Below are 288,358 nucleotides of genomic sequence, written 5' to 3'. Positions count from 1 at the left end.
GCACGCAGACAGACTGGGCACTGGCTGGCTGGAATGCCGTTTTGCAGAAAATGACCTGGGAATTCTGGTGGGCACCAGACTGACCACGAACCAGCATTGTGTCCTTGTGGCAAGCAAGTCAACAGCGTCTGGTCTGCATTAGGATATGTGTTGCCAGTAGGCCAAGGGAGGTGGATCCTTCCCCTCAGCCCTGGTGAGACACACCTGGAGTTCTGTGCCAGGAACTGGGCAAGTGCTCCCTTTTTCCCCCTCTTCACTCTTCTTTTCCTCATTTCCCTCTCTCTTTTCTCTTTCATCCCAGCTACTTTGATTGGGATATATTCTAAGCTTGTATGATGCCATCTTTAGTCATTTAACTTTAGAATACATAATACAGTTAACCAAAATATTGCAATCCTATGCTCAACACAAGTTTCTTTCAAAGAACGTTCTTTTTTTCTGTAGCATATTAGTATCTGTCTAACCCATCATAAGAAGTCCTGATATCATGGACAATTTTGCCTCCCTGGCAGCTATTCCTGTCTCCTATTTCTTGTAGTCATTAAAAAGTTCGGAACTGTAGCAAGAGGTTTCAGTACTGGTCTTTATAACTAGATGAATAAGCACTGCAGCAAATTAGGTCTGTTATAAGACTTTGGCATTGTGTCTGGACCTTAGTTTATGAATTGATTTTGTGCTTGCCCTGTCTGCTGAGTTCAAAGGAAGGCTTTATAACTTGCTAGGAATGTAGAATGAAGTAAATATAAGTTTATAAGCAGAGTGAATCTCTAAGTGAGAAAATGCAAACTTGAACTTGAAAAAATAAATCAGTACAGTTACTCTGCATCAGCGACAAAAGCTTGTTGGTTGTCTGTAAATTTTTAAGCTGCTTCTTTTGTGCTAACTTAAGAATAAGCAGTTTTTTTTCTGCAAGAGGTGTCAGTTTAGCATCATCTAGGCTTTTGTGCTTACTTAAATACCTTCCTTGTAATTAGGAGATTGCTCATTAGTTTGCCGGTGTCCCAGAAGAAATGTTATAAGCTCAGTTTGTTGGACACTGTTATGAGTTACTTTCCTGTCTTGTATTGTTTCCTCCAAATTGCTTCTTAGGAAGATGTTGGCTTTTACTGCAATCACAGGGAAAGTAAACAAATTAAGACAAACAAAGATCGGTTGTTAGGAAGAGAACCAGTCAGGCAGGAAATGCCAAGCAAAACAACATTCTTTGGGCACCTGATATAAATATGATTCTTTAAGCAGCCTGTTGGGTCCTGCTGCTTGGGGCTTCCCTACACTCACTGCAGACATGCAGAAATGCAGGCTTGCTGATTCTGGCTGCGATGTAGAAAAACTCATCTACTGTGGCATAAAGTTTCAAATGTTAAGCTTATTTAAGTTTATTTATGTATACAAACTCCAGCATGCTCTAGAGAGTGAGGATCTCGAGGCTTACTCTCTGCAGTTAGGCTCTCTAAACCTGGGCTGGACCTACTGTCCCCATGTAGTATCTGTGCAATATGGGATCTGCTTTCATGAAAGCACATACATGTTTGATCACCACTTGCTGTGGAACTGTGTGCTGGAGCCTGACAGTTCTTCATTTGAACCCTGCATTTAGAAGGAACTGTCCCTACTGACCAGATCTTAAAGTAAAGTTGATATTCTTTTAAAACTCAAAGCTATTTGCCCGTTTGTTGGTTTTCTACTTTCTTCTGCCATAAGAAATATACTGAAAGCGTGATGGGAAGCTGTGGGATTTTGTTTTTTTGTCCTCTGGATTTTAAGATCTCTGATTTCATACAGCCACAGTGCTCACATACACACTGCAGGGGTATTTTCTGAAGGATGCCTGGGTTCTCTGCACAGTGTTCCCTAAGAAAATGTCAGCATTGCCAGGCAAATAGTATACAGGCAAAATATATACTCATACAGTTTTTGTAGCTCTTCTTTCCCTATGAAATGGAATTGGTACAAGTTAAAATGCCCTGAGCAAAGCGTGGGTCTTCATTACCATATTCTTCTGCTCTGGGCAAATTTGCTGCTTTAGAAATGGGAATGCCAGTAACTAGAATGTGAATTGGGCACTGTTTCCATTTGAAAAACTGTGATGTGCAGTTTTCAGTGTAGACTTCCAGTACATTCTGAAAAGTTTGATCTACTACTGTTAGCAATACAGCAGTTTTATGTGGGAGATAAAAAGAGTTTTGAACTACTCAGCTGCATTCTGGTGCATCAGAAAAAAATTAAGTATGTGCTTTATTTGGAACACGTTCCTACTGAAAGTGGTCAATACAGCGGTGAGGCAAGAGTGCTGCTAATTTTTATGAAATCATAGATTTGTATAGAGTCAGAGCCATCGTTTTCATTGATATTACACTTCTGTAAATTTCTCACTGACTGACATAATGTTTTATTGAAAGAGCTATTAAAGCAACTGACATTTAGCTCACTACATATGTAACAGAAAGTATTTTGCAAAGTTCGTTTGATACCACATCAGTGATTTTCTTGCAAGTGTAATTAAAATTACTTTCCCCTTCTGATGATCATATTAGTGATGGTGATGTCTCCATAAATTAGGTGGGGAGTATAATAAACAGCATGTGAATATAGAGTTCCCATTCAGTGGAAGCATGACCTTTATCTCATTAATGCTTCATCTATAAAGAGCATTACTAGAGCCTATCTCAGAACTTCCCTATACTCATGTAACTTTGAGGCTTACAAAAGTAAGATCCAAGTCTTCTCTTGGGATCTGGCCTCACTGAGGTTATCTTTATGTTTGAAAATCAAATTTACTTAAATATATAGGACCAGAATATCTACAGGTGGGCAGAAACTACGTTTGGCATCTCTTAGGAAGTGTATCATTTAGTTTTTAATTTCAGATAAAAGAACTCCCTCATAATTGCTTTAAAAACACAACCCTGCAATAAAACCTTCATGTGTCCATCAAAACCGTTGTGTAGTTTTAACCTGAATTTTTTGGTTAATTGCTACAAGTTGGAAACTTACATTATACTAGTGATCTGGATAGCAAAGCTATCACTGTGTCACTGTGAACCTGCACATATGATGAGAAGAAATAACCTACATTTCTGAAAGACTGAGCTTCACCTCTAAAGATGATTAGCTACCATTAGACTGAACTGACTTCAGAAAATTCCTGACCTGGGTAATGGAGGATTGTGGAGGGCACTCCTGTTCCAGACCTTCCAGTTCCTCACCCTGCCTTCCCTTATCACTTTGTCCTGGCCAAATGCTAATGAATATATAGTGGGACGTCTCAAACTTCACTCAAATTCCCAGAGGTTAACTAGAAATCTTACTTGTTCACCTTCCTTATATTTTACATATATTTTAATTCCTGAAGCTTTACATCAGCATGTTTTTTTTCCTTTAATAAACATGTAAGTCTGCAGCCTTTCATCATTTTCTTTTTTTTGTTTGTTTTTGTTTAAAACCACAAATAAGTGTACAGCCTTTTATGAATTCAAATTAAAAATGAAGTGCAGTGGAAATGATTTACAGGCACTGTAGCTTAGCAGGAAAAATATACAACTCCTTTGCAGTACATCATATTCTGTTCCTTTAATTTATAAGCAAGCTGTAATGTAACATATTAATCATACAAAGAAAATGTTGCTTTGGTTTGAAAGATTTGTTGTAGCTGAACTCCACATACCTGCAAATTATTTATTTCTAGAAGACAAAACACGTGCAGCATGCATTATTGCATCCACCAGGAAAATGAATACCTGTTGAAAGAAGGAAATGCCTTTTTTTCTCATTTTTCTCCTTCAACCACTTTTCTCTCTCTTGAGCTCAACTTCCCATGCTCTTTCAGTCATCTGTTCTGTTTCCTGCGGAAGTTAAAGGTGCTGGGATCCAATGGAGAAGGCTGAATTTGCTGCTTCAAACCTTTTGTCACATCCTCCTGGTAGAAGGGCAAGAAGCTACCTGTTAGCAAAAATAAGGTCTGAAACAGTCAAATATTTTTCCATTTGATACAGATGGCTTTCTATATCAAAACGTTCTTTCCTCAACCATTAAGTTAGGAAAAAGATTGGTAGAGGGAAAAGCAAAATAAATGCTTTAAATAAATGATTCGGCAAATATAATCAAGTTTATTGAGTACATTTAATATATGACCGATGCTAATAGAAAATGGGATTCTTTTTAGCACAGCATGTTTGTAAACGTCTACTACTGAGCTCACCCTTACTGTATATAAGCCTCTGCTTAAACCCTGCAGGCAAGTATAGGAGATGTGTAGGCATGGGATGTTTGGAGCCTGGTCCACTTAAACTGCAGGCAGGTTCACAGGGAGGGATGGACTTGGGCGGGTTGCAGTGTTTCAGTCTGAAGATGGTGTGGATATCCCTGTGCTGTTAGGTTGGCCTGTGGGTTTCTTTCTGCTTTCTAAATAAACCCTACCTGGCTCATCTTCACCTTACGGTGGTGTTTCTCTTGTTAAGAGCTAAACGATTCTGCAAAGAGATTGTGGAGGAGGGGGAAAGCATGATAAAAACCTTGCCTTTTACCTCCTTTCCCAACCTGGGAGAGGTAGTTAGAAGATGATAAACAAAAAAGGGAGGAACAGGGAGTGAGAGGGCAGCGGCGAAACTCCCAGAGGGAATGGTGAGTCTTGTTCTCACAAGTTAAAGGCCTGCAATAATGAACCACAAGGGATAAGTAAAAAGGTAAAACATGAGGTACGGGAAGCCAAATGCGGTGCCTCTGGGCATGTAAGTGTGTAGAATGTATACTAGGGAACTTCTTTTAACTCCTTCTTCCTGCACTGTTGCAAGGGTGAAGTTTGTCTCGTGCATTCCCCTGTGCATCCACCACTGCTTCATTGATGTCCTGGAAACTAAGCCTATAGTTGAGTATGCCATCTGGTAGGAGCTACAGCAGAAGCAGTTGCTCTCGCAGATTTCCATCAGGCCTAGGTGTTACCCTTTCTGTGGAGGCAGCTCACTGCTCCAGTTTTTTTCTGTGACAAATTCTGGTTGTCTCAAAGGAAAGAGCAACTGATTGCATGTAATTGAATGAATGAAAAATAAAACACTTTTGCTTGAATGAATTGCGTGCAGATCTGCTATTTGTCCCTGTCAAATCTGAAAATTCCTTTTTTGAGACAAGCAGTGTGCCTGTGGGAGCAGATTTAACTCTGGAGCCCTGAGGATTAACACTGCCAGCTGGAGACCCAGGGAAGCTGAATGGCCTCCTCTATTCCGAGCTGCTGGGCTGATTCCATTAGACCTCAGTGCAAGGTTAATGTATTATATAGGAGAAAGAGCTTAGGAACTAATCTAAACGAGGGTTGGCTGAGTTTCGTGAATTAACCAAAAGTAACACTGGCTTAAATTCAGTGGAAAAGCCTGATCCAGTGTGTTTTAGAAAAAATGGGATGTGCTAATTTTGGTATGGCATGACCGTGCTGATATCTGATCTGCCTTGGTTGGAGGTAGCTCCTTGTATCGGCGTTGCACACAGCAAGGCTCCTACATGCAGCAGCACCTGCATGGTGTGCTCTCCCAGGGCCTCAGCGCTTTGGCTCAGGTTTGTGCTTTGTGATTCCACCCCACCCTGCTTGAGGTCTATGCCTTGAAAACTCAGCCTAGGTCTGAAGCAGCAGCTGGCTGGAGTACAGCAGCTCTTGCCAAGTCTGAGAGGCTTCACTCCGAGGCTGGGGAAGCAGGAAGGGAGAATGAAAGGGGAAGAGGGAAGGGAGCAGAGCATAAAGGCACTGGGTGCATTTGCACAAGCCTAATTGAGAGGTTCAGAGACCTGAAGTCTGAATGTTTGATCTAAGAGACTGTATTTGTTAAAACAAAGAAGAAAACCCAAACCACTGCTGCCGCCAGAAAACCCACATCCCCTCAGTGCTTTGGAGTGAGCAGTGTGTCTGGATATGAATAGCTGACAGTGCTTTTACCTCTTTTGCCCTGTTGTGAACTTGCAAAATGCCCCCCGCCAAGTCAACTCTGAAGCATTTTCATCTGGAGCAAATGCTTTCAATATCTGGAGAAGTTTTCCTACTCAAAGTTTTGTTTCTCAGAAAAGCAAAATGAAGTTGTGAAATCCTCCACGAAAGGAACTTACATCCTCCACATAAAAGGAGGATAAAAGGCCTAAGATATAGATGATAACTTTGTTCTGGTGCAAGACCCAAAACTCTATTATTAAAACAGTATATTTATTAGCAAGCCCTTCTAATGAACCAGACATAACAGATGTGGGCAAAACTCAAGCAGGTACAAACTGAAATAATAATGATGAGAGAAAAATAGCTTGACAGTCAAATTACTGGCTAGACCTGCTTTTAGTGTTGCTTTGGCTCCATCTCTAAATAGAACAAAATAGATTTAAACCTTTTCCTCCTCAAGGAAAGTTGGAAATACCTAACTGAAATGGTGAAAACTGATGATGATTCAGTTCAAACTCCTTGGTGCTGATGCTGAAACTACATTCTTGGGACACTGTAGCTGTTTTTTTTTTTTCTTTTTTTCCTCATTTCATTTTTTTTCTCCCACTTTTTATTTTTTTCCCCCTAAATTTAAAATATCATTCACATGTAGAAAAACTTCCTTTTGGACCTTTCCTTCTCTTACATCCACCCATACTCTTTTCTTTACAAGTGCATGTGTGGGTCGCCAGTGCCCACTGATTCTGATACTGTTGTGCTGGAATTGAATAGTGTGCTATGTGGTGTCTCTGCTGATTGCAGTTTGCAGCTACAGTTTCATTTCAGATTCATGCCATCACTCTTGTTAGGTTACAGAGGGTTTTTTGTCAATTCGTTGTGTTGCTGTCTCCTTTATAATGCTTGTCTTAATAAAGAATATTGCTTGTTGAGTTCATCTAATTTATTGAGGGGTGGTGTTTGCTGGCATACAAAACACCACGAGTTAGCATATGTTTGTAATTTCTTCTTTTAGTGCTCTTCCCGCATAGCAATTTAGATTCTTCCTAAAAACCTCTAGAAAATGATGACAGAACAGCTCATAATTTTTTTTTTTTTGCGGTGCTAAAAGCTAATCGGGTGCAGCTCTGTCTTATTTTTCATTTAATATTTTAGACTTTCTTTTTTATCCTACTAACATTTGCCTGACTTTGGAAATAGATTTGAACATCACTTTTTATAAACAGTGAATAGTTGTACTTCATTGACATAGAGACTCTGAAGAAAAAGGTATTTTCCCTCTCTCCTTCCTCCACCTGAGTCATTGAACATCAGGTCCTTCTTCATAGCATTTCAGTTTTGAATCGGCACTGACTATACCAGAACAAAAGGTATTTGTTATTGCTCCCTGACAAAACTGTGTGGACGTGTATGCATTTGAAAAACAAGGAGTAAAAATACCTCAGAACACCAGCTGTGAATAAGGTCAGATTCTGACTCATTTTCTAATGTTGAAAAGTCTTTACTCTTTGGATTTCAGTAGGACTTCTTCCTTGAGTAAGCGTTGCTCATTGTGATTAAAAGCTCAGTTTTCCTGCCCCATATTATGTAATTAAAGTATGCAAATAATTCAGCTATCCAACACATTGACTGGAGTAGTCAATGGTATACTTCACAACTTGAATATCTTCAGAACACGTATCTTATTTGTTGAAGAAATAAATGGAACAATCTGAAATAATGAATGTGTTTTAAGACTCTAACAATTTCTTTGTGAACAATAATGAACAACTGCTTCTGAATAAATTATTTGCCCATTTTCAGAGTGGCTGTTCATCTCTCTTGCAGTCATGTTCCATCTTTCTAGCTTATGGGCTTTTGCAAAGTGAGGTTATCAGCAATCTGCTGCAGAGTCCTTCCCACTCAGGAAATCAAAGCCTTACGCTTCTCTAGTTTGTTTCCATCGACAGATGATGATTCAAACTTCCTTCACTTCCCAGCAGGAAAGGTTGGTTAAATACTTGTCTGTAGCTCTTTGCAACATTTATGAGAATTGTTTACATAATTCTGGAGGATCTGCCTTCTTTGCGCAGTGATGGTGAGGCGTGCCTGCTGAGAACTGGTGTCCTGTCCATTAATTGTCTGCTTGCAGAATCCCACTAATGAGCCAGGGCTTTAGGAGAAATGTGACTCTGCTGAAACAGTTCCTCTTGCAGTATTGTCCACAAACAACTGAGTATCAGATATATCGGATCAGTAAACAGAATGATGCAGTTCTTGTTGTCCATCTTGTTTTATTATTAGAGTTGGGAAATGGAAATCATGAAGTTACAAACCCCCTCCCCCTTCCTTTTTAATGCTTATTTGAGAAAAGTTGTGCAGTCGGAGGAGTTATGAAATGATTCAAAAAGTGCATGCAAGTTAATAGAAAGATTCCTATAGACTGGAATTTAGATTGGGCTTGTCAATATGGATCAGGGATTTATGGGAGCTCAAGCAACAGTGTGCAGGAATTTAGTGCTACTTGTAGATTGTCTTCAGATCCCCAGGTTAATTAACTGCACAGAGCACTGTCTTGAATAACACTGCAGAGTAGGAGAGAAATAAGTTTCTGTGAACTTCAAAAGGGAAAAATACGATCTGTTGAATTAACCAACCATCCCAGGGAAACTCATCTCACATATAAAACATATCGATTAAAATTTCAAGTATTGCATAGTGCTTCTTGCACTTCCTCCCCTCTCTGCTGCCCTTTATCAGATCTGTGGTCCCTGGGGCACCAGCAGTCCTGCTGATGGGCTGAGCCTGAGCTGGAGCTGGCTGGAACCTTCTGGATGTGTTCCACTGGGACAGAGCCCCACCTTTCCCCCAGAAAGACCCCACAGTCCCCACTGCTAACAAACCCAGTGCAAGTGGGGCATGTGAGAAAAGAGAGTGAGTACTAGTGTCTCGCTGGGTTTTTTATTGTGCATTTAAAGGTTACCTTGCTTCTGTGCTATGTACTGCTTGGGCTTGTAGGACTTAATCACAAACCAATATTGTCTTGCTTTCCCAGGAGAAGGAGGGGCTCATTTTGCAATGGCATTTAGAATTCATTCCCTTAAATGAGAGATGTCACCTTGCCATTTTAACTTGGTTCATTAAAATAGTGGCTCATTAGTTATTCCCTTTTGCGGTATAGGATTTGCACATTAAAGGCATAAGCATTTCAAGTGCTCGCTGCATTCAGGGATAGATTTCTGGCCATCCTATTTGAAAAGGAAAAGTGTGGGTTTTGAAAGAAAAAAATATGGCAGAAGTCCTAGTCAAAGATTAATAGAATGGCTCAGGTTGGAAGGGCTCCACGGAGCCTTCTTTTCTCAAAGTGGAACAAGCCCCTCAGCCTTTCCTTGTAGGAGAGGTGCTCCAGCCCTGTGATCATCCTCGTGCCCCTCCTCTGGACCTGTTCCAAGAGCTCCACATCCCTCCTGCACTGGGGGCCCCAGGCCTGGGCACTGTTCCAGATGGGGCCTTGTGAGAGCAGAGCAGAGGAGCACAATCCCCTCCCTTTCCCTGCTGGCCAGGATATGCAGCCTCTTGATGCAGCCCAAGATACAGTTGGCTCAGCTCATGTCCAGCTTTTTGTCTGTCAGGACCCCAAAGACTTTCTCTGCAGGGCAGATCTCAATTTTACTCACAGTCATCTATTCTTTCTTCACTTTATGAGTCTCTAATTTGTTCATACCTCTCATACTTCATTAAGAAGTCCAGGCTATAGAAACAAAGGACCTACTGAGGTAGTGCTCAGCTTTTTTGAGACCTGTGTTTGCTTTGTGGTCCCTTGGGTGTCTTGTAGGGTGTAATACAGTTTTACCTTATCTTAGTCTTACTGTGAAAATGACTGTAGCTGAGCTGAGAAAACAGCACACATTCTAGGCAGAGAGGAGTTCTGCCATTGGCTGAGTGAGAGCGTAACTCCTGGGGATTTGTGATTGCCTTTCTGCCTGGTTGGAGAAAGGCATCTCCAGCCCTATTGCAAACACCTCTTCCCTATGAGTAGATGGACAGAGCCTCCCATTCTCAAATGACACATTTTCTGGCAAATGCTCTGTGATATAATTCAGAATATGAAGGGCTTGTTTTACCATTATGCATGCTGTGGGAAAGCATGCATCAACTGGAGGAGAGTAAGATGCTCTGGGACAAGCTCATTGTCCAGTGTAGTGTAATTTGTTATATGAAGCAGGAAGGGGCAATGCTGTTCAACCTCCTTGCTTCCCCTTGCACTCACCTTTGAACAGATGAAGCTGTGTAGGATTTCAGTAAAGCTCACCAACATACTGGAAGGAGCAGAACTCCCAGAGGTTTCAGGGCATTGAGTTAGATTGGTTCTTGAACCTTGCTAGGTGAACATAAAATTCAGCTCTGGGAGAAAAAAAAAATCACTAAGGACAGTGGAAAAGAAAAAGAATATGTATATAATAAATTTGAAGAACTGAAGGGAGCAGACTGGAAAAAAATATTTATGTAACATTGCACATTCCAGACGCTGGCTGATGAACTGCTTCCATCTTAGAATTTGAGGGCAGAGCTGTTCATTTAGCAGTAAATGCTAGGGCTGGATGGAAGGAATGTCACCCTTAACTAAAGCTGAAGTCTAATCCTTTGGTTTCGCTAGTGACTCAGATTGCAATAATACAGTATGTAGAACTTTGTTTTTTTCCCCTCTCCTTTCTTGCTGTGTTACAAGTAACTTGTAAAGTAAATGTAGCAAAAAGCTGATCCTGCTGAAAATGCAGTTAAATACATCCATATTGCATCTCCTGTCTTGCCTGTGATTTTTTTTCTCTTTATCTTCTCATGCTCTGATCATGATTATCATTTGTACTTTCAAGATGCTTGCACTGTAAGTAATTTTATAAAATCCTGAACAAGGAAATCCTTGCCATGTAATAAAGTTCCATACAAATATAGCTAATGTCAATAAAGTTAAAAAGATATGTCAGCAAAGACCCAAACAGTCAATTTATTACAGTTAAACATCCTGCCTAGACATCTTATTTATACTCAAAGCTTGTTACATAAAGCAATCCCTCTCCCTTGATATCTTTTTTTATTATTATTATTCCACAGTTTACAAATTACTGTCTTTCTCTTTTTATCTCATATGAAATACTGAATTCATCTGTGCATGTTGACTAAATCCCTTTTGTTTCTTTCAGAAACCATCTTTAGATGGTCACTTGAAAGTATATACATAAAAAACTAATAATTGTGAATTCAGGCCTTTTAGCCAAAAGAAGCAGTAGTGCAATTAATTTACACAAATGAAAGATATTACCAAACACTGTATTTTGTTAACAGAACCCCCCAGATGATTTAGAAACATGGTTTACATTTTTCCCTTATTATCTTACATTTCATTATACTCTCTCCTCCCTTGTAAATATACACAGGAGGAAACGTACGTAGCTCTTCATATGTTTTTTCAGAATATAGCTGTTTGGAGATGGAGGAAATGTACAGGCTATTCTGACAGAAAAAGAAAGAAACTCAGCCTGTTAAATATTGAGACACAAACCCAGCAAATCATTCATGTATTTGTGATAAAAAGTCTGCTTTTGCCTTGTGAAGCAGACAAATCAACCCTCTTTAAGGCTCCCAAAAACAGCTTTTATGCGTCTTTCCAACTGTATACTCCAGAGCTTCTAAATTGGCCCAGTGTTATGAGAAGGCTAGGGTGGAGACCTCTGTTAAGTGACGCTTTAAATCAATCCTCTACAGATGCTTATGTTTGTTAGGGAAAACTTGGGGCGGTTCTGCAGCTTCTCTCTGATGGAGTCCACATATGTGAGTGAGTTCCAAGGCACTTTATCTGGCACAGGAGAACAGTAAAGGCTTCCCTTCTCCAGACCTGCTCCAGAGATACTAAATTCCTCTGTGATAATGAGGTGTCCAGAATAGTAACAAGAGGCTAGAAGCGTACTATAGGTTTAACTGTGCTGGTATTTCTCTGCTGACTTTACTGGGGGCAAGTACAAATTCACACCAGTGTACCTGAATGAACTTGGGCCAGAGTGAATGATGAAACCGTATCAGGTGCTGGATCTCGTGGGCTGTGCGTAGAGGTGTAGGGTTACTGTATGTCTAGTGCAGCTGCAGCAAGCAGAGTGAGAGGAGATTGTGTGTCAAGTAGGTGAAGGTATTTCTCTTCACAATACTGTAGTTCCTGCTTATTTTTTCCTGGGCTTTAATGCTAGTGGTAAGAAATAGTGCTCACTGCTCCATGACCATATTTTGCATACAAAATGCATGCAAAACAACACACCTTTCCAGGTGCAGTTAATATCGATCCTAAGGAGTACAAAGAATTACCTGCCTGGCAATGAAGGTGGAGAAATACTTACCATTCAAGTCTGATAAGTAGAGAATGGAACTGAAAATTCACTGAACTGTGTCATTTTAAGTTCTGCAGATGTTCTCCCTATGGCATTTCTTTCTCCCATCTCCGGTATAGGCACGGTATGAAAATGTTTTGACCAACACTGCAGACTCAGGAGAGGTCATACATGTACCTTCTTGTGACGTGTTTTTCTAACCTCTCTACTTGCTGTGGGTAGTCTGCAACCTCCTGTGATGACAGGTCCCGTGATAGCTAGGGCTGTGATTAATGGGATTTCATTAACACTTGTGCAGCAATCCTCGAGAACCCTCAGTGGTGCTTTGGCCTCTTCCTCAGACTGTGAATATAATGGCAGTAAGCGCAGGTAGATATGTTTCACATTCTTTATCCAAGCCTTTTCCCCAAAGGTATGGGTAAACGATGATTTCTATTGGAAAATTTAATATATAACGATTAGAACTACACTGTCCTAGCAAGAAAGAAGAATAAAACATCCTTTTATTCTCATCTTTGTTAAGAGGTTGCTTCGTGGATGTCTGTGTTGTGAGGTTAGCTGAGACTTCTCTCTGCTCTAAGCATGGATGGAAAGGAAGAGAGAAAGAAATATGCAGGCTGACTGCATCGCAGTAATTTCTTCCTCATTGTGATAAAATGGCACTATCTTTTCTGTGAAGAAAATTGAAGGATCAAGTGTAAATCTGAAGGTAGATATGCAGTGCTGGGTGTAAACGCGTATTTCTTTGCTCTGTCCCTGCTCTGAGCTGGCTGATGGAAGTGGTCCAGTTGTGTTAGCTGTGCCCAAGTGAACTGTACTTACCCCATGGTTCTTTTCTAGCTTGGTCTTGTGCAAATCTTACATTGATTCATCTGGAAAAGGTCTGCTCTTGAATTTTACTTGAAATAAGTAGGGCTAAATTGCCATCACTGTATTTGCCTGTTGTGGTACCTCTCAGTGTAGAACAGTGTTGTATTTAAAGGGATTACTATTGGTAGAATTATTCAACATCTGCAGCATGTTGGTTGTACTGAGGCAGGATTAATTAATTCAAGCATCCAACACTGAACCAGTCTAGCACAGTCTTGTCCTATGCTCTGGTCTGATGTTATCTGTATGTAATGCTGCTGACTCTTTGTTTGAAATTACTGTTTTCTACTTTAACTCTGGACTGGGATACTATGGTAATGTGCAAATATGTGAATATGCCTAAATTTCTTGTGCCATGTTGCCTCACAGCAGGAGCACTGAGAGGGCAAGGTGTGAATGACAGTGGGAGACACAGAAGGTTGATTAACAAAGGGTATTAATCTCAAACTGCCTCAAATGGAAGGAGAGCTCCCATAAGCTGCCATAGGTTCCAGAGGGCAGTATGCATTTCCACTATTCAGTAGTATTTATGCACATGAAGGATGAAAGATAGCAAAGGTAAAATAAATTTCCATTGCAGTTCTTGTTCTCCATGATTTTAGAAGAGGGGAAAATGAGATATGCTTTTGGGTGAGAAAACGGACAGAAGAATCAAAAATTGTTCATAGATATAACGGCACTAGTGCTTATAGCAGTCAGATTGCTAAGAGCTCATGGATTCAGGCAGCTTCCCTGGGCAGAAGCTACAAAATGCAGCTTTGTTTTTTCTCAGAGGGAGGGAAGAAAGAATAGGATAACAGGCTGCAGACCTAAGATTGATGAGGCTGCTGTGCTCCAGGTAGATATAAATTGAAGATACTGTTTGATGTAAGAGGAAATTGTGTAGTTGGCTTAAAACACAAATTCCAATTTGATGTGTATCAAGGTTAGGGGAAGAAGGAGAAATCCAAATACCTCAGGTAGAACAGTTTATTTAGAAGATGCCAGAATCAATGCCAGAATAAACAGTCAGCAGGTAGAAGAGGCCTTTCTCAGAAGGGGAACTACGGGCATCTCACAACATTTCTAGGATATATTCTCAAATTCTTGAATTAGTGAAAGAAGTTTTTCAAGCCCTTTACCCTTATCAAACAAGTTCAACTCATAAATCAACCAAGTTCTAAAAAATTGTTATCATCATGCAACTTTGCATCTAATATATATATAATTCTGTACTAAGTAAAAGTGATATTTCCCTGAAAAAAAAAAAAAAAAGTTAGTTTTAGGAGTCTGTACGAGCCTTTTCTGTTCCTCTCAATGCTCTGTTTATCTATGTTAAAAATGTTTTCTTCTCCAGGATTTGTGATGTTTTCAGAAAAAGGTGTAGTTTATTTTTCCGTGGCTTTAATGGATCTTTCCTGAAACCATAGAGATTTTTCTGAAGTTGCTTTATGAAATCCCATTTGGCAAAATACAGCATTAATCCTTGGCACCAGGTAATATCAGGCTTCTTTTTCTCTCATGTTTCTTTCTCTCTAAAAGAAAAAAAAAAGAAAAATCCTAACAATGAGGGGAACTGATATACTTTATATTACCATAATCTGCTGCAGTCTAATATTCATAAGATAAGGCTAAAAGCTTGAAAATGAGAACATGAAGGGCAAGACAAATCATTGATTATTCCAGCTTTTTGTCTCAGGTTTTAAAACATTATCACTTTAAAAATTCTCTAGAAAAGCTTGTTGTGGTGATAAAAGTAAATTCAACCTTAATCACCTTTTCTGACACCAATTAATAATGGAGTGACATTCTACTAAGGCTAAGGCAGTATTTTCACATCAAGCCCCATCAAGTGATGCCTCAGTCACAGAGGATGGCATGCTGAGGTCTCACAGCCTCACCATGTGTATTGAAGCATTGCAGCAAAGCGATCAGTTCCTCCCTACCCGACTTGTCCTATAGTCTCTGATGATCTTGACATTTTTATGGCAGGAAAGGCACACAAGAAAAAAGCTTCAAACTAGGAGACTCAAAGACAGCTTTCTTTCTTTGGGCATCAGACTTTCAGTAGTAGGCATTTTCACTCAGAAGCGTTGACACCAGAGCTTTCAAGTTGCTAGAAAGCCATTCAATGGAAACTGCTTGTAGAGATTCACTTGTGCACTCTGTTTGAACTCTAGTTTAAAAACCAGTATTGGTTGAACAATTCTCAAGGACAATATGAAAAGAAGAAAATGGGATTTGAGGGTTGGTTGAGTGACTTTTTGGATCATGAAGCATGTATTTCTTGACAAAAACTATTATGCAAATATTTTCTTGAAAACTTGTGCTTTTCCAGGAGGTAGACTGTGAGTGTCGTCATACTATTCTTCTTTAACTGCCAGAGTGAAATGCTTGTCCTAGTTTTAAGGTATCTACATTTAAATCCCACTTCTGCGAAAATCAAATTGGTGTCTTCATAGCACCTTACCACTGAATGGCTAATTTTCATTTTCAATTATTTGATGGGAGTAATAAGTGAAGAAAATCTATCTATTGTCTACTATCGTTATTTATTATCATTACGAGTTTATGTCGATGGAAAAGGGAAATTGTCCTGGCCACTGTCTATTCTATCTTATTTGTTGGAGTAGTTCAGCAGAGTTGTTTTCATTTCCTTCTGCCTTCAGAGTAGTCCCTGATAGTTTTTTCAAACTTCAGAACAGCTAGTCTTGCTTAGGCTGTACTCATTTGTCTTATGATGCTTTTAGCTGACTATATTAAGAAAGTGGTTCTCATGCAGAGTTATTAGCTAGTAGTCTTTCCACTGTCCGCTTGTTTTCTCAGATGTGTCACAAGTTTGCATAGCAGAGTTTTGTGTTACTTCTGTACATCCTTCCAGGAGCAAATAAAGAGTAATTTTCACATAGGTAATTGTATCATAGTGATATCTGGGACCTGCCATTAAAACCTTGTCCTGGAGAGTTTTCATCTCATATGAAGTATGTACGTACAGATAGGTAGCAAGCAGTGGTTCCTCTGGTCAGTGCAGCAGACTGACCTGGGGATCAGTTATTTCAAAAAAGACATGATACATGCCAAGATGCACTGTATAAAGGTGAACCCACATCTTTACATGAATCACACAGGATGAAGCTAGGAAAAATGTAAGCTTAATTGTTTAGGAGTTTTTCTAAAACATGGTGGCATTCAGAGCCTTCCAAAGTTGTTTGGAATCTGTTCTCCTTTGTGATTGTATTGATGAGTTCAGGATTATTGTATTATGATTTTGTACTAAAATTGTAGTTTGGTCTGGGGATTCAGAGTCTAGGGGTGTGCAAGTTAAAAATGGTGGGTGTTCAGCTTACTTATTGAGACCACGTAATGCTCTGTTCATGCTTTAGTTGCAAACTTCACAGATTTCAGTTTAGCTTGACTATTTTTTGTGTGCGTTCATTATTAAAAAAAGAAATGAAGGAAGAAAAAGGCTCCTAACTGTGTGTCTACGAATGCAAATGGGAATGAATGTGAAAAGCTGTTTTAGTTCACATTGCTTGGCAATCACTACATTAACCTGCATTTTGACTTGATCCTACAAATACTTCTGAGTAGCTGAATGTATGGAGCAAAATCTATAACCAAGACTAGAAAATTGTAGTCCTCAATAATGTTGAATCAGTACAGCTGCAGAAATCAACTGTGCTGTGCCAGGTAACACAGACGAACTGTGTAGGTCACTCCAAGGTACGTTTAGAGCTCCACTCTAGGTATGTTTTTTTCCCCATGGAGGAATTCACTGACACTCCTTGCTTCATATGCCCTTCCAGTCAGACGCCATTTTGTCTGACTGCCCCACTGCTGCTATCTGTCATACAGACAAAATGCAGTGGGATACTGATGGAAAGGTTCAGCTTTACTGTCACACCACCAGCATCCACCTCTGATGGCCAACGTAATGAAATAGGAGGCATTACTTTCAGAGCTGCCCTCAGAAATGACCTTTAGTATTCATTAATATCATTAAAATTTCCTAAATGATGGCAACTGGAATTTGAGAATGGTACCAGAAATAAGGCAAAAATATCCTTGCTCCTCCCCTTTACCAAGAAACACAAAATAATGTGACAGGTAAATAAAATTGCCATAAAAATTATGACTATTTAGTATGTTCTCTGTGGAGAATTAGAATAAAACCTACTGATATCAAACAACAACTTCCAACAAATGCCAAAAGGACTCCTTGTTAGAGGGAAAAAAATAAAACAAGCTTCCTCAACTGTGTCATAAAAAAATCATATGGCATAGCACTTTTTATTTTCCTCGCCTTTAGACAGCATTCAGACGCAAACAATTTGTGAGTCAGAAGAGCTTAATACCTGAGGAATTCTGATCTGCATATTCCCACTTTGAGTAAGGTTCTGTTTTCTACATATTATAAGAAACTTCAAAGCACTCCTTGGTTTCCCTCCGGCCAAAAGTTTGAAAAGGGGGGCTGCATACCGTTGAGTTATCTGTCTTCTTAAGCCAAGTCTCCAGGCTTGATATATGAACATACACTTTCAATTAAACCTATACAAACCTGTGTGAATGCACAGCAAGCCAATACTATTGTGGTTAAATTTGGGTTACTTTATTTTGGGGTTCTTTTGATTCAGGTTTCAGAAAATGATGAGGTAATGAAAGCAGCAGGCTGTTCACCAAACCTCCTGTAGAGATTTCCAATTGGCAAACTGCAAGGCAAACTGTAACATCTTTTGAAGCAATTCTACTTTCCCTGAAGTCTGCCTATGTAAAAGAAGGTTTCCAGTAATAAATTGCAGTGCTGGCTGCCAGTAGCCTTCTGAATCACAGTGAAATATGTATTAAATACTTTTTTACCTGAATAAATTTTCTTATTGAAAAAAAAACATCTTTATTATAGGTATTTTTTTCCAGAGAGTTTTTTGTTTGTTTAGTTTACGGTTTTGGTGTGTGGGTTTTTTTTTTGTTGTTTGTTTCTTTAGAAAGATGTAAGCATTTTTCAGAGCTTTGTGCATGTGTTATCTCTTCTGTACAGCGTCTGTCAGGCAAGTGAACCTTAAGTTAATCAAACCTATTCTCATTTGAACCAGTGATCTGTAGTTTTCAAGAACAGTTTTGTAGACATTGGTTGTTTGGAAAAGGATTTTGGCAGATTTAAAGTATTAAAAATGTGCAGTGCAAGCTGTCTTCACTGTTCAGATGGCTTTGCTGTAACTGAGTGTCTTTACTGCAGAGTTGTGTTTCTGTGGTGAACAATCCGGGCCTAAGCCAAATGTTTCCTGGTTATTTTGGCAAATGAGCTTGGTTTGCCACATAACTAGTGAAAATAACCACAGTTCATTTATTTTAAAAACTAACTTGCTGGTTATGGCAATAGGTCCTCAGCCCAAGATCAGCTCTGTATTTACAGAATTTGCAGTATGTTTATGAATCCTTTGAGCTGAAAAGCAATTATTATTTTTGACATGGAAATAGTGATGCTGTGCTCAATTAATTTAGCAACAGTTTTATTAATCAGTCTTCCTTGCTCTTATTCATCCCTTTCTATTTAGTGGTTTTATATTTCTAAGTAGTGAAGTATAATGGCATCATTTCTGTTTCTCAGCAAACAAGAAAATAATAATAATATTATGTGAGAGTCAGATGTATTTTCTGTATAGTCCATGCAAATAAATTGGATTTTGAGTGTGTGGGATTTCCCTCTTGCACATTTTGTTAAGGAATCCCTGTGAAATGACAGGCATTATGTAAGGAATGGACTGCTTTCTAGTGGGGGAAAATTTGACCACAAGTTATAGCTATCGTGTACTTAGTCTGTTTCTAAACTGTGGAAAATTTTTGAAACTAAAGGCTTATTTTTGCTATTGAAAAGATGCATGAAGATCTTAAAAGCTGAACTGAAATTCTCAGTTTTTTGGTAGCTCTAGGGAGTGACATCAGCCCTAGGATGTGAAATAAACCTTCTGAACAGACAGCGTGGGATATTTTTTTGTATTCCCTGGTTCATTCTGTGAACGTGTTATTGAGAATGAAAACAGTTAGAAATCACAGACACAAAAAATCACAGACACAAATGGAGTGACAGTCTCAGAGGTTGCTTGTCCTGGTAGATCATAAGGCTACAAGGATGGTACAAAGATTGAGCTCCAGTGCACATCAGTTGTTCCATTTTCTTCATGTGCTTTTGCAGCAGACTGAGGCATAGGGCACTTGACAATTAGGGTGACCGTGTTTATGATACCTTGGGATTTTGTACTCAAAGTCTCATATGGTGATATTCTCATATTCTGTGACCAGTGTGGCAGGGTGGGTACAGAAGGAGGATGCGCAGAAGCTGCACATGAGTTGCAGTGTTCAGAGGTACCAGATGGGGCAGGAGATGAAGGCATGTGCATAGCACCTGTGACCTGCTTCCTGTGCATCTGGTTGGTCCTGTTAAGCAAGGAATCCATTTGTCACAGGACGACTTGTACGTACTGAGTCAGTCCCCGTCCTCTGTGCCCTTGGGTCAGAATGTGTACTGCTTACATTGCGCAAGGGGTCTGCCCTTTCAGCCCAGTCCCAGCAGAAAAAAACAAGCTCTTGTACTGCAGTTCCTCAGAAATGATTCCTTCTAACTCTTACGTGTGACAGAAACACCCCCTTTGCCTCTTCGTGCTCCTTTATGTCCACTTAATCTTTCTACAACCTTTTCTCCATTCTGTTTTTTCTCAAATCTTCCCTGCCCTGCTATAAAACCAGTCTTTCCACCTAGTGCCTACTTGGGATGCACAGCTCTGAGGAGCCTTGAGCTTTCTATGCTTTAACTTTATTTCCGTTCATTCTTTGGTGGTAAAGGGACTGATATTTGTCCTGGTACAAGACGAGGAGCAAGTGAGCACTGCTGATGTCTAACTCTGGGGAGAGAGTAAGGCTGTATAAATCAGCTTTCCCCTGTCACTTATCTGTGTTTCACACCCTGCTCCAGGGATCCCATATATCGCAGAGACATCTGGCACTTCGTTGACATGCAGCAGGTCAGCAGGGACTTGGCCTAGAGGCAGTGGCCGGTTGGTTCCTGAGCTCCCTCTCTTATCAAAGAGTCACAAGGACAGCTCTGGTGAATGTAGAATGACAATTATTGTGTGCTGGACTCTGCATGCTGACCTCTCTCAATCACTTGCTTCTTTTGAACGTGCCCTGGAAGACTGAATCCCAGGCTGCCACGCTTAACACCTTCAAGATACCTTTACTGCACATTACTTAAGTATCAGTGCTTCCCTGTGAGTTCGTTAATTTTGATTATGGGGAAATCACTGTTCTATATCCGGAAAGAGCAGCTTAACTTTGGCAGCTTTGTGATCAGAAGAAGGGAAGCAAGTACAAATGTGATGCTAATGTCTTTGTGTAGGGTACATGGGGAAACTTTCCCAGACTGCCTGTAGTTGGATTTTGCCATGCATTTGTTGCTGGCATGTCTGCAAATCAGATTTAGGCCTCCTTCCATATATTGAAATATCATTTCATGTTTTTTTTTCCCCTCTGTTTTGATCCATGATGCAATCCAATACAAGGTGTGCCGAAGATTTAGTCAACAGTCCAAAACAAGTACTAAGGTTATCTGGTCAGATTCTATCGTCAGTTGAGTCAGATTTGTACAACCTGATTAAATTGGGACATATACAACACATTTAAATATCACAAGACCTGGCAGAGGGAGACATACCAGGAGGTCACAATTCATTTCCAACAAATGAAAACACTTATGACTTATGAATAAAAGATAGACTTCATTAATGCAGGGATTTAGCTAGTCAATCCACAGCTACATAGTCTGCATCAAAAGAAATTCCTGGGAATGACTTTGCTTGGCGTAACACCTGAATCTCTCCTGTTGCCTATTAATTTTTCTCTATTTATATAGAACTGTAATATGGCAGAATACTGCATGAAGAATGTGCAATGGAAGGCACAGATCCTGCAAATCATAATGCAAGCATTCAGCTTTGCTTTTATGAGGAAATTACATATATAAAAGTTTGTGGGATCAAGACCAAAAATTACAATGTTAAAATGAAGGAAAAAATGAAACATGAAGTTATTCTTTTTGAACTGAATCTGAAATAAAGTGAGAAAATATTCAAGTTTGTATTTACTTTGCACATTAGCACTTGTGACTTAGCTTATTCTTTGACAAGGTGATGTAAAATTGTGCCAAAAATATTTCTCTGTTGGAATTCTGCTGTGGCTCACACAGTTGAATCTGGGGATTGGTTAAATATAATGTATACCTTTTCACTGTGGAAACTCTCAGCAAATTTACGTCCTTCAGATAGTCCTCTCCATCTTGTATGCATCATTCTATAAACCCTTATTTTAACTTAAGCTTTCATACTTATTCTGGCTAATTCACTCTGTCTCTAAGGACAGCGTCCCCCGGCTCCTTTGTTGCTGGAAACAGATTTTGTACTGACAGGCAGAGTCTTGTGTAGGTGTGGGAAGGAAGACACACCTCATATAGATAAAAAGCAGAAGTTTTTGTTGGTAAGGTTATGAGGTAGAAGGAGACAAGCTTAGGGGAGGGTCTTTTACTTGTTTTGAAAAAATGCAGAGAATGTTGCAATGGTTTAAGGTGAGACAATATTTTCGTAATTCATCTGCCTAAGTATTTCATAGAACTTGCATGTGAGAAGTGCATACTTTCCACAGCAAGTGTCTACCATGATCGTCATCAGCTTTTATTTGAAGACAGTCCACTGAATGCACTTCAAACTTTCATATTCTGAGAAATTCTTCACTGCAGTTTCAACAAAGGAGAAATGTTCCATTCATGTTGATGAATTTTGAGAGAAAAAGTGTCTAAATAAATGGTTATAAATATTTTTCTACTTTATTTTAGTAGGATAAAATTATATAAAACTTCATTTGTGCTTGTTGGCTTCGTATTTACCTTACTGAAACCAATCATTAGAGTTCTTACCCTCTAAAAAACTGTATTCATTCTGAATGGGACTAAAGGTGAATGCCCTTATTTTGACTTTGAGGAGACATACAAGCTCATTTCTGTTGGAAATTAGAGGCTGTGCTTGGAAAAATGAATTTGGGATTGCATTCAGTAGCTAACGCTTGTGACTACAGACTTCTGTGGCTTTTTAAATTCTATCCCAGTAACCATAGTAACCCATATGCTTAATTTATACATGCCATTACCACAGACAGAGACATAGAAGGTCATGCAGTTGCCTAACTTGTGTAGAAAACAACTGTGTTCCAAAGTCTCTTTGTGTGGCACCTATGATGGATAAATTAATCCCACAGTCTTGCTTTAGGATTACAGGATAACTTTTCAGATTTAGATGGGCAAAAAAGTGGACCACTGTCTTAACCACTTGTTTTCTGTGGGATTACAGGGCCATTTAATGGATTTTTATCTGACTGGCATGAAGGTAATGGAGAGCAGAGTGAGATATTGCAACCTTAAAAGGTTTTTCCACCTAATTGTTCTCAAACTGTTTACAGGGAGTAGGTTTTATTTTAAGTTTCTTGTGTTGTAATTTATCCTGAAACCACAAAACCGGCAGGTATCAGCCAAACAAATAAAACTAGACTGCTGCAGCACTATTTTATGTGCTTTTACATCTGAACCCTAAGCAGTTTGTACTTCAAGGGACACCTAGAAGTGGCAAGAGAAGTTAATGCTCTCTTTTCACGCTCTTTGCTCCATGGTATTTAAGAGAGACAGTAGTTTTCTTCTGTAGACCAGTCACCGCATTCTTCTTCAGTTCATCCATCTGCAGTCTACTCCTTCTGCTTCACATTGGTGATGAATTATGCTCTGCTTCCTCCATCTAATCCTTTTCATTTATTTATATTTTATGGAGGGAACATGAAAGACTTCTCATAAAAATCCAACTGTTTTTGATAAACCTTGTCATGTGCAAATAATGGAGCCTTGTCAAGCACAAGCCTTGCTGGAAATTTATGTCTTCTAATAATAATAAAGGGAGAGAATCAGGAACAAATAAGGAATATATTGAATCGGATTCAAAGTATGTTTATGGTTTTAAATTGGTGGCAATAAAGTGTTTTTTTTATCCAGAAATGTTTTTACATATTAGTGTAATTCAAATACTGTGTTGTGCTTGTCTGCAGTGTTCAGCCTAGTAGAGCCATGAAAAGCATCTTGTACTGGAGTGCTGCAGAGCAGACTGACTTCTCTTTCCAAGATCTGGTGGGGAGGAAAAGACATACCTGGGACAAAGATGCAAACTGCTGGTTAGCTGAAGGCCTGTCTGTGTATTAGCAAAAAGTGGTAGGAACATATAGGTTAGAGAAACTTAATAAAGTATAGATTTTAATTAGAATGTTGAATTATCTATAGCAGTAAACTTCCTTGGCTGGAGATGACTTGTTAGGAACAGAAATAGTGGTTGTTTCTGGCTGGTAAGGCTGTGGATATCTGGGAGAATGTAAGGACAAGGAGTTATACAGAGATAGGTTTACCATCTAAGGGGAAACAATACTTGCCTCTTCTTAAAATCTTCAGCTATTTCTTTGCTATGTGATGTTTTATTTCCTATTATAAGTTTTGCTTTGAGGGTAAGACTAAACAGAATGTTAATGATTTGTCAATTATACCAATTAGCATTTTATAGCACTTTACAAATGTCAGTGAATCAAGGAGATCTCTCAGGAAGAAGCCTTTGCGTTCAATGGGCAGAATCTAATCCAAACAAATGAATCCCTCTGATGAAGAGGTTTTGTAATAGCACAGTTAGATCTCTGAATGTATTGTCTGTGCATCTTCACAAAACTGATATCAGCATGCTCTCGTGAGTGTTACTCTTTACATGAAATAGATGTTTTATATCTTTTCAGGAGTAAGCATCCCTGGAACTCCCTTTCAGACAGCACATCTAAATTGTCAGGTTGAACTACTGGTAAAAATAATATTAGAACATGGAGAAACAAAGACAAAAATATTTTTCAATTTAGAAAGCTGTTTTGTTTAAGGCTTTTGTTCAAAGTTGGGCTTTGCAATTGTTGATGATTTCTTTCAATCATGGAGAGGAATTTTAACTTACAGAGGATACAAATGATTATGTTTAATTTCATTTTGGTGTGGAACAAAAGCCCTTTCTGTCCCCTCTCCCACCTTTTCATTCAGAACTCTCTTGGCAGACAGGGCTGGAGCTCAGCCCTTGGTGTTCAGCTTTGCAAGATAACACGGCCATTGCCAAACTGGGAAGTTGTCAGTCAGCCAGGGAAGTAAGTTCACAAGAAATCAGACAGATTTGAAGGAACTGATTATTTTGTGCTTCATCAGTTATCAGTCTCTGTGAAACAGTGGGTCTTAATGATCTCTGGCAAGGATATTCTGTCACTGTTTTTGTCTTGTTCCATGTGGCATCACTGGTAACACATTGTATGAGACCAGATGTCATTTATGAGCTGATTTTTTGGTGTTGTCGCAAAATGGTAACCTTTACAGTGATGCAAAAAAGACCACCTTAAACAACCTCTTAGTCAACTCTTTTAAGGAAGGTTCAAGTTTTGCAGGTATTAGCTTCTGTAGTAAGATTGATGACAAACTTTCAAGAGGATGCCACATCTGTTGCTTTCTTCAGTGGCTCAATGTAATTTAGGTATTATACTGTTGCCAAGCTTTTGTCTATTATATGTGTAAATACAACTTCTAAATTACCTTCAGAATTGATGATGCCATTCCCATCATTTTCCTCCTCATCATGAATCCATGAAATATCACAGCAATTTTTAAGTAGAAATTGATATAGTTAGATGTTTTACATAAGTATCATGTTCATTCTGCATAGGACTGATTTGTATTTCTCCTTGCCTGAACTACACTGGTGTAAATGAAATTGGAAAGGAGAGCAAGTGGAGTTTTTTTCTGAAGTTCTTCTGGAGTTTTTTTTCTCCAGGTGCTTGAGGTCTGACCCTTGAAGTTATAAAGTGAATTGCCAATTGGATGTTTAGCAAATGCCATTTATCACTTGTGCATGAAGGTACACAAGGCATTCCCCAAGAAAAAGAATTGTCATTCTGAATGACCCATGGAACTTGGTCAATGTATACAAGTTGTAAATTACTTGCTGCAAAAGGAGATTTATTGAAAACAGTTATTTAGACATGATCTTGTGTGTTGTAGCAAATAGATTCTGTACTTATAATCTGGATACAGAGAATGGCAGCCTTTCTGGAAGATAGGATGAGGAAACAAGTAGGGTTCCTGGCTTTTTTACTGTTTTATTATTACATTAATTTTTGAAGGATTGCTATAAAGACTTATTTCTAAGGTTGTTATTACTTAATTATGAATTCACCAGACTTAACTATGAATTCACCAGCTTTTTCCCAGTGTCTGAGATGCAGAATGCACATCATCCTAAGAACTGCATGAGTACTAAGGCTAAAACTAAGAATTTCTGATTCAGAAACTATTTTTTCCTTTTCTTGCTTAGGATGGGAATGTGAATATACATTATCTTTCATTTATGTATGCATATATTCTGTAGTCTGAGACTTGGAAATCATGTGTGATTCTGAAGTCTGATAATGTTTTATTGCCACACGCATAGAGAATACTTGAAAAGATAAGATTCATCAAACAGCAAGCAGCAGCATCTGCCTGATTTTTTTTTAATGATTTATAAAACTAACGTAGAACATCCTAACGACTTGATTTTAGTAGTATGATACACTCTATTATGCAGTAGTGCTACTCACGAATTGGAAGAGCCTGTAAAAGTATAACAGTTAGAATTCCAATGGAAAAAAAGCTGAAATATAGCAATCCTGAATGTGTGGGAACTGAGCATATTTTACTGAAATTGGAATTTTGGTGCATTTTACTTCGCAACACCAGCTTTCACTGTCTTTCATGGAGCAAGCCATGTTTGGTAAGACGAGGTTCTTTTCTCCATAGTCTCAGCTCTGTCCCCCCCAGCCAGCCCAAGTGAGGCAGCACTGACTGTGCAGTGGGGTTTTAAGCCCACATGTCTACTTCAGGTGTTTGTGATCAACAACGGGAAGGCAACTGTGAGCTCTCTGGGCTGAAGGGGAGTCCAGATGTTTCAAATAATCCTTTAAATGCTAAAGTTTATTCTTATAGTGTATACAGATTTAGGACATTAAACATATTTATAATCTCATTCCAAAAAATCCCTCAGCTCATGTGTAAGGATTTGACCAATCTGTCAGACACCTGGTATGGAATTAGAACTTCTCTTTTTTTATCCTACATCTATTGTGTCTTTTTATGGCATTCACCAAAATAATGGCTGAGTAAGGTCAGAATCTCTCAACCTTGGCCCTACTTTTCTTTTCCTTCTGCATTTCATGGTTCCCGGGTAGTTTATTCTGTCAGCATTTTAAACAGTGTATGTATCACCTTCTATCATTCATAATGTGAAATGATGAAAAGCACTATTAGTAATTTTATGCAACACAATGAAATTAAAAGCTTTTGGTATTACTGTACAGCAAGTATAAATCTTAACTAAATGTGGTGTTGGAAAGAGATGGGCTTTGAAGGTAAGTGTTGAGATAATTTAGTGTTATTCAGCATTTTCTATGGATGTCCGTTCTTGTTTCTTCACAAATACTTTACGTAATTGCATGGTTAGTAGATTCCGTAAGTGACCGAGCTTGCAGTTTTCTACTATCTTTATTCATTGGCAATGAAAAAGTAAAGCTAATAGAAAACAATCCATTGAAGTGACACTGCAGATTTACTTATGCATCATAGCCAAACGTTAACCTCTAAAATATGTAGGTCACTCCGAAAATAATGCCTCCTATTTATTTTCATGGAAACCATAACAGATTCAAAGAGCACAATAACACCATCTGATAGAGCAAATTCTCAGCTACAAAAGACTATTCTGTAACTTAATCACCACCACTAGCCGTGCATTTTTGCCAGCGATGAACAAGAGCCTGCATGATGTGCTTGTAAAAATCTGCACCAGTGGAGATGACCCAGTGTTGGTGTTACCACTGTTGAAATGCACCACCCACTGCCTCACTGTGCTCACACTTATTGCTTGGTCTTCATAAATATTCAGCAAGCATCCATAAATGTCAGTGGGTGCCATTTTTTCCACCAAAGGAATTCTGTTCCACAGCTTTGCTTTATATGCACTTCCGTGTCAGATGCTATTTTCTCAGGCTTCCCCTTGTCCACCATCTGTCACACAGCAACAAAATGTGATGGGATATTGGTATATTCAACCTCTTCTACCATTCCACCAACATAGTGAGCTGATGTAATAAAATGGAAGGCATTACTTTTGGAGTAACCCTTGTAGTTTAGCGAGAAATTAAATGTCAGATGCAGTATTTCCACGTAGGTGCACTTAAATTTCAGAGGACTGACAAAATCTTGCATTTTATCTTTTATCAAATTCTATGTTTTCCATAATCTGAATATTATAAAGAATACTGCTTGAGATCTTTGCTTTATTCTTATATAGAAACATTTAAATGCATGAGAAAACGGATTTTTCCCCACGTCTCTTATGCATTGTCTTATGCATTTACATACGTCAGTACTTGCTTCTATCAGATACATACTTCACCTCTTAAAAGCTTTACTGTTTTTGTCTTTTATCATGAGATGCTATATGTTATTGTCTCTCTTGACTGGTATTTCTTTTTGCACTTTGGGCAAGTCTTCACTCTTTTTTTTTTTTTTTTTTTTTGCTACTGAACTTGTTCTCCTGAGTTAATTTTTTATGTATCATTTATTCAGTTTATACAATGCAGAGTTTTTCTGTCAGCAAGCACTGTGTGGAAGATATGAAGAAAACTTTTATTCATTACGTGTAATCATCTTTTGATGTTTAGTGTTTTGTAATAGAGGAGTATGTCGATTGTCTCTTTCGTCTTGGAACTGCAGTTATTTATCAGTGTGTGCTCTTAATCTATCCAAGTTGGCCAGAACTCTATTGCTCTTGTTTTGTATTTACAACTGTATTCTCTCCACTTATCCAGCATTTGGTGTGATCATCAGTTATTTAACTGGCATTATGTTTCTTCAGGGTTGTTTTGCATTTAAAGGAAATCTTTAATTAGCTCTGATTTTCCCTTCTCAGTCTTCTCCCCAACCTCCTTGTATGCTTTTAATATTTGTAAGATGTGGAGCATCTTCCAGCACCTGCTTAGGTTTGTTTTCTCTCTGCATTGGAAATCTTGGATTATACGTGGGCTGGCATTACATACAACTGGGATTTCTGGAAATGTGTGGATGGTCTGCACACAGCATCAGCCCAAATACCATCTGGAGTAGCCCTGAAATCTTTTCTCTCCTATGCTGGCAAGAAAATTCTTTCCAGTTTCTTTGCAGAGCTCCCAGAATTTCGTTGCGAATCAAGTAATATTTCTTTTTTATGTCCAAGATTATCTTTTCTCTATGGTTTGAATGCTAAAACATTTTGAATCAAGGTTGATAGCCTTCTTAAGCCAGAAAAGAGGAACAGTGAAGTCTTCCTTTGAGCTGCCTCTCAGAAATGGCTTAGATGTGCTATGCCATATTGCTAGTATTGGCTGTGCAGCCCTGTGTGCAGTAAGGAGACCTTTGCAGCACTCATTTATCTTCCAGTACTTTATCTTTTCCTATTTGTTTCCTTTTCCCTTCATGGCTTTATCTCTTTCAATTTCACCCAACATTTTCCTCTTTCTTCTTGCTGACAAGTAATTCATATAGTTATGCATCTTTACAATGATTGAGTTTTCTGAGCAACCCCTTCTCTGCAAGGGAAAACTTTAAAAAATTCCCTGATGTTAAATGCTCAGTCAAGTGCACATTTATCTCTTTTGAGCTGTACAAACAAAAAATAACAGGGAGTAGAGAGTGCAGAGAAGATTCTTTTTAGTTTATTGGTTATTTCAGGACATGACAGATGCAGAACACCAGAGATCTCATTTGACTAAGGGAACAAGTTTTAATTTCAATTGTTTTTTAAATTCAGTGTTCTGAAAACAGCCACTTTTCAAGGCACAGAACCACTGAGTGAGAATTCCAGGAAAAACAGCGTAAAACAACTTGACACAAAGTTGCAGGAAATCCTTTATGCTGCTCTTCAGCCTTAATTTTGATTCCTGATTTTATTTTTATGAATCTGCCATACATTTCTGAGTTTTTTCAGTTATGAAGTACAAGTGTTGCTAACAGTTGGTTTCTTCCTAACTATTTTGAGATGGTCTTCTCAAGTCTACTTTCAGAAAGAACTCTCTAGACAGCCTTATCTCATTTCTGAAATTCTCAGCCTGACCTGAAAAATCGAGGCAGTTCTTAGTATTAAATCACTATCAGATCGAGGGCTTCATAGGATGTTATCAGGATGGCTGAACTGCATTAACATACTCCCAGAGTTTGCTTAATCATCCATTGTATGCACTGTTCCACCTATTTTCAGGAAAGGAGTGCTGCTGTTTCCATACCAGTACTGGCACTTCAGTTCTGAACAAATGACATGCACGAGGTGAATTTATACATGTCATGGAAAAGGCGACATCTGGCATTTCCTGAAGTGCAGTCTAGAATGAATCGAACATGTCAGATTAGATAGCTGAGAATTAACTAACCTGTTCCTCAAGCCAATATAATTTCACTGTTTGCTCTATTTCACCTGAATGTGTTTTTTATATCACAGCCTATTCTAAGATTGCTGACAGGATATATTACCTAGAAAGGAAGAACCAAATCTATTCTTAAAATATTGTTTGGATAAGCCAAAGCTACCTGGCAGTATCTTTATTCCCTTGTGCTTCTATGGGGAAGAGACAGAACCTGTGACTGAGGAGAAAGACAGTAGGAGTGTGTTGTGTTTATATGGGTCCATCTGGAAAGCAATCCGTCTGGACTGCAATCCTGTGCAGTCCTCTGCCTGGTAGGTCTCTTATAGGCAGACTGGACATTCAGTACCCCCAAATAACAAATGTTAAAAATTTTGATACAGTAGATACAGCATTATCTTTAGCTCCATAACCATGTGTTTATCAGCAAGTGCCGATGATGTTTTGGGGCCATGACCTGGCCAAAAAGTGCATGTCTGCACTGCTGGAAATGTCTGGCTGCCAGTTGTGCTCAGCTTAATGCTGAATAACAGTATTGTTCAGAAGGAGCTATTTCCTTAGTTATAAAACCAAATGATACATGGTATTTCTCTATTAACATTTTTATAGTGAATAGCTTAATTAAATCTTAGGCATTTTATCACTACAGTTGACTTTTCTTTCTGCAATTCACGTAGAAAGAGTCAGGAGGAGAATGAAGCAACTAAAATTTACAACAAACATATGTAACAAATAATTATCTACACAAGTACTGTCCCATTCATCAGTGATTTGCTTTGCATACAGCAAAGTATGACCCTCCCTGTAAATATGGTTTCAAGAATCAGTTGAAGGTACTTTACAACATTTCCATTTTATCTGGTCCTGCTGCTTTATCTCCTGCACCTAGTTAGTGGGCTGACTATGGGAGAGAGGGTGTTTCTCCTCTCTTCAGCTGTACAGGATAGTAAGACCCTTGTCCAAAACCTAAGCAACAGAAGATTTCTATGTGATTTTAATGAGTAATTGTCACAGTGCATCCAAAGCAGTACTACTAAAGAATCTGCATGCTGTTTTGAGCATCAAAGGAAGATGCTCAAAAGACATTTTTGAACTAAATATTAGGCAGAGAGTTGTGGTATCAGAATTCTGTGATAAAAAGTGTTAGGATTTAGACATGTCATGTAAATGACTTAGCTTGATGTGTGGTACTTACACAGTATTTTGAGGCCCAAGTCCTGCCAGAATGCAGTCACTCCAAATTAATTAAGTTTCCAGCACCTCAGTGTCTTCTTGTCTTTCCCTTATCTAAGATAGATCCCAGTTCCTTTGGCTGTCAGGCTGAACATAAATCCCTGAGATTGGCAAAGGTCTGGAGTTAAGAGTGTACTCTGTAGGACAAGAATGCCAACATGTTGCTTCTCTCTTAGCTCACTAATTATATTTTGATTGAAATAAATAATATGAAATCCATATTTTTGTAACATGTACATTTTCCAAAAGGCAGATAATGAGGGCATGAGGGAACTTTGTGGTTTTACAGTTTGTAAATTCTAAAATAAACAAAACCCTTGCCTGTTAATCAGTAGAATTAATGCACAATGATTGAGATCACAATTATGTTGATTAATATTTCAATTTATAATGTGAAGTAATTCAACATTCATGCAGACTCACTGTATACACATTGAAGCATTTCTGTTTGGTAAGCTTTGAGGGGTCTGGGGTTATTTTGTTTCATGTGACGATGCTGAGAATGAAGAATGGCTAAAGTGGATGGCTGGTGTTGCTGTTAACATAGTAGGCTAGGCAGTGAGGAGGTTGTTGTTTTGCACCTTGAAAACATCAACTACATACTCCAGAGGTATTTGATTGGCAAACAGGGACGGATTGAATACTGAGGTTTTTTTCTGTCTTTTCTGGAGTATCTGAAATTTAGAGCAAGGGTGGAATATCTTGTTTGCAGCCCAGTTAATATTAGTTTACTTTCACAGCACTTTCTCCTGATCAGACCTTGAGACTCGCTTAAATAATCCAATGTGATTAATGAGTTTGTGCTGCCCCTTCCAGTCCTGGTGAATGAAGGTCATGAGATCAGAAAGAATACCCTTTTTAACCAAATGATATTATTGAGTGGTGCAATCAAGCACTAATGAGGCACTTTCAAAATTTTTTTGCCATTATAAAAAATGGCTTTGCTTCAGAAGAAGTGACTCTAATTGAATGCCTCAAGATTGCAGATTTCCAGAAACATCAAGCTTAAAAAAAAAATTAATCTTGTTTGATAGTAAAGCAGAATAAATAGTTCTCGTTTTATCCTCATCTGTAAAACATTGTACAAACAAAAATTAGGCAGCTTGCTGATGTGCTGTAGCTTACCTATAACAATAATTGTGATTTTATATATTTATTTTTTGGGCACATTTGATTTAGATGAGGAAAACCCTTTGTCTTCATGTTCTCCACAGAGTAGTCGTATTGATCAGATTTCTGGCTTAACATAAGGACAGTTTGTGTTTTTGTTCTTTTTATTAAAAAAAGCGAGAGAAGGAAGAAAATGAAGTAGTTATCAGTACTCTCCTAGAAAGCCTTCTTTAAAATTAAATGTTAATATTTTTTTTCTGGAGAAAAAGGAAGACTGTCCTTCTTAAAAGTGTTTCTTTGTTTGGAAGACTTAAAGGAATGCATGAAGATCTGAATAGTGAAGCTGTTTATTTCAAACTAAGCTTACTGGTGACACTCTGGAAACACTGTCTTTACAAAGGAGAGCTTGCACACCTCTTTGGCTGAGCAAACACTCAGAACATGATTCTACTGTTTTGTAGGTTGAGAGGAACAAAGTATTTTTGCTTTCCTAAGTAGCTTAGTGCAAAAAATTCAAAACTGGTAGCTACCATCTTAGGTTGTGCTAGAGAGGGAAAAGCACTGACATCATTTTGATTTCATTTGCTCTCTCTTTATTGAGAAATTGCTATGGGCCAGAGACCACTCTGTAGTTCACAGGCTAAATGACACAGGTGTCATCAGCAAACTTCCTGAAGGTGCACTTACCCCACTGTCAGTATTATTGATGAAGATATTAAAGAGTGTTGTCCCCAGCACCAACCCCTGGTGGACACCACTCGCCACCAGTCTCTATCCAGACATTGTGCCACTGACCACTCAATCCTAGTTCTTCATCCATTGAACAGTCCATCCTTCAAGTCCATATCTTTCCAATTTGGAGAGAAGCATGCTGTGGGGCATCGTAACAAAAGCCTTACTGAAGTTAGGATAGATGACATCAGTGGCTCTTCCTTTGTCCAGTGATGCAGCGACCCATCATAGAAGGCCAGTAGGTTGCTCAAGCAGATTCGCCCTTGACAAAGCTTTGCTTGTTCTCCTGTATCACCTCCCTGTCTTCCATGTGCTTTAGCATAGCTTCCAGGAAGGTATGTTCCATAATCTTCCCTGGCAAAGAGGTGAGACTGGTACATCAGCAGTTCCTGGTGTCACTTTTTGAAAGTGGGCATGGTGTTACCTTTTTTTCCAGTCACCAGGAACTTCACCTGATTGCCACAACTTTTCAAATATCAGAGAGTGTGGCCTGGCAACTACATCAGCCAGTTCCCTTAGGACTTTGGGATGTACCTCATCAGGATGCATAGACTTGTAGATGTTCAGGTTCCTCAGGTGATTACAAATATGATCGTAGCTTACAGTGTGAAGGGCATTGCTTGCCCAGTCCTTTCCCACCAAACCAAATGTTTGGCATATATGGCATCATGTAACTGTGAGTAATGAAGATTATTTTGGGGGCGAGGGTGGGGGGGTGATCTGAACCTATTTCTTGACTAGAACACTCACTGAGATTCTCCTTTTGCTTTTAATTTTTTGTTTATTTTAGTGCTTCAAGATATACGTATTGTCAATATATATTGTCTACAAGGATTGTCTTTACTTGAGACCTTATACTAATTCTAGAGTCAGTGAATTCAGCCTAAGTTTGATATATCTTTAATTTTCCTCCTTAAAACCAACTTTGGAGCAACGTATGACTGCAGCCACTTCCATAACTCACTGAGTATCTGATTGAAAAGAGAAGGAAAACTGATCTAAGAACACTGAACTAACATTTGACACCTCCTATATATGTGTATAAAATCTAAAGAATGTACAATAAATGACCACTATCAGGCTAAAGCAGAGACATAAAAATATACAAGTGTATCTGAGTTACATTGATAACTGAGCTTTGAGGAATGTGCATTATGTCATGACCACTGACAGCTTTAACTAGACAGGAAAACGCAAGCACCTTTTCTGTGATAACAGTTTGTGCCTAGATAATCTTTACTGACCTTATCTGAAGAATAATAAATGATCCAGTTCCTCAGTTTGTCCTTATTTTTTTGGTTGATTTTTTTTTTTCCTTTGCCTTTTTAGCAACTCATCCCCCAGATGATCAAGAAAAAATATCCAACCTTTTAATTGGCACGGAAGCGTTGGTTCAGACAACTGGCAGCAGGACACTTTTTAAGTGTTCTTGGTTTAAAGTATGGATTAAGAAGGGGGCGGACATTTTTTAAGGCCTTGTGCAGGGAAGACTCTGTGAGCAGTGATGCCAGAGGGCTGCAAAAGCTGCAGAAGCAGTTACCCTTATAGGGAAACCTCAGGGAGCGAATGATACCTAAGAAGCAGCACACAGCCGACGTGCTTCCCAAACAAAACACACTATTTTGTCCTGTCATGAGCAGCAAAAGCGAGATGTAGGAAACAAGCTTTCAAGAAATCCCAGGAATACGTGGTAAGTAAAATGAACTAAATAAATGTGTGTTGTGTTACAAATAGCACCTTCGGATTGGTGGAAGCACGCAGCTATTGTTCAGGAAGAAATTGTCATACAAAATGTCACACAAAAGCCTTTTGCTTTCCCTAGTCCCAGAGTGAGCTTCTGAGGTCAAATTTCAAAGGACACTGACAGTCATGCTGTCTTCAGCACTGCCAGACATTTACTGGTGATTTCAATACCTTAATTGCATATAAAATTGGTAGGGGCCGGATGTTCTCTGTATTTTTTATTTAAAAATAAAATCCTCAAGCAAAGAGACGTAAATACTTTGATGTAATTTTAAAAATGTTATTTATTATTTAACACGTTTCAATCAATTGTATAAAAGGCCACAACATGAAACAATTGCAGATATTAAAACACATCACAGGGTTCGTCTGTTAGCTAAATTCTGTTCCTTTATTTACAAAATAAACATCAATATAAATATTTAATACAATAGCTCCAGTAAGAAAAAAGGACAAACTATTATTACTGTGAGAATGCTGAGCACAGTGGAAAGTATCTCTTAAATTATAAGTTTCTCTTAGCTTAGGCTAGAGCACTTTTTCATAAAGGCAGAAGTCATAGTGCATTAATGGCAAATATCCATCAGGAAGTAAGCCTAAAAGCAACTCAGAGAAGTACATTGCCTCTGAGAAAGATGGCTTTGCTTTTGTGCCATGTTTATAATAGGCTCAATACCAATATCTTGAAAATAACAGTAAATATTTAACTTCAGGAATATTTCATATGATTGCAATAAATGTTTAATACAGTGTAACTTTACAGTACTTCAGAAACTTATTGCTGCAAATATTTATCTAGAATTTTAATTAAATGTATGTATAATCCATGAAATAAACTATGTTGTAGCCTTGATTCAGCAAGCAGCCCTGCAGAAATGCAGAGTTATATTGTTGTCCAGCTGTTCTCTTTGTCAGAGCCTAAGACTGTGTTGGACCTCTCAGCCCTTGCTGTGCTGCAGATCCATCAGTGTCAGGACTATCCCTCTTCTGTAACACCTCATATATATATTCACTTGCTAATAAAATCAGGGTCCAGGATACACTGACTAAGGGCTGTAACCATTGCCTAACTCTTCTTGCAGTTAGATGATACCTTCTGCTCACACAACCAAAAAAAAAGCTGAACTGTAATTGCATTAGCCTCAGGAGACATCCTCCTTCTGGATTGCTTGCAGTACGCTGAATATCTACCTCTTCTCCCCAAGACCTTATGACATATAAAAGAAAATAAACATAATTTGTTTTGCTGGTGCAGCAATAAATTTTATTTAGTTCCCTGTGCTGGAGAGAAGAGAGGGCATGATGAAACCACAAAAGAGTGACTACAAATGCTTGTAGGCCAATGCTCAGGAGGAGTTTCTGGCTGATGGTTACTGCGTGGTTTTGCATGTTGCCTGTAGAAAAACCATGTAGCCTCTTTAGCTCTGCAGCAGTGTGGTATTTCTGATGTTCTTAACTCTTCTTAATAGTGCAGGAGTTTGTGATCTCTGACCATTTTTGAAATCATTTTTGTGTAAAAAGCATGGCTGCTTTGGCAGTGGGGGAGTGAGGAAAAACTAAGCAGAGAAGAAATTATCAATTAGTTCTGTTGTTGAATTCTGTCTACTACTTTATCTCAAAGGAAATCTGTAACTTCCTTTCCTGTTTCTGTGGATCTGGGTATGAAAATAAGCACAGAGGCGAATGTAAGTGACAGTAAAATAACAATGCTTTATGATTTCATAAACAGTAACCAAACCCATTTTCTTTAAAGTCCCTTTCTCTATTTCATTAGCATTTGGAAAAATTTATTCTTTTTCTCTTCTTAGTGGTGAAAAGACACAATGATTGCAAAGTTAAAAGTATAGGGCTAGTTCTCTTCATTTGACACTTCTGTGCTGTGACTGTTTTCTTCTTCTAAATGGGTGCTAGTGATTGCAGAAATAGATCCTAGGATGAAATAGAATTGATGTGTTATAGTAGTAAAAGCTTTTTGATGCCACGTGGCTACTGCAGATTAGTAAATGTTACAATGAAATAATAATGGTCGATAAAGCATTTTATTTTCCAGGATTCCTCTTACGATGTAGTTAATGATTATTATCTAACCAGATACAGACACAACTGACTACTGAATCAAGTAATTACAGCATGTGAGTGTTTGCATAAGTTCACAAGTTAAGTGGACGTGCTCAGTCAGCCCCAGAAGCCTGCTGGCAGCGCTCCTCCTTGCACCACACAAATAACATGCCAGGCACCATTAGTAACAGCAGTGCTCCAGATCCTGTAAACAGTAATGATTTGAAAAATGTTTTAGTGAGCTCACATAAATATGGCAAGGAGAGGGGAAGGGGTACTTTCGTGGCTTTATTAAGCTGCAGCTTTGCCCTGATTTCAGTGGGGTTTTGGAAAACGCTTCAGAACTCCACATGAAAAGTAAATGATGTGGTGTGAAAAAGAATGCACATTTTGTGTTGCGCGTTAGTAGAGATGGCCATTGCTTATTTTTTTCACAGCCATAAATGTAGCTGAGAATGTTGTCAGGCAGGTAATGTGGTGCCAGAGCTGAGTGCAAAGTTACTGTATTTGACCTAGAATTTATGTGATCTGAAAATAAGCTTAGACACAAAATCAGGGAATAGTTTTCAATCTCTAAGGGCTTACGTGACAGAACTACATTCAGTTCTCACCAAAATAAATTGGCTTTTTAGAGCTGATTTCAGTGGGACAAACTCATATTTTAGGGACATGGGCACTGGACAGTGCATAGCCTCCTTCAGCATTTCCTTGCATGAATAATTCTCTGTTTCTCAGGCTCCTGCCTGCTCTCCTTAATAATCTGCACTAAGGATACCTACCCTTCAAAGTTTCCTTCAAACTGATTATTTTCAAGCACCTCATCCTGAAAGGGCCATCCTCTGTAGTTGCCTTTCAATCTGCACCATTTATTAGTTGCCCATTTGAGCGATCATCAGGAAGTGAATACTGCAAGCAAAGCCATTTCTAAAGCAATATTTTTCGTGGTGCTGAATAGGGACTCCTTAAAAACAATACCTCTGTGTTGGTATGCGATGTGCTCAGTCAAGAAACAACGACTGAGACAGGCAATGGGGCTGTGTATGCATAGAAAATATTTGGTTATCATAGGTTGAAAATTTCAAGGAAAAAGGAAAGGAACATTGTAGTTTGCAGCATTAGTTATTCCATGCTGAGCTCCATTCTCTTTCTGTGTGGATTACTTCAACAAAGACATTCCTTTATTTTGAATTTTGCAATGTTTCTCATAACAGCGTGGAGTTCTGAGAAACTTAGACTAACTCTGTCAGATTAATCATTTTTAGAAAGCTCTATGTACTCATTTTGAAAAAGGATAAGAAAAATGCCAAAAATGAAGGTAAGGAGGTGTTTTGTAGAAGACACAATTGTTTTAAATTTTTTCACATGACCCTCTGATCATTTGTCTGTTTTTGGCTCAGTGCTTCTGGTCCTCAGCACATTTTGTTGCCCACTCAATTAATGCCTCAGTTATTGTAGAAGTACGTTGCAGCAGTCCTTGCTGCACATCCCCTCCCCTTAGGCCATTCTCAGAGCAGGCTAGTGCTTTCTCTCTGGTGTTTATGTGGTAGCCCAGCATTTTCCAAACTAAAGGCATTGAAAAAGGCGCTGATGAAATCAGGACACTTTTTCATCTGCACCATCGAATCACTGCTAATTGCAATTGGAAGGGAATAACGTCTGTTGGCTGATGTGAAGATTGTATGAAACCCATCACATTTGTAAGAAAAACATCGGCTCTAAACAATTAGGTGTGTGGCTTCTGCCTGTTTTACCTATGCAGAGTAGGGAATTTGTCTTTGCTTTCTTGTGTAGGTGGCAATTTCACTCCTAACAAATATGGAGAAAATGTGTACAAAACAAGAGTGTTTTGTTGCATGTCTGCAGTTACAGCTTTCATCTAAACACATTTCTGGAGTAAGAAACCTGAGGAGAGACATCTGTGCTCCATCCATAGTAGAAGCCGCAGGAGAATCGGGTTGGGCATTCCAAAGATGGGAGTAAATGTTGTCTACTCGTTTTGAGCATCATCCCAAGGTTAGCACCCATTTTCAAAATGTCACAGGGTCTTCCTATAATGAGCAAAGGTGCATCTAGGTCAGGACAGTCAGTTGAACTGCTTCTGTCTCTGCTGTGTGCAGACTCACATGCCCACTGCGAAATGACCGGCCTGCAGTTTATGCCCTTCGCCCTCGTGTTGCCCTCCCTGAGATCTTTCTCACTCATTTTAGAGCAGAGGGCAGAGATGCCTGAGGCTTCCCATCCCTAACAGCAAGTCACTGTGAGAGAGCTGGTAGGCCTGCTCCGCAGCTGGGTTGGCACTGTGTTTGCTAGCAGAACCCCAGCAAGACTGTATGGTGCCCACCAGCTGGCTGAGACTGTGTGACCTCACATCCTAAAGATGTGACTGACATTGTGATAGGTCATTGTGCTGACACAGCACTGGCAAGGGAGATGCCTAAAAGACCTGTGAAAGAGGCAGCAGCTGTGGATAAACGGAGAGGCATGCTTAATCTTGACAGGAACTGCTTATGGCCAAGCACTTCTGAAAATTCAGCAAGCTGCAGTTAGATGGCTGAATAGGTGCCAGACAGTGGAAAATTAGGACTCCATTGTGAGGGCTGAGCACTTCTGAAAATGCAGCCCAGAGAACGGCTGCAGATGGCCTGGCCCTCTCTCAACAGGGACAGTCCGCACCATGGAGGGCAGTGAGCGGGATCAGGCTCGTGTTGTTGGGGACAGGAGGCAGATGTGAGCTAACAAAAGGATGGCTGTCAGGTGCAGCAGCAATCCCAAGGGGCGTATCTGCCTTGCTGGGATATTGCTCTTGAACTGTTCAGGTTACTGAACTTTTCTTTCTCTAACTAATTGTATTTGCTTTTCACGATCAGTTTTATAATTTTGATTTGATGGTTGTATATTTCTGTTGTTCAAATTGTGCCAACTGCTGGCTGAGAAGAAGTAAAAATGTGGAATTAACCACAGCCACCTGGGATTATTCAGACTTGCTTGTTCCCTGGCAAAACAAAACAATCCACCTCTCCCCAAGGTTCTCCAGGCTAAAAAAACATTTTTCCCCTCCTTTTTTTTTCCGCTTGAAAAAATGTATGGTTTGCCTCGACCCTTTCTCATCCTACTTGAATTCTCAGAGAAATGCTATAGTATTCTAAACCTTATAAATGCAAACCTGAGTAGCCTTTAGGAAAAAAATAAGTTTAAATTATAAGATGTTCCAAGTACAGAGTTGCTGTAACCCAAGTTTAACACTGAACCCAAGTGGAAAACAGAAACAAAAATTGTGCGACTTCGGCTTCCTGCTTCCTAAAAAACTAAATCACTCCAGCAGGTAGAAGTTTGTAAATATGGACAAAGGTAAGCTAGTAGAAGGATGCCATTGCAAAATACTTGCCTTGTTTTCTGGAGATTTAAAAGCTACAGTCTAGGTATCTAGTTTCAATTGGAATGCAACCAGTAAGATCTATTCTAGCTATAGAAAGAAATGCAAGTGCGCTGCTTTACAGTAGAACTTAACAGAGGCTTTATGCAATCAGGGAAGAAGTGATGACTAAAAAGCCTGTAAGAGTAAGAAAGTTGGAGTGGTTTAACAGCATGTTAGCTAAGTTGCAGTAGCTGTGGGAGAGCACACATGTAGCCTACTTCCAATCCAGTAACACATAGAATGTGTATCCCTATCTTGCATCTGAACGTATATACTAATGACCCAATGTGTCTTGTGGTTGCATGTATTACAGGTGTACTTATAATATAAAAATAATATTTTGCAATAAATGAGTTTAAGTACAGAAGGGAGGTCTGAAGTAATGGTATTTAAATGAGAAGATTGGCACAAATTAAGCTGAAGGTCTTAATTAGGACTGCTATTCTTTCTGTTCCTTTGAATAGTCAATCGGGTAAAAATAAAGAAATTGTGAAGAGTCCAACAGTGATAAATTTCAAAAATTGTCACTTACTGTATGGATGAATTAGTGAGTCTTTCTGGACCAGCGTCTCCCAGTGTTTCTGTTGCTTATAGTGGACATATTCTGTGGCAACTTGTGGTTTCAGACAGATTGGAAGGCACCAGTACCATGGTAACTAAGAAATGAGGAGGCCCTCATCTCTGGCATTTGTAGATTGTGGAAGATGAACCACGGGGAAGAATTCATATTATCAGGCATCTATGCTATTTTTGATTGCAGAAGTCCACAAACAGCAAAGAATTTGCTCTAGTAAGTGGCAATCTACTTAACTGAAGTAGGAGTGCAATATTTATGGCTGTATCAGATTGAAACTGTTGAAAAGCCTAAATTGCTGGTTTGCCAGAGATGACCTCCTGCTCTTTTTGGTCAGTTTTGAGTTGTTGAAGATGAACCAAAATATCTCTTTTTTTTGGCAGTCTTTACCATGTAAAAATCTGCTTTCTGTCACCTTTTAGTAACTAATATCTTTCTGTTAACAGTAGCCAAAAAAGAAAAAAATGAACAAAAAACCAAACCCCAAATACAATGACAGAGCAATTTTAAAGATGATTGGTGAATTTGGCTTGTACTGGAGCTGAAATGTTTACCTACTTTTTTCACTGAAGATAAGACCCTCACTGTGAAAAACTGTGTAGTTCAAATAGTCGTGTATATTTCATTGCCTAGTTTTTTTGGAAAAATGTGTTAACCTTCCCTTGTGTGCCCTTCAACAGCAGTTAATCATTATAGCAGGATCAGTGCTCTCTGTAAGCGGAAAAGAAGCATTGTTCCTGATTACAGCTCTAATGATTCAAAGATTGCAATTTCATAATTAGGTGTGTATTTAGAAGTTGTTTACTTCACTTGACTTTGCTTCTTCAGAATTCATGGAGGTGCCTGTTATGACAGATTTCTTTTTGCATACGCTGATAGTATACTCTAAAATTCTACTCAGTGTGTCCCCGTGCTGAGTCCTTGTGATTTGAGCACATTTAAACTTTGCAGGAATTTGGATTCCCATCTGAATTGACATCTGATGGTTATCACCGAGGCATAACCTTCAGTTTCAGCAAGTGATCCGGACTGAACAAACACAGAGCATTTACATATTTTACAGACCCACAGTTTATACAGAGATTATTTTTTGTTTAAGTATCACTCTCAAGCAACTGGGACAGAGCCTGCTGCAGATCTGTATAAACAACAGATTTTACACATTAGGTAGTTCTTATGGATCTAGTTTAGAACAAAGTACAGTGAAAATCTAGGTGTGCCCTTGTCCTGATAAGGCGGTTTTTGTTGTTGTTGTTTTTTATTTCTTTTGTGTGTGTGTGTGTGTTTACGGCCAAGGAAAGTACTAGGGTAGCATTTAGGCCAAGAAAATACTGAAAGCAAATCAGATACGTGTAGTGCTGTGAATGAGGAGTTGCTGGTTCTTTAAATGACTGCCAGATGTCAAATAGCAGAATGCTTCTCCTTCCACAAAAGTAACAATAGCTGACTAATAATAATTCAGTCTTGAAAGTCTAGAATTTCTGTCAGAGTTGTATTTCAGCACACATTTGATACAGCCTAGGGGAGAAGCTGCAAACATGAATATAATGTAGTTTACCCTGTAATCAGAGAAGGAGGAACAAAAACTTGTGAATTTTAGGACACTAGGCCTCCATTTAACAAGAATTAAAAGCAGCTACCAAAAGTAATTTTCTTCTGTTGAAGAAGGAACAGTAGTTTCTGACATAGGTTAAAAATCATGGCCTGTCTGGGAGCATATATTTGCCTCTAAGAAATTCTTTTATTTTAAGAGGAATCATGGCTGAACTAAATGTGATATACTTCTATATACACGTGCAGATACCCATGTTTCTGTATGTGTGAGAGTAAGCAAAAATTACATCTGTTTAGATTTCTTTTTCAGTTTCTATACTTCAGTGAGTTTTATATCACATGCAGTTACATTAAAAATTAAGTCCAGTTGTGTACATCTCCTACGAAGTCTAAACTCAACATGTTTATGAGTTGTGGTGTACAGAAATTTTTATCAGAAATGTTTCCTTAAATTTGTTGTAAAATATTCAACACAATTATACTGTGAGAGTTGATGATCTAAAAGTTTTAATTCTGATGATGTTTAATCATTACAGATTCTACTAAAGGAAGTCATGTTGCACTGTTCTTTAGTGTGTTTAGAATAAGTCCATACACCAGTGGATAAAGAAAGCAGTCCAACTGTGTAAGTTGTTTACATTTCCAAAGACTTTAGAGAAGTTTAATCACAGGAGACCAGAAAAAAAATGAAGAAGTCAGAGAGTCAAAGTATAGTAATTTATCAAAAGAATGCGTGAGGTAAAAATTAGAGTAGTAAGAATAAACAGTTGGCTTTCATTTTGGAAGAATACTAAAAGCAAGCTGTCATAAGATTTTGTGCTAGGAATAGACCTTATCTGGAAAAGAAGAGAATACAGGAAAGCAACATCACCTTTTGCTTTTATGAAAGAGGTTTGGAGAGGCTTGGAGCAGGCTGAAGTTATAACGGCATCAAATCATGTTCTTTCTTCTACTGGAGTCAGCTTACATGCAAAAAAAATTAATTTGTTTAGTCTGTCAAACAATTCTATGACAAATTTTACAGTTTTTACCCTTAAGTGATGGTTCTTGATGAAGGAAATTGGAAGAGGTTTTCTTAAATGTCTTAGAAATGGTTGAAAAATTAAGGACTGCAATCACCAAGAACCTGTATGAAGCTCTGACTAAAATATGCTGCATGCATTGTCCAACACTGCGTGCTGGTATTCTAGGAATTTTAGTTAAACATAAGAATGCGTAGGACATAAGTGAATATGTTGTATCTGTGAATTGGAAAATATCTATATGTATTTTAAGCCAATTTTTTAAAAAGAGAGAAGATTGAGATAGATTTTTCCAAGCATTTATACAACTTTTCTTAATTCTGCTTTTTTAATTATTTGCCAAGCCTGAATTACAAAAACAGGCTTGTTTCTTTCCTGCTTGTTGTAATGCCTTTGTGGCTCTTCAGCCACCTACAAAGAACTGCATGCTGTGATGATTTATGGATGTCACCTTTGGGCTTTTCCGAAACGTATCTTGTTCTGTAATGAGTTCTTTTTAAATTGTCCAAAACTGTTTCACAAAGATCTTGGACTGTTGAGGCTTCCAATTAAGTATTACAATCTAGGGACAAAGTTAAACCTGTCCCCTCATTTATAAAACAGGAAGCTTTGCTAAGGCTTAAGAATGACGGCTGGGATATCTGCTCAATTTATATACAAGCTATAAAAGATACTTACATTAATTTATTGTTAGTATATGTTACTTTATGCTTTCGATAAGCAGCCGTTTGGGGGCAACTTAGAGGACTGTGATTCTTGCATGAGAATGTAAGAGGTGAGAGAAGCTGAACCTTCCTCATCCCTTGCATAAAAGGGCAAGGCAAATATGGTTCCTTAAGATTGCAATATTCTTATAGTGTCAGACAGACGTGCTGCAAACACTTTTAAAAAAATGCTATCTCCTGTTCCAGCAAGTCTGTAAATTGAAGTGAACAGAACATAACTGGGGATGGTAGTGATGCATGAGGGAGGAGTTGATCTCTGTTGTGGTACGCTGTGAAAGAAGCTATTTTGGCTGAAAGGAGCTACAACCTGGAGGAATGAGATAGGTATAAAAACAAGACTGCTGTGGTGGTTGTAAGTGGCAGTCATCTCACACTGACATGGTGAGTCAAGTGAGAGCTGAGACTATGGAGGATAATTGTAGGGTGCCAAAAATCATACTCCTACTTCTATATTTTTCCAGCATCTAGTTTCTGTTCCTCCTTCTCCTACACTTCTACTGTGAAGAACTTTATTTCATACTTGCACGTTAACAAGTCACTGTTACTATCATCTTTTACCAGCACAGTAATAAAATTAAAAAAAAATTAGCCTTTTAAAGCATCCTCTAATATTCTTATTTCCATTTTATGGTAAAGAAATTATGCTTTGGTATAAAGTTTATGCAGGGAGATTCATGGTGCATGCAGGTGAAGAAGGGAGCAGCCAGAGGAGCAAGCTGGCTGATTTGTTGGGTAAAAGCTAGGAAGGGACATTCCCTCAGATGGGACTTGGCTGTGGTTTGCATCTATGGAGGACACATGGTTTAATAGTCACGTGGGGTTCCCCTGCATTAGAATCACAGTGTCATTAAGGTTGGAAAAGACCACTAAGATCATCTGGTCCAACCATCCCAGCAAACTTCCTATAACATCCTTCAGTGCCTAAAAAACATTAATGGGCTGTGTATTTCATGCATTTATTTGCCTGGCTTTTCCATGCCTGTTTGCATCCTGCTTGTTTCTGCAGCTTGATTCTCTCACTTGGAGTCTGGAGTGACCTCTCTTTGACTCAAGATCAGACCCTTCTCCTTTCTTTACACCACACTGTGATGTGGCATCTGTCTCCAGCCCTGGCAGTTACTCTAGTGTTGGTTTTGTTTCATTTCAGGAAATTGAACATAGACAAGGGTCAATTGTAGGACAGTGCAGTGTTGATAGAAAATGACAGCTTAGTATAGTGGTCCAAATACTGTCCTCTCTGTTGTCTATTAAGTTGTTTCTCTCTGAAAGAAGATATTACTTGGGGGAAGTCCTTTGCAGAGCTTTCTGCATTGTTACCGTGTGCCTCAAGCACTGCTAAACCTTCCTTTTTTTTTTTTTTTATATTGCAATTTCTGAAGAGAAGAACTTTTCTATTGGCTTTGCTTTGCTTTGTGTGTGTGTGTGTGTGTGTGTGTGTGTGTAAGTGACAGGGAAGAGGGGGAGTTGGCTGGTTCCATTTACTTATCTTCATCTTTCAGTGCAACATGTCACTTTTTCAGTGATGCTTTTAGCAGGGACTATTCTGTACAATGTCCGTAAGACATGCCATACTTTGGAACAGCATTTCAGTAAAGTAGTTCAAAAGTAACATATCCAGAGCTTAGCCATGCAGTGTTTCAGCTGCTGCACTTAATTTTGCCAGTAAGTTAGCCACAAGTGCGTCCGTTCACATTCCAACCCATGTTATGGCAGAGCTGCTAGTTATGGTGTACATCAGTCTTCTTTAATTTCTATTTTTTTTACTCCAGAGGCAAAGCTCTTTCAGCTTGCTAAGAAGCAATCTTTTTTTTTCCTGTGATATTCAGTCTTCAAGCAAACTATTTTTACATCAGTCAGAAATCTATTTTGCTCTCTTTCTCTCTCTCTCTTTGTCAACAATAGCACATCAGCACCATATTACCTTCAGAAAGGTCAGTGAAAAAAAGAAAGAAAACCTGTAATTTATACAGATGTGTCTGAAGGACACTTGCATATACTGTTTATTGGCATAGTCAGCCATTCCACGAACAGCTTTTCTACGTTCAACAGCTGAGAAGACAGATATACTCAATTATACATTATAGTCAATCATAATACTCAAATATAAATATACTCAATTATTATATTACCAACTGTTGATGTCAAGTCACAGCATTGGTTCCTTCTAAAGCTTTAATATTTTTACCAGCATTTTTGGTCATGTGTTCTGGGAGTGAGGTTACAGTTTAGGAGCTGTGGTTTGATTCTTAGCTCTGTCAGAGGCTCGTTGTGACATTGTGGGAAACATCTTTTATTCTCTCAGTGGTCAGTTCCAAATCATAAGGTGATGATAGCAAGGCTTTCTTTTTTTCCATTGTATGCACTTCTTGTCCAGTTATACTGCAGGCACCATTTCTCCCAGTAGATGCTTGTATTTTTACAGACTCAAGATTGTCTCAACACAAACATATCTACAGTATACATATGTAGTTTGTATTTATTCACTGTAATAGAACTTAAGTACTATTGTATCTGTATTATATATGAAAAAGAAATATTAATGTGTAAAAAATTTTGAGTGATAATGTTAACTTTCACAATAACTTGTATGAATCATTTAAAAATTGCAAGTGTCATAGCTGCCACTCTATGCATTTTAAGTAGCAAAAGTAAGATATTATTACATGTAAATCAAAGAGAGCTATGTTGTGTAGAGTGCCATTTAAATTCACATAAAGTTACTCATGCTTCTCGTTCTGTGCTCCTGATAGTTTAAAAATCTCTGTATTTGCCTTCCATAAGGATTTGGATGCTGGAGAGCTATTTTCAATAATTACAATTAATTTCCGTAGAATAAGAAGTTAGTGTATAAGAAAGATCACTCCTCACTGGTTTTAAGCTCCCTTGACAGTTTTAGTTACTAGAAGTTAATTGAAAAGAAGAAATAAGGATAAAATTTGGTTTATCAGATTGAATTCTGTTAACGTGACTACCTGTTTTGTAAGGAAAGGCAACAATAGGTGAGTCCATCCTATCACCACCTGCTTATTTTTAAGGACTGGATCAAAGGGACAAAGAGGATGCTTGGTTACTCCTGAGTGCCCGTTGTTTGCACTTCGGTCTGCAATCTTTGTGTAGCTAATTGCATTATTGGAACTGCGACCTGACTGCAGTTTCAAGCTGACTGAAGTGCTAAATTACATCAGAATTGTGTTCTCTTTCTCATAAAAAGAGACCTGTGGAGGGTATTTTTTTTTAGGTTTCCTGTCTTGTGTTAGATAGTCATTGGTGAGAACAGCTGAGACAAATGTGAAGGTTTCCTCTGCCTTGCAAAAATGTTATGTAATGCTTCCGCATGCTGGTGGAGGTTGTGAGACAACCAGTAATCCTCTCCTCTAAAAAGCCCTCTGTGAAAGTCTCCAGACCTCTTCATATTTAAGCATTTGTTGGGTCTAAGTGATTCAAGAGGCAGACTAAAAATCAAAATAATTTCTGGGTTTTTTTTGTTGTTGTTGTTTATTTTGTCTTATTTCATTCCCTTCTTTTATTTACAAGATAGAAAAAGGAGGGGATAGTGCAAGATCTGTATATGGTGGGTGAGTGGAATAGATATTTCTTTTACAAAACTTCTTAAGAATGGACGTTTCTCTCAGAAACATTCCATTAAGGATATATTTCTGTATGAGAATTTTCATTTTAAGACAGTGAAGGCAAAGATTACATTCCAATATTCAAATGATGTTGACGTAATTTTCTGCTTGGCTGAGTTCTAAGGCTGATATGATCTTCTGTACTGCCCAGGGGATTTGGCTGCTCAGATCATTAGGAAAATCTCAATCTTCTTCTCAATATTGATTGGAGTAGTCATTATATTCAATTCTGTCATAGGTTGTTATCTACTATGCTCAGTGCTGAGTGACAAGAAGTAAACGATAATGTGTTCACCTAGGGACTGTAAGACAAATGTTTTATGTGTTCTGTGGACTTTTAAAAATAACGCTGTAATCGTATTATGCTGAATAAGCATGGGTTTTGCACAAAAAAAGGGAATTTGAATTACTGACACATACAGATTCTTAAAGCTCAGAAGATGGCAATTTTTCAACATGATTCTTGAGATGAGTACATTTTCTTGAAATTTTTCTAGAAATACTAAATTTCTAGGTACTTAATTTGACATTACAGTCAGTGCTGTTTTTTTTGCATTACAAAATGGCTACCACTGTGTATTAAATTTACCATTATGCACATAAAAAAGGTCCCTTATTTTTCAAATGACTACCTGTTCTTTGTGATTTTGCTTAAAAGATACAGGAATGTGACTTCAAAAGAAATCTTTTGCTTTAGTACAGATGCTTCTAAATATTTTAATTATTTGGCACAACACAGTTCTGTTAGTTCAATTTAGACCTTCAAGTTAAGCTCCATTCTTGGCCATAGGAGGATAGAGCTTGTCACCTAGAAGTCCATTCACCAGCCATCAGCTGCCTGGACTACGAGTGCAGCCCTGTACAGTGTGCTACAAAAAGTCCTTGGCCTTGTGCAGGTGGTCAGCCTGCTTGTGCTTAGGGAAGTGCTTAACAGTATTTTTCACCTTTATCATGTTTTGACAGGCTAGAGATGGAAATGCTGTCAATTTGCTTGCTTTCATAACTGACCTATTTTTGGATATCTTTAATAAGAACATGTTTCTTATACATTTACAGCCTGTGGTATTGCTTTGAGTGTGACATACTATTACTTGCTTATCTTGGTGAGGTTCAGGGGACTTCTAAACTTGAGAACAAAATCACATCAGTTGTTGTAATAGAAAAACAACTGTTCTGAAACAGGGTTGATATGAGGGCATATCAAAATAATCAGTACGATCTTAAACTATGAATAATAATGTAATACTCTAATAAAACTTGTAATGCTGGGTAGACTGGGAACAATTATCTTCTTTTTCTATTTGTCTTGGATGCTGAGAGAGAATAGAAATACAGTGTTATAAACTTCACAAATGATCAAACCTCTTGAACTGTCAGATTCCTGTAATAAAATGTAACTCAAGAAGATATTTTTCAGTTCAGCTGTCATATTCAAATACCAATACATTCTCAGTGATTATGTTTCATAGACCTCTATTTCATCTCTTATAAATACAGATAATTCCCCTCAACTTTATGAGGCTAACAAAGGTGACTCCAGTGAAAACATTTGAAGTGTGCTTTCACCTCCCCCCCACCTCTTAGTGTCATGATTCAAACTGAAGATAAAGAGGGCTTTCAAAGGCTTATTTTTTAATAAACAGTCTCAGAGGAACAAAGAACCATGAATTTGCTTGTAAGATACAGTAGCTTCATGACTGAGAGCAGAAGAGCAGAAAGATTCACATTCCCTTGTTGCTTCAGTAGCTCTTTTCAAGATGTTTCCCATTTGACCTTTGCCACAAAGCAGAGATCTGTCCAGAATCTCTGAAAAAGAAGTAAGGCAAGATCATGCAGAGATGTCTTAATACTTCCTTTGCACAAAACTCCTTTCATATCTACCTAAAAGCAGTGGACTGCAGCAAATAACTTGTGGATAGGACCACTCAAGGCCAAATGGCCTGAAGGGGCACCATTTAGAATGACCTTTTAACATCCTTTGTCAGTAAGCCTTATAAGTGAAGTCAATTGTCTTAAAAGTCTATCCTTGACTAGCAAGTAAATATCAGTGAATGTTTCAATTGCAACTTTATCTAATTTGTCTGCAGAAATGATGCAGAGTAACTGTTAGATTGTTAACTCATATTTTATGAGATTCTGGAAGCTCTTACACTTTGACACAAGAGTTGCTTATCTATTTTATGTTAACAATCAAGAGCAAAAACTAAACCTGACTACAAAATTTTGCTTATATTTTCAGTTGCTTTTCTGCATTTGCATGGTTCTGGTAGAAGGTGCCATTTTCTTAAAAAATGGTATAGGAAAGTAAGAAAATTCACTAATGTCTAGTTTTGGAGCTGTATTCATTTTTCAAATAGTTTTGGAAGACTTTATTTCTAAGTATGCTGTTTTTTATTTTTATTTTTGGACAAAGTACGCTGTGGAAAGGTTGCAGTTCTTGCCAGCACAATGACTGTGTTTTGAGTATGTGATAAAAGAGTCAAGACCAACTGAAAGGTCTAAGTAAGATATCTAAGATGACCAAGCTAACAAAATGTCAGTTTAGTTAGAATCATGCGTATGGAAGAGAATTCACATTGGAAAAGAGAAGTTTGGAACACCTGTCTTATGAAAACAGGCAGAGGGAGCTGGGCTTGTTCAGCATGGAGAAGGCTCTGGGGAGACCTCATTGCAACCTTCCCATACTTGAGGGGTGATTATAAACAGAAAGGAGGCAGGCTTTTCACATTAGCTGATAGGACAAGGGAGAATGGCTTTAAACTAAAAGAGGGTAGATTTAGGTTAGATGTTAGATGGAAATTTTTTACTCAGAGTGGTAACATACTGGAAAAGGTTGCCCAAAGAGGTTGTGGATGCCCCATGCCTGGGGGCATTCAAAGCCAGGTTGGATGGGGCTCTGGGCAGCCTGATCTAGTGGTTGGCAACCCTGCTCAGGGTAGGGGGTTTGGAGCTAGATAATCTGTAAGGTCCCTTCCAACCTAAGCTATTCTTTGATTCTATGTTATGATATGAAAGCTCATTAGGAATCAGACTACTAAAGGGCTTAGGAGGCTGTAAAATTAAACACTTCTAATCAGCTATTTAAACCATACCATCAGACAGACTTCAGAAGTAGGCTTGTGAACTGCCTAAGAAAGGTTCTTTATAGGGATTTTATTGTAGATTCCAGAACTGATGATAATAGAAAGGGAGCTATTAAGAGTGACATTTCTGGGGGATCTCCATCTTTCTCCTGACATTCACCATGCAGTTAATAAGAGGAAATGGTACGATATAGTAGCTGACTTTTTAAAAAAGGTTTTTGCATGCTAATCTATTTGGCAATCAAAATAGAACTGTGTGGTTGATTTGGCCAAAACCTAGAGTCAGAATATTTTTCCCTACAGAACTCTTGTTTTCCATGTACTAATGTGTATTTGAATAAGTCACAACATGCTTGCAAGTATTCCCTCAGCATTAGTTTCTGAGTTAATTCTATTAATGATTTATTCATTATTATTGATTCAATATGGTTTTGGTTGCAGCAATCCTTACACATCTACTTCTGCTAAGGAATTAATACTATGAATTATATAAATGTACATATATGAAGCTCCTAATAATTCTGAGCGTCTTTGCTATATGTACAGTGTGTTCCTTAGTAACTGACAGTTGCCATCAGTGACACTTACAACGTGGATTTCACTGGCAGCATGGTTGAATCTTATTGTTAGGTGGATTGATTAAGGAATTCCGCAGTAACCTAGCTGGTCAGCATGAGGGGATATGTTTTTGTTTGTTTTGTTTTGTTTGTTTTTGCTGTAGGAATTCTCACTACTGGAAACTAGCTGATAAACTAGCTGATATGTGTTATACAATCTAGGTTTCTTAGGAAAAAAGAAATGACAGCTGGGCCAAGCCAGCTTTTGCCCAGTGAGTGACTTTCAATCAGGCAACTTTGTAGTTGTACAGGAGAAGAGTCCTGATTAAACACCAAAACAAACACCTGCATTCCTCAGTTATATTCACATTAAATGCGTGCATATGCTTCCTGTTTCTATAATAAGTAGAATCAGCCGGGGATCATAGCATCCCTGTATTCTGAGGAAGCCAGATTACAATCTAATATGTGCAGCTTGGACATCTCCCTAATTTGAAACAGAACCGCTACCACTCTGCAAATATTTTGAAAATAATTGAGGTCTGACCAAAAGCATTTAGTGGTTTATATGAAATTCATTTATTTCCTTTTCTTTTTTGTATGGCAGCATTCTGACTCCCTGGTTTATGAATGGAAAGTATGTTGAGAACAAGTGGTTTTCTTGATACTGGCTAACGATGGCTGTTCAGTATCAGACTTTCCACTGAGACATAGAGAATATCCAATTCTTAATTGTTGCCATCAGAAAACTGGAGTATCCCAAAATTAATAGTAATATTTATGGTCTTTCAACTCAAATTTATCTAATTCATTTTTATTTGTACAGAGTTGAACTGAATGTTACCTAAAAGAAATCCCGATTATATGTTTCTTAAAGATGCTAGCTGGCTGCATTATTACCGGTTTCATGAGAAACAAAGTATTACAGAATTATGACATACTGCTACTTTATTTTCTATATTTCTTGTTAAGCATTTAGAAAGCTTTGCCTGCTTTATAAGACATCCGTGGGGTGGAATTCTAAACCTTGGTTAAACTTGTTGTCAATGCCAAACACACCTCTCATTAGCATCACTTATTTTTGGTTTGTGTATGTCTATCTACATAGTAATAGACCTCACATAACAGAAGCTCAAACCTTTTGTTACCAATTCGTTTAAAATCAAGAGGAATAAAAGGGCTGGTCCATGACAGAAATCATGAAAACCTCATATGCAAGGCTGTAAAGTTCAGAATTCCTGTCACTAATGGTTAGTTAACTGATCTGATTTTTTTTTTTTTTCTCTGTTCACATTTATTTTAGGCAAAGTAACTACTGTTATGAACACAGCAAGACCAAAGATACTTCTTTAATTAGTCCAACTGAAGGAAAAAAAAAAATTGTTGCTGAACTGGTATTAGAAATTATGCCAAAGAAGGGTGAAAGGTGGGATAAAAAGTATTGCTGTTAGAATCGACCTGCAATTTTAATGATTAAATTAATCAAATCTCCCATTGATGTTGAAAAATTTGGTAAGCCAGATGTGAATTCCAGAAAGTTAGGAATTACTTCAATATTTTGAAGGGCCATAACTATTTGGAACACTTGAAGGCAATGGACCAGTGTCTGACCAGAGGGAGCGGTCATCTGGCACATTATTGATGTACATTCTTCAAAACAGAAAGCATTCCTGACTTCATTGTATCTACTTTTCAAGCAGACAAAACAATAACTTTTGGATGCTGTGTTGCTCATAGAAGTCAACTCTGACTAAGCTCTAGCTGAGCTTTTGAGTCAGGAGACCAAGCATCTTAAATTCCAAAGTGAAGGCTTCTTTCTGGCCAGTTCAGGAGTGCTGAGCACTGGACTTAAAACATACTTCTTTGCCAGCTCATCCACGTGAGTGTGCGCTCATGTTTATATGACATGTGCTGTGAACAGAAAGCAACACACATCTGTATGTTCTAAATAAAAGCCTTCTGTAGATGGATCCCTAAATGATCTAGCTGTTTAATTAGGGGCTGGGAGAATGGAGCTCATGTTTGAAGGATCAGGAACATTTTCACAGGTCACTGACTCTATTTTTGTAAGCAGCTGAGACTGATGCAGTATGTGTATCAAAGAGAGTAGGGGCAAACAGTGACAAAGGTGAAGCTGATAGAATTTTCCTTGGTGTTTGAGTATGAACTGCATTTTGTGAGTGATGTTTTTAGTTTGCGTGTGTATACAGCTCTAAGAATTGAAGACACAAGCAGACTTCACTGTTGGAGACAAGCTGTCAGTGTAGTTCAGCCTTTCTCCTCAGGAAGGATCTGAGCCAATAAGAACCCTGAATATTAGAAAAAAACACCCACTGAAAGATGGGAGAGAAGAGAGAATTCCAGCCAAGTATGTATTTCCAAGTAAGGAAGGCTCATTTTGCGAAGCCTAATGAGAGCTAAGAAACCATGCCTCTGGGATCTGTACAGATTCCATGAAAAAGCCAGAGAGGGACTGACAAAAGCTAATAATGCTCCATGGTTATAATCTCAAATTCCTCACTCGCATTTGTGTTCATCTGAGGCTTGCAATCATTAGTGGAGAAGTGGTTTTTGCCCTGCAGCCTTGTGCCAGCACCAGCTTCAGCCACTGTTGCTGTTGGCCACTGTGTGCCATTAAAAATGGTTTGTTTTTATAAACATGGTCCTTTTCATTAAAATATTTTTTCTGGCTCTCAGACATTTTTTATAAAGGCACGTTTGAAAAATTGCTTTATAGTTTCTCTTATGAAGAGAAGTCTTACTTCTTATTCTGCATAGCCTTTCTGATGGACAGCTTGCTGACTTAACCCCACCCTAGTATGTGAAAAGCAGTTGGGCAGCATAGGAAAAATAACAGTATGCTGGTATTACTCAACTAAGCTCAAGGAAAGGTGCAAATGTGTCTGATTTTGTTTCTTAGAAATAAAAATCATCGAGACTGTAGCTGATGCTTAGTGGAAGCCATATCAGAAAAACCCTCTCTCAAGGCATAACTCTCATTCATGTCAGGTAAACTCCCACTTTCAGCCTGGGAATTAAGTTTTGCTGTCAAATCTCCTGCCTATTAGTTTCTGGCAGATTTTTGGCATATACTTCAGCCTAACAAGATTGATCCTGCACAACTTAAATCAATGGAGACCTTGTGACTTGAAAAGGATGGAGGGTCATTTCATAGAGTCTGTAATATGAATGACTTGGGTGCTAAATCCTTGACAACTATTTGTGGTTCACTTAGACTTTTTAAAGTTATTTGGAAACCTTGAAGAGCCCTTAATATCCCTATCATTTCCTCCCACCTCAGAAATAGGCTGGGCAAAGGTGAAAAAAAGCAAGGAGTGACTGGGAGTTAAAATTGTAAATAAGTAAGGTGTTCTATCCTGTGTACTGTTGGTTAAGGTAAAGTGCATCATCTATGAATTTGCCTACAGAACAGCACTGTGCTGGCCTAATAATGGTTCCAGTTCAGGTGGAATTCACAGACAGTTCATGGCAAGTTAGTACAAATTGATGTTTTAAACCACAGATTGCTTTAGGCTGCTGTGATAAAAAAAATAAATGCCACTGATCAGTGCCATACATGATTTTTGTGTATGGTTTTCTTTTCTTTGAAGAACCTCCAAAAGTAGATTGATTAACAAGAAAATAATAGCAATCCCCTCCCCCCCCACCACCAAAAAATTTGGAGACCAGGGAATCATCTCTTTGCCATTTTCAGCTTACTTTTGTGATTACACAGGATAATAGATTTCTTGATGTAGCATTACAAAAACAATCAGGAAAAACTTATGTGAGTGTTATCAAAGCACTTCTTGCTTCAGGGATTGTGTTAGTACACTTAGAACAGCAGCAGAAAAGTGTTGGGGAAAGGAGGATGGAGTTGTCAATTGTCAGTTCCTCTCTCAGGTTTTCACTTCTCTTGGAAAACTAACTGAAGACTACAAGATCTCTGTTGGATTCATCATTTTAAATGTTGTATTCTTACTCATCTTTTCCAAGCTAAACTGCCAGAAGCTCTAGTAGGGGGAGAGTTAGAGAGGGAAGGGGCAGAGGGGCATTTTCTTTTGCTTTGAATATCTTTTCCAAATTTCCACATGCCTGTACTTCATCTTCTTCCCTCACCATCCTCTTATTTCACTAGCACCTTTCTCATTCCTCTTTTTTCTCAGAGAAAGAATATTTTTCAGATATTTTGCTGGCAGTTGCCCTAGGGTTTTTCTTTCTTGGTCTCCTTTTTGCTGTTTGCCTATGCAAAGATATGACCCTTTCTCGCAGCTGGATTGGTGTGCTCTCACAGGTCATCTGAGGCTTGTGTACGAGAGATGCAGAGAGTTTGGTCAGCTATTTACTGAGCCTGTGTAAGAGCTGCAGCCGTAGTTCACTGCTCTAGGGCATGGCAGGAGAGCAGAAAGGTTGGGATGAACTAATACCTATTACATCTCCAACTGTCAGAGAATGTAGGTGGCATGTGGTTGGGTGGATTGAGGTCATGATGAGTCCTCACCTTTCTTGCTCCTCTTGTCTGTTCTGCACTTCTCAAACCTGTCTGGCAATCTTCTTCCCCAACTGTTTCCTCAAATTGGGAAATACTGTTTGCCAACCAGTATAATAATACCAAATGTTTTCCTGCAATGTAGTTATCAGTGGAAGCGAGCGTTTTGCTTTGGTAGATGACCATTAGTCACAAAGATCTAGTTTTATAAAAATAGGTTACTGTTCTTGTTGTTGCATAGCTGAAATGATGTAAACGGCACAGTTCAATGTTGAGGATGAGAACTTGTGCAATGCTGAATGAGGCAATGATTAATCCATTGAAATGCTTGGGCCTATCTCTTTACAGCTCGCTCTAACATGTTGTAGGGAGGCCTACATAGGGCTATTTGTGTAAACTAGCATAACTTCACTTCTCACAGCTTTTCAATATGGTTGCTAAAATTCAAAATCAAAACGTAGCTGTTTTCACTCTCAGCACATAGATAAGTGACTTCCTAGATGACAGAGTGGCATTGATTCCAGAAAGTACAACTTTCTTCAAAGAAGAAAAAAAAAAATCGAGTGTGAAATGTGGGAGATAAATTGTCTGATAGTATTTGTTGGTTCTGTTACACTTTTTTTCATTCCCTGCACATGGTGCTGTTTAATCAAGAGCCTAATCTCAGTTTTGCTTCCATCGTGGTACTCTAGTATTTGAAAGAGAACCATATAACTTAATTTTTTATTATGTGTGTCTTGGTCTTTCATAGCATGACAATTAGTAAAAGTGCTTAAATCTCAACCAGGAGGAAAACTATGTATTCATCTTAATGGAGTAGGTAGAGTTTTCTTTATTCTGAGGTACCTTAGAGAAAGGTGGTAGGCTGTACTCAGAATTATCTGTCATATCTTGCAATTTCTTTTTGTGAACCATCATAGTTTCTAATTTGACAGTGACCTATTGTCCTGTATTTCAGTTCTACAGAGCAGATTTTGTTTCAGTAGTTTAATCTGGTTTAATTTTAACCAAAGATTGCTGAGTTTGGGGAAGGGGAGAGGAGGAAATTCACTTATTTATTTTGGTCCAGTTAATTTATATGAGATGTTGTTTTATGAGTAGAAATACAGAAAGGAGCTCAAGAAATTTGTTAGTGGCTCCATTATCCTAACTTGTAAGATGGTGAGGGTTACAGCTGGCTTGAAGCAGCAGAAATGGCCATGATTAAATGCTCCTACTGCTTTACAGCTAAGTGGGTGGGAAAGATTTTGTTTCCTCTTGACCTTTGATGACTTCCATTTGTGTAAAGCTGGTAACTAAAACTTTGAATGGGGAGCCACATTTGTTCTTAGTACAGCTACATATATTTTCTCATAAAAAAGATGAATGGTGCATTCCAACCTAAGTCTTACATAGCATTTGACTTTTAAATTGGAGTAGTGACTGAATAGTTCTATCATGGGCTGTTCTTCACCCTGTTCCCTCTGTGTGGAATAAATACTCCTAAAGGGTCTACGATCTTCCCCTGAAGGTAACCCCTCAATTTCAGACATTTTAATGAATCAGGTTGGAAACATCTCCAAGTTGCAGAGAGAGCTGATTCACACATTTGAAGGCTGTAGACAATTTTTCACTGTTTTCTAGAAAAAAACGTCACTGTCTTTAACAGATTTACATTGAATTTACTTCCTTGCACTTTAATGATGGCCTCTTCACTTCCCTGGACTTACTATTTCAGGAGGTTTCATTTAAGAAAGTTATTTTTGTAAATTAATGTACTACAGATTTATTCTCCATCATGTCTACATTTGATATATACAGTATTAAGTTTGTATTCACTTAGCAAAGCATTTACTCCATTATCATGTAATCATTTCCAGTCCAAATACAGAATCTAGAGATTAATGTACTATAAATTTTTTCTTGCAGCAGTTTTATTGCTATATCAGTTATTAAGTTATGTTTTCATGGAACTTCCACAATTGTTTATGTTTTAAAGTGAGTCTTTTAAATGGTTAAGACTTAAAGACTGAAGATTATAATGTGCAGTATTTTTACAATTGGTAAAATGTTACCATTCGTATTTGGAAAAAGAAAGTTTCCATTATCACAAATGCTTTCCCCCTTTTTTTTTTTTCTTTTTTTTTTTTTTTCCCTGGGTGGTGATAGAATTTTTTTCAAAGGCTACTAAAAGCATGAATTGGAAAATGTGGAAAGAATACTGTATTTCTTTTTAGCCCCTTTTTTTTTACTAGCTCATGAAAGGAAACTATCTCACTCTTGCAATTCTTTTTCTATTCAAAGTCCTGAACTCTTTCACAGCAAGGAAACTATATGGAAGATAAATAGCTAAGGTTACCCCTTAGTTCCTAGGCATGCTTGCTTAAATCCAACTGGAGACGGTTAGTTGCTCAACATGGAACATAAGTACTTACAGCAGCTTAAGACAGGGCACAAAAGTGTTTTAGGATTCAGTTAGACATAGGTTCACTGTATCTGGATCATCCATGAGGTCATTATTTTCCCTGTGAGGCAGAATGCTGTTACTGAGAGTCCCCACTGATATCTGCTCCACTTAAGTATCCTGATGTATTTGTGATACTTGAGGAAGGAAAATTGCTAGTCTTAGTCCAATCTGTATGGAAAGCTCAGAAATCAAAAGAGGAAAAGGAATAGGTTATTTTTCAGTATTATCATCTCTCTATCCAAAATGCTGCCTTCTCTTTCAACAGCTTCAAGACTGCTAGAAGGAATGTCCGTCACTGATCTTTAACACTAGATTTGATATTCAGAATGGCAGTGATTATGATAAATAACAGAATAGCTCGTTCTGTGCTAGATGAAGTGCACGTGGATGTCAGATTTAAGAATAAACATACAGTACCAAAGGCTATGTATGTACTTCTGTTTATCCATACAAATATTGATGGTGGCATAGGGGCAAGTGATTCTGGTTGGTTGACTGTTTCTTCTTCTGAGTTCTCCAATCTTAGCTACTGCTATGTAGCCCTTCTCTATTAAGAACTGAGCAAATCTTTCTAAGTATGCCATGTGTTTTGTCATGATAAAATATATATGTTCTACACAATATTTGTGTTACTGTGCATATACTGAGGTGTATTATTAACCTATTTTATTAGAAATGTGTGTAATTTTATTGTCCAAAATAAATTTCTAGCCACTTAAAATATAAATAGAGCACAAGAATGTTGGATTGGTCAAAAAGAGAGAATTTACATTCTCTGCCTCACTTCATGTCTGTCATTCCTGTCCCTTTTTTCCTCAGTTATTAAAATGCACAAAGCCAGTTCTGCCAGCCCACTTATCCCCTGCCACATTGAATCAGCATTTCCACACAGGGTGTTTCCTCTGAGCTTGGAGCTGTCACAGATGGACTGAAAAAGCTGCTTTCTGGTGATTCAGTGCAGCAGGGGACAGATGCTCAAATGGCAGCAGCAGTGCACAATTAACATAGGCTAAAAGAGCATAAAGGAAATTGTAGAGCAGAGTGAAAAGCTGCAGAACTCCTCACACAGGGCTTTCCAGTTCTCCTTGCACTAAGGTGAAAAGGCAAGTTAATAAAGCACAGAATATTTTTGTATGTCAAACTATCGCTCTGTTTTTATGTAGAAATATGAAATATTTCTAAAGACTAAGAAAAATATTCTTAGGGAGATTTTGCGGAACCAGATGATGAATTGTCCTGGTTTTGCCATTCGTTAGAAAAGATTTACAAAATGCTCACAACCTCAGTTTTATTGATCATTTTAATACTTCAGAAAATAAAAATTTTCTCAAGTGATCTTTACTGAGAAGTCGGTTTTGCTGTGAGTCCCCCTGTAGCTAATCAATAGCTGTGACTGATTGCCATAACTGTTCCGTAAGATACGGGACTGAAGCATGTAGAGTATTTCAAAACATTGCTTAGCATCTCCCAGGAGGGGAGCAGGCCTTCCACTTAGACAAGAAGATCTTGTTCCAAGCTTTGCTTACTGCTTTGCTTTCATAATGCTGTCTCTCTGGGCATGGAAACATCGCACTATCTACTGTATCATACTGCCTTTCCTCCTCCAGCCCTGCAAGAATCAGTGTAACATCCACATGCTTGCCTGTTAAAATAAATAGTGCTAATGATCTCCCCAGCAGACTCTGCAGACTTTGGAACTTCTCCCTTTTCAAGGTCACAGCTCTGCTTGAGGTTGATAAATTCATGAATTAATAATGTTTAGCACTTTTCATCCATGAATGTCAAAGGTGAGAAACCACTGTTATTCCCATTTTTATCAAGGAGGAAATTGAGCTGTAGAACTCCCATACAAAATCACATCAGAAGCAAACAATAGATCCAGGAAAAGGTGATTCCTGTCACTCAGCCTGCATCTCAGCCACTGCATCCCACTGCGTCACCATGCACTTTGCACAACAGTGAAGTCTTATTAAAGTTGAGATTTAAGTCCTGCAAGAGTCAGGAAATTAAACTCAGCCACACAATGTGCTCACTGCACATTTTTATTGGACTTAGCTTACGCGTTACCAAGTGGTTATGCTTTTTTCAAAGGGCAACTTTCAGAGGACCTCATGCTAGTAAGTGATGCATATCTTATCGTTTACTGTAAGTCTTATTTATTTTGCACTATAACTGCAAACAAAGCTACATAAAGTTCATTATTCTAAGTTCTGCCATTATTCTAATGAGAAACACTATCGTTTTGGCTTTCCAAAAAGGAATTCAGGAAGATGTCATTCAGTACAAATAAACGTCAGTGTCACTTTATTGGGGTAGTCCAAAGATGACTCGGACGTTTCCATGCTCTTCTGGAAGATAAGAATATTGCCCAGGATGAGGACCATCCCCTTCTGGAAACAGTCTCTGGCCATGCTTGATTTTGACATCCCTCACAAAAACCTTTTTTTGACATCCATTTGACAAGGATGTTCTGTCTTTTCTAGTACCTGTTTGATTTTCCCAAAGGATCTCTTGACTGGCTATTATAATTTTTGTTTCACTCTCAAGACATTTATTAAAATGAGTAATTGTAATAAGCTCCTCTATTCAGATAAGCACTCCAGAAAATCCTCTAGATGTTAAGAGGAGGTGCTGAAAAAACACTGAGAGCTGTCAGAGTAATGCTTTTCTCTCCCATACAACTCTGAGTTACTCTTGAGAAACCCTGAATGCTCTGCCAGGCTCTTGAGCTGCTATTCAGCCATTTAACAAATGAGACAGCTTCAGCTCTAACCCTATGTAGAATATTCAGAGTGTGGTTAATACCTGTGGGCTGAGACAGGCTGGTTATAGAGCAGTCTGAGCAGATCCTCCTTATCTGTTTTGTTAAAATGCTGAAATTGCTTCTAAGAAACTAACTGTAAGGTTATTTTGCTTTCTAAAAACTGGTTTAAGCTTAAAGATTAAGTTTTTACACAGTTTGTTTTGGCAGAAGGCAGACACGATGTAATACGTCTTAAAATAGCAATGGTTCTACCTTTGCTGATTTTATTGTACTTCTTCCTTTTTTTCCTAATCTTGAGCTGTAACATTTTCACTGAACTATTTGTGTGTGATTTCCCATGCTGCCTTGGACTGTATGGTGTATTTGTTTTGAAAGGGAACTTTGCAGAGGAAGGAAAGAAGTCTGAGAAAATATTATAATGGCAATGTAGTGGTTGGTGAGAAGTGGCAGATTTATGGCCTCGAGGAATTAAAGATGTTGTTTATCTGTGTGGCTGGTACAGCACTCTCATTGGCAACTTCTCCATAGCAAGAGAGGAGAACTGGGCCTGCTGTAATTTTGCAGAAGCTTTCTGAGTCTGTACCAGGGATCAGCTCCTAGAGGAGGGATCTTGTTATTTGGCTGGGAGGCGCTTGCTGCCTTTTCTGTTTACATGATTTTCACGTACAGTTTCTACTACTCCACACACTTGCCTCACGTTTATTTCTATATAGAAAGACAGAGACCTTTCTGCTAACAGTTCCTCATTTTCCTCTCCCTTCTAAAGACAGATGCATCTAATTTCCTGTTAAAGATCCCAGATAAAGCAGTTTAGTAATGAGGTAATTTCCTATGACAATAAATAGTATAACTGGAACTACCACTAGAGGGCTTTAAAAAGGACTAAACCTTATGTCTGTTACACCCTTTTCAATCTGGAGTAATTTAATGGAAAATCTTGTTGCCCATCTGTCTTGAAGTCTGAAAGACTGACAGCTTTTTTTCCTTTTAAAGAAAAAAATCAAAGTTCAGCTTAATAAATCACGTAGATGGTTTGTTTCTTTAAAGTTTGGTTAAAAGGGGGACGGGAATTTTCAGAGAGGGCTTGGAAAATGAAAAGCTTTTCTTAATTGTGAAGGAAAAAAAAACCACCTCTTTGGAGTTGGTTTGCAGAGGGGTGTTTGAAATGCTGAAGGTGGCTCTGTTTGTGGACAGGAGCTCAGGGTTTGGCACTCAGCAGTGCAGGGCAGAGCGAAACCCAGCGCTGGGATTGCTCACATGGACCAGCAGCCACAGCTTGGCACAGCTCACACAGTAATACAAAGCAACAAGATTTCTCCAGAGCCTAATGACTAACATTCATCTAATAATACTTAGCACTTACCACTTTGGGTACATCTTCAAAGAGCTGAACTAATAGCAGCTAATTTAATCTTCAAACAAGCTGAGTGAGGAGCATTATCGTGGCTGTTTAACTGAGGGCCAGAGCAAAGGAATGGCACTGCAGAGAAACAGAAACGTATGTCTCTGCCCGGCTGCTTTGTGCCTGACTAATAGGAAAGGTTTTTAGCGGATTTAATCCTGATAGGCACTTTGGGGGGCTGCTGACTCTTCTCAAATTCCAAATAGCTGTTATTTTAAAATCTAAAGGTAGGGTCAAGGTTGTAACTATGAAAAAGAACAACAAACACCACAACCTGAGGGTGCTTTCTATGAGCCTGGAAACACACTTGCTGTTGTAGGAGGTGGCTAAACCAGCAAGGAGAAGTTTTAGGTCCTTCTCCCTGGTACTGTGATTCTCAAGGGTGACTTTTACTCCTGATTCTCCTACATTATATTGCAATGGAAGCTCAGCACGTTTAGCCAGGTACCTGGCAGTGCTCCTGGCAGACTGCTGCCTCCGTGCTGCCCAAGGGTGCTGCAGCCCCTGGAGGGGCCTGTGATGACACTGTGACCCCCTCAGGGTCACATCATGGGGAAGATTTGGGCTGGGAAGCTCCATCACAGAACAAGTGCCTGAGGAAGCAGAGGACAGTGTCCTCGTTGCTGCACGACTTGCAGCGCCAAGCCCCTATGACTCTGCCTGAAGCCCATCGAACCCCATGCCAAACCCATCTTCCCCATCCTGCTGTGATTGTCTTTGTGAGTGAGATCTGCCACTGTTTCTACTGCTGGCAGCCCAGCTTGGCACCTTTCCTTGCGAAAGGTACCCAGAGTGGGTACAGAGCTCTGTTTCCTCTTCATTGGGGGCATCCTGAGGGAACTCAGGGAAACAATACAGAGTATAGTAATGTGGCAAAAATATTAGAAACAGACATGAGATTTGTATGAGAAGCACTGGGGGCAAAGGACGATAGTGTCTGATCTGTAAAGAAACAGTAATAGAAGAAAAGGCCTGACTGGAGGCTTGTTTGATTTAATGAAGCCGTTGACAGGTCTTTATGAAGCAACCCAGAGATATGGCCAGAGGTGTTTGATGAACTTTTCAAAGTCTGTGTTCAGTCTCCTCTGAGACCCACAAGGAGTATGAATTTATAGTCAGATGCAAAATTAACAATCTCAATACTGCATAGGCTTAAGAATATTCCTCCTGTTTCATGCTGTCTCTTGCCTGTTGGCTACAGAGGAGCCAGTGACAGTCAGTGACATGCCCAAATAGCCATGTACGTCTGAAATTTAAATTCAGGATATGTGCTGTGTAGAATGTCACAGACTCACACTCTTGATCTGTTCCTTATCCGTTGGTCATTTCTAGAGCTGATCAAGTCACATACAGATCTTAATCCCTTGAACAGCCACTGACATTTGCCTTCAGGAAAAGAGTTAGTTAGCGAATAATTGAGGTTTGATTTCTGTCATGGCAAATCCCAAAACCGAGTGCACACACTTTTTGTGTACATATGCTTATACTTCTATGCATAAAATTAAGACTGAGTTTTAAGCAAATAACCCAGTTTTAAACAAATGACTTGTAGTTTTCAATACATGCCTCTACATATTAATATGTTTAAGTGTTAACTTTTTGAGGAGCAGACAAAATGCCTGAATAAAGCGAGATGGTTTGGTTAAGGAATCTAACTCCTTTCAGTATTTTATGTTTTAGTAAAACTGAAGGGCATTTGAAAGAAAAAATACTTTGAATTAAAGAGTCAAAGCCCCTGGCTCTATGAGATTTTTTAAAAGTTACTTTCTAATATTAATATTTTTAATTTTATTTAATACTTAAGGTTTTTGTTTGTTTGTTTGTTTGTTTGTTTTACATGAATAGCTTGTTATCCAGAAAGTTGCAAGTATATTTCTTCCTCACTCTGAGCAATTTATGGTATTGTTCACACTCCAAAACCTTGGCTCTGATCCCCAGTTCTCCCTGATGCATGCTGACTGGTCTAATGGAGTGATGCTCCTTTTGCCATCCCAGTCTGTATTACTGTGATGTGGCTTTGCGGTGACCATTGCTCCCCTCCTCACCATCTCCTTGCAATTGCACTCTGAAGTATCTGGAGATTTATTTACTTTTGGAGCGATCTACATGGAATCCAGAGTAGCTTCAGGACTTCATAGCTTAAGGGACAAGATAATGAAAAGTACATATCTTGATCAAGATGTCCTGAGCCCTTTGTGTATCTGTTTTGAGGTGATAACCTTTTTATGAGCACTTCCTGCTTTACACAAAATGGTACCCATCAGATCAGAGAAACAACAATTATTTGAAGTTGGTTCGTTTTCATGGCTTTGACCTTGTTATAGATCTAATTCGGGTGAAAAGGGAAAAAGGATATATTGCCCAGATTGCCATTTCTTTAGCAAGTGGGTGCAGGGCAGAAATTTGGGTTGCCTCAGGCAGGTAAGCAATTACAAGTTACCTACCTACAACAGCATTAACTCTAAGAGCAGTTACAGCCACTTCTATGTCTACAGGTTATCTTTGAAGAGGAAGAGGTGTAATGTGATCACAGAGCACTCAGAAACAAATTCATTGCTCTGCTTTTGTCTTTGTAAATCTTTCCAGTGTTCACAGCCCTGCCGTGGCTGCTAGCTATTAGGGCTGCACACTGCTTTTCAGATTTACAGCTCTGTGCTTGTCATTTCCAGATGCAGTTTTACTAAGACAGTCGCTCAGGAAACGTTGTGAGAAGCAGCAGGTTTCCAGTAAAACATGCCCATAAACACTATGGTTGCTGGCAAAATAAGGCTTACACCCAGATGCTTTAGAAAAAAAAAAACAGTCTATTCTTTGTTCACTTTTACCCTGAGGGTTCAACTCATGTCGATAAATATGTACAATGGAGCAGCTCGTCCAGCCCAGCCAGTGGGATGCATAATTCCATGTCCCAGACACTTCTGCTGTTTCTATTGCACATCAGTACAAGGATTCTTGCTGATGAAAGTAGTTTAGAAAGATGTTTCAATCAAAACTCAGCTGCCCAGGCACTGCTGTCCTTGCCATCAGATGGAAGCACCGACCTAAACCAGAGTTTCTCTGGGAGCAGCAGTGCTGCCTGTGTTTCCAGGACAAGTGCCAAACTTTGGTTTGCCACTATGAAATCAGTAATGGTTAGTGTGTATGCAGAAGTCAGAAAGTACTGTACATTTCTTATGTTTCTCAGCATGTATATTGACCATATCAGCGAAGTCTAAACACCAGAAATAGACACACCTTAGTGCCTTGGGAAAGCTTTTGGTCCTCTCCTCTCCTCTCCTCTCCTCTCCTCTCCTCTCCTCTCCTCTCCTCTCCTCTCCTCTCCTCTCCTCTCCTCTCCTCTCCTCTCCTCTCCTCTCCTCTCCTCTCCTCTCCTCTCCTCTCCTCTCCTCTCCTCTCCTCTCCTCTCCTCTCCTCTCCTCTCCTCTCCTCTCCTCTCCTCTCCTCTCCTCTCCTCTCCTCTCCTCTCCTTACTGGATCTCTTCTGTTTACTTCTTTATATTAGGAGAATAAAAGAAGAGCCATTCCTATCTGAGATTTCCTATAATACTCTTTATTGTTGTATGCTGAATTTTATAAATTAAGTATATAGCTATTAGTGTTTAGTGTGGCTAGTAAGAGCATACCCTTTTTTTTTCTTTGTTTCTCCTGGCTTTTCTATTTAATCAAAACAGATTCTTCAATCAGTTTCCACTTGAATGGTGAGCAGCATTGCATGGAAGACTAGAAACTGTATGTACCTGTATTGATGAGGTTTGCACCCCTGGTCAGAAGGGGAAGGGTTTATAGTCTACTTAAATTCAGATAGTGTAACCTAAACAGAGCACTTTATCTTTCTCCTTCATCTCTCTGATGGAGCAGGACATTTATTTTTCTGGCAAGTGTTGTGTTTTCTTTTTAGTCTGTGTACCCCCTCTGTAGCACAGAAATCATTTCCTTATAGCTGTTTTTACAGAGCAGGGTAAAAGTTGATGTATTCATTACCAAGGCTCCCCAGGCATTTTTTGTGTGCAGTATATAGAGATGTACTGAATGAAAGATATCCACTGCCAACTTGTCAGCCCGAGCATAGGGCTGTGCAGTGCTCCTCGGCAAGTGCCTTGTCTTGTGACTCCTGCCTGCTCTCCAGTGGCTTTAACAAAAAAGCCAAACCATAAGTGATAAATTGAAATGTAGAAGTGATACTTCAGACCATCTCCTTCCCGTGTACACGGTGCAGGATGATCGTTGCCCCTTGAGATGCTGGCTCCTTTGTCAGATGTTTTATTTCAAAAAATAAAAGAACAAAGGTAAAAAAGACAGTTTTTTATTTCCTGTAAACTTAATTAAAATGTAAGAGATCACGCCAGTAGCATATCAGTAGTGCTGTAATGTAAAAACATTGCACCTATTGCATGTTACCTAGAGCTGATGTTTCTTGTACGGGAAAAAATATGTTTCCAAGGATAAAAAGAAAAAGTTTATGCTGACATTATGCTTAGAATTGTGAGCTGAGAATGCCATTCCTGGCCAGTGTCGTGTTTTCTTCCTAAAGGATGACAAGGTTCATCACAAGTGAAAATCCTTATGGTCTTAGGAGCTTTTCTTCTGATCTGTCTTCTTTTGCTCTTTCTTCATAGGGACATTTCCCGTGTGAAAGTCTTTCCTCCTTTCACACTCTATTTTTTTCAGGCTCTCCACAAGATTGTCTAGGCAGTGTATAAAATGTCAAGTTCTAGGCATATCAGTATTAGGGATTTTTGCAGTCCATAATAGAAGAATATATTTTTATGTATTGTGATAAAAGCTTTTTTGGGTTTTAGATTTTCTTTTGTTGTTTCGTTCTCTCTCTCATTTTTTTTTTTTCTTTTTGTGACGGGTGTGTTGGACATCACACTGTCTGGATACTCAGGCTTCATTGCATTTCCTTTTGTTCAATTTTAGGTTTCAATTTTACTTTTGAATAATAGTCTTTTCTTTTAATTTTCCTTCCTCTTAGTACTAAAAGTCAGCCTGAACATATGTAATTTTTTAATTAATATTCATTTTTTTTAATAAAAGTTTTAATTGTTTCATCTTAATTTATAGTAATAGGCTTTTTGTCTGTCTTCAGACCAGCTTCTCAGTTTACCTGAAGTGACATTAGCTGGCACAGCTTTGGATGAGGATGAGGTCCTCCACAACTGTCCAAAGTAGCAGCTGTGATTTGTGCTTCAGTTGTGTTCCTATGTGTTTGTGCAGCTTCAGATTCCCTGATTTTGTCTTACCCCATGGCATCAGTACAAGCAAACCACGTAATGAGACACGCAACTGAGAAAAAGACAAATGGTACAAAAGAGAAAAACGCAGTTACTGCAAATGAGAGGAAGAAGTGCTGCTTTACATTGAGCAAGAGGTTTCATTAGCATCTTATTCTATTAGCAGAGGGTGTGCCTTCAGGTTGTGGTTCAAAAAATAACTAAATAGATGTTTATTTTGAGTCAGCATGGCTAACAAGCAAAAGCTATTAGTGAAGGCTCCCTGGGAGCATCTTAAGCTTTAGGTCCCATTCTGAATTTCTCCATTTACTCTAGTTACGCCTAAACTTGTACAGATGGTATAATGTCATCAGTTTGTCTTAGGAATTATTAATTGAAGTATATGCTTGAAAGTGATTGTGTGTCTAGAAAGACAGGCAGTCACAGCTCAGAGAAAGAGAATGATTCTTCTCTTCTTGTATTTTATTTTCATGGATGATGCTGGTGACATCATTCAGGCAGGGCAGGCTGAAGTACAGTTGTTAGGTCACCTTAATGAGGGCAAATAAAATGTGTTTCTTCCAAAGAGGTGGAGACCCTTTTTAATTAGACATTTGTGAGGCACTGTTATTTTTTATGTGTTATTTTTATTGGGGTTGTTTTCCCAGGAATCTACACTTAACAGAGGGATGTTTTATGTGGCGTGTTCTGGTTTGTGCATGAGGGCAGAAGTTTTAATGTAATTGTTTAGGAGCAAGTAATATATATAATGTATATGTACTATTTATACCTGCTGTTTAGATACACTATCCCAGTTTTTATGACTTCAGAATAACAGAAAAAGTTAAGCTTTTATACATACCATTTCCTACACAGTGTATGTAACATGACTTCTGGGGATCTGTGTGGTTGTGCTCCACAGTTCCCTAGGTCTAGCACTGGGGAATAAAGAGCTTTGTGTTTCTTTATCATTATTTTAATAGACGAACCTTCTTCATTAAAAAGTTTTCCTCTCTAAAACAAAAAATCTCCAAGATAGATAGTGACTCCATGCCTCCACTGTATTTTGTAATGGCTGTGAAAAGTTTTCAGATTGAGTTTCTTGTTTGAAATAAATCGCCAAAGCATCAGAGGGACCTGAAGGGTTTCTGAGACCAAAGCTGGAACACAGAAATTTCAGATACTTGGCTACCTTCAGGAAGGAACAAATTCCAGAAAGACTCCCTGAGGATGTGTGTGGATGTCTGAAAGCAGAGGAATGAGAACCAAAAAGCATGCAGTTGCCTCTGCTTTTGGCATGACATACTAAGAACAAGACTGTGTTTTAAGTGTTGCCCCACACCAGGACTTCAGTGTTTGCATGCTGGTAGGGCACCTTCTTACACTCAGGGTTCCTATTCAAGTGACAACTTTTCTTGCTGGATTTCAAATCCTTTTCCTTCAAAGCACAACGGCCATGGAGGATCTAATGCCCTTATTTAATGTAATAACTCAGTGATTAATTTATCCTGTCAAAGTGTGGGAAACCTGAATTCAATTTCCTCTTCTGCCTGAGGGATTTGAACTCCGAGACCACACAAAGTGACCTGATCAGCAAGCTATGGTATTTTGTAGGTGAAGAAGATTTTCATTCATGCTTTCTAAGATGTGCAAGCACCATGAAAAAGCATGTATTAAGAAGGCTAATTGCTCTGTTACTTGGTGGTCAGTGTTCAGAAAACCGATCCCAGCTTTTCCCATTCTAAGCTGTAGCTATTCAGGTGCTGGCTATCAGGGATGCCTGCTTCAGCCGTGTATGTGTGGGTTGGAAGCTTATGGGCACTTTCCAAGCTGGGGTGTAATAGAGCTTTGCGTTAGGACATGAATGCAAAAGTTACTCAGTCCCATAGGACCTTACAGGCAAGCATAAGTATCAGGCTTCTGTGTGCTCTCTGAAAACGGCCAGAAACACAGCTTTAATGACCAGGACATCTTGAACACATCTTGCAGCTTTGGGTGGCTCTTGAGCAGGCCTTTTGAGGGCTGGAATTCTGACATGGACACAGGAACCCACAGCTTTCTGCATGTTCAAGGCCCATCTTTCAAAAGCTGGTGGAAAGGGTGACATTTAATCACTTCAGTGCGTGTGCAGGGCAATGCCATGCTTGGCTGATTGCATTGGGTGCAGTGCCTACAATTCCAACTTGCTGTTATACTGTTACATTTTGTTGGTCACTGAATTATTTTCATTCCCAGTGCCACTGCAGGCCTGAAACAGATCGTGGATGTGTGTAGGTCAAGGGGAAGGAAAATTAAGGGTCATTGTAAGTTTATACAGTGGTGCTTTTTCATTTTCTATAAAGATAGCTACATTTAGGCTCCCTGTTGGGTTAGCTTTTTTTTTTTCCCTTGTCTATTATTTTCAAAGAAGAGAGTGCATATGACAGTCTGAGAATAGCACCAGCCTGAACGCAGATGGTAGGGATTACACCACACTGAGCCCTGACCTTCAAAAGCCTGCCGTTTCTTTTCAAGGTTTCTCTTCTTTGACAGGTGGACTGGCTTTTGTCAATTACTTTCATTAATGCATTTTTTTCATTATGATCAATTACCTGTGGTTTAGTCTTTGTCTCAAAATTACAGCAAAGCAGGTTCCAAATAGAAAAACTGAAACAGTTTGCCTTACTTATTCCCTTTTTTGTTGCCCCAGGGTTCTCTGAAGCGCTGGAACATTTAACTCACAGTGAAGAAATACTGCCCAGCTTCTGCTCAACATCATCGTCAGCCGCTTGGTTCGGAGATTCTGGCCAGTGCACAAGGTAAAAGATACTCCATCTAAACACAGATCAAGTTTTCAGGGGGCTATGTTTAAAATACATTATTTTCTGAGCTAGTTATAAATGACCAAAACATTAGAAATGGAAGCAGTTAAGTATTTATTTTATAATCTGAATGGCAAGAGTGCATAGGACCAGATACAGCCATTCTGTGTATAATGTAATATTATGTGAAAGTCAGCTACTCCAGAGAAAGTCTGCTGAACTCAGTGGGAATGCACTGGTATAAGTGAAAACAGGATTTCTGCATTAGAGATACTGACAGGCAGGTTAGAAATTGAGATGCTCCTTGGAAACCTCATGTCTCCGCAAGCCAGAGCACAGAATCCAGAATTGGGCTGCTGATGTAAGAATCTACTCTTGGAAGTGTGAGTTCTTCTCTGCTGTTTTGCATTCTGATGAAAATATTATCAGTGGTTTTCCTCAACATTACAGAGTGTCTGTGACTGTCAGAAACAAGGAAAGCGGTGACCAGTTGTTCCTGCAGCTCAGCATTTCACCAAATGAGTCTGGTCTGCATTTTTTTTTCCAACAGACATACAGATTTCACTGGTCACAGTAACTTATTTGTCCCTAACCTGAGATTATCTTTGCTGAAAATAAACTGTGACCTTATGACAATATGACAAAATGAGGTTCCTTAGTCCTTTATGCAGCCTCCTTCCTCTCTGCATCTGGAATGAGCGACAGAAGCTGGGTGCTGCTCTGCCCTGCCCTGCAGTTTTGCCCTGAGTCATTCAGAACAGCACAGTGTCTCCTGAAATACTGTGCAAGGTTTGGCCCAAGTTTCCATTTCCAAATGAGTGTCAGCAGACAATTTCTCAAGAGCTGTAGACACAGAGGGAAGAATGTGTAAAGGACTGAAATGCTTTCCTGTCTTGGTTCCTCCTTTTACAGAGGGATGGTCTTGGCCCGAATCAAACCTGAAATGGTGCTAATGTACAAGACAGCCAGACTTCTAGTACGCAATGGAGGTAAGCAATCAGTGCTCAGTAAGGCTAGAGGATCTATGTGAGCATAGATCCTCTGTTTCCTGGCCCAAACAGGTCAACAAACACAATAAATCTGTCTCAAATTTGGTAATGTTTGCTCCAACTATGGTACAATCTTTAGAATAACATTGTGGTGCTGTAAAACATGTTGAAATACAGTGTTACATCATTAGTGCCGTTCATTCCTACAATGTTACTACAGTACATTATGGTGCAATGCATGCCTTGGGATTAAAAGTACATTTTTAATATGGCATTTTTAATTTGCGTAAGACTTACGATCCAAGACAGTAAAGATTTTGATACAATGTAAAAAGAAGGTGATAAAAAAGCCTAATGAGGTTTGCTTTATTTTAAAACTTCATTTAAAAGGGATTTGTCATTAGCACCAAATGTGTGGGGTCAAAATCAAGACCTCAAACACACAATAGATGCACTGCATTTTAACAGTGAGTTATCATTTAAAAATAGCTTTAAATACTTGTTTCCAATAGAAGTCACTTACAAAAATGAGCTTTGAGGTACCTAAAAACTGGAAACAATTGGAATGTTCATTTTTTTTTTAAGAGAGAAGTGAATATTGTTTTCAGACTTCTGATTATATGAATGAGAATTTTGCCTCAGATTCTAGTAAAAAAAAAGTAGGTTAGGTCTCTAATGAGTGCTACTGCTCTGAGTAGCTTGAAGGAGGCAAGCCAAGTATGTGCAGGGTTCTGATTTTTTTGAACAAACAGAGCAGGAAAATATAATGCAATCTAGAAATTCAGCTATTTAGGAAGAACTTTGCAGGTGGCATCCTCCTAAAATTTAATTACCTATATTACTTCTTATTTATAGGTCTACCAGCTGGTTTAGTAGTCACAAAAAGTATTTATCATAAATAAAGGTTTCGGGAAAAGGGAAATTACATTGCAATCTCCTATATGTACCAGCCCTTTGAAAACGTACTAAAACATTTTACAGAGTAAAGCCATGAGAGTAATTTCATCAGTGAAGCGATGCACCTCACTCTGCACAAAAGCTAATTTGCATCCTTCCACTGCAAGGCAACGACTGCCGAATGAGCTGGCCTTTATTTAGACGAGCTGCTTGCAGACACACAGGAACCATACCAGCAGCTGTCTGCAGGAGCCAGCCACACCTCGAGATTTTTTCCTTCCTGTACAGCCTGCCTTGGGGATTGCCTTAACATTTAGTGTGGAAATAGCGAGTGAGAGCTACTGACATAAACTCTGAGTATTCATGGGTTATTGTTGCATTCCTCAGCAGAAAAGCTACAGCATCTGTCTGAACACCCTGGCGAGTAATTGCAGTAATACATGGTACAAATAAAAGCCAGTTCCTTAGAAAAATGTCGGTTTTCTATTTCATAATTCTTATCAGTGACTTCTCATCCAACTTGTACCACTGCAGGTGGTAAATAAAAATCTAACTGATCTCTCTACTGTGGTTTAGTTTGTGCTTATTAAATTATCTGATTACTGATGGTACGCTGTGGAATCATGGCACACCATACATCAAAAAAGCACACGAGAAGACCAAAAGCATAGCCTTTGTCTAAACCATATATAACTATTTAAATATCTGTATAGTTTTGATACATAAATAAGACGTAGCTATCTAAAGGCACTTGTCAGAAATATTTTCATTCACTGCTGGAAGAATATCTAATTTGAAAATGTGTTTCACTCTCTCTCCCTTTTACCATCCCACCCAAAAATGGAGTTGTTACAAGTTTTCAGTAAGATACCTTTTCTCCCATGATCTATGACCACATTCTGTTATTTTTAAAAAAAAAAAAAAAAGCAAGAAGTTACTTTTTTAGTTGTTTCAAACAAAATTCTGTATAACTAGTTAATATTTTATGATTATTACCTTTTTGCTTATTAATTTGTGCTCAGATGCAGAAACTCTCTTGGGCTTACATTTGTTGTCAAGCATGTGCTTGGACCTCATTAAAAGGTACAGGTAAAAAGGACTGACTGTGCAAATAAGCTTTGGTGGGATATCTCAAATGCTGGATTATCAATAACCTGTGCTTACGTTGTGCTGAAATGGGTCTGACTGACATTAATGCTAGTGGAAAAAATAAGAAATTTGTCAATTACAAATATAAAATAATGATTTTTTTTCCATTGGATCATTCCTATTGGATTTAGTGGTTATGCATGAAAGAGACATTCCCAAAGAATCTGACTGAGTGAAATTTGCACAGGAGTCTAGATCTACTGAAAAGCTATGAACAGATCTGAAACCAAATCTTACTGAGAGCGGAAGTTCAGTTCATATTTCTAAGTAGTTAACAAGGAGTAATAGGTTTTAAGACCTGCCTTAATATGTTACTGCTGTGTGGACTTGTCCCCAAACTTTGTGTGTGCTTGCTCTTTAATTCCTTGCTTTGTTCTTAAATTAGTAAGCTCTTAAACATATAATATGACAAATTTATGTAAAATAATGTGTTATTTTTCTCATTAGTGACATAATTATGTTGCACCACTGTAAGATTACTTTGTCTAATTATGTCTAGGCAGAGATTACAGGTAATTAATATAACAAATAATTTTGACTACAACTACTAATAATTGCTTTCTTGAAGAATTTTCTGAAACCCTTAAGTAATTTTATTACTTCTACATACAGCGTTACAATAATTCCTTAGCAGTTGGTAATTAATTACTTAAAGAATTAATTAATTGCTACATTGAATTACATGTTTAAAACCCAGGAAGAACAGAATATACTTTTACTGTCAGAAATGAGGTTTGTAGCTGGCTCCTTCTGGTCAATGAGTTGCAGAGTGCCAGCAGTTCTCAGCCTGTTGCTGAGCTGGGGCTCAGGTGTGAGGTTCAGGAACACTGTCCTAACTGCTGCTCTGCTCCATCCCAGGAGCTGCAGGAGCCCTTCAGCGATTACAGGACACCACAGATGGCATCTGCACCATGGGGATGCTGCTGCTTTTTTTGCTGGCAAAAGCTTTGGAAACCTAAAGCAGGAGTCCTAAGAAAATTCCTGTACTCACAAGGTAAAAGAGTAAATTTCTTTTATTGCTGACCAGTGTTCTATGTTTGTATGTGCGTGTGCACTCGTGGCTTGACTGCTGGTAGGGTGTGTGCAGCTCTGGTTAGGAATGTCATTGCAAGGGTGAGGGGTCCAAGACAGTTTTGCTAAAAGGTGATCTGTGCTGTGAAAGAATCTGAGAACCGCTGATATACTATATTATCCCAGGACTTGCCACATTAAAATATGGGTCTGTGAAAGCCTGTTGTTTAAAAGGCCATCTAGTTCCATGTTTTATAATGGCTGATGCTTGTTTTATCTGCAGATTTTTTTTTTAAAGATGCATGGACTAAAATTTAAAAGTAAAATTTAATTTCCTCTCCTTACAAAATACTGTGCCTTAGAACCAGGCTCATGCTTCAAGATCCATTTCACTAAGAAATCATTTTCATCTTCTATACTGTGTTGTCTCTTTATGCCAGATATTTATTTGTGTTTTATGGTTTCCCTGGGCCTTATTTTTCCACTAATACTGAACACCAATTGCTGCTGTTGCCACTCATCTCTATCCATTCCCTCAAGTCTTGAAGTTATCAATCAAGGGAGAAGTTTCATAACTCTGAGAAAGAAAGGCCAAATGATTTATCCAAATCCAAACGGGTTATACTTTGGCTATAATAAGCAACAAAACATAGTAAATGCTGTGTGGCACATGAATGTCTAGAAGGCCAAATTATAGGTATTATCCAGTGCTCATTCTGCCAAACAAAGGTGGAAAAAAGCAGCAGCACAGTGGACCTGGGTAGAAATTTTCCAGCTTAAATTGTTTTCATCAGAAAACCTGTCATTTGCCCAAGATTTACTGAAGCACAGTAAGATGTGACCTCTGAGCAAGGTCTGTTTTGGCCAAATATTTTTCTATTTCATTATGTGTTTCGGTGTTTTCAAATTTCCTGCAGTCAGGCGAAGCGTGAGCAATCTCACCTAAAATGAAAGAATTTGACTTGTTCAGAATGCACTTATTTTTTTCTTGAGAATTTCATTTTGCAAGACATCTCTTTTATTTTCTGGATTGATTTCTTTCAGTTAGAGGGTACAACTCAAAAAACACCACTCTGAAATTTCCAGTACCCTCAGTCTAATAGATGTACGAGACAGCAGCATGCATTGCACGCTAATCTGGTACCCCTACCAAAGCACTGCTGGCCGTGTCCTCTGGCGTGTCAGCTGGGCGTCAGCCAGAGATGTTAACAAAGTAAACTAAGAACAGTTCTTTCTCACTTTTAAAATGAAACTTCAGTTTTCAGTTTTCGTCACACCATTGACTTTTTTATTGGATGTGGAGATGTTTCACAAAATGCAAAGTTTATTTTGAGACTTGAACAACATTTTGGGCTCCTAAATTTAAGCCATTATTTTGAATATTATCCTTATTATAATTATTAAGCTTAAATAAAATTCAAAATGGACCTCATGGTTTTCCTTTATTTGTAGGAATTAAGAAATCAAAATGTTCTTTTCCAAACATCCTATAAATTTTGAGCAAAATACTGAATCGGGGTCATAATCCTCCTTTATTATGTTGTCCTATTAATGCACTAAGCTAAAAATATCCTATACATAGTAAAAAGTAAGTATACTCTGAATCCTAGCCTAAAGGTTTAATATTGATACAGTGATTCAAACCTTTTCCTGGGAAAACTGGGTCTTGAGTCATTATAGGTTAGATTTCAGACAGCATTCCTCAAACTGCTATTTGCAGGCTAAATTGGTTTTAAGAAAAGCCTTATTTGGGAATTTATTATTGCATTGCTCATAAAACAACATCCCATAGTTTTATTTCACTTTCTTGTGACATACTCACAGAAATCAGAACAGGATTAGCTGACGGTAATACCAAACATATTAGAACAATCCCTTTGTATCTGACAGCAAATTGCAAACAGGAGCACTGATCCTATAAGCTGTCGAGTTCATATTTCAGGAGTGCTGAAATATTCAACAGCTTATTAAAAGTCAGTACTCACTGTTTCATCTGATGGAAAAATGCAGCGTTCTTCCAGTAATTCCAGTTACAGCAAGAGGTGTATGTAGTTGAGAACTGGGATCTTGGGAATTTCAAAGTGACCTTTTTATTAAATGAATATACACCAATAGTGTAATAATGAACTTTCCTGTCTGCACAGATATGCATATGCTCACCATCTTCATGCAATGTAGATCTTGGTGCTCAGTGCTGTGCAGGGATACTTGCTGATTCATAAGCATAGCAAAGTTTGGAATAGGCTCTTAAAAACTTAATAGCATCTTTACATCGTGGTTTGCACAACAGAGTTCTTCACGGGATCAACATACCATATAATTTAACTAAAATTAACACAATTAAATCTATTACACGGCCTTACTAGATAATTTACTAATCTAGAAGTCATAAACCTTATATGTAAAGTTAATAAATGCTAAAATTGGGATGAGAGTGGTTTGAAGTCTAGCATTAGCTCATAGACAGAACTGAACATGAGCAATCTCTTTTCCCAAAGGAAAGCAAAGGAAATAAATAATGACGTTTTTCTTTTTCATTTTTAAGACATTAGATGTTGCTGTACTGGATAGAGAGCAGGAAAAAGGTGCTTTGTAGGAGTACCTGCACAAAATGTGTAAAGATTTAACATATATGTAAAATTTAGCAGGAAGTCACACAAGTATGTGGAAAATTCTATGACTTTGTTGAGCATGCCATACAGCTGCTTCTGTATCAGGTTTTGTAGAGAATCCTTACGAAAAATGTGGAAAGGCATCAAAATGTTTCTGTTCTCAGTGTCAAAACTGAGTGGTGTTGAAACCCCCGCAAAAGTCTTGGCAGCTTCCAGGATCACAGTAGAAGTTCTGCACTACTTCTGAACATACAGCTGATGAGCAGCATCACAGCTGCATTGTAATATTGCTTTTCTGTGGAGATTCTGCTTTATCTATGTTCGTTATCACACAGCATCTGCATTTGATGCTACTGTGCTGCTGAGTACCAGTTGTTCTGTGCTAGGGTGAAAAGAGAGGGAATTTGTTCTTCATGGAGAAAGAATACACAATGTGTTGGCAGCCAGAAACAGGTCTATGAATTTGGTCACTGATACAGTTACATGTAAAGACTCACAAAAAGATGTTCTATGGTAACTTTTATTAATACAGGCATTCCTTTATTCATAAAGGTCATTGAAACAGGATAGCAGAAGTATTTGAATGTTTTTGGCTTGCTTTTTATTCAGCAGTGCATTACTACAGCTTTTTCTTCTTTGCTTTGTATAGTTTAGGTAAAAAATGTTTAAAGACTACTTTAGAAAAGAAAGGCAATGTTAGAAGACAAAATGAAGTCAAGACGTGCCCTTCTTACAGAGGTAACAGTCATAGTGAAGTATGCCAGGCAATTGTTACCATGAGGTGTTTAATATTCGCTGTTTATTTCATTTTTTAATACTGGAGGCAAAAGTACATATAAATTGGAAATTTTCTTCTCACAGTTTAACTGTGTGTATTGCAAAGGATTACTTGCAGTGCTCTTTGCAACTCCCAGTTCCTTTCCTGTGCTGCATTCATGATTTCCTTCAGTATCTGAAGAAGAAAAATTCATAAGAAATCTATTCTCTATTTTAAGAAGCTGGTTTAGGTTCCTACCTTTCAGTAAAGGAGATTCCCCCATTAAAAAAAAAAAAAAAAAAAAAAAGCACTTGAGACCATGTCGTGTTCTTTGCATTCTGCTAGATCCATTATCATTAGTTAGAGCAGGTAAGCAGATGTGCAGCTTGTATAAATGCAAAGCAACCCTTGCAAAACAAAAAGAAGAATAGAATAAGCCATTCTTATTAATTTGCACACATGCTAGACTTGTCCAAACACATTAGGTGTGATAGTTGCACTTCCCAGCGATCTCTGATACGTACTGTGGTAGACCATAAGGTCAGGAGAAGGGGTAATTGCAAAAGCACCTGTCACTGAACAAAGCACTTAACTGAAAAGTTATCCAAAGGCTACCTGCTTTTTTTAATACCCCTCTACAAAATCTAGTGCTTTGTAGCTCTGCATTAATATTGCTGGTATGAGGTGAATCAGAAACATTCCACAAATGTGATTTGTTTTCTTACGTTGAGCAGTGGCGAGGTGTAAGGACATGTTCACTGACTGATGTATTTTCATCCAGTAAAACCATGATATTTTTTGTTATCTAGAGAGCTAACATGAAGCATCCTGTAGCTCAACAGTGTGAAAGATCATTCCTTAAATCTCACTTACACCTGTGTAAATCAGAACAGATATAGTACAGCTCTTAAATGCAGTCTCACTTTGCACTTCTGTCAATGAAATTAAAATTGGCCAACTGTGGTAGTTAAAAAGACATCAAAAGACATCAAATCTGGGCAGTGGCAATCAACGTGACCAGCTGGGCAGCTTGCAGTCAAGACTTAGGTGTAGAGAATTAGGCTTTGGAGGGTACATTCCAAAGGTACATGCCTTTGGAAACTGATTTGACAAGGGAGGAGTCAATTTCAATTTCCAGAAGACATCCAGAGTTAAATAATTTGTTCCTGAAATGTCAGAAATATGTTTTCTGGTTATGTACGTGGGTGTTACATGAGCAATTCAACCTGTGTCTTGAATTCCACAGTTTTTCTGCATTGAGGATACTTGTCTGTTCCTAGTGACATCAAACCAAATAACTGTAAGAATTCAGTTGTGTAACCCTCTCACTGTTGACCTCTGATCCATATCAGTCATTTCTTTTGGATTTGGCCATAATTTTAATGTGTCCTAAAAGTTTTGAGAAGCACTGGTGCAGAACTAGAGCCTGATAGTCTCTGAGAACACTGGAGAATGCCTGAGAATGAAAAGCACTAGGACCCATAATTACAGGCTCCAGAAGATACGTTCAGTTCACTGGACCAGTGGAGAAAGGATTGCATAAAGATCAACTTTTCTGTGACCATAAAGTGATCAGTACAAAGAAATGGCACTAGCTAAAGATTCAGAGACAACATACTTCTGTTGGTATGTAGTTTGATCATAAGGTCATAATCCCTTGACTGTACTGAATAATTGCATTTGTATATAGTGTTTGACTATGAGCTTTAGTTGAAATTGCTGCCCAGTAGAACAAAGTTACATTGATTTGTCTGTGTACTAGGGTTTAAGTGGTGTGTTGTGTGAATTAGGATATCTTTGGAAGAGCAAATCAGGAGAAACCTGCTGCTGCAAACCACAGCTAGCTGGATAAGCCTTAGCACTACAGGTAGAGTTGAAGTGCATACAAACTTCACAGACCAAAGGCACTCAGTAATTAAATATTCTGAGGAGTCACAGAATGACATGGCAGTCTTTCTTCTCTTAAGGAATTCTTATTCACATTGTTACGTATTTCCTTCAGCAGAAAAAAAGCCACAAGCGTGATTTAAGTTGGTGTAAATAATAAAGACTGAAGTCCCAAATCCATGTAATTCACTACACAGTACTTTTTTTTTCCAATAAGATGCAGTCAGCGTAGGAGCACCATGCAACCATAGTGTGCAGTTTGTCATGTTTTGTTTTGTACTAATTTTTCTTTCTTACTCTTCCCCTGGCTCCAAACCTTGCCTTTGTCTGCAGTTGCTTCCCTTTCTTTTAGAAGTCAATTAAATAAATAATCCAAACAACAACAAAACCAACAACCCTACAATTGTTTATTTGGAGCACAGCCTAGTTATTCCTTGTTGGAACGGTTCTGTATCACGAGTGTCCAAGACCTTTCAGACATAGAATGTGTTCAATCTTGTAAAGGCACAGTTAAATAATGTTTGTAGTCTAGTAATCTATTGTCATCCTAAAAGAGAGGCTTCTGTTTTAAAACATATACAGAATACTAATATTCTGTAGATATTTCCACGCTTTTATCAAAAGTTTCTCTCAGTGTTGTGTATTTATTCTCAAGTCCAATTGCCTAGAGTGGTGTGATCATGTAAGACTTTTGGGCATTGTATAAAAAAATTAATTTCTTCTTCTTTTAGCTGAACAGAAAAGCATGAAAACATGACTCAAGTGCTTCTGAAAGCTTGAAAGCCAAAGGCAAATAAAAAGAACCCAAACTATTATTTAAAAAACAAGTTCCTTAAATTGTATATTCATAATTTTCAGAAGGGTAAGACCATTTGTTTCTCAACACCCAAGATGATCAATTCTGCACAGCTATAATTGGAGACTTACAGTGTATATATGTGGAAATATATTTTAAATTAAGAGAGTGTCCTTTCATGCTAGTCTGTTTTCTTAGCTTCCTGCATAAGAAATCAGTTATTTCCATTTGCTTAAGAAAATGATGTAATTGTTTTGCTCTTGTAAAATTTAAAGCACTGTAAGCAATGCTGAGCTTTTTCATTATTATCAAACACTTTCTAGATGATGACATACTAAGCTGGCAAGCAATAAGTCAAAGTTAGCAATTAAATTACCATTAATTTATTAAAGTTGCTTAAAGTTCCTAGTGGAAACAATTCTGGTTATTCATTTATATGTATTCTTCCTGCTCACAGAAAAAAAAAGCATTCTCCTGAGTCCTAACGTCCTAAGGACTACTTAAGTAGCAGCTTAAGTAGCAGGTATTTGTAATCTAATCTGTAGGTGCTATCTTCAAATAAATGCAGGAATAGGATGGAGTTAGCTACAGTAAGTTCAGGATGCAGTGCTTCATTTAAAAAGAAAATTTTTAAAAATCTCATCCTAATTCCACTGTGAGGTACTAATACATCAAGTTATTTGTTATCTTTATTTCAGTAATACATTAAAGTTGCCAAATATTCAGTTTTATATGCAAGTTATAATGCCGACTTCACTCTTAACTTAAACCATCACAGCCATCTGCAGTAAAAATCATTCTCGCTTTAGTTTCCAGAACCGTTTTTAAGCTTCTAGACTAAACATATAACAGTTGCTAGCAGTCAGCAGCTTTATTACTTCTACTGCCCTTGCAGATGCATTCTGGATTCAATTTGTCCGCATACATCAAAGTATTTTAATTTTTAAATACCCCAAGCATTTTTGACTGTTCTATTTGTCTTCTCAAACATTTGACGGTAAACAAAAACTGAAAATTGTCTTGATGATTATTTTTTTCCAGTTTTAAAGGATTGTCACATTTCTGTTCTGAAAAGGCCCCTGAAGCTCAATTGTACATGAACCTATGATAGGTCGTTTTCCTTTTTTTCCCCCCTAAGTAACTTTAATTCAGTCAGTTTTAGGTTACATCGTCAGCTTCAGCTCCTTCATTCTGAGAATCGTCTCTTCCTTAGAGTTCAATGGATTAAATGCTTACTAATGCTATCAATTTGTCTCAACTTCACTCTAAGTTTTTTTTTCTTCTTGTCTTCTTTTTTTTTCCCAGCACTAGATTGCAAATAAATACATGGTTAATTGATCCATCAGCCTAAGAGAACACATAAACACACAGCTAGTCTTAGACTGCAATTGACAGGAAAACTGAAACTGGTTAAATGGTATTTAGCCAGCACAAAAGTAGATGAAATATGAGTAGCTGGCTTGCAAAGACAGTCATGTAGTCATTTTGTTTGAAAATGCATTCATTACTTTGCAATATTTGAAATATTGTGTAACTAAATATTGATACAATTTAACGGGAGTTGCTTAGAAAGTAATGCCTTCTATTTATTTCCATGGAAACTACAACAGGCACAAAGAGCACAATAACACTGTGTGATAGAGAAAATTCTCAGCAACAAATCACTACTTCTCAATATAGTCGGCACCATTAGCTATGCATTTTCACCAGCAGTGAATGAGAGCCTGCATGTCATGCTCATAAAAATCTCCACAGCAGTAGAGGTGACCCACTACTTTACAGCTGCTATGATGGTGTCATTGCTGAAACACATCGCCCACCACCTCACTGTGCTCACATCCACTGTTTGGTCTCCAGAAACTTTAAGCAAGCATCAGTGAATATCAGTGGGTGCCATTTTTAACTCATGGAGGAATTAAATTCCACTCCTTTGGTCCATACGCACTTCCGTGTCAGATGCCATTTTGACAGACTGCTCCTCTGCTGCCATCTGTCACACAGCAACAAAATGTAATGGGATATTGGTGGGAAGGTTCAACCTCTACTGCCATCCCACCAGTATCCATCTCTGATGGTGCGGGCCAACATAATAAAACGGGAGGGCATTACTTTCAGAGCAGCCCTTGTACACTGTTACAGCTGTTTTTATAAGCTTTAGAAATTAACTAATAGAAATGCATATATATGCATAACCAAAAGTTTATTTTGGTCAATGTGTACATATTAAATCAATGCCTGGACAGGCTTCTTCATAGCATTTTAGTCCACTCAAAACTCCAATGAAGTCATAAAACTCTTTTGAAACAGGTGTACATTTTTGCTACCATACTCATGATCTGACCTGAATGTTATACACATGGATGCATGCAACCATACTTATAAAACTGGAAGACTGGAAATACCTTATCAGGTCAGCTTTGTCTGTTCTGCATGTCCAAGACAGAATCAGCTCTGCCTGTGTCACTTCTACTGTCAAAACTGTCATTGAAGAGATGATGGCAGTGTGAGAAGATCACTGGCCCACCTGTCTTGGTGAGTCCTTATCAATCTTTTTTTGTCCTAATGTGAGTTCTCCTAATTTTTATTTCAATTCATTAACATCCAGAGCAAGTTATAAACTTCCTCTTCCCAATTTTTTTTTACGTACTTGAAGACTGTTCTTCCATTTCTAGTCATCCCTTTCTGCTTTACTGCCAATCTCCTACTTGTCTGTGGATCATTCTTTGCTGATCTGTTCTTGCCTTAGGGATTTGTGTACTGACCCTCTCTGTTTTCTGGATCTTTTTTAACTCTCTCCCCCTGGTTCACATCTTGGTTGAATGTAGCCTCCAGAGCTGAGGCTCAAGGAATGGGCACAGGCAGGGCTGTGGCTGCAGATAGCACAAACCAGCTTCTTGTCTTTTCTTTTGGGTTTAAGGGTATCCCCAGTATCCTCAGCAGACAGTATGGATGACATACTGCAGCTTACAGGCATTTGAATAAATGGAAATTTCTAAATATATCAGTCCTAATTAGTGAGAAGAACCTGATTCATTGGAAAATCCACTCTGCTTCAGCAATCAGAACAGCCACAGAAGCCTTGTAAACTTCTGGTTTGTGTGTCCTAGAATGAAACGTTCTGTAAGCATGAAATCCCATTTGTGTATTTATTTATTTTTTTAAAGAAGGACAGGCTGGTTAAAATTGTTGTGCAGTAATGCCTTCTAACTTATGTGTCTACATACAGTTTCAGTTCCACAGGATTAGTTACCACAAAATTACAGACCTGTGAGAACAAAAATGCAGCAGCCTAAGTTAAAGGATATTTAAATATAGTCCTTATTTTGTAACTTGGGCATCATGCTCCCATTTTAAAACTGCCAATGAACCGCTGGGAATTTTCGTCCTCTTGCTGATTCTCTTTAAGACCTCCACGAACAGCAGAGAAAACATTTCCACTGTAATAAAAACAGGGGTTTGTTTTCCTTTTTTAAAATTGAGACACTGGGTAAAATAAAGGTCATTGCAACAACCTTTGAAAGAACAAAAAGAGTAATTTTCCCCCTTTTGCTTTTTTACTGGTTTTCGATGCAATGTGAAAAATCATTTTTAAGTTTGCCCATCTGTTTTACATAAAACCTTAGCTGACCTTACACAAAGTGAAACAAATGCACAAAAAGCTTTGCTGTTGGGCTCTTGCCAGCAAGACAGAAGAGAAAGAAAAGAATACATAAAGTTAGATCCTGTTCTTGTGTAGATTAGCCTAGCTCCAGTGGGGACTTGTGTTGATTTATACCAGCAGAGGCTCAGGCTTGTATTTCTTATAAAAGCCAGACTTGTCAGACCCAGTCCTGAAACACTGAAATCATCTGAAGTTTTGATACTGATTTTTCTGGGAAAGTGGACACTCATTGGAGGAGCCATGCTTATTAAAGGTAAACAGCACATATCTGTATAGTCAGTGTGTGCTACCTGGCATATGAAGTGGAAGAACACAGTGTAAGTAACTCTGAGATTTGTGGATGAGCAGGTGTGGATTAAGGCTTGAGTTGCACATCAGCTTTGTATGCTTTGTGTTCAAGCCTTGTCTGATGAAGCTAAGGAGCTCATTTGACATCAGACTTGAAGCAAAGAGATTCTCAGAACACACAGCTGAGTCTCATGTCCCACTGCTTCTTTTTGTGTTAGCCTGGCTTCTCTCATGCAGTGTGGCCAGGTGGATCAAAAGTGAATCCCGAGGAAAGGCAGTAGTGCCAGGTACAGAATTAGGCTAGGCTATGTGGAAGTAGAGCAGCTAAAAGAAAAATAGAATTTCTAAGTCCTCAAGCAACTTACTATGCATTGCAATAAAATTTATATTAATGTGACTGAGAGGTGAACTATGCCCACTGTATCAACACTTCAATCTAATATGATTAATGAGTATAAAGTAAGGTTAAAGCTTTTAATTAAAAAGGCAATCATGAGTTACTGAACAGTGAAGATCTAGCTAAGTTTCTCAGAAGTAAGTTATTTAACAGAATGAGATACCCCAAAGAGGCACTAGGCCAAAATTCTTTCATTTTGTAGACAGGTATTGACTGTGATTTATAACAGCAGAATTTGATGCATATAGAAATAAGCACATATGGCAGTGCCTACATTTAGAGATTGCTTAAATGTTTTGTTAATAGCCAAGGCTACTTCAGTTATTTGTTAATTCGCTGTACTTCACAGAATGAAAATTCTTCTTTGTAGTATATCTATCTGCCACACTTCTTTAATTTTCATTGCATGTCAAAAAGCCCTAAGATATTTTATTTTCACATAATCAAGCAGAGACTTTAGGAAAGAATCTCTACACGTGGACTGTAGACTCCTAAGAAAGATTGAGTATTTGGATCAAAAGTAGTTGCTGTGGATTCATCAGGCAGATGCTTCTTCTTTCTTTCTGTTGAAAATAGTTCAAATTTGACCACGTAATAAATTCCAGTTCACTCATGTCCAATCAAGGCTTGATGGATGTTGGCATATGCTGTAACTTTATCACTTTTAATTATATTTTAATTAATTTACTTTACAGTATAGCTTATACCCTAAGTTTTTCTCAGGCTTCTGTCTATTTGAAATGATGAAATTAGATGGAATAGTTGCAATAAATAGCGAGTTCTTTTCTGCAAGAAAATAAGTATCTGGCAATAATCATTTACATTTTTAAATGTAACTAATATACAGTGAGGCATATGAATACAACAGATAGTAGTTCTACTTGAATCCAACAGTCCATCCGTTTGTTTCTTGTTGACAAAGGATGGCAAGAAAGATGAAAGAAAGGTGAGCAAAACTTACAGCCAGTAATTGTGTGGTAACAAGTCCCTCAGGAAGGACAATTCTGGGGGCAAATAATGGTAGCTTTTACTGTGATACTTGAGATTTTATATCCTTATCCATTTCTGTTCTATCTACCTAAAATAAGCTATTGGTCATTAAAAGGGAAAACAAGTGACATTAATGCTTTCCACTTATTTTACTTAGAAAGATAAGATCTATCGAAACAAATGAATCTCAAATACGAATGGAATCATTGGCTTTCTTTTTTTTCTGTGCTAATGTGGTGCCATTTAAAATGGAGCAAAATCATTAATTTTTCTACTGAAACCAGCGTAGCAGTCAGAAAACTGTGGGCTAGAGGAGGAAACAATGGCAAGAGTAACACTCAAAATCACTTTTTTCCATCTAGGACAGTTTTTCATACATGAAGACCATTTCTGACAAGTAAAATGATTTTTCAGCTAGAAAAAAAGTCACATATGGCAGAAACTATGAATACGAGGAGAAAATGCAAAGAATTTATGTTACCTGCTTGTGTGTGTGAGCTTTTTCTGACCATTTGAAGTTTGCTCACCTATTTCAGCAACATGTTTTTTGTTTTATAGGCAAAAGGAATAAAAATTTGTGGTAAAGTATTTATAGAACCACAGAACAGTCAGCTTGTCTTTTTTGTCAGCCTAAGGCTGCTGATGGTAACCTAGGGATCTGTGGCTTCTTTAGACACATTTAATACTTCATATATTAGCACGCTTCCAAGGACTTTATACCCTCTCTCCCAGATTAGAGGACAAGCCTGTAACAGCTACCTGCAGCACAGAATCACAGAATGGCCCGGGTTGGAAGGGACCCCAAGGATCATGAATTTCCAACCCCCCTGCCACATGCAGAGCCACCAGCCTCCCCATTTAATACTAGAGCAGGCTGCCCATCCAATCTGGCCTTGAACACCTTCAGGGACGGGGCATCCACAACCTCTCTGGGCAGCCTATTCCAGTACCTCACCACTCTAATCCAACAGCAATTACAGGATTAGCAACAGTACTTTGGCCAGCCAGGAGACACTATTCCTCAAAAGACAAGATGGTATGGAGTAGTGTTAGCCGTTGCCAACAATGATTCTTGTTCCTGCTAAATTTGTACCCCAGTATGAGCTGGGTGTTAAGGTTCAAAACAGCTTCCTGTGAGTGGATGCGCTCCCAACCAGCAGACACCTCTGGAATGAAGTCCTGCCAGGCCATTTTGGCAGCTGGCTAGCACTGCTTCTCTGGGTGCCTGCCTGGAATGTGTTGCAGTGTCTCTGCAAACTCTGCTTCAGCAGCTTGTCCTGCGGTACTCTAGAGCAGCTTTGTGGTTTGGTGCAAGAGGAGACAAACACATAGAAGCTAATAGTTGTGGCACTGCTCTCTAACAGTGTTTAAGTAATTGATAGTATTTATCTTGAACCATTATTTTTCTTTACGTCCAATTTTTCCTGAAAAATAAATAATAAATAACCAGAGTAATAGTTTTTATTTCTGAATTACTACACAGGAACTTCAGGTCTATTAAAGGCTTAGTTGTTGCACTGAGAATTCCCACTGAGTAACTTTATTTATTCACAGCTGCCAAAATTATGGCTACTCTGTACAAGAGAACAAGATGAGGTAGAACTTAACCTTGTAGCAGTATATATAGGAGATTCTCATGACATGGTGAACATATAGAAAATGGGAGGACGGGGCTGGGCCGTGGACATTCTGAAATTGATGAAATCTGTTCCTCCCAGTGGATTTCTGGTCTTTCAGAGGTGGCAGCCAGAATCCTTTAGAATACGTCACCTCTGCTCACTGCCCTTCTTCGTTTGTCTGGTATGAAAATGTTAGTGGCCCCTCTCTCTCATCTTTTAGCTTTCTGTTTGCCTGCTGGCACTGTGAGATCTTCAGGGAACAGCCTGTTTTATATTTGATGTTTGAATAGCTCACGTCCCCAGACATAAAATTATCTCACCTATAAAATTTAGGTCTACTGGAATACAGACAATAAAGAGCTGACTGCTAAAGTATGCAAATGAGTGAAATCCCTGTGGTCTCTACAGGTGTCACTATGAGGCAGATGAATCTAACTAAAGATAAGAGAAAAAAACAGAAAGCTAGTGTAAATGAAAGGGATTGCTGTTTGTTTTGCCAAGATCTGCTGAAATTTTAAGATATGATGCTTTGAAAGCATGCTGAGATGAAGAAAGGTGCTATTTTTTTAAGTGCTTTGAGGCATTCTTCCAATAATTTAAGGAGAAAGCACTACATATTCTAAGAAAATATTGCATCCATCCTTGTAATGAAGGTTCATTAGGCATCAGATTGATTTATTGTATTGTTTCTTTTATAAATTATTTTCATTATGTTTTATCACAGTACATGACTACTGCCCTAGGGGAATATGCAGGAATGAACTGAATGGCAAGCGTAATAGACTGCTTTAATTAAAATAGTGTAATGCATATTTCAGTGCTATTAACAAAAACAAAATTGATTTTGTTTTCTAGATAATTGAATATATTAAAGCCCAGGTGCTATGCCTCTACTTTAACCCTCTGAGTTCAGTTTCATTTGGTGTTTTGCAGTAGGAAATGCATTTACTACCAGTCATTTCAGAAGAATTTTCTTCTCTGCTGGCAACATTTCCATCTACCTTTCTTTTCCCCCTTCCTATTCCCTTGTGTATGTGCATACCATTATTGAGGAACAGAAAAGCATAAACATGAATTTCAGTAATGAAAGCCCCTGATCCTTTCCAGCATCTTCACACAAGCTCCAGACAGTGAGGACACTGATCTGTGATAAAGGAAAACCCATTATTTATCTGCACTTTTTAACCTGATGTTATGGTGGCAGCCGTCAGCCACCATAATTCCATTAGTTAATGAACACTTCAGAAATTTGTCCATCATAAGGAAGACCCTTTAAAATTACAGTCAATCAATGACACCTACTCTTCTAAGTGGCTTCCTTTTCTCCTTTTCCATTTGATTTATATAGGCTATGAGTCTTTTTTATTTCCTTTACCCTCCAGGTACCCAGTTTACCTTATACCATGAAGATGCATTATGCTAGAGACATGACAGACACGGGCAAATCAGGTTAATGATTTCTGAGTAGGACTGTCAAATGAAACCAGCCAGCCTAGAAAACGAACAGCATCAGGGAGTTACCCTACGTGACCCATTGCCATCTGCCATACCCTAAATAGCAGACAGCCCCTTCATTTTGTCACAGGAATTTTCACTGGAAACTACTACTTTGCAATAAATATTGTAAAGAGTCAGATGTTTCTGGTTCGGCTGCCATGATTCTCTGAGTTTTTATCAGTTGCTGGGATGGCATGCTGTATTTTATGTAAATGACTTCCTTAATATTAAGGCCTTGAGTCTTCATCACATTCACCCCTGCTTTCTAATTCCAGGAAAAGAACTCATTCTCAGGTGTCTTTCTAGTGCAGTCACTGCAGATAGTTGCAGCTGGAAAAAGGAAAAGAGAAACATTTTAACAGACATCTTTTCTATTCTCTGCAGAGCTAACTGCAGCAGGGTCATAGGAGGAAGATATGTTTGTAGGACTGATGCAGAGCTCCATTGCTCAGGGTGGATTCTGAGGAATAGCTGCTATTTGTTGCAGCCCAACGTATTGGAATTCAAAACCAAGGAGATTGATCATCCTTTCATCAGATCTGAGGTGTGTATTGTTTATAGCAGAGATGTAGTTATGTAAGATCTTATTTTGCATTTTATTGAGTGAAAGATTTTGGTCATCCAAGTAAACGATAAAATTCTCATTGATGGCAACAGGAGGTAGTTCACCATTTTGTAAAGCCTGCCCTACTTTCCAGACATATGCAACCTGCTGAAAGTGAACTGTGTTGTAAGAGGAGGAAATAGTAATTTTAGTGAGAGCAATAGCAATGAATGCTCTAGCTGAATCAATGTCCAACTGAACGGCATTGTCTCTCTGGAATATTTGAAATTTAGGAATAAGAAACAGCTGAACAGAGAGGAAATATATCAGAAATTCAAAATAAGGAAAAGCCAGACTGCATAAAAACAGCTACTTTAAATCTTTCCAGTTACTCAGGAGCACTCAGACAATACTAATCAGTACGGTAGTCTGAAGACATTCTCTATAAATCTTAAACTCCTTAAAATAAAATATGGGTATCTTTTTTTCCCTATGAAAGATTTTCTGTTCAAACTCATTTACTCAACAAGAGCCTTTTAAAAATAATTGTTCTGCTTTTATAACAGAAGAGTAGGCCATAATTAAACTGGTGAGTCATCAGTCCACTGAGTTTCATAGGAAATCCCTTATTACTTTAAAGCACCTGCTGTAGCTCTTCTACTCATTTCCCACAGAAGAGTTGCAGATACAGATTGATTCCAAATAGTTCCCATAAAAGAGTAGGCCGCTGAACTGGTTTTACATAAATTTCAGTCTTTATGGTTCTATTCCTGTGCAATTAATGAGATCTGGCTGAATCCCCAGCCTCTTCTAAGTTGTGATTTATAAAGCACAAGTCTAGATTCAGACTTTTTGAAAATGATTTCCCACATTTTAATGTTATTAGCTCACTTTTTATAATGCATCTCTCTCTGTTTCTTCTCCTTCTAACTGGTCACCTTTAATCAGATACAGGATGTGTTTCAGGATTAGGAGGAATATGCTAAACTGAAAAGCAAATGCAAAAAATGACATCTATACTGAATATTCTTCCATTTGGATAAATGACTATTAACTATTTAACTTTACAATATTGAATTTAATCAATATATTAAAACAAGCTAAAACACAATATTATAATATCAGCAGTTCGTAGGCAGTAGAAATCAGCATTAGATAGACAGAAATTTGTATTTGTTCTTCTACAAAATTTTCAAAGAAAAGACATGTAGGAGCATGTGGAAAAAAATCATTTAAATGTAGTGAACAGTTGAAATCAGAAAAGATAGATTAAGTATTCTGAAATATGCCCAAATATTTAAAAATACGTCTGCGGATATGAAAAATATTTTAAGTACTAACTTAATTAAACTGTATTGATCAAATAATCCTGAGCAAGGTGCAATAAATTCAGTAGATTAAAAAATGTTTCAGAACGATGAAAATATTACTTTTATAGATAAAAGTATTACTGAGCCAGATTGGAGACAGTTTAGCTTTTAGAGAAGGAACAGGACTTGACTATTCATGATCAAGCACAGTTTGTACCCTCGTTTATATTGTGGTATTTATTTTCCTTACAAATGTCCATAACACAAGTATAAGGCCATATATGCTAAGCAGCTGCTTAGAAAGTGCATGTTTTGACTGTGCAAGAAAGAGGAATCAAGAGATGCATGAAAAGAGGTAAATGTGGAATTAATAACAATCGAAACAATAAAGAACTGTCAGCAGTAATTCACTGCTTTAAAAGACAAGTTTAGAGTTTAAAATTTCCTTGTAGTTCAGAAGTAAAATAGGAGGGCTTTTTTTTTTCTTCTTTCTTTTTTTTTTTTTTTAATAGAGAATAGCAGAAAATAGCTTCTGTCAAAAATGTGATCTGGGAGATAAACTTTTACACTTTTTTTTAAGCAACCCATCTTTGAGAACACAAAAGATAATTCAGTTTGTTCAGAAACATGCAGACCTTTCTGGGTCAAATCTTCACCTTAGTCATGGAGCACTTCCATTGAAGTCAACCTGCCTTCGCTTTAAAGCTTTCTCTTCTCAGCTAGCCAGCCCTGGTGTATTCTATGAGAAAAACACATCCTCAGATGTCAGTTTGTGGTGTGTTCCCTGAACAATTGCAACAAGGAAAAAAATGGAAGCAAGTATACTGAGCGTCCCAGGTTGCTGTAGCAGGCTCACAGCTGTCACCACTAAAAAGGATTTGGAATTTGCTCAGAAGTTGACAGCCAGAAACGTACAGGGCTCATATAAACAAAAATACAAATTTAATTTAGATTTGTTTGGTTTGAAATGTTACGCTCTTGTCATTTACCTTTTATTTGTCCATCTCAAAAGTTCACGTAGTTCTCATCCTGCTGCAGTCAAGGGAGGACTGTGGGCAGTGACCAATACATACGCTATTGAGGTACACACTCAAATCTTTGCAGTCTCCTTAAACTGTAAAGGCTTCAAGATTCAAAGATTCAGATTATTATTGTTTTTTAATGCGTATTTGCAGTTTCTGCAGTGCCGGATGCACACCTGCTCTTTTAGAAACAGTAACTTATTACAGTATGTTACATTTTCCCTCCCAAGACCAAGAAGTAAGGATTAGTTATGTGACCATCAAACTTTCTGCTATTAGGTGAGACGCTTTCTACTATTCTCTGCCATTACCAAAGAGAGCTTGGCCTGCTTTCCTTCTGTACTTAAGTGAATATGAAATGGGAAACAGTAAATATCTGCTCTCAGACTGCTAATGTAACATTATTTTCTATAAATAGTCCACATCAACTGAGTTCATCTATTTCTGTCTGCTAATGAGTTGTGCATACTGACTTGTTCGTGTATAGCTTCTCTGAAGTCAAATCCATTCCAGCTAAATACGATTCAGAAAGTTGAATTTAGTGCAGTAATTCTGGCTCTGATCCAGAGTTTGAACTGGACAGCTGGAACAGGAACTTACATATTTATAGAATATATATAGAATATATTTAGAATTCTATCTGCAAAAACCTATGAGATTTTTCTGTAATGTGTGCACGCAGAACTGAGGAATAATCACAAAGAAACACCATCTTTTGAAGGAATGAATGAAAAAGTCCTGATTACCTCTCCCAGTCTCAGTCAGTCATGAATGAAGATCCTTCCCACTCCCCTGTTGTTGTTTGTTTGCTTGTTTTTTAAGGAGAATGAATTCCAGCGTTCTCTCTGTCAGAATGGATCAGGACCTCACTGAAATTAGAGTATTAGAATAAATTTACCTCATATTTGGAAATCCAGTGAACTTCTGGTCCTTCATATAGTGGTACTTGAGAAGGAAATTCAGAGTCCTTCTATTACATTTTACCTTTGAGCTCAATTTCAAATCTTAGACTACAAGTCTGGAAAAGAATCAGAGAGTTTATGTAGTTCAGCTCTAAACTAAAGTCAGGATCAGTCCTACAAATGTCTGACACATCTGCCTAGCCTTTTCTTAATGAGATGTTGGTCTCACTTTTCAGGCTATTTATTTCAATACTTTTTAGCCTTCCAGCTGAAATGCTTTTCCCAGATTAGCTTACATCTTGTGTGCTGAAGTGTTCACTATTTTTTTATTCAATTCCCAGTACATAGACTAACATATAAGGTACATGGTAGGACATGGTTGCACTAGATGATCTTGGAGGTCTTTTCCAACCTTGGTGATTCTATGATTCTATATATTATCTTTTTCACTTTAGCAAACTGGTATGTATGTGTATATGTGAACTGTTAATACTGCCCTCTTCTAGATCAGCCCAGAAAGAAATAACATCCTTTATCCCTTTCTTCCTCAAACAACTCAAGGAACATTCACTTACTGTTTGAGGTGAAAATTCATTCCAATTATTGTTGGATCTCTTTATCCCAGCTTTTATATTTTTCATTATTTCTGTGAAACTTCTACTATTTTAGTGCTTCTTATCAAATAAAAAAGCCTGCGGCACCATAAAACAGTCCTACCTGCCAAGATGAAATGAATACACAAAAGTATTTTGAAGAAACAAAATGGGAGGCAGCCATATGATGCAGGTCTCCTTATAGTCATGCCAAAATGTGAGTCAGGCTACTTTCCAAATACTCTAAATGGTGGTGTGACAAACATTCCCTGAAGATCAGAAGCAGCTAGAGAAGAAAGGATATGTAAATCTGTCCACTCTTCCAAAATTTGAGCTAGAGTAATCAAATATGTACTCAAAAAAAAAAAAAAAAAAAAAGGTTATTTTGCTTCAGGAATATAAGATGTAAGACTGATTCCTCATCTAGTCCAGAAATTCATAGGGAAACATCGTCACTTTAACTAATATTTAGTTGATCAAATTCATACTTAGCAGCATAAGATACATAAAAAATGATTTATTCATTCATACATTTACAATAGAGTTATCTGTTTTGTCTGATTGTGTACTCACAGTAAGCAGTTTATGACACTTTCTTGAATTAAAAAAAAATTATAACATAATTTCTAAAATAATCTTTTACTTTTTTTTTAAGGTTTGGTACATAGTATATATTTTTTGCAGTGTGGTGGAACAAATCATTTCACAACTGAAGGAAAACCAGAAGATATTTAAAAATGGAAAGGTACGTCTCAAAAGTGTATCATCTAGAGGTATAGAAAATTGATTTCATTTAAATGAAATGACAGAAAGCGGATCTGTCAGCATACCTGTGCTCTGGTGCCATTCTGAGTCATGACACTCCCAAGCCATAAAGAAAAGTTACAAATGAAACACAAAGAAGGGGAAAAAAAGCACAGAGAATTCTTCAGAGATAAAAATTCATATTTTACTTCTTGATAAAATATGATTCATTGCAGGCAAATTACTACCTATCATAATAAATCATGATTATCTATATTGTAGCAGAGGGAGAGAAAATTCAGTTGTGCTTCAGATTACACCCACTCCTTCTGTATTTATTGTACAAATATATGAAAGCAATTACACACTAATAACTTACAAAATAATAAATTGAACCCAATAGTACATAATCCAAGATAAAATACCAGACATATGAAGGAATTTGATGAACTGGTAAGTATCTCTATCTATAGCTAATGCCCATTTATCTGTGAGCCTGACATGACGTGATACGATTCCTAAGAGCACTTTCTTTGTTAGTTGAGTTTTCTCAGACTGACCTTCACTAGATTAACATGGTGTCACTCTGAAAAAGCTGAAGAGGGGTTGTATGTATGTGTTAGAGAAAAAAATGTATTTTTCTAAGGATTAAAAGCTATGGATTGTCTTAAAGCGAATATTGCCCGATAGAAATGCTTTTTATAGGACTGGAACATTCACAGATTTTAAACCTTTTCTTTTGGACCATGTCATTGCAAAGAATTTGCATTTCGTCTGAGATGAACCAGGCTTGTAGTAACTCACCTGTAGTAATTGTCAATTTAGACCGAAGTTATTAGGAGATAATAATCCCAGTCTTTCTTTGGCCATCTCACCCATGTTCAAAAACAGAGCTCTCTTCGGTAAGAAAAAAGCACAGTGAAATGACTTTATTAGACTGTGACATTCCTTCTGGTTCCAGTCACAAATTGTGTTCATGCAAGTGAATACAGCTTTTTCTTCCCAGATTCTTATTAACACATACATATATATCATGTAAAAATATAATGTAAAAGCACTGCTTATGAGTGCCTGGACAGGAAAACTCAAACTATTTGAAAAATATGTCTTTCAGAAGAAGTGCTAAACCAATAGCACAGACATATTTGTAAAATACGCTGTTTTTATTATATGATGTACTCATTTTTTTAGACAGTGTTCTTCTATGGGCTGTGCTGTTGCACATGCTAGAAGTCCTACATTATATTCCAAGATGTAAAAATACACACTAGATATTCTTGTCTTGAATTTAAAAACCCAGGAGTTCTGGAAAGGGAAGAAGTATGAGTAAGACAAGAATTTTCTACTCTAACTTGAAGTTATTATGTTAAGATTTCCCCTGTGTTTTCATAAATAAGCAAACAGCGTGATTACATGTACGCTAACAGACAGCAATCTAAAACACAATAGAAGTCAAACTATGCCACATATAATGGCACATTTCTGTACTGAATACATGCCACAACTAATCAACAGAAAGTCAATCCAAGAAAAATGTTACAAATTAGTCTTTGTTGTGTACTGGTGGAATATAGCCATTATGTGAGCAAGAAAGATAAAGACTTCAAGAAATCTTGAAGAGATTTGTGTTAAGGTTAAAAAAAAACCAAACCAACACCAACAACAAAACCCTGTAATTTTTTTCTGTTCTAGAACAGATGCATGTGTGCACCTGTCAGTATGTGCAATATTTAATTCTTCAGTTAGAGATGGGCGCATAGGTTAGACAAGTCTGGAACTGTCTTCACTTGGATGTCTAAATGTCCTTGAATAACATGTTTCTACAGGAGTAGAAACAAGCTTAGAAGTACTGGATATTTATTATTGGAATAATTATTTTGTGTGTGTCCTCTAAAACAAATACATATTACCTTTTATTCAGCACATACTAAAATAATTTTATTATAGTTATAGTAGATGCTTTCAGACATGCTTCACAAATGATTGAATAGTTGTGGAAGTGGTTTGCTGTTTTGAAGCCTGGGCACTCAAAGCTAAATCTGGCACTTAGTTGCTGAGAATAACATTTTTCCTAAGTGTGGTTGCTCTCTGATGAAGATATGAGTAATGCTGTAGGTTTTTTTTTTTGTGGTGTTTTCTATTCATTCATTTATTTCTTCAGTTGTTTTGTTTTTCATCTACACCTAGGGTTTTTTTTTGTGTTTGTTTGGTTTTTTTACCATTTAAATAAATAATTAAATAATTAAATTAAGGAATATATACAAGATAATGAAGAAAAAAAAATCAAAACAAAATAGCAATGAAAAACACTGAGCCTCTTGCCTAAGGCTAGACAGGATACATTTTCTAGAAGACAACAAAAACCATATGGAAAAAAAATAACACAATGCCTAAATGCAGAACCTTCTTCAGGGGCACAGTTGGCCAAGGTTCTCTCTAAAGTCAGTGGAGAAAGAGTGGCATCTCCAGAGAGCTGCTGAAGAATCAGTATCTCATTCTTCTGATTATAGACAGCATAGAAAATGCAGATGACCAATAAATGTCATATTTATGTCAAATAAAGGTTTGTTTTAGATGCTTATCATCATAGACATCTAAGCAGTCTGAGATGCTGCAGGCCATTGCATCTGCCCTGCTGCTGAGATCCCAATGTCTGTAGATTTTCTGCAGGTGCTGCACTGATTTGGCCAAAACCTTGCAGATGTCCTTGGTAACCAAACATCTCATATGGCATTAGATACCTCTGCTTATGGAAAAGATTGACACATTAGTTATCTAAAGTTTGTTGGGATTAATCTTTGCTTTGGAGACGTTAAGAAAATTGCACCCTGAATGTCTTATAAACAATAAACAATTTGGGTTCATTTTCATAAATCCCTGACCTGTATCTCTGATTAGGCTGAGTTGTTCACTCAGCCATCATTCCACACATAGATAGACTTTATCTGTGTATTTTGGCCTCTCCCACGTGCGCTGGATACAACTTCTTTCTCTCTCTTATGTTGCTTGTTTGGATACTAAACTATTTGAGATGAGAATGACCTTTTACTATAAATTTGTACACAAGGCGTATGAGTTGAGGGTCTTGCTCTTAGTTAAAAAAATTGGTGTATTATTGTTAAAACCATTAATGTAGAGCTGAAAAATATATTAAAGTTACTTGAACAGAATATAAGCAGCTTTTATAAAAGACTATACTTTATTCTACATCTTTATTATGTTTCCATTAGGCTGATGAATGTAAATATTATATTTACTTTTGAAATTATTAGCCTTCAGCCCCAGATAGTTTCACAGAATTATGTTGCTGGTGGTTTTGGCAAGACTAGATCTAATTATCCTGGCTCAATCACAGGAAGAGATTTACAGGAAGATTATGTTTATATAATGTCTATCCTGCTGTTTTCTGGAAAGGAAGAAACCATGTTGCTATTGTCATGAGCATCATTAATTAGGGACTGTTCCACAAATTGCCTAGAAATTTTTGTTAAACATATGAAAAAAAAAAAAGTTCAGTGGATACCTACCTGTCTGAACTCAAGTTAAGCAAAACATGCCTTTGTACTGCATGGATTCCTCATACGGTCAGCTTGAAGCAAAATAAAGATCACCCAAACTACTAAATGTACCAATGACAGCAGTGATAGCAAAATCATTTGCTGTACATGGAACTGAGCAATTCAGCAAGGCTAGAAACAACTGTGAATGAAAGAATATTTGTCACTAAATAGTTTATCTTCAAATTCTCATGGTAGACTTAGAAAATATCGTCAGAACAAAGCCTAGGAAAGAGAAGTATATAATTTTACTGGATACAAAAGCAATAGTTCCATGGATTAAGCAGAGATATTGATTTTATGGGACGTTTTAATATTCTCCATTTTCATTTTAACTACCTTCTCACAGTTCTTGCCTGGCACTTTTTCCCATCCTGCTGCAGAGACTTAAGGTCTTAATATAAAGATAATAATCTGAAACAAGGAGAAAAGATCATTAAGTTGTTTAATTGCTTAGCTTCCTTGCGTTAAACTTGGAGCAATTGTTTGCAGCCCCTATTTAGCTGGGTTGGCTGCTTCTTTTCAGCCAGGTATTTTTCCACCTCTGTTGGCTTAATGAAAGATTCTCAATTCTGCCTCTCTCATATCCTTGCATCAAGGTTACAACAGGAATCCTATAGCAACAGGTTTAGAAAGTTCTGAGGTAAAGGACCTATGTAATCCCCTGAGGGAAAACAGCAGCTTTATAAACTTTGCCTTCTTCACTTAAGGCAAATGGTGAAGACATATTGATAATGCTCCTGTGCATGGCTTATGTTCTAAAAGGCCCTTGGGCGCAATGAGAAGAGATAGAGGGTCTCATAAGAGATCTTAAATAGCCTTCTGACTCAGGAAGAGTGTGTAAATAAAATCTGGTGCTTGTGTTCTGTTGTCTGCCTGCAAACTGAGATATGCAGGATTATTATTTTTTTTTTAACAAATCATATTCAGAATCACTGATATAATAAAAGGCTGTGCATTGAATTCAGAATCCTCTAAACAACATTCTCGAAGTGAGAAATGAACTAGACTAGTCTTAAAGTTACCGAGGACCATAGCCACAGATACATGAGGTGCATTTTAAGAGTACTGAGACACCTATTCTATTCATTAATAGAACTGTATGCATCTTTTGAATATTTTCAAAAAAAACCAACAACATGGGACATGTAGATTAAGTGTCATTAGGTTTGCATACTGCTTTGAATACTAAAGGAGCTTTGAAATGAGATCCAATGTCCTAAATCACACAGGCAGTTCTGGAAGTGGTTCCTTCTTGTTCTTTCCACTGGGATGTGAATAAAGCCTGGTTAGTCAATGCAAATGGCTCCAGATTCCACAGCATTCTGTCAGCATCCACCTCCTGATGCCCATCTCAGGCAGTGGTTCAGTGCTGCCTGGATCCTTAGTAATTATTTTAACTGCTGGGCTCAACACCGTGTCCTGATTTTTCAGTATAAGCCCCCATGTTGTTATCACACTTGGTTTACGAAATCTAATTTGTTGTATAGCACAAGCCTCATTGACTATTGTAACACAAGCTGGGTATTTAAGTAAATGAATTGATAATTATTGATAATTATGTGCAACAAAGTGTTTACAGGAAATGTGTATTGTTTTCCTTATCTCTGCTAAATGCCATTCAAGAAATTTAGTGGGCACTGATTTTAACTAGAATGATGTTACTTAAGACTAATAAGATACATGAATAATAATATTTTTCTGTCATTAGTAAAATGCATAAACTTTTGCACCTGATCTTTGAACAGTCTTTTTTTCAGATGTGCTTTTGAGAGGTACCACCTATTAATCTCATTAGTAATTTAGCATGTTTAGTTTTATTTGATTTCTTCATTTTTGTACAGAATAGTCAGTTCCCTCATTGGTCAGAAATATGAGATAATTTGGAGGGGAAAAAAAAGCAACTAATTTCAGACAAATGCTTTCACAAGATCATTGCATATACTTGTGCCTGTCCTGTTTCCAATGACTTAGCAATTACATTAACTTTTTGCTGGCTCTATTGCATTGCTAGACAGGCTGATAAGGTTGATTAATAACAGTGATGTTGTTCATCTAAACCATACTCCAGCAAAGCATTTAAGTGTATGAATATCTTAAACATATCTATACTTCACTAAAATCAATTCAACTGCTCGTAAGATTGCTTTTATGTATGCTTTGCTGGGCTAAGGCTGCAATTACCACTCTGCTGGAGTGAAGCTTAGTAAACCAAATTGAGAGGAACTATCTCTGTGAATAAAGCTAATAATTTGAGAAATTGTTATATAAATTGTAAATATAAGTTGACTAGAGTTTAATTTTTCCTATCATTTTAGAGAATGGTATTAAAAAGCCTTTTCCTAATTGGCTGAGTCATAATTCTTTGCTGACTCTTGGTGAGACTTCACACTTAGCTGACCTCAGTGGTCTTTCAAGTGATGCCTGTTCTCAGTCTTTTGGCCTTCTGTCTTTCTTATCACTCTCTCTGGCAACCTACAATGTAATATAGCTCAAAATCCCACTCTCTTCTGAGACCTCTTAAAAGATCTGTTGCTATTCAGTGTCTCAAAATGGAGTTGCCAGACCTAATGCTTTCCTTCACAAGAGTTGTTCAACTTACTGGCTTGCCTACCTCAAAGAGAGACATGGCAAACCAGGACCTGACAGTTCTTTGTGAGCCTCTTACCAGTATCTCTTCCTTAATTTTACAGAGCTCCCTTTACATCTGTGCATCTGTATCTCATGCATTGATCAGAATTCACTGAATTCTTCTGAGCTTCCAAGCTACCATACATGGATCTGGTGCACTGAAAAAAAGAGCAAGCTTAGCAGCAGCTATTGAATATATTAATTCTGTATCATGAACTACAGAGGATATAGGAACTACATGCCAAATACTGACCTGTAAATAGGTAGGAGATTACTTATTAAATATTATTATAATTTGCATTAAATTCCATGATATTCCACGAATTCAACTTTATATATTTTTAAGTAACCTCAAAATCATAGTACTGTACTCCTTTTCCTGTTTTTCTTTTCATATGCTTCTGTTCCTCCCTGAACTGACTTGTAACTTAAAACAAGCCTCTCAAATTTCACACAAGTATGTCGTAATATAAAACATGTAAGTCAAGCAGCTTGAAAATAAATGGAAAAGCAGAAATGATTTTCAGAATAAGAGGGTTGGACACTGTGGAGATTCCTCAGTCTTGCTCCTTCAGTGAATGTAGAGGACAATATTAGAATCTATACATAATGATATATTGAATTCTGGGTTTCAGTCAGAGGGGAAGAGAGAGAGCTTACAGAGGACCCATAATAATACTAGTGTTCTTCAGCATACAAACTGTAATGAAATTCTTCCCTTTGACTTTAATAGAACTTAGCTTTATATGCATATTTTAACTATACAATTACACCCTCCAGTCAACTCTACCTGTAATTTATAAACAATCAGAATGACTACAAAACCAGTAAGATCATCATATCGTTCGCTGTTATGTTTCTGAAATAATCTATGGCTTAATTTTTGTTTGGATTTAGATGGATGGGTAAGCATTACAAATAATGTGAGCTTGCAAGCTTCAGAAGAAAAGTATGAGCTTCCTTTCGTAGGAAACAGGTAACAAGGCTGCTCCTCCTCTGGATATCAGTTATCTCTTGATGTTTCTCAGTGGGCATGCTCCCCTGAGTTAGAATAATATCAACACAAGTCACATTTTTAAGGTAGGCAAGTGGAGTTCTTGCTTTCATGTTATATAGTTAAAGGAATGTTCACAAGTTCAGAAGTCTCAGTGCCAATGAAACCTGTGTCTCCTGTCTTCCACATAGATGACTCCGGGGTCTGAATGCAGTAGCAAAGTAGGGTTTTGCTCCACAGAACAGTTGTGATACTGTCAGTAAGATTTTTATATACAGAGGGGGGGAAATGGAAGAAGTAAAAAGGCTTCTAATGAACAGAAGTCAACTTCTGTCCCTTGCACCATGTTGTCTTTTATAATAAAGTTGCCAGGATAAGAGACTTTTTTTCCAGAGAAAAGCCTGCAAATTCTTTTAACAGAAGAGTGACCTCCCTTAGAGTTTATGTGATTGAAAACGCTTTTAAATAAACTGTATTTCACTCCACCATAGCTCATTATATTTCCGTTTTATTTAATTTAGAGCAGTGTGGTTTGTAATCTATGAAGTTCCTTAGCTGGAGAGAAGAAGGTTTAAGCTTCAGAACAAATACACAGCATTTTTTCATTTCCTTAATCCTGTGCTGTAGGTGGTCAGTTCCAATTGCTGCATTTGGCACTGGAGATTTGTTTATTTTAAAGCCAAGTCAAACAGACAGAGAATAGCTAAATTGAAAAATTGAATTTAATATGGTAAGTATTATGCTGAAGTTTATATAACATCAGTGTTCCCTAGAGTTATATATTATCGTTGTATTGTTCTTTGACACGGACTGATGTGAACCAGAAGTATAAAAGTGCAGGTAGAAACATCAGGTTTACCCCTGGAGGAAAAAGCCTGAAGTATGGTATAAAATTACTCTGGCTGAGGAATAGGCTTCTGCAGAGCTGTGATGCTGTAGTGACAGTGGCATTATGGTTGGTAGAGTAATAATTCACAATCTGGGACAGTGATATCAGGACAAAATTATTTCTAGCTGTTCGTTTACTGCTGGTGTATATTACTTATCTTCCTTCACAGGAAAAGAGAGAAGTAATTAGAGAAGAACAACGGTTTTTAATATCATTATATCATCTCAGGAATTTGAAGGTGCACCATGACAAAAGGCATTATTCAATGACACCTGAGTCAGTACACAGCTCAGTGAGGATATCACAGAATCATAGGGGCTGGAGGGGAGACAGTTGATCATGAAAAGCAAACAGAGGAGTGCAACAGTTAGCTGCTGTTACGGCACAGAATCCCACTAAGGAAAAGAAAAAAACAACCAACCAACTACTGTTTTTTTGCAGCAGTGCACTGGCTTCTCTTCAGGACATTAACATTCAAACAATTAATGTTGTGAGGGTGTCTGTGGCCTTTCTTGCACTTTATAAATTCTATAAACATTGCAGTTTGTTCTGTGTTTTGTTAGACCAAGCATTGGGGCATATTTTAATGGCTTTGGGTGGCCAATTCCACGTGTGTATAAAACTGCATTAATCTTTGTACTCCACTGTAACCATGACTCTCTTCCAGAGGCTGAGAACCCAAAGCACAGTTTCCATTTTTTTTCATGACTATCATAGCAATAATCAGACTTCTAACAGGCAGAGTGCCAAATGTACTCTACCAGGTGAGTTCTCACTGATCAGCTCTTCTCAAAAAATTTGGGAAATTTGTAATTAGATTCTTCAGTGCTATTTCCTTGTAATGACCTATATTTGAAGCATTTGTATATAATTAGGGAATTATCCTACTTTCAAAGAAAAACAACAACCCAAACTCTCCCTGCCTACTGCAAAGGTCAAAGTTTCAACAGAATTTTCCCTCCTTGCATTCAGGCCCAAAAAAGGTTTAATGAGGAAAGGGAAAGTAGGGCCTGGCCTTTTTTTTTTTTTTTTTCTTTTTCATAAGGAGGCCGTTGGGTGATTCCTTTCCCAGATTTTGCATGTCTGTCTCACAGATATGTAACTGTTTAGAAAATTCATAAACTGGAAAAAAGATAAAAATAAGTAATCTTTCCAAATTTACTATCACTAATAAATGTTCCTCTTATTTCCAGATTTACGCCAGCAGAACAGTACATGTTATTCCATATTTACACTAACATCTTCTCAGATATTGCTTTTTTTTAAAACCAAGAAGCTAAGTCTGATTACTTTGAATTTGAAGACAGAACTTCTCATTGTGTTCAAAGAGAGGAAGCTTAGGCCTAAGTTTTCTTTCTTTTTTCTTTTTACTTTTTTTTCCCCCATGAATTATTATTAAAATGTTAAGTGTTATAAAGCTTTTATTTTTTTGACATCTAAGCAGAATGAGTAGATGAGTGAAAGATTTTTCCAGTCATCTTAGAAAAATGCTTGTCTTTTTAATATCTAAAAATGACAGCTTTGCAGTTCTACTCTCGTTTTATCCATCATTTTTAATTGCAGAATAGAGTGCTACTTCCTCAACTGCTTCTAACTTCTGTCGTCATATATTCTACTGTGAAAAAAGTGGAGAAGACACTATGCAATGCTGTTTAACTCTTAAACTGCCTGTATCGAATTTTTGCCTTTTGGAAGCTGATATTTCTTTTATCTCTACCTGTGACTGATAGCTTTCCTAATGGTTATAGTGACAATTAGAACAGAGATAATTAAAATTATGATATTGGGTAAGACATTCAAAATGTGAAAATTCATCATGCTTTTATGTTGCCAAGCTCCCTGTGCTGGCTGAACAAAGAATGCTATCTTATTTTGGTAAAATTCTTACAGGATGCTTGTGTGGGAGTTTGGGCAAATTATCATCTTGAGGAGAAACAAGTATCTCTAGAAATCTTCAGACCCTTGAAATATAGATAGAAACTGCAGCTAGCACATGCAGAGCAGCATTTAAACGTCTCCTCTCCTACCCAGCATCAAATGACTTTGGAATTTAAGCTTGAAAAATGAGAAGCTGCAGTGTTTAAGAAAAAAATCGCTACAGCATAATTCAATGGAAAAAATACTGAAAAATACACATATACTTCAGAGTAGCTTTTTTGAATCAAATTCACACTGGCTGATGAGGTGGCCACATATGCATATGCGTTACAGATAGCTTACTGCTATGTAATGCAAAGGGGCAAATGTAGGGATTGTTGGAGAGGAAGAGACAATCACATTTATGGCTATGACACTGCAAGTTTGATTCTGCTGTTTTAGATGCCTGCCTTTGCAAAAGGGTGAACCCTCTTACTGCTGACAGGAATTACTGAGCACAATAAGAGTCCTCCACAGCCAGCCAAGGGCTTATTTCCATTGAGCAGACAGAACAGGCTGAAGTGGTGGTTAAATAGGGCATAATGTGTTACAGAGGGAACAGAGACTACTTCCAACACTCTCACTATCACAAGTCATGGACACTCTATGAAAGAGAAGGAGCAACCAAAAACAATCATACAGATACACTAGCTTGTCCCAAAATAAACAGAAGTTCAACATTCTTATGCCAGAGTAGACGTGAAAAGAAATACAAAATACTTCATTGAAATTAATAAATATCTGTACTCCCTTTGTATTCACATCTGTGGTACACATCTATGGTGCTCTTACAATGAGTTAATTTTTTGTCTTTTGTGGTTTTGATGGCAAAAAACATTGATGAATTGAAATATAATTGCATAGATTGTTCCTATTGTCAAGGTACACTATTTTGATGTGAACTTGCTTTGCCATTATGTTATCAGAAATGAATTATTGTCATTTTTAAAAATCTTATCTTTAATGCAAATGTTTTGAATTTGGTATATCTGCATCACATTGTTCCTGTATTTTTATGTTGATTTAATGTTGTTGAATGCAACTTTGCATATTTGGACCTTGTACTGAAGACTGAAATTAGAATTAGTGGCTATGTTGTGAGCAAGTCTCCTGTGCAAGTCAGTGCTCATATATGAGGTGACTGCTACCTGAGGAGGGAGCGGGCATTCTTTATGAGAATTTCCCACTTACTTACCTCTCTCCTACAGATTGCAGAGCAATTCATACATTTCACGTAAGCTCTAGGTCTAGTGCTTGGTTATCCTATGTTCCTGGGAGGAAATCCATGCAAGCTTTGCTATTCCACTGACATCATATTCCTCTCTTTTCTTCTTCCCTTCCCAAGCCATGGATGACAACAGTAGGAACCAAAAGAGGCATGGATAAATTTATAGTACCATTAAAGTTGACTTTTCCCCCTATAGTATTTGCACTTTGAAAATAAATGATTTTGATTTTTGTATTAGCTTTTTTTTATGTAGCATGGAAATCCTTGACAATTCTGGTGAATGGAGACACATCTTCATAGTTGTACTGCTTTGCAGATTTTTATTCATTTTCATATTTCGCATAAACGTCCCTCTGTTTCTGTTATGGAAGCTCTCCACAATCCACTAAATAGCTTGGTATACTCAAGTGTCTTGTACAGGGAAATTTTTATTCATTCCTGTTTTGAAAATAAAGAGTATTACATGACATTTTGTAAATAACTCTTACAAGAAGCTTAGACTCATTTTATCACAAGTCCCAGCAATCTGAGCTTACCTCAGATTGCTTCCTGTTGATGTTAATTGCTTCCTCCAAATACTTATCGATGAACTGCTGTTGTCTCATTGTGCTCCTGCACAATGATAATTACTTTCTTCAGGATAAACAATTTATTTCTATATTTAGCATTTCTAGAAAAAAATAAACTAAAGATATTTTTCTAATTTAGTCAATGGATTTGTTACGATAATGTGTTTGAAATTCACTGTAAGTCATTTTGTTGATGTAGGTATTATGACATATCCTATAAATGAAATTGTATTGTATTGTAAAACTGTCTAGTAGATCAATAGATGTTATGAAGGACCAAGTTGATTTATTTCACTTTCCTTTTAAGAGAAAAGCTAACTAGTCTGAAACCAGAGTATATGAGGACTGCTCTGGAAGTAATGCCTCTTATTTTATTATGTTGGCCCACGCCATCAGAGGTGGATGTTAGTGGTATGGCAGCTTGGGCTGAACCTTCTCACAAATATTCTATTACATTCTGTTGCTCCGTGACAGATGGCAGCAGATGAGCAGTCTGACAAAATGGCGTCTGACATGGAAGTGCGTATGAAGCAAAGGTGTGGAATTGAAGAGGAGACAAATGTCACCCACTGACAAACACTGGTGCTTGCTGAACATTTATGGAGACCCAACTGTGAATGTGCGCACACTGAGGAGCCGGAAGGTGAGTTTCAGCAATGGCAACTGTGATGTGAAAGACAAGCCGTGTTCCAGGTGGCCATGCAGAACTGTCACTCCACAAAATGAAGAATGTCTTGATCAGCTCATCTACACAAATTGGTAGATTATGATGAGGAAATTGTGTACAGAGCTGAATATTCCATTACATTGAAAATGATAGTGGCAAGATGGAATTTCACTAAGTTTGGCCAGATGGGTCCCACAAATGCTCACATGGGCACAGAAAGAACACTGTGTGCATGTTTGTTAGGACCTGTTGAACCAATATGAGGATAAAGATGACAGTTTTCTGGATACTCTCATTACTGGTGATGAGCTAGATTCAAAATGGCCAGAGAAGAAGACAACCTTTCTCCCACAACACAGTAATGCCAGGCCCCATACCAATTTGAAGACAGTGAAGCGCATTGCCACTCTTGGCTGGAATGTCCTACCACATCCACTGTATAGTCCAAATTTGGTACATTCTGACTTCTGTTTGTTTGGGATCTTAAAAGGTGGACTACATGGGCAGCATTTTCCTAGCAATCATGCTGTGAAACAGTAGGTCACCTCTGCTGGTGCAGAATTTTACAAGCACAGCATGCAAGCTCTTGTTCATCGCTGGCAAAAAAAATGCATAGCTAATGCTGGTGACTGAAACCATATTTTTTTGTAGCTGAGAATTTGCTCTATCAAATATTTTTATTGTGCTGTTGTAGTTTCCATGGAAATAAATAGGAGGCATTACTTTTAGAGCAATCTACATCTACTTGAAATTATCTTTGAAGAGAGATTTTCTACTTAGAATAAGGTTAAAAATTTCAAGAAAAAAACAGAATATAGTTTAAGGCTTAATGATAATTATCTCTCTCTAAAACTTTATAGGACAATTTTTCAGAAGCTGAAGAAATATATGAGGGAGGAAGAGAGATTGATACCGCAGCACTGGAACCAGGTACTAAAGCTCTCTGTGCATTAGTGCTGAGAGTGCTAACTTCTGCTAAAAACAGAGCAGGCTAGGAACTGAAACCATAATCCCATTAGTGGCTGGCTGTTGCTCTTGCTTCTCCTATATATGAAATTTGTGTACATGTACACATATGTTCATCATGTCTGAATTACAGTGCAGCCTGATCTAACCTGGCTGTTAGTCATTATTTAAAACAGACAAAAAATTAAAATTGAGCTAACATTCTGTAAATTAAACAAATAGTTTCAGATACCTGAGCCATACGAATAGTAGTTACTCCTTTTTACACGTTCTTAAATTTGAAAGAGTTCACCGGGAAGACCAAGAAACTTTAAAATTTGTGCCAGAATTTGATGTCCAGTTAACTTCAAGGCAGAGCAGTGGGGCTTTTAGTGTAATAAATGTGAATACTTTTGCTGGTTAAATGTAGAATCCGTTTCTCATATCAGGTCAGGCACACTGGTAATTACATAGTCAAATAGCTATGTGCTGTCTTCTAAATGTCACAGGTATGTCTTCCTATGCTGTGGGCATAGTTAGCTGGATGATTAACTGGACAAATTTTAAACATTTGACCTATAGTTACTTTATGTGGCAAAAGATTGTGACTAGATTAGATCTTAGAATGGCATGCTATTGATACAGCTTTATGTAATGCAATAATTATGACTGAAAGATAATTTCTTTTTAAACAGCTCATTTTTGAGATCTCTTAGGTTGAGTGTTTGCCTCATAAATAATTTGAAATTACATGAAACATTTGCAGTTTCTCTATATTGTGGCAGCACTGCGATAAACATACGGTTCTTGGTAAGTCATGGGATATTGTGTTTGCTCTGAGATGGCCTGCACTTTCCATTTCAGAAAATGGTTTGTTGGCATTTGGAATGAATGCAAAACACTAATTCATACCAGGAAAGTATTAATTTATTTACTTAGTGAGAGGACACCATCTAGCTCTTTCTTATGTGCAAACCCATCCAAAGAAAAGTGCTTTTCAATATTTTTTTCCATATTTAAGCTTTTTCTTGAATTGCAAGGGGGATCTTTCTTATGTGTCTAAGTGGCAGAAAGTGCTGCAGAAATTAACTTCAGAAAGTTTTCAGGTTACTGTATCCTGTGTTTACTATTTTTATATCCATGGTTGTGAGCTAAGGTTTTTTTTTGTGTGTGTCTGTCCTCATCCATGCTGCCTGCAGAGCTTTCCAGTTGCTAGGCTGTGCTTAATGTGTTATTTTCTCACTGAGACATCTGTGCTCTCTGTCACATCTCTGTTGTCTCTTTTTCAGTACTGTATGATCTCCATCTCTGGCTTCCCTAAATGTCAAAGACCTCTCTTTCAATTATTTATACAGTATTTAAAATAAGTCCCTTAGTAATTTTGACTTCATCAGCCTGACCCTTCTGAACCACCATTCGACCTTGGTGTATCAAATCAGGCTTGGCCTTCCTGCCTTTAACTTAGGCCATTTTAATTCTTTCTTTCTGCATAGTGTCTGTTTCTGTTTCCTATATTGAGATTTATTAAAATTATTTAGACATTTTAAGATGAAACCATGTCTGGTTGAATGTTCAAAGTCAGTGACTACATAATTCCCACTGAGACGAACATTCATTCATTCTTCTCATTAACTTAGCAAGAGTACTTAGAGTCCAGCACTGCAGATTGTCTCCAGGCTTTCATGCCTGAACTTCTCTTTCTCTGCTGGGAGCATAGATCCTTCCTTTTCTAAGGACAACGAAATTCAGTGTCATCCTGTCTGTGGAGAAAGTTTGCTGCAACTTGGATCACTGTTCTACCAAACAATTTCTTTCTTCCGTCTCCAACACAATTTTTTAGGGTTTTCCAACTAATCCAAATAATGAACATATAAAGCCACAGAAACTGCTTCAGGCCAAAGATGGCAATTACAGCTAAGAGCTGGATTAATTGGAAGGCTTCCTATTTTTTAACATTTTTCTGTGGCTTTGAAGATCTTTTTGTGTCACTCTGGAATGAAAACCAAGTGCACAAAGACTTTTGGCAAAAATGGGACTTTGGCGAAATGTTCATGTTTGGCTCCAGAAACTGTTTATCTTCTACTCTCATCTTCTAGGAAGCCTATGTAGAGCTTAGAAATAATCCTGTCAGAACTTCATCAAAGTCAGTATTTATTTTCAAAATTGTTCTAGTTTTGGCATAACGTTAGTTGGAGTAGAAAGTATTTAGCTCAAAATTTTCTGACTAGTATCATAAATGTCATTACGTTAATTAGGTACATAAGTAACAGTAGCTGAATTAGCTATGTTTACACACATTGAGTCATTTGAAAGAATATGAAGTCAAACAGGGCTCAAGGGTTGGCTGAATAAGTGTCATAAATTTTAACCCTTGATCTTTACGCCCATTAGAACACATCTGTGAACAAAACTAATTGAAACATCAGGAAATGGTCAAATCACAAATGAAAAGCATTAGCAAAACAAAACAAAACAAAACATTTTTATTAATTCAGAATAATATGTTAGGGCAAGTGGCAAATTAAATTGCTATCCAAGTCCTGACAGAGTTTTTTCATTTAAACTATCGTGATTATTTATCAAATGAATTAATTCTATTTTGATGGTAATATTAACTTTTAAGTAACACATAAGGACCTAAATATAGTTTAATATAAGGCTTCAGGGTCATCATCCTTCAATATTACTGTAATCAGGAATAGTCCCTATTACATGGAACCGTATGATTTAGCAGAGGGTTGTTGCAGTTAGGGTACTATGGTTAGGCTGTGGTTGGACTTGATGATCCTTGAGGTCCCTTCCAACCTGAGTAATTCTATGATTCTATGATTAATATAATTATGTTGTATTCATGATATGATAAAGGATATATAATTGAAATCAAATTTAGAGTTTTTTGAGGTTTTTATACTTTATCTGATTAGCCTACTATCTTATATGAAAGCAGTCAGGTCTTCTGAATCTTACTCATGTTGAATGAAGACATATCTGGAAATTGTGGATATTTTTGAGTCAGTTACTACTGTACTCATACACAATTTCTTCTGTAGTTTCCTTCTGGTTTTGTATGCATGCATGTGCATTTATTTCATATGTCTAAGATCCTCTATCTATCTGAAGACTTGCAGGTTTTGGTTGCTATTTCTCTACTGAATGACTGGGATGGCATATGATGGTGCTTTGCAAAAGGAATAGAAATAAGTTAGCCTGAAGAAATTTGTAGGAGATGGAAGGATCTTTTAACTCCAAACTCAGTCTTTGTGTTTGCTTTCTGTTCTTTTGAAACCAGTTTCTTGTGACGTATTTTAAAATACATATTTCAATACAGTTTTTGTCTAAAGCATGCACTATCAGAGAATCACCTCTGATGTAGAGTTGTCCTTTCAAACTTGCAGAGCACATTTCTTGTTTCCTAGAATCTTTTAAAATGTTGGTGTCTAGTACGACCCAATGCACTGAAATATCTTGTATATAATGGTATTTTCTAATGAACTGTGATTCTCTGGTTCTGTCAAGGGTCATGCTCATATTAGTGAGGGCTAAAGAGAGCACCATTATGTGTCTAGCAGAGATAGTCCTTAACAGACTTGTCAAGTCTTAAGTGGTATGCATAAAAGGTGAGGCACCTTGTTACATCTGATACCTCCAACTCAAGTGTTGCTAGATAGGCATTGCCTTCCTCCCTTCTTTGGGACCATTCAGGCCAGACATGGCTCCTCACATCACTTATGGAGAGCTGGCTCTTTGGCTGTAGTCATCTGCCAAACTCTTGTGACACTGAGAACCTCATGTCAGAATAAAAGTTTCATGGAGATATTCAGACATCAGTCACTCACACCACTTCTCCTGCCCCCAGGGCAAAACAACTGCAGCCCCCAAGAACTCTACAGAATCTGACTTTGTAGAGAAATTAATATTGATTAGCTAGCACAACTGAAAAAAATTCCAAAGTATGCAATAACATAATTTATAATTCTGTCCCTCCACCGTGTTCTGAACTAACCATGTTTTGTTGAGAGTGAAGCCTGAATGGAATTAGCACTCACAACACTATGCAGAACATAGTTTCAGATTAACTTATATGATATGATGATGAAAATAAGAGTCTGCCCTAAATCTTCAGAAATCTTGTGTTGAAATAAGGGAATACCTATCCATTTTAATGATTGTTGATATGGTCAATGTCAGCTTCTTTGTACGTTAAGGGTATGAAAGTCTGTGTTGTGTGATTATTCATTAAGCATGTTCATTGAGGGACAATTACATGGAGTTCCTGATCTCAGCAGAGCAGTGGTAGCTGTAGGGTTTAGCTTTGCCTGGTTTAAGTTTTTTTTTAATTTGAATATGTTGGATTCTCAAATAAGAATTATCATTTTTACTTTTCTTATTCACTCCACTTTATAGGGGCTTAAGTGAAACTAGGTGAATCAGGCCCTTTGTGTAATATATATCATCTTACATGATTTCCAGTGAAGGATATTTTCAAGTAGGAGCTTGAGCTAAAGAAAAAAAGGATTAGCTTAATTTCTCTTGAGATATGGTAGAATTCCAGTTGCCCACCTGAATAAACATACAATTTTATCATTTTTACAGTGTTTCTGTGCTGCAAGAGCACAAAAGTACAGATGCATCTCATGAGTATATAATAAAGAGAAAATAAGCTACCATACCCTTTTCAAAAGAACTAATCAAGTACTAAAAGGAAAATTAATGTAAATAAAATATTGATTGAGAACTAAAAGGATTTTAATTATATTACTTTCAGAAATAATTTAATTTAACCTAAACAGACAACTAAGAGCAGATATTTTGCCTTAGCATTTTTCAGATTGCTAATTAAAATTTCTAGGAGGAAATTCAAGTTTAGTGACTGGATTTTAAAGATAAATGATGCTTGCTTCTTTTCATAATAGTTTTATGAAGGTTTACATAGTGCCAAAATACAATACTGCATGCATGTTTTGTTTAAAACAATCAGATAACCTGGATGCCCCGTGCAAACACCATGGGTATCGAGCACTCTTAAGTTAAAAAAACTTGAAAATTAAGTGTGTTAAGGTTAAATATCTGTCATATGTTCGTTATGTAGATTTATATCTACATTGTTTATGGAATTCTTTGGAGATAATTGCTTTTTGGTAAGATAAAGGCAATTATAGTGATAGAGCATTCTTTGTGCTTCCATTGCCACTGAGTAGCAATTTTACTATTTATCTGAAAGGAGATGAATCTGATTCTTTATTCTCTGCTGTAATGACTTGATCCAAAATCCAGTGAAGTAAATGGAAATTGCTCATCACTCCATAATTTTGTATAGCATTTGGCTTTCAATGCCACTTCCTACTTTACGTTGTATTATTTGTAAGACTGCTGATACATATACACCACAGAATGGGATGGGGATGCAATAATAAAGAGGCACAACATTTGGAAGATTTCTACAAAGAATCTTTAACAAATACAAATTATTTACAGAGTATTTAGGCAAACCGTTTGGAATTTAATTAAACTCCTTTCATCTTCTTTAGTTGCAGAGTTCTAAATTAAAGAGAAAAGGATGCGACTGAGCTACCTGTCCAAACACTTTAGGCAAAATAGGTAGAATGAACAGTCCTTAACATTGGATTAGGGAGCAGTATCAGAAAATTCCCTTTATGCCAAGACAGAGGGCTAGAACATGCCATAGGGACATGACAAGATTCAGAACCACTCTAAAGAAAATTGTTGCACAGAGGAATCATGTATCCCATTACCCAGTGCTTCCTCTCTTGGGCCACTATGTGTACACATCATAAAGCATGTGACATAGAATTTCTATGCAATTTGAAACATTTCCTGCAAATTATGCAGTGCATGTCTGCGCTACTAGTCTCACTTCGCCTGTTCTGTCCATGCAAATTGTGATTCAGTTTTATCCAACTTTTCAACCAACTTGACAAGAGGACTGGAGGAGTCTCAAAATCTGAAAATCAGAAGAGACAGAAGATCTCACAGAGCCCCTAATAATCTGCAGCACACTTTCATGAGTTACTAAATAATAGAGAATCTATAAAACACAGCAATGTTGCAGCATCAGCCTATGCAAAGCTTTGCTTTGGTCTCACTTCACAACACTAGAAACTTGGAAGCACATATCTGAGGAAACCAGGCTTCACTACACTGTTGCTTATGGAAATAATTCCTTTTAAGAGATGAATAGTAATTTACATATTGTTGGATTATCCAGTCAACATAAAAATGACAACACAATGAAGCTTAGGAGTTTGTCCTCTCCATAGGCTTTGTCAGAAACGTGATATTGAGCTTGATGGACTTGAACTGATAGGGTTGCTTCTCTGTTCCTTTGGCTTAGTTATGAACAAATGAAAACTGATTTTGTCTACTCAGCATTCTGTGAACCATACAATCCTCTGCACGTGATGCTTCTGCAAGAGTAAGCTTTAAAAACGAAACTCTTGTTCACTGTAGGCACTAGAGATGCAAATTTGGTGGGACAGAATCTGAAGGCTGTCTCCTCAACTGCCCTTTCTACTATGTAATATTTCTTTTGCACTTTGAAGTGGTTGTATTTAAGCTCAGTTGTGTACATATGAAATGATCTCTGAGGATGAAAGGCAATATGAAACTCTAAGAAAGACTCTGCAACATAATGCATGAAAGAGGAAGAGAAGTAGAGGAGATGCACTGTTATACACCATTAATCATTCCAGCTGGCTATACCTGCAATAAAAATACGTGTGCATGTATTTACGCAATACACAACCATGCCACGATGCAAATAGTACACAGCATGTTTGTTATGTACATTGAGTGCATGTGCAGCTACAACAGAAGTTACTGAGAATGATGCTGAAACATGAGGTGTAAGCTAAAGGGAATGTTTGAATGGCTGGATGTTCAGAGATGTATGGAGCTGACATTTGCAAATCTAAGTTATACATTCTGTTTTCATTGCTTGACCTTGTCAGTAAAGCAATTCTTCCATCAGACAGGAAAAAGAAGAGACATAATCCTAAGAGGTAAATTGCACTTACCTTTCCTCAGTGTGTCTCAGTCTACCCTTTTAACCTTTATCTGCCTCCCTTTGTCTAAGCTTTACATATACAAAACTTGGAAACATAATAATATATTAGATTTACTTACTTCATTATGCAGCATTTTATTAAGAAAACCTTTATTCCTGCAAGTCCTTAAGTACTGCTTTTTATTTCACATCCAGTAATACCAAATGAATATTGCTGTAAACTGATCTTAACCCAATTCAGTATCTTTTTTTCCTTTAAAATCAAAGGCAACTGGACACAGTATTTCTCTTAATCTGGGCAGCAGTTTCCACTAAAATATTAAAAGTTTTTTGATCACTTTCTATTACTTCCTTTTCTTTTTCCCTCAAATTCTTCAGTTTCCCAAATTTAAAAGCCAGGAAAATAATTCTCTAGTAGGTGTTGTGAGGACGAATAAGTCTGAATTTGTGAGATGTTTAGGTCCTGCAGTAATCCAGGCTATAGGAATAGGTCAGACAGGCAGTGGTAATTACTGAAAAAATGAAATGAATAGTTCAGTTGGTAGAGACCTTCAAAGATCATCGTCTAGTCTAACTGCCTGATCACTTTAGGGCTGTATATATATTCCTTACTCAAGCAGACTTGAAACAAAAATGTTGTAAGTCCACAGACAATCAAAATCTAACTCAATCATTTGATTTTTGATCTGTCTGAATGTAAAATAAAAGTGATCTAAATATCAGTAGGTTTTACTCCGAAATACCTAAAAAGGATAAGAAAATCAGAAAAAACCTGCTGTCAATTTGTTGTCCGAGTTTCAGCTAGGATGAAATTGTTTTCTTCAGAGTTTTTAGTATGATGCAGTGTCTGGTTCTAGAGAGAAAAACAATGTTCATAAGACACCGATGTTCATAGCTGCTGCTAAGCAGTGTTGTATACAGCCAAGACCATTCTCAGCAAAGGGCCTAAGGAGCTGAGTGGGAATAGAATTAAGACAGCAGACTGGCCAAAGGGATATTCCATGCCATCTGACATCATGCAGAAGGAATTTTTAGGGGGGTGGGAGTTCATCTTCTTATTGGGGACTAGCTGGGCATCGGTCGGGGGGTGGTGAACAATTGCTTGTGCATCATTTCTTAGATATATTCATATACACACACATATATATACATGTATATAGTCATAACTATTATCCTTTCCCTACCTTAGTAAATGGTTTTATCTCAACCCACAAATTCTATTTGTTGTTCTCCCATTCACTCCTCCATCCCACTGGGAAGGGAGGGAAGTGAGTGAATGACTGTGTGGTGCTTAGCCACCTGCCACTTTAAACCACAACATCTGTATACCAAGTTCATGAAAGGTCATAATTTACAAAAAATGCAGTATTTATTTAGACTGTTCCATTTGGTTTGTGATTTTCAATCAAATTCAATTCTTATTTATTCCTCTTTCTGACCCTCCTTTGACAGAGCCTGATGAATATATATGTCTGCAATTTCCCTTGAAATCTGCACAGAAAATAGGAGTCAACCCTAAATTCAAATAAATCACTGCAAAGACTCACTGGCTGACAGGTATGTCTTGCCTGAATGTGCCTGGTTGTGTGCATATGTGTCTGCTCATTCATGTGGCTGACAAGGTATCATCTTAACAGCCTTTAAACTGTGACCCAGATGTGGACCTTCCATAGAAGCATTTAATGTCATGAATTTCTCCTTAAGGTGAAGGGTGCAGATCTACCAAAAAAAAAAAAAATGAGGAAAAAAAAGTGGATTATGTCAGCAGTGGAATATATATCCCATATTCCCCAAGGTTTGTTGTAAGATTTTGATTGTTTGATATAAATTGGATGAATCCTACAAAGAAAGTTGTCATTGGGATATACTTATTTGTTAAACCAATTTTCCTTCATCATTTCTACTTTTCAGCCATCTGCTCTCTAGAAGGAGATTAATTATTTGATTCAGTTGTGTCAAAGCAGCTGAAGTGAATTAAACCCATGAGAAAGATTGTAAGAAGCACAAGCACCATTTTTTTTTTTTTTCCTTCCTGGGTGTCATGTGGCTTCTTTCTTTCTCTCCATCCACAACTTAGCTGCAAGCTGCTTCATTGTACATGTTCATTCATGGCCTTGAGCCAAGTAGGTGAGTTACACCTCTACTTAAGGTATCCAGCCTTTAAATTCTTTTAAGTGGGACTGGCAGAAGGATAATTACCAGCTGTATGCCTGGAAATCTCTAACACGGTTTCCTGGTCTTTTTGCAGCTGAGCAGTACTAAAGGAAATTCTTATGTCATTTGCCCTACAAGTAAGCTGATAGGTAGGCACCTACAAGCAAGGTATTTGCTTGCTAGTTGCACTGAAGACAGTATTTTTCACTCATATGTCATATGAGAATATGAATCTAAATATTCACCAATTATGTCACCCAGTGAGCGAGCTGACTAGAGTAGGCATAAAGAAGATATTAATCATTCCTGCTAATTACCATGAGGTAACGCTTGCCTTTCTTTATATAGCCCTTCAGAGTGGGAAGAAATAACTGTGCTTCTGTGGGATAGCTTGTGAACTGGATTGACGATACTGGGCTGAGGGAGTGGTTGAGTCTCTGGAAATGTGTGGTGGTAAATACTTATGTGAGCACAGTAGTACTGTGCCTGCAAAATGCTGACTCTGATAGGTGATTTATGTGAAGATCTCCATGAGCGTCACTAAGATGATGGTGGCTGAAAAAGACATAGTGAGAAGGACAGGTAGGATACAGATGTCACCAGGCCCCCCTGCCTGAAGTGCTAATCACTGAATTGGCTTTTGAGACTGGAAATGCACTGGAAATGTTGAGGCTGAGGGGTGCAGGGTATTCAGGAGTGATAGCAGACTGTGATACTGTGATGTGGTGGCTGTACTGTTGATGGCGCTGGGAGATCCTGGCATAACCACGAAGGAAAGTAAAGCTCACAATGAGATTACAAGAATATGTTACCTGCTGTTGTTATATCATACTATACGCTTATCATGGCTGCTGTTGTTTTCTCAGTAGAATAACAATAATGATAGAATTATCTCTGACAGACAAAATGGGAGAAAGTTGCGCAGCCCCTGTATTCATGCTGAAATGGCCAATACTGACTAAGGGGAAGACAGGAAGAAAAATGGGCCAAATCTACTGCTGCTATCAGTAAAGAAGGTTCAGAAGCCTGGAGGGAAGGGAGATGACCAGTCCAGAGCCAATTTATATGAAATGTGTTCTCGCAGTGCCCAAGTATTCACAGTAATGTGTCCTTAAAAGTAAGCAGCTTAAGGTGTCTACATTGCAGTGCATTGTTTGTGACTAACAACTATTAGTAGGCGTTAATAGGTTACTAGGTAAATTAGTAGGTTGTTCATAGAGTAGTAGGTAAGGCACTATTAGTAGGTATTAATTTCTAAGGGCTAATTATAAAAAAATATGTATTTTTAATTCATTAATGTGACAGATATGGTTATTTCTATTTCTTGAAAAGATGGCAAATTTTAATGCTGAATAGCCTCAAAGGAATGCTCTTGAACTAGCAGAGGAGCAGAACTGTATTTGCAAATAATGATACAGTGCCTATTTTCAGATAGTGTCTGGGTTCACAGAAAGATGGATTTTACTTGGACACTACTTCTGAACACAGAAACCACTTGTGTTCCATCACTAAGTCATTCGTAACATTCACACAGCCCCAGTGCGATGGAAGTGGTTGTTGCTTTGCCAGGTCAGAGTGCTCTTCTGGTGAATTTCTATGTGTATTGTGGCATGTTTTGAGAATTTAATCCTCTCCATGTAGCAGCTAGTGATGTGATTTGCTGCTGATGGAATAATGGGTGAATGAGTGAGGAAGAAAGCTAAAAGGCCACCTGGGCTTGCCAAGTCAAAGTCGTGACAGCCAGTGTCCTTTCTTTCGCTTTACTCTTCCAGAAACTCTGAACACTTCAAAAAATTTATTTGGTTAATTGTTTCTTCTATGTCTTCTTTAAACTGAAAGTTTTAGAGCCAAGTAGAAAAAAAACCCACATTAGCTAAAGAGATTAAAACATCTGAAGATATGTGAAGGAACTAGGAATGTAGCTATTGAGACCTTTCTGTGGGAATCACAGTCCTGTTTTACAGTTGTATGGCTTCCTTATGATCTTCCAACTAACGTTTTGCCTATTTTCTTTTGATGATGTTGTTTGGCATAAGATAACTATGTTTTCCTTGAAAAAAAATGTAGAAAAGACTTGCCTATGCTCTTCCTATAGATTCTGTGCAGCATTTAAAATGCTCTTCTTTTTTATTTCCTGACTTCGATTGGAGTTTTTATCACCCTGCCCCATGCACCATAGCCATTACACTTCATCATTACACTTTCTCTGTGCTCTTATCACTGTATTCTATAGAAAATCGCCAGTAAAAAAAAGTATGATAAGAAGAAATTGATTTGAAAAATAGAAGAGAAAGCAAATAGTATTTATGAAATGGTGGGAGTATATCAGGTAGATCTAATCATACAAAACTTTCATGAGGATCACTTTCTGAACATTCAAACCAATGTCCTGCTGGATGGCGGCCACTGAAGTAGTTTTAACTGTCACATTTCACAACAGAGTGTTATAATGAAGCTGAATCCCTCTGTTATGCTTGAACTGTGAAGCAATGTGGTTATTACACAAGCATTGCTGATGCTAATTTTTGGTTACCAGATTTTTCCTTACTGGAGTTTTTCAATTGCTATTATCTTTTGATGTATTTATTTATTTTCTATATTTACTAACAATTGTTATACTCCAAACCATTCAAATCACTTTGCAAAGTTTATTAGTAGTCAGTGGAGACCATCAAATGAATTTTTTGTTCTTGTTCATATGATGTTACTATGACACTGCAATCTAACGATGAGCATCACCCCAATTAAGAATGTTGTTATTTTATCTTTATCCATAACAACAAAAGATAAGGACATTAATATCCCTGCTGATCTGAATACAGAAATAATTCTTAATGTTAGACTCTGAAATCCTGGCTACAGCAGGAAAACAAGTTAAAGCTCCAGACAAAGTCAGACTCCAAAGTTTTTGGAAGACAGTGGGAAAATTTACGGAGATTGCAGATCAACCTCAGAGTCCTGTCAGAGAAGAGTGGTAGATAGTAACTCCTGATATGGCTGACATCTGTGTGTGCCACAAATTGGAAAATGTTAGGGAACTCACACAAATGTAGAGAAATCCATTAAACTCTTTTTCCTCTCAGCTCAGAAGCACATTAATCTTCCATCCATTCTCTTTCTCATTACGATTCTGAAATTATAAGCATTGCAAAAAGCAAAATATGTCATGTCCTTTTCTAGTCAGTCCATCATAAAAGGATAGTATTTCAGAGACATTTTTTGCTCTATTGTACATAAAAAATTACTTGAGAATCTAGTTTAGTTCTTAACTCTTTTCATTTTCTCATACTCTGAGAAGTTCATGAGAGAAATCACTGATCCAGAAAACAAATTCATGGGCAGAGTCTTAACGAGGAAAGGGTACAAAATTAGTGAGCATCCTAATGATACTTCTGCAAAAAGGCTTTCTTCTAGTGATCTGTTAAAGTTGTTAATCTGAGAGGTTCAGAAGGATTCCTGTTCAGTCTGTTGTTAGAGAAGTTACTTGTATGATTATTTACTTCTCTATTTTTAAGCAAAGTGAAAAGAAAAAGATGGTAGCAGCCACTTCTAGAGACTTGTGTCCTAGTCCTATTATCTGAAATGCTTTCCAGAGCCTTACACTTTGTCATGACATAGTTACCATCTATCTTTGCAGAACAAGAAGGTGTGCCATAATTCTGTATGGCTTTCCTCTGGTATTACTCTTTCAGTGGGGATAAAAGATGAGAGGAATTGTTAAAACAACATCATCAGATTGTTGTTTGACTTTAAACTCTAATCTAGAAGAGTTCTTTGGCTGGAATGAAAGACAGATAAGAAAGCAGCAAATGACTTATGTATAGACTTAAGACTTCTTCACAGCCACATCATCAAATAGAGTTAACAGACATTCCTTTATCTGCTCTACTGTGCAATTCTGCTTTCCTTACAGTCATCACGTTTTTCCAGTGTTGTATTAATGTAAGACATACCAAGCAAGTCTATACATGTTTGAATGCTTTCTATAATTTGTTATTGGTCAGTATTTTTTATTCATTGTAATCAAGTGATTTCCCTAAGATCTGTATATTTCTGTTGTGGAACATGAAAGAATCATCTATTTTTTGATAAACAAATTATCGTGGCACAGAGGCTGAGTGAGTTGCTTGACAGAGGAGACTAGTCTTAAAAACAAATGCCAGCTGCCAAAATGAAGGCTCTAGAAACCTTTTAAAGTATTTCAGACATGGCTACTATGTTAGTAATTCACTCAATGAGGCCCCCTGTGGGAACACTAACCCTATTTATCTCATATCTATCTTGGGAGTAAAACCATGCAAAAGAACAAATATTCAGAATATCACTAATTTAGTGTAATCTGCAGAAGTAGGGATGTTCTGCAGCCTTGTGGGGCCCTGAGTGCAGTGTAATTGAAATCAGATTATTCTGCAAGAGAACATTACTGCCTGTTTGATAATATTAATTACATGAACACCTCTGGTGCAAGGGGTAATTCTGAGTTCTTTCCGTACATTTGAGGGGCTTAGTAATCACCATTTTCACACAGTCCAGAGAGTCTCATTATGATGGTGGAATGCAGGTAGACACTTCTATCTTCTGTGGGCCCAGAAATGCTCTATGAAGTCCAGAGTGGCTTGGACACAGGTTCAGATCTCACAGTTGGTTTAGTCTGGTTGGGATGAGGAAATAGCGAGCTCATAAAACAAGTCCTGAATGCTGGCTTGTATGGGGCTCCTTAGCATCTGTGTGGAGGTTCTGCCCATAGGGAATGTTGGGGTCACAGAGCCCCAAAGAATATTCTGTAATCAGCGTGGCATTACAGAAGTCAGTAGTGGCTCTAATTCCGATAATATTTGTGAAGGTATATGTATACAATGTGTACATATTGTCCGTGAGCTGAAATGCTTATGTGAATAGATATTCTTACAGATATGTAAATAAGGGAGTAAGAAGGAAGACAAATTCTGGAAATGCTAACACGATTACTTTCTGGCAGACCTAATATACTCCAGTTAGGAGAAAAAAAATGCCTTCAGAACAAACATTTGTTTAAAGTCTTTTGAAGTCTGTGCAGGTCAGTCAGTAGCATTTTAAAATTATGTGGAGATCATGGAGAAGAATTTAGTGCTGACAAGCACACTGACAGGACAGGACTCTCTCTTGAGAGTCTTGGGCTGCTGCTGCTGTAGCTTCATCTGAAGGCCATATTTTCCATAACAATGGAGAAGCCTGATTCACACATTGCCACTGTGACACATCGCGTTATTCCTCAGAACACCAGGGTGCGTTGTTTGTGTCACATTACATTTGTGTTACAATTAAAGCCAGTGCCTGAGTCTGACACAGTTTTATATGATTGTCACACAGTAGATTGTGTGCTGAATGATCTTAAAAAGCAATCAAAAATAATCCTGGAGCTGGCCTGGGAAAGGAATAAGTGTTAAAGATTAACTTTGTAACTATTATGTACAAGTATACTGTATGGCTATCTTTCTCCATAAAACGTCTAAGTGTGTGGGTGGTTTGTTACAAAGGGTTTGTCAGCCTTCACCACTTACCCCTTATGCTTATCCTCACATAAATGAAAGCTAACAAACCTTCACAGCCAAGAGTAATTTGACAGAATAAAGAAAGCAAGCTTTCATTAAATATCAGCCAAAACTGTCAATCCTATGCTACAGTGGCCTGAGGAAACCCATCCAAAACAAAATGGTGGGAGTTTGATGCTCCAAGCATTGAAAGCCAGACTGGCCAAGGTGTGATGCTGTCACACTGCCCAACTTTGTTCCTCTAATTTTTATGATTTTGGTAGGAGCAAGATAGTTAATAGTCCTCCAAACAGTGAATCACAGTACGTACTTATTCAGAATTGTGGTGTTTTTTTTTTTTAATGACTACATGGAGAATTAAAGTTTTATATTTAGGCCCTTAGAGGGAATGCCTTAAGGAAAACATCCACAATACCAAAGAATGAACAGTTCAGGAAATCTCTTACTGACAGATAATTTTCATCTTTATAGTGTCTCCTTAAATCACCTTCTGAGGTGCACATAAAGTTTCCACATAGAAGCCTAGTGAAAACCAGAGGGAAGCAATTTCTCTGAGCCAGTATGTTGGTGAGTGAGTTGGTGAGATCTGGTTGGATGGCTCGTACATTTAAAAAAAAAAAAAAAGACAACAAATAACAGAAGCTACCTCAGTGCTTTATGGAAAACACAATTCAGATGAAGAAATTATGTGGCATATATCAGACTTCTGAAATTTAACTCAACTGAAGCTGTTCAGAATTTGCCACCGATGTCAACAGGCGTGAAATTTTATTTCTAAGATAGATCTGATAAGGAAATCTTTTTTTTCTGATTTAGTAAACTAAAGCAGAGACATTGCCAATTTTTACTTTGTAGGTATACTTTATGACATTTCTGTCGTGCCATAGTCAGTTGAATAGATGTTCTTGGTTTCACAGAGAACAAACAGAAGGACGTGTCACTTAGATACTTATTTTTGACACTACTAGGACTGTTTTGAACACTTACTGGTGAATCTATAATACAGGGATCAATACATGGATATATACCATAGGATCATAAAATACACTCCAAGGTTAATTTTTGATAGTGAAATAGTTAAAGAATGTTGACTGATGAATATGCTTAACTGATTATGAGCACTTGATTAAAACCTTTTTAATTCCAACATGAAACACGTAACTTACACATTTCAAACCTAATATGTTGTAAAGTTGAGGACTTTAACAGAAGTCTTGTAACGGTGCTAAGCCAATCTTAGAGGCATACTGTAATAGCCTTCTCTGCTTGCAAACAGCATTTTTATACCAATAGATTTCCACTGAATCATAGACCACATCAATATGTTAATTATTTTGTGTTGCTTGTGTTCTCTTTGCCTCTAAATTCTCCCAGGTGCCCACCTCCTGCTTGTCATCTTTGCTTCCATTAACGATCAGTATGATGTAGATATCCATAAGTAAGCACTAAACCAAGCCACCTTCACTTACACAGTACACTCTTATGTGAATTGAACACTTGGAAGTAACAGAGCTTCTGTACTCAAGTATTAGAAATAATTGAAATATTGGAAGCCATAGATCTTATGCACTTGAGTGGTACTTGAGCTGATAACTATAGACAAAGCTTAGTAGATCGAAGAGAGTGTTTGGAGAAAGGCTGTCTGCTTCAGGAAAAAATATATGTATAAATGAAGCAACATGTGAGTGGCTCTGCATTATGTTCCTCAGCACTGCCCATTTCAGAGTGAGACTACACAAAGCACACCTGCATCTGCAGATATGATATTAAGCCATTAACATTAGTGCTCAAATTTAACTCCATAGGGAAATCATGGGTGATAGAGGAAAGTTATGAGAAACACTGAGTTCAGTAAAGTTTATCAATGGCATGTTTTGTGATACTTCCATTTTTAGATATAATACTTGCCAAGCAATCCCAAGCCATTAAATTTGAGCTGCAGATATAAAGCAATATGGAAAATAAGATAAGCATTCCACCCACAACATGGCACAATAGCAGTTATTGGAGGTAACAGGTTGTCAGGTCAACTATTTGGCCTCACTTTTTTTTAAAAGTAGCAAGATACTTTGTCATATTAGAAATGATGAATCAGCTGCTCATAACTGATGAAATACTAAGTGAAAATAAGTGTACTTTTTATTACTGAAGAGTATTTCCAACACAGACCTTTGTTTTCAAAAGGTTTTCAAATAATGCTATTTTCTTCTGAAATGAGTTTCAAACAGTATTTGTTTTTACAATTCTCTTTAAATGAATAAATATATTTTGTTAGTAAAGGCCAGAATTAAATGCCTAGTTTCTAGAGTGCAACTGACCTTGTCCTGGAAAAGATTTTTAACATCTTATGTTATTTTAGTATGTATGCAAATCTGTGAATCTTACATGATTATTAGTACTATAAAAGAGGATGGACCTTACAGATATTCCAGGCTACAGTAGTATGGACTAGTCATGCATGTAAACCTGCAAGGCAGATGTAGGAAAAACCAAGATTGCAAGTACTGTAAGCCTTATCCAAGTTAATGGCTTTGTCAGAGGGAGAATGAGTTGAAGACTGGGCTAGACATAAAACAGATCAGTTGTATTAATCTTATTTAAAGGTTTTCAGAGGAAATAGAAAAACACTGATGGATTTGTTAATAAGATACAAAACCTAAATCTCTTCCAATCCACCCCTGTTATCTTAGGCTCAGTCTTAAAAATATTCAGCTGAGTTTGGGTGGCTTTGATTGCTTTGTATTATCTTCAAAGTAGTGGCATTTTTACAAAATTCCTTAAGTCTCCTTCCATAAATAGACAAACTGGTGATGTTTCATAAAGGGAATATCCACTGGCCTATTGTTACAACTCTCCATGTTTTATTAAAGCTAAATAAACAAGCATTTCTCCAACAGCTGACAAATCTTGATAAGGAAAAGAGGCAAACAAGTTACTAAAAAAGCTGTATAGTGTAAAAAAGTGTTTTCCCTCCTCTATTCAACAGAACTCCCTTATACCAAGAATCTCGGTTTCCTTAACTGTTAGATACTAATGATAATTAAGTAAACATGTGAGGCTCTTGGTAGATTAGATTTATTGAAGGACAAACTACTGTTACAATGGTTGGTTTCTCACTAAATTTGTGCTTTCATGTTGAGGCCCTGAAGGCAACCAGCCTATGCTGTTCTCTATTTTCACACATGTTTACTGAGAGGGTTCCTTCAGATTAATGCTCAGCTCTTTATTCTCCTGAGTTGCATCTTTATTTTATTTTTTTCTAAGGATACCTAGGTGACTTTTTATGGGTCAGTCTAAAGAAAGCAACCATCTTAACATCCATGAAGACTGAAGTTAAGATGCATGAGATTTCAAAACATGACTGTGCAGGAAGGTAGGAGATAATCACACTTAAGTCATACCCAGAAGCCTGGAGTCAGTAATAGCCTTGTTCTGCCTCTACCAAACCGAAGTCAATGTTCAGATCTGCCTTGAAACTTTTCCAGCCAAACCACTTAGCCCATGGATAGTTTGGCTTACATCTTGCCAGCTTGTTCACATACTAAGAACTCATTAAACTGTAAATCCTGTAAGTAATGTTTTCTAGTTCACTACCCTAAGGAGCACTCTTCAAAAGAAAATTAATACCTCGATTTGCGAGGGATGAATTCAACAGATACAGTACAAAGGACTGCCTTTCCAGGAACACTTTAGTTCCATTAAGTTAGATACAGGAGTAGACTAGGAAAAGCTTATGAATTATTTTCCAGTTGCATTCTTCTCACTGTCACATTTTCTCTGTCAACTTGTGATTCTTAGATTAGGTCTTTCTGAGAAGAATCAACAACCACTGCAAATGACAACCATGATTTCTTGATTTCATTAGTGTCTTCAGCTAGCCAGCAAAACTGGCCACTTTGTTGTTTGTCATCATCTTGGAAACTAATTTAATACTGCCCTATGAAATGACCCCTTACTGGTATGGCACAGGGATTTTCTGTCCCAGATACAGCAGAGATCATATAATCATCGAGGAAATAGTGAGTACTGTCAGTGTCAGTGATGAAGGAGGTTATTTTAACCCATACCAGAAGTGCATGGTGTCTCCAATAGAAAAGACCATTTTCTTTCTGCTTGAATGCAAAGGAATGATTGGTTTAAAAAGAAATTAGTTATACACGTGCACTGTTCATCAGTTGTCACCTTATCACAAAGTGAAAATTAATTTTAGCAGTTCACCCAGACTGGGTGGAGGGCAGACTGTAAGCATTTGAGAAAATATTAAGGAAAGTAAAACAGATGTTATTGCCATAATATATATAGGGCCACAATTACAATCTGTTCTTTGGCTTCTGTAATGTGGGAGAGATTCTGCTGCCATTTCATACAAGTATGTTTATAATGGTTGTAAATGGCAAACTGTGAAGAGGAATGGATGCTTGGTTCATTCCTACATTTCCAGAGAGATCTGTTTTTCTGCTAGCTTAAAAAATTAATTTTGAAATCTTTAAAAATAATTTATTTTATTTATGTTAGTGGTCGATATGCTACATTCATCTAAAAAGTTATACAACTGTATTACCAACACTGGGATACAGTAGAGGGATAGAACAGGAATTATGGAGACTAAAAATGCAATCAGTGGCCTGAATAATTAAAAAACACTTTGAGATTTGCTATATATGAAAATGAATGGTGTTTTAGACATGCTAGAGATGGATAATTTGAGTAGTTCATTATCCTGATAGTGCTGTGAATAATGTGCATTATTCAATATTGTCACTCTGAACAGAGTAATATAAAATGTGTTCTTGCTCTTTAAGTTTCCAAGAGAACCTTGAGAATCTAGGAGGTGAGCAGCTCTCTTTGTCTTGCTTTCCTCCTCTTTTATTTATTATAAAGAAGAAAGAAAGGTAATATTCTCTGCTTCCTGTCCCTTCTCCTGATGGAGAGAAATTTCATGCCTGGTAACATAATGCAAAATAGGTGCCTATGCATATCTAGGGCCCTAGATAATCATCCTGTAATTTCATAGGTAATAGTAAATAAATCCCATACAAAACTCTTGACATATTTTTTTTTCATAGTTGTGTATTCACTGTGGTATGTTAAGATCATTTACATGAGATAATATCAAAAGAATATCAAATTATGACTTTTAGAACTCTAGTGCTTCTCCAACATCCTATTACACAGTAAGAGAAAAGAATGCAAATTAAGGTTGTCAGTTTAGACCAAGGCCAGGCAGTACTGTTTTAATACTTTATGAAGACATCAGGTCAAGATATTTTGATCAAAGAGAGATCTGATGAAGCTTTTCCATTCTCTGCTACTTTACAGATACATCAACAGGTATGACCTATTTTTAAAAAGTTGTTTTCTTTAAAAGTACTACAGGCAGAACAGGATAGTGATGATACTGGATATGGCCTGTAAAATTCCAGTCCATTGGTGATTTTTATGAAAGCTTTGCTGGTATACTTTTGTGCTTGCATTTATGTTTACCATTATAGAGAGAAAGCTGGTAAATCGAAACGTGTTTCAAAATATTCCCAGTTTTAAAAAAGCAGAAATGTAAAGTCTGTCGTAATCACATAATTTGTACTGGAAAAGACATGAGGTAAATAATTTCTTCTCCAGCTGCAAAATGAGAAGATCTTAATGTTGGTTAAATAAACATTAACCAATGAAGTCAAGACTATAAGTATTTTGACAGATTAAGAGTAGAAACTCAAAATCACTTTGGAATGTTTACCATTAACGCAGATAGCAATGAGGCAATAACTGGAACTACATAGCAATTTCTTCCTATAAGCATTTAAAAGAGAATCAGTCTATAATTTTAGATCAGACTGTCTGAATCTGTTTCACTGAATCACATTTTAATCCCAGGGTACTGGGACACTGGGAACTACTGATATTTAGCAAGGGAATTGAAAAGGATGAATAAAAAAAGCCCAATGTTTTGTGTAAGCTTTGGGATGTAGAAAATTCCCACGTTAGAGCAATAATACAACTTAAAAAAAAAAAAAAAAGTCTTAGTTCTGCTATTAGATGACTTGTGGCGTCCGAATAAGTTGGATTCCTGTTGCAATAGTCCTGTGCTCCTGAATCAGAAACATTTTTAAATGCTTCCTCTCTGTTGTTTGAATGGTTAGCTACTGAAGGAGAATTTATAAGGATTCCTTATTTCCCAGCGACCTGTTTGAGGTGTGAAGGTGAGGTGCTTTCCGCTAGAAATTCTCCATCTTTTTGAGCAAAAGGTGAGAGAAGATTTCAATGTTTCGCTGGCAAAAGTTGAAGCACTGAGATTGGCTGAGATTTCGCTGGCAAAAGTTGAAGCACCTACACCAATCTTCTATTATATGCTTTTGTATCCACTACGACATTCAGAATCAGGAAGCAGCTGCTGAGGAAACCAGCAGCAAGGTCTGGCACAAACAGAACTGGCATTTCAGGACTTAATTTTTTCATGTGTTGCTTTCTGCGCTTACTTGGAATTTGGCAAAGCAGACATTTACTGACAGAACAAGATTACACAAGCAATTCACATTCACAGCATGTAGGAATCTGAACTGTGCAGAATCTGACAACTATCTAAATATTTACCTTAATGATCTCATAAAAAGGAGAGACTTTTACATGAGAATGAGGGAGACTGTGTTGGAGACAAACTTGGAGAATGCCTGAAAAATCAAAGACTGGTTAAAAATATCTACCCCAGTGAATTTCTGCTAGGAGATCCTTAACCACTGAATTAAGTTTTCTGATGACTCTTGCATTTCTAACTGCAAGCAGATTCCAGGGAAGACAGAAAAGGCATACATAAAAAGAGTTTAAGTGAGTCTGGTGAGAATTTTGTTAAAATTGAGATAATTTCTCTATAAGCACCAGTTTTTGACACAGCCGTAGAGCACTCAAAATCTCATTTCTCGTGCTCTGCTCATATGCACTGTCATTCCAGCAAAGGAACAGTGATGACACAGGAGCACATCCCATACTGATTTATGTGAGTAAAGGGATCATTGACAGTGAGAGGTTTAGAGGTTTATTTCATTTTTTATAAAAGGCACATATGTTTTACATGGGCTATGTAAAATATTTCTGCTAATGGGAAGTTATTGCATGTGCATTCTCTGCTTATAATGTGCAGAGAAACTTTTAGATAGAGTATGGAAATGTGCCTTTTTTTCTCTACCTTTTTTCAGTTTTTTGTTCTTTTTTTCCCTGTAACATGCCAACTCACTCAGATTAATATCTAGGTAGCCTTACTTTCTTGCTGAAAATGCCATCTTGACAACTAGAGTTGGCTACTTGCTGCTTTCCAAGTCTGCAAGACTCAAACATTATCAAACATTACTAACTGGACTTTGCTAAATGGCATTTTAAAAGAATTCTTAAAGCACACATATTTGATCCTTAAAAAAAAATATTATTTTAAAGGTGGAAATACAACACTGACTGTCCAACTGCGCTAAAATCCTTAATGGCATTTGCAGTACTTTGTGGAGTTTGGTTAACCTTTCATTTTTTCAGCACGTTAGTTTTTGTTACCACACTTAAACATAATCAGCTGGCACTTTACTAAATTGCAGTAGCTTTAGCCTGTTTACATGGGCTGGATTCTTTTACGGTGCTTGTATTTGCAACAGAAAAGATATAAAGGAATAAACATTCCAAGGTTTCATTACAAGTACCAAACAAAGGTGAAAAAGAGTAATTAGCTCATATGGTGATGTGAGATCATATCTGAAGGGGAAAAAAACAGTCTGTGCTGTTTTAACCAAATCTTTAAAATACAAATACAAAAGGGAATCCAATCCTAAAGACATCTCGGGACCCAGTGGTTAGTGACCTTACACCTGGTATATGAAAAAGTGCTTGTTAACCAGCTTGAAGAACAACCTTTGCAAGGCTCAGGCCCTTTGTCTTCACACAAAGGTGTAATCTAGACCACAATAATATCTAGACTTTATCTGCTACACAGATGTGAAAATCATAAACACAGGTTTCTCTCAAGTTAATTGATTTGAATTGCCCTTTGAGGCACAGTCATGTGGTGCTCACATCGTCAAAGCCAGAGTTGCAATGTCTGCAGCATTTGGGTGCACCAGTTGAGGCTGATCTGGGTTCTGAGGCTGCTGCACTATGCTCTAATTAACTTTAATAAGAACCTAATTTGGAAATAATTACTGAGGAGCTGTCTTCCCTACATTAAAAGCAGGGCACATTTACGGGTAGCTTCCATATAAACATTCCAGTCTGACCATCTCCTACCCATATGGAGACCTGACTTTGGCATCCTACCAGAAAATGTAGCAAGCTAGCTAATATTTGGTAAATTATATATTCAACTGTTTGGTGTGTTCGGGCACGTCTTGAAGACAGTCCATAGGACTGCACTTGCAGAGTTGTGATTTGTATTCCTTGTGAGTGGCCTTAAGGTGACGACGTTATTCATATTTTAATGTAAATATGAAACCTGAGCAACCCAGCCTGATCTCATCAGTGACTGTGCTTTGAGCTAGGGGATGTTAGACACCCCGAGAGGTTCTTTTTCTTTCCCATCTGAATTACCCTGAGAGGCTACGTAGATTTACTATGGAATCGCTGATAAATGGTAAATATGCGGTTCTAGTAAAGCTTTTAGATTTACCTTTTGGAGAAGAACTTCATTTCAAGGAGCTATTGCCCTTTCCGTAAGTATAATTTCCATGTGTTGTCATCCCTAATGGAAACGAGGTCATTAGGTAACCTAATAATCAAATTCTGTTTTCAATAAAATCCTAGTGTCTTCAGTTCTTTATCTGGAAAACAACTAAGTAACAAACTGAAATGAAGAAAAAAACACCACCAATAAGAAGGAAAAACATTCCATAGGACAATACAAAACACTGCGCCTGGAAACCCTTCCCCCTCCTTCTCCAGAGAGCTGTTAAAAGATCAAGGTACAGAAACATGGCAAAATAAACAAGCTCTACTGATTTTGCAGTAGGTGGGACCATCTGGACCCAGGTAACGTCACCCTAAACAATCTGCCCTTCAGTTGCAGGGGAAGAGAAAGAAATCTTGTGACTCATAGCTAAAAAGCTGAGATGGCAATGTAGCTTATTTGCACCTTGATCCCATTATAGAAAATAAATATTATTTGTTATTTCAGATAAGGCAAGTGAATATGACCAAGCACTGGATTACATGTTCACGCTATCTGATTTGTGTCAAGTATCTGAAAAACACCAACTGAGCTAATAGATGTGTGCTGATATTCAAGTGGCTTTGTCTGCTGTATTTCTGCAGGCCAAATAGACCACAATCTAGTGTTTCTTCCTATGCACCACGATTTTGTCTAGCCTCAGAGCAACAGTACAAAGATGGACTGTTTATGCCCTGTGTGAGACCTTATCTGTTTACTGCAGAATTAGACACATCAGTGAATAGGCACGAGACTGCGTAGTAGTAGTGTATGTACAGTGAAGCAAAGCAGAATAGTTCTCAGCAACCAGCCAAGAATTCAGTGCCTTTAGGAACTTGTAGTGTGCTTTTATTTTACATTCTTAAAATAATCTTTTACAGTAATGCAGTCAGAAGGGTGGCTTCTGAAGGGTCATATAGTGTCACCGATGAAAAGCTTAAGCAGGAAGCTGTAAGAGTCCTACTAGATGTGAGGCTTGCTCACACGCTAGAATTTCAAGAGCAACTTTGAATATGTTCTGAGCAATGTAAGGAACTGACTCTTAACTTCCTGTGCAGGAACTGTCTTGTTGGAGTCATTAAGTTTTACCACACACACCTTATTTCCAATTAGGACCTAAAGCTGCTTCAAACAACAGAATCCTGACTGATGTATTAGAAGGTAGGTAACTCAATTATGGCAACAATAAAAATAACAAGATTTATGTGTTACTTTGCTGCACTATTCTTCTAATAGTACGATTCATGATCACAACTAGAAATAACTAAAAACAGGAAGACAGAGGACAAATATAATCTGACTTCAAATTTGTGTCAAAGCATTGTGCTTCCTGCTACAAAGTCATGCTGCATGAAGATGGGAATACTTGCAGTGCACTTACAAAATCGTGATTTGTTTGCTTGGACCTTTGCAGGTTATAGGTCACTTGATTCCCTAGCTATATGTGGAGTATTCTGGAGTGCAATTTAGAGATTCTTAAGCTTATTGGTATAAACTGCTGTGAAAGGAATAAGGAAGCATGAATACCTTTGCAAGATCATTTTGGTTACTGCTAGGATTGTATTGTTTTGATAAAAGTACTAAGGTTATAACTGGGAAAGCATTTCCAAACATATTATTGTAAAGAGATAATACTTTTACTCCAAAATAAATGTTGATATTAGATGAAGTCATGAGGTAAAAATAGCAGGCTTCAAACCTATTATAGAGAGGAAAGACAAAACGGTAGATGAAAGAAGTGAAATAAAGGATTCATTACATTCAGATTACATGGTGAAAATTTCCTTTTCTTGTACAATCTCAGAAAAAACCCAAATCTAATAATCTTCCCAGATAATAGCCAAAATACATTTCACTGCATGCCTCTACCTTTTCTTTTTTACTTTTACAGTTTTCCAATCCAGTGATTGTTAGATATGTGTACAATTATCTACTTGGTTATCTGTTCTAATACATTGGATACAGTCAATCAATTTTCACTGCACTTATAGCTAAGAAAGCTAGAAATGCCTTCATGCCTTAGCTGCTAGCTATATGCTAGCAGAGAGTAGGTGCAAATACGAAAATGCCAACTGATACTTTTGAATAGAAATCACAACATGGTTACATGCTGCTCCTGCCTCCATTATACTGTCAATTTCCTCTTTGGGTTCAGGGATCCACATTCTCCTTGATTCTTATTTTAATCTGATAAACATGTAATTGAAGAAGCTTTTGTTTTGACTTCAACTTCTCGTTTCTATAGTGCCCCCCACAAGTCTGTACTGATTACTCTTCTTTCTTTAAAGATATGCTAACATTTTTAATAATTTAAAGGAAAGGAATTAAATACCACTTCAGCTTAGACTAGTTAGAACTTGCATTATGTTTCTGCACAAGGATGTTCTCTTTGCTTGTCTGCATGTATCACAAGCAATAGGAGATGAAGTATCTCTATCTTCTCCATTTTTCACTGGGAGAGAAACTACTTACAAGTTCCTCTGGCTGATGCACTAACTAAAGAGGTTCAGGTCTCTCCCCTATGAATGGTAATGGTTTCAGAAGAAGAAGAAGATACAGGCTGTACAAGATCTTACAGGAAATCAACTGGAGTACTGTTCTCAGAAGAAAAAAATCAGGTTTATATCCTTATGTAAACATATTTGATAACTTATAGCTTATTAAAATTTGGGTATTGGTTTAAGGTAGTGGGTGCATCTCTAGTACCATTTTGCTGTGCTGTCTCCTTTATAATTGCTGAAGTGGGCTGTCAGGCTGCTTAGGGTTTAAAGGATAGGATATTTGAGCCTAGTGGTAACTTAGGTGGGAATCAATCTTAGTTGGCAGCTGAGCATACGCTAGGCAGACTGAAACCCTAAAGCCTGAAAGTTTGGGGAAATCTTAGATGCCTTAATATGTGAGAGGACCTATATTTGAAGATAAGCTCAATGTTAACTTACGTGGTTCCTTTTAGCACCTATATGTATTTGAAGTTATGGCTGAGCTTCCTCTAGAGCTTCTTTCAGATGTAGCCTGCAGCCATTGCAGATAAAGGCAAGTCTGGACCACAGTAGTTTTCCTTGCCCTCATTTACCTGAAATTCTCTTTGTTTTAATTTATTGTGTTGGATTTGGACAAGCGGATCTGTAGTTTAATAACTTATTATTTGCTTTCTGCCCCATCATTTAAACAATTTTTGCATTCTAATTCATTTCTCAGAAACTTCAAAACTTTTTTCTCAGAAATCCTGAAGATAGATTTCTTTCACTCTGAATTTTGAGATTGTATCCTGTGCTTAAAATCTTGATAGGAAAAATAAAAAGCATCCATTGAAAATATTAAATAACCTCCACCCAAAATCAAACAACATACTGGAGAAAATGTAATGTTTTCAGTGGACTATTGTGATTTTTTTCTTCTTTCTCATTTTTCAGTTCAGACAAAAACATACCATCATTCTCTCAGTTCAGATCTCAAACTGCACACTGCCACATCATTGCACTCTTAGTGACCTGCTGAACTACTCATAACACTGCCCATTGCATCAAGGAAGAGGTCCTACATCCAAGTACTAACCGTGTTTAGCCTGTGGTGACTGACAAAATCACAGCAGAAGGTAATAAATAGTTTTCAGACAGGCACTGTATGCTTTTCTCTGGAATTAGTTTTTACAGGATTTAGGTTAAGCTAATGTGAGCAACATTATTTTACTACACTAGCTCTAAGACATTGAAATAGCCACAGCTTCGTTATTTGTGCAGGTCTCAAAATGCAAGAAATGCAACATGGCTTGTATAAAACCTGAAAAGATGTGAAGCTGCCATTCAGATCTGTGCACACTGGGATTTCCTATCATTTGATTTTTTGTTGCTTCACTGGTGCTGCCCACCTCTAAGTAATAATCTGGATGTTTCATGATCTTTAAAGTCCCTTTAAATCTAAGCCATTCTGTGATTATATTTTATATGTAATTGGGATAAACAGTGCTTTCATTTTCCAAATACTAAGGTATGTGTAACAATCCCTTTTCATTGCAGGGAAATTGGACTAGATGACCTTTAAAGGTCCCTCCCAAATCTAAGGATTCTGTGATTCTATAATGTGAGCACATGGGCTATTCTGCTGTGCAGATTCTTCGTTTTCGTTATTGTATTTGTGCTGCTTTGTTTTTTTAAAAGTCTGGTACTAGGAAGGTAATACAACTGTTTCCAGCCCTTTGGGGGCTGGATTCAATTCAAATTCATGAAGGATGTAGACTATCATCTTAGTAAAAACACTTCCCAAATTTGTCTTTTTGCTAAAACAAGGCCACCTAGAAGATGAAACCTTTCTTCTTTTTTTTTCCCCCTCCTCTAAAAAACATAATTACACTCTGATTTAAAACTCTAATTGAGTGCACTTGCGTTGGTAAGATGTTCTTCCCCTTTAGGGATTGTATTCCTATTAGTCACACAAGCTGTCTAATCATTTCATGGTCTTTCCCCCCCCACACCCTGTACTTCTATTATAAATGAGAAATTTAAAGCTTTTTTTTTTTTTTTTTTTTTTTAAAGTATCACAATTATATCCTTATAAATTCAGCAATCACTTATGTTGAAACAGTAAGTAATATCTTCATTCACTATAAATTATGATGATACTGTGGAATTCAGCAAGGAAAAGATAACTTACTTATATCAGCTAAGAATCTGACCCATGATAACAAAATGAATATACTGAAGAAGTGTAAAACTCTTAGTTTTTTCAATCTGGAGAATTTATACCCTGGCTATTAAAACACAGCAGCTGTGCTGTTAGCTTGAATCTTATTAGTGTTATAAGTTTTTTGCATTAATCAGAATTGCACACAAAAAAAATATCATTCAAAAATGCAATACAAAGCAATTCTTCTGGTTAAGGACATTGTACATTTTATAAATATAATGAGCTTTATAGACAACGCTACCTTTTCTTTGGCTGAGTAGGTGACTTTATATGAACCTTGTTTTTTGCAATGAGAACAAAGGGAATGCTGGAATTATCATTTTTTTTCTGTTACCCCATCTCTGCTGTCTCTAAGCTTAGCTTTCTAGGCTTTCTAGTTTGTGGAATTCTGAAATTGCACTTTTACAGTCAGACCTTATGCTTCACCAAGTGCTTTGTTAAGCTGACACTGCTTACCTCCAGCCATAGGAGTATTTAAATTCTAGGTTATCAGGAGACTACGTGGTTTTTCTTGCACCAAATCACATGGAATGCTGGTAAGTCCTGGTAAAATCAAGTATGTGTGCTTTTCTAAAGCTAAGGAATTAGTTATAGCTTCTGTAGTCATTGCAGTCTGTAAAATAAAAGACGCTAGCATTTAAGCATATTTTACGTTCTTTGCCTTCAGGCCTTAATTCATAAGCATCATCTTTGTTGTAAGTTTAAAGCTTTTAAGGGAAAACACTCAATTACACGTAGTGTATGGAAAATCTAGGTCTTAACCGCTAATCTGTGGCTTGTAATGAATTTGGATGGAAGGAATTCAAGGCTCTGAAGTATCATGTTTCTCTCATGCTTCTCTTTATTGACTGCAAAAGTTGTAGGGTTTCTCAGTGAAGTTCATCATTTGCTTAAATAAAAAAACAAAATGATCCACCATGAATCTTTTCAATTTTGGAAATCTCATTGCTGCTGTGCTTTTCTTTTGCAAAGATCTATCCATGATTGCATGAAGGAAAATAACAAGAAAGGAATATTTCTAGAAATAATAATAATGAATCTTACAAAAGATTCATTAAAATTCAATACAGATAAACTTCTATCAGTATTTACTTTACTAGATGCAAAAAAAAAAAAAAAAAAAAACCATACAGGCCTGCTTTCATTGTTTTTCAGGTATAGAAACAAAAGATAATCCAAAATACACTTAATAGTAGAGGACCAGATACACTGGTGAACATGTACATAAGTCAACTAATGTCAGGCTACTTTCTGTTTCCTCTAGCTGAAGATCAAGCTCAGGACATATTACTTTTCCATTATGGTGCCCATGATTATCCTCCTTTCTGCCCTGTCAGATCTGGATGTATTTGGTCTTATCTTAAACAAACACATCTGGTGGTGAATCTGAAAATACAGCTTGTTTCAGACCCCAAACCTTCCTTTCTCACATACAAGGACCCTGAGGATGTTGAACGCTATTAAGGAAAAATTCCAAGGCTGTAAGAAAGCCTCCGAATGAATAATATTTTAGAACAGTAGCCCAAGGCTGCAGCATTTAATTGAATTCATTGAATTTCAGCTAAGTAGGCAACTATCTTTCTGACCTGAGGGAGACCTGTATATATTAATAACATAAATGTTATTAGCAAAGCAGCTAACATAGCACTGGAGACAAGTTAGGAAGTTTTATATTGTTAGGTGAAAAAAATAACTTTGATTGATATGATTCGAGATCAGTCATTTACATCTTACTGTTGTGACCTTGCTGATCCTCACAGTTCTGCTGCATTACATTTAATTGCCACAGTGTGTAATTGCTATGTGCCAGTTGTTATCACCCGTACTGAGATGGGCTATTTGTCATCTAACTGTGCTTAATTAATAATAGAAAATCCTAACTCAATATTCACTTTTGACAGCCTGAGTTCATGATTAATTGTTTGCTATTTAGTTATTATGATACTGTGCAAGTGACTAACTGTCAGCTGAGAAGGAGCAGGCTGAAGTACAGTGGATGTTTATGGTATGCTGAAGGAACAAATTTAGCAGAACAGTTAGGAATTAAAAATACCACAGTGTCATCAGTCAGGCATCATTTGGGTATCTTATGGCTCCATAAAGGCCAATCATAGGAGCAGCTGAATTTTCATGTGTGAACATGCTCATTTTGGAACTCCCTTAAAATCGTGGGTAGTACTTGTTAAACCAGGTTTGGAAAAGGATGAAATACCAGCTGAGCTGATGTCAGAAAAAACTCTGTGTTTATGGAATTTATTAGGAATGTACAGGCAAAAAAAACAAAACAAAAAAAACACCCAAAAAAACCAAAAAACAACAACAGAAAGTCATAATATTTCAGAACAGTATGTTCTTTTCCACCAGTTGCTTACAGAAAATGAAATTCAGTAAATTGCTCCATTTAGTAAGGGTACAAAATATAGCATTTGGGTCTCCTGTTAAAAATATCTTGAAAATGTGTGGCTTTTCTATCCCTGACACCCCCTCCCTTATCACTGTCTAATTTGCATGGCCTTTAAAACTTACAGTGAGAGAAAACAAAATTCTAAATCAAGAAAAAGTAAATGAAGGTAAGAAGCACCAGGGAGAAAGTGGGCAGTTGCCTACTTTTATCACAAGCACACACTGTGAAAGAAAACTGTCAGGAAATGACAGACTCTCCACCAGTAACAGCTGTCTTTGCAAGCTTTCTCGATAAATCCAAATAAATAATACTCACAGCTAAAAAAAAAACCACTGTTACTGATAGATTTTTGAAAATACCCACTTTGCAGGCATTATAGATAGCAATTTACATCGATGGTTCATAACTACAGCACATTTCTAAAACTGAAACCGATGATTCCTAAAAATGTCTGTGTCCTGGGTATTCTTGATTGCCAATAAAGGTGATACTTTCCAATAAGCAGCTTAGATACAACACTGAGAAACTTGGCTTCTGATCCACGTCTGAGAATCTGTATGAGCTAGTTTGGACACACTGGAAGCATCTGCAAGAGGAATTTTGGCACTCACTCTTCCTCTATTGATGTGGCACTGGCAGTTCTTTAGAACCATCAGAAGTAGCTTTGAGGCAAGAGTTCCCTCAGAAGAAGTGACATTATCAGCATAAGCCAAAGTGGTGGCAGTTATGTCATTTTTCCCGAGCGAACAGGAATGGTTAAGGAAAATGAAGTTCCTATTAGACTTGTAATGATAAAGGTTGTTTATGGAGGAGCACAGATTCTCAAAATGTTAGTACCAGCAGATACATTACAAACGTGTGACACTGGGTTTGCTTTTTTGGCATTCTCTCTCCTCTCACCCAGGCAACTCTCAGATGGATTTAACACACTTGATTAGCTTCTATTTGTCACTATTGTAACAATAAAGAAATTTACTCTGTCCAGCTCAGTGCTGGCATTCTTGTTCACCAAAGTGAATGCTTTCTAAAGCCTTAAAGTCTGTGGGAGATCTTCAGCTGTTATAGATCTGCCACAGTACACAGTTCAGTGTACGGAATTACATGATGCAAAATCTATTTCTTCTGCAAAACAGAGTCATCAGTGAGGCCATAGAGAAGAATATAACATTTCATTTGTTTAAACATAAAAGATTTCATAAGGAAAAGTCATATCAATGCAATCCTAACAGTTAATTCTGTCTATCAAGATGGACTCTCACATGGCTGTATCTAAAACATGATAGAACCTTTCAAATACACAGCAAGTAGTACTAATGATGAAAAATGTGAAAACTGTGGCATGGACTTTGTTTAGCTTTGTGTATAAATGATTCCATGCCATAAGGGATTATTGTATCAAGCTAATTTTGTAATGTGCTTGAAATCTTCATTTTAAAAAGTCTTTTATACTACTTATTTACTGTTCACTGTTTATTAATGATCATTTCTTACCTATAGTTTAGAGCAGTGTTTTCTGTCTTTCCGGCTGGGCAGAAGCTTTTGGCCATGGCAGCCAAAGCCTACAAAGCATAGACATTCCTGCCCCATTAATAAGACTCTTACAGAAAGCAGTGGAATTACCAGTACTGTGAATGCATTCAACTGTTAGTAAAAATGAATGTCTCACTTGGGACTTAAACACATGGAAAAGAGGGCAACCAGTGAGAGGCTGCTGTCTTCTGCTACTATTTACTCTCCTTTATTCTGTAAAACACAGCTGCCCTTTTGAGCAGTATTGCTAACGCAAGGAAAGGCATATTGCAGTTTTGGTTTCCACTTTGTAATTTTTGATGAGCCAATCAAACTTCTTAGGTTAGATAATAATTACCTATGAGGCTATTTCCTGATATTTTATGGCAACAATTTCCAGTCTCTAATTATATTACTTTGAATATTTGTTCTTCATGATGATCAGCTAAATTGCATGTCACAGCCTTACTTTCTCACTGTATTGCAATGGAGCAGGAAATGAACGCCAGCACAGCAGCAAATGACACACATACTTTCAAGATGGATTTGAGCCAAAATGATTCACAGCTACATTTATGAAAGTTTAGACATTCAGAGCACTTTCAGAAACATGCATCAGTCACTCATTTCCTACCTAACAACAAATAACAAAATATAACTGCAAAGAGAATATATTGATATTAACCCTGAAAATATTCGTGAATTGCTCTTTGTGTTATTTAGCCACTCATATTATATGAAGTATCTTTTCAAATATCGTTTCTGAGATGCACTAAAGGATCTTTTCCCGTCTCTAACTATACCTCTAAACAATTACTCACCTTACTCTTTATCAATCTAAAGTGGTTTAACTTGTTAGATAATTGAAAATACTCACTCTAATTGCTATTCAACAACTGACATGCTTTTTCTTTTTGTTGGTTTTTTATACACCTTTTTAAATAAAACCAGACTAATGAAGTTATTAATTTTCTCGAGATAATTAATAGCTTGTCGGTTTTTCTTTCAATTCGCTTGCATGAGAGAATCTCTCATAAAATCCAGTTCAGCATTTGTCTGATTTCTTCCCTTGATCTCTAGCTATCCTATAATGCTGCCAAAACAACACAATTAGGATTACTAGTTCAAAAACTTCCTTTCCCTGAATCAACCCAAGCAGAGAATCTACTTTCTGTAGAACATTCTTATTTCTGAACTGCTTGATACACCAACATCTTTTCGTTTAGCTTACCTTCATGCAAAACACTGAGCCAGCCATGTGCCAGGACACATAGTCAAAAACTCTATGAATTTAAATGAGGCTAGGGATTAATGTTTATGAGAAGGAAGGCTTAACAACTCCTCTTTCTATGAGCAAGGATTTCTCCAGCAAAAACTCCTTCTGTTGCAAAAACAGCTTGTATATCTTTTAGGAACCTGGAGCTAAATTCAAAGTTTGGACTAATTGCTAATTCCTTTTCATTGTAAAGAGGTTTTGCCAAAGGTGGTAGTGGTCCTAATTTTGTTCAGCATGAAAGAAGATGCTTGATATTGAGAAATCATTAGCTCACTGCTTTTACCTTTTTACAGCAAGTAATTATAATCGTCTGTATTTTACTTATTTTAGTGAAAAGACTGCAAGAGTTCAATCTCATTACCAGCTTCTATCTCTTAATGAGGTATCATTCAATTATTATTAATAATAATTAAAATAAAATCTTAATTTTTGCAGGTTAAGATAGAGCAAAACAGCTAAAAAGTTATAAAATCTCATGTATAGTAACATTTACCTAGAGTAGTTCTAACTTCTGTTTATGAATCAACATCTGAGGTATAAAGTGATCTCTTAAATCGATATTTTATCCTATACAGAGTAGACTTTGTTTTGTTCTATCAAAAGAGTTCAATGAAAAACTGAAAGGAGATCAGTAGTAAAACTGCCATCAAACATTGACTGTTTTGAGATACCTGAATGTTCTTTCTACCTATGAATATGGAATTCAACAGGGTCAAAGCAGCACGGAACATCAAAACGAGCACAGAGTTGATGGAAGGAGATTGTTTAGACATCAGCCAAGCCCACCTGATTTACTACATCTTAGATCTCTAGCAAGAAATATGCTATCAGCTAGTGTAAGTGTAGCTAAGGTATAAAAATGCCTTGGTGACTGCTATTCCTGGTTTTTGATTCAATTATCTTTGACCAATATTAGTTCAAAATAGAGAATGCAAAATCTTGCACTTAACAATAGTATTATTTCCTGTTCATGATCTACTGGAAAATCGCATCTTTTTTTATGTATATTGTGTCCTTTCCTCTTGGCTTCCTTGAGACCTGGTACAGTATAGTCCAGCCATAGCTAGGGCTGTAGATTATACTCCTAGCTTTGCATCTAATACATACAAAATAGCATCTTGCTTAGGGAGTCCACACACATTCTTAGACAATCATTAATATATACTTCATGTTGTTCCATGAAATTTTTTGGATAATTCATTTGTGTTTTCATCTCATGTAATATTTCAAAAATTGCTCCAATTCAGTTGTGCCTACATATTCCTGCAAGTTTCCTCTGTTAATTCAAGCACTGGTTACAAGTATGCAAAACAAAAAAACAAAACAAAACAACAACCAACCAACTGTTGTTAGAGCAACAAAACAAGAATTCTAGATAGTTTCAACAGAATGGTTTTGTCACTGTACAAGTCTCCTAGTTCTGACAGCCTCATCAGAAACGCAGCAGAGGAAACATGGATGCTCCTGTTCGCTACACTCAACTTTCAGTGAGCCCTAAGGGGAATGGACACTGGTTAATGGCCAAGATTAAATTTTGGATCACAACATGGTTATTTTTATCTGACAGAATCCTGGTCAGTATAGCAGCCAAGCTGCTATTCAGCTGAAATTCCTGGTACAGCTTTTAACTTGATGCAAATTGACATAATTCTATTAAGGCTAATGCAAATTTTAAATTTGCTTTGGATTTAATTTTGGGATCACTATGGATACATTGCTGAGGAAGAACGCTATCATGACCAAGGTCCAAGTTACTAAAACAAAAACATTGTGAACATACAGTATTTTTCTAAAATTGCTCAAATTTGAAATAAATCCTTTTATAGCATAAACATAGATTTTAAAAAAAACATATATGGGGTGGGGTTGAGCCTAGTATTTTATCCCACCTGCAGCTGAAATCACAGGCTGTTTGGTCAGAACCAAGGAACTTCCCTCATGCAACAGGGAGCACAAATCAATCATGTTCTACCTGCATGAGATTTCATCTTTTGTGCCATAAACTACACAGTAAGGCCCAAATCCTTTACTGTGTATTTACATGTAGAAGACTTAAGAATGACCCTGTCCTTGGGAAGTTCTCCTTATTTCACTTGGATATTTTCTTTAAGGTGTAAGAGAAATTATTTATGGAAAAGGTACATTAGTATTCCATGCAACTATTTCTTTAAGTCCTATTTGTTTTTCTGTTGGTACTGTATATAAATCATACACATAAACTCCTGTCAAAATATTTTTCTCCACATATAGCAATGATGAAGGGGGCAAGAGGTTTGAGAAGGCAGAATATCAATGCTGACTTGCTTTGCTGCATCTATATTCGTTACCTCCTGCATACTGTGAAACTGTTAAGGCTGCTGAAGGGATCAGTGAACTGAGAGCAAAGCTGGGCACAAGTAAAGCAAAAAAACAAGTAAAGCAAGAAACTTATGTTTAGATGGAGATGTCTTTGTAGTGGAATAATGAATGTAGCCATTAAATAAAGATTTTACAGCAAGGGAAAAGCTGTTTGTAGGAGGGAGAAGCCAGTTCTGCCATGGAAAATAGAGAGAAATTCTTCATTGTGAAATGCAGATATCCCTTTTGCTCTTAGTTACTGTCATGGATTCTAAAATAAATATTAAGCTCCTTCAGGATTATCTGAAATTCTTTTATGAGGGTATGTGTGTGTGCATGCATGTGTGTGTGTTCATACATGCACTTCTGAGAATAGATATACTATGTTCGTAATTACAGTTTTATTCTTTTTATTATTTCTTCCTGGCAAATACCTGCGCTTAAAGGTCAAGCTACTAGAGGACATAAAGTTAACAACAGGGACAGAAACCGCTGAGGTAGCAGAATTCAGTGAAATATTTCTTCAAATGCTTGTATTTGTTACTCTAGCCCATAAAAAGCTCACAAAAGTCTCAGGGGAGATGACAATATCCCAGACTGTGAGTCGAAAGCACTTGGAACGCTAGGACCAAGGGCTGGTAGTTCCTAGCTCTGCTCTAGAAACAAACTGGCAGGAGTAGAGAAAGACACCAATCTCAACAAAGCTCACAAGGCTGATGGGGAGGAGTGATCTAGCCTTCCTATAATTGTTTCCAGATCTTCTACAAATCTTTTCCAGCATCTTTTCTGAGCTTCCAGATGCATTTTCTTTTATCTTGATGCATTTGATCCATACTTGATGCTCTAAAGTTAGCTTAAGATTGGCCCCTCTGAAACTTCCAAACATAGTCCTAGATATAGGGAGGGTGCCTGTTTTCAGATGCAGAGTAAACACTATACTTCCCGCTTTGTTTGCAATCTGGTCTCAGTGGCTTGTACTCAAATTTGAGAAATAATTCATAGAAGACGCAGTGAAGAAGGATTATGGTCTCTCATGAGATAGACAACCTTGTCCTGACAGTTCAGTTTTCAACCTCAAATACTTTATTCAGAGGAGAAAAGCCCAGAGATGTATTCTGCATAGGGCTCTTGGACACTGCTGAGCTAAATTTACACCAGCAGATAGAAAACCAGACCATAGTCGGTTATGGGCAACAAAGTATTACGAGTCTGTTTAGAACACGAGATAGAACAAAAAGTTGATTTTCAGTTTCAAATGTATCCACGACCAGTTCACAAATCATGCCTGGATTATCCACACAGCTACCCCTTTGAACTCATGCAGGGCTCTAGGAAAGTCAGGGTGTCCTTTACCAACTACAACACCAAGGCCAAAATGAAGGACATATGCAGTGGAATAATACGGGAGATTTTTCTTAAAAGATGATATGACAAAAAACATTAGTTTTCCTAAAACAGACATTTTTATGTATGTGACTACAAGCACTAATGGAAGCATTTTGACAATACCTGAGTATTTAAGATTAGGATTAAATATTCTACAAATGAAATAGCCTCTAAGAATCAGTAGTTCTGGTACTCTGAATTGGATCAAGCCCCACCAACACTTTTCATTTTTGAAGGAAGCTAAGAAAGAAAATTTGCACGAAGAAGAGGAAAATACACATATGTATATACTCAAGCACAACACCACTTAACCATTTTAACCACAAATTCCACTTTTTTTCCCAGGTAAAGTAATTCCTATCTTAAGGAAAAAAACACTATTTTAAAGTGCACACTTTAACATTCATCTAAGTTAATAAAATACTTCAGAACATTGGTTTTTGGAAATCCATCCGCTATTCTAAATATTCTGGAACCTCATCAGCCATACAAATTCTCCTGCTTAATAAATCACTTTGGAAGCCAAGATGTCAGACTTCACTACCTACCATGTAGAAGGAGATCTCCCTGGTGAGACCTGGATAATTACAAAAGCATTATTTGCTTCAGATTTGCTCCAGTGGGCCAGAATGTTCACTGTGCATGAATTAATCTCTAAGTCAAGGGACTTATGTGATGATACCTTATCTCCTAAATAATTTGAATTAAGTACATGATGACAAAAAAAATGGGATAACTTTTTTAGATTCTCTTAAGTTATATCACTTTTCCGTCAGATAAAATTGAAGAGTAATAAGTGGAATCAAAGAATACACTTACTATGCTTGAGAACAGAGGACTTACGTATAAAATGGTGAAATAAATTTGAAGGGAAACATTCTCTAGTAGTCACTTGCTACTGATCTGCAGATTGGAAAGTCTAGATAAAAGAAGATGCATCATTGCTTTTGCAAGGTTTATTATGTGCTCTCATATTATTTGATAGATTTATACATAGATCAGGAATCTTGTTGCTCTCACAGAAAATTAAAATTCGTTCAGTTCTTTGTCATTTTGTGTCTGTTCACTTTCTGAAATGGTAACAGGACTCTGTCTCATACTCCTCACTTCATGTCTTAATTGTTTCTCTTCTTAAAGAATCGTGTTCAGTTAAAGAAGAATAGACAATATATTTTTTTAAAAAGAGTATTTTAATGCTGTATGCAAGGAGCATGAAAACCTGCTTAGTCTTCCACATTTTTGGTGGAAGACATTTTTCTGTATTGTTATTTTGATGTGTTTCACTAGAAAAAAAAAACAAAAAAAGACCTTACAAATCTAACAAAACAGTTCTGAGTAATTCTGACATAAATACTAAAAATGCAAGACTATAAAAAATTATCCAAGTCTGAATAATAAGAGATGGTCATCTTTTTTAGAGTTCACTTCTTCTTTTTTTAAAACAGTACTTTCAAGTTTACGCTTAGAAAATGAATGTGTTATTATAAATAGAAGTCCATTTTTCTCTTTCTCCTTCAATGCTCTGACAAGTATTGGTAGTATTACACATTTTAACTACCAGTAACAGCTCCAAAACTCATCATCTTTGTAATCCTCTTTCTGACACTTAAATGAACCAAGAATTCATGATACTTCCTAGAAAATCTGTTACAGGTATCAGATAAGTTGTTAAAATGTGTGATGCAATATCTGGTCAGAAAGTGAAGTACTGAAAGAGTGTTATGAAACTGCTAGACTTCCCAGAGTTCACAAGCAGATTTTCCATTTTCTGAGAATGATAACCACAGAGGCCACTCCAATTTCCACACCCTACATTTGCTCATGACCACCTCTGGAAAGCGTTCTCATTTTTTTTTTTCCAAATCCCGTAAAAAACTGTTCTACTGGAAATCTTTTGAAGTTAACATAGAAGAAACATTTTATGAAAAGAAGGAAATAATTTAACCAATAGGCATTTAAATGTGTAGCTGAAGGGAACAAATATGATACATGATATGAACCTAAATGATTTCAGCATTATGCCGTGATACTGGAATGGCAAATGGTATGCTAAATCAATTCCTATACATTTATCAGATGGATAGAATATTAAAAGGGACACACCACAAGTTAAAGCACCTAAAACTCATTTTAAGTTGTTCACTTGAGGAAGAAGAGAAGAACATCAGATTTATTACTACTGAAATATGTCAAAGTTACAGATACAAGCACTGCAGACAGCAAAGTGCAACCTAGTTAAAGCTCACCCACATTTGAGGAGAAACTACTTGTAGGGCAGAAAAAGTAGATTAATCATTTCACTCATTCAGTACTTTACCTTGTGTCTTAGATTGTCAAAAGTATGATGACTTCACATTGCTGTTCCAGCTCATTGTAAACCATTTGAAAGTCACCAGTTCATTTTCTATAGGTGGCTAAATTAATTGTCTGATGCTATCTTGCAGACACTCCCATAGTAGATAGTCTAAAAGATGATGGAACACTGAGCCTGAATTTTCTATTTCTAAAACAGAATGAGATAACATTTAATCTCTATGCCATGCAGTTTTCCCAGTTATACTTTTGTAAGGATGGGCATCTGTGGAAATAGCCAAAGTTTTGCAAGATAGAACTGGAATTAAGACAGTCACAGTCATAGTTTTATTGTAGGATTCTCAGCAAAACTGCAGAATGCAAACTAAATGGTTTTCTGATGATAAAATACTATATATATGATTCCATAGACATGAATATTTATAAAGTAGTCTTTATATAATCTGGTAAGTGGTTTATTTGAAGGAGGAAACAATTATCTAATTAGAACAAATATTTAAATGGAAAAAGTTCATTATTTAAGTCATAGCTGGTTATAACACAAGTTTATTGACTACAGACTTTCAAATTATACTATCAGTTTATCCGGGAGGATGTTACAGAACTGATTTTTATCAAACCCATTTAGTGATAAATACATATGTGAGAAAAAAATTCTCTCAAGTCCAAAAAGCAACCTGCTGCCCCATATTTACAGTTCTGTAAGCTGCTTGTCTGTCTTCAGCTCCTTTGCAAGCAAAAGATTAAATAATGAAAGTTAGTGGTACAACAAGAAACTGGAAATTAATGTTTTGAAATGGTTTGTATATACTCAGATGAAATAGACTGTATTTAATGTATATTAAAAATTTATTCCATAAACAAAACATGATAAGTTTGCATATTTAATTGTTATGAAAGTTGTGAGTATAATCCTAAATCTGATTGCTGGAATTTGTTTTTAATTATTTATACTGTCCTTGGAACTTTCAGCATTACTGATTTCAGAGGAACATAAAAATTACTTTCATTTCAAGGTAATTTTGTAGTTTTTAAAAAATACCACTGGAATCAAATCAGTTATTCCACTGTCATCCCTCATAAAAATATGTATGCATGCATTGATACACATCTCCTGTGTTATGTGTCTAAAAAAAAATACTATGATACTATGCAGGGTTTGATAACGTGGAAGGACTGGGGTTTTCAGTTTTATTGGGGAAGCAATATGTTTATTAGCACAGTAAGTAGATGTACAATAAGACAAAATATACAATTACCTTCCAGAAGAGCTTATCTAAAATTTTCATGTAAAATAAGACAGAACTAATGTCTCACACTAATAAAGGAATGTTTATGGGATATCCTGTCCACATGCCCATTCACACTGCTGAAACAGAAAACGTGAGTTCTTCTTCTCCCTACTACAATTACTATTTTATTACTTCTTCCGAGTTATGTTACATGTACAGGCATGGTAAATTAGTAAGGGTGTTTTTCTTTGTTATTGGTTTTTGTTTGTTTGTTTAATTGAATGTTTCTCACTAATAAGGCAGTAACTCCAGAGAAGTATAGGACTACATGTGGGTTAAATATCTCTGAGCCTCAAGATTAAAATGCTTTAGTATATGTAGATAAAAGAATATCTTTTTCTTCTGACATATGGCATGCCCAGTGACAAATATCATGCTGTATATATACACACAGGTGTATATATATCAGTGTCAACTCATCACATTAGCATAGATTCTTCAAAGGCAGCAGAATACACAGGGGCACATGAGCAACTCAACTACCTTTGCGCAGAATTTCCACTAAATTCTGTCAGCACACAGTTTCCAGACATGTATTTTTGTATTTATTTTGTGCTTACTGAGATTCCCATTTAATATTCCAGTGTCCCATGTGACTGCTCCTGACCAGAATATCAGATTTTGGGAAATTCATGATTTGCTGTGAGTTTATTTGTTGGATAGTCACCGGACCAGTATACATGTGAGCAGTCACTCAAGCCTGATCCATTACCTAACTTCCCAACCAAAACTATATTATTATCCAGCAGTCGCAGTCTCCTTTGCAGTCTGCTTTGGTTCATTACAACTACCTTAATGTGACAAAAACCAGAACTGCTTCTCAGTTTTGAGGTTGATGCATACAGCTCTGTAGGAGCTTCTGCAAAACACAGCCTGGGGAGCTGAGCTGTGCACACACTGCTGTCATCCCACAGGCAGGAGCCAGAGCACACAGCCCTGACAGAGGCTAAATGGGGGCTCATGATGCAACAGATCACTACACTCTTTTCTTCCTCGACATTTAAGTGCAGATACTGTCTGTAGAACTGATCTCTACCAACAAGATCTGCAGAGTCTCTCAAGTTTTTCCCATTTGATTTCCTAGTCTGCAAGAAGTTCCTGGGGTCATAAATCAACATACTTTACATTTTGATGCATTTGCTTCAGAAAATCATAGTCTTTATAGAAACAGTACAACTAAGTATCTGTGATTACAAACAGTAATTGTAGTCACACCGCAGTGCCCAACACTGAAACATGTCTGAAAATTCCTCTTAAGAATGAATGATGTGTCCGTAAAATTTAGAAAACTTGATTCTGCCTTCCTAAATTTACACAATATGAATTATTCTTGAATTTAATGGCCATCTCCTATTTTTTCTTACGCTAACCAAGTCGGTTCACAGGATTGACTCAGTGTTCTACAGGTAATGTGAACAAAAATTAATGTTCATTTTCCCTCTCACACTCTCACTCCTAAATGGTCTGATATTTCATTTATTAGAGAAATGTGATATAGGTTGTCTATGAGTTTTCTTGCATCAATCTTAAGTATTGTAAAGTCTACTGGAATAATGTAATAAAAGATACATCTATCTAACTGTAAGCATCAGAGTACTATATTTTATCCATATTAAGCAGAACGTAGCTCTCTGACAAGCAAATGAAGATTGCACCCACTTTTCGCTACCCATTACAACACTGTCTATACATATACAACACTACAAACACACTTTATCATAGAACAGCTTGAGTCGAAGGGAAGCCAAGGGCTCAAGTTCCACCCACTCTGCCACAGGCAGGGTTGCCAAACTCTAGATCAACTACTAGATCAGGTTGCCCAGTAGGAAACAGAATAGTTTTTAATGAAAAGATGCTTTAAATTACTAAGAGAATATACAGAATTGCTCCCTGGACAATGTAAGTGTGACAGTCTATTCCTTTTAAAAGGACTTTATCATTTGCTCTTTGGTGTGAAGTATTCTCAGTCTGCACTGCTTCCTCAAGGCTGTTTCCTATTTGACAGTGAAAGGAGTTGGCTGAAGAGAATGGTAGGCATTCTGAAGCTTGTTTCTTTTTTTCCAGTCTTACTTAAACATATACTATCTTTCCATTTGCTACCCTCTCTACCCAGAGGAGAGATTCCAGAACCAGACCAATATTAAAATACCAAAACATCACTAATTGTAGCTGAGGAGTTGTAAACCCTGATCATGAATTATTAAGTGAATTAGAGAGACATTTTGAGGACTAACTGCTGGTTAAGACTAATGGGTGGAAACTGCAAGCATACTCACAACACTTAACAAGTCTGTATCGATTTTTACTCGCAAACATTTTAGTCTGTATTGTCTTTAATGCATTTCAAGTCTAATCCATGTCCTTCTGAAGTTAATGGAAATATCTCCACTGACTATACTGTGCTTTGCATTAAGCCATTCATATAGCTCACTAATTTACTATATCTGACCCTAAAGGTTTAATATTCTGAGTCTTTTCAAGAACTTGATGAAATACAAGGGGATATAAATCAGTGAGATTTGTCCTCTAAACTTTAGTTTTCTTATTTTTCTTTACACAGGAATTTGCCATATAAGTGCTTGTGACTATGTTTAAAACAAATGCAAAATTTAAGAAAAACATTCTCTTTTTTCTCTAAATTTATTCCTGCTAAACCAATAGAGGTTGGTTAAGGTAAAGCATGATTTTTATTTTTCTTCAGTAGAACTCAGTCAAAAGCTAGGATTATATTTCCTAGACTAAATTTTAGGGTATTTCACATTACTGCAAATTTACTGACTTCAGCAGAGATGTACAAGTTTTGACCTCCTATAAACATGAGCCTTTATATTTAAATTGCCTGCTGGTCTGATACAGTAGACAGGCATCCATCCTTAAATAGGAATGAAAAATGAGTTACTAAATGTATTTCAGATTTTGTTAGTGTTGTAGGAGGCTCTCTCTCTCTCTCTTTTTTTTTTCTTTTTTTTTTTAACTGTCCTGTAAAGTCTTATAAACTGGGAGAGGCAGACTCCTTACTCTTCTAGTTATTTCTCACTGAAGCATGGCTAGTAACAGTCTCACTCTCAGCACATCACTCATTTTACTCTTCTTACTCTTACTTCTTCATTCTTAATCTTTAAAGTTAAAAAGGCTTCATTTTCAATTAGAATATATATATTTTACATTTAGGAATCCATGGGATTAATAAACAAGAATATAAACTAAATTTTAAGAATTATTCTATAAAATTCAAAAACTTTGCAAATTTTTCTTGCAATGAAAATGGGTAAAATCAACCAAATTCCTACAGAGGGAATGATCTGCTGTCATGTCTTTTGAACACATGTCCATGAAGACTAGTTATTTATCATCTGATGAGAATAAACAGATTATTGTTCACTTTAGGTGAACAGATATTACTCACATTTCTGACTTTAGCTGGGATGGAACCTAAGCTTGTTCTGGTACCATGATAACTGAGGCTGAGAGTAACCAAAAAAGACAAAGTAGAAGAACCAGACATCAGAATAAAATTAAGTTGCATGGAAAACTAAGATATCTCTGGAAAAAGAAGAATAAACTATGATGTGACATTGAACAGCCTATAGACTGGGATCAAAAGAGCCACCAGATAACCACTGTCCTGAAAGGCCAAAAAAAAAAAAAAAAAAGTAAAAAAGCTGGTGCAGAAAACTGATGGATGAAGCACTGCAATGGAGTGGAAACCTTAAGGTGAACCTAAGAGCAAAAAGGAGATGCAACTAAGAAAGCTGAATACAATAAAAGAACAAGATAAAGAGATAAAGATCAAAGAAAAGGACAAGGAGAAATTATATCCTGGGGGACTCAGATCAAAGAAGGAGGAATTAAAAGGATGACATAAAAAGAGGAAATGGATTAGCCACCGCTGATTTGGAAACATAGCAATATCTAGATGTAAAGAAATTTCAAGAAGAAATGGCTATAATTATATTGCTTGTATGCTAATATTACAGCATGGAGTGCAACAGTAGGCTGAGGGAAGTCAGTGTATGAAAGACACCTCAGCTGGGTTGTCTGTGTGGGAAAGCATTTAAGGACTGAAAAGTTAAACATTAAAAATGATAGGAAAACAGTTGCAGTGAGAGAATTTGCTTTTGTAAAAATTCTTGAGAAAAATTATTTCAGTATATGAAGAATAGGTCTGTAAAGTATGTCATACCTAAAAGAGAGAAATCAAAAATCTAATAAACAAGAAACAGAATACAGTTGAGCAGATGTAGGAAAAATGATATGGAATATAAATATGAACAGAATAAAACATAAATGAATTTGGATAAAACTGGAAACTGCAAAAAGTAATGCAGTTTGGTCCTACGACCACTATTGGACTAACAGAGAAAAAATTATAAAAAAATCCCTTGGGTTACACAGGAAGCATTAAATTTTCGGTTTAGTCCAGACTATATATGTCACTAATATTCTAGAAAGCATGATTCAGCAAGAACCTCTACGAATGTCAATCATTCTTTATGTTTTTCTACCAGGAATGAATTAAAAGCAATCAAAAGGATAAAAAGACCCTCCGAATTTAACAGACAAAAGTTCACATTGAACACGCCTATATCATTAATTGATTTCCCCACTAGTCTTTAAGTTCAAACTGGGTGGCATGTTTTAAGTTTAGGGCTGGTCTTCTGGTGGAGGTCTGGTGTTTAATTTCATATTGTGGCTCAATTCAATATTCAGTTTGTCTGCTTTGCTGTGTAAATTTCTGCTAAGATCACTATATGTTGTTGTTACTGTTAAAAAAAAAAAAAAATGTAGCTTGTGATATATAATGCACAGAATTCCTCTGTAAATGTCTCTTTTGCTAGAGGTGTTGAAAATGTGGCCCAGTTTGTCAAAAACACAGCTGCTTTCCTTGGGGTTCCAGAATGCTCATAACAAGTAGATTTTTTTATGAATTTGTGAGAACACCCTGAGGAAAACAGCTGCGTTATTACAGAACTCATGAAATCTCAGACGAGTCTGAACTGTTGTATTTTTAAATGACTCCTACTTTAAAGTCTTTCTATTCTCAAGAAATATAGCTTGATTTGATTTTAAAAATACATATTTTAGGGGAATATACAGTGGTGATTATTTTCAGTTGGCTGGCACAAACTGCTAGCACTGAAAAACCTTGGTTGTTGCTATCACCTTTTCAAACAATACATACCAACATGCTAAAAAAAAAAAAGCAGGTGGCAGGATTTTCTGTTAAGCACTCAACAACTGAACTGGGAATGAGGTGATCCAAGAAACTGTATAGAAATGTAGATTCACTAATCTGTATGTACACAGCTATGTCAACAGATCCAAGCTTACTTCATGGCTGAAGTCCTACCCCTTACTGAGTGTTTGCTATGAGGATTCTCAGAGCCAGCATTTATAAAGCACTGGTAGGTTCTTTAGTGGAAAAAAAATGCTCTGGAAATGCAAAGTAGCCTTTGCAGCAAGGAATTATTTCAACTAAATATTGAACTGAATGGTAGTTGGCTTTCACAGATAGACTATTATTTGACAAAGTTTATGCCTCTGTCTATAAATCCAGAAAATCTCTATGGGCACAAGACAAAGGATGATGAAATATGGTGCAATCACTTCTTCCTAAATATGTCCTAAAATATATCTATAGGCTAGGAACAAGATAAAAAGTAGACAAGATATAAATAATGTTATTTTATTTATATACAACCTATTTAATTAATTTACAGCCAGCAGAATTAAATGGCCGTAGGTGTCTCTGCCATGGCAGACATTAAACTTACTCAAGAACAATGATCCTGGGTTTGATCATTAAAATTGAGTCAACCATAAATCAACTTGCACTGTTACAAAGTCTGGCATCATACGGTACTGCTGTGCAGAGGTGTTAATTTAATCAGTCTGATACTGAAATTTGGCTCCAAGCAGCATGTATTTGGCAGACACATTTTATAGCTGATGCAGGTGAAAGTTCTGTAAGCTAAAATTGCTACTACAAGCTACTGTATTTCACAACCTATTTTCTTTAGCTTATTTCTTCCCATCCAGCCACTCATGATTTAGTAAATATAACTATGCAAACTGTTTTCAGTTCCTTATGCCTTTGCACTGAGAAAAAAATCTAGACTGCGAAATACCTAAAAAAGTTTTAAACAGAAGAATTCATCGGAGGAAACATGCTGAGGAAGTTCCTAGAAAACACTGGATGTTTCCTAGAGAGGAAATTCCAGAAGGAAACTAGATTTCAGAGGAGAGTGCAGGGGATGGAGATGCTGGGGAAACACAGATGAAAGAACATGGGATGGAATGGGACCCCATGACCCTGCAACAGGGTTTGAGCCCCTCTCTTCAACATCCAGATATCCCCAAGAGACAAGGGGAGAATCCCCCCAGCCCTGCACTGGGGCTATACAGAGTGTGACTACAACATGACTACAGGCACTAGGGTAATCTCCCTGACTTGTCCTGAGCCATGCCACTGCTGTCACACAACAGGGAAGCAATTTGTGAAATTGATAAAAGCTGCAATTTAAATGCTTTGGTATTAAAGTACATTTAGCCTCCACATTGTCATTTGGTCTTGAAACACAGTGGCTATAGAAATCTCATTTACATTCTGTAAAGTGATAATATATCATTTCACCTGAAAACATGGGTCAGGCATAGCACAGAGCACATGCACAATGAGAACGAGTTGGAGTCCGACAGCAAATGCAATTTAAAAAGTCAAGACAGACAGTGGAAATACTAACCCATACTTTTGAAGGAATGTACTCCATGTTATGTAGCAGGACAACAGCAGATTACAGACCAGGGACAGTCAGCTAACAAACTCAAGCCAAGAGAAAATGTGGTCTAAATTTAACTTCATTTATTATCTCAGTTTTGAACAGCCATCAATGTTGCAACACCACCAGTTAGTTCTCTGGCAGTACTACTGTAGGACCAGCTTCTAAGAAGGTTTGTTGAGTTACTTCCTTTTACACCAGTCCCATTACACAGAATAAAGAAGAGAATGTGTGAATTTTTTAGCCTAGGTCTCCTGAGTCCAAGCTCAATACAGCTTTTAAAGTTTCACTGCTTCTGTTCAGTGGCTACATATAGATTAAAAAAGGTTTAAGACTCAATTACATGGAATTACCTCCAGAAATGTTAATCATGTCACAAATCTTCTTTTTTTTTTTTCTTTTTCTTTTGACAGAGCTTTTGTAAGGATAGATTATCTGAGGTAGTTGCATTTAACCAGAATTCTAATCAAGCAAACATTTTAAATAAAAGAAATATTGTCTATTTTAATGCCTCATTTGCTTAAAGACAGAATTCAGCTGAATACTGTCAAGTTGTATATCACAAGGGAAACAGCACTACTTATGACAAAAAAAACTATTCAGGAGAGGGTTGAAAGATGACTCCCCTAGCCCTCTCGTGCCATAGCAGTGAACTAATAAACGAGTGGCCAAACGTCAAAAAGGAGAAGAAAACAGTGACCTGAGAGAAGTTACTCTAGTATACTGTGGAAACTTCTGTAACAGTAAAGAAAATAGGGTTTCTCTCGAAAATATTAGTCAGATTTTTAGGAATATAGGCAATTTGGGGCATTTTAAAAGTCAAGAATAGATACATTTCACTTCAAAACCATCTTTCTCTGTCCCATTTAAGGATTGCTCAGCTAATTTAATTTCTAATAAGCAAACTATTATTGTTGTCTACACCACACTGCCTAGTGAGGCAGCCTACAATCCTGAATTATGACCCCCAGACACTCTCTTGAAAGGTGTTGTGAGAACGGCAATATTTTATTAGTTTTAGAGGCCAAGTGATTTACTGAAAGTTGCACTGTGCCTTGCTTGGATCTAGAAGAGCAGTTATTAATCTGGAAAAAGTTAATCTGAGAGAGCCAAAATCAGAATCCAATTAAAATTCATCATTTGCCTTTAGAAACAAACAAACAAAAAATTAATGTTAGCTGTAGGCTGGGATTGATAGTTCTGGTAGGTGATTTTGTGTTTTCCACATACAATACAGTTATTCATCAGCTTTCTGTATTCTGTCACATTTCAAAATAAAGAATAATTAAAGCCTTAAACTTTGGAGGAAGCCACTAAATAGGTCAACCTCTGGATTTTAGACATGACTGCACTCTCACTGTTGCAACAAGTTCTGCTTTTACATACCTTCCAAAGTTTTAGCATTAGTATTACAATTTAGGACTGGAAAACTACTGGCATTCCAAGATTCTCCAGACATTGATCCAAGCCCTGGCTGTATCGTTTTCCCTCCTTATTACAGATCCATGATTCTTAACCATTCACATTTATGATCAAAATCCAAAAGGAAGGTAAGTGGGGATCAGCAAGCATCTACAATAAATTTACAACTATACAGCACTGAGAGCCATGTCATAAATCTGCAGTGCTTTTAAATATCTTCCCACTCTGTTAAGGGTGTGGAATTCAATTTTAAGTTCTCACACTTAATTTCACATAAATATGTTTCATGTATAAGTAATTTTTGTGCATCTGTATATGCCTTTGAATTTGATCACCTGTATTTGCAATAACAGTGAAAATTCTCCCTATATTGAAAATTGCAAGATGTTTTGCAGACTCAGTAAGATTTCATTTGTTGATGGGCATATTCAGAAAGCTGAACAGATACTGAAGCATGCAAATAAATTAAAATAGAGACATTTCACAAAACATTTTTTGGTAGAAAAAATGATGAACTGATTGATGTATATTCCATGTGTGCTAACTTATTACTAGACTTTTGAAAACCTTGAAATTTCATTTTTCAGGCACATATCAGCTTAACTGTCCCTACTGTGGTTTCCTTTTAACTTTGGCAAGCTGGACATTAATGGTTTAATTATGCTGTTTGATTAGTTTTTCAATTTTATGATTGTAACATAGATTTACATTTTCATTCTTCTAACATTTTTTATTTCTTACTCATTATTTATTGAATACTTCTAAATATATATTCAAATCAGTTGCACTCTTATTTCTCTCTATTGTGTAACAATTGTAGTGGCAATTTCACATTGTATTTATTGTGTTTCATTAAACAGCCAATTAGGTGACCTTCCCAGTAAGGGGAATTTCCAGTTTTGTCAAATTAGATATTAAATATGTAAAGTTGCTTATTTAGCATAATATCTATATAAAAATATTTATGTGCATACACAGAGTATATGTAAATACATATTTATACATGTATATAGGTATACACACAGACAGTGAAGGCTTTCCACTTTCCATGTCATGCACAGCTATAGGGATTTCATAATGTGAAATTTAATATACAAATGTAGAGTTTTACAGTAGTAGACTTTGTATCAGTTACTCAGTCCACTTCTAGTGAACAGTAAGAATGTCAGTTATCAGACTGGAATAAAACACAGACACAAGACTGACAGTCAAGGCATTCAGGATGTGAAATCTGTGGAGTCTTCCAATCCAGAATCAAAGCACTCAGTGAATAGCTGGCTGGCCTGGGCAGTTTGCCCACTGTAAACATCTGGAAGGTAACCAAGTGGCCTGCCTGCCTGGTTTCCATCATAAACATTAATAGATTCAACATATTCCAGTAGGAAATCTGCCCTTTGACTTTTCTATATGTAGGAATCAAATGGAAGGATTTGGTATATGCTCTATTACTCATTCTCTGCATAGTATCACCACAGCACTGAATACCTACAGCTTTTTTTTGTTCTTAGATTCTTTTCATGCACCTAACTCAGCAATTACTGAAGTCTGGTAAAGTTGAAATAGAAATTGAAAACAGGTTATTCATTAAGAAACAGGAGGGTAAAAATATTCTTATTTTTGTGCTTTCATAACAGATTTTCCTGCCTAAGAGAAAAAGTCAAAAAAAGGAAAAAAAAAAAAAAAAAAAAAAAAGCCAAATAAACCCCACCCTCCTAAATAACAAGATTGCAAATTTATGTTCATGTTCATATAAAGCTTCTTTATCTCCATGATGCATCAAAACAAAAACTAAGCTGCCCTTTAGAGAAATTCACAAATAACTGACAAAGGTAATAACAAAATAATTATGTTTTATGTGCTATCATTCAAATTGCCATAAAGCTTCTGAATTAAGAGCTAATTAATATGAATGAGGGCTGCACTGTTGCTATAGGGATAGAAATGGCAGAAATCTATTAAATAAAAACCAGCATCGCTTACACCTCTTGATGACATTCTAGCAGTGTGTCTAGCTCAGCTACAGACAAAGCAAGACTATAGAATTAATTTATACAATGAAATTTATCTTTGGAACTAGGGTCACACTTAATTTGTATGTAGGTAGAGGATTGTGTAGGGATTCCCAAGCACATATGACTGATTTAGGAGTACAGGTCGTTCTGGCTTTCAAACGCAGGTCAGGCTCTAAGTCACCTAGACCTTTATTTTTTTTGTACAGACCTCCAATCACACATCAGGCACAAGAAAAGATGAAAAGGAAAAAAAAAAAAAATTGCACAGGGAGAAGAAAATCATCTGAAATCTACTACCTGATGTTTTTTTAAATTTACATATTTCTGTTGTGTTTCTCTGTTTAGTTACAGATTACTATTCTCATTTTCAAACACAAGAAGTAAATTGCCAGACCTGCAGAGTGATAATTGCAGGCAAACGTAGAAGCCAGTATCAAGAGAACTGCTGGTTTCAAGCAGTTTTCATACTCCCTAAAGGCTCGTATTCATAAGCCTTGGTTGGGATGGAGAAATGGGCTTCTTATTTTTGTGGAATCTATCTTGTGCTTAGTTTACACAGATTCCACTTATTTAAACTGTGTTTATTCATGATAGATATAATATCATATTCTGTTGAGTATGCTGTTGATTTTAAAAATAAGGCTCCTATTAACAGTGAATCAAATGCACTAAAATCGATTAAAATTTTATTTACATGTTGTATTTTCAGAAAATAAATTAGAACTAATTACTGTTCGAAAATACTTACGAAGCATGATAAAATAGTGTTACAAATAATGATAAAAATAGAGAAGACAAATGAAATACTTCAAAGCTACACCTTACCCCTGTTTACTTCAGTCCATTCTCATACCCTTGCCTGACTGCTGTTCATAAAAACTTCCAACTAGAAACAAAAGCAGGAGGAGGCTGGCTCAGTTATTCCCTTCTAACAGCTTTCAGAGGTTAGTAAGGAAGGACAGCATTTTCTCCCTTTGCTCACGTAAGCCTGTAATCCCACTTGTGATACAAAAGCAGGAAGTTGCCTGAAATAAAATTGCCAATTTTATTTTAATCAGAAGAGTGGTAGTGACAACAGGAATTAATGTTCTTCAGCCAAAGAAGCTCGTATGAACACTAAGTCCATGCAGTGATCAGAAGTAGAGTGCAAATTCACATGAAACCAATAATTCTTCCATTTCCTACACAAGTATTTTTAGTTCTTAAGAATTCACTGCATTTAGATTTCCTGCATATTGTTATTCCTCTTTTGTTCAGTATAAATACTTGGTATACCAGTACAGTCATTTGCAGACATTGTCAAGAGTATAGAATTTTCCTTAGCTTTACATAAACACATCATTATAAACAATGATTCTGTGGTATAAGAGAGGTCAGAGAGAGCCTTCCATAGCTCCTCATCAAAGCTGTCACCTGATACTTGCAGAAAAACTCTTTAAGATGATGCAGTTAGAGAAACACAAAGTCCACCGACCAAGAAAATGAAATCTTGACAAGTATCTAGTCAGTATGCTCTTAATAAAAGATAGCAACAAAGTAACAAGCTAATCCGGGCATTGCAGTTTGCTTGATTTAGGAATACAGGAGACAGGAAGTTTCAGGAAACTCTTAAGAAGAGCAAGGAGATGAATGGGATAGAAGCCCAAAACTGAAATGCTTCAAGCTTTGTATTTGAAGAATGAGAGGATCCAAAGGAAATCCACTCTGCTTCCAAGTGTGTCTCTGTTAAGACTCGAGGGGAAGCCTGATGCTGCCCAAAACAATATTTCATTGTAATTCTTTTCAGGCTATCATAATTTATGGGAAAGACTATAAGGCAAGTTCAGGGTCAGTAATCAGAAGAATACATGAGTTACTGTCCCAGCTTGTACCCTTGCTGGCCTTAATTTAACATGGCCCAGTCACATTCTTTCAAGCACTTAACTTTTAACCATCCACCTTAAAAGATACAGCAATTAGTGATTAAAAAAAAAAAAAAAAAAAAAGGAGAGAAAGGCTACATTCCTGAAACATCTGGAGGAGAGGCCTCCACTCAAGGATATTTGCAGACAGTGGGATGCCTCAAATAAAACAGAAAGAAAAAATGTGGCTTTGATTTATGTAAAAATAAGCTTTCTAACAAAACAAATTTTATGACAAAGTCTTTCATATAAGGAATCATAACATTTCTTCTAACATTAAAGTTTGTTTGCCAAGCCTCACGTATTAAGAGTAGTTATAATCTTTCATATGCATTTTCAGTAACTTATGAAGCAAAGAAGAGCTATATCTAAGAAAAGGAAGAAGCTTAGCTAGTTCATTAAATTTCATTCTCTTCACATGTAGAATATATTTTTCACTTGTCTACACCAGATTTAGAATGTAGGACTTCCATACGTTTTGTGTGTGTGTGAAATATTGAACCATTTTCTACTTACTACAACTGTATTTTGCTTTTTTTTTTTTTTTTTTTTTTTTTTTTTTTTATAGTATACTCATAGTTTTCCATTATTAGTTTCAGTTTGGTTTCCTCCTCCTGTGTTACTTTTATTTCCTCTTTCTTGGTGGTACTCTAAATTCTTTCCAATTTTTATTACCTTTTCGGTAGGAAAGTGCCCAATCTCTGTGAAACAGTTCAGGTGAGGTAGCATGCAAAAGACTATACCCACTTTTGTTCCATGCTGCCATTCCTGTTGTCCATGAATTCCTGATAAATTCATTGTTTATCTGCAACTTTCTGCTCCATTTGAAATTTACCTCTTTGTTGTTAATAATGTTGGCATGAGCTTGCAATAATCAAGAAGATTATGGCATTACAAGCGTCAGTATCGCTTAGTTTTGTCTTTCCAGGTGCTCCATTAATTGACATCACTTAAAACTAAACAATGAATGATTCTACCTGATTTCTTTTCTGGATAATAAACTAACCTGGCTCAGAAATCTATTTTGATATAGCAGTATAGTTCTCCTCACTTTATAAACAGAGCAAGAGTCTGCATAATATAGCCTTGGCTATGTTCATTATTAAAGAAAATTTTATCTGTATTGATGCAGAAATTGAGAAAAAAAGGCTTAAGTTAATTGGCTTTGTTCTTTGGGTCAGCTATCATCTAGAAGAGAAATTCTAAAAGCATTCTTTCAAGATTTTTTTTTCATTGGTTTTAAAATGAAAAGATTAAATATTTAAATCTACTTTTCAAATAACAGAATTACTTGGACTGGACAAGATTAAACTGGCTTCATTTACAATCTTCATTTTCTGCAGATAAAAGTCATAGCATTTTTATAACGATTTCTTGTTTGAATAATCTGAATATTTTCTAGGCTTTGTCCACATAAAGCTTGGATTTAAAAATGGAAAAATTTGTTCTTGTGTATACTATGCTGAATCTCAATAACAGTTTTTCAGAGCGCTAGAATTGTGGGGTTTTATTGTAGCTGTCTTTTGGGGTTGCAAATTGTTAACATCTGCCTTTTTTTTTTTTTAACAATAGTCTGCTCTCTAGATATTCTGTTAATGACTGTAATTTTCTAGTCAGCTGCTATCTGTCAAGGTAGTTTAAAGGTCACTTTTTGCTATGTAATAGAGAACCTAATGTAGAAAGTGGACACAAGTTCTTTATAGTAAACAGAGCATATGCTTGGATTTGCTTTGTGCTTGAAAACAGAGAGTTTAGCAGCCCTAGGCCACATTGATCTTTCAGTTTTTACTCTATTTTGTTGCTTGATCTTTGGTCATACTCTTTTCTATACAATTTTTTTTTTCTAACAGCAGCTTGCTACTTTTTTTTAATCCCTGCTTCATTCATAGAACATTTCTTATTCATCTGCATAACTGTAAAACCTAGATAATATACATTTCTCACTCAACTCTCCCATCGTGAACTTGTTTTCTTGAGATTTTAATTCAATTCAAAATGTCAGTGGATGCATGAAACCTTTTCATTATTACTTACAAATGTTACGCCATAACGAACATTAAAGAGCTTGCCTATTTATAGCTTTGTTTATATGTGCTGAATTAAGCTTTTCAGTAGTGACTAAATGCATGCTTGACCATTTGCCTTGGAAATACCACTCCCCCTACCCTAAGTATTCGTTAGTATGACTTAAATCAGGCTTCTCTAGGCCCCCTTTTAGGAGATAAAGGAGGTACCTACCTGAATAAATCTGTGTTTACAGAAGGAAGGTAAGGATATTGGAAAGTTATGTCGGTTAGATAAATCATGTAAGAACCTTCTTTTTGCTCCTGGTCTTTGACTCAGGTCTGCAGAACCCAGTAAGATAAGTGCATAAATGTAAAATTTTGCAAAACTGTAATGTACATTCCATTTTTAGGGTTAGCTTCAAGACTCAGCTCATTAGGTGCCCTTGTGTTATGTAGCAGTGAAGAGTACAGGAACTTAGCAGAACTTAGTGCTGGCCATAAGCCACCAGTCTAACAGATACCATAGTCAGTGCAAAGGATGTTCACAAATCGAATAACTGAATGGTTAAGAGAGACCTTTAACTATTGAGAGAATACCGAAGCACTTCTGTGTTTAAAAACTCACTTTAAAAGTTCACATAGAGGCGATGAAGATATATTTCACAACTCATAAAAATATTTTTCTGTTATGAAAATTATTCTCTAGATGCAAGAGGTTTGTACAGGTGATTTCTGAAGAAAAGCAAGTTATTGCAAGAGACACGCTATAGCCATCTAAGGCAAGATACCACCTGACAGCAGAATCGCCTTATATCTGTTTGGAAACTCACTATCATGATAAGGCACCAACCAGATCTTTCACTGTAACTGACGAAAACAGTATGTAGAATTCTTTTCTCAGCTGTTGACTGGAGATGATGAATAGTAATAGATTTTGCATATTGAAACTAATAAATGCAGGCACTGGTGCTCTGGGACTATAATGAATTCCATGAAATTGCTCACTTGTTAGCTGAATGGCATTAATGAATGACCTTCCCAACTCAAATTCAGAAATTTACAGATTAGAAGACAGGTCATCTCTAACTGCCATCACTTATTCATATGTATATTCTACATCACACTTAGAATTGGGGCTGTTGTCTCCACATTAAGAGAAAATCAACAACAACATCATTATTTCCAAGAATACTTTGTCTTGAGAATGATAGAAATTCTTGCATAATAACAAGCATTTGAATATTAATTGCCATAGCAGTTGTGATCTGCAACACCCACACAGTGGAGATTTGCACACCGAGTTTTGTGCCATGTAGTGTTCCCAGTAAAAATATCAGCTTTCAAATGCAGTACTTTACAAGCTATTTAGAGGAAGACATAACACATTAAAGTTTTATTTTGGATATACAATCTCAACTAACCTTTAGTAAAAGAGAGTTTTTAATTTAGTCTTCATTTTAGTGAGTCATGTAATTTAAAGAATAACAAACATGGCCTAAACTTCACCATATTATTTTGTACCATTGACTAGATAGAGGTATTTAAAAAAAAAAAAAAAAAAAAGTGTCAAAAATAAGGCAATAAAAACACATCGCTCTAAACTATCATTTTTCTGAGTAGCAAAAAGCAGTGCAATATTAACAATTTTGATCAAATCTGAACAGGTCTAGTAGATAAAGTCCAAAACATGATGGTATCATTTAAAAAGTCATAGTGCAAAAACAGATTAAAAGCAGATGTTTATAGGTGAAATACCCTTCCATACCAAGAAACTATTAGGTTACTGAATAAAGCTGAATTTATCATCGCCCTGAACTCTGCAGAAGTTTCCTCTGCATGGTAATTGGCTGTTGTTTATTGATATTTAACCTAAGAATGATGTACACTTTGTAAAGCATTAGCCCAACTTCTTTAGTCTATGTACTGGAACAATAACTTAGAAAGAAATATTGTTCAGACTTGAGAGATTTCAGACCTACATAATGGATTAGATTATATGAAGAATGAAGTGGCCTTCAGCCTCCTGCCTTTAGTCATAAGAAACAGCCTCCTAAATCTGAGAACCTTTAAAGCACGAGCCTTGCTCACCATCTGTACAATAGTATTTGTCCTAAGAAGTATCACAGAAACTGGGTATATGAGATTTACTTTTGAAAACTTGAGCTTAAGTTTTTACTGTTATTCTTCTTCCTTGTGAATTCAACGATTATATATTAAAAACCGTGTATTAAAGCCACAATAAAACATCAGGAGATTTAATCCCAAGTTTGAGAACGGAGTATCTTCATATCATTATTAAGTGCTGAGTGTACTGTGGCTGGCTAATGCCTACAGTGAATTAATGTATTGGAGAGTACTACTACAGATATCAGAATATCTCACAGTTCCACAAAATATCTGAATCATGTACTCCTCCTTTTATAAAGTGGAGTTAGTGATATTTATCTTTATACGTATTTCTCTTTCGATGAAGAATGATGTATTTAACTCTCACTATGTTGTACATTCAACTTAATTGTTGTACTACTCAGCTGTACTGATACTTACCATTGACTAGGCAATCTTGTTAGTGCGTATTTTACAAGCACAGAACGAAAAGTCACTTCTCAGTTGACTTTTGCGATCAAGATAGCACTGACTGGGTCCTAGAACTGGTCTTACCTTTCTTTCTTTGTCCACTGTCTATGTGTGGGTGTTTCCCAATGGTCTTTGTCTTTCTTATGTTTCTTATCCTCCCAATAACCACATCATTCATCCTGTAAGTATAAAAATCACATTAGCCTTAGAAGGTGGACCTATAAAGCAGCTAAAAACTTTCTGCTTGCTGTCTGTGCTGTGCAGCTCATGCGTACAAAGAAGAAATACAGCAAATCCCTTTAACTTCCAATTATTCTTGAATCACTGCATTACATTTAAGTAGGTTAAACATCACTCATTGTAAATCTGAAGATTTACATTAGACTTAAGGAAAGAGATGGGCAACCAGTACAGTTTGTGAAGTACTGAAGCTGGAAAAAAAGCTGTAGTTTTACTTCTTCCTAAATTCTCAAAATAATTACCCCTATTTTTGACAGAAACTGGGACAATACATTGAATTAAAATATCCAGTATATGTCCTGTTTTACTATAAGCAGTCACTTAAGATCTAGTATATGTCTTTTAGCCATTTTACACAGAATACAAATGGTCAGTATGAAGCCTTTTAACAAATACTGATTAGTACTAGGAGCTTTTCCTTTATGTTGGCACCCTTAAACTAGTAACAGAAAACAGCTATTTTCCTGTGCCCACAGTTCTATACTGAGGTTTAATTCTGTTCTGCCTAAAGCAGATCTGACAATGACAATTGTCATTTACACATTTATTGTTTAGTTTTGAGTTGAATTACAATTACTTTCTTTCAATGTCAAAGTGACTGTGCTGGATCTACTAAGTATTGACAGCTGGTGACAAAAACAGAAAAAAATGTACAGCAGAATGGGATGTGGAAATTCGGGGGGTTATTTTGCAGTACTTTGCAATAACAGTGAAAAGGAACAGAAAGAGAGCAAGCAGGCACTCACACTGTGATGCAAATAGCTGTGAAAGTTATTAATTTTTCTGGAGTCTTACTTTCATTGGTGTTTATAGTTGTAAAGATTATCTTGTATACAAACTGCATATTCATAGGAAAATACATTCTATTTTCCTAAAGAAGCCAGCCACAGAGAGCTTTCCTAACAGAAAATAAATCAGTAACTTGGTCCTTAGAATATGGAAGATAGACTTCCCACCTTACCTGAGAATAAGGGCAGTCTATTTTTGATAGTGATAAGGACATAAAAGACATAGGTCTTTATAGTTACTTTTGTGTTATAAAAAGACCAGTAGCCTTCGTAGAGGTGGACAGCTTGTATTTGCAATTGCTGTCATATTGCTTTAGCTACCTTCTCTTGTTTACAGATAATTAATTATTAAGAATTACATTCAGTGTCCATTGGACACCAATGTAGGAGACATTACTTGGATTTCTAGTCTGTAATTCAAACAAAGTACAATTTCCTGAGCCAACCATCATCTTACAGTGTCTCAGAGAGGTCAGGAAGGAAACATCGCTGATAGCCTTGATGTGATCTGTGTTAACAGTCATATATCAATATAACTTCCAGATAGATATTTCTATTTAGTCTTATCCCAGAAACTTCAACTTTATACAAACCTTCTCACTGTCCCCGGTCATGTTTTTCTATTAAATAAACTTTTCTTATCCAGATCAAAGCATAATCTAGTTAAAATAGGAGGAGTTTTTCATATTTTCCTGTACGTCAGTTTAGGTGTCAAGCACAACACAAACTGCAGTCTTAAGAAAGGCCATCTCCCAGATGGGATGCTTAAAAATAAACATTGTTTTTCCAACAGAACCTGCCAGAACCCTGCTGATCTATCAAGCTTAGGAAAATACTGGACATCAGCTGCCTCTTATAGAAATTCTTCTGTAGTCTGTGGTAAAAAAAGTTGTCTCCCTTAGTTCTATTTATAAGCAAAGGAATCTTTTTATTTATTTTTAATTTCCTAATTATTCTATATTTTCTGCCATTCTCACAGAACTTCCCCTTTCAGCCTCAGTTGGATTGCAGTTTTCCTCAGAATGCTGAAATCTTTATGCTCCTTTTGGTGTTCTGTTGGCAACTTCCCTGCCCTATCCCACCTCCAAGCACTATTGGTGTTTTCCCCCCACCCCTGCACCTCTTCTTATTACACTCTCATTACATAATTTCATCCCTTTGTTGTGCTTTAGAGACAAAATTTTCTAATGGAGGCAAGATCACTACACGAAGCCCAGTATTCCACTTGTACTGCAACCTGTGGCTCATCTTCAGCATTACTTTTACTGATTACGGCATGCTGCTGATCCACGCATTGCATCAAATAAAAGTTGGTTTTCTGTTTGCTTTCAGCCTGATTGTTTCTGTGGAAAGGCAAAAAGGTTTCCAGAAACCAGGGATTAAAAAACATGTCTAGCATTTTTTCTAAATAAAATGAAATACGGCAGCTTTCTAAAAATGTATGAAGAAGCAGAAAACCTAAATGTTACCAGCACTGGTCTGACAGTCAGACACCTTCTGTTCTTTCTGTGTTCAGGGATATGCTTTCTACTTTGCTACGTCTTCTAGAAAATATCTGCATATACTCCATTTGAAGTAATGGAACAAAAGAAGTATTCTCATGGTTGATTTTCATGTTACAAAGTCTCAACTGCCAAAGCATTGTAACATCAAACTGCCTGAATTCCTGTGCCACCAGTAAATGAAGCTTAAGAGTACCTCAGCATCATGTGAACTTACCCACCCTGTTTAACTACAGCACTTTTTTGAGAAAGAAAAAGCAATTTCTTAAAACCCCAGGCACCCTTCAGTCACCCTACCAGCTCTTTATTTTAACTCTTCCATGGTACAATTCATTTTTATAACTGTTTCATTACTGAATCAAAAATGTTATTTACAGTGCAATCTCAAAGCACAGCACATACGCTGAGCTAAGTACTGCCATGATTACAGGATGGCAACAAAGCTCATACATACAGGATCAACCAATTTTGTCCTTGCAAAATGGTGTGATTTTTTTTTTTTCTTTTCATTTTTCATTGCTGAGTACAAAGTAGCCCAAATGTCAAAAAACAGGTGGAACAACAAAGGAGAACAAAGAAGAATAGAATCTGGTTTGAGGGTTATAGTCATACTTCAGCAGTTTCTTTTGAAATTATGATCTCAAGAAACCACACACACACACACACACACAAAATTGAATTAGCACAAACCTTGTAATTATAACCATAAAATAAAAATAATCAGTGGAATTAAAATTATCCATCTCAAAGCCTAAGTTTTTCCACCATGAGCTTTTATTATTTTTTCCAAGAAATTCAAGTAAATTTTTATTTTAGAGTCTACTTAATGTTATCTCTTTAGCCCTTTTCTGTCAGCGTTGAACCAAAGTACACATGGATTTGACAGTGACCACACATGAATTTTCAGAATTTCTTTTCTATGGAAATTATAATTTTTATTTTTACTTTTTCAACTCTGGTTTGCAATGCAAACAAATACATGGTGTACTGCTCAGAGAAGAGGGATGGGAGGAGTATTTACAGAGATTGTGAAAGAGCACTAAACTAGAACTGGCAGAGAACTGCTTCTAAGCAGAATGAGAGACACATGAACATTTGAGTCATATACTTCATTGAGCAACACAGAGTTAACAGAAATGGGACTGCTTTATCTGGGAAATAAAAGGAATGTTTTAAAAATGTATTTTAAAATATTATCACATTTAAATTTCAAAAAAAGTAATTAAGATTCAAACTGAAATGATAAATGTAGCCATAAATATACTGATACCATTCCAGCAGCAAACTGTAAAAACACAAATTACCATAAAAAAAGAAACAGGAAAAAAAAAAAAAGGACTCTATAATGTGTGGAGGTCCAACTATTATTATCATACTTAAAAGTTTAACTCTTGAAGTTTACTGTGCATTTTCCCTCTTTTAGGTCAGCCAGTAGATAACTTGTCAGTCAAATTATGCAGAGATTGTTTCTTCCTACGGGCATGATCATTTCTATGAGACTGAAATTGTTCTGAGCCAGCCCTTTTGCTTGCAATTCAGTAACAGCAGGCAACGGGCACAGATTGTCCCTGTAAAAGATTTACTGTAGGTCTAGAAAGAGAATAACAATCTGTAGTGTCATAATATGTTTGGCAGATTCTCATTGTTACAGGCTATGCTCATTCCTAGGAGAGAAATGAAGCAAGTGCAAAGGAGCATGACTATATTTTGCAGTACTAAACAAATGATTCAGATATCAAATCACTGTCAAACACTTCTACTTTTTTTCCTTCCGTGAGCATCCCTACACAGCCTTCAGAGATCATGAAATTCTCAAAAATACCAAATTCTGTGTAGACTTAAAATTTGTTCTTTGGTTCACTTGAAATTTTACATTTCAAACTCAAAGAGAAACTGAATGTATGTATAGACTTTCTTTGCTGTTTATTTTTAAACGAAATGTTAGGAAGCAAATACCAGCATTTATTGAAAATTAAGGATTGTCTCTAAAAAGAATGCCAGTGGGAATTTAACAGATTTAACAGGAATCCTTTCAGATAAATCTCACTGAAAGTTCAAGATCACATATTTTGAACTTTTAAAAAACATCAAAGGAAGCAGCCAGAACTCTGATTTTGTGCAAATGTTTAGGCAATTTGCACAGCATAGCCCATTGGAGTAAAGAAATAAACAGGAAAATACAATTCCTGATTTCTGCTGTAGAATCCATTACTCAGGCAGGTAATTGTGGCTCCCTGAACCTCTGCCACTCATTATCTACCTTGCTGATTAAGGCTGAGATCATCTGTACAAGAACTGCCTTTCATCAGATATGTATATAATATCCAGCACAAGGTGACAGTATCTAGCAGAATTAGGAGGAGGACTTCTGGTATAAATAAACCTTCAATAATACAGTGAAAATATATAAAGGGTAAGAACTTCTCCATCCCTTCATTTACCCAAGAATTAAATATGTAAATAAAGATAAAAAATATCATACGAGTACAGATGTATGTATATTGTATTGCAGCTCAAAAATTATCCTCTGAGAGTGAATTTCATGTACAATAATAATAAAATATCCAATCTTGTGACTGACAATTACTTGTTGTAACTACTTTTTTTCAAAATAATTTCATATCTATATATGACTGACTATATTCATGACTACATGGTATAGTATTTTCCAGTGAAAAATATATCCAGTCATTTCACTCACTACCCAATCAATTGTTAAAATAAATTATTCATGAAGAGAATTAGTATCTTTGACCATTGGAAGAAAGAAGACACATAATGACCTCAAATAATTAGGAGCTACAATTATGAATATGAAGGAAATAGGGAATTGTGTGACAGCACTTTGACTACAAAGTCTCACAAGAATTAAGCTGTTCAGAAAAAAAAAGTCTGCATTTAATTTCCTCACTGTGATGATGCCATGAATATTTACAGGACTGTAACATTTTATTCTTTACAGACTATTTCTAATTCCAGTACACCTTTAATCCAGAGAAACACATCAATAACCAGAGATAGTTTTTACTTTACCAGTCAGAGTCCAAACAAAACAGCTAGCCAGCTCTTCTGGAGCCTGCTTTGGGAAAAGCTATTCTGAGTGCATGGGCAGAAATTCATGTGATTCATCACTTAAATACATGATCAACGTCTCTGAACATAAAATAGCTATGCGTACCACTGGAGAAGCAACATATATGAAATATAATCTTACTACCTTTTCTGGTGGCTGTGTTTAGCAATTCTAACTCCTCAATTATCTCATGTTTCTCTTTTTAAATGTTATACTTTAAGTACATTCCTTGATTTCCCAGTTGCTTGAATTTCTGCTACTTTGGAAATACTCAAATGTGCAAAGATGCATGTTTGCTCTTTTTGTTAAATAAGAATTTGAAAATGTTTTTTTCTGTAGTCAGGTAATGTTTATATAAAATTGCTTTTCATATTTTCCTTTCTCAACAGATCAAAGCTCAGCTTCCATATTTAGAAGCTTCTGATGCTTTTGACTTATTTCCTGGAGAAGCAATAAACCTGGAGAGCCACGTTCTTGTTCCTAATTATATAAGAATTTTACTGCAGGATGTGGCAAGAATATTTTCCTTACTGCAGAGGTAGTATGAATTTTATTCAGGATATGGCATGTAGATGTGGCATCCTTGTTTAAATTACACATAAACACTTAAAAAAGGACTTCTAAAATACAGGATAGAATGAAAACATGTTTTCATCCAAGACCTAACTTGTCTGTAGAATATTAAGTAGGGCTTTAACTTTTTATCGTTGTCTTTTATAAGTTGCTGTAGAAATGCTAGAAGAAATTGTACACATTTTTTTTTTTAATAATCAGTCTTGCATTTCATTGCTTTTGCCCTCTTAAAGAAATTACAGGAACACGTGAGAAATTATTAACATGGAAGTTAAACTAAAATTCTCATTGTTTGCAATGTTGCAGCAGTGGTCACCAACAGCAGGATTTCTGTATACTTGCTGTGAGCAGATCACTCAAAATCTACTCTGGAACAGTTACTTGGCCTCCAACAAACAGTTCTACTTCCCTTTCACTGTTAATTCTGCAAAAAGATGAGGCTCAGGTAAGTGGTGCAGACTGCTGAAAGTCAAACATTTCTACTCAACAGCTTTGTATATGATCGTCTTGTTTTCAGATGCCTATCACTGAGTGAACAAAGACCCTAAAACTGCTCTGTTCCAACACTAATTAAAAGGCAAATTCTGCAGTGCTTGAATATGATGATACAGGAAATGGGCTTTCTTGGGGCTTACCTCAAACAGCACGTTTACTAAAGAAAAAGCCACATTGCTGGTTTATTCTGCCTTTTGCTAGCTGCCTGAAATTGTAACTAAGCGCTTTTTTTCTTTTGCAAAGCAGCCTGAAATATTACAGTGCTAAAGCCACAACCCCTTTGTAGCTTGTGGGGCTGGATGGCAAACGCAAGCTTAAAATCTGCCAGTCCAAAGGTGCTGAACCATGAATGCCAATGAAAGCCTCTTGCTTTCTGAATGTCATCAGCATTAGAAGTTAATTTATGGACTCCTTTTCCTGAAGTACAGACACTTAATCTGAAATCACTGACAGGCTGGCAGTTTTAACATTGAGTTGGGTATCAAAGTTCTTCTAGACAGAGAGGCAGGAGAGCAGCTTCCCTGATTGCCTGATCAATATTCCGCTTCAGCTGAGATACCTGCCACTGCTATTGTACCTCCTGAGTACATTCTGCTGCTTCTGCTTAATATTTAAAACGTGTACCTATCCAGTGCTAAACCAGATGCAGAAAGATATGAATACAGTTTTATTCACAAATTCTAAAGCATTTTAGACTGTCATATTTCTGAAAAGGTTGCCTTATTAAAAAAAAATTATGTAAAGAGAACTGAGATGTTCAGGTGTTTAGGGTTTTTGTTTGTTTTTCTCTCAATACCTTGGAAGACAGAAAAATGTACTGAAAGCCCACAGCTGAGTTTCAGAGGCTCAGGAGCAGATCAGGCTCTCATTTAGCTGGGTGTCTCTCCAGAGTAATTCCATTAAAGCTCCACTGAGGGACTGAACAGACAACAATTTAAATGCTGGGCTCCAGTTTTGACTAGGCCTTAATTTTAATTATTATTATTAGGCCCCCAGCTACCATTTTGTTAGGTGGAGATGTCTTGTGATCAGCTTAAGGTACAGTGCCATGTAATGCCATGTAATGACTCTCCATTCTGAGAGCAGAAAATGCAGAACACTACTACTACTACCAGTACTATAATCAAAAGAGAGATTTTAAAGATATTTTGCTTTTTTAGTGCAAAAATTTGAAATAGGAGAGCTGTTTGACATATTCAGAATTTTTGGTTAGGTTAAAGTCCCTTTTCAGGTTCAACAAAAAGTAATAATGTTGGCATATCTTTGTTGTTGTCCAAAAAATGATTCCCCCTATGCAGACCCAGAATGAACAAAATCACACTGAAAGAAACCAGACTGGGATTCCTAGAGGATGAAAGCTGAACAGGAAAATCAAACTTGGAGATATGTAAGTAATTTTGAAATAAATTATATGAGATATTAAGTTAGTATTAGAGTTGTATACTGTTGTTAGAGCAAATAGGAAATCTATAGTTATGTCATCACTTTCTGCTGACACCAATGGCTCTATCTATGAGCAGCCTTCAGGAAAGCAGGAGACAAACAAAAAGAAGAATGGAAAAAATGAATGCAAAAGAGAAACATGACAAGCAACCGACTGATGAGGTTAGGGCGATCATCACAGCCATTAAGAAAAGCATATAAAAATAGCTTTGTCAGGAGGACCAACCAATTCCAAAATGCATTTTTCTCGCTCTGCCACATGTCCAGCTAACAGATTTCAAAATGCGTTTTTTGCTACAAGTCCACCACATTTTCAAATTAATCGATATAAACTGGGACTCCATTGTTTAGATTATTCAACTGCCGTAATAAGCATGCTTGATTGCCAGGGTCTGTGATTCCAGAGGCCAAATCAAAGACATGATATTAACTTCTTTCAAAGATGCAGCAACCAAGGCAGTAGAAGAATGCAAATAAATCAATTCTGCATGCTTAATCCCATCTCCCTTTCATGCACGCCTGGTAATGGAAAATGATTTTTTTCTATTCTGCCTTATCATTTTGAGGTATGAAAAAGAGATTTTGTCACAGTAATGAAGCACAGGAAAAGGGAGCTTGTTATAAACTGATTACAGTTTAGATTGAAGGGCAGATTTTCATTAGCTTTGTTAGATTGGGCATAATCATTGGACTGGAGTAATTACCCCACAAGAAACTTCTGAATAAGAAGGTGAGTCCGATGTACAGTGCACAAAAATAAAAAGCAATGAGCTAAGGTGTAAAAAAAGAAAAACAGAAGATCTTCCAAGCCACATCAATGAAAACAGCTGAACTTCTCATTAAGAAACTCAACAAAGAAACCTATTTGAGAAATCAAGAATTTGTTTAAATGTTGTTCTTCATGCAGTCAGCTATCCAACCTTTTTTTGTTCCATAATGTCCAGGGTGATACACCCACCTTTCCATCTGCAATTAGTCAAGCATTAGTGGCAGGAATACAAATCAGACTGGTCACTGTGTGGTTCTTATTATAGTCAGGAGCACATATATAGCTGAACCGCCCTGAATGCAATTTACTGTACTTGCTTCCATAGGGATTAACCTACTGTAATCTGCACTAGACTAAAGAAACTGTTACAGATCTTACCTTTTTTCTCAGGAAGATGCCAAACAAAATGCCTTCATTTCACACTCAGAAGCAAAACCTCAAAAAATTTGCTTACTCCGAAATTTTAAAATATTCTTCTCTAAAGGACAAATTGTTCACAGAAGGAGTAGTAGTTCTCTATAAAATAGATTAAAGGCTGTAATGATGGTATCATTAATTCTCTTACAATTCAATCTCTTCTTTCTGTGTATAAAGCACCAACCCTCTCAACTACATTATGTTTTAGTGCCTGATTTATGAAATAATCCCAGGACATTAATGATGCCACAGGTAACAGTTGTAATATCTCAAGTAGTTTAAGGCACTGTTCTAACAATGGAGTACATTTTGTTTGAACTCCACTGCACTTTATTCTTCATCTTGCAATACTTGCTTTGGGGAACACTGAGCAATACATGCACAGTTTCATAAATACTTCATAAATTCCTTTCTTCCATACCTTACCCTCTCTCCTGACTCTTCACTGGTTCTCTTTACTCTTGCCTTGGTCTCCTTTCAGTACACACAGCTTTGCTGCATATCTGCAGCAGCCTTCATATTCACATACACCAATTGTGTTTCTCCACATCCTTTAGCAAATCTACCCATGTTCTCTTGTTGTTAATACTCCTAAGCTCCTTCTGAAGTGTGGTCCTACTTGTACAGATATACACATGCACACACAGTTTTCCGCTCATATTTAGAATGCAATTTCTTGCAGGCAAGGTCCACTGGTAGAAGTTGTTGTTCAGTGGATATGTCATCTGAGAGAAGCCAGATCACAGAGGTTCTGAGCCTCGCTCAGTAACTGCTACCTTATTCCCTTTCCCTCCTCCTCTCTATCACAGCTTGAGTTTAAGCAGTCCCAGGGCTTCTCACAGCACAGTTTTGGTTCACTTGCCAGTGGCAGGGCTGCTACTACAGCATCTTGCCTGAGAGAGCCCTGATCTCAGGCTGGGTCTCTGCAGATTAGGATGACACACACAGACAGCACTGGATGTAACAGCAGACTTCTGCGCTGAAGATCAGATGAGTAACGGCAAGAGATTATCTATTCCACAGAAAGAATCAAATTTTCATATGCATTTTATCCTGGCTTATCATGAAAAGCTGAAACCTCAAACTGCAGTGTGGGTGAGTGCAGAACGGATATAGGGAAGTTCTTAATTATGCCTTGTGCAATGAATGCCCCTGCAACATCCTAAATATTCTTTCCTATGTCCTTCCTATCTCTCTCTCCCAGTCTTTTAATCCATCTCTATCTTACCACAAAATACATGGAGTCGCAACATATTGAGATGCACCAAAGTTACAGAGAGCAGTTTTCTATCTATGCTGGGGTCCCTTTGAGGTGAAACAGGCGATGTCACTTAGCAACTCTTTACTCCTGAAAGTTATCTCTTATGGGAAGAAAAGAGGTTACATCTAATCCTGTGTTATTTCCCTTCGGTTAGACTACAGTGATGGATGCTTTAGAAAAGGAGCCTATGTGGGTATTAAGCCAGACAACTTTGTGACTTGATGAAAATTTTCTTATTCTTTTTTTCTTATTTTTTGAAGTATGCTTACCAAAGCAATTTTTTTCAACTTCTGCCCCAAGATCTCCTTCAACTACAGATACTATTACTTGTAAAAACCCGAGCAGGTCACATTGTTCAAAAATCTATTTACTTGTTTTCTGAGAAGGGCATGAATTTTCACCGATAACAACACTTTTGTTCAATACTGTGCCCTTTATCTGATTAGTTAAGAGTTTTATAAACTTTAATTAAATCTGAAAGCACTCTTACAAATTAAAGAAGCAACGCTATATTCACTTTGGGTCACTTAAACTGAAGAGAGTGAAAGAATGGATCCTGTTCAAGCAAAATTTTGGGCCATCACTGTACAGCAAAGTAATTTCTATTAACTTTTGCAGTTATTGAGGAATAAACTGGACAGACTAGTACCTACTGCAAAGCTCACTCGCATTTGTATATTCCCATCTGTTTTCACTTGATTAACATCATAATATTTGTAAGGCAAAAAAAAAAAACAAAAAAAAACCTGAACTAGTGCTGAAGAGGATATATATCAGTAACAGACTGAGATCCTGTTTCTCATAAATATTAAACTTTGCATCAAAGTCTTTTCAAAAGACGTCTTAAAATAGTTAATGCAAATGATCACACTCTCTCTCTCTTTCTCTCTCCATTTTTCTTGAACAAAATTGAGAGCAAAAGCATTACCTATTCTATTGCAAGTTTGTATGACACAATCACTGTACTGATTGCCATGGACATTCTGCTTCTTCCTACTGCTACAAAATCAAGTTTTTAAAGGTTGCTGGAAGAATTTAACCCCAATAGATCCTGCCACCACACTTCGCTTTTACATGGTTTGTTATTTCTACTGTGCATGACACTGTGAAAGCAGAGGTTAGGGCCTTATTAAGACAGGTTACCACAAGCTGGAAGAAAGTGAATTCCTATCCCCATCACCATTAGACGCAATGACCAGACTTGCCTCTCACTGTTCACTGTTTTAAGTCAAACCTTGACCTAGCAACACACAAAAAAAGGAACTTTACTGCCTTCTTTATTCTCTACTGATGAAAAAGAAAGCCTTACCCTCTATTTCCAGCTCATAAATCTAATATCCATCACAAAGACTACTTTGCAAAACATAGGCCCTAAAATCTATCACATTAAGCAGAACTACCCAGAGCCATGAGCAACATGCATGACACAACAGACTCAGAATCTATTTTAATATTAGAAAGAAAAGGAAGAAGTTCTGATTTTGTGCACTGAGTTGTCTAGATCTGTAGAACTTGGCTCACTCAAATGTGAGGAATTGACACACAGTTCTTTATGAGGTTTTTGCTTTGTTCCAGTAATATTATAACACCATGTAATCCAGTCAAATGACCATCCACTACTCCTTATTCATAGCATTTACACCTGCACCAGGGAAGGCAAATTACATGGGGTTTCACCCTTCTTAAGCAAGAGAAAGCTTAGAAAGTGGCAGGGAATAGATGAACCATGGCAATTAAGCAAACGGACAAAGGCAGAAGAGAAGCATCCCCTCTTCACATGGAAAAGGGGTAGGTTGGGAGTGTAATGTACAGAATGTTGCAGATAGAACAGGTGGTATATATTACCATATTACCATTCCAACAATGGCAAATAGTCAAGGAATATGTATTGGATGCAGAGAAAGACACAGAATAGATAACACAGTAGAGGCAGACTCGAAGAAACTTAGCTAAGTTTCTAAGAGGAACTATAGTCAGCTGGAGAGACAGATGTTTTCTTTCCCCTTTCTTTGCCTAAGATCTTCTCATTCAGAGCCTCATACAATGCTTGCTCTGTAAATTTTGAGAAATCCAAACCATGCTTCAAGTGTAAGGAATAGGTGTGCATTAGAGAAAGAGAAATGGAAAAAAAACAAGAGTGGTCAAGATAGCGTTGAGGGTAGAGATAGAGAGGAGATTGCACATGTTGCTTGTTCTCTCATTTCACTTGAAATAAATCAGCCTTTTTTTTTTTTTTTTTTTTTTCAGCTGTGTGATCTATGCTCATGGGGATGCAAAGTTTGGATGCAAATTTGACAAAACTGAAGATGGATGTCTTCTATTTACAGAATTACCATTCCAATTAAACAACGCTTATTGCCATTAGTTTGACATCAGTTCTCTGAGATTAAACAGATTCTTGATTAAGCATGTCCTGAACAAGTGCAATACACTGTGCAATTGTTTTAATATTATGCACCAGTGGATATTTTGAATTGCTCAATTATATAATATTATATACCTAAATTTAAAATTAAAAAGAAAAGGTAAAGGAAGAAAGAAAACTTCCCCACAATGAACAAAAGAAAAGTTATTACAGCATGATGGCACTTCCTTTGGGGAAAAGGGCTTTGAAAAGCTTAGCAAACTAAGATGTACACCTATGCAAGATTTACATTATGCAAAATAATGTCCTGACAGTGGCAGTACTGGCAAATAGTACGAACAAATCAGTGCTAAACATGCTCATCTATTAAACATATTACTTAACACTTCCAACAGTTTTCAAGCATATAAGATTTTTTTTTTTTTTTAATCTTTGGACAAAAATATATTCATCATTTTATAATAATATTATGATATTATTATTATGTCAGCGTGACGTGTCCTCTCCCTCATTTTCATATGCTTTATTGTAATATTTTCCTCATTTTCTCTGATACTGATTATTTTAATTTATAGTCACAGCCAGAGCACTTGTAAATATAAAAATATTTTTTGTTCCTTGTTACAATACAGAAATTAAGCATATTTGAATCCATCTCCTCTGACAATCATCAGTTGAGGAAAATAGATCATTTTTACCTGATGCACTGATTATAGACTGGGTTTCATAAAACAGCAAGGAATGTAATGACCTTTCAACCATTCTTCATTGCAGAGAAATCATCAAGTTCTTTAGACTCCAGCAGTGCACTCATAAATAGTAATGCTTATTTAAGATAATTCAACATGCAATAAAAGAGACATAGAGAAGAATCCTCATTAGATTGAATAAGCAGAAGGGAGTAAATTCACGCTGCGTATTTTTTTCATTTCTAAATAATTATTTGACGTAATCTGTATAAGAATTTGAGCTATCTTAGTTTTCTAATGCAATACAATGTAGATTACTATAGGATTGTAAATATTGGTCTTCTAAAATGGACACTCACATTTATTTGGGGTAATCATCCTCTACTCATCCCCAACCTGATTAAAGTTTCTTCAGTCTTCCAGCCATCCCCACTAACTTGTATGCTTAAGTTTGTGGATTATGCACCATTACTTTATCAGCATGATGCTGTTTTTCACAACTGAACCAAGCAAATTATTTGATATCTGATTAATGATTCCATCAAAATGGATCATCTTATTTCTCTGTCTCATCATAAGATAGATTTAATGTTAAGAAATGTCTGATTACATTCATAAAGAACTACCCAAATGATCTGCTGATATGGACTCTGTAGAATTAAAATTCTCCATGTCATTCTCTCCATGGTCCTGCACTTCATGGCCCAAATTTTCTTCCATCTACATTAGACTTCCTCTAGGATAACTATACAGACTTTACTGAAAATACGCTGGTATAAATCACAGAGAGAAAGAGAAGGACTCTAAAAGATATTTAGAAAAGAAATCAAAGTTCATTTGACTTTTTAATAAGAATAAACAAAAACCTCAAAATAACACCTCCACTCTAGCTCTGAATCCCAGCTCTTGAAACAGAGGATGTTTTCAATTCCTTTGATAACAAAAGAAAGAATGCTGAATAAGCCTATTATCTTTTCTGTGTGCCTATTTTCGCTTTGATGTAAAATAAATAAAAAATGAACTGACAATTTTAAGATATGAAGACACCACATTGTTGTCATCCTGTGTTCTTACAAATCTGATTCACTCATGCCGTTTAAGCTGCTGAAGCCTTTGAAGTTGGAAAATACTACCACATGAACTTCTAGCATTGGTAATTAAGACATAGTGTGGCAAATCAAAGGGGACGTGCTACCTAGTGTCTACAGTTCCTTCCTAAAAAAATGCAAGCTGAGAGTCATGATAATAAATCAATTGGTTCTGCCTTTCAGTAGGAAAAGACCTGTAACTTGTTATATTATAACTCAATCCCAACTTGTATCCAAGATCAATTTCTCTTTCTCTTCATTCTTTATTATCTTTGAAGTTCTTTTCCTTCAGACTAATTTTTCTTCTAGGAATGGAGGGGAACACTGAGTTTAAAAAAAAAAAAAGAGAGAAAAAAGAAAAAGAATCTCATCATTTGTCTTCTTAGTGGGAAGAACAGGAGCATTTCCTTTCTCCTCTCCACTCACTATCACGTATTTCTTCAATTTTTGTTTTCCCATAAATTTAATCAGGTTGATCTTCTCAGGCCATGCTAAGAGCTGAGCTGGCAAAACATAGCATATAGAGGTTTATTAGCACAACTGGATTATTTAATGTGTGTGAGCCTCAGGGAGTCTTATGTTCCGGGTAGCAGAGTACCTTCACATTTCATACTGTATTAAAAATATAAACTATACAACATTTCCATAAAAATAAATTGATATGTGCCCTAATTGGAAAGGTACAGAAAGCTCACTTCTATATTAATTTGCTTACTACAGTAAACCATCATATGGTGCATGTATTTTGGCTAAAGTAGAGTCACAGGTTTCATAAAACATTTCTTTTTCTCATCTCTATTATTTTTATGGGTTAGCTTTTGCTTCAAAATGGGTAGCAGGATAACTAGCTGTTAAAAATTCATGTATACCTGGGGGCACTGAGTAGTTTGTTTGATTCTAAGAAGGAAAAATAGAAAAAAATCTGCACAGTAGTAACATAATTCACCATAACATAACTCAGGGCTTTAAACCGGCCTTCTCTGTCTGAGTTTCTATTCCTCAGATAAAGCTTTAGGCTCCTTCTCAGAACTGTGTGCATCTCCAGCTTCTATAAATTCGCACCAGACTTATGGGTGGTCAGCACACCAACCCAGGCAGATTCTACAAACCAAACTGTGCACACATAGATAGCACTAGCCATTTCCCTCCTCCCTCTCCTTCCCAACAGCAAAGCCTGGGAGAACAGATTTAAAAGGATTTAGACAAACTTTGATAAACTGTAGTCACACATGCAAAAGGCAATCTCATATGCTTACATCGTTCCATTACCTTGGACTCCTCAAATTTATTAGTGCATTACTGTATAGCTGTTAGATTTCTGCTGAAAAAAAGCTTTAAGCTCCTACTTGTACTGATGGGTGCTGTTTGAATGGCACAGAATGCAATTTTACTCGTGGCTCTGACACTTACTGCATGATCCTGCAAAAATTATTCATTTTACCCAGAAAACCTCTCTACTTAAATCATAAAGTGTTGAAGACAAAGAGTGTTTTCTCACTATACACGTGTACAGTGTCTTTCCTAAAAGGAACTGATCTTTTTTGGGATTTATAGGTGTTCTAAAAATAAATATTAAATACCAGTCCGAAAATGCTGTCCAATGTGACTTACATCACAAAATATGGTATATCTTCAAGTAGAGTAACTTAATTACTTTAAAGGTTGTTGTTGTTTTTTTTGTTTACCCACAACATCTGTATCCAAATGCTTCCAAAATGCCAAATGACACAATTTTCCCTTGATAGCTGAACTCTGATATTAAGTATATATGGATACATTCAGTGATATCCAAATATTTCCTTATATTTTGCATGTCTAATACATAAAATTAGTATAGAATTCTGCCACAGAAATCCTAAGAGATGATAACTGCTCTTTTCATTTTAAAATATTGTTGAACACTAATAGTATTAATAAAAGAAAAAAAAAAAAAAAGGAAACTATTTAACAAAAATGACAACAGCAGCAAAAAAAAAAAAAAAAAAAAAGTGTTTGTGCAAATAAATATACATAGAAAACAAAGCAAATTCCTTTTTTGTCCTCCTTAAATCTATTTCATATCTGGAGAGAGCTTGCTAAGATGACAGCGAGACAACTGCACTGAAATGAAACACACAATCAGATACCACCCAGGGCTCAGAAAGAGTCATATTGTTCATCCAAACGAGTATGACTATAACAGTACAGATGCACTTTGCTGGCCCAGAGACAGCTCTTTCTACTGAACAGATTATCTCTGCTGGTAGCAGAGGGGACATGAGCATCTTAACGATAAGATCATCAGATAAACTTGAAAAAACATTTTGACCTGACATTTTGGACTGACAAATCAATCCCTTATATTTTTCCGACAGTTTCCCAGCCCAGAATTAAAAACATTTATTTAGCAGTGACTCTTGTCAGAATCAAAACAAGCCTATGATTCATAGTTAATCAGGGAAATTCAAAAGCAAATGGAAGAATAGTTTTAAAATGCAGCAGAGAGACTTTGCTGAACATAAGCATTTCACATATCTGATTAAGCTGGTCATTTAAGCTTTCTAAGTTACACTCCATATTCCTCGAAAGCTTAAACTGTCCTAAAATAAACAAAATTATTTGCAGGTAAATATAAAAAATAAATGCAATAAGGCCTTGTAACACTCTCTCAACTAAAAATATGTTTAAAGATATATATATATGATTATATAATAATCATTTAGTTTAAGAATGCATTGTCTCAGTTAAATTTAAACCTGCACAATACACAAACCAAAGGGATTATCCTATTTATGAAGGTGAATATATGCATAAACTCCTATACAAGTATTTGAGTGCATGCCATTGTCCTTCATTCAGTCAGTCATGATTTATATGAGTCACAAATGAAAAGCCATAGCTATTAATAAAACAGTATTTTCTTTGAATTTATTTTTTCCACAATATTGCTATAAACTAAGACATATAATGGAGTATACACTTGAACTCGGTTAGTGCAATAGAGTCAAAAAACACTGAAGTTTTCAAAAGCTAAAATGGGACAAGACTTCTCATGAGCAAAAAATTAAAACTCCTACTTAATATCAAAGTAGCCAGTTGATATAATCTCTCATCTTATTTAGGTAGTGATAAAATAGTTTTAGGTGTAGCTAATTAGCAGGCAATAGTACATTTGCAAGTAAGATACTAACAAAGTTCTCCACACTATGTCCCACCAGCACAGAACCTGTCCTCACAAAGAAGTTCCCACGTGCATTGCCCCAAAACCTTCTTGCAATCCTAGTCTCTTAAATTGTTTTGCATAAAGATTTCCTCCTCCCCCCCCCAGTATTCCACAGCAAGAACACATAGGTGGCTTTCAGTTCTTTGGAATGTTTTCATTTTTTTAAGAGGCAATTATTTTCCAATGCAAAGTATTATTAGGGTTGATGTGTTTTAAAATGAAAATTTTGATCTCTTGCTTTTTTTCTTTCTTTTCTTTTTTTTTTTTTTTTGGCTGAATAAGTTTAAACATAAAATCATCATGACGTGATGCCATGTTTGAGTGAATTACTCCAGATACCAGCCTACTTTTCTTATCACTTGGTTACAGCTGAGTGATTTTGGTTCTTGAAACTCCCTTGTAAAACTTCCTGGAAAAAAAATTCCTTTTTTCCTGGCTTTCAGAAATTTATTTATCATACACAAGCCTAATGTATGCAATAAGATGTCCAAGTGTTGAAAAAAGCTATCTTTTTTCCTCTCTATATAAAAAAAGTTTTTCTTTACTTTCAATGATATTGCAGCAGAATATACTTATACATATAAACAGTATCTTTATAATATATCACATCATAGGGCCTCAGCATATTGAAATGATACACAGCACAGGAAGAGAAGATCCCATAGAAAACTGACTTGCTAGAAGAAACAGCCCATTGAAAAGCCATATATGTCTCTGGAAGACTGTGTTCAGTTACAACATGCACTGAGAGTTTACAGTACTATAATAGTAATAAAAAATAATAATAGAACAAGAAATCAAGCTTAGAGGCAAGTGAAAGGAGGAACAAGAAAGGCTAACTCAGTTTTAAAGGCATTTTAAATGTCCCCTAAAACAGGTAAGTGTCCTTAATGTTTAATATATCATAAGGAAAAAATATATAATTCTTCACAGAAATATATTTTCTGCAACTTAAAAAAAAAAAAAGGAAATTGATATTTGGTTGATATTTGCAAAACAAACTACAAACAAGATTGTCTTGCTTAAGGGGTACCATCGATTAATACAAGGACTTGTGAAAAAAAAATCCATTCATAGATTACACAAGAAAGCCTTGCAAGATCATATGCATGTGCTTATACTTTATGCTTGCTTCCTCCCTGGTTGTAAGCAAAGTTATGTATATGCTGAAGCATTTTTGAAAGCAGAGTCTAAAATGAGAAACCTTAGCTGCACCTAACTGCATTCCTGTTCTGTGCGGAGTCGGCTAATATCCTCCCCGAGTCACCATTTTACCTCTACGTATGTAAAAGACCTTATTTTTTACATAAAGCGTCAGTGTCTAAAATGAGAAGAAAAAAATAAGATCATCCTCAAGATTTTCTGATCCCCTGAAGGATTTATACCTCTTTTCTTTCCTTTTCATAAACAAGGATATTACTTTAACAAATATCTGCCTTTTACAATTAACATACCAGGATCCTCTCAAAATCACAAGATGTGTATCTCATTCATGGAAGTGACATGACAGGTGTTAAATCTGACAACACTCTTTTTTCCCATAAGAAAATATTCATAAATGTTTCCTGCCCCAGTGATTCATTTCAATTTCAGTTTCAAATAGATTTCGCTTCACACCTAAGGCTGTCAGATACATACTATAGTCTTGGGTTTAAATTTAAAAAGCATCAAGGGAATGAAGGAGATAACGCCTCTTTTATTTCAGTTTAAAGAAAACAAAAAAAAAAAAATCACATTCAATATCTATGTATTGCACAGACTACCTGTTATGCTTCATTTTGTCCTTGAAAAGCAGAAAAAACCCACGTCAACTAAATATAGTAAAGGTATGCCATTTCTCCCAACATTTCAACTATATGGATATGCAAAAACACACACAAAACAGAAAAATGAAATACTGCATGCAAAACATCTCTTTCCTCTTTCTCTCCCTGCCCTTCTCAGTCCCATGGAGCTGGGAGCACCAGAGCTATTTTGGTTTTAAGTTCATTTTCTTTTTTTTTTGTGAATTTTTTCCTTTTCCCCACTTACAGAATGTTCCTGGCTTTTGCCTATGCCCAAAGGCTCTGCAGCACTAAGCATAGCATCATAAAGATATTCTTAACATCATTTAATCTTTCTAAGATTCTGGATTTTTTTTTGAAAACTGACTTTGTCCAAATTCAGGACGGGGCTTAAATAGTGGGAAGAAATAGGGCTAAGTATGCTGAGCTGCTTTCCTAAGTAAGGATAAATAATTCAGTACTTCACATGTTTCCCAAAACATAAATGTGATGTAGGAGGGAGTCCTGCTCAACAGAAACAAACAAACAGAATGGGTTTTAAAGTCTAATCTCACACTGGATAGCTTTAGGTTAGGAGGTAAGAAGGTGAACAAAACCCTAAGAGAGGCTTGATCAACCCACCAGGTAGATCAGCAATCAATGTAGTGAAGGAAAAAAGATGGGCAAAATCAGAAAAAAAAAAAAAAAAAAAAAAAAAAGGAGTAGCAAGGATTTCCTAAGTCCACAGGAGAAATAAAAGATCTAGGGAGACAAAACATAAAAATAAAAGAATAAAAGTGAGGTTTCTGGGTAAAGGCAATCAAAGAGTGTTTTTTTGTTTTTTGTTTTTTTTTTCAGAAAAAGAAGTTTGTCTGTAATGTGGAGCTGTGAAGATCCCACACCTCTAGTAATTAGTGTCCTGCTAATTAAGTTGCCACATTGGTGAGGCAGATATTGTAGGTGTTAGCAGGATTTAAATACACCTTTATCAGCAGGCTCTTTCTTCCAGTTTTCCAAAGCTGGAGCTTCTATTGATGCAGACACCCCTGGTAAACACTGCACTCTGGTGAATGATCACTTTCTCTTAGTGTCACGAAGGCAGTAAGCAGAAGCTCGAGTCAGAAAACTACGTATGGTTTCATAAAAATCTAATACTGTAAGGTCACATTAGGTTACTGGAAATGACTCTGCCCAGTATTAACAATATTGTGCTCCTGCCTTAAGGATGTGCTGTGTCCTTCTTGAAAAAAGATAACAACAAAACCCTAGACTGCTTGCAGGAGAATGCCCATGTTCCTGATTCAGTCACTCTTGGACTGTTACTGAAAAGCACCTCCCTGCCAAAGGGGCAGGAGCTCCAAAGCACTCCATGACTCCTAGGACCCATACCTACAAAGATAGATATTTAAATGTCAGCAATAACTAAGCAGTACTGTATAACTCTTTAACACTTTAGATTGATTAAATAAAGAACATACTGTAAACTCAGCCCCAGTTTTTCAAGTCCTGTTGATACCAGCCTAGGTGACCTCTGCACCTGATGTTTCTTCTAGTTTTAAGGTGCTCTCACTAAGAGCAGTCAAATTTTTCTGAGAATACAAGGACTTTTCTTAATTTGAGACCGGATATCGATGCAGTATTCTGTAACTTTATTTTAGAGCTTTTGATTCTTTCAGAATCAAAAGTGGAATTTTCATTTTCATCTTTCTTTTTTGTGTGATACAATAAAAATCACACGCAGTCAGAAAGCCAGACTGAAATAAAGAGAGGGAGGGACAGATAAAGAGAAGAGAGGGGAGGGGTGGAGAAAGTAAGTGGGAGGGACAGAGGGGGAAAGCACATCATAGTGGGAAGCAAGAGAGTGTGCGAGTGCATGAGCAAGAGAAAGAAAAGCAACAGCAAACAGGGGAAGAGAGAGAGGGAAAGGCAGAGAAAGAAAAAGAAGGGGCAGAGAGAGAGAGAGTGAAAAGGGGAGATGAGGAGAAAACAACTGTCTTTTGGCCGACTAAAATATGGCCAGGTAAAAAAGCTGGTGAAATGGACTTCAGGAAACAAACACCTGCTTACTCCATATGAAGCCTGATGACTCTTAAATCTTTTATTTATTGTGTCAGAATTAATAATGAGAATTTGTAGTAAGAGCAGATCACAAAAGAGAGGAGTGATGATACCTTCTTTGCACCTTTCCATCCCAGATTCGATCTCCCATACCAGAACTGCCAGCTGGGACGTGTGCGCACGTGTCAGACTCCTCACCTCACTGTTCTGATAATTAGCTCAGGATTAACTGCACTCAGAAACAGTCATCCACAACTCTGTAAATGACTTTTTTTTTCCCTCCGCTCTCTTGTGCCTTCATATGGAATCCACATCCAAAGCTCTGTCTAAAGCATAGTTTCACACTTCACACACAACATGACTTTGTTAAGACTTTCCCAGTAGGAAAGCAAGCATACCAACACGCTCCTGCCTGTCAGGGATCTTCAGCTGCTCTGGGGGGAATTGGGGTTTCAGCTTGCTGTGCCCCCCCAAGGATCCTTTAACATCTGAGACTAACACACTGCAATACGCTTAAGCATTTCTTCTGGATCAGATACCTCAGACCGAATATGATATTTTGGTGCAGTTTTAGAAGGGAAATTTAATTAGAATTACCCATGGATAGTTTAAAAGGGAATCTGCAGATCATTTATTACTGGCCTGTATTTACTGATGCAGCAACAAACCCATCTGGTTAGGCCCTATTTCTTAATTAGTTCATTTAACATTTTTGTCTGAAATGAAACCAACTACAACTGTATATACTGCACAAGGCATAAATCACTCTCTCTATATTATATAATAAAACAACTTAATGGGGAGTGCTTTTAGTTGAAGCCAATTTTTATATATTTCATTCATTGTGCCAGAAGAGTCAGTGTGAAATTGTGACTGCAGCTGGCTGAAAGTAAGGGATTATGACCTCTCTTCACAGCGATTACATGCTAAAAATTAATTGTGCTCCCCCCATCACTGTAGCATTGTGACTGTTTGAAGCAGAGCGTAGGTGGGCGTGGGTGAGATGCATGTAAGAACAAATAGATTACATGGTGCACAAATCAATGCTTGTTATTGCTAAGTCATAAAAAATGGTTTCTAGCTAACAAGTACTGAAAGAAAGAAACAAACAAGTTTAATTTAATTACCAGTATATCTAGTTTGTACACTGGAGTAACTGAACTGAGATAAATTGAGACTGGTATTCATCTGTACGTTCTATTAAGATGCTGGTACAGCCAGCCATATATTTCAAAGCACTGAGTTTACCCACCAATCATGTAAAAACAATACCGCAGTCCTTCTCTATGCTGAATGTAATATATTAGGTCTTGTTTCTTTTAATGTTACAGCATCTTTCTTTTTGGTGCTCCTTCTTGCTAGCATTTGCTACAGAAAATATTGATCTCTGCTTCTTCAAAATGAGATTTTCTTGTACCTTTTCTTACTCGGCAGACCCTACAGTTTGTATGTTTGATATTACAGATTCTCTCTCTGGGGAAAGCTCTGTTCTGCCACTTCACAGTTTCTTTCAGCAGAATTCTTTTCACACTTCAAATAGCATTACGCTTTGCCAATTGTGAAAAAAATAACTGGTTTGTTTTACTGTATACATTTAGTTACACTTAAACCATTAACAAGCAGCCCAAAGGCCAGATGAAGCATTAAATCATCTATGACTTAGCCACATCCTTTCCCAGAGGTTTGCAGCATGATAAGCTCACACAGCTTTGGAGAAACTTCAATATTTGTGTGACAGTCAAAAGCATATGAAACATCTTAATTTGAGAACTCAGTCATTCCTCACAAAGCACTACAGTTAACATAGGAGAAATGGACTTTTCACTCAAAATTCAACATGGTACATAAACACATTCAAAAAAATGTATGTAGGTTGCTCTAGCAGTAATGCCTTCTACTTATTTCCACGAGAACTACGACAGATACAAAAAAGCACAATAACACTATCTGATAGAGCAAACTCTCAGCTACAAACCACTATTTTTTTCAGTGTAGTCACAACTATTAGCTATGTATTTTTGCCAGTGATGAACAAGAGCCTGCATGCTGTGTTCATATAAATCTGTACCATCACCCAATGAAAGATGCCACCCATCACCTCACTGTGCTAACACCCACTGTTTGGTCTTCAGAAACATTCAGCAGGCATCCACAAACATCAGTGAGTGCCATTTTTCTGCATGGAGGAATTCAGTGACACCCCTTTGCTTCATACACACTTCCATGTCAGACGCCATTTTGTCAGACTGCCCTTCTGCTGCCATCTGTCAAATGGCAACAAAATGCAACGGAATATTGGTGGGAAGGTTCAGCCCCTACATCCGCACCTGATGTCATGGGCCAACATAACAAAATAGGAGGCATTATTTTTGGAGCAGTTCTTGTTCTGCTGAGTATTTGTTTTCGCATTACTTTAGAGGCGCGCTTCAATAACCCTTCATTTCTTGGTTTAGATGTCTAACAGAGATGAGAGGCTTCACTCACTGACAGATGGTAAAACTCAGTAACGCTTCCCATGGGTTGAAATTGTGTCTTTATGTTCAGCACAGAAAGGGCAAACAAAGTACGGTAAACAATATACAAGAACTTTTTAGTTTGACCGCTGGTGATGGTGGTTGAAAATATAGCTATGAACATGGGCAGTGGTTGAGCTGGAGTGATTGAACTCTGTTTGTGCTGCCATATCATTCTAATCCATTATCTTTATTTTCTAGTGCTTACGTATTTATTTTCCTTTGCTCCTAGCACCACAGGAACCACTTCACAACACGCGACTTAATTTTCAAAAATGCTCTGTCACTACATTTTCCATAACTTCAATGGGAATTGCTAGTCTCAGAACTTATCCATATTTACTCTTCTTTAAACAAATTAAATAAAAATGGCTTCAGAGAGTACCTTTAGGTCCTCATTTTAAGAATGTTTCTAGTAGCAACATCTGTGTGATCTTTTTCCAACAAGACAGAACAATAATAGCTTTCAGTACTCCTCTTTGAATAATTTCAGTTGCTGTGTGGCAAGCTGATTAATTATGTATGGCAGATGATATGATTTTATAGAGATAGAATATTTGTACTTAACTGCATCTCATTGATTTACTGCACTGCTTACATGTTTTTTCTTAAAAAAGAAGTTGAATGGACATTATCAATTTTAAATCTTGCCATTTTTTTTTTCCAATTTTAATAAACTTAAGTAGTTTCAGATACCATGCATATTTCTGTATTTAATATCTGCTTTTGATTACATCTCTAATCCTTACATTCTGAGATGATTCTGTTTAACCCTTGCTGTATTTTGCTAAGCGCAGTAGATGAAGAAGCATCCTATGTTTCATGTTATGCTGGGAAGTGAGTGAATTCAGACATATATAGAGAAAGAATGAAAATACAAGATCCACAATGATCTCAAGAAGTCACATGCTCTAAATAACACATTATTGTTATTGGTAAGTTACCATCTGGTCTAAAAACTGATTCCTCAATCCAAGAAAGGCATTTTTTTCAAAAAAGAGAAAAAATCTTGCAAAAAGTGACTCATTTATAAAGAACTGCTATAATAGCAAACAATTGTAATTACAAAGTTGTAACAGGGACATAATTGAAAGTGTTTTTGATACGTATACAAGAGACAAGGTACATACCATTTTCTTCTGTATATGCACACAGGTATCCATGAAGATGAATGACCTTCTCTACAGCAAGTAACCAAACTGCCATCAGGCCACAGGCTGCTCTGCCTGTGTCGTGGTATGGCAGAGCTGCCTGTCATCACCTGCCTCGAGTGCTGGCTTGCGCCTACCGTATCTACAATCTCTTTGAGTATAAATGGATGTTTGCTGGGCTCTAAGACCACACAAATCACCTCAGGCAGAATAATAATTGTACTTGTAGCAGCAGCCAAGCTATTTCATGGACATGTTGGGTTGGCAGAAGAGTGAATCAATTTATAAAAGAGTGTGCAGGATTAGATAAAGCCAAAGCCCTGACGGCTTTATCTGATGGGTTCAGTTTGTTTTCTTAGAAGTCTGTCGCCCTGAGGCATTTTGCTGAGTTTTATCGAATAGTCACTTTATTTTAAGCAACAACAAAGGCTTAATAGGAAGGGGGAACTTGCTGAAAGGTCACCTGGAGCCAGCTATTATCATCTGAGCAGATGCAAACTTTGCAACATGTAAATCTCCCTACAACCTGACAAATAGCATTCATCTCCTATGATTTGTTTGATGCCTGTTCCCATACTTAAAATGCTGTTGCACTGTCTTAAAATCAATGTGATTTCATATAACAAGCATGAACAATGTAAAAAACTATATTGTAATCAAAAGAGAGTAAACAAGGGTGGAATTCAGTTCACTCAGCATAGTTCTTTTGTGATCGAATATGTTCTAAGATAATTTCCAGAATGAGAAATTGAACAAACACATAACAAATAAACTCCTATACATCTTGGAATCATGATCACACAATGTAATTACAACTAGGTGCCAATTTTACTTACTGCCAGCAAAACCATAATTAAACATTGGGAAAAAAAACTGAAAAAGGGGAGGAAATCTTAAAAGTTTTGGAGACTATATTCTCAATTTTTTGTTTTATATGCAAAAGGTAAAAAAAAAAAATATCAGTTTAAACAAATGTATATGTTGTAATCAATTATTTTTGTCACAACAAATATGCCAAGTCCTATGAATTATTTAGGATGTGATTTTTGGCCCCACCTCACTCTTCCTGCTGCATATGTTGGTAATTCATTAGCTGCAAAGCACTGCAGCACCTCTCCCTCTCTAGGACCTGCCAGCTCCCTCCATCTGGCAGCAAGTCTCCTTGGGAGGGAGGGAATCTGTAGCTGCCCTGTCTGAGCAAGGCAGTGTTCAAACAGTCCTCACTGTAACCTCCCCCTCTGCAGTGTTTTGCTGCTACTCTTCCCCATGACATGATTCTGTGCCACAACACAAATGATGCATGAACACAGTGCTGCCATTTGACCTGATGTGCAACTGAAAATAGCAGAAATGCTGCTGCTTGAGGGATCCATGCACACATCTGCTTGTGAATGCAGAGAGCAGTGTGTGTGTGCCTCCAACTAGTGACTGACTGCCTGTGCCAGCCGAAAAGGAGGAAGACCTGCCTGCCTGTGTTAATGTTTTACGTGAGTGCTATACGTAGGTGCTTTTCCACAGCAGTATGGATGCCTGGCTGTATCAGTGTGTCTCTGGACTATGTGCTCTGCTTCACTGCTGTCTGAATCCATGAACAGGAAGGCAGCAGCCATATCTCCCAGTCTGGGCAGAGGCATCCAGCAGCTGCTGGGCTGGAGGAAGGCCTGGGCCAGGGTGGCTGGAAAACACAACCATGCCCTTAACATGACTTGGCAAGAGCAACAGTCATGGTACAATGACAGCCTTTGACAAATTTTCTGTTTGTTTACATCCTCAACAAATTCCGTAGAAATGCATGTGCTGTAAAGCAAGCATTCAGTGTGACTAAGATTATCATATTTGTCTCAAAATATGTTTGACCCTTTAATTGCCCAGATCTAACTAAATAAGATGAGTGTGTGACATATGTATTTAAATGACTATATGGTCCTGCTCATTTCCAGAGCACTTGACTTTTTGATATGCCAGTGCACTAGAGTGGAAAAGTTGTGGCAGCTTCATCTATTGAATAATTAATTACTTTATTAAATTAAATATGAAACTGTTATGGGTCATATAGAATTTCTCACACTATTTAGTAATAGAGGCTTTTTGTTACTTTACCTCACAGCAATGTCTATTTTATTTACTCCCCATTCTTAACATGCTGCAGTATTTTATACCAGCAGCCACATAAAAACATCAGATACTGTCAAGTAGGAAGTGAAGGTTTTGACAGCAGGCTACTTGGGTGTTGTCAGCTTGGAGGCTGACTGGTGCTGCAGGATAGACTTCTTACCTCAATGTCTAAAAATGAAGGCAGACACGTAGTTAATATGGATATTTAAGTAGTAAAAGTTGGTTTCTTGGGAAAAAAATGTTTAAGCATCTGTCCATCCTTCTCAGCACCAGCCTCCTGATGCCTATATACTAAAGATGAAATAACATTGTGATAACCCTCACCACAACTGAGAGAGCTGGAAAATATGTAGCACCAAACGCACTGTGACCAGAATTAGCAGGACTCACAGAAGGCAATTTGCTACAAAACTTACCAGATGCACTGCAATGTTTCCTAGCAATGGGGCCTGCATCTTCCCCATTCCCCACTTTTTCTTAACATATGTTAAAAATTTTATGAGATAAATTCAGCCCCACATCTCCCCACAGCTGCTCCAACCAGGACACATGGGGAGTCTGCTGGAGAAGCTTCAGTTAACGTTCACTGTTTGCAAGAAAATCTGAGATGAGATGACAAGTAATCTCTCATCACTGGGAATATTAAGGTAACTAATGCCAAAACATAAGAAGTTAAGATTTGATAATAGGAGATGAACAACATGTAGTTGCCAAATTCAGAAAATGTACAATAGCACTGTTTCACTTGTAGGAAACACATGTGCAATATTTGCACTGGGACAAAGACATCAAACACGTGGGTAGAATATGTAACAGGCAGGAGGTGAAAAATACCAGTATAGAGCTAAAAACTCAAAACCTTATTAGAAGTTAGTTGAGTGTCATATCTTGAGGCTATGAAATTCTAACATTCATTTCTGAACTTGCTTGGTCAACTCATGAAGCATTCGAATAAAATAAATCAGACTGATAGGCATGTGTAGAGAGGAAGAGCTTACCACACTGCTGAAGTACACAAAATGACCAACATACAACAGAGTTGCAACAATCCCTGCTATAAATGGTCTTGAAGCATTTCTTGTTTTTCCTTCCATCCATCTAGCAATATTTCAACTATCAGGTCCAAGTTTTTGTGCCAAAATAGGCAATTAAATAATTATTATAAGTAATAAAGACCAGAACAGCATATACTTGATACAATGAATATTGTTGTTTTCCCTGTGATCAAAACTACATTGTCTTTAAAAACAAACAACCTGGAAAACAAAACAGAGTAGGTTCGTGTGCTCTTTGAAGGGTGAATGCTATGCTTTAACAGAAAACTGCAAGCTGCTTCCATTGTTAGAATTAAAAAAAAAAAAAAAAAAGCAACAAAAAATGTTAGCAATAAAATGCAGTCAATCCAGGCTCTTTCTGCTTCAAGTTGAGCATCTGCCAACATGTATAAAAAAATTTGCATTTCAAAATGAAACGTGAAATCCCTCTCTACCTGTTTGAAATTAAAAGAAATCCCAATGGAGCTTGTAAAATTTGCCTATTGTTTAACGACCTTCTAATACTAGTGAAAGAACATCCAAGATCATTGCAGAGATTTCTGGCCTAATCAGGTTAATGACAGAAGCCAAGGCCAGGACTACAGCAAGCTGTTCATTAGCATTTGATATTTCTGGCAAATAAACTCACTGCTGTTCATCCATTAAGTTCACATCCAAGAAATAGTAGCAACTGCTCCTGACATTCAGTACAGAATATTCTGCTCTCTACTGAATTCTACTGTTGTAAAGAAGCCACCATTGGCTTGAAAGAGGAAGTCAAGATGTTTTCAATGGCTTCAGTTAAACAAGTACAGCAGTAAAGCTCCAGTTGAACAGGGCGAAAGCTAATCATTTATTTATTTATTTATTAACCATTTTGCAGCACGTTAGAAAGAATCTGGGGATATTTTGTTATTCATTGAGATGCAGGACAGGAAACAATAAAAAGAAGCACACACTGTTAGGTTCTCAGCCTTTGTACAGAGATCGTGGTTCAGTGATCATGTTCTGAACACGACATAATTTTTCATAAGTACTGTTCAATCCGCCAAGCGCAAGATTTCACATTTCTGTTGGCCTTTAAGTCTCAGCTTAATGTCTCTCTTGCAGTCAGTATGCACTGGTGAGCTAAATGAACATAAACACGCTTGCTAGGGCTGATCACTGACCAGCTTTAAAAGACCGAAGAGCTGTTTTCTCCTGTTGGATTGTCAGTTAAATCTATCTCAGCAAACACGGTATATATGAGCACTTGATTTTGAGCCATTTACTTAGGCAGTATGGGGAAATGAAAGATCTGCTGAGGTCAGACTGAGATGTGTATAAACTGATGGCCTGTTTGGCCAGAAGTTATTATTTTCCTGTTCACTAAGGGAGTTCCTGGGCTGTAGGCAGGCAGCCCTTGTTATGGCTTGGAGCTGTAAAATGCCTCAGACTTCTCCAGGCTCCCAATGTGAACCCTAATTCCCTCTGCCACCAGGGGAGTCCTGAATGACATCTATCTCTGACAGTCTTCAGGAGCTGCTTGGGAAACTCCTGGCTCCTCATGCAGAGAAGGACTTCTCCTGTTGCATGAAGAGGACAGCGAAGAGAAGAAACTACTCCACCTGAGAATATCACTATGCCAGTGTAAGAAATGTCAGTGGAGAAGTTGTCTGCAAGGCTGCCTTCGCCCCACCAAATATTACTCCTAACCATAACAATCACTTTGATCTATCCTCATGCATTTTCCTACAATGCTGTAAAATGTACTGGAGAGAAGCACATAAATATATTCAGAAAATGAGCTAAAGGAAAGCTGGACTCAGTGATCCTTGTAGGTCCCTTCCAACTAGGGATATTCTGTTTCCACATATGACATGGACCACATCTACACATACAGTGAAGCGCTCTGCAGGGAGATCCATCAGAGTCCTCTAGAGGGCTTCATGGAAACTGGTTTAAATACAAACTTTGCCTGGATGCCAAGTTGAGGCACACACAGAATCACTGAAGAAGTATAACAAAGACCAAAAAATGGAATAAAAACTTTCAATAAACAAATATCACACAGTACCGCCCACGTTTAGTGTTCATTTAACATCCCTAAAATCTTGAAGTGCTGGAAGTTAACTAACAAGCTTCTCAGTGTCTGAGCAAGGAGAACAGGGAGTTTATAATTGTTTACAAATCACAAGCAGAGTCCTCCTAATGGCTCAGAACCTAGAAGAAAGAGCAGAACAGATATATTTATAGCATAAATATAGTCCCTTTACATTTATCTTTCAATGTTGCCACTGTATCCAATGGAAGCCTTTTTACTAGGAGGCAAACCACAGGATTTGCCAACCAAGTCAAAAGAAAGGAATGATGAGAGACAGATACCCTGATAAGGTTTTATAATTTAATTCTCCAACTGTGGCATATAGCTTTAACTAGCTAAATGGGCACCTTCAGTTTTCTTACTGCAAGTTACAACTTATTTGAATGCTCTTGCAGTTCCCTTTGAGGACTCTTCAGTGATACTTTGCCATGACATTTAAATAGTTATGAACATGGAGTCTCCAAAACTGCAACGATTATGCAGCCTATGCATCCTAAGAGTTTAACACAAACAGGTGCAAAGGTGCTAAGTGAGTGGCAACCTGTCATAGCTGGGAAAAAAAATAGAAAGTATTTCACAGATACTTATTTCACATATAGATATACATCTACTGTGAAAATCAGCTAATGGTTACAGCACCAGCTCCCAGCCAGGTAAGAACACCCTCCAGGCCACTCTAAATTCAACTGTTTGGCTTTGATCCTCAAGAAAATACAGCCTAGCCATCTCTCCTATCTACACCAAAATGCACAATATACTTCAGCAGCTGCTGACTAAAAAACTCACTGATCTTTTCAGAAGACACCATCAAGGGTTCTCTCATATATGAAAAAATCCTGATTGAAAGACAACTTAAAGGATAAATGCTTCACTTGGTTTATAATTGCTAACTCTAGACAAACTTAACTACAATTTATTTCACCAGAGGAGTGCAACAGTATACATCTCTCCTATTTGTGAGAATTTATACTCCCCTTGACTTTGCTCTAAGTGCAGTGGAGACTATCTTCCACTCAAGGTACTCTTTGTTTGCAGCTTCAGAGCTATCATCCTCCATTGGTCTCTTCCACCCAACTCCCAGCAGGTTTCTAAAACCCTGGTGGCCACGTAGCTCTGTCCTTGCTGAGTCTACATTTCCAATGATTCCAGGCTGGCCACTGCATCTGCATTTCTACAAAGGGGACATCTCTTAATATCAAGATGAGAAACTGCCCAGAGTTCTGAGGAACCTGCCAGGCTACTAACAGTGCAGATGGAAAGGAAGCAGAACAAGTCAGAAAGCAACAACTGATGGCAAGTGATGAAATCATGGGAGAGTAGGAAGGTACAAGATCATGAGAGGGTGCCATTTTAGAATGAGAGAAAAGAATCACAGGATTGTAAATTAACTACTTGCAATAAATAAAAATAAGGTAAAAAAATAAAAAAACAGATGGAAGTAGTAACATACTTCAGTACATTATAAAACATTCATTACAAGACCGCCTGCAGCAGAGGCTGAAACCTCATTACTCATTTGTACTTCTCTGCACCAAATGTGTGATATGATATTTAGTTATGATTAGTTTATGGACTACTTGAAGCTTGAACCAATGCCTGTTTTTGTTCTTTGGCACTTGAGATGGCACTTGAGCCATCTTCAGGGTAAACAGATATGACTGAAATAAAATGTATAACATAGAGTTGCTAAGAAGCATCTCAAACAGCAAAGCCACCACAAATGAGATCTAAAGAAAGATACTCAGAAAATTAGAGATGAAAGCAGTCTAGTGGCAAGCATTTCAGATAGGGTGCACATTCATACCCACTGAGACTGTTAATGAATTAACTCCTTAAGTGGTACTGCTTATGAAAAGGAAAATTTCTGCCTGATATCAGTTGAATCATTCCTCCTCCAGTTTGCTGGACATTTAAGCTGTACCACAGCCTACACAGAGAATTAGCTTTCTCTTACAGTGGTTGTTATGCATTAGTCATGAAGAAAAAGAGAAATAGCAGGCCACATTGTGCTCTAATCAGAATTTTTAACTAAAATTTTTATGTAACTTTCTCAAAGTACTTCAAAACAATTGTTCAGTGAAGGCTGACTCTGAGTCAGGGCAGAATCATAGTTGCTAGTAGTGTTTTAGGATGCTTCTCAAATAAATGCGAGCTCCACACTTGCAAGATAAATAAAAAAAATACCAGTTATACCTGCTGCAGGAAGTACGTGCAATGAAAGGGGAGGAGGAAAGATTGCTGAATAGAGAAAGGCCAAAAGGAATTAACTGGCTCACCCTGGGAAGGGTGAAAAATTAGCAGCTGAAAAAGAGCTCATCACAGAAGAGCTTTTTAATCTTCTTTCAAAGGAAATGGAAACAGACTGTTGCTGCTGGAAGAACCAGACTCTTTAGTAGAGTTAATAATGTTTTTATTGCGGGTTTAGTGGGTAGAAGTAATTGGCAGTGAGGCCATATGAGTGACAGAGTTGATCCTGAGTGGGTCAATTTTAAAATCAGAAATGAGTCTAACCCTTTCAGCAGCAGCAAGTTGTTGAATTAGCTCACATTAGAACAAATACTGTCCAGCTGCTCCTTGCACGGTTCCCTCCTTCCAAAACTGGTAAAAGCAGATCTGATAACAGAATTCTAATACTACTTGAGCAAGAGCTATCTCTACTGCAAATGAGATCTCTTTTGACTTCATGATTCAAAGCATTCAGCTATTTGATTGATTACTTTTAGGAGCAATTGTCCCAGTGATTACTAACTAGAACTTCCCCTCAGCATCAGTGAGGAATTAATTTGTCTAAAACAATACGTGTGCTATGTTAGACTCTTATCAGCCCAATGTAGATCTCAGAGAGTCATGTGAGAGCAAGCATCTATTCTGTTGCCTACGAAAAAGACACTCTGTGAATGACCCCATGTTATCTGAGTTTTTTTATTTTTCCAGATTTATAGCTGGCCTTCTTTGCCATTCTTTATTAAATATCAGCATTCGTGGGGGAAAAAAAAAAGATTTTTTCCTTCTTTCTCTATTTTTATATGTTAGTTGGGGTACTTCATACAGCAAATCGAAGGCAGTGTTTACAAAGTTAACTAACACAAAGACATTAACAAACTGAGGAATATCAGATTATTGACTGCAGAGCAAAACGGAAAGAAGAAAATAACTTGCAAAAAGATGAACACAGAGAAATACATTATTTACAGAGGTCTTCATCAAATGACTCAAGCACATGTGTACACACTTATGCTGTTTGCCACAGAAAGTGCCAAAAGAGTTTTCTACGACTAAATGATGACAGACTTGTCTACAGGTGAACACTTGTTAGGAATGACGGGGAGAGGAGTCTTAAACAATTACCTGTATGAACACAGAAAGCACATGCCTCATGTCATCTCCGCAGTTCTTAAAAGAACCATTTAAAAGTTTATTTCCACACCCCTTCCTTATTTTGGATACATTCTGGATTTGATCCCTCTTATTTAACAGCAAAATCAAAAAAACATCAAATCATCCTAAAAGTTCAAAGCAAAGGCTAACTGGTATTTTCTGTATTCAGGACAACAAAGGCATCCTCTAAACAAAATGAGATACTGAAAACAAATGAGCTTTAACTGCAAAGTCTCCCACAGAAAGTTTCTACAGATAAAATGAGATTTTAAACCATTATGAATGTATCAATGAATAGCAGAATTGTGTAATTAATGATAATATATACTTTTGAAGGAAAATTACAAGTTGATCTAAACTCTGGAGCACATTCTCTAGATGTTTGAAATAAGGATTAGATGTATAGAAAGATGTACCATGGTGTATCTGTCAGCTACGGGCCTTTCTGAAGAATCTGATTTTGGCAAGTTCTAGAAAGAGGATATCCTTTTTTCCAGGATGAAATTTCTGTGCTCCTACCTAATTCTTAAGTAAATCAGGATTTGTTTCCAAACTTGGTTAAGGGCAGTCTTTAGAAGTTTACTTACTATCTCCTCAGAGGTTTAAACATTGTTTATACAACAACAGTGATATAAAAGATGCATCTTAAAATGCATACCATATATATATATACACACACATATATATAGGTCGCTCCGAAAGTAACACCTCCTGTTTAATTCCATGGACACTAAAATAGATACAAAGATAGAGCAATTTCTGAGCTACAAAGCAGTATTTTTCAACATAGTCACCACCATTAGCTATGTGCTTTTGCCACCAACACCCACCTCTGACACTGCGGGCCAACATAATAAAACAGGAGACATTTCATTCAGAGCAGCCCTCATATAAATAATAAAACCAAGAAAAAATAGACTAGCCTAAACCTAGCCTTGTGTTTTAGTACAGTATAATTATTTTTCAAAGTCTTGGTCTTGAGCAATTCAGGCTGTAATACTGAAAGGCCACCCTCTTACTTCTATTCGTATTTGTTTATGTCCCCACCTCCCACTTTTAGTCGTACTTAACAAGTGCTTAACAAAAAATAGAGGTGACTATCTTCCAGCATCAATCTATGTTATGCTCCCTGTGCTCTGCTGCTCCTGCTCCATTTCCAGCAAAAGACGTTTCTCACTGTGGAGCACAGATTTGAAATTCAGTTTTTGCATGTTCTTACATAGAGCTTTTATTTGTCTATTTCTTATTGAAAATTAAAACCATTTATTTGCCAAACCTAGGAGTAGTAGCAGTTTGATGCTACAATCGTCTTTTTTAAGCCAGGCTCAAACAGGGTATAGGGATGCTATCCTGCTATCAGAATATTCCACTGCCATACCAAAACTGACAGTATACAGTCTTTGAAAAAACAAAACAAAACAAAAAAACACCAACAAACATGCCACTCTACAGAAAGTACATATTTCATTAATATTTTCTCTATCACATGATAGTTGTAATTATAAGACACAATTACAATGTTTTGTATTATCGTTGCACCCAGACACATTTCAAGTGCTCTACAAGCTCAGAACAAAAATGAATCTTTACTTCCAAAATGATTGTCTGTGATGTTCCTTATGGATGTGTGGGGAGCGAGATTACAATTCCCCAGGCAAGAGAAGTGAAAAATGAGTAGCCCAGATGCAACCTGATGAATCCGGGCAGCAAGTTTGGCTTTGAAAAGAGACAGAAAACGTAGGAACTTAAGAGTTTCAGAGCAGAATGAGAGAACGCAATCAAGATACGCGGGAAGCAAGGATCTGCAGAGATGTGTGAAGATGATGATAGTTGTTGTTTTGTCTTCTGTTTCTGGTTGATTTCTTTTTTTTTTTAATAGACAAGGAATCCTGCTTTAAACTGAATCAGTCTGGAAAAGAAGATATTAATGAAGAAACTGAAATAGGGTACAGAATCTTAAAACATTTTAGTTAGACATCAGATTCTGTCTTGATTTTGACAGTGCTGGCTCGATTTTCACTGGTGTGTTCATTAATCAATATTTTGAGTTTAATTCATTTATGAATACAAAATTCTCTCTCCCCAAAATTGTCTCTTACAAGGAAGATCCAAGATTTAATACAAACAAATTGATAACAATAACATACATTTAGTAGACTTGCTACTCTTTTTTTTTTTTAATATGTTTTTCATATGACAAGACCATGTTTTTTAATTAATTTGTCAGCGTGATTCAGTGTAATCCAATCTAGATATATAAGGAGGACTATGTGTAATGCAGAAAAGTGCTAAAACAGAACTCTTCTGAAACGGCATTTGGTGTGATGGTGAAGCTTCAGGAAACTGAACTAGAAATCTGAAGCAGGAAACAGAAATCTAAAACAGTGCTACAAATCCCAGTGGGACAGCCATTTGTAGATGTGAAGTATTCCCATCACAAATCTTAGTATTCATGCATTATATAAAACTAAGTGTTCTTCTGGGAACAAAGGAAAGAGGAAAAAAAAAATCTTACAGATTGTCCTGAAACATTACAGCATTATTGTTCATTCTTGTGTGGCTTAAAATCTCAGAGCGTTCCCATTTTGAGCTCCATTTTCAGGGATATTACCATCAGGCTTAACTATGCATGTTTAGTTGCAATTTGGCATGCAAGGTATAAGCCCAGAAGCAAAATTATTTTAGCTAATTGAAGGGGAGAATGTAATCAGTGAGATTCTTTTTCTAATTAAAACCTGCAAAAAAAATAATTAATTCCAAATGCTTTCTTGCACAAAATAGCTCCAAATCAGATAGGGATTTAAGATGCATAATTCAAACCTGAATACAGGGTTGAAATCCTCTCCAGAAATTTCTAGAGTGTATACACTCAAATTTTGGACTGGGAGTAGTTTCCGCTCAGTCATTTTAAAAGGAGCTAAAACAAGACAAACAAGCATACAAAAATATGGTTTGAGATCTTTGGCAACTTGAATTTACAATATTTATATTTAGTAAGAAAAGCTGGGAGCTTGGTTTGGATTTGAAATACCCATAAAACTATGAACGTGTCATTGTTTAACAACTTCTTTCATGTAACAGAAATACAGACTGTAGGCATAAACAGAGCTTTGAGAGGTAATCCTCCAGATAATTTAGTCAACTGCTTCATGATTTTTATCACTAGGAAGTCTCTCTTTGTCTAATTTAAATCTTCCTTGCTGTATTTTAAGATCATTTTTGCCTATTTTACCCATCCTACTGAGTGATAATGAGTTCCCTTACTCTTTTGAGCACTAGAAAACGTTTTCACATTTTCACATCCCTATTTTCTTCATTCCTTCTCTTCCTGCTGATTTCCCTTTGAGTTGTGCAGCCAATTTATATTTCATGGCTAGTCCTTCCCAATGCTAAGTACAGCATCGAATGATTTCTTAAACTCCACAGGCTGCAAAATGTATCATGGCTCTGAGTACTGCACGTACATACCTTAAATATACATCTTCGTTGTGATATATTACACACATACTCTCTTATGGTAATGCAATATTTGTTAATTACAATTTATATGTTATATCCTATATTTGCCTATATTCTTTTTTCTGAACGATTTCCAATTTTATCTCATTCTGTGAATAAGTAGATTATTTTTAATCAAAATATAAACTGATTTTCAATGAGGACAAATGCAATACATTTTTAACCAGTATCTTGAATTAGTCATTTTGAATCTTTTACTGTTCTTCAGCATATTCTTGGTTCATTTCACACTGCTGTCACCCGCAACTTTAATAAGCATTCATAAAAATATTGAATAGTCCCTAAAATTCAATCAAAGACTTTTAGAGACCTGCCACAGAACTGGGAAAAAAAAAAAAAAAAGAACACCACAAACCCAACTGATAAAACCAATACATTAAAACAAATAAGTGAACATTTCACCTACATGAGAGTTACACACTTCACTCCAAGGTACGTAGAAAGAGGGTCACCATGAAAATAAATTTCTGCTGGTAATTCATCTAAGGAATTTGTTATTATCAGAAAAAATGTAATTAGTTGTATGTGACTTGTTCCTTACAGAACTATGCTGACTGTCATTCATCTCCCATACTTTTTTAGGAGTTTGAAAAGACTGATACCTTCAGTACTTTCACAGAATCTGAAGTTAAAGCTGGCTGGTCTATATTCCGCATGCTCTCAAAGATAAAGTGTTCACCAAGAAAGTTTGGTTGTTCCAAACAGTTAAAAACAAAATAACAAAACCAACCACACAAAGACAAATCCCTTCCTCCCAAATATATTAAAATAATGACTATTCTGTTGAGATATTTCATTAATATTATTATGAGTACAGACCATTCTTTTAGGATGGCAAACCCATTGGGATCACAAAATAGCATTCCTGTGCAAGTCAAGATAACATCCATAAATAAGCCAACACATTGAGTCATCTGCTTATGTATTTATAGCACTTTCTGACTTCTCTATTCTTTTGCTTCAAGGCAGCTTTGGGGATTTCAGATTGAAAATTTTTCCTAAATGCTCTGAAACTACAGAGATTCTTCAGCAGGCCTTCAGTCAAATTCTGCAGACACGTAATATAAAAGTTAATTTGATTAAAAATGTTAAGCTTATGCAGCACATATCTTGCTGTCTCCAGTAAACACAGGCTGTCCCCTAATATGTTCTGACGAGCTGAATGACTGAGTCACCATCCCAAGGAGGTCAGGCTGGGAGATGAAGAGCAGCCACTCGTCCCTTTGTAACATGGCTTCAGCAGCTCACATGAATATGATGAGCATTTCTAGCTCGCTTTTTGTTGGATGGATCTTCAACTGTGTTCTTGCATACTTAGAAAGGAATAGTTTAACAGAAGAACAGACTGATTTACCACATCGGCTAATACAGATTGAGACTTTCTAACTATTTAAGAGAGACATTATTTAGCTCTATGACAAAAAAAAAAAAAAATCACTTTAGCAATAACCATATTAAATACCTTACATAGTTATATTATGTTTTGTGAAGATTTATGGTATTTTTTTGTCTTAGCCTTGTTTCTCTCTTGTCCACAAATTACATTTATGAATTATGCATGCAAACGTAATTAAGAAAAACAGTTTGTCAATTACTGACATTGTTGTTTTTCAATATGCTGAACAACTATAACAATGCTTAGTTCATGCAAGAGTCAAATGTTCTCTTACAAAATCATGACCAGTTCAAAGTTTTTTAGTATGCCAAATGCACTGCATGTGCGAGACCAGCTTTATCCAACTCCTACTTATTTCCAAGTGATTAACAGGGTAATCTTCTGAGCAGGAGAAATATTGACCACGTGTATAATTGAGTTAAATTCTAAGGAGGTGAGGGGGCTAGAAAAAGTACTACTAAGATTATAAATATTTGAACAATATATCATAAATTGTTAGCCTTGATTATGAACTCTCATAAGAAATTATATTATTCACAGCCTTACCATATAATACAGAGAGAAGACAGTATTTTGAGTATTCTTAACAAACTGTACTTGTTTTCCATTCTCATTTGAAAGGAATTTATTTACCTGCCTGAGGCACAAGAAGATACTTTTATTGACAACAGATCTGAAATCACTTTACTGAAGATTATTTGAAAACTATTCTGAAAAAGTCAGATCTGAATTAGGCTTCCAATTGAACTGTAATCATATCTGTGGTCCTCTTTAAGGCTCTTTATTATCAAGACATGGATATTTTTCAAAGGAAGCATTCCAAAGACATAACAATACAAAGTGCATGAACACCTGTCAGCAACCATGCATCATTCGCTTTCATAAAAGTTACCACTTAAGCAAGATTAGCCACTTGATAGATAGCCATAGTTCATTTAGCTATTCTGTATATGAATTAGTTCTAATACCTTGCCTTTACTTCCACTTACTGTTATTATAAACCACAAGTTTATACCATATAAAGTACTATTTAAGCATTCAAAACATGCATTTATCTGCTTGCAACAACAACAATCAAAAAATCAACAGAAAATATGAAAACTAGTGTGTGAAAGCACTGCTAATACAGTTAATGCATACAATGCAGACTGTAACTTCAAAAGGGTTGTGCATATGTGTACTACTTAAGTCTACATGATTAACAACTCAGGGTAGAGCTGGAACCTTATTTTGGACAACTGGAAATGCCCATATAAAAGTGGGTTGAGAGGTGTAAACTGAAGCATAGTGCCAGAAAAAAAGGGCATCAAAACACTGTCTTTAATATTATAAGCGATACGCACTGATTAGATCTGTATAAATCACAATCACCTTAAAATCAATGCAAAAATTGCAAATTGTCAAAATGTAATGGCTTCCAAAGTGAAATTTTCTTTCATTTTGGCACTAATTCAGCAATTTACTGTCCTTTTTGCCTTATTCATTTGAGCTTGATTTTATGGTTCTAGGTTTGACTCATAAGGCCTTAAATAGACATACAGTATCTCTACTACACCCCATAAAATAAATACAGGTTTTATAATTGCTCTGATCAACAGTAGCTCAACAGTGAAACTAAAGATAAAATGCTGTTAAGACTCAAGGTCACGCTTCTTTTATGGTCTTCCTAACCTCAGGATATGTCACAGATTTGTTTTCCTCAGGTAGGGTTCAACTTTCTACTAGGGTTCTGCTTTAAAAAATAGTTTAATACTTCACATAAGCATAGGACAAAAGTAAACAGTGTGAATTATGGGTGTAAATTAAAAGCTACAACGTGCCAGAGCTTTCTGTGCTACTGCTGTAAAGCAGTCTCTTAACAACAAAGCAACCAGTACAAATTACCATAGAATCACAGAATTGTTTGATTTGGAAGGGACCTTTAAAGGCCAGCTGGTCCAACTTCTCTGCAACAAACAGGGACACCTACAGCTCCATCAGGAGCTCAGAGCCTGGTGCAGCCTGACCTTCAATGTCCCAAGAGACAGGATACCCACCATCTCTCTGGGTAACCTGTGCCAGTGCCTCACCAGTCTGTTTGTAGCAAAATTTTTCCTTACCTCCAGTCTAAACCTCCTCTCTTTTAGTTTGAAACTATTTCCTCTTGTTCTATCACCCCAGACCCTGCTAAAGAGTCTGTCCCCTTTCTTCATATAAACCCCCTTCAGAAACCGAAAGGCCACTCTCAGGTCTTCCCTGGATTCGTCTCTTCTGCAGGCTGGACTGCCCCAGCTCTCAGACTGCCCTCATAGGAGGGCACAACACCAAGGTGCAAAACCTTGCACCTGGGTCACAGCAAATTGATGCAGAATTAATGGAAACATCTAATTTATTAATCTTTAAAGAGTTTCCAAGGAAAAGGTTTAGCATAAAGTCTGCAGGGAAATGGCTTCAGAAGAGTCCTGCTTGGAATGAGTCTCTGAATAAGTCATTGCTATTGGATATTATTCTATTTACCTTACTAGACAACAAGTTGTTCTACTCTATTAGATGTATATCCCTCTTTTTGTTTATTTCCTTAGCTTGCCAAGAGGAATCAAAAGTAGAAAAGGAAGATTGCTGTTCGCTACCATTTCAAAAATTGAATTTGCTTTATTGTATAAAATTTGTCTTGGCAACATTTTACTCATTTATATGTTTTGTACTCTCTAAAGAAGAAAGAAGGCAAATCCATGTGCTGGTCCTTAATTGCTAGATTTTGACTGGATCATTTACTGATCAGAGAACTATTTTCAGAAGACAGCAGTGTTTAAGTCATGATATAATGGGAAACAAACGGCACACACTCCATAAAGTAACTAGACGGTTTAGAATACTTTAAAACACTAGATTAAACAGAATGCTATATTTTCTATCTGACTATATCACTGAGACATGCAGAATACAAGAAATAAGAGGAAGTGGTTTACCAGATTACTTTTCCTTGCTCATTCAGAGAAGCTGCTGAAATTAAACTGTCTATGATATAAAACACAATGCATTTATTTCACATTTATTTTGTGCCACTGAACCAACTAGAAGTACTTAGCATTGGAAATAAGTCACGCAGCTTTGAACTTGATTTCCTCAAAATATCTTCATTACTGCTTAACTTGTGTGGGTTAACTGATTGTTCCTTCCTACCCAGTACTAAAGCTAGAGTTACATTTTCTCACCTTTACTTTCCTGCTGCTCCTAAGACCACACTTGCATCACATGGCTGTGCTTGTAAGAATTCCCTCTCAAAGCCTATCCAGAGGTGTTTAAGGCATGAAGTATATATCTTCAATTTCAACACAAGTTGTTCACATAAAGTGTACCGAACAAAAAAAAAAAAAAAAGAAAGAAAATGATATACATATTTTTGAGGAGTGTTTTTTAATATATATATATATTTTTTTTCTCCAACTCATCCTTGAAGAATCTGCCATAGGCAATACTGGAAACAGGATAGTGGATAAGATGAAAACTGAGTCTACTTCAGTTCAGTAATTTAATGGATTCTGGGCTGGGAATGAAAGTGGATTGCAATCTCCTTTTTCACAGTATGGAAAAAAATAATATTTTTTGGAGACTTTAAACAGGGCAGCTCCAACAACTTGCCATCTGTTTTTCCTCTTTGAATCTACTTCTTTAATAAAAATAGGATTTATTTATTAATGTTGAAGTAAATGCAGATAACTTACTTCTGATAGATAGCTTCCTTGTGTCATTAAAGAGAGTAGCATATTATCAGGAGGAGTGTTCTGAGAATGTAGTGCTGCTCTGCCATAAACCACCAGCAGGAAGCATTCACACAGGCATATGTTGTAGGGTTTATTTTAAAGAACTGAAATCTCTTAATTGAGACACAGAATTAATATGGGAAGCAGGAAGATCATCACAGATGTGGTTCAGAGGCACCCATAGATACTATGGGAAGTAATCAGACACTGAAGTTTTCATGTCACTGAATGATCGCATTGAGCCGGGAATTGTGAATTTTTGGGAAAAGGAAGGAGAGATGACCTTTCTCCTTAAAAAACATGGGATTTTTCATATAATTATGTAAGTATTAGGAAAACATATATAATGGTATTTACCGCTACAGTTTTTGTATAACACTGCATGTAAGTTACGTACGTATATGCATTTTTATATCCATGAGCAGTACTTATTTTATAGCCTACATAATATAAAATTGGTTTTAGACAAAGAAGGTGAAAAGCTTTATGCAGCATAAATACAATTACATATATACCGGGAAAACAATATACGATATTTGAAGATACTGAAAAAGTATTTAAGTTAATGCCCTGACTCAGGTTTATCATATTGATCTAGTGCAGATATAAAGGTAAGAGGCACAAGCAAAATAGTTGTGTTAACTTTCCGAAGAGAAGAGAAGGAAAGCATAGAGTTGAAAGTAGGCAGCACCACTACTCAGCAGCACAGACCATGATTTACCCTTATTCTGTCTGCTTGATGGCATTTTGCTTACACAGATGAACAACAGCATTCCCTTCACCTGCCAATAACTGCCTGAATGCTGAATCTGTCACCAAACTCCAGTTTCCTCATTCCTAGCATTTTCACTATTATTTGCTGAAATTTTTGACTAGCAGTACTGAAGTAGTTTTCCTATTCTCAGCATATTTACGAGATCAATGCTACAAAGACAAAACCTTGCTCTCTTTTAATGCCTGCAGCTCCTCACCACCTCCCAACCGAACTCCACACAAGTTATGTGTCAGCTTCAGCAATTATTTTCACAAAATTTAGGACTGTTTCTTTTCAAAGTGAAGTTACAAATGTAGAAAGAGCTTGTTTTGCAGACAGCCCAGCATGGAAGTGCCAGGGACTTACATCAGAGATGCACTTACGAGACTGCATAGTGAAGCATGGAAATCCCTGCTTACTGTGAAGCTACTAGGTACGGTATGGCACTGCACACCACTTGTACTAAAAAACTGTGTACTTGTTTCAGCTGCCAGAAACTCCCACATTTTTTCTCCAAACTTCTCATTCTTCAAAGTATCATTCACGATAGGGAGAATTCCCCAAAAGTAAGATGGAAGTCTGGAGTCCACAACATATTTGAAGACAATTTACTTCTAAATTCATCTGGAGTTTCATTTATTTTAATGTTAAGAAAAGATAGATTTTGCAGCTTGAAACTGCTCAATACGCAGCTCAAAGATGTCAAGCTAAAAATGGAGCTACAATTGCAGTATTTTAAGCTAAGTTCATTTAGCTTTACTGAATTTAGTAAATGTGCATTATTTTAAAAGTAGTACAGTGAAGACTTAAAAAGAGTTAATAAAAAACAAAAACTGAATTGGTAATATGGGCCCTGGCCACCCTATCAAAAGTCATTTGCATATACAAAGCATTATTCTGATGACTGATTTATATCAGCTGAGGGTATAGCTCATACAGGACTCCTTTCAATGTATCACCTTACTAAACCAAACCTTTTAAAAAACACAAGTATATCAGATACTTGCACTTTAGAAGGATCCAACTGAAACCTGACAATAGCACACTTGAACAGTACATTTATTTGGAATTTATATGCATCTGAAATCGAAAGGAGAGTTTATTGATAGAAGTTAGAGCCCTCAAACTTCTATTTCATACTTATTCACCAACATCAACTCATGAATTACATACTCAACTTTATCCTTTAGGTTGGCAAAAACACAATGTTAGTTGCACGTAAAGAATATTAATTAAATTATTTAATTCCTGGATAAAACAGGAGAACTCAAGAATTAAGCACTTTGTAGCTGAGAAAGTACTTTCAGCAGAGAAAGAGGAGAAAACCAATGCATGAAACTGCCTCAACTGCTTCCCACAATTATTGATGTAGTCAGTAGTGCTCTCAACAGTGTAAGCATAAAGAAAAACCAGACTGAAAACCCAGGAGGAGTTACTGTAAGATCAGCTTCACAAGAGTTAGAGAGAAAAGCTCTTGTCTTGGCCAGGAACTAATCTAGCTCCCTAATATCACGCAGCTAATATGTACTCCCTGTTTTTAAGGTGACATTTAAGAGAGGACATTTATAGTTTGTTCCTCCACGCAGTCTGTATTTCCAAATTAAAAAGGACTATGAGACTACCAGCAATAAGGAATATGATGTTCTCTATAAAATGTCTTTTGCTTTTCTTTAATTTATCAAGTTCCATTCTTGGATAGCATACCAAATCTGGAATATGTATATCATTGAATGTTAGCGTGTATTTATTGATTTCCATTAAATGCTTTAATTTCTATTAAATAAAGTATGAATTGATGACAATAATGATAATTATTTAGCAGAATGGCAGCCTAAGCATCCTAGCAGGAAGGATGTTATCAAGTCCTTTAGCTAGCAATAGCAGATCTTCAGTCTGTACCACTGCAGTAGGAACTAACTAGATCATTCAATCTTTCAGGTTTGAAAAAGTTCTGGACACACTTCAGTATGGTGCATATGTATCTTTTTATTTTCGGATAAAAAATAAAACATAATAAAAAGATGTCAAGTATGAACCATAATTTCATCAGATTTCAAGCTAGGAAATAACCCTAATAATAATTTTCTCCATATATGTACAGTTTGGATAGATCACCTATAATTCATAAAAAAATCATGAGGGATTACTGAGAAAACAGTATGAAGTTTACATCCTGTATCTGTAATTTACAGAATCATGCATGAGTGGAAAATCCATTAAGATCTTTAAAGACTCCTTAGAACATTATTTCATCAGTTCTGGAACACATGAAAAAGCCTGGGTCAGTTTGTCTGGGCTTCAATCAAAATTTAAAATATTAGTAAACTTTGAGACAAAACTTTGATCAGATGCAACTAATATGTTAACGAAATTTGAAGAAGTGTTAACCTGTATTCATTATAATTTAGAGAAACAGTAGCAGAAATTTATCTTCTTAGAAATGCGAGTGTTTTAGTACAACCCATGCGGGAAAAAGAATAGAGCAAAGCTTTTCTGACATGAATTTTTTGAAATTTATTTCCCATTTTCTTCCCTACCTTTCTCTGAACATAAAATTTTAGAGACTTCTGGAATTTCTGTCCTTTGCTTTGCATTACATTATACATCTGAAGTACTTGTCTTGGTTCAAGCAAATCACTACTTTCTAAGATGCAGGAAAATCAGAAAATTTGGTAATTTTGTATGAAAAGAAGGGACTATCCTGTCAGCACCTTTTTCTAACACGAATGATTGTTCTACCAGCTAAGTGTAAGCAGAAAGAGATGGAGTGGAAAATTTTCAGAAAGGAAGGATACAGAAGTCTTTTAGGACTCTATAACTCCACCACCAAAAACTAGATGCAGGTTTTTCTAGTAGATAAAGAACTGTTACCCAGTGAATTAAAAAGACTGGGTACTGAATCAAGTTGATGGAACCAGCTGGCAGAAGTCCTTTTTGTCCATACATAAGGATCTGAACTTTCTCTTCTTGAATTACCAAACATCAAGTATGGTAAAAAAAAAAAAACACCACAAGAGTTTTTAACTCCTGAATCTCAAGTCAGAATTCTCTATTCACCTCATATGCTCTGTGTTCAGACCAACTAGAAAGCTGTCCAACTTAAAAGCACACAAATCAGCATTATCCTTACACTAACAAATACTATAGTTACAAGAACAGCTCTCAGACAAGCCAATATTCTAGAGGTAAACACATTGCATAATAAAAATGCACATACCAAATGGTGTAAGATGCATTTAAACTCCTTAATAAATCAATTCTGCTCCAATTTATGTCAATAATTTGCATATAACAAAATAGTCCTTGAGCAAATAACTGATAAAGTAATAAACCTGTCATATGCACAAATTGACTGCTCACTAAGGCTCTTTGGCAGCGTGTTCATACAGAGGCAGATGCTCTGGTATAGCACAGTATCTGCAGGAAACATTTATCTGTTGTGTGATAAGACAGGAAAACAGAGTAAAGATTAGCTTTGATTTTACAGCAGGCTAAATATTCATTGCAGAAGAAAGGAAATTCCCTTTAAATAATTGATTTATTTGATACTTGTTAAAAAAAATCTGTTTATGTCAAATTGTTTGAATTAGACAACAATTCTGTCTTTAATTGGTGTAAAAAGGTTAAAGGTTATTTTCTGAGTATGGGAGGAGATCAATAAGCTGAGTATTTACACCAGGGACTTATTTTCCACAAAACACTTCAGTTTGGTCGTATTAGTTAACGAGCAACTACAGTAGCAAAGAGCTGAATAGCAATCTACCCAGACAATAAGTTAGACTATAAAAATGTATTTTAAAACTGTTAGGCATCTTTGGTCAGAAAATACCCATGCTCTCCATACACCAATTTTACATATTGTTATACTGACATATTTACTCCAAATGTTGTGTTAAAGCTCTGTTCCCACAAGGTATTGAGCAGAGTCCTTTCAATGGACTTATTCAATGGAGTATTTACATGAAAAGTTTCTTGTTCTGAGACAAGCCTTGAGAAAATGACACAGCCATGGTCTGTAACCACATCAGATCTACTCTAAGGAAAAAAAGGAAAAATATTGAGGAAACAAAGCTGCCAAAGGTAAGCTTCTGTCCCTTCCTTTGCCCACACTTTGTGACCACATGGCTGCTGGGAAGACAGTTCATACAAAGATGATAAGGTACTAGCACTCATGGTGTTAAATCATTCAGACAAAAATGTTACTCATTTTGATGTTTAATTTCCAGTGATGATATTCTCCTTGAAATATGCTATTAAATCATGTGGAGTAAAGATAATTTGAAGAATGATGGTAAAAATGCAGTGTTTCTGAGGCTTCATCAAATAAAAAGAGATGAGAACTTGAGGATATTACTAACTTTTTCTCTCCTCCTATCCTTGGAGGAAAAACCTGGTGTTTTTTTCTTAAACTACTATTGAAATACTGAATAAATTCCTGAAAGCATATAAATTTCTTACAGCTAAATTCAAAAAACATTAGAATAACAGTGAATTGTGAACTTTCACTTTTCAAACTCCTGGGAAGGGTGATTTTTCAAGGGGTCTGAAGTGGTAACTGTTACTGATGATGCCAACTGTTTATGTGGTTGCGTCCAGTAGATTTTCAGCATGCCTGCTCATAATATACTATGTATTGAATGGGCCTCACAAGCAGAAAAAAATAGCTATGCTAGAACCTGCTCCAAATAGTAACAGTGAAGGGGTGCTTAAATGTAAGGAGTTGTCAGAATCAACAGAGCTGAAGGCATCATCTGTCTATTTAAATACCTATTGTTTTTTTTTTTTAAATGCATTTTGCAGGAAATAGTTATTGCAGAAAAAAAATGCTATATTTATATATATTGACATCATGTTTAAAGCACTACATATAATCTTTCATATATTACCTGTACAGTATAATATTTGGACTATTGAGAGTTAAACCCAAAGCAATCAAGTTCATATGTGTTACTGTAATTTATCATTTCTACTTACAATGAAGAAATGGCTCTCAGCTCTCCAGAGCTTCTCCAGTTGTACTGTTGTATATCGGTGGAGAGTTTAGACAGCCCTGTTTCAACACAGCTCTAAGAAATAAGAAGATCCAGTCATTCTCCTCTGATTTAGAACTATACTCTGCTGAAGCTCTTTCCCAATAAGTAATTTGCTCAAATAAGTAATTTGGGGATATGAAACAAACACCAAGCTCCAGAACATCAGGGTGCACAGAAATATTATCTCGTCCAAAAAGCATCAGTGCGGGCATCATCAGTGAAAACACCACAGGGTCCCAGCAGGCCATTTTATGAGCCACTCTCAGCACATTTAGAACTTACTCAGGAAATAGTTTGTTTGCATCAGGCTCTGTGATCACCCTTCATAAGAACTGGAATAGTGAGCTTTTCTTCACAATAACACATATACTCTTTGGGTTTTTTTTTAATAAATAAAAGCACACAGACTGGACCTCAACATAAAGGTATATGACCATCCATTTCATACATTTGTTGAACATTTGAGAATATAGCCTTCATATTATATCTATGCTAGTTTTTAAGAGTGAGTACCTCACAGGAGACTGATTACTGCCCCTAAATAATCCTTCCTAGACTCAAAAGCAAATTATAAGTCAGCTTGAATCTGCAACAGCTGGCTGCTGTGCCTCTGGAGTCATGAAGAAAATAGAAACTGCAGTATCTATTTCATTTTTTTTTGCTTGACCTTACTATTTCCCACCATCACTCAAGGGATCCTTGTGTCACAAAAGTCAACATATTAAATGTTTTACAGAATCTATATATGCTTTAGTACATCCTTTTACTGTGATTCCCACTATCCTTAGGCAGAGTTTTGCTCTCTGCTTTATCAAGGGAAAGCAGGGTGAAACAGGGAAACCACCTGAAATTTCTAAGCAATCTTGGGACAAATCAGAACTCAAGGGAGAGAGTTAAAAAGTAGCAGCAAGGATCTAGTCAAATAAAAGAGGATTGGCTTGTTAAAAATATATATATATATTAATTAATAAGCTGCACCTAAATGCAATTTAACTATTAGAACACATTGGCTATTATTTCACATACATGAGAAGAGACTCAAAAATAGATACAAAGCACATCAGAAGAATACACAGAAGTGGGGAATGCTTAAAACAATTACATCACTGTGCTTGAGTTACATTTGCTTTGATAATAAAGTACTTAAAAGAAAAAATGAATGAGATTTCAGATTTTTTTTCTCCCACAATGCTTAAACTGATAATTTTAAGTCCCTCTGGTCCAGAGGCGTACCTCTGCCTCAAGACTTTTCCACATACAATTGTAATAACCTCCCTTTCCACAGAAAAAAAAAAAAAACAGAGAGAAACACTTCATCATTGTAGACCTCTTTTCATCAGCACAGATACTATCGTTTTATCTTTGACAGATGAACTAAAGTCCAGCATCAGATTATGAAGCAAGAGCTTCTTCAGAAAAAGCAAATAATTTCAAATCAATTTTCCGTTTTCACATCTTTGGTTATTGTTCTGTCACTTGACACAAAAGGTCAACCGCACGCACTGACAGAAATGCTTGCACCACTCTGCTTGACTCTGTTCTTTGCCAGGCCCACATTCCTCAAAATCATGAACTTGACTAGGGCATGGTCGCTACAGCCCCTGCTGCCTCCAATCTTACCCTAGATGAGTGCATAAAGTCCCAAAAACTCTTTCAGAAAAGATTTTAGGCTAAACAACTGCTTATTTAATGTCCAACGAACAGAAAGGGAAGAAGGGCTGTCAGCTCAAAGCTCAGAAGAGTCAAGTCCTGATCCTGAGGCTAGTTATCTTGCTAGTTATGTTTAAACTCCTAATTTAACAGCTCATAATATGCCTCCTGACTATACGGTTACGTGAAGTGCTCGTGGCAGGTGCCAATCCTGATAACATACTGAAAAGGCAATAGAGACAGAAAGACTAACACCATTATGGGCATGTTTTATATGTGTTTTATATATGTTTTTCCCTAGAAGCTGAGCAAATTCTTCATAGAAAACCATAATGAAGTTAGGACAACCACACTGCCCAAAGAATAAGCAGCATAAAGCATGAGTCACTCAGGCTTTTAGCAATTATAGTTTCTTTTGCTAAAGGTATGAATTATGACTCCAGCTTCATAATGCTCAGTAGAGGTTTCATGTTGATTACAGAGTCTCCATTTGTACATTCTCCAAAGGAAAAGGAAAACAGAATGAATCCTTCCTTCTTAGCCACAGCCCCTGAACTTTAGCTGTTATGTTTGAGAAAAGAAGGGGGAAAAATTCAAGGGAAAGTATATAATATGCAAATTGCATACATTTCAGCTTCTTAAAAGGCAAACTTGAGTGGATTCTGAGCCAGTCAAAAGGTTTCAGAATCAAAAGGTTTGTAACCCTGAAGTGAGAACAAGGATTCATGTTGCTAAACTCTCTCTGATCTCCTACTGTCTCTTTCAAGTGCTTAGGAACATTGTACTTTAACCTCTGGCATTTCAGTAACGCTTCTCCACAGGAGCTTTCAAGAAACAAGCAGAAGTCACACGGACTGCCACTGAGATAATAGCACTTGATTTACTTCCATGCTTAAATTGTTCTCTGAAACAGGGGTATCACTCATTGCATCAAGGAGGTCTCAAAGCAGTACAGCTATAATCAGGCAGTCTAAATTCTGCCTCAGTTTCATGTTAAGCTGTCCTACATATCAGTTAGTGCTTCCCATGCCTCAGCTTGGCACTGTACACAGACTCTTTTCACTAGGCCTTAGCAGAGGGTTCATTTAGGCACAGGGCTAAGATCAAGGGGGCTTATGCTAGTGGGAAAGCATTTAGCAATTCCAGTATGGGTTATCTAGGGAGAGAAGAGTGGAAACAAAAAATTTAAAAAATAACATAGAAAAAAAAAAAACCACCTACCAAAACAAAACAATCCATGATCAAAAAATCCTTGAACTGCAAACTGCGATTTGTCAGCTACCAGGGGAAAACATCAGCACATGATGTTGCTCAGGCCCCTATGAAGCCAAGAGAAAGGGATGGATTGGTGCTCAGTCTGACGTGATGTGGCTTTTTCTGTGTGGTAACATGGAAAAGGGAAGTAGTATTCAAAATGTTATGGTTCAATAATAAGAAATGAAGCACACAAATGAGCTCCTCAGCTGGGTGAAAAAGTACAGCCACAGAGACTTAGACAGGCAGAGTCTCATTCTAACATGTTGATGGCTTTTAATCAGTTCATCAGAATTAACGACAATGTAAAACTAAAGTCTGTCAATAGAAAAGTAGTTGTTTTGCAAACAAGAAGCATTTCTTCCTAATCAATATCCTACAGCTCTCAAAAAAATTAGCATTGCATGTCCTTGCTCTTTGTAACTTTCCAAGTATATGGAGATGCAATTTTTAAAACTTAGTCAATAAAGGACCAGAATTCTGCCTATAGACTCCAGCCCAGCATCTTTCAGAACTACTGGATACGTTTCTTACTTTGGACAAAAAATCTCATTTTAAGTAAGCTTAGTAATCACTGCTGTGATAGTTATTGAGGCAGTTTTTAATGACCTCACCAGTAAATAGCTGTGTAAAATAGTATTCTGTCAATATGTTTCCTCATCCACTATTTTGAAGGATGACTGAGTAAATAGTGGGGTTTTTTGAAAAGGAAATAAAATACATGGGGAATATATTCTCCCATAACCTCTTTGACTCTAGATTTAATACACAGATGTAAGCACACCTGGTTTCTGCTGGGAATAAAACCATGACCATCTCATAAAGAGGCATGGGGCCAGCTCCAATAAAGGACTTCATTGCCTACAATTTAGGCACTGTAAAGCCCATACTTCAGGAAGTTGGCCCCAAAGTGAAATCCAAAACCATGAGGGGCTTCTGGGCTTTCTACGCATTCTAGGAAGCTAGAATCTAAACCTCTCCAACACTCATGCTGGTCAGAATTAGCCTGTAAGAAATGGCGAGCACAGAGGCACCTTTGGACTCCAGAATTTTTTTCCATCTTTCTCCAAGTACTGTTAAAAAAAAAAAACAAAACAAACAAACCAAAAGGCAGAAATCAGTCTTGCTGGCAGGGTTTCTTTCACTTACTTGGATACTTTAAACTCAAAGTTGATCCTGCTGGTAGTTCCCCCTTTAAATATTGCATTGCTTGTTGCATAGTGACCTAGATTTAACAAAAGAGAAGCAGAATAGTTTTGGATAATAGAAGTGCCTTAAAAGAATGCCCTACTTGAACCCAAGTATCTGTTAACAGTAGGGCTCTTCTATAGGAGAGAACAGTGTGAATTTAATTGTCCTCAGCCTGAGGAGAATGATGAGCCATACTGTTTAGTGTCTTGGTCAAGCAACTTCAGCTGTCAGATGGTGCTTAAGGGAAGACTACTATTTCCTCTTTAATTTAAAGAAGGCACCTACAACCACCTTTCATAAGAAAACCAATGAGGTCTGAGCAGGACCTGGATTCCTTGGAGCAAGGCATTTTGGGGCATATGAACAATATACAAACATAGGCAGCTGATAATTTTTATATCAAAAGGAGTCACCAGGGAGAGCTGTCTTCTGGATAGCTATGCTGTGGTTTTGGTCAAGGACACCTGAAGTCTGGATGTAAGAGACAGCTTAAGCACCTGTGGGGAGTTTTGTGTACATTTTTTTTTTCCTCTCCAGTAGTATAAACATGTAATTCCTTGGCATGTTAATAAAACATAATAATGAAACTTCTTCCTCTGCAGCTGTTTGCAGGCAGAGCCCATTGTCACTATCTTACTAAGGAGCTAATCTCTTCAAATTTTCTCTCTCCAACTTTGAATGCTCTGATCGAGGACCTTATTCTTTGGGGAAAAAATAAGCTGTCATTCCTCCAAATTAGCTCCTTTCTGCTCATAATCCATCATTACTCAACAGCATCTGTGATCTGAATAGGTACAAATGGGTGGCCCTTAACATTTTAATTATAGATAATAGAATTACTCAGTTTGGAAAAGACCTTAAAGATCATCGAGTCCAATCTATACAAACAATGAAGAAAAAGAAATCTACTGAGATCTCAGTCAACCATATGGTAGAACACTGGCTTGCTAAGATCATAGAACAGAAGCAAGAGTAACATTACGAATGTGAAGTATTTTATGAGATTGTGACTCAAAATCTGTTCATTCTTCCAGTATGCTGATAGGACAATGTTATTTAATCTGTTTGACTTATTCTGAAACAAAGATTTTATTGGTAGGTCATAATGTTTTGTAAAATAATGATTTTAAGACAACTTTAAAATGGATTACTCTAACTGTAGTACAAAAAGTATGAATCATTTTTTGTATCTTCCAAATGGATACCACCAACTATGCAAACAGGAGCTTTTGCAAAACACACAGTCACCAAGATCTTCTGGCTTACATTAAATATATTCAAGAAACTCAAAGACCAATATCAGGCATAACAAAATGCCTTGATTAGATAGATGAGACATAGGTAGCATCTGCCTGTTTAAAACCAGCTGCTTCTGATTGTGCTATATATAGACAACTTATTTAGTTAATTGCACATTTCAAATTCAGTATTTTAATAGTTTTAATTTGTCATTTCAATTATATCTTCTGATGGCCTTAGAACAAGGTCACTTCAGAATTAGGAACCTGAGATAGAGCTGAAATGCCTGTTCTAATGCTCAGCTTTGCCACCCATTGAATGATTGAGTTCAGTGAAATAGCCACAAGACACCCACTGCTCATTCGCCCCTCAGAAAGGGCAAAAGCCCTCTCAAAAATACTGCATCTCTACACCATATACTGTTGTCCTATATCTTTCAATAACATATAAAATGTATAAAACGGTAATTATGTATAAAATCAAGGTATGTAGCTTGATGGGCAGAGCTCAGAGATAATGGATGGCAGAGTTTATTTACCAGCTAAGCAAGCTCAATAAGGACATCAATGAGGTGCAGTGCCCAAGGAATCCCTGCAGCGCAGGTTTTTTTTGAATTGTTCAAATCATTGTGGGGGGGAGGGGAGGTTGGGGACATTTGTGAGAGAATTTTGTGCATAGACAAATCCAGATTATTAACTCTACATGTATGATAAAAAGGCACGGCAATTAATCTGCAAAGGAGTCAATCTTATGTTTTAAAACTCATTCTGTGGTTGCCATAGTTACTAAACATACTACAAAAACTCTTTGCTACTTGCTACATTATCGTGCCTTTTTGGAAAAACAGTGAAATATACGTAGCACAGATACATAAAAAACCCATACAACATTTATAATTGGAATTGAAGCAGTATTGGAAACTTGCACTGCCAATTTGCCTTTCCAGATGAGAAGATGATGCTTCTTGCTGTGGAAGCCATGCTCAGACACCTGAAGGGAAAAAGGCAAGCAGGCTCATGTGTCAAACAGCACCGCGATGAGAATCAAATAGGGAGTGTTCCAACAGAAACTGTCAGGACAATACATTAAATTAATAAAGTAGCATTATCTGGGTAAATTAATCACATAGGTATAAAAGAATCAGATATTCCCTATTCTTTATCATTGAAAGACAGTGACTTAAACGTTAGCTGGTATTCAACCACTGTTCAAGTGACTTGGGCACTTTGATTGAACAGACAAGTAATTCCATTCTCCGCTGCTCTTGCAAATTTAAGCTGAAGGCAGCTATATCAATTTGGGATACTCACATGGAGCACTGACATTAACAACTGAGGACTGCATATGAATTTCAACCATCATTGTGCAAAAGCTCATTATATAGTAGATAAAAACAGAATTGTCAAGGTTCTTGCCGGCTCACTGTGAGGCAGGGGCTTGGAACTAGATGGTCTTTCAAGGACCATGCCAACCCAAAGCATCTTGGCATATGTCTTCTGGCATTTGAAATTAAATTATTGGAATTGAAGATTTAAACTGTCATTTTTAGTCTATGCAAAAATGTAAAAATCTCACAAAGAGCTGAGGCTCAGAATTACTGTAATACTCTTTAGTAAAGATACTAACTCTAGCACCTAGACCAAATTGCAATATGGATGATAAAGCTATAAAAGTACCCTGAAATTTCAGGTACAAAAATTTTTCTAAATTAAAATCCTGGGGATTGCCATCCTTGAAGCAGGGTAAGAGAATCAACATGTTTAAAAAAGCTTCTGAAACTAAAACAAAAAAAATGATCCTAAACATGCAGTCTTCTGCAAAACCACCTTGATACCTGCATTCTGATACGCAGATTGAAGTACTGCCTCCTTTGGGATTTAGACAGATTCTAATCAAATAGTGTCCACTAGAGTTAAGATACCACAAACACAGGACTTTAGAAAAGAGACGTCAAAGACAACTTTTTGAATAAATATGAAAAATTAAAGAGAAGCCAGAGCAGTCTCTGAAGTACAGCAAGAGTTCCCTTTTTATTATGAGAAGTCCAAAGCAGTATAGGCATGAATAAAACCTGTAAGTAAACTAGTAGAATTAGTAGCTACAAGCAGTCTGCTGAAGTAAAATCAACATCAAGGTTTATATTACCTGAGATTTCTGACTGTAATCCATATTTAAAATAGTTCAGTTAGAAGGAACCTTCAAAAACCAAAGTTCAACTGCCTATCTATTTCAAGACTAACGAAATGTTACATTATATGAGTGGTGTCTTGGGAATTCCTGAATAACAGAGAGGGGGCATCAACCACACATGAGGAAGCCCATTCCAGTGTTTGGTCACCCTCATAGTAAAGAATTTTTCCCAACATACAGTGGGAACTGAGTGAGCTAGATTTACCAGAAAATGATGCAATCAGAAAGGAAGGGAAAAAAAATGTTAAAGCTTCAACAATAAATAAATTAATAAAAATCAAAGTCAAAGTAATTTCCCTGACCTGGATTTGAAGTATAAATAATCAAAAATCAGTTTGGTCAACCACAATACTTTCAAGTTAACCACTCACATTTTTGAAATTATCTCTATGTCATTTGCTTCTGTGACTAGCCAGACTCAAGATCTTCACTTCTGACAGTGGTGGGCTAATTTAACCCCAAATAGACTTTCACTGAATTAACCCAATGATTGACAAGTTTTGCTATGCATGCAAAATAAAATCAAGGTGGCTGAAGTGGGAATAGAATCAGTTTCAGGCACTGACTCCTGAGAAAAGGGAATAACAGAAGTTGAAAGATCAATTAAATTATTACTTGAACTAGTGTTTAAAAATATTTCACCTCTAGAGAGAAGCAGATTCAAAAATTGGTGAAGGATATAGAGCTTTTTGTTGCTTGATATTGGCTAGAATCCCACGTGGGTCAATAGTAAATGCAAGTCACTTCCACTTAGCACTGTAATATACGTGAAATGAGTAAGTAATCTGGCCAGCTTCTAGAAGACAAACACTCATTTCAGAAACATATGAGCCTTAGATGAATGTATTGCATTCTTCTGGTAACAGGAATGAGTAATTGTGAAAACAGATAGTGCATAAGTAGCCTAGCTTCATCAGAGCACATTAAATCACAATATGGGAATAACACAATTTTGAACATCAAAGATCCAGTCTAATTCTGCCAGTTTGGCATCTTTTCAGAAATTGTTTATGGTACAAATCTCTAAAGAAATTGTAAAGGCATAAAAATCTCTAGAAGATAAAAAAAAGCCTAAGTAATTGGATGTTTAATGAAAAATATCCAGTCTATTGTTTCGCTAGTACATTTCCAGTAACTCGCCTAATAAAACAAAATACTTTTAATATGGAAAGTTCTGTACAAAATCTCTTTATATGTCACAAGTTTCTGTGTTGGTATATTATATAATGAAGACAACACAAGACTTTTTCTCATGCAGGAGTATGAAGTCAGTCATCTGAAATGGGGTTTCATCCTGACATTTATTACACTGAAAATTCCATTGACCATTTGAACACACCACAATCACTGTTTCTTATGGCATTCATAATTACCGTTGCGCTGTAGAAGCTGGATAAATTCATTTATGTTTCCAACTAGAGACTTCTTACCACCTAAATACATAGCATTAGGCCAGACTATACTGGTTCAGCAAATTGACATTTTGTAAATATACTCAAACTTGATCAAGGAGCAACAAAGTTGCGGAAAACTAGAAAATATCTTCAGAAAAACTGTTTTCTCTAGAATACTAGTGCAGCACTACGATGAGTTACCTATACAGGCCAGGGAATTTTTTGTCATTGGAAGTTTTCCAAACACAGGTAGGCAAGGCTATAACTGGAGCTTACTTTGAACAGGAGTCTGGACTAGATGATCTCTCCAAAGGTCTCTTATGAATATTATTTCTGTCATCTTTCCTTCAATGAGCTAACGCTATGATTGTTCTGATTTAATTACAGCACAGAAGCATCAGTTCAAGGAGGCAGCTAAGGATGAATGGGGGGATGTTAGCATTAACAGCATGGATTAAAACACATAAGTGTTCTGAAATAGGGCTCCTGCTCCCAGACACTAATGGCTTTAGTATCACCTGAAGGCACAAATAAATAATACAAAAATAAAAAAGTGACAGTGGGGGGGACCAAATATTTAAATAGGTCACAATAAAAAAGTGAAAAGAGGGCAAAAAAGATTTAAATGATCTGAACAAAGATCAGCGAAAGGATAGAAGAAAAAAATAAACCTGTAAAGAAAAGTGTATAAATAAATCACAAATGCAGAGGGAAGTGAGATACACACAAAGGAGAAGATATGGAAGTAACCTCCAACAAGAAGAAATTCCCTCACTAGAAGCAAAATAAATTCTAGAAAAGATGATAAAGAATGAGTTTGAACTAGAACTACTATGACGTTGGCAGAGGCAGCAAGAGAGAGTTCACAAAGGCTAACTAGCTGACTGTCTAACTGAACTGAAGAGTTGCCATTTACTCATTGACTTCAGAGTAAAAAAAAAACACAAAAGAATGAAAGAGAAAATGTGGAAAACTGTTTCTAAGCGAAAGAAAAAAAACTGTGACTAAACTAGTATATTTACAACAGAAAGGATCTATGGCAAAAATTCTGGTCTGCCACTTCTCATATCCACAGGAGGGTTGTTTCTCCTCTTCTCCAACATCTTTAGGACAACCAAACACATTTAGGTTTTTCATTCTCTGCTACTGTCAGCAGAGGTAATGCTGAAGTTTTTGCCTACCAAGAACTTTGCTACTAGATTGCTCAGAAGGCTTCTGCCTTTTTTTGGCATGACTCCACTCCCAGATTTTAGCCTCCTCACGCTGTTCCTCTTTCATAACAGGAAAAGAAATCTAACACTGATTTCTGTGAACCGAGTCAAGGTTTACAGCACACATCTGCAGCTATGAAACCAAAGTCTTAGTTTACTTTCAAAGCTTCCGAGCAGTCCATGCTGGAGCCTACAGTACATTGTTTGCAAGTTCTCCTCTTTATGTGCCAGTCACAAGTCAGTACTACTCAATCTTTTGAAGATGGTAGACAAAGAAGCAAATATAAAGAACAGAGAAACCTCTTAGGATAAAAAGTCATAAACCGACTGCTATTCTCAGGCTGATAAAATAGGCTTTAGCCAGGTGGCTTCAAATTTTTATGTTTCAGTCAGTAGGAGACTCTGGTTAATACTGCTAAGTATTACAGTGTTACCAGGTGTGATTCACAACTTAGCCAAAGATGTTATTTAGTTCAAACCCTTCCCCATAATTTGCCTGTGTTGCCTGGATCTATGCCCACTGTTTTAATTTCTCTGGTCTATAGGCATAATTTTGCACATTTGAGAGAGACTGCTAAGATAAGCACTGTTCCACAGAAATGACCCGAAGATAGAGAAATATAGACATTTTAAGTCCTCAGATTGCTTTGACCCTTACTTGATTGAAAGCAACATCTGTTTTTCAGGTTTCCAGCTGTGCTCAGCTAGCCAGAGGTAGCCAATTGCAGACATGTGTGACATTTCCTCAGTACAGTGTTGACATCACTGACATTCACCTTATTAGAACAATAGGCAGCAAAGCTTATCAACACCTTTATGTCTCAAGTAGCTCCATCCCAGCAAAGGCAAATATTTCAGTGGTCATCTTATTTTTTGCTCCCTCCCTTTGGAAGTGTTCTGAGTTCCTACAAGGCAATCCTTAACTGATCACTATTTCAAATTTGTATATTCAGAGATATACATTCAATAAAGCTGGTGTAAATTAATCCTTATGCACCATAAAATCAAGGGAAGTCCCATATGAAAGCACTCAGTGGAAAATGATTCATTGTCAATTATCTCAATGCAATTTTATTTTTTTCCACTACAGAGTTGATATGCATTACAACAGGAAGCCAAGAGTAACCAAGACAAAACATTTCTTCTGGCTGCAGAGAAACTAGTCAAGAAAAAGTAGTTTAGAATTTCAAACCTGCAATTCCATAGAATTTGAAAGATTAGGAAAATAAAGATTGAAATCTGTGTGCCAGTTTTGAGGCTCCAAATAAGTGATTTTAAGATCAATAGACTATTTTTAAAGGCTACTGAAATGGAGGTGTCCAAATTGATCAAATGTGTAAGCAGCATCCTTCACAGGAATAGACATTTGATAGCTCCATCTGGGACATGAGATACTCACAGGAAAGCCACAAAAAGTGTAGTGACAATAGCCTAATTCAGTACTGAAAGAGAAATAAATGTGTGACTGCTTTAAGATTACTTTAAGATTAATGACACATGAGACTCAACTCCCCTTACTCCATCTCTCTCTAGCTGCAGCTCTTGAGCAGGTAGCAGGAGGTAGCATCTTCCCTGCTACTCTGACAGTTGGATGGTTGGACGTACCGCTGAGAACACAGCTCTGATTCAGCTCACCCTGGAGTCAGCTGCATCATTTCAGTTTATGCTGCCTGAAATTCATTGTCAGACACAAAGCTTGATTACTTCAGTCCTGCATCAGGAAACAATCTGCTCTTTATCCTGGAATATCAATTGCTGCCATCCTCTATCTTTGGTGGTAAAGCTAATGGCCCTGTTTGCTACTTTAAACCTGCCCCTTCAACAACTTGGTTCCTGAACAATCCACCCCTTCCAGCATATGTAAACTAAGAAGCAAATCAGTCAGTTTCACGATCATGTTTCATTTATGGCTAGATTAAGAAAAGATCCATGGTGCTTTGTGCCTAGGATTGCACTCCTATGTGGCAAATACATCAGCAGAATTTAAAGACTTTCTGTTTTCTTGACAGTGCAACTAAGGAAGAACAAAAAGCAGTTGTTCTAACTCAAGGAAAAAAAACTACCGTTAAAGGGAAGAGGCTTCTGCTTATTTGGATGAATTGTGTTCTACTTTGTTTCATCATAGTGAATGATTTAGATACTTCTTTCAAGCAGTCACTGCTACCCAAGCACAAGATAACATGTAAAACAGAACTGGATAAAAAATAGTTACTGTAATTGCATGTGGTTCTGGTTGGGGCTGTAAAAGATGAAGAAACAAGAGTAACAGCTTAGGCAGATTTCACAAAACCTGGGCCTGGAATTAAATCAGTATTTTAGGCTAATAGCATTCTATTCTATAGCACTAAATACACAGAACAATTAGTGTAGGTAATTGAGGCAGAAAATATCTAACTCTCCTGTAGTTGTTTTTTTGTTTGTTTGTTTTGTTTTTTAATACACATTAATACACATGTAGCATCTCCAGGTTTGGGATATGTACAAGTTTCACGTTCAAGGAAAAATGCTAGCTTTCGAAATCACTTCTATGATGTATATAACCTTTGATTACTGAACTTACAAAATGTTTTAAATTGACCTTCCATATGACCAATTACTATGCTTGCTTACTCTTCCCATTTACTGAGGAAGCAAAAATAAACTAGCCATTTATATGTTTGTTTAGACTTCAACATGAGTTTCATTTTCTGGTTCTCACACAGTGTTTGGTTTATATGCACCTCCAGGGAATACTTGTTTAAAGATTCATTTTATATGGAATTTTTAGATCCTGGAAGTTGGATAGGAAAATCTGTGTTAATTTCAAAAAAGAACTGCTGTGTATCTTGTAATATTAATATGCAAGATCAAATCTAGTTTAACTTCATTCATTTAAATTTTGCTTTCTAATGTTATCATTGTTATAGAGTATTACTGCAGGCAATGAACAGAAAAAACTGCTCAATTTGCCTTCATTACCAAGCACATCAGCAGTGGAACCAATGGACACCACCCAATAGACTGAGGAAGAAAAACATTAAAATAAGTCATATTTTTGTGGTCAGCAGCATTCAAAAATACTAACACTGTTCAGAAGCCAAGATGAGTCATGTTGAATTACTTTCCCTCCTTGCAGTAGTGATCGAAATTAAACAATCTTTGCTGGGTATAAGATGAGTAAGGATATTTTTGACCTTTTCAGGAACTACTTAATTGACTCCTAGCAAAAAAAGTTTAAGGTTTTTGACATTGATTATTTGTTTATATATGCAAACAGCTATGCTGTATGTATTCAAATTCATTATTTAGCTATGCTCTAGTTAGAGGTGAGACTTGAATTTCATTCTGTAGATTAATTTGTTCAATGACATTTTCTATTTGACAATACAGTAACGCACAGGGGCTCCAGACCAGAAATACTGTCAATCAACAATAGGTCTCAATTGCTTCAAAATAATAATACAAAAGAAACCTAGTACCCTGTGCTGAGGAATAATAAATGAACAATACTGTCAGGGACAATGATGAACAATCCAAGGAAATGCTAGTAATTGTAACAGCAATCTTACATGTTAACCCTCTAATCGTTGCTGCAAGCATCAATTTATTTACTCCCACAGACAGCTGTGGTAGAACAAAGTAAGTTTTGTACACAGCCATAAGTTAGAAAAACTAGCAGAGTACAGGCAGAAGAAAGTTACATTATCAAAATCTTTCAAGATGATCAAAAACTTGCTCATGTCTACTATAAAACAGGCTATGGATTGGCTGGGTTATTCAACAGAAACAATACAATCAAATACACTTGATGGAATGCCACGTTCTGAGCTTCAGAAACTGGTGTGATGGCACTGGGAGCTAAGTAGAAGGGCGTCTCCCATTATTTACACCAACAACCAACCGTATCGTGCTCTGCCATTCTATCAAAGGAGTCATGACGCACTGTTATAAGCTCACAGGAGGAGGAAGTGGCAAAGTTCATAACTAATAGCAGAGAAAGCAAGTTACTTCATGAAAGAAAAGTACATACCAGTCAGGATACAAAATGCTACTAAAACATTTATCTCTGTACTACTCTCTTCATTGCTAGAGTGTATTCTAGAAGCATAAAAACTTCAAGATGTCTTTGAGAAAAACTATAAATTGCTGTGAGAGTATACATTTCCTTCAGAGCTTTCCTACAAATACAGACTCTGTGAATATTCATGACTCTCCTCCTCTAATTTCCTTGCAAACAAAATTTGACATAAATATTTGTAGAGTGCAAAGGGATGGTGTGATGAAAACAATAAAAAGCAAACATACCTTCCTGAGGTATTCAGCAGCTACTGTTTGGAAAATCCATTCAATCCTACCTTGTGAAGTAAATTTGAGAAGACATAACAAAATAACATGAATTTCTAGGATATTTTTAAGTTTGAATACTGTAAGCTAATTAAGAGAATAAAAATCCTAAATTGTAAATTCAGTCATCTATTCCAGTCATTTTCTGATTCTGTGAAATTGAAGCTAAATTTTTTGGTGACTAGAGAACTTCAAATTGTGGTTTAAATGACTTGTTAATTAGAACTACGTTACCTTTATCTACAAGATCACAAAATAAAGCCACAAGCTTTATTGAGGATCTCTTCAATCACTAAAACTCCAAATGAAAGACTACAGATCCATTGTCTCACTCTTCACTGTAATCTTCTTTAGTAGAGGAGCCATTCAGTTTATAAAGTCTGCCTTCTAGGACAGCCCTCTCAGTAGTGTTAAGTTTCTCATTAAGTATTCTGTTACTAGACAAAAAGTATCCCTCTTTTTCCTTCAGCACTGTCACATGCAGAATGTTGAACTAAGATGGTGAATCACTACAGAATTACTCCGTAGTGGTGGCTGGAGTTCATGTTTCCACTGGATTCCTTGATTGGGCCATATGTATTTATATACACACATGTAACACCAGTTTAAGTTTAAATAGAGCATAACTTCTCCAAACGTGTAAAGTCAGTCAATTTTCAAAACTAGGTTAGACTATTCTGTAAAATAGAGATAGGCTGTCATTGTAATCCAGAACAAGTGACCTGATTTTCAGAAGTGCTACACACCTTAGTTCCCACTAACTTTTGAAAGTCACAATACTGGCAAATAGCTCAAATATGGATTTCTGCAATCACTATGAGGAATCTAAATTTCTAATTGTTTCTGTTATGAGCTATTCTGTCGTAATTATATATTAGTATCAGTTATGCTATTAAGTCCTTACATTTTTAATTCCTCACAGAATACTTTGCTGTTTATGACTCTTGTCAGTAAGACACTGAAAAGATTTTCCACACAGGGTTTTGATTAATATCTCAGCTTATTCGTTAGTATTCCAGCATGCATGGGTCTTTCCACAACATCCTAGGTCTTTGTAGAAAATACATTCTAAACAGAAGAAAAAAATTAATCTCCCAATACCACAAGTTCTTAATGTTGATATAGTCAGAAGGTATTAACTGTGCAGTGTTTTGGGAGTGGCACATGCTAGTAATTTGAATCAAATTTAGGACAGCCATCTCGCCAACAGGTCAAATGGGTTTTACTTTTCCATATGCTTATAACCTATCCCTAGAACTGTTCAATCTACTTATTCTTTTCTTCCTGCTAGTGTTTTTTCCTCAGACCCACTGCTTCTACTAGAATTTTTCCAAAAACTCTGAAACAAGTTTCACAAACATAGGTGTAAACAAAAACACATTTTAAAGTCATGACTTGTGGTACCTATATAGAAATTATTTTACTTTGACCGGATTACTGGACTGAGGCCAATGGGATGAAGTTCAACAAGACTAAGTGCCGGGTCCTGCACTTCAACCACAACAACTACAAGCAACACCACAGGCTTAGGGCAAAGTGGCTGAAAGTTTGTGTGGAGGGAATGGACCTGGGGGTGAACCTGAACCAGCAGGGTGCCCAGGTAACCAAGAAGGCCAATGGCATCTTGGCTTACATAAGAAATAGTGCAGCCAGCAAGACCAGGAGGTGACCATTCCCCAAAACACAGCTTTGGTGAGGCCACACCTTAAGTAGAGTCTACAAGAAACTGTAAAGACTGTTGGAGCACATAGAGGGAAGGCAATGATGCTGGTGAGGGGTCTGGAGCACAAGCCTTATGAGGAGCAGTTGAGAGAACTGGGATTGTTCAGGCTGGAAAAGAGGTAGCTCTGGGGAGACCTTATTGCCCTCTACAACAACCTGAAAGGATGCTGTGATGAGTTTTAGGTCGGGCTCTTCTCCCACCAAACTAGTGATAGGACAAGAGGGAGTGGCCCCCAAATTGTGTCAGGAGAGGTTCGGGTTGGATATTAGGAAAAATTTCTACTCCAAAAGAGTGGTCAGGTGCTGGAATGTGCTGCCCAGGAGGCAGTTGAGTCACCATCCTTGAAGGTGTTCAAGAAATGCGTAGAAGTTGTACTACAGACCAAGGTTTAGTAAGGAAATATTGGAGGTAGGTAGACAGTTGAACTAGATGATCTTGGAGGTCTTTTCTAACCTTAGTGATTCTATGAACACAACTGGACAAACTCTTAGCTAGAATTTTGTTCTCTAAATATGTATCTATATGCTACACTTTGTTAGGAAAAGTGTAACAGCTGAATATCCCCAAAGTCCTTTAAAAACCTCAGCTTAAAATAGTTTTAATCACTTTACATGTGGGAAAATAAGTTGCAATAAAGTCATTGAACGTACAGTATGTCAAATCTGCACGAACAGAATTGACCCCATAATAGCCCTTCAACATTCCTATTTTACATGAAAATTTACAATAGGAAATGTTATCCTGTGCATTTCACCAGCCCCTGCAGTCCAACACTAATTCAGCAATTTCAAATTATTTCCTAATTTCAGTTATATTTAAATAAATAAAAAAAAAATGTATCTCCCACTTATCTATTGAGTGCAAATTCTACAGCAACTTGGAAGCCACCTGGAAAGCAGTGGGTTCCCTCAAGTGCTGAGCCATGACTTGCATGATTCTTAAGAATAGCATCTTCAATCCATAATCACTTCTTCCCTGATACATGCCTACATGAATCTCAATGTCTGAAACATCCAAAGCAAAGCACATCAAAAGGAATCAAGTGTACAGAAATTCATGCCCTTAAATATGGTCCAAAAAGAAGGCAAAATAAGAACTAGGTAAATCCAGATGGTTCTTGATTGTAAGTATGCAAGTCCACAAATCTTTAACATTATATTGTTGCATAAATTGATTATCCAAGAAATGCTCATAATTTATTTCTGAATGAAAGGCAAGGAATAGCAATTTCTTGTGACAGAGCAGAGAAACCATGGCCCACAATCAAAAAAGCATTTTAGCCTGGTTGTGGTTTAACCCAGCAGGTGAGTTATAATATGTATTATATATTTCCTATATATATATATGAATGTAGATGCAAGACAAAATGATGCAATTGCTCACCACACCCTGACCGATGCCCAGGTAGTCACTTGAACTTCAGGAGAGAGCGAGATAACTCTCACTCCCTTCAAAACTCCTTCTGCATAATGTCATATGGTTTGGATGGGTATTCCAGTTTAAGTCAACTGTTCTAATTCTGTTCCCTCCCAGCTCTTTGAGCCCTTTACTGAGAATGGCCTTGGCTCCGTAGAATGCTGCTTAGCAGCAACTATAAACATCAGTGTGTTATCAACATTGTTTTTCTCCTAAAACCAAAAAAATAGCATTATACCAGACACCAAAGAAAACAATTCCATCCCAGTTGAAACTAAGACACCAGGACCTAAATAAACAGCCTTCTAAAGAGAAAGAACTTTTTTTTAATCAGCCCTAAAACCAGCAGATGAAAGATGGGAAGAAAATGAGGAAAAGCCCCTCTTAATCTTGGAGTACAAACTGCTCTCAAGTTTGACTGCTAAGCTCTTTGATGGTTCTTCTGCAAGAATTAGCTGCTTCAAGAAAACAAGTACTCCAAGGACACATCATCCTACTACAACAGTCTCTCATGTACTTCATCACTAAAGTAATTTGTAAGATTCTGAAAGAGCACAGTTGCCAAGAGCATCCCAATCCTTTATTTCTTTGATATCAAACAGAACACAGAAAGGCATTTATTTCTGTCCAGCTCAATAGCTTCTGGTGAGCAGTTCCAGAAGCATCTGGCATACACAGGTTCCTACGTATCATAACCTCCAGAAGTTTATGTAAATACTTACGAACAGAAGAGCAAGCAGAAAAACAGAGCAATTAAATAATCTAAATAGTGTGATAGAGAACATTACTGGTGGAGTTGCTGGTCTATTCAAAGGTCAGCTAGAACTGAAGAACATTTCCACATTTAAAAAAAAAAAACACCATGTACAGGGAGCATGTCTTCTTGGAATACGCGTATATACCAGGCACAGCTAAACTCACACTCAGCAGAAAGAAAGAATGAGCTAGCTTTAACCCTTGCAAACATCTTACACTGAGTAAAGTTCCACAAACCATTTTTTTCTAAAGCCAGTTCATTGATATTTTCCACAAATAATTTATTACAGAATTCATATATGAACCCCATGTCCATGTTCTTCAGTAAGATGTATTTGCTGATTTATTCCATATAATGAATGACACACATAACATTGAAGAAGATATTCACATCTGCACACTTCAATTCTATGACTGTTTTCAAGTACTGTATATTTGGATATATTTATTCAGTTCTAGGCTAGCTAAGTTCTAGGGTGGACTTTCTATATTATCCCACAATCTTCTACAGAAAAGAAAAAAAGAAACAAATCTACATTTCCTTGAAATAGGAGTTCTTGCACGCTTTGCTTTAAGCGTACTGCCATCCAAAACCAACTACCTAAACTAGTGAGGTGACAGGGTGTGCCAGTACCAACTTTTCCACTTGCTGAAGACCAGGTTACCTTGACAGCAAAGCAACCAGCTGCCTGCAGAACTGGAGAAACAGATTACATGGCAAAAGATTAAGGAGGAGATTAGACTATATAAATTCGTGAAAACAGAGCAGGAACTTTTTTTTTTTTTAATCACGTCCAGTTTGGAACTGAAACTTGAAACATTAATTTGAATATTTCTTATGAGAATAGGAATGAAATGGCAGAAAAAAGTAACATTTTGATCAAACTACTAAATGAACACTACAGAAGATATGGGATTTATTATAACTTTGCTGTTCCTACCAGCTCAGAGACTGAATATTTATGTGAAAACTGGCCTATTCACATCTTATGTCAAACAAACGCATACCTTATGACTAGTTCTGATTTCCTCAGATATAAATATACATAAAACTAAGAACCGCCCTCTTTACAAAGACTGTATGAGCTGATTGAACAACATTGTTACTGGCAGTGTTCCCGTTTCAGAGGATTCATTCAATACCCCAGCACATAGTTTACATTAATTTCATTTTTTGTTTTCCTACCCCTTTATACTTTTATGGAATTCTCCAGAGGTGTTCCAGTCCTATTGTGTACTGTTGCACTCCAGCTGCAAAAGGGCTGGGACTGGGGCCAGCGTATGTGAATACTTGAAGGGTCACAGGGTCAGAAGAAATTGGCTGCTTCTGCTCTTTCACTCTTCTCTGAGAAACTGTTCTACACCTCATCACTGAGAAATACACCTCCCACGATCGTTTTTACCTAATGCAACCAAAACACACTAGTAGAGAGTGTGAGGTACTGGAAGGATGAGGTCACATTCCAATCAAACAGATGTTGAAAAGGAAAAAAAAGAAATCACCTTTAGAAAGACCTTGGGAAAGTAAAATCATTTCTATTCATGCTGCCTGCAAAGATGTGCTTTATAATCAGTGGAATAAAGTCAGGGTTGAAAAAGCTATCTGTCCGCACTCAAGCATAACAAAATATTTCCCATGTGTAAATTCATAATTGTGGTAATCTTTATTTCTAGCAGTTCAGAAATAATAACACCAGAAACTGAGTTCTGCGATTCAGCTATGTGAGCTGCATAGCAACAGTGAAAGCAATGGATATTTTCCCCCTTACTCTTGTCAATGTGCCTCAACATTAGGGAAGCAGGTTTTCAGAGATTCCCACCCATTCAATCATGTGTCTTCATTGCGGTATTTCCTTAGACATGACTCACTAACATTTGCACTGGCAGTTTCTAACTTAAGTAGCAGAATAAGATCTCCACTTACTCAGAAGGTGGTGAGTCTCTGGGTAACCTTAATTAGTGGGAAGTATCCCTGCCCACGGCAGGCAGGTTGGAATGAGATTATTTGTAAGGTCCCTTCCAAAACAAGACTTTCTACAATATCATAAAAAATAGTAGCAACTAAGCTCAGCAATAATCTGAGCTGATTTATGTTCAGCGATATACATAAGTGCAAGTAGATCTATCTACTCTTTAGTACAGATTCATTCATTTTTCACTAGACTAAGGAATGTGGCACCTTTCATCTGGAGCCTTTGGAGGAATATTTATACTATTTTCCTGTTCTCTTGGCTTTTGTCTATGATATTTTAATTACACTGCCACACACAAAATATATTTTTCTTACGTATTGGATCTCAAGGGCTGGAACATATACAAAATTTATGTTCACACTATTAACCTACTATTTCTAGAAAGGTCTCTATATGAAGTCATTGGAAACTTCGTTTTTGTTCAGTTATGCTAGTAGTAACTGTAAATAGACAATACAAATATGCTTTTGTAGCCTGCCAACCTGAGGAGAACAAGATAACGATCATAAAAGGAGTACTTCTTGGAAGGAAGGATTTTGATCCTTTGTTTTGCTTGATTTCTGGTTTTCTACCAGTTTGGCTTATTAAAGACTGAAACTTCTAGGTTTGGATGCATATTTCTTAATCTATCTGGATGCTAAACTTACATATATCTTAAAATGGAGGAAGGTAAATGTTTGACTCTAACAGATTGCCTATATATACTCAAAACCATAGAGAAGTATTCTAAGTACTAAAGTTTGTCTATCAGGTAGAGTAAATGTTCAAAAACTAATCAAAATTGAGTAGAAATTCCCCTGCTCACAAATGACAAGAATACTACAGTAATGAAAATACATATTACAGTTTGTTAACAATGTAATCCACAAGACAAGCAACATGCCAAATCTATTTCCAAGGCTCAAAAAGCAAATGGAGGCTGAAGCTTATAATTCACAGCTATTTTTGCAGCATGCTAGATAAAAGAGCACTCATTAGCTACACCAGTTCAGACACTGACATCGTAATTTCTAGTTGTGAAACAGCAACAAGACTCATTAGAAAGTGGTATCTTAAAATTGCAATAGCTGTTTTCACTTGCACATATGTTCTCACTGTCAGTGACAGGATACTATCTCTAGTGAGACAAGAAGAAATTTTCTAGTGTGGTAGTACTAAAGTGTTACTGCACAGAACAGGAAGAAATTATGAAAAGGAATTTCTGATAATTTATGCTAGTTAGAAGATATATCTTTGATATCAAATATCAATAAGACATCTGAAGAAATGCATTACAGATTCAGCTACATCAATTGAAATTATTATCCATTTAAACAAGTCATGGAAAAATAAAGCATCTTCTACACTGACCTGGTCAAAGTACACTAACAACTATTTTCTGGCTGCAGATGATTTAGGTTTACTTAAACTGAGAATCTCTACGCAGGAGTTTCAGAGCTTCATAACTTTTTCTCGCTCATCAGCTTGTAAAGGTATTTTCTGAAAAGTTACATAATTTTCACTATCACACTAGTTTGAATTAATTATTCCCCATCGTTTTGAAACAGATCAGCAAAGCAACAATATAAAACCTGGTGGAAAAAATACACATTGTTTGAGTACTTTTTTTGTCACTTAAGAAGAGGGTTATGTAAGTTACTATATAAAAAAAATGAAAAAGCAGACATTCTATTCTTCTCCCTGTATTGTTGGCAATTAAGAGTGATCAGAGAATGGTCTATTTCTCAAGGACCTCTGGAGCTTATAAGTTAAATTAGAATCTTAGAAAAATGCCTAAAACATTAAGAAAACAATCTTCCTTTAGAAAATAAAAGAAAAACAATAAGAGTTCTGTACTTCAAACTGGCAGAAGCAGAGATCCATTAACAATGATTAGAGGAAATTTTGAGATACCCTACATTGACAAAGACTCAGACAAGGCTGAATAAGTACACTTCATCTGGAAGAGGAAAAAAATGGAAACAATCTCATTCATAAGCAAAAGTAAAACAGTACAATGGTTCAACGGTACAAATGAGACCAAATTAGCAAGCACAGGGTTGAAAAGGATGGCTAGAATGGGAAGAACAGATTAATAGCCCTCAAAGTTTCCCATAACCATGGAAACATTAGGAAAAGTCCTTAAGGCTAAAAGTGACAACTTTACAGCATTTTCCACACTATGATCATCGTCTCCTCATCAGAGGGACACAAACTAAGACAAAGGAAACATCAACCCAGGCTAACTTGTTCTCTGCTCTGTGACACAGCTTGTTTGTAACATATTTATAAATGGGATATAGGTGGATGGAGTGCAATTCTGGTAGCCCGGGGCTGGTATTTAAGGCACCTTCATCCCCAGCATCTGTGCTAACACTGACTTCAGATGATTCTGCTAATTATACACTGACTGTACATTTATCATCTTTAGGATTTAAGCACTTTAGTTCATTCAAAGTTTAGTTCAAAATTCATTAACAACTACACAGCAAAAAAGTTCTCCATTTTATCATACAAATTCAATCCAATACCTTCATGTATATAGAAACTACACTGTACTGTAGTGTTTGGCAGCCAAATAGTTACTGAAATCTGGATCTTAATTCCCCTGTGATAGCGACTCTGTGACACAAACATGAAAACATGTTTATTCTTACAACATGTCTCTGAGAAGACCACTTGTCATCATACAATGCTGTAACAGAGTCTTTTTCTTTTGGGACATTAATTACATTAATTTACTTTGGTGTTATCGTTACTACTACCTTTAGCATGAGACACCCATTTAATACATGGAACATTAGAATAATTTCTTTTAACAACTCAAAAGCAGCTAGTTTGGCCTTGCATGTCAATGTTTAAGTAATTTTAATTAGAACACGACTGATAAACATGAATATTCATTCCTAGTTCTGTCAATGTTAAAATCATTATGTGTATGCATCACAGTATGAGATATAAATACATAGATTGTCTGCATACATAGTTTCTACTCTGCGGTGGTCAAGTATTTTGAAGAAGATTAATAAAATTCTGCTATCTTGACTTCTGTGTAGATTTGCATGGTAGAAACAGAAAGATGGAAGTATGATAGGTAAAGTAACTGTCCAATAGCATTGCCTTTCTGATATTCATATATTTCAGATTATCCATTGGTGTCAATGTACAAAAATACAACAGGCACATTTATCCTTACATTATTTCAAAATCAGTTTGTTCAAATTACTGTGTCCATTCAGGAGATTTCTGATTTCCTGCAGGGGAAGCACAATACTAAAGGAAGGATGCAGCTACAATGTACTAAACATCATAGTGTCTCCATTAAAAATACAGAAAACAGGATTAATTTTTATCTGTTATTAAGGCTGTTACTTTCAAACACTTCATTTTACAATTACAGGCCAAATTAGAGTTATCAAAGGACAGAAAGGAGCTTGCAAAATAATTAGTTATTTCTATACAGTTGTTCAATTGCATATCAGTTTTTGAATACTTTTTGAAATCGGTCAAATAATGCCTTCTTGTCAAAGCATTAGACAAGCTTTTATATTCCAGGACACACTTCTTACATAAAATTTATGAGATACTGGAAATAAAGTAGTCATGATATTCACTTTCTGTTGGAATTCACGTCACCTATACAAAAAGAAATCTTGCAGAATAGTTTGTTTAAACAAAGAAACAGATTAAATAAAGTTTATTATCTTTATTTCTCACTGGTTTTGTACAAGTTGATGAACTGAGTGATTTTTCCATGTTAAGCCCTTATTTGTTTTATGCCCACATTTCATGGATTAGTATCAGGGTAGGTTAAGTAACAACAATCAGAAATTATGATAATAAATATTTTACCAAGTAGTTTAAGTGAAGGTCTAAGGAGGTGTGAAAAAGCTGGAAAAGGAAATCCCCTCAAACATTCTCTCCCAACTTCTGCCTGCAACAGAACATCACTAGGGGTTGCTGTCGTTAAAACAAAATTGTATTGAAGCTATTAATATCGATATGATTTTGCTATCCCTGGGACAATTAACACTACAACTTTCTGTACACCTGTGATTAAATGTGATTGTTCAGTCCTCCTATATATGAGAGAAATAATGAGATGTCTCATTCAAATAACTTGACAGACTGTTGATGATCAGTGACAACTGTCTTGATTTCTGCCAGGCACACGCCATTAATCTTTTAAAGAACCATCTCCTCGAGTTAACTTTTGATAATTCTGACCACAGTTGTTATGGTCTAATAAGAGGCCATGAAGACACACAGACTCCTAAACAGAGCTCAGCCCAGCCTCTGACAAAAAATTGTTTTCATAGAAGCTGTGAACACAGTATTTAACCTAAGTATAACAAAGAATGCTCAGACTTGCTAATCTCAATTATCTTGTTGAATAAACAGCGTTTTATATTTTAGAGCATATGACCAGGAGAAGAGTGGAAAAGTCAGAGGTGGTAACTATAACCAACTTTAGGGTTTTTTGTTTTTGCTAGATAGAGTTCTGGTCAATGAACAATATAGAAGACATACTTACTGCGTCCAGCGTACTAAGATTCAAGGTCTGTGCTAGAAATGTGCATTTTGTTGAAAATTGCAGAAGATAATTAAAATCTTCTGGATCACTTTGATACAAATCCATAGCCAATCATATCTGTTCAGTGACAAAGGGAGCACCATAATTTGAACTTGCTTTTGTCCTTCTGCAAGCACCTTATTTATCACAGATGTTTTAGAAAATGTGAAGTAGTATTTTTACTTATTTCCCTAACACATTGCACATACACAGTTATGACCATCTCAAATGCATCTTCCTTGACACCAGCACAGAAGTGGAACTGAACGCAACTGTTCTGCATTGCCACTGCTCTTCAGAAGATTAATTGCTCACCTTATTTATAAAATTAGATAAATACTTTCAACTCCAGAATAAACAGTACTGTTCTTTCCCTTGTATGTATTATGTCGAAGTCTATCATAAGAAGGATAATTTTATGTAAATTATAGTATTGAGCTATATGAATGTGGGGGCTTGCCAATCCCCAAAATACATTGTGTCAAATAATTTGAAAGCATCGATTGACGTATAGCTTCCAACCTTTCTGATTCCCCTAATAGATAGGAGTTTTGATCTACACATCTAATGAACCTTTAGCAAGATCCACAGCAGCTTCATTACCGTACCTTGTAACCTACAAAAGCCATCTGTATCAGTTAGCAAGGCAGACTGGCATCACACTGCTAGACACTGTATGACAAGAAAGTCTTCATCACTAACTATAGCTGATCAAATAAACCACTGCAAACCGCTTACTGAACCTAGCACGAGCTACCTATGACCTAATAACAATTTGATTGAAGTGCTTACACCACGGTGAGAGTGGATATATTGGTTCGTGGCTGAATCATTCAAATAAGAGAATACTCAGCCAATCTGGATGATGATGTCAGATAGAACTTCAGAGAATTTTCAGTTGTGTCTTTATGAGTAGCTGAGGTAACACACTATACATTTGTGCCTATTAAGTCTCTTAACCCTGATACTGCTCTGCAATTCCATTATATAGAGGCTACACCTGAATACAGATGAGAATTCAAATAAGAACTTAATTCAGGTGTTCTGTGAAAAGAAACAAAGAGTGTTCTAAAGTTTGTTAATTTAATTATTTACAAATATTGCTTTGAAGAAGGAAAAGAACACAATGGGAAAATTCTTAAATAAATCTCTCTGAACATAGCAGCCTGTTCAGTTAGCCCGGCTAAGCATAATATGGCACAAGTCATGTTATCCTATCTCCACTTCTACTTCCAGACAATTAGACAACTATAGCTCCAGAAGACTTGATGATGACACAAACATACTACCTATCATGATGATCCACTATCTATCATGATGATGACACAAACATACTGCCTATCATTCAGGTAGAAAACGCACCTTGATATTCTTATTTGGTGACACATGAAGCACAGCTTCTTGAATACAGCAGGTTTAAAGAAATAGCACATCCTCTCAGACTTGAGTGAGTTCTGCTAGATTTTAGTTGCAGAGCAGAATACAGAAAAATAAACAGCAAGCATAGACAAACATGTTTTCCAAAAGCATGACTTACTCTTCTGTCACATAACATAAACATAACCAATAAAGAAAAAGTGCACAGTGCAGTAATTTTCCATTGCCATAATACAATTGAAAATCTGTTTTATATGTACATTCTTCCATACTTAGCAGTACTCAGTCGAAAACAGTATCATATTCTCTTTGACCTTAAGCCTGTATCCAGAAGAATAAAAGTGCTTCAGTCTATAATGCAGCTTTCCTTAGCAGATATGCATAAAAAAAATGCAGTACTTATTATTTAATCTGCTGTTTATCAGGAGATCGCAGGCAAATACCTTCCAAATATGATTCCTTGATCATGTGGAATTACTAGTTTAATTAGTAGTTACAAGCACTCAGTAAATGATATTTCAGCTAAGGCTTAAATTAGGTCACTTAGTGTGGACACTATCAGAAGGGTAGGTGCCATGCCTCCAGTGCCACAGGACTTCAATCACTTAGCAAGTATCTACTTTATTGCATATGCATAGCTCATCTGAGCATTTGTTGAAGTTTGAGAACTGAATCCTGAAGTCAGGTCAGTGAAACAACTACTGATGAAATAGGATATTTCAGGAGATACTCAGTTATGCACTTCATCAGTAAAGATGCACAGAAAAACTCTGTAGAGCTAGTAGCCTGCAAAAACTTTAAGAAGTGCATTGCTTCCTGACTGATCCTTGACTGCAGCAAAACCCCTCAAAATGAAATATCAATTAACACAAATTTAGCAAGTATTTATATCACTTTGTATTCAAAGAAGTACACGCCCTTTAAACTTTGCTTATTTATTTTAGAACACACACAAAAAAGAAAATAATAGCAAAGGTTTTTTTTTTTTTAAAAAGGTTGCTATCATGTAAAAAAAGGAAATACAAGTAGATAGTTCTCCTAGGAGACATGTTGATTTATTGATGAAACCAAAGGTATATCCTTAAGGAAATAAATGTTTTTCTCTTGAAGGTACAGAAATATATTCTGTATTGCCACACGTAGGTACCATCATTTGTGAAAAAGACTGATAACACATCAGGCATAAACACAAGTAAACTTGTGTTTTCAAGCTTCCCTCTTCAGTCTCAGAGAAGAGGTAATCAAAATAAAGATACTTTGTACAAAGCAGAAAACAGATTTCCAGAGATTTCCCCACACTAGGAAACACTCTGCAGACAAAGCAAGTCTCAAATAATCACTAGCAAAAGCTGTCACGAGTACATTTTAGAGGTTGTACTTAAACTGCTTTATAACTTCCTTGCATTTTGGTTGACAACTCCTAGCAGATGAGCTGACAACATTTAAGAAGAGTATGAGAACACAAGTCTGATAAAGCTGGAGGAAGCAGTAGCATCAGAGCTTACAGATTTTATGAATGACAGCATATATTGATAGAGTGAATTGCAGGATTAATTAAAAACGTTGCATAGCTAATAATTAATCTCTTTCAGATTTGGCATTGTATTACTCAAAGAAAAAAGATGACTTTGGGGATTAAAAATATAGGTCATGAAAGTATGGTGAAGACATAATTTAGGGAGCCCTTTTAGGATTTCCATCATCAGAAGTGAACTGTTCTGTGAATTCACTGAATAGCTTTTTTTCCTTATAAGATATAGGCGACACTAGCTCAAACAGTCTTTTGCTTATGACTTCTTTTCTCTCACCTCAATTCAGTGCTTTAGAAAAGATACAGCATAATTCTCTCCTTGTCTTCTTGGCCTTGAATCTTTTCCCAGTGAAGTCACTGGCAAAATTCCCATTGAGCAGAACAGTGGGAATCAAACTTTAATTCCCCATTATTAAGACTGTCACATTTAACACTACCTTCCTTGTCTCTCATCATTTGCCACTAATTATTTGGGGCAACAAATGTTCCTTTTCATTAAAAAAAAAAAAAACCCTGCTACTTTTCATCTTTAGTGTCATAAATAAAGAAATAATCATGTCTAAGCCTCGGAGATAACTTGCATAAATATATCACTTATATAAAAGTAGAACTGGGATTTTTTTATTATTTTTTCACACATTTTGACACTGTTTCACTATCCTACAAGAATATTAATCTTCAACAAACTAAGAGTAAGGTAATAATCCTGGAGGAATCATCCCATTATAAGATAATGGCTGGATTTTCAGTTAATGGACCAAGCTGAAGACAAGGGCAGTTAACACTATAACAAACTACAGTAATATAACCAATTTCAAGGGGATTATTGCTATCATAAACTGTATTAAATGGTTTATAAAAGCAATGGCTTGGGCTATTCTTTTTTTTTTTTTTTTTTTTTTTTTTAAGTTACATGAAGTAGAGTGAATGAGAGTCAGCTTTGTTAAATAGGTTGTTTCCAACCAATTTTCTAAGCATTTAGGACACAGGGAATGCTTCAATAGTTGCATAATGAATATTTTAAATGCACCAGAGGTTGTTCTTTGTCCAATGGGTGGGGAAAAAGCTATTAACTCTTATGTGATCGGGTTTCAATGAAGCTGGTCTATAACACTATGGAGAAAAAAGGCACCAAATTCAGTCTGCACTCAGTTCCACTGCAAGAGCTCATCACTTGACCATTTAAAAATCTCAGTCTGCCACCTGATTACATTACAAGGTCAAAGGAGAAAGAAAAATATAAAGAGACATGCTCAGCACTCAGTTTTACAAGTAAACTAGATTAGTAACTGCCAAGGAAAAAGTCAGACTGTATTCACTGTACTGTATTCTGTACTTTGACTACACAGCAGAAATAGAGTTTACCTCATTTACTTCCAGATATTATGCACATTTTCTTCAAGTGATAACTTTCTACTTAGAAGAATTAATCTAAGATGGAAGTCATTTATTCAGATAACACTTTTCCAGCTGGCTTAATAATAATTCCAACTACAGCAACCAAAAGTTTTCAATTCCCATTCCATCCAAACATAAGCTAACATTAACAAAATACTGGAGAAAAGAAGGGAGGAGAGATGAAGGTAATAAGAGATGCTGAGGGGGGGAAGTAAGTGAAAAATCATACAAGAAAGAAATACGTAGTGCACTGAGCTTTTACTATGTACCAACTAATGCTTGAGCTACTCAGATAAACATTACACACCAAGGACAAATTGTTAGCTTATTACCACATTATACCACAGATGCGACTACCAGCAGAGCACTAGCTTCAGACTCCTAGATTAGGAAAAGTAGTACAGGATTTCTCAGTAATTTTACAGTAGTAACAAAATGTCATCATTTTTTTCTTTAATCTCTACCATTTATCAAAGTGAGAAGCACTGAGGGAACTACCAGACTGTGCAACATTATCCTAACGGCCTTCATAACATGTATCCTTCATCCAGAAAATGACCTGAGTTTACCATAGGACTACCCCTCTTTGTTCCTCTACTCCATTGTGTTGGATCTCTGTTTGGATTACTGTGGTTAAAATACGCACCTTGAATAGTATCATTCAGGCATCATGATGTAGGCTAGTATAGCTTTAAATCAGTTTCCAATATATAAATCAGAGACAGCATTTGAGAAAGAAAAATACTTGTTCATTAAGAGGGAATTAAGAGCAGGATGGAATGATAAGGCCTGAAGTTACTTAAATAACTACATGTACATAAAAAAGCCCTGAAAAACTAAAGGTTCCTTATCCGTGGACACTGTAAATTGAGTGCAGTTAATCATGTTCTTGCAGTTAATCATGTTCTTTTGTGTTATCTGTGACTCAAATATTTCCTTAGTGTCTATTTGAATAGCTGCATCAGAGAACATAAGAAAATGTCATGCTGCTCCAAAAGGGCAATCATCCTAGTGGGATACATAAACATGAGTGTAGACTGCCAGATGCATGGTGCCTTTTTGCTTTCTGCAGCACTGATAAGACTTCAGTTAGAATATTGTCTACCAAGGGAGATGTGGCTCAACAGCATCGTAGAGCAAAAGATGGCAACACAAGTTGTCACTGGTTCAGAAGATGTGACCAAGAAGAAACGATAAGACATTCAATTTAAGAACAGGAAAGACTGAGGGAGAAAAATGTTTAAATACAAATCCTTCTCAGAAAAATAGTTCTCCATATTCACTCTCAAAAGGCTAAAACGATAAGCTTAATGGAAACTCTGGAAACCTAAGACTCTTAAGTCTTACTCTAGTCTGTCAAATGACATCAGAGGAGTGTAGGCCTGTTTAATCCATTAGCCTCAAAATATCCCCTAAACTTGAGTATAGGGCTCTTAACACACAAAAAACACCACCCTCTACTGGTAACTACTTCTTGTTTCAATTAGCAGTCATCTTATAACATTAATAATTAGAAACATTCAGATATTTGATCCACTAGCTTTCTCTACGCCTAGTTTACTTGGCATAAGCCTATTAAGAAAGCATCAGCAATATGTGAATTTGCTGATTTGATACACTTTCAGGAAAGAAACATCTTTTCCTTTTTTTTCCCACAGAGCAAATAAAGATATACGGATGGAAGAACACATGACTGAATTCTAACTTCTCATGTTAATTAATACATCAGTAAGAGGAACAAAAATATCTATAATTTTGCATTGCATGAGAAGTATTTGCTTTCATGATCAGGTAATAATTTCTCATCTTTACAGTGAAGTTAGAAATATTGAAATTAGACCTTTAAATTAATTTAATAATCAGGATAACAGTTCACTACATATGCCATAGAGGTTAAATATCATCAGTTGTACAGCTTTATAATCCATTTATTGCCTTCCTCGCACACTCATTACATAGATTCTTTTCTGTGTCAATGTTATTTCATTTCAAAATCCTTCACTCTTCCTGTTCCTGAAGCAGCTAATCCAAATCCTTAGTAGATTTAGCACATTAGCCTTCTGGCACCCATTTCAGACCTCATATTAACTTTGACTTCTGTCCTTTTGTGCTTCTTTAAGCCGTATACCCTAAAAGCTGCTGTATAAAAGCCTCACACACTCCTGTATCTAAAGCATAAGTAATATTTTTAAAAAAGGCTTAACTGTTCTAATTTCTGTTCTAATTTCTTTACCATCTTAATTATAAGTGACTGTCTCTAGTTGATTCAAATCTATTCAAATGGAGATCACGTGTTCTATGATGCCACTCTTCATCCTAGTCTAAGCAGAACAAGAGACAAGCATTCCTCTTTGCCAGAATATTAGGAAGATAAGGAATGGCATTCACCAACTTCATTCTTTCTCTCTAAGAGGGGAATCTCAGTGATGCCATGCTCTTCCACATTTTATGCACTCAGCCATGTTGCAAAATAAAACAGAGGGAACTGTTGCTCACATTTTCAATGGTATTCTCTACTGACAAAAATTCTAGCACATATCATACACTTACTCACTAGCAGCCCTAGCATTTGGCCTCAGTCAGTTTCCTTCTCCCAATGGAATATCAACATGGAAGATTTTTTTTTCTGAAATAGAGGCCATATTCCTCTTCCAAGTTCCTCATTCCAAGTTCCAGTTTGCTATTCGCTTATTTTTACTGCATTCTTTTGTGTAAGATTGCTCTGTCCAAAGGCCTATTGGCTATTTCTTGAACTGAAAGTGTCATCAATAGGCTGGTTACTTAGCCTTTTTTAATCATAGGAATGGATTTAACCCCAGCCACAGCAGTACTCCTCTGGAACACCTCATCACTGTGATCCTTTTCAATTATGGACTGTGAACAGACACATCAAATTCCCTCTTTTTTTTTTTTTTTTTGTACCAGATAGATCATGCATGGTTTAAAAACTCCTTTGACTTTACCAGTATTGATTAGGGAAGATCTGGACTGTTCCCATGCTGCTTTACATCCTGTATATCTAACTGCCTCACTGGCTATGCATCTATATTTCACTGCAATCTGATTACAACAGACAACTGTCTCTTGATTTTCACTACGATTTCGAGGCAAGAAGCAGTGAGGAACATATGGCACCATTACTAAAAGACTGGGATTTTTGTGCCTTCCAATGAACCAGCTGACCTCTGACTTGCAATTGGTAATTTTCTGACTTTTTGAATTTCAGTAGTCAATGCTGCATAAAAAATGTCAGTTAGCTTAACAACCTGTACACATGCAGCATAACATCTTTCAATAACACTGTCTGCCAGGAGTCACCATCTGCACTTCTGCTGAGAAAATATCACACGAAGTTATACACTAAGCTAACATGGGAATAACAGACAGTATTTCTCACCAGAAATATCAAGGTGAAAGACTCCACCTTGATTTTCAAGGTGCACAATGATTCAGATTTTTAAATTGGTTCCATTAAATTCCAAAGCAGACAAAGCAAGGAGAGTAAAATTATTGGAGCAAGGCCTTTTGGAATGTAAGGCTTTTCAAGCCCATGACATCCAGTTATGCCTTCCTATGGCATGTTCTGACAGAGTGAAAAGCAAAACTACTCCATCCATCAGCCTTCAGAAATCAGAGTGATTGAGGCATGTAGATGTGGAAATTCAAGCTTTGTTTTGACTAATGCAGGTACAGCTGCTTAGCCGGTATAATCTGGTATAATCTGATAGGGTATTGATAAAAACATTATTATTATATAGGTCACTGAAAATAATGTCTCCTATTTATTTCCATGGAAACTACACAGAGATACAAAGAGCACAATGACACTATTTGATAGAGCAAATTCTCAGCTACAAAACACTATTTTTCATTAGCTAATCTGCATGGATGAGCTAATAAAAACACTTCATTTTGTGAGGTGACAGCTGTGCATGGCACTGGAATTATTTTGCCTTTCACACTACTGTCACCAGTACTGAAACACACCATCCACAGCCTCACCATGCTCACATCCACTGTTTGGTCTCAGCAAGCATCCATTAATGTAAATGGGTACAATTTTTTTTTTCCTGCATGGAGAAATTCAATGACACACCTTTGGTTCATACACACTTCCACATCAGATGCTATTTTGTCAGATTGCTCCTCTTCTGCTATCTGTTGCACAGCATCAAAATGTAATGGAATTTTGGTTGGAAGGTTCAACCTCTACTGCGATGCCACCAAACATCTACCCCTGACATCATAGGACAACATATCTAAAAGGGAGGCATTACTTTCGGATGAGCCCGCATACAGATATCACAGCTCTCTTTCTACTGAAATTCTCAGTACTCTGTAAATTTTTTAAGAATGAGAGCCAGCAGAAACAATATTGTTATGGTTCTAAACATGAAGAATAAAATCCTTTTATTCCTGAGTATCCTTATTGCCATTGTAAAGAACCACACATGGCAATCTGATGGAGAAGAGACAAATGCAATTCTAGCCAACTGTTTTTTTTTTTTTTTTAAAACTTGTATGCATGACTGCCAACATACAGGAACACACAGGAACTTGTACTCTGCACCTCTGCTACTTTGTAAGAAGTACTTTCCTGAAGAAGTCCTCTATACCTGTGAAAACAGGATCTCCCTACCTATGTGATAATGCACACTTTGTTTCTTTGTTACTGTCTGAGACAAAGTATGTTTGGGGGAGGATAAAAGCCACATAGAGCTGGTTCTGAGGGTACTAGATTTACCTTAAAACTTCTCCATGATTTGTGTTCCCTTTATAATAAATAGCTGCGCCAGAATAACTTCCATCATTATGCCTCCTCCTTGTTCCCTTTCCTATTTTATACATACATACACAAGCAACATCTACTAAAGAAACATACACTGCAGAAGAATTTAGATTTTAAGCTTTAAAGGAGAAAGTTCAATAAGGTTTTGATAACAAGTTGCCCAGAGAACCAGTGAAGTACCAACCCCGAGGGTGTTTAAAGAAAGGGTAGATGTAACACTTAGGGAAATGGGTTAGTGGGCAATATTGAAAGTAGGTAGGGAATTTGACTAAGAAAAATCATAGAAGTCTTTTCCAAGATTTTATCACAAGCTACAGACTTACTTAGCATATCTGAACAATGCAAATGCCTCATCCTTAGAGCTTCTACATCAAACAACATTAATGACAGAAATTTCATTTTGAACCTACTCACTATAGAAAATCATATATAGACTTCTACCTCACTGAAAGCTGAGAAGCTGTTCAAATAAATTATTACACCTTTCCATTGTCATGAGGCTTACTGAAAATTCAGTTGAACTCAGGACAGATAGTTTTAAAATCTGCCAAATAGAAGCCGTGCAGCACCACACAAGTTTACCCAAACTAGCCAGCCTATTACTTGAGAGAAACATTCCCAGCTAAGTAGCAAAGGTAGAACAACACAACAGAACACCAACACAGCTGCTTCTGCCAGTTCTTCAGTTAGCAAGATATAAGGTGCACCAAGGATCTCTACAGAGCCAGGATCCTACAGTCAAACACACACTTGCTACTCCATATGCAAAGATAAAACTCATGATCACAAGAACAACCTGCACTATTTTACACTTTCAAAAAGGAAAAGTTAAGCCACAAACAATTCAGTCATTTGTTTGTAACAAAGATTCTATCAGTGCTGTGAGTTACAGCAAAAATTACTGTTGTGTGTAGAAAATGAAAGAGAGCTACAATCAGTGCTTGTTAGAAAGCTTTTGACTGCAAAGCAATTTGTGCTTCAATATTTTATACAAATGTTTAGCTTTTAAAGCAAGTATCACCAAAGCCAGACATTATTGGAGGGGGAACCGAGGGCTCATAGGCCCACAGAAGTGCTACCATGGCAATGCCTGTGGATGACTGTTAGCAAACATAACAATAGCAAGTTAATAGCGTCTAAAAATTACACAAAAAAAAATTAAGATTCCTTCTTAAAAAGAAAAGGGTTATCTAGGAAGCAAAGCGCAGCACATTCAAGTTTCTTACTTTGCTTCTAATCCTTTAAGGATCCTCTTACAGATTAAGCATTTTTCAAGCACCCACTCTTCATTCCTGATGCTTGGCACAACAAACGACCACTCTTACCATAAGTTGAATTACCTAGTTCACATTTTGAATATCCAGACAGGCATAGATAACAGCAACACTCCACTTCCACATCAATAACATCTCTATGCTGAAAAATATGCAATTCTGCATGCAATTAAACTACTCTATAATTACAGAGTCCATACACACCACTTTAGAAGTCTACCAGAGCAATATTGTAGAACACTGGGCAGGAAAGGAACATTTGCTCAAACTGCAACAAACCAAAACCAACTTAATCAGCAGTTGGCTGCCAAAATTCTCAAAGGCCACACTGCACATATTATTATCCTGAAGCAGAAAACCATTTATTCTTAAAAATCTATCTTACCTCGAGCCTATGACCATTCTTCAGCTAACAGAAATTGCTCTATTTTTTCCTGAAACCAGATCAGAGTAGTTCTTTCCAATGATGTTTCTATAAAGAAGGTTTGACTCACCTGTTCCTGATTCCTCATCTCCTACAGCTGGGTCAATTTTCTACCACTCTTCAAATGTAATTTAGGTTAACACCTTCATTACTGGAAAAAAAGTAACAAGTAGAAAAAATGTTTAGAAAAATAAGGGCAATGTCCTAACGAGTATTGCAATTTATAGATCAATTTGTAGCTGTTTATTCATCAGTCTCTTTATAAGAGAAAGAAAAGACTGGTTCTGTAGTTGTACTTGTGATTTTTCTGCATCAATTTCTACATTTCACAAAACTTCAAGGACTGAAGACTTCAAGACTTAAGTATTGCATTTATCAAAACAGCTTTGCCAGCATACAATAAATTGATAACTACTACTTGGAAAAAGTCAGATCCAGTAATAATTGTGGGCAGACAGATTTTCACCCCACTGACCATTTGCACAATTCAATAATTCTGTCTTTGCCACATTAGAGATTGCATCGATTTTATTTGTCTTTGGTTCCTCAGCAGTGCAAGAAGTAACTCATCACCTTACTAGAGTTTAACAAGAAACTTCTGGAATCCTCAGCTTCCCTTTAACTTCACAGAATTCTTGAGAGGTATGTTAAGTTAAGCATATCTAAATTCTGATTTCTTTATAATATAAAGAAGAAATAACGGCCTTACGGTGAAGCTTACCCTATGTAGGGATGCATGCCTTTTATTACCTAGCTGTTAGCAACATATGCTCAAATTATATTTGTGCTTGAAAAAGGGAAGTTAATCACAGGTGAAGCAACACTTTGAAATACTGCCTTTATTCATATATATTTTATCAATGAAGACAAGCAGGCTTCTCAAATCTTCAAGAAAGATGGGATTACAGTGTTTTGAGATAACTTTAAAATTTTAGGAGGCTTAAGTAAGTGTTTAAACCATCAGAGGCTTTTCCAACCATTCAGGCTTAGAGAACGTAACAGTCAGATCAACACAATGGAATGATGTTACACGAGATGTAATGACAAAGGGAGTAGCAGGATGGAAAAGGTGTTACAAAGAAAAAGGGAAAGCGCTCACCTATCTCTTTTTAGGCTCGCAAGGAAAACTCCACACACAAGGGAGGGATTTCCAACCAGAGATCTGTACCCAGTGGCAGTCAGTCCTTAAGTGAGGTCTAAGAGAGGTGCAGCCAGGCTCCACTCCTTCTGGTCACACAGCTGAATTGCCTTCACCTGTGCTCCCAGGGCTGACCAGGTCCTTTCCCCAGGTGCTCAATCAGTGGTTCAGGCCACAACTCAGCAGTTACCATACAGAGAGTCAGAATTGAACCAATTTACATGAACTCAATTTTGCTTGAAAAGCGCAGGAATAAGAAAAGTGAAGCATGCTGGAGAACTTCAGAGGGAACTTACAGTGGATTCAAGGGAATACTGAAGGAGATCATAGTGGAGAGCGGTTTTAATTCAATAACCTACTTCAATCTCTCCAAATGACTGCTTACTTTAGGCAAACTGTAATCAAATCAGGTCTCTATCAACCAGTTGCTAGTTAAGATGAACCACTCTTACAATCACTTCAATACTTTCCAGCTCTCCCAAAGAACCACTGCTGGCAGACACCACGAGCTACGATTTGTCTTGTTCTCCGTTTTATTCACACAAGTTCTCCCATCTCTAATTCCTATACTGATTCCAGAATTTGAAATGACTCTTTATGGAAGTATTTTTAAGGAGTTTTAAATTCTCAGTATTACCATGAGTTTGGAAATGAAGTGGAATGAACTGGTATTTATCCACAGGCTAGTTTCCTACCATTTTTCTATTCTATTCAAAGAATAGAATTCTTAGAGCAGGGATACTACAGAGTTTATCAACTCTTAGATTTTTACTCCAGGAAAAAAAAAAAAACCAAAAATAAGTGCTTAAACGCAGGCAAAACCAATGAAAAAGGGACATGACTCATAAAAAACAGCCAATTCATAGAATCCTCTTCAATTTGTTACCTTTTCTAGCGTCTCTAAGTTTTAAACTTACAATTTCATTTAACATAAATCAGTAGTTGCACGTATGTCAATGGTTTATAGGCTGTTCAGCCCAGTTCTGTGACTAAATAGGGGGGGTGGAGGGACCCATGGACCCATGCCCCAGGAGAGGGGGAATAGGGAAAAAGGGTAAAAGGTAGAGAAGTGGACCTAAACACAAAACAGTGGCAATGAGCTAAAGGAGAAAACTATACACTGTATACAATACTTTAAATAAATCAGTGTATAAGCTAAAATATTTAGGAGAAAGTAAAAGGTAGCCAATCTGATTTCCCTACTCCATGAAAATTTCCTTTTTTGCTTTTATTAGGCTTTTGCCCAGGACCAACCTACCCAGCAAGGCAACAGCTTTCTTGTCATGGGACCCCTTTTTCTTCTCATGGTTCTGGGTCCTCTTGGGTCAATGCTGTGTCTGCCAACTGCAACTCAGGTTTGATGATCCTAGTGTTATTTACTGTCCGTAACTGCCTAATTGGCACGTGCTTCTTCAATCAGAGTTCAAATGTTCTAATTAGCATTCACAATAGCCTCAGAAAAAAGAGAGCAAGTGTCTGCTGTGCTTTGTTTAGATATCTCCTGTTTCATAAAGAGCTTTTATCCACGGAAAATCTTGTGATGCCCGACCTTGATAAGTCTGGAAAATTTTGCCTGGGCATGCTGCCAGACATTTTGTTCAATATCTAAGCTTTTTTCCCTCTTAGTCTTCTTGTTGTACTTTTTTTTCCCCTTCTAACTTCTTGGCCTTTTTTTTTTTTTTTTTTTTTTCCCTCATAACTACTTCAGGTATCACTATGCTTATGCAGAGGCATTGAAATAAAGATCTAGATTTTGAGTCTTTTCCCGGCTACACTTCCTCAATCACTCCCTGTGAAACGTAAGAATTTCCTTCTTTATTTGTATTGCATATAGCCTTCTTTTAGTAGAGACTTCAGTATAAGTATTCAAAAACAGACTTACTCGGATTTACTTTTCATAAAAACAGATCTGAATGATACACATCACCATTTTTTGATTTATATGCAAAGTGGATGCAGTCCTCTACACCAATTATTCTGCAGATTAAATTAGATTGAGCATTCTTGCCACAGTTTGCACGTATGTTGCGGCAAAAAGTGTAGAATAATGTCCCACATTTCCAATAGGGATCCTCAGTCTTTCCCATACTGTTGCACTATAGATAACCACTTGACAGTTATGCCTTCTCTGTCAGAAGGTCCGGCTTAAAGAATTTAATAGTTACAATTAATAATATAAGACTGATATAAATAAAGACATAAATGCTGAGAGTACAGGGTACTTTCAGTTTTTCAGACCAAGGGCATTCAGCACTTTGAGGAATTTGTAGGAAAAGAGCACCCTGCACTTTTAGCAAGGCACTGATGTAAGGTCTTATCTTTCCTTCATCAAATAATGAGCATTTTGCTGCGTTTTTACTGGATCAGATCCATGTTATTATATTTATAAAATAATGCATACCACATTATGGGTACACCCTACACAAATGCAAAATCAAGGCACACTTGTATTTCAATTGATAAAACCCACAGTTTAGCTTTAAAACACTACGAAGGTGAAAAGAAGTAATGGTGCTTACGTTTGACATAAAACGTCATCATGACAAGATAAACCACTTACTACTTCTGAAACTGAGAAGAGTTCTCTCTACTGTTTTGCAGCCTGTTATCTTTGGGAACCTTCCACGGCTTTATAATATGTTCCTTCTATTTACTGAACTTACTGAATAATTTTTGCTTTTATCCCCATTTATATAATGTGATTACATGTATCTTAGGCTGGTAAGTCCTGGCTTATTTTATTCCTAGGAGTTCTGTTAAACATCAAAAAGCTGAACTACTGCTAATATTCTTTAGTAGGAACCCAGGAGACACGTGAAGTACAAGAAAAAAAAAGGACACTGTAGCAAATCAGAACTTTGAAATTTGAGGCATTGGGAAATAATAGCTGTCACCAGCTTGCCAACACTTTTGTATTGATGTGCTGAAGGTAACATTTTATGAATCTCTGAGCCTGCCAAAAGACAGACAGTATTTGAAGGAAAGCTGGAGGAAAAAACATAAAAGGAGATTGAAGCAGACAGAAAGACGGAACCTTGGAAGCTTAAACAGAAAATGATTTTCTAATTTCTCTTCAGGACTGTGGATTATCTAGGCAATTGCATTAAGAAAAATGCCAACCAACTACTGAACGTCTGTGTAGACAGGATTAAAAAACTTCAATCTTTAAAGGAAAAGACAATGAAAAAACACTGCATCAAGTCCTAGCTCAAACAAATGTCCAATCCCACCCAGAGAGAAATAAAAGCCTATCCAAGCTAATCTTGTATGCTCTCTGAATACAGGATGTGCACTTCACCCAAACTAGATCCTCTCAGATCCTTAGGAGAAACTGTAACTTTTCAAGCTTTATACACAGTTATTAAATTACATGCAAGGTGAAGTGAAGATTTGCTTTTTAAAAAAAAGAAGGATGTCTGCCTGAAGCTATAGCAAATTAATATTGTTGACCTTGGCTCTGACTCTGCTCCTGTTTAAGTTAACAGAAATACTCCTATTGATTTCACTGAGATCTGGATCAAGCCTCTTGTTGAAGCAAAATTGAAAACTGTAGGTTAGAAAAATTTCAGGCAACACTAGGATTGCTGACATAAAACAGGACATTCTAATATCAAAGAATTGGTTTTTCCAGGTTGTTCTCTTTATTAACAAGAAAACCTTGTTTATGCATCCAAAAAGACAGCGGAACCTTGATTAACCGCGATAAGACATTTTATAACTATTTTTAAATGCAAATTAAATCTGTGACTTCATGTATGCAATAACATATACATAGAGCATTTGATAGTCCTGGGCAGATTATGAAGATTCACCTAGTCTGATAACATGGGATAACTTCTTAGGACCATATCTGAAAGTGACTATTCTAACTTACTGTCTATGAGAAATCTCTTTACTATTCTAGTGAACTTCATAGGTATAGACTGTACTGCTACATTACTAAACTGTTCATTTGAAGTATGGAAGGCTTAACTTAAGCTTCTGTACATGGGAGCAGAGTATTGTGTTGAATCTACTGTGAATATGAAACTACTCTATCACTATTTTGCAGGAATGTAATTTTTCTACATCAATTTTCCAAATTAACATTTATCCCTTACAGCTTTTTATAGTAACATAAATAATACACTCACTGCATGCTTACAAATCTTGCTTAGGGATTTCAAATTGTTATATATGATATTTAACGTTAACTCACATTTCCTGCTAAAACCCGGGTGACCACATTCAATAACCTCAATCCCTAAAGAGCTTTCTGCTCAGTGTGGACTCGAATGAGGAAGAAGCAGCATCCTCAACACTTTTTTAATCTCAGGAATGATAGAGTGTAAGAGTTAATTTCTGTTTATCATCTGAGTGGAGGAAATGACCTGTATTATGGCAAAAATATATTATATATAAAAGTATATTATATATATTATGTACAAGGGGAGGGAAAGCACTACTGTAAGTTCTTGACAGAGCTTGTTGCTGAAGTTGGCTATCTTGATTATCCAGTAATGCAGAGCACAAAGTATAGCTATGATCATGGATTTCTAGACAGAACAAAACAATTTCTTACTCATAATTTTCTAGCTTTGATTGCCTATCTTCAGAGTGCGTGACTTATATTTTTAAGTAGATGGTTTCAATGGCTTATATTAACAAAATCTTTACAAGGTGGAAGCAAATGCCTCTTTAAGGAATCCACACTTGAGAGAAAACAAAACAATTCTGTATTACAAGTAAGCAGGATTTATTTCTACTGATAATTTTTTGTTATGTAGTGTTATTGATGCTAGTATGTATATAGTTGAACTAATAAAAGACTATTAAGATTCAATACAAGAATATCCACTGGACTTTGTCACTAGCATAAGCAAGAACTGTAATCAAGTGAATATTACTGATATATTTACTTCGAGACTCACCATTAGTGTCTCTAGTTCTTCCTCGTAATACAAAGAATGGGGGAATATCTCCAAAAGTACAGAGATGCAGGGGCTTCACCCTCTCTCCACATCAAAGTACTGACAACAAGTAAGGGACAGTGACTGGAGTAATGGGATTGGGTTTTATCAAAAGAGAGAGAGAAGGAAATAATAATAAAAGAACAAAAGCATGACGTGACATACACAGAAACATTTTGTTATGCAAAAAGAAAAATTTATATATGTGATTAGCATTATTATTAGTTTATGATTTAGCATGAACATGTAACAGCTGAGAACATATCATCACTAAAAGCTACTTCTTGGAAGCTAGTAAATGCAGAGTTACAGCCAAAAGATCAATGTTAATTTTGTCCCACCTGCTTTATACATTAAAACGTCATATGATTTTAGTAATTTTACATTTCTTGATTTATTCAGGTTATATGGAAAATTCTAACTAGAATTTCTCACAGTCTGACACACATGCATACAAAATGAATGCAATGCACTCTATTTTTGGCTTAAAGTTTCAGTCTCGCCGAGATCTAATAAAGAAGTCCAGTTTGAAGGAATTTGACTTAATAACATTAGTTCTGTCTATGTTTGACGTTAGCTGGTGGAAACTTAACACTGGCTGACCCTGACAATATTAACATATTTCAGTTTGTTTTGAATGCCTTCACTCTGGATGAGCCTTTAACAGAAAAAGTGGCAGCTGGCTCAGATGGGATAAGTGAACACGAGAGCAAAGTAGTAACTGGAACTTGATTCCCTTCAGATATATGTTCTTTTGTAAGTCCAGCACTGTGTTAACTCTGTCCTCCGCTTCCCACAGTACTGATCATGAACAAGAACTCACACAGCTTAAAGCTGTGCAGCCAGCTGACTGATGGTTATCTGCCAGCTTCTAGGTGAGCAAACTTTCACCAGGCAGAGCACATGATGTCTAAGCTTCCCTTGTGCTTTCCTTTATGAGCACTGATCTGAATCTTCTTCCTTTTCCCCAGTAGCTGATTGTCATAGAATCCTTCTCCTACTCTGCTGCAGCTAGCTGAAAGTACCTTGCAGCTAAGAAGTTGGTGGAGAAAGCAGGCAAGCTCATACATGTCGTACAGGATACAAATATGAAAACTGGAGATGGAAAATAAAGCTTCTGCATGCCCTATAGATTTTTTGTGTGCTTCTTATGGTATTTTAAATGTATAGTGTAATACACTGCACTTATATGAAAACTAAATGTTCAAAAGTATTGCATCACGCTGTGTAAACTACAGGATTTCACCTACCAGAAGAAAATAAGAAAAAAGAAGAAAGAAAAAAAAACAAAACCACAAACATCAGTGGTTCATAAGTCCTCTATTTTCTTAGTCCACACAACAATCAAACAACAAGGTATTTGAAGAACTCAGGGATTCATTTAGTTTGTAACTTTTAAACGGATTCTGAAGGTCACGACTTAAACAGAGGGAGCTGTATTTTCTATTCTGGTCTGGCTTTAATTTGGACAATCTTTCCTTTTAAATATAGCTATTTATGACATTTGTTAAAAGCCTATGCTGCTAATTTAGCTAAAAAAAAATCTAATGGAGTTGTATTGGAAGTTTTCCATAAAATTAATGTTCCAGACTTAATGGATGTCTAAGGTATCATTATTAACGGGAATATTCCATAAACTAAAATCAGAGCCTTTGAGTTGGTGATCTGATACTGTTAGATCGGAACTTATTGAAAACTGGAACTGAGCCAAAGTACCCAGGAATTCAATTTAAACACCTTATGGAGGTTAATGCTTTTACAGTATTTACTCTAATTAGTGTTTTATTAAATGCTCAATTTCACTCGTATACTTAGGCAAGAGAAGTGGCCAGTCTGTGGGTAAAGCAAGTCTGACAGGTAAGATCACTTTACTTTCTACATCTGTCAAAAAACGCTAGCCTTCTCTACAATTTCTAGGATTATATTGCCTTTGAATACATAATCACATAATTGAGAAAGCCACGTGTGTATGTCGTAGACTGTACCATGATCCTCTAGGTGTTCTTTAGATTCAAGTCTTAAACACACAAATTGCTTCTGGGTGTATTCAGAGTGTCCTTGGGGCACTCTCTGGTATTCCAACATGCAGACAGCAGACTTAGATTAAGGACTGCTGATCAGAACTCCTTGTACTGGCCAAGTACACCCCTCGGTACCTATATGCCTACTTTGGGTACACAGCACACAGCAGGCTTAGCCACGTGGCCTGCAGGCTGCCCATGAGCCTCTGTGCAGACAGCAGATACCACCATCCAGACCACTTTCCCAGGTGTACTGTAAGGTGCTTGGACTGCCCTGAATGGAGCTAGTCTCTGAAAGTTGAGCGGGTTCAATAAGTGATCCTCTGACAAGCCCATGCTGCACCTTTCTGCCATTTGAGTCAGATCTTATTTAGGTCTCCACTAGTCAAAAAGGACAGGAAACCTCTAGAAGTCTACATTATCTTTTTAGTTTGGATCAGGATTTTGATTTGGAAGCCAGTCTCACATACTGCACTTTGCTTCTCATTTCATCATGGCTTCAGGAGCACAAACTAGACTCTGGGTGGCTCTCAAAGTTCCTCTACTGTGCTTCAATTCCAAACAGGCATTCAAACAATCAGAATTGGTCTGAAGCAAAAATATTTGAATAATATGGATGCCATTCCTCAGCACAAACTGTTTTGCTCAACAGGTTCACTCACATTGGGCTATATTGCTTAATAATGTATACATGGACTATAACCCTCATAGACTAAGGTGTGTCAAAAAAAAGCTCAAACAAAATGTATTCTCTTTATAAATTAAGATGAAAAATAAATTGTTGAGCTACAACAATTAGAAACTCTATAATTGTCATATACATGGGATGAGTGTATTTACCATACTCTTTGTATCATCAAGTCTAACCTGTATGCAAGAAGTAAACTCCATAAATGCTTAACCTTCCATCTTAGATGTCAGCTTCACAAGACTTCATAGCATTTAAGCTTGTTTTAATGCAGAATAATCTCACGGCATTTCTAGGTTTTTCTTTACCTAATGTGAGGAAATTCACTCTAGGTTGCAACTGCTAGTACCCAGTAAAGATAATGATGCAGATAAGAGCCAAAATCAAATTTTCTACACAGAAAAATATCAACAGTTGATATTCTCTTATTTTCTGGCACTACAGGATTTTTAAAAAAGAACAATAGCCTCTCATAGAAAGCACATTCTCGGCTACCAAGTGGCACCTAGCAAAAGCCATTAATGTAGGTAGCTGCCAGTGTACTCTTTTATCATTTACCTTTACAAACAGCTGAATTCAACAACCACTTTTAGCAGACCTTTGTCAACATGGAGATTTTTTTTACCTGATTCTCTTATCATGTCCTTTTTATTACAGATACAGAAGAGTATGTAGATTAGGGTATACATAGTATATATATATATATTTCACAAATTAGTGAGATGGAAGTAATATCTCTGAATATTCATTTTCAGTACTAGCGCAGAGCACAAAGGCTCATGTAAGTTGCAGACCTCACTACTAGCAGAGTTTAAATAAGTGAGACTTTTGGAAAAGTCTTTTCTGAAGACGAAATCACTGTGGAGCTAATTTGAAGGCATGCTTAAATACACATACGTCTGGTACCTTGAGGTAAACTATTGAGTGACTTTCTAATATTCCTGCTATTCCTTAGTAACTGCCAATGATGAAAGAAATGAAGAAGTATAAACCCCCTAATATTTACAATAGCGTACTGAAACAGAGGAATATGTGCACAGGAAATAACACTGAGTAATTAATGCAGTCAAGACAAAGTTCACACATTATCTTATCCCCTGGAAAGTTATTCATATGCTAGAATCTGCATATAGTCTGGATTTAATTCTTATCTCTATAAATAACTTTTTGTAGCGTTGATCAAAACACTGTGCTGCATTCTTTACACCCAGTAAATTAAGGATGTGCTTATCAGAGAAGAATTGGAATGAGTAATCACTCACGGTTATTAAATATATGAGTGAATATTTATTGATAAAAGGTTGCATAAATATTTGGATACTGACGTGACATTGCAGCTAAGAGACCAGGAGGGCAGAACTGTCTACATGTTTTCAACCGGTTTGCTTATGCTGAGCTCCACATTGCTATTACAGGAACCATAGAAGAGGGAAATGGAAGAAAAACTGCCTAAAAACTATACAGTTTCAGGACTGAAGCCAGGCTCTTCCATCACTACTAGCTCTATTAATAAACGTATGCAACATTTACAATGTAAGCAGTACTTTCGTGTTGCTTTTTGTTTCCTAAGCAGCTCTTCAGTACAAGAATTTGACTGGAACACCATGTACCCTTAAGGTCTATCTGGCTGCAAGGGGGAGTGGCAACCAAACCTCCAGCATGGTTTCAGTAGCAGGTGCTATTACATTAATTCCTTAAGTAAAGGAAGGCTTTGAAGATACTTGCTCAGCTCAATATTTAAAAACACTCTGATGTCTGGATTTTAATCCTTGTGCTCAATGAGCCACTTACAAGATTGAAAGGCGCCTTTAAGCCACTGCACATGATCTTCTGGCTATAAATAAAAGTAGTATTTCTGACTGCTCTTTTCCAGCATACATAAATAGAGCTTATTGCATTTAAGACACAAGATACCACGTATAGCAGACAATTGTCACATCAAGGCCTTTAATTGTAATGAGAACTGTCCATGCTTTAAATACCTCAACGTTTATGGACCAAAGCAGCAGCTAAGTGCATAAGCTAGTCTGCAGTGCTGTCTTTTAGACACTGGCTGGGAGCCAGTGTTCTTATGGCAGACAGTAGTAATGCAGTGTAATTCCACCTATTGACCTAAACTGGAAGATCCAGATCCAACTTCAACAGACTAGCTATGTGGCTACTCTCAAGTGAAAATGGAATTTTATATAAACTCTTATCAGACTGAAGAAATAGAATAATATGCTTGCCATGCTTCTTCAGCCAGCATGAAGAGACCAAAAAAGACCAGAATCCTTCAGATGAGAGGCCCTCTGGAGGGGTTTGAAGCAGACATAAGATGCCCTAACTTTAGTACTATTTGAGACATTGCTGAGAAACAGCAGGATAGTTGAGCTAATGGTAATATGGTATCTTGCTGTGGTTTAACCCCTGCATTCCATCAATGTCCAAGGACTTCTGGGAGTTAAGTTTATCCAAAAGATTTCTAATGCGAGCCTCTTCCACCCAGAAAAGGTCTTCCTTTCTCTGGACTTCCTCCCTGGTGTCTGGGTCTGGAGTGCCAGAGAGCCAACCTCAAGAGAATACTAAAGCAAAGAAGGCTTCCAACTCTGCCTTTTCTAAATCTCTTGTCACCAGGGCCCCTACCCCATTCAGTAGCAGGTTCACATTTTTGCTAGTCTTCCTTTTGCTCCTGATACATTTGAAGAAGCTGTTCTTGTTGTCTGTTATACCCCTTACTAGATAAAATTCCAAACAGACCTAAACCTCTCTTTTTGTGCATCCCTGTATACTCTGACAACATTTCTATATGTCTCCCAAGTGGCCAGTCTCCTTTTTCACATTCTGTACATTTGTTTCTTCTGTCCAATTGTCATGATCTTCTTGCTCATCCATGCAGATCTCCTGCCTTCTTTGCTAGACTTCTTACTAGTTCAAACGCAATGTTGGCATAGTATTATTGCTGAGCATGATATCACGCAACATGGAGTATCCCTTTGGCAAGTCTGGGTCACTTGTGCTGGCTGTGTCCCCTCCCAGCTCCTTGTGAGCCCGAGTCCCTAACTGGTAGTGCAGTACAAGAAGCTGAAAATCCTCTGGCTCTGTGTGCACTGCTCCGCAACAACTAAAACATTGGTGTATTATCACTATTTTCATCCCAAATCCAAAACACAGCATCATATGAGAGCTTTTATGAAGAAAGTAAACTATCCTAGCAAAAACCATGACATATCTTTATGTACCATCTTTCCAGGAAAAATACAGGAATGTAATTGAAAAGCTGAGCAATTGTTGCATTTTTCAGCATAGCACAAGAAAGGTAAATGGTGTGGCAGCAGTGTAACTAGAGTTTAATAGGATGCTGTCTATTCCATGGCACTATAAGACTAGCAGCCTACAGTTCAACTGTCTGTTTCTTGAGAAGATGATGTTTAAAACATTCAGCCCTCTAAGCCACATGAAAATTCCTGCCCTGCTGGTGGCCTTCTTGTAGGTTTTGTTGTTAGCAGGAGTGATTTGGCCCCAGGCAAGGAATTTTAAAGCAACCCTTGTAAGCTGGATGCCAGAGAACAGCAGAGACTGAAAAATCTTCTTCCAGATAGACAAAATATATTTAATCCTGTAATAGCTAGCATGAGGTGTTTGGCAGACATCCCAGAGTGAAGGGCAGAGCTAATCAATATTAAACATTCACAAGCAAGTAGAGCAAACCAACAAGAAAAACAGAGGAGGTAGTCACTATGTTGAGAGAAGAGGAAATACTGAAGCTAAGGAAAGCCTCAGAAGTTAGTAACAGATCTGCTTTGTTGGTTAAATGTGGAGTTTTTTCTTTTGTATACTGTTCAGTAGGTGAGCATGATAAGCACGTATTTCTACCTGTCTTACAAGACCTCTCAAGAATATAGCTTTTGCCAGAGCTCTTCAGATTCTGCAGCTGAAATGACATTCTAGTAAGTAAACAGCTCTGAAGGTATTCTTTTAATAATGTTAGCTTGTAGATTGTCATTTATATCCTTAGCGCAAAAAAGACCAAGAAAAAACAGCAACCTGCCTCACCAAACTTGAAAAAAGAGAAGGAAAGTTGATTAATCAAAGAAAAATATTCCCCACCAAGTTAACGTATCCCAAGAATATATAGCTCTTCATCTTCCAAGAATTTTATTCACCCAGTTTCAGAAAAAGATCAGTTCTTAATTCATTCACACAAGGGCACAGCATGGCCTGCGTTGTTCTAAACCATCAGAACTGTTTAAGATATACATCATGATTAAGTTCATCTGTGTCTTGAACTTAATTCTCCATTCCATAGACTTTTGAATCTTTCATTCAAGATAGTCCATTTGAGATGGTTCCTAGGTCATAATAAATAAGAATTGATTTGACATACAACTGTCTTAGACTCCACTGCTATGCACAAGAGCTAAAAAGGCAATGAATGAATATGCATATTATAACAGATGCTACAGAGTTGGCTTATAAATCCCCACAGCATTCTTCCTATTCACTTGACTTTCTACATGTCATTTTCATTTGTCCTTATTTTAAACCAGAATCTGAGTTTTTTCTATATTCTTCTAATTCCTCTGTTCTTCATCCTAAATGCCAAACTTGCTTATTTCAGATACGTATTCTGGATACAAAAGTAAGAATATTAAAATAATACTTCAAAATGTTAGCTAAAGACATTTCCTTTCAAATAACCTCTGTTCATGCTGTTTCTGTTTACACTTCCTGATTAAAATACACTCTTTTTCTCTTGAGCTTTTCAAAGTGATCAGAAGAGTCTGGGAAATTTGAAGCACCTATCAGGACAAATAGGAGAGGCAAGCCTGTAAACAGCAGCACCTGACAATGTCCATTCAAGCTGATGTCATTCTTGATAGAACGAGGAAACAAAGGATGGAGGACATTCAGGAGCTGCTGTCTTAGAAATGGAGCATTTGCTTTTACCACATGGCACATAGCTGTTCAGCACATTAGAAAGGGCAGAAATATGATCACCTCCAACTGCTGGTAAGAAGAATAATCTTATCATTTTCTTTTTGTTATTATTTTCCTCACAGTCTGAGGGCGAGTATCTTTTTACATAGTACCTTTGATCTTCTTGCTCACACTTAACTAGTCAATGGAACCAAATTAGAGAGCGTGACCCAGCCTGTGACAGCTTGGCTATGTAGCTACTTATTGTGAAAATTATCTTGTTTCTATCTACATCACTTAAAATTAATTCCACTCCAGAGGGTATGAGATTCTGTCCCTTATCACACAAGTCTTATTTTAAGGTGAGGTTTAGTAGAAACCTTAAAAGACTCCTGCCATCTACTATGGAAGTCATTTTATATGAGACAAGGCTTCTGTAGTATCTAGTAATAAGCAAAAGATGTTTCTCTAGCTTCCTGGTGTGTTTTTTATTTATACTTAATTCTATTCCAGTAGAAAAGAATTATAAAAATAATCAATAAGAAAATCACACAGGAACACAGGGAGACAAGTGAATGTAAATTCACAGTTGTTATGTAAGTACAAAGAAGAAAATTCAAAGAAACTAGACAGCATCAAAATCATTTGCTGCTGTAAGTTTTGGTGAGTGATAGATCTGGGAATAAAATTCCAGCAAGATTTGTCAGTTAGTCAAAATGAATGTTTGTAATTATGAAATAAAGTGAATTTTAATTCAATTGACTCAAAATAGAAAACAGAACATAAATACAACTTGCATTGGTGAAATTGGAGACAGAAAACAAATCATGATTGTTTACAAAGTCTCCAAAGAGATCAGTGTGTTAGCATATGCTCATTTTCAAGACCTTTGGAGTGGCAAATTATTTTTATTGATGTTCCCGATACAAATAATAGATGGGCTGTTGGATGCTATGGTCAAAGACATTTCTTATCCCTGTATTCATATTTACCTGAGCATACAATATAATTGTTAGATATAATCTCAATTATAGTGATAACTGATGGAATAACTGTACAAACACCACGTGAAACTCTACAGTTTAGTCCAAAACAATAAATGCTACCTAGACCAATATTAAACAACATGAATATAATTCTGCTATTGAGAGCCCAGCTACATGCTATTCTGTTAATGAAACAGTTACTTGGTTCACTCTGCTAGGGCCCATAGCATTTAACTGAGCTAAGAAGTGCCATTAGAATTAGTAGATGAGCCATCCGTGGCATTTGTAAAAGAAATTTAAAATGCTATGATCCCGCTTCAGCAATCACATTAGCTTGTTCTGTGGCATATGTTAAAAATTTGACTACAGCTAGTACCAAAAATGGCCTGTTTATTCCAGACCATTCTCACGACAGGCTTAGGTCACTACAGTTCTTGGATACCTCTAAGACTCTTCTAGCTCTCATAGTTCTCCCAGCTATGAGTAACTAGTGTCACCTTGGCATCAGTGCTGAAGGTGTGTATTCTGCTACTAAGGGCCGCTTCAGAAGCCAAACATTCAGTTCCCTGTAGACAGCTCTTTGTAAGGCTTTTTGAAGAAGTCAATAACAGACTCTCTGTAAGCATAGTAAAAAAAAACAAACAAAAAAATAGTTCTATGAAGACAAGACCCTGGGGCTTCCTATTTTACATTTTACACTCATGTTCTCTCAAAGTGATTCAAAATGAATGTTTAAGAAGGATGAGACCCTGGTGAGCTGGATTCAGGAACAAGATCCTGGAGAAAATACGGACAATTTAGGTACTAAGCTGCACAAAGTAACCAATACGATATCTTTCTACACAGGATGGTAAAAGCTTCAGCTAAAATCACGTACCAGTTCTTGGTCTCTTGAGATACTAATTGCTGGCAAGGGACCAGATGTAGCTTGACTGCTCCTGTAAGCCCATAAGAGGCCATCTATGTGCTTTTCTCAGAGTCTCTTCAGTACTAAACAGTTATTGGGAACATTTTTAATGAGCTGTACAGCTATACAATGGCTTAGGAAGCAGCCAAAAATTTAAGACCATAAAATACAGAAAATTGTGAATTTCTTCAGGAATAATAATATGCAACACAACATCTTCAGAAGATTTAAGCTGTAAAGCCCACTTTTCCATTGGAACTTTACCCTCTATTTTGTGAGAACATCTCACAGACTCTATCAAACCTCTGAATGCTGTGACAAACAGCAGGATCTTGTATGCTCCAATAAGCCTCTTTTCCCTACTCTATCTTCATTAATATCAAGCTTTGGAAATAGCATCTAAAATGGTAAGGTTACATGCAGAAGAAAAAGTCACAAATCACAATCTCTAGAAAAAATGATTGCATGATATAATGAATAAGAAAAGATTGCTACCTTGATCTCACAAAGAAGAAACTTGAGAGATGAATTCTGTTTATCTTCCTCATGTATGAAGTTCTTCATCAGGCCTTTTACTTCCAGTAATGCCTTCCTGTGGCCTGGAACACTCTTGCAGAAAGCATTTTCTTACATACAGTAGTAGACTTCCCTCTTCCTAGGAACCTCTTTTCCACCAGCATCCATGGTATTCCATAGATCCTGTCCCCTGGAATTTATATAAAATGATTACAGTTTTCTTCTACTGTTCTTCTGTGCTTTAAGAAACCATCTTTTCTACCTACCCATAGGCTCCTTCTTCCCTGAGCTGAAGGACAGATTTCTTCCAGCTCCTGCAGGACCACCTACTGTAACCTCATTACCCACTGCCTTGGGAAAGCTCTGCAGATCCCTGAAATATTTCAAAGTTACCATTGCCAGCAACACAAGAGGCTCTCCACACATTTCTAGGAATAACTTTTTCTATCACAGAGACACGTGATTTATAGTATCTCTACCTCAAAGTCTTTAAAGAACTGCTTTAACCCACAGCAAATCTAGATGGAATACTGCACAAGAAAGTAATTCCTATTCCCAACTGATGTACTAGTATGTTGGCTACTGAACCATCCTTTCTTTTCTAAATTCCCATTAAGAAAGTCATATGGTTTCTCAGAAATCAAGTTGATTAAATTAGGTGAAATTCATGGAATGTTTCTCTAGCTGTGATATCAGGAAAATCTCATATATTTATTTTCTTTGGAAATGCATAACCTGTTATTTCTGAAACATATTGTACTGTCTGACTCAGTCACTGATAACTAATTATTTAATTGCCAACACAGGAAAACGTGCAGCATGTGCCAGCTACGCAGTAAATAGCCTCTGGTGATTAGTTTAAAAAAACAAAAAACAACAAAACTCTGGCTCTGCCCCTTCCCCAGCTAATCTACATTAAGTAAAGATGTAACTTTAATATGCTGAGGATGAGAGAGAGAATAAAAGCTTTGAAAGGGAAACACAGAGCACTAAACAACAGAGATTTATTAGTGTGGGTATATCACAAAGGTCATGTCAAGGAAGTTCTCAATCAAATCCTTATTTACCAAGGTGTAATAACTTTACGTGAAAGCATACAAAATACCTAATTGACATTCCAACATTCTGTATCTTGACCTAAAACTCAGGATAATATTGGTCTAGTATATGCAGTTGTAGATGTTTTTTTCTTTTCTCTTCCTGATTATTTACAATTTCTCAGTGATTTCCTTAGTAATTTTGTATCACTGCTGCTTTCATTCTAAGAAGTTTAATAGCAATGATCTCTTACTAGGTCACCAAATCTCTGTGAGAGAAATGGTTGAGAGCAACAGTTTCAGACTTTGAAGCAAGGTATGAATGACCAAACACTGTCATTGACATTAGGAAATAAGCTCCCATGATTCTCCTGAAGACCTGAAATCTAAGGATCAAATAGCTTAGGGTTCAGTACTACTGCTGAAAAATTGCAATAGTTTAAATATATAGTTTAAAATGGGTCAGGTTCACTAGCTGCAGTGTTTGTAAGAAAATATTCAAGTATATCGTGCTTATATCCATGTTTCCTATTATGGCTTTTCACTTAAGATTGCAACAAAATAGAAATTCTGGGCCATTAGAAAGCACCATTTTGCCCTATTTAATGTCATTTGGCCAAACTTCCCTTCAAAATACGCAGTTGCATGTACTGTTTGAAAGGCAGGCAGGCTACCAGTGTCAGTTCACCGTGTCTTTAGCCATGCAGAGATCTCTGGTTTACTAAATTTCCTAAATTTAATTCACCAAGAGGCCCAGCTTCCTGCCATCTGCTCCCATTCAGTGTATTACTGTCTAACTTTCACCATTCAAGAAAACATTTTTATTAAGAAAAGCAGTGCTGAGTGTTCTTGTGAGTTATATATAATGTAGACTCACTGATTCAGTCGCATGTGATAGCTTTTCCAATTAAAATCTTCTTCATAAAAAAAAATTTAATAATCCTTATTTTTCTTTAGCTTTCAGAATCTTTTCAATGCGCCTCATTGAGCATGGAGTAGTTAGTAAGATTTTTCAGCTACGCAGTTTGCTATGCCCATACATATATTATATGAAAGCAATTTTATAAATTAAAAGCTACACATCCACCAAAATATAACATACATAGTGTCAAATGTGCACTAAATGCTAACTTCCTGCATTCTGCAGTAGTAAGAGGCAATTGCTACGTAGTGCTATTGTGATAATGTCACAAGCCAAAGTACAGCAATAGTATTAAGTTTTCTGGGGATATCTGACAGCACTGATTATATTAAAATATAAAAATGGGGAGAAAGATGTGTGGATGAAAAGACCTTGACAGATGATATCTGAACCTATCAAAGTAGTACTATTGTTTTTTTTTTTTACCCACTATGTGCTTCAAATATAGTACTCAGCACATTGCCACCCATGCATCTTTTCAGAATAAAGGTAAAAAATCTCTTTGGATCAATGAAAGAACACCGCATTATGTCACACACTTTTAATATAAACCTCTTTACATTGTAACACCCTCAAGAGCTATTTCAGAAATTTTTTCAGGACTTTGGGAAAATATTAACAGTCATGTTCTTCATCCTCAAGCCTCTATAATTGCAATTACATTACTTGGAGACTTTGCCAAGCAAAGTAAAAAATGCTCTGCAAAATAACTGCAATACTAAACCATTTGTTTCTACAGAGGGACTCTCAATGGTTATGTGTGTCTAAGCACATGCTACGTGATTTCACACGGAGGATTCCTGTCTCTAAAAGACAATGTCATCTCAAGGAAAAGAGGAAGGAAAAGTATTATCTAGACCTGCTCCTGCTGATGCTGCAGGCACTGCTCTTGTGACGTCTGTTTTCTTTCTCAGCTTACCTCCACAGAAACATACCAACTCTCAGAACTTAGACACGGGTGCCAAAGTATCTGATGTTTCCCTGTGTCAGATGATCTAATGAGAGCTTCAGCTTTTATTTCAGCCCAGCTGATTTACTAAGAAAAAGTTAAAGAATTGTTTAGGTGCGATAGTTTTAAGTTACCTTTGTGATTTCAAATGGCTTAGTTCACATGCTAACTTGGAATAATTGAGATTAACACCACTCACGTGAAAAATGCAATGACTGTTTCTACACCAAGCCTTTCTAGAAAAGTTTGATCTGAGCAAGGAATTACATATTTTCTATAGAGCAAGGAAAGGAATATCATCTGACCTTTTAGGAACTACGTATATACTTCAGAAACTTGGCTATGTAATAGTTTTTCAAAAGCAGTCCAAAGATTAATTGCTTACATAGTCCTTACAGAAAGAAACATTAATTTCCATAAATGTAATCATAACCTACAGAACAGCATTCCAAAGAATTGCATATTTGCTATACTATATATTAGGGGGGAAAAAAAACCCATAAAAACTCCTAATCATTACATTATACCATGCTGCTAGAATTGGCTTTTCAACAGAAAATAGCTAAATTTATCTTTGTTCAGTTATTTTCATTTTAGCCATTCAAACCCATCCTAGGTGTCAGCATGTATGCACTGTAACAGGAAACACCACAGATGTAAATTAATGAGGAGTCAGTAACTTCCTAGTTCTAACCCTCCCTCTTTTAAGCTTTCTGCTTTCTTGCTCTTAGCACTTACATCAAGTTCAGTATATCGTCAAGTAAATATAATTACTCACGTTAATGCACTTGGAAACAGACACTAAAGCACAGACCAACTATGTCAGAAATAGGATTAAATACTAGGCTTCCTAAATTCAAATCAATGTCCCTAGTTCAGCAGGTCACATCAAGTTCCACTGCTTGCAAAATCACTTGAGCCAACACTAACAAACTCATCTTACATCAACGTATTTAAACAGATAAGAGATCTCCATGCTTAGTGGCTCATAAAAATAAGATATACTTATCTTGGATCCTAAATAAGGGAATGAACAATTCATTTTAAATAGCCAATTAAGTTTAAATTTCATAAATCCTCTTGAAAAAACAGGGTAGGCAATAACCATTCCTAAAAAAGAGGTGAACAGATTAGGTCTTTAAAAGCATAATGTTCTGTAAACACAATATTAAAATAACCAAACACTCCCTTGGTTCCTTTGTAGAATAACTCTGCTTGAGTTCAAGACAGAGTGGAACCCTCATCTTCCGTTGTTCTATAGATACCATCATTCCTTGCACAGAAGATGAAAAGCTAACACATGGTAGGATTGGATCAAAAGATAGTACTAAGGCTCAATAAAAATAATGGAAATACATTAATACTTGAGAAAAAAAAAAGAAAGAGAAGTCAGGAGCTGAAATTGTTTGAAAAAATACACAAAGTTTTGATTATTTTAATGTGTTTAAATTTAGCCCACCTCGTGATTATTACGCACTTCCCCCTTCTCCCATTGTCACAGTTCTGGCCCAGTTCAGCCCAATTCTGCAACCAACAGGGACAGAGGGATCCCATGAAAGGGGGAAGAGGAATAGGGGAAAGATAGGGAGATTGGCCTTAAAACAAAACAGCAGCAACAAGCTAAGGGAGAAAACTAATTTACTAAATATGATAGCAGAATGCAAGATAACACAATATAATACAATATAATTGGAATTGAAGCTAATAAATCAAACAAATGAAAGCGTTCAGAAATCAAAGGCCTTATTCTAATGCAGCAAGCACACAGAGCCAAGGCAGGCAAAAGAAAGATGGTCTCGTGACTCCCAGTCAATTTTATCTTTCCCACCAACCAGGAAACAGAAACAGAATAATGAAGTCTTCTAGGATCTGTATTTCACTCTGTTCGTCCAAGATCAGAACGGCAGCTTTAACTCTTTAACTCCCAGTGGACTGAATGATGTTACGATGCAGAATACCAACAAGAAAATTCATAAAACTACCACATCTATCTATTCCAAAAATTTCAGAGTTCAGGTAACTGAAGAGTTGGCATTTTTCACAAAGTAACACTGTCTAACAGCATTTTTTACAAGATAGTTTAATAACGAAAATCAAATTATTGTAAGAGTGTTGATCCCATTGAAGCAAGGTTCTGCATCCGGGTTGGGAATCTCAGGCACACATACAGGTTGGGCAGAGAGTGGCTTGAGAGCAGCCCTGAGGAGAAGGATTTTGGGGGTGAAAGACTCAACATGAGCCAGCAATGCACACTTGCATCCCAGAAGGCCAACTGTATCCTGGGTTGCATCAAGAGGAGAGCGACCAGCAGGTCGATGGAAGTGATTCTGCCCCTCTACTCTACTCTCATAAGACCCCACCTGAGTACTGCATCCAGTTCTGGAGCCCCCAACAAAAGAAGCAGCAGCACATGATGCGATTTATGGTGGCCAAAAGCTAGAAGCTTTAATACTTGTACTCTGTTGGAGTTACTGAAACCAAAGAAAGTGAAAAAAGTTGGCAACATTCTCTATTATGTCACTGAGGCTATATGACAGATCACAAAGCAGGTATTATCTGAAAAAAGTAGGGCAAAATTTTCAGGATAAGCTGCAACTTTGTCCAAATGTCTTCTCCAATGCTCTATGCTCTAAAGAACTGTGTATTTTTATTGTATATTTCAGTACATAGCCTAACAGGAAATCACATTTTTTTGTTTGTTATTTAGCCAGTTAGCAAGGGATAATCTATTAACATTTGGATTATTCACAAAGTGTGGTGTGTCTGAAAGCCTCTATATAATGCTATATATTTAAAAAGAAGCATCAATGAATAAACACCACACAAACACACAAAAACAACAAAAACCACATACTCTCTTGGCTTTTCAGCTGCATGGAGAAAGCATTCAGCATAGGGCCTCTGAGCCTTTCTTTAGATGGACAAAATTAGCAGAAAACTTCAGGAAAATATACTTTAGGATGATGATACATGACTAATCTTTTATGACTTAGTACATGACTGCACATAGGCTCAGAGTTATGATGAGTGATCTGCCTGTCTACTTTTCATTTCCAAGAAAATTGCAGTCATGTCACTCATTTTCCAGCACGTCTGAGTCAAATTATCTTGTGTTTGCTGCAAGGGCCCACATAGGGGATAGTTTCCACAGAGCAGCTGAAGTGTGGTAGCTTTTGAAGAAAGTGACATGTTTATAACCAAAAGGCTTAGTTAAGCAGGATTCAAATTTTTATGCTACTTCAGAACAGAAACAGCACTGAAAAAATAGTGAACTGGTCAAGAAAAGCCTGATTTTCTATAATTATTTCAAGACCACCACCATAGTCCTTTCTTAAGACCAAAGGCAAGCACACTGAAAAAAAAGTTTTAAACTTTTTCCTCATTTATATTTAGCACATAAAAAGAAAAGTTGTAGAACATACACTTCATTAAATATTCTGCCACATCTCCTCAGTTTCAATCATCATTTACAATACCTAAAAGTAGGAATCTCTTTTCAATAGTGTAAGCCCAGTATCTCTGACTGAAGACAAGGACTATTTTGATCCCCCTAGATATTTTGAGGATGGAAGATCAACAACTGGAAGAAGACAGCATAAAGCTGTTTACGTTATTTAACACATTCCTTTAATCCTTTATAGTGTCAGAAGTATGACTGAAGGGTTGTTTAGTTGTTGTTGTTTTAAATAAATGAGAAATATGGACCTGAAAGGAGTTTTGGAAATCTCAGCTTAAAAAAAAAAAAAAGAAAAATAATATTTTTTTGGCTATTTAAATGCTAGAGTATATATTCAATCTAAGAGTAACGTGATGAATAGATGTATCAATGGTATACTTTAGGCCTACCGATAACAAAACCCCTTAGAAATTCTGCTGATTTTTAGCAGCCAGCATCTGAGCTTATCAATCATTCCACTCATTGCTTCAAATTTAAACTGCTGATAAACTGTTGGAGGTGGATGCTTCATCCTGCATCTCTACTATAATGTAGGGACCGAGCACTTCTTGCTTTATCTTATCTCCCCAAAGAAGAGTGAATGCAGATCTCCTGTCTCCCACTTTAGATTTAAACTATATGATCAAGGCAGTGCCTTTAGAAAGGAAATATATATTCAAATAATAATAAAATAAAATAAAGAGACATGCAAAAGTAAAGGAGTAAATCTAAATTACTAGCTTGGATGTTTTCTTAGGTAGGTATACAGAATACCTAAATCTAAACTTAATTTTTCAAATAACAAATTTGGATCCATTGACTATAGAGAGCTTAAATTTAAGGGTGAACTAGTAAGTTCTGAATTCCATAGTGAAATTTTTACTTAGTAGCCAGGAAGAGAAACAGATTTAACTGTAAATCAGGATGACACATGCAAAAATCATATCCATTCCAACCCACACGGCCTTATCTTGGTTCTAGTTGTTCTATGTATTCCTTTTTTTCTATGTAATATTTGCTTTCTAATCTGCTCTTTCCTCCTCTATATTTTTTTCCCTGCCTAATGCTCCGGATTGTTAAACTGCAGCAACTTACTCAAGTGCTGAACAAAGTTCAAAATTATTATTTATCAAAATATTTTTACAACACTTAATACACCTTCAATAAAGAAACAATAGAGACATACTAGTTTCCAGTACAATACTTTGCTCAATAAAACAAGTTTAGAAACTGGAAATCCTTCCCAAGGTGAAAGAGAAACATTTCGTAGGACAAATGCAATTATATGATCACACCATTTCTCTTAAAAAGGTCTTTCCTATTAGTCAACCTTTGTTGGGCAGAAACATTTGCTCTCCTATGCAGATGTGTCAAGCTAACTAAAGCTGTTTTGGGTATCCTTTACATGTTTGCATGTTATTGGAAGATAGTTTGTATCTGATATTGTAGAAAAATCATAAATACTGTTCCAGAAGATAAAGAATTTTAGCATATCATACTTTAAAATATTGGAGGGGGGGGAGAGCGGGGGAGGCAATGGAGGTGGAGCAAGAGAATAAGATAATGTGATGAATCTTATTTCACCACATCTTATAGATTCTTACCTGAGCATTTCTAATTTTTGTAATCTATGATTATCCAGATAAAATACATTGAATTAGGGGTGGAAATAAAGAAATATTCTTCAGGCTCAGTTAATCTGTAAGGTTTCATACCCCCAGTGTAACTCACAGACATGAATCAAATTAGAATGTGACCAGAGACTGAGATGGTGGCTCTGAATCAGCACAGATAAATTTACAGGTGTGAAACATACACTTAAGGAGAAAGTAATGGAAATTTCTTCCAGCTGAATGGGTCTCTCTATTAAAGTGGGGTTTTTTGAACATTAGTTTCATGTTTCCTTCTCACTGCAGGTTGTGCACTGATTATATGTTTCTTCCCAAATGTTGGATGAACAGCTAGAATTTGATCAGATGCTTGATGCCTGGTTTGCTTGTCCAGCAAAACGAGTTGAATATAATGAAGAATTCTCTTTTGCTTTACATTTCCACTGCTTGAAGGTCCTTCAACCAGAAAGCATGACTTGTTACATATTCAGCTTTGATTTCTTTTCTTTGGGGTTGGACCAACATTTTTCCTGCCTGGCTGGAAAACGATGCACTGAGGCACAGTTCTAAAACCAGAAGATATGTGCATCATAGCAAAGCACTTAAGCACATAGCCAGCGAGAACATTCTGGGTGCAGAGTAAAGGCCTCAGTCGGAAGTAGCTACAAGCAGACCTTACAAGATGATTTCTTTTTCTGCACAACTTAATAATAAAAATTGTCCTCCTGGCAGCGTGTCGGAGGGCATGTTAGGATTATGTGTTCCCACAAGAAGCCTAAAGCCTGCTACACAACAGTTTTATTTAGCAGAAGAGATTTGAAGTATTTGTATATGAGAGACATGGTCTGAGGATTAGAGAAATGCAAACAATCAATTTAGTGCCTGACAGGCAATATATGCTTTTTTTTTTTTTTTTTAAATAAATAAATAATATTCCAACATTCAGAAATTAAGTATGATTTTGTTAAGGACATAATGAATGATGCACAACACATGCATGTTTCCATATATATCCCCAGAGCCAGAAGGCAGTGCCAGGAGATTTACTGGTTTTTCATTTCTGGCTTTTCTACGAATAGGAAAGATTAGGAGATGTGATTCACAAGTAAAGAAAACATAATTATACAGTAACTGGAATAAAGCCAAGAGTCAGTCTTAATGCAGCTAACTTTGTTATAGCAAACATTGCTTATTATTTACCAAGAAAACCATATTTTGAGGACTATAATGACACAGAAAAGCGTCTTCTTGAAAGGGATTGTGCTGATGTGAGCCACCACTCCTCAGTTCCCCAGGAAAGCTTCCCCATCACAATAGCAAAGGTGGAACATTAATGCTAGATTTCATTTTCTATGCCATATTAAAGAAAGACACAATACTTTGCTAAAAGTCTTAGCCTAGTTATATATATGCAAATAATCGATGCCACTGCTTTACTTTCACCAGATATTCCTTTAGCTACATTGCATTTGTACCTTCAATAATACAAGAAACTGAAGTAGATAAACTGTTCACAGAGGTTACATTACCCATTTTAAGAAAGTAAAAGTAATAGCCCATTCAGGAAACACTATTCTGGACAAATGCTACTGAACAAATGAAATTACAATATGTTATCAGCTAAGGACAATTACTAAGCATTATGTGCAATTTAGTGATGCCTTTGACCAGTCTGACATTACAAAGACTTAGTCAGTCAGAATTTATAGACAACAAGCAGAGTCAATGACAATTTGCCTCATTAAGTAAAAACGTTGGATGGCTAAAGAAATATACTTAGTCATTTATCTGTCAGATCTAGTTTTTAAAAAATGCTGTGAACCGACTGAGTTCACTCCTCCTGAGTGGGCCTAGTGTTCACTGTGGCTGTACTTCCTCCATGTGGAGCCACAATGATCTTCACATGCAGCACTCTACACACAAACAGCCTCTTCTCCGAACTACATCACACTCTGCTATAGAAATGGACTGTAGTTCAGTGCTCAAAATGAAACATCCTAAGGTGCTTCCTTTATACCCACCGTGGTGTACCTTCTAGCAAAGGAAGCAATCAGGGAGTCAGATGTTTCACGTATAAAGAGGTCAGAGATATTTTGAACACATACTGAATATAAATACGGGAATGTTTCATGAGACCCATTTTAGGTCGATTCAAAGCTTTTAGAATAGTTTTGTTTTAAACACACATAAAAGTATTTAAAAAATTAGGATCGACTCCTCCAGTTTCTTTCATGCATTCCTAACTCCCTACAACCCAGGCATTTTGGATACTGGGAAAGAACCTTATGATATCTAAAATTTCCAGAATTAATGGATAACAACACACAGAGCTAATGGATAACATTACTTCAGTGCATGTTGTATATTGGAAAACAGGATGAAATAGATACAGTTGGCATGAAAAACAAACAAATTAAAAGTATATATATCACCAGCTCTTGAAGTACTATAAATCTATAAACAAGAGATGATAGGTAAAATATTGGGATTAAAAATAAAGAAGGCTTCTGCAGTGTAATAAAAACAATGCTGTAATTGCCTGTGCTGTGTCCTATAACATAACATCTCATTCAATAAATTATCCTCAACTGCAATTTAGCTCCAGCTTATATTGAGAATAAGGAAACAATACAACAGCAAGTCTTATCTCCAAACACATAGAATCTTACTCAAGTTTTTTCATTGTTTTTGTTTTCTTTTATAAGGTTTCACTTTCCTTCACAAATATAGTAGCTGATGTTTAAAGGCATATAAAACATGTAATTAATACAGGTATATATGTATGTATGGGTATATATACTTCATGTGTGCTCATATCAAATGAGCTGTAATAATCAAGTACATATCAGCACGCTGAGTGTTTTTCCAATAGTGAAATATCCTCTTATAGCAAACAATCAGTTTAGCAAAATGGATAATTTTAATTGACACGATGCTTTAGAACAACTCTTTACCATCTGTTCCGCCCTCTAATTACAAATGCAACAAGAATATAATTCACAATTGCATCTTTAAAAAGACATAAGGAATGTAATGTACATCTCTGCTCCATTTTAACGTAGCATGCATCTGTTCCTCGTTTTGGAGATCAAATATTTATATATATGTATAAAAAAATATATAAAATAATAACAATAAAAATAAATCCAAGGAAAACTTCTTTCTTTTAATAGAAAAAATTCTCCCCCTCTGCAATTTTTCCATAAAAGGCATTATTGGTACAAATGAGATTACTGAATATATGTGGAATGCATTTGAACACAAGTGCTTGCCTGTCCCTTATCAGCTTGTCTTATATATGCACTTAAAGAGAACATAAATAATACCTCCACATATCTGGCTCTATCAATAGACAAAGTACTCTCAGACAATCATGAATCAAGAGCAAAGGAATCGGTAAACCTGAACTAGCTTTCACATAGTCTAATAAGGTAAGCTGTTGGACATCCTTAATTGATTCAAGAAAATGCAAGGTGAAAGAAAACTCCTGATTTTCACAAGTATTTAACACAAAATACTGATGGATGTTTCATTTTCTTCCAAGATGCCTCAAATCCCACCAGGATCTTACTGCAAGTCCTTAAATGTCTTTTCTATCACACACACAGATCTCATAAGTCTTAGATTCTCAAGATCCTAAATACTGTCCTTCAAGAAAAGAGATAACTATAAATCACCAAGTTAAAATTACAACACCACCACTCTTATTTATGCAGCTTAGCTTTTACTACTAGTAAAGCACTACTGCACTTACATAGCAATCAGTTTGAAATTAGCTCTGGTGTATCCCTGTAACCTGCTGTCACACCTTTTGACTGCAGGACAGGTACTTACAGTACATGCAGTACATGCACCCTAAACACTTGGTTGAGTTTTAGAGATGCTCTCCATGAAATTATACAATGTATTGGAACCTCCATTTTATAAATCACAGAACTACGTAACAAAGTACAATCCTTCCTCGAACTTAAAAGCTTTCTTGGAAAGATAAGGTCATACAATCTGAGTGTGGCAAAACATAAAGGTTCATTCTAGCTCCCCTTTTGTTTTGAAGACATTATGCTTTAAGGCTCATCATTAAATGTTTATATTTAAAGACACAATACAGAATAATCACACAATGTATATTCTTAGCGTATCAGATAGAAAAAGTTGAAAGATCAAGCACACAATACAGGGTATTCTAAAAATAATGTTGCTACAGCAACTCACCCACATAGCGAATACTGTATTTTTTATTATGTTCCTTCCACAGCATAAATGGAAATTTAATAAGGACGAGTTTTAACAAAGAAAGTAGTAATGGAAGAAACAGTCATCAAATACAAAGTCATCAAGTTACAACTGGGATAGGCCGCCTAAACTACAGTTTTATTCTTAAAAAGGCATTGTGGAGCATTAGAAATTCCAAGATCAAATTGTTCAGTTGAGAAGTTATAGCAGTGCTAGTTGATTTTTTCTCTTAAATGTCAGCCCTCAGTACCCCACTGGAAGACAAAGTGACAAGCTGGTTCCTTACTTTTGATCTCTTTTAATCTCTTTTTCATTCCCTTACACAGCAGCAACCTCACGCAGCAGAGAATACCTTCAGTACCATCCTGTATCCTTTTGGGAACTTATCAGAAAAACACACTATTTTCTTTGTAGAAATTAAATATTACTAAAGGGTAAGAATATGTCTCTATCCTTTTTAAGCATCAAGATGATCAAGCTCCTACATTAGTTTCTATTGCATTCAGTTTTTATTCTTTAATGTTTTACTGATATTCTTACAATAAGAGACAAGCTATTCACTCATTTAATATCAATACTGAATTCATTAGCAGCCTAAAGGATCATTTTTAGCTATTCCTCTGCAGTGGGACTGGTATGGAACATATGGAACCTTATAGAATGTTGCAACAGACATTTCTGATAACATTTAAAAGGAATTGCAATACACAGTGTACAGATCTGGTTTGAAAACCTTGTCATCTAATGTAAAGCCAGAGTCTTTTGAAAGCCTAATCTCAGGTTCTTGATACACAATCCTTCCCAAAAATGCAGTTTTCTTTCTTCTAGAAGAAACAGTTCTCTTCTTGAATTTTCAACGTGGTAGAAACAGCAGACTTGCAGATATGCCTACAAGAGAACACACTGCTAGATGGACCCCAGCAGCTATGACATCTATAGCTCTCCTTTCTTCCACTCTGCAGTAATGAAAACACAACTAGCCTGTCCAAGATCTATCCTCTTCCTGACAGGATGAGTGGGGAAAATGTGGAGAAGCTATACATGGGTTACCCATACTGTAGTTTGAAATGCTCAAGTCCATCCCACTGTGCCTATGCACTGCCATGTCTAGTACCTCCTCAGCTTTCCACGCAACAGAATTCAATCTTAAAACAGGAATAAAACTTATTTAAAGACTGAGTTAATACAAGTGCAGTTCAGCTGCATATTTAAAACACCAGAATATTTTCTGAGCTATAATTATTACCACTTGATTGACAAACTTAGGGAGACAGTGGCACAAAACCACATCCAACAACATTTTCTACCCCTTTTCAGATCCCCTTGCTGAATTGAGCATCACCGAAAGGAAAAAGATATAGCAGATCTACTGAGATCTAGGTCCACAATTTTGCTAGTGATAGTAGTTTATAGTATGCAATTCCACATAGGAAAACAATAGAACATTTCTAGATGTCTCTGGTCAAACGTGTTTCCTTGTAAGCATTATGTGCTAACATGTTTTCTTTTAGTGCATTCATGGAGAGGGGAAAAAAAAAGCACAGAACACCACATTTAGATTAAACAAAAGCTCACAAAGTTTAGACATCGCAGGAAAACCAAAACAGCAAAACAGCAGCACACGTTCCTCCTTGCTTTGTGCTCTAGCCCAGTAAAACAAAGTACCATACTACATGGGAGAAAGTGTGAGTCACTGAATATTGTAAATTTCCCTAATGTATCACAGCTACAGAAACACCTGTGCTAAACATAGTAACTCTGTGCTAATCCTCTGCGAATATTTCAACAGCCCTCTGGTGTTTTCTTTCCTTACCAGCATGCTGGGGTGGTCGGTGCTATTCTTTCTCCTCTGCACGTGCTTCCAAGATGTCCACGTTTGACTCATCTGGGCCAGCTGCCCCCTGCCCAGCCAGAAGCAGGCAGGCCGGGCAGCTGGGGCAGCCCTTGTCACCTGAAGGCTGATCTGCCCTTCATGGGCAGCACAAGGCCAACATGAGCACTTTGCTGCCTGGGTCGCACACAAGGGGACACAAGCTCTGCTATTGCACTGGTGCCTTTTTCTATCTCCTAATAAAAGATGTTAAACCTGAAAGGGCAAGAGCCCTGTGTTTTAAAATGACTGCTTCTACATTACACTCAAAGCACTGTTCTCACACCATTCCTTGACAAAGGCCGCAAAAGGAAAGCCACTGCACAGTGCCCCACGTTGCTCAAAAGCACAAAGTGACTCTCAAAGAAAAAATAATGCAACAAATTTTAAAAACAGCAAAGATCGTGTCAAACTGACCTTCCCAAGGAAGGGCAACACCAGGTTCTGGTGCCCAGAACAGCTGCACCTGGGTTCAGGTGTCTGTGCGTGCCTGCCGGGATCACTGCACTGCACTGCACCTGTGGGTTCCTCCAGCAGCTGCTCCTGAGGGTGCGAGGGGCGCTCAGGAGAAAGTTCCAGAACTGTCTGGAGAACCCTGCCTCCCAAGCCCGCCTGGGGGTCAGTTTAGCCATCTATTTGATAAGAGGCTGGGGTTGCCTCTTATCAATCTTATCTTACTGAGCATTTAAGGTTTATTCTCAGGATTTAAGCAAATTGCTAGCTTTTGTGAGGAAGAAACGGCTTTGCACTTAGCGGGCAGAGACCCAGCACCTGGTCTTCAGGCCTGGCTTGCACTACAGTTACACCAGGACAGCTCCTCGCACTGCCACAGCTGTGGATCTTGGGCTGATAAAGTGCTGGAGGTTAATCATCTTCATGGCATGGTGCATCAGAGGGAGACTCAACAGGGATGGAGAAATTAAAAGGACACACAAATCAAGGACTGCAAAGCTGCTGTTTTTGTAAATAGATTACACGCAGCTCAACTGAGTTTATTGCACCACAGACAGGGGTAGTGCCGAGACTGAGCCATGGAGTCAAAACCAGATTTCATATTGCTAAAACATTTCACAGTTTATACATTAACTCTTTTCTAAAACCAGGTTTTACATTAAAAAAAAAAAAAAAAGCAGTGGTTTACATCTATCAAAAATGTCTAGTATATCCATAATCAGTTACTCCTCTTTCTTAAGATGGTTTTATTAAGGCCCCTGCTCTTATTTCCCCACCTTGCACCAGCACTCGTATCAGCCCAGCCCCACAATTTTGTTTATCATAAGTACAATAGAGATAATAAGTTATACTTTTTTGCCATTGATCTAAGAAGGAGGGAGGTTTGGAGAGCTCTCAGGCATAGAGATGAAATGCATAGGGCACAGATGTCCCTTTTATAGCTGTTAGCTATGTTGATCACACTTTTTAATTAAGAAGGATTTTATAGGAATATAACGAGTGAAACTCCTACTTTATCAGTTAAGTATACTCCTCCTTCACACATGAAGCTTTTATTTTATGGAAAAAAAAAAAAATGTCCTATTGCTTTCTGAAAAATACGGTATCCATAAAACTCAGCTTGACATGTATTGATTATATAAAATGAATAACATTAAAGAAGGGGGATGGGATTTCTGGGTTATGCACAAAGCTGCTATGGCTACAATTAATAACCACATGATTCTATTAGAGTATTTTCAGAAGGATCTATGATTCTAGGGTTTACCAGCACTTCATTTCAAGGGGCTCACCACAAATATTTTGGCACTGGTCTGAGGATTATAACACAGGTTTTATCTCCTTATCTTGACTGGGAGCATTCTACCTTTCAGAGATGTTCTTCCTGCCTGTACAAAATGGAGTAGATAACAAAGACATTTGAGAGTGACCCACTTTGCAAAACTCTGTTGTGGCTTTATATGAATCTCTCTTGCAGAATAGGAGAGAAGTGTACAAGTCTCCTCCAACAGATTGATAATGGAGAATCTATGCAACAGCACACTTCCCATGTTCTCTATTTATGACAAGAGGTTGTCTGTCATATTTTGACAGACATAAAAAAAGTAGCTTTTGCATCAAGAGGGGGATTCTGATTAAGCAATTATTTTATCTTCCATTTTAGCTCTTACTGAGGCAGTGCAAGCCGACTTATTAATGGCGAGATCAGCTGCAAATGCAACTTTTCTACGTTATCAATGTCTTGATACATCCTTCTGTCATCTCAATGACATCTCCAGTTAAAGTCCACATTTCTGTCCTTATCTTCCAACCTCTTTAGGTTCTGGGGAAAAGTTTTGCAGGCAGTGTTGAATGTTTCCTTTTCTTATTAGAAACTAAAAGTTAATGGGCTCATCAGAAAAGCACTGCACTGCGTATAAACATTCCTGTTGTTGCAGTTCTACAGTATATCATAAGGTGCAGTTGTATTTTATTTGGTTGGGCTGCTGTAATTCCTCAAGTTTCTGGAACATATGCTTTCATAAAGACATATAAGTGTCCCTTTCTATGCCTGATCACCTCTATGGAGTCCTAGTAATTAGATTTTCTGTCCCATTAGTCTTCATTCAATAAAACGGTGTTGCAGATACTCCCCTAAGCATGGTTCTGAAATCTGCTTTCACCTTGCCCAATCACCAAAAGATTGGTAAAGAATAGTTACGCTTTTTATTTTTTTTCCAAAAACATTGGTTTCCTTTTGCACAGGTGCTAGAGAAAATATGTATAGTGTAGAAAAAATTCTCTTCTTCAAAGTCCTGTAGTAAGCTTGTGTTTGGCTTTACCAGGTCAATCACTAAGTCTTCATTAATGCAGCCTTCTGAAATTAATTTCTCTATACAGCAAAGAGGAAATTCTAAAAATCTTCAGCTTCTGGAAGTTTCTGGAGCTTTAGGAGCTGTTCTGTAACAAAAATCCATGCTCAAAAGCCTCTTTCAAATGGCTGAACTTCTGAATTAGAGTTCTTAGCAACGTGTTTCAGACCACAAGGTAAAGGAGTGGCAACTAATCAATCATGCAATTGCCATTTGCAAAGACTTTGTTTTCTAAGATAATTAGAGTTCTTTCAGGAGTTGTCCAAAGGTATTGACAAAGCAAATCAATAAATCTATTACTACTGTTTGTTCAGATCTGACTTACAACTTTCTTTACTAGGCTATATCAGGACGAACTAAAATCAGAAGAAAAAAAAAAAAGACAACAACCTGAGCTTGTCGTATCAAAAGCTGTCAAGTTTAACTATGATGCCAATAATTTCTTGTGTCATTTAGCTTTAACTAACTCTTCTCAAAAATGAAGGAATTATCTATCAGGTCAAAATAGATTTCATCTCATGCCCTCTCTCTCCATGAATACTTTATAGGAGATTCTTCAGCAGCACACACAAAAAAGCAAGATGAGCAACAGTCAGGTCTCAGGAGACTCCACTTTATAAGCTCCTGGACAGTGTACAGATACACATGCTGTATCTATATAGATAGAGATACCATTCTGGAGGCCACGTAGCATAGTGATTGTCAAACACATCTTAAAAATGGTTCCACCTTTTTATGAATTACCTACTGATTAATATTTCACTGCTCTACAAGCATTGCCCTGCATCGCGGATCTGAAGCCTGAAAATAAAAGATGCTCCTTTTCTTCTCTTGACTTTCTAGATATTATAACTTCACTGTAATTTGTTTCAATATGATGCTTACATAAAACAGCTATCTTGCCCTTCCCCATAGAAGCTTTCTTTTCCTTTGCATCGCCACATTATGGAACCTTTTAGGATGGTAAGGAATAAGAAAAATATCCTTTTTATTTATTCTTTTTTTACTATCTTGTAGTATCTTTATGATACTATTATGATGAAACTGGTGTATTTCTTCTGCCTACATGGACATTAACCAAATGGGTAGTAAATTATCTCCTTGTGTGTTTGAAGGATGTTAAATTACTTTGTGTTAATTTACGTTATTTGACTCTAGCTTTTATAGTTAGCATGCTTATCTTAAAAAAACAAAACTATTAAACAAAGCTCCCTTCTTATATAGGCTTGTGCCACAAGGTTTAACACCGACTAAGTGTATTTCAGGAATTTACAGACTTAAAACATCAAGTTAAGTTAGGAGCCCAGTCTGCAACTGTCTTCCTGATTATAGTTGGGATAGGGAAGTGCTCCTTTCACAGCATAAGTGAGCCTCATCAAGACAGGTGGTGCAAGACGGGTAGAAATCTCCAGTAAGATCTTTTCAGAATCTTGTGGACCTCTTTCCATAGAAAGTGCCCATCCTCTGCATAGCAAAGAGAGTTATCTCTATTTTTGTCATTGCACTCTCGGTTGGGCACAATCAATAGAATCATTTAAGTTCATTCTCATTTTTACAGTAGGATACTGATGAATGTATATTATTAGTATCATCCACCTATACAGCACAATATATGCCATCCTCACATACTGTACAGTAGTGGTATCTCGCTATCTAAACAGTAACCCACAAGAACCTCTGAAACACAACCACGTGTACATGACTTCTCTCGTATCAAGATCATCCACTTGATACTCTATAAATAAATCAATCATGGAATCATAATAGCCAAAAGGCAGAGCTCACAGAACACCTTCTCACCACACTTACACTTACCTCACAGTAAAGAGTACAAAGAGTAAAACTAAAGTATATACAAGATATACTAGAGAATCTACAGCTGATTACTGTATACCTGTCTCTCAGTTTATGTTCATGTGCAAGAGTCCACCGATGAGTCTGAACTCCTCCCCCCTGCACTGGCATTCATTAAGGATAACAGGCTGACTGCCCCTCAATAGGCTTGCAAGAAATTCCAGAAGAGGAGAACCTGACTGCCTGAGCATGATATTGTTCTTCTTTATTAAAGAACTTTTTTAAAGTAAACAACTTCCTTTACCAGTGTAATATCAGGCTGTATGTACAGTCTTCCATATGCATGCATATGCAAGAGACATCCATTTCAGCAAGTTGTTTTATGTCAACATACTTTGCCTCCATAGTCACTAGATTCAAGGAGTTGCATTTAACTGCTGACAGTCTTAGTCAGAGGCCCTCGTGGAACAAAGCACTCTTGTTAGTGCAATAAGACACAAAGGAACAATGGAACTGTGTATGGTATAACAGTTGCAATAAAGCTAGGAAAATGTCACACTAATCATTATACACAAGTAAATATACTATGGCAATGGGTTCTATTTCTTTTTAAGATAATGTGGACAACAGCTTCAAAGAAATTCCAATTCTTTGCTTAAAGGAATTGTGAGGACTGTTTTACACATGTCATAAAAAGCATCATTTTTTCATGTTTTAGTAATGTTTAAGAAACTGACTTTTATAGCACTTTGGCTATGGAAGTCACATGTTATTATTCTTAAAGAGTGTTTTGGAGAGCTGTTTATAAAAAGCCTAAGCATTGTATTACATGTGTACATTTTATGTCCCCACTTAAACACTGGAGGAGTCTCGTGGTAATAACGCACAGTGGGGCATTTTGGTGATACTATTCCACTTTGTTTTTTGATTCTTTATTGTTAAAAACCCACTGATGAGAGTATTTCCTTCTTCCATGGAGTTGCTTATGTTTGGTCTTGGATTTAACAATAATGACACAGAACTATACAGTGCTCATGCCATTTCAGTTTCCCTCGGATTAAGGAATCAATCAGACAGCACTGCAACACTCCCCAACAGGGTCAGTACTTAGAAATTGTTTTTCTTTTTTTTCCCTTCGGCTGACACTGAATCAGCGATGCATCCTGGATGCTGCAAAGCAAATAGACTATTTCCAAAAACTGTGATGACCACACAAATGTGTTTAAAATTTGTGATATAATATCTTTCAAGTTGCCAGTATCAGTGCCAAAAATCTGTCTGGATTTGGGCTGCATGTCACATATTTAAGGTATAATCTACATAGCATGTGTAAACCAGAAAGCATCTATGATATCTCAATTTTTCCTTGGGGAAAGGTGCAAAAATTTTACCATGATGAAACAAACTGCAGGTGGCCATGTGTTGAACATTATGTTTCCAGAGCCAGAAAAAGCTGAATGCACATTCCAGAATGCACTGGGAATCAATATACATATTACATTTTTTAGAGAGAACTGTTACCTTCTCATTCTCAATGGATGCATTAACTGAACCTGTGACTTTAAGTACCCCTCTGGCGAAAACATTGTTTTGTAATTTGAAAGCACTGCAGACATGGTACGTTGCTGATGTTGAGCCTGGCATTTCTTTTTATACGTGGCACTGCTGTTTTATAAAAAAGTGTCCTACTTTTGAAGTTCTTAACTTTCAAACACCCTTTGTACAAGTAGATAATGTTAAATTTTAAAGTGCACAAGTAATACAAATGGAGCTGTGGGCATAAATACTTGCATAATCTGGGTCCATTTTTATTCTTTCAATTTTACTACTCATGGTGAGATCTGTGTCATGCCAAATCACATTATGAGCATTTTATACAACAAAAAAAAAGGCACTTAAACTTCACTATGTTAAATACTGAAGTAAGGATAAATGGAAAATGATTTCTGTGTTCTTGCACGTCTCTCTTTGATTTTCTGGTCCGATTGAGTATTCTAACAACAGATGCTATGATTATCAAGTATTCATCTATTGGAAAAATCTCAAGCTTTGAAAAATATTATTGCTTTGATATACTAATACTGAACACCATCATCAGTAGTTCATTCTCCTAAATTGAAAATGCAGCATTATTTTATTTGAATCTCAACAAAAATTCCCACTTAAATCTAAGATATTTCACACTTGTCAGAAGTTATTTTATAGAGAACTTCTAATTCTACCTGTTTATGCGTTTTTCACACATTTTTCTCATCTTTCTGTCTTAGAGTGATAATGGATTTCTGAGACAATTTAAATCCTTAAATATGCACAGAGTGCGCAGGGGGGCAGTTTAATGTGACTCATTTACATCAACTACAGTACAGAAGAACACAAATGAATCACAGACTCAGAGCAAAATAAGGCAAATTATTTAGTGCAAACGATGCATTCATGCCAACAGAGATAATGATAATTACACCATAACTTACAACATCATCTATGTATGTAACTCTTGTCACTACTCTGTGCCCCACAATTCACATTATGATCTGGTACAAGATAAAAACCCTGAATATATGAAACACATGAAGATGAATTAATTATACTACGCCCAGTTTAATATGCCATGTTTCATTCTTATAATTCTAAGTAGCCAAATATTAGATCTTTAAATATAGTCTGAAAAACATTTTGGGTTTATCCAAAACCAGTTTTTTTGGCACTTAGTTTTATTTTGCTCAACTATACTCATGTGCAATACGTAGGTTGCTCCGAAAATAATGCCTCCTATTTATTTCCATGGAAACAACAATGGATAGAAAGAGCACAATCACACGTTAACACAGAGAATTCTCAGCTACAAAATGCCAGTTTGCAACATTTACCACCATTAGCTATGCATTTTCATCAGCAATGAACAAGCGCCTGCGGCAGTGGAGGTGAACCACTGTTGCTGCCATCACTGCTGAAACGCACCACTCACTGCCTCACTGTGCTCACATCCACTGTTTGGTCTCCATAAATGTTCATCAGGCATCACTGAATGTCAGCCATTGTTTCCACACAGAGAAATTCAATAGCACACCTTTGCTTCCGTGTCAGACACCATTTCATCAGACTGCCCCTCTGCTGTCACCTGTCACACAGCAACAAAATGTAATGAGATATTGTTGGGAAGGTTCATTTCTACTGCCATGCCACTAGCATCCACCTCCAATGTCATACACCAACATAGTAACTTTTGAAGCACACAGTGAATCCACAGTACATACTAATTGCAAAGCATTAACACTTTTCAATAGAATACATCAAATAGTGGTTCACAAACAGGATCTAAACAGAAAAAAAAATCTCTGTTGGTGGCCTTAGTCATGTTGCTGTTCACAATTCAAATCCAAATATGGTTCAGTTTTCAGTTTCCAGCTTACCATTACAAATCAAAATGGTCTACCTTGGAAAAATCATCTCTTGCTTCAGTACAGGTTAAATAAATTCACTGTAATATTAGCAATAAATAGTTTTGTAATACATTACCCAGAGCAAACACTTTGTATGATATCCCATTCCATTAAGAGTCTTCCTGATATAATCAGCAAACAGACAACAAAGATTGATTAATCAATAAGTGGGCTTGGCCTTATTACAGCACACAAATTAGACAATTCAGGATATATTGCATTATAAGCAAGATTTCTTCTTTACAAATATTCTCCATAATTGATAGTAGTGACCTTTTGGCAATACTGAAAAACATTCTCAATTAATAGGCTTTTTTTGCAAAACAGATCACAGTGGGGAGAATCATGTAGTTTGCACAGTAAGACTCAAGAGGAAAGGAGGAAAATGTTTTTTAAACCTGCTCAGCAGGAAGTAGATGAGAGCTTTACTTTTTGAAGCAGTATTTGTTTAATAAAAGCATTTAAAAGACAATTTAGCATAGATACAGCATTTCAAAACACACATCACCAAATGGGTTTTAATCTATCAGCCCTTTTGTTTCCAGAATGTCTGGGAGTCACCTACAACTTGTTAATTATTATAGATTCCAGATCAGAATTCCTTATGTAACAATCACATTAAAATCAGAACACGTGGCAATAATAGCACCGAATCTCACACAGGAGCTAGCTTTTCTCTGCCCAGGGTCCTTTTCAGTGGAAGAGATACCCAGGTACTGTGTTTTAAGATGATTTTATAGCAAACTGCACATAAATTCACAACAAATTTACTAATAAGATTAATAGGCCTTCTTGCCTTAGGTATTCTTTTAAGGGGAGGTATGAAATGCAGACAAAAATGTCAAAATTATTTTGACTTTTAGTACTGCATGCAGGGAAATTAGAAGGAGTCAAGGAAAAAGAAAGAAAACAAAAAGTAACAGAATCAATGGTCCATATGCGAGTGAGATCTAAGTGTTAGGAGTTTCCACAAGGCGATACAGGCTGAGCAAGAAATAAAATAATTCTCAAAAATGAAGTCAGTGTAAGGAAGAAACGATCACCTCCTCGGAAGTTACTGTCAGCTAACCTGGGAAATTTCAAATAAGTTTGATACCAACTGAAGTGATACAGCTCAGATGTTGTCTTAGATCCTCCTAAGACAATACTTGGTCCTACATGCAACCCAGATGAACCATGTAGTACCAAGATAGCTGAAAAGAGACACAGACATACCTATTTTCTCTCTAATATCAGCAAATAAATAAGTTCAATCCACTTCAGACTGCAGGAAACAGGCTTTAACCTTCCCACTCAGCAAGACTTACATTGACGGCCTTGCGTGTAGCTATTTTTACTAGTTTACAGGCAGTAAAAATTTCAGTGTGCTCTATCCTGAAGGAGAATGTGTCTGCAAAGTATTTTTGTTCCACCCTCTCCCCCAAAGAAAAGCTAATTAGCCTTGATTCTTAGTCCTTTATTTCGTGAGA

The 288,358-nt window shown here is 36.8% G+C and overlaps 2 long non-coding RNA genes across 7 annotated transcripts in view; one reads left to right on the top strand and one right to left on the bottom strand.

Annotated features, from left to right (window-relative positions):
• LOC149916588 (uncharacterized) overlaps positions 1–89,565 on the top strand; it is a 91,238-nt gene extending 1,673 nt beyond the window's left edge. Inside the window, exons 2-6 of the long non-coding RNA XR_016469439.1 lie at positions 70,130–70,238; positions 71,154–71,230; positions 74,135–74,270; positions 82,647–82,871; positions 89,176–89,565. This is a non-coding gene — a long non-coding RNA (uncharacterized LOC149916588). The remainder of the gene's footprint in view (positions 1–70,129; positions 70,239–71,153; positions 71,231–74,134; positions 74,271–82,646; positions 82,872–89,175) is intronic.
• Positions 89,566–158,864: 69,299 nt separating this feature from the next.
• On the bottom strand, positions 158,865–279,377 carry LOC116230833 (uncharacterized). Of its 6 annotated transcripts, none has more exons than XR_016469584.1 (5): positions 249,790–249,967; positions 248,761–248,841; positions 212,967–213,058; positions 164,665–164,759; positions 158,865–159,121 (listed from the first exon to the last, which is right to left on the bottom strand). It is a non-coding gene; the product is annotated as an uncharacterized LOC116230833 (long non-coding RNA). The 6 variants fall into 6 exon arrangements; XR_016469587.1 differs by lacking the exons at positions 158,865–159,121; positions 164,665–164,759; positions 249,790–249,967 and adding exons at positions 211,052–212,027; positions 264,774–264,984; positions 279,269–279,377; XR_016469588.1 differs by lacking the exons at positions 158,865–159,121; positions 164,665–164,759; positions 249,790–249,967 and adding exons at positions 211,052–212,027; positions 264,774–264,984; positions 278,795–279,261.
• Between the last annotated feature and the right edge of the window lie 8,981 nt (positions 279,378–288,358).

This window comes from Phasianus colchicus, chromosome 10, assembly GCF_987193195.1.
Source record: "Phasianus colchicus chromosome 10, bPhaCol1.hap1.1, whole genome shotgun sequence".
Classification (NCBI taxonomy): domain Eukaryota; kingdom Metazoa; phylum Chordata; class Aves; order Galliformes; family Phasianidae; genus Phasianus; species Phasianus colchicus.
Note: the sequence above shows the minus strand (reverse complement) of the source record. Positions and strands in the feature narration are given on the sequence as shown.